At 41.2% G+C, this 288,358-nt stretch overlaps 3 protein-coding genes and 1 long non-coding RNA gene across 10 annotated transcripts; 2 read left to right on the plus strand and 2 right to left on the minus strand.

The window, feature by feature from the left end:
• Positions 1-1,294: 1,294 nt before the first annotated feature.
• TSPAN19 (tetraspanin 19) lies at positions 1,295-16,591 on the minus strand. The gene is made up of 9 exons (XM_083573374.1): positions 16,494-16,591; positions 15,355-15,443; positions 15,184-15,256; positions 12,313-12,443; positions 9,956-10,030; positions 6,474-6,584; positions 5,828-5,971; positions 2,770-2,853; positions 1,295-1,644 (listed from the first exon to the last, which is right to left on the minus strand). Exons 2-9 carry the CDS (start codon positions 15,430-15,432, stop codon positions 1,573-1,575), a joined length of 768 nt encoding a protein of 255 aa, XP_083429500.1. The 5' UTR covers positions 15,433-15,443; positions 16,494-16,591; the 3' UTR covers positions 1,295-1,572.
• Positions 16,592-20,322: 3,731 nt separating this feature from the next.
• LRRIQ1 (leucine rich repeats and IQ motif containing 1) lies at positions 20,323-119,717 on the plus strand. Of its 6 annotated transcripts, XM_083573292.1 has the most exons (28): positions 20,324-20,421; positions 21,545-21,693; positions 23,105-23,216; positions 23,803-23,897; positions 25,786-25,912; positions 26,263-26,492; positions 27,500-27,574; positions 28,214-28,840; positions 28,973-29,692; positions 30,289-30,441; positions 31,523-31,673; positions 40,579-40,772; positions 41,965-42,092; positions 46,716-46,789; positions 47,897-47,990; positions 51,890-52,072; positions 56,080-56,538; positions 60,306-60,507; positions 63,103-63,222; positions 72,074-72,163; positions 74,715-74,836; positions 75,396-75,491; positions 76,231-76,310; positions 80,883-80,984; positions 101,205-101,328; positions 104,677-104,737; positions 109,234-109,354; positions 118,790-119,717. In XM_083573292.1, the coding sequence occupies exons 2-28, from the start codon at positions 21,553-21,555 to the stop codon at positions 118,921-118,923; spliced, it is 4,815 nt and encodes a 1,604-aa protein (XP_083429418.1). In that variant the 5' UTR covers positions 20,324-20,421; positions 21,545-21,552; the 3' UTR covers positions 118,924-119,717. The 6 variants fall into 6 exon arrangements, 5 of the variants coding, with proteins under 5 accessions (XP_083429418.1, XP_083429415.1, XP_083429419.1 ...); XM_083573289.1 differs by having other exon boundaries at positions 28,214-29,692; XM_083573293.1 differs by having other exon boundaries at positions 20,373-20,421; positions 26,263-26,473; positions 28,214-29,692.
• Positions 119,718-135,336: 15,619 nt separating this feature from the next.
• On the minus strand, positions 135,337-138,762 carry LOC310743257. Its single transcript, XR_014538908.1, has 3 exons — positions 138,011-138,762; positions 137,456-137,586; positions 135,337-136,004 (listed from the first exon to the last, which is right to left on the minus strand). It is a non-coding gene; the product is annotated as an uncharacterized lncRNA (long non-coding RNA).
• Positions 138,763-142,030: 3,268 nt separating this feature from the next.
• ALX1 (ALX homeobox 1) lies at positions 142,031-174,869 on the plus strand. 2 transcript variants are annotated; one of them, XM_083573370.1, is made up of 5 exons: positions 142,031-142,332; positions 148,479-148,783; positions 160,961-161,089; positions 173,373-173,429; positions 174,210-174,869. In XM_083573370.1, the coding sequence occupies exons 1-5, from the start codon at positions 142,110-142,112 to the stop codon at positions 174,528-174,530; spliced, it is 1,035 nt and encodes a 344-aa protein (XP_083429496.1). In that variant the 5' UTR covers positions 142,031-142,109; the 3' UTR covers positions 174,531-174,869. The 2 variants fall into 2 exon arrangements, with proteins under 2 accessions (XP_083429496.1, XP_083429497.1); XM_083573371.1 differs by lacking the exon at positions 173,373-173,429.
• The last annotated feature ends 113,489 nt before the right edge of the window (positions 174,870-288,358 follow it).

Consider the following 288,358-nt stretch of genomic DNA (forward strand, 5'->3'; position numbering starts at 1 on the left):
CCTTTCAGCCAGGCAGGGCTGCTGTAAAGCCTTGCTTTTATAGCTACCCAGAATGCTGTGGAGGAAACTGGAAAAAATTGTGAATTATCACTTAATTGGGCAAGTTTTCCTCTACTGATGTGTGATGTTATCTGATCCCCTGTGCAGCTATGGAACAGATACTGCAAAGCTGCTTAATTCTGCTGGGAATTGCAACAATACTTTCTGGCTTCTCGAATATGCTTCTGCTTGCTAAGATTCTGTACTCCAGTGCTGCTATATCAACTGAGAAACTGACTTTGTCTGCTCTGCCTAGTAGTGTTTGCACCTTGGTGGAACTCTCTGGTTCAAGATCATTCTTGACGGGTTGGGAGTTAATGTTGATAGGCACTATAGGCAAGCAGTCTCTTGCAAATCCCATCACTACATTATTCCCAAGAGACTGGGAAAGACCCCAAAACACTTGAATAGGGATGGGTTTTAACTCAGCGATGAGCATTTGAAGGCGCACTCATGTCTGTTGAGAAAGCAGACGCAGTGTCCTCAGTGTGGCTTAATTCCAGGTAAGGATGCCTAGGACTGTGGACTCAGCCTGAGAGCAGCCATTGCTGTACTTAATCTGCTTATTGCCATGCAGTTCAGTTTCTGAAAACTGCAGTGCTTACAACACAGGCATGCCTTCAGCTGTATGCATACCATGTCTGGCCAGATGAGGAAGTCAGCATTCTGACTGGGGATGAACTAAGAGAGATGCACTTCATGTTCACAGGGATACACAAATATTTACTTACTTACTTACTTACTTACTTACTTACTAACTAACTAACTAACTTATTTTCTATACTACCCTTCATCTGAGGTTCACAGGTAAGGTACCCCCTGCCCGTACAGGCCAGTCTTGACAGACTCTAGGGTTGTGCGCTCATCTCACTCTAGAGGCCGGGAGCCAGCGCTGTCCGCAGACACTTCCGGGTCACGTGGCCAGCGTGATGAAGCTGCTCCGGCGAACCAGCACCAGAGCAGCACACGGAAACGCCATTTACCTTCCCGCTATAAAGCGGTACCTATTTATCTACTTGCACTTAAGAGTGCTTTCGAACTGCTAGGTGGGCAGGAGCTGGGACCGGAAGACGGGAGCTCACCCCGCCGTGGGGATTCGAACTGCCGACCATGCAATCGGCAAGTCCTAGGCGCTGAGATTTTACCCACAGCGCCACCTGCGTCCCGTATGAGGTTCACAGGGCGATTTGCAATATAAAAACACAAAAATATGTACCATAGTAACAACAACAAAAATAACACACACCCCACACAGTTCAAAAGGCCATAGATTGTTTAATTAGCCAATAATTGCTACCTATTGCAGTTAGCTAAATTATTATAGTAAAACTAGAGAGAAAGAAATATTCGTTTTAAGTGTCAGACATGATGCAAACACAGATCCACCACAAACATTACTTCGTTTAATATGAAAGATCAATCATTTTACAAGACTGTAATTAATGTGTGGACACATGAAGCTGAAAACTGTGTAGTAGAGTACAAGGCGCTTAGTGCTAAATGCCAATGTGCAATGATGACGTAGGCCTTTTGCTAATTCCTGGGCAAAACCATATTCTTCCTCATTGTTCTGAAGAGCCAGCCTGCTGCTACGAACTGAAGCACCTAAAAAGGTAGCAAAAGTTGGAGAAAATGCCCATGGTATTATTAATATTTGTAATACACTCTGTAACAGCAGGTCCCAGGGCAGGTTACAACAATTGAAAAGTCAGAATTAAGAAGACACAAAAGAGATTACATTCACAGGAATAGGGTGGGTCCTGAAAACATACATCTCAGGTGTCAAAGGCCAGGTTAAAGAGGTGTGTATTCAGCATTTGCCAAAAGCTATATAGTGAAGGGATGTGGGTGGTGCTGTGGGTTAAACCACAGAGCCTAGGACTTGCTGATCAGAAGGTTGGCTGTTTGAATCGGGTGAGCTCCCGTTGCTCAGTCCCAGCTCCTGCCAACCTAGCAGTTCGAAAGCACGTCAAAGTGCAAGTAGATAAATAGGTACCACTCCGGTGGGAAGGTAAACAGCGTTTCCGTGTGCTGCTCTGGTTTGCCAGAAGTGGCTTAGTCATGCTGGCCACATGACCCGGAAGCTGTACACCGGCTCCCTCGGCCAATAAAGCAAGATGAGCGCCGCAACCCCAGAGTCGGCCACGACTGGACCTAATGGTCAGGGGTCCCTTTACCTTTACCTTATATAGTGAAGAAGCCAAATGTACTTCTGTGGGGAGTGAATTCCACAACTCAGGGGCTGCCACAGAGAATGCCCAATGCTGAGGGTAGTGGAACTACCAAAAGAGACCCCTCTGAGGTCTGTAGGGAAGGAGGCCATCTCTCAGATATTTGGGGCCTAAGTCATTTAAGACTTTAAATATTAGCATGAGCACCTTGATTTGGACCTGGAAACAAACTGGCAGTTAATGCAGTCGTTGTATTTTGGACCAGCTGAAGTTTCCGGGTCATCTTTAAGCCCTATGTTGAGAACAAACCACTGAAGGTCTCTTCACCATCAGCTTGTTTTAGACTCAGTATGGAGTCCCAACTCTCTGTAATATGTACCTATTTCATACACATGACTGGAATTTTTGTCCACGTGTGGTGTAATACAATTTTGTACCCACACGTGAAAAATGAAATAAAATAGCCACCATCTATTGTGAAGGTAATGTGGGACACACACCTTACTTAAGTGTCCTGTAAAAAACGAGTCACTGTCATTTAACAAAAAAACACACTTACTTCTACTGTTAGCAGTCCAGTATTGATTGAAAGTAATAGCCATGTATTTTCTTCATACCACGTCTTAATATCTTCTTCGCAACCCTGAGGGAAAAAGTGATATTTAAATGAACGTATAGACATACTTCTGAAGTCGAACGCCTTGTGAGTTGAACGTTTTGGCTCCCGAACACTGCAAACCCAGAAATGTGCTTTCCATTTTGTGAACGTTCTTTGGAATCCGAACATCCGACGCAGCTTCCGATTGGCTACAGGAGCTTCCTGCAACCAATCGGAAGCCGTGCCTTGGTTTCTGAACGTTTTGGAAGTCGAACGGACTTCTGGAATGGATTCCATTCAACTTCCGAGGTACGACTGTAACTGTTTATTTCTCAAGTTACACTCAATTATTATCTTTTACCTAAGACTCAGCAATTTTGGGGGGGTGGGGGAAATGCCAAAGAACAAATGTATTCCGTCACTTACTAGAGGAATGGAGAATGCTCATGTATAGGGCGAGAATGTGTGTGTCCTGTATGTGGACTTCTCATAGGCATCTTTTAGGCTATCATAGGAAACAGGATGCTGGCTTGAATTAAGACTTATTGGAAAATAAAACCCCAAGGTGGTTGTCACCAATGGAAGCCAAGGCTCAGAAAAAGCTCAATATGGAGGCCAAATGGCCGAAATATTGGGAAATATTGGAACAAGATGGAGATAAATTGAAATTGCAGAGTTTTGAGAAATTAAAAGATAAAGTGCGAGATTGGCTGCATTATTATCAAATAAGAGAGGCCTATAACTTGGATAAAAAAATTGGCTTCCAGGTGGAAAAATCAAAATTGGAAACAGAACTGTTAGATCCCAAAACTAAGATACTTTCAAGAATGTATAACTTGCTGTTAAAATGGAATACACAGGATGAAACGGTTAAATCTGCTATGATTAAATGGGCACAAGACATTGGTCATAACATTATGTTTGCTGACTGGGAACAGTTGTGGACCACCAGTATGAAATTCACGGCATGTAATGCCTTGAGAGAGAATATTATGAAAATGATATATAGGTGGTACATGACACCAGTCAAGCTTGCAAAAATATATCATCTGCCCGATAACAAATGTTGGAAATGTAAAGAGAATGAAGGTACATTCTTTCACCTTTGGTGGACGTGCCCAAAGATTAAGGCTTTCTGGGAGATGATCTATAATGAAATGAAAAAGGTATTTAAATATACCTTTCTGAAGAAGCCAGAGGCCTTTCTCCTGGGCATAGTCGGCCAATTGGTGCCAAAGAAGGATAGAACGTTCTTTATGTATGCAACAACAGCAGCAAGAATACTTATTGCAAAGTATTGGAAGACACAAGATCTACCCACCCTGGAAGAGTGGCAGATGAAAGTGATGGACTTTATGGAATTGGTGGAAATGACTGGCAGAATCCGAGACCTGGGAGAAGAGTTGGTGGAAGAAGATTGGAAGAAATTTAAAGATTATTTGCAGAAACATTGTAAAATTAATGAATGTTAAAATGATGTTGGATTGGAAATAAGTGGTATTAGCAACAAAGTTAATAAGAATATGCAAAAATGAATTGATAATGGATGAAAATACAGAGTTATAAAATGTTAAGATACAGAGTTAAGATAAATGAAAGAGGGTAAGGATTTGCTGATTTGATTATTTAAATGGGAATACAAGAAGGGGAGGTGTGAGGAGGTCAAAGAAACAAGCAAATGAGTTTTAAGTTATGAAAAATGGAATTGTTTTTAATTTTTCTTATTTTTTTCTGTGCTTTTATATGTTGTATCTTTATTTTTCTTTTTTCTTTTATTATGTGTTCTTGTATTTATGTTTTTGTAAAACTTCAATAAATATTTCTTAAAAAAAAAAAGAATTAGGTAATCTGCTTTTTATTCTTGGTTAACAGTTTTCAAATATGAGCCTTCCCAGATACAGAGCATGGATGGGAAAGCGTGTTCTCATTAATAGAGAGCCCGTGTTGCAGTGGGGTCTGGAAGGCCACCCCTCTGTTCCTGGGCGGGTTGGTTTGGATGACCATCTGCAGTGATTGGGCGGTTGGGTTGTTGGGCAATTTTTGGTGTTGCCATTTAGGGGGTTGGACCAAAGGTTACAAAATGAAGTCACACAGCTCTGACTAGGCAATTTTGCTGTGTGCATCGGATCACCCGCCCACTCTCCCTAATTTTAGGAATCTTGGTTGACCTTGCTAAGCCTGTCATAGGGTCGCCTGCTTTTGGGGCAGGGGCCTGCTAGGAATTTTGTCCAATTTGCTGATTGGCTGGTGACATTTGGTTTTTGCCTACTGAGTAGCAAATCGTCACAACTTGTAAGGTTGCGGTTAGGCATTGGTTAAAAAAATGGTTGGTGGAGGGGTAGGGATTGGCTGTGCCTGCCCCTCCAATGCTGCTGCGGAAAGGGAATTCCGTTAAAGGAATCCAGGGGCTTGCCATTCTTTCGTCCGTACCCCTGAAGGGGGCTTAGGGCCGTGCAAGCCCCAGGGAGCATGGGGGAGGGGGAGGGTCTGGTGCCCGGCTCCATGCTCTCCCCAATATTGTTTTCCCTTACTGGCTTTTGCTGGAATCCGGAAGTCAGTTCTGTCCCTAGGCGTGGGGACAGATAGTCATAACCAATGCCTAAGCAACCACTCACATTTATGTATTTTAATAAATTTATGGCCAAAATTATGCCAAAAACCTTAAACAAAAATTATGTGTGAAGTGTGAATCATTTGGGGGTGGATTGGAGGACCTCAACACACAAAGCTCTAGCCTGTGCGCCTAATTAGGTCCACCAGGGGTCCCAGTTTGGCCAGGGGTTCCAATTTGGCCTGCCCTACACTTGACAGCATAAGACATCAGCTTTGGGCATGTACAGCTGCAGCTGTAAAGGAACAATCCATATTAATACAGAAGATTCCAAATACAGCCAGCCCCTGCTGCAAGTAGTGTTTGCTTTCATCAGAAGCAGCAGCTAGCATTCCAAGCACACATAAGAAATTTTTCAAATTCTACTGGGAGTACAGAAACATGCCTTACAATACATTGTACCCTTACCCTAGTATATGTTGCATTTTTCAGTGCATCACAAAACCACCTCTTCATGTTAGATGTTGTGCAAGAACATGGTACTTGATTTGCATGTTCTTTATTCTTATTCCATTTCCAGTCTGTGGAGTTGTATCGCCCACAACAGTGGAGCTGGAGAAGGAGAAAAGTCCTCAGTGTTATGAGTAAGTCATGTCAAGTTGCATGATAAAGTAGTAAAGTAAAATCAACAATGAAGCCCTGTTGTTAAAACAGGAGTTTCTTCTTACTTCCCCAAGTGATGAGAAAATCAGAGCACTGCTATGGGGTTTAATTTCCTATAGATATGAGGAAGGAGAGGAAGAAACAGAGAAAGGTCATGCATGCACCAGAGACTTTGCACTTCCTGTGTAATCTATGTCTTTTAAATTTTTACAAACAGCTTATTGGAAGAAAGCAGCTTCCTATAAGCAGGCAGCATAACGGCTAATCTAACTTTAGAGTCCCAAAGAATTGCACCTCAGTAATGCTTCAGATTTCTTAGCCAGCTTCAGCTAAAAATTCCATTCAGTAACATATGCCAAATGACCTTTGAAAGGAAGCACTGCAGGGTTTAGGCATTTCATCTGATACAGAAAACAATGTGCTTGTTTGGTCTTCTACCGCTATGACTTACCATACTCTGAATATTATTCAAAATAGTCCACTGATGTTCCTTTGCAGATAGATGTTTATTGCCATAGTTAGAAATAAGCTCATCCATCTGAACTCTCCACAAGTCATTGGCCTGTTTACAAATGGTGTTAATAATTCCATTAGTGTTTCATCATTTTTTCTTCACGTTTAAGAAAATTGCAGTCATCTGCTATGGTCAATCAATGGCATTCTAAAACATTTAAAGTGGAGTCCATTGTTCATTACATACAGTTAAAAAGAGCCTGGGATGGAGCTAGACTGCCATTGATTTCAATGTTTCTAGCTCCTTAGAAGTATATCTTTCTGAACTAAGGCTATGTTCAGAAGGATGAGCTGAGCAAGCAGCACTTCCAATGCAGTCCCCTTGATATCCTTTGCTCTTGACAAAAGGTGATCACACACTGAATACTGAGAGTGGAAGGGACGAAAAAAATCATCTTTCTTCCATAGGAAGTTCACCTGCTGTTTAGAGAATGAGTGCATAAGAGTGCATCTGCACAGGACTCCATTTTATCCCTCACTTATAGAGGAACAGTGTTGTATGGGAATATAGATCCATAATACCTATACTCCAAAGTGGGAGTGCCGCTGTGATCTATCTGCTTGGTCTCTTTGGTATGAGCTTCAGGCTGCAACACTTTCTGACTCAACGAAGGTAGGTTGAAAGTCAGTTTGCAGCCTCTCCAAGGAAAGTTCACCACATGGAAGCTCCTCAAGCGACAACACTGAGCCTACAAGATGCATGGACTCCTGCTGATGGAAAGCCAACTGCGCACAGCTCTCAGCACACAGAAGGAATATGTTTGTCACATGCCAGAACCACAAAAAAATTCAGGTGGTTTTCCGTTGTGGTCAAAGAGCTGAACTCTGCACAGTGATGCCAGTGCTCATGACTGGCTCATCAGAGACAGGAAGCAAATATACACAGAGCTCAAGCAGCCACCACTTGCCCTCATGATGGTATAAGTCAATGAATATCTAGACAAAGAAGTTTTTGTATGCAGACAGACTTGCAGTTCTACTCATGCTCATTGTATCCTACAGTTCTCAAGGGAAATGAAAATAAACACGAATCGAAGAGCGCAGCCCTGCATGCAGCTGTTCTAGAATGAGAGTTTCAGAGCTTTCACATTTCAGAAAACCCTCCCTCTGCTTTCATCTTGTTGTCTAATGTCTGTATATTTTTCACACCCCCTTTTTAGCCGCTAGTCTGCTTCCCCCAAGGGCAGGCTGTGTCTAGGCTGCTGACACCCTTCCTGCCAGCAAGGAGACTACCGAAAACAAGAAAGCAAAAAAAGGGTGGGGGGGTTAAAATAAAGTGACCCAGTCTCAAAGTAGCCACCAGGCAAGGGAAACAGAATCAACAAAGTGCATGTGACTTGCATGTTGAAAGGCCAAAACTTGAGGGCTGTTAAAATACCTATTTAAAAATAGATGACACCAGTGGCGTAGCGTGGGTTGTCAGCACCCGGGGCAAGGCAAGTAATTTGCGCCCCCTAACCCGTGGATTTGCGCCCCCTAACCCATGGATTTGCCCTAACCCCAGATGTTGCGCCCGGTGCGGCCAGCCCCCCCTGCACCCCCCACGCTACGCCACTGGATGACACAGCTTTCTGTAAGCCACAGTTTGTGTATATACCCTGTGTGCATACACCATAACAGAAGGGCTAAGCTATTGCACATGCCAGTCTTTATATCTTAACAACAAGCATTCACAAGTGATAGGTACAATCCAGCTAGAGCCAAGCCCCTTTTGGGTTACTGTTCCATTAAAGAGCTTTGCTCATGTCGCCAGCCTTCTCTGTGTGTACATTTGACAGCAAATGCTCAGTAAACCCTGGATACCTTCTGCTTGCTTAATATTATTGTGCAAGGAGTTCCAAAACCTAGGTGTGGACACCCCCAAAGGTCCACTGTCATGTAGAAGCCAGGCAAATATCATGTGGTATCCTTAATTAGTACCTCTCCAGCTGAATGTAAAGCTTAGGCTGGCATATATGAGATCCCTCAAGGAAGCTGGTCCCAAGCTATTCAGGGCTTTATTGTCTTACAGCAAGACCTTGATTTTGACTCGGTAGTATATAGGAAGCCAGAGCAGAGGTGCAATACATTGCTGATGAGAAGCCCCGTCAGCAGCTGGTCTGTTGCATTCTGTATGACTTGTTATTCTGGGTCGCTGTATAATTTGTTGCCAACCGTCTGTTTCGAGATACAGTGGAGTGTGCCTCCAGGGATGAAGTCAAACGGATGTGTTAGCAGCACTGAAATGGCCTTCCCAGGGCACAAGCCTGGGTAGTGTTATGGAGGTCCTGGGCTGCCCAGATGAGAAGACCTCCTTCTCCACCTCCCTGATGTGGCCCAAAGGAAAGCAGAGCAATATGTTTGGCACCAGCTTGGCTGCAGGAGTTTCCAGAAGGAACCATCCAACTGGCTTAGGGACTCCACTTCATATTTGTGTAGGGTTTACTCCTTAGCCTTTTCTTCTCTTGAAGATATCCCAAAAGCCCGTGGAGGTTTAGGATCAGAGTTTTCCTTCTCTTAGATGGGCTACCTTCCTAGGTTGGTGAACCCCATCTGCATACCTTCCAACATTTCTCTAATGAAAACAGGGACGTTCCATTCCATAACGAAAATTTTTACTATTTATGCCCCACACATCTTGCCCCAGCCTCTCTGGGCAGCTTCCAACATATATAAAAACATAATAAAACATTAAACATTTTTTTTTAAATCCCCATACAGGATTGCCTTCAGATGGCTCGGGGGTCGGATAGCTCCATACCCTCCAACATTTCTCCAGTGAAATCAGGAGAACGTCCTAAGGAATAGCAGGACATTCCAGGATCAAATCAGAAACTGAGACAATTTCTCTAAATCAGGGACGTCCCTGAAAAATAGAGACACTTGGAAGGTCTGCATCTGCCCCTCACTTCCCTCTACAACACATGCAGAAACCACCTTCTTGACCATTGTATCCATTCTTAGTTGCATCCATTCCATCTGCTGGAGCCTGTCTTTGCATGCAAAGGATTTGAGACCCATCGGCTATCCTCACTTGGTTCAGCCAATCAGTCAAAGCCATTCCTGGGGTGTGGCTACTGTCAAATGCTGACAGCTTCCAGGAGCCACAGGTGAGAGCTGAGTGTAGGGTGGACAAACTACCCAAAGGTGGACAAACTACCCCAAAAGCAGCACAGTGTGTCCCTCACCAGAGGTACTATCTCTCCCCTCATACCTCCATAGGCATATACATATACACGGTATATATGGTGCAAATAAATAAATAAATAAATAAGCACTCTTTCTCTATGTTAAGGTTTCTTTTTCAGATACATACATACGCTTGAGACAAGTAAATGATGTGGAATGCTTGGAATCCCTCTGCATGATCATGCATAGGATGGTTCCAGGGCACTGTGCACTTGGCCACAATATACTTTTGGGTAAATAATAGGTACATACCATTTCCTTTCCTGTATATAGGACCCCGAGTATTGCCATTTGGATAACAAGGCCAAGGACAAGAAGACCCATGTACTGAAAATAAAAATAGACGTATTACTAGGAAAGCTGCACAAAATGGCATTAATAAGCTCTGTGTGATTAATATAGAGAGGAATTTCAGTTACTAGAAATGTTGGTACCTGCAAGAAGAATTTATGTGTATTATAGGAATGAGTCATCATTGTAAAACATACCAGCTTTATAGCTGAGCACCAGCTGCTGAGTGATGAATTGCGCTATCATGTTAGGAATGTAGAAAGAATATAGGAAGCTGCCTTATAGTGAGTCAACCCCTTGGCCCCTCTAGCTCAGAATTATCTACATCGACTGGTAGTGCATCTCCTGAGAACTTTCCCAGTTCAACATGGAGATGCTGGGAAATGAAGCTGAAACTTCCCACATGCTCTACCACTAAGCTATCACATTCCAATTGGAAATTCAGATTTCAAGATACCATATCCTGTGTACATGCTGAGGAATGCATTTTGCCTTTCCCCAAGCATGTATATATTTACAATGCAATGCAATGACTTCATTTGTCAATGAGTGTGTTCTGAACCCTAATCTTAGCCTGGCAGCAAAGAAAGAGAACCTTATTCTTGACTGAGTAAATGTTGTGCAGTGAAAAGCAAAGCAGTAGCATGAGCATCTCCATAAGATATCCTAGCACCTAGGAAAATACATTCGTTTCTTTAGAGAGATTTTGTAAAGTATTAAAAATGCTTCCACAAAGAAACAATCTTCCCTTCCAGCTAGAAATCTGGGCAGAGTCTTTGTTTTCTAACCAAGCTGTTTAAAGGTCTTGAATGAAGTTTACCTCCACTGAACACCCTTTTGGACACACATAGTTTCTTGTGTCATTGTTAGACATGTTGTTGTTTTGTAGAGTCCATGACCAGATGGATTGAAACAGATAGATTGCTCTTTTGCTAAATGTTTATAATGCAACAATTGTACACTTGCTACTCATTTGTTGCACAGGTTCCAGGTGTTTTCTCTCACATCTGCTTCAGAGAAATCACATTTCTCTAATGCTCAAATTGCAATATTGTGTAGAAAATGTAATAAACTGAGGAAGTCATTGTGATTTAGAATGCTGTAACCTAGTTGCATGAATATTATGGACGCCCACTGAATAGATCCCATTAAATCACAGATGACAAGCAATATAACTTTTTTGTTACCTTTAAGGGCTACATAGCAGAGACAGATTTAGGGGAGTGTTTTAGCAGTTCAGCTGCACTGGGTGCTGAGCCTCAGGGGTGCCAGGGGATGCCTCAACTATTATTTAGAATGGAGTACAAGAAGCAGGGGAAGAATTTTGGCATCGCACAGGGCACCACTGAAATGTGAGACCCCAACGTTTGCCACTGCATAGCCTGGGGCCTTACCAACATACTCATTTGCTGCAATACTCTTCAAAAGCCCTCCTCTGGGTGACCCTGCCCACTTAGTTAAGGAAAGAAGCAAGCGTAAGGGCCTTCTCTGTGGTGTCACCCCGTTTTTGAAACTCTCTTCCTTTGAAGGCTCATTAGGCTTCTATGTCACTCTCTTTTTTAATGCCAAAGACATTTTTATCTTCCCCAGGTTTTAAATATTTATTTAATTATTTGATTAGGATTCTGAATCACTTCTGATTTTACACACACACACACACATACCCCATCCTAATCAATGGAGGGGGGGATCATATATACAAAAGATTAAGAACAGTTTCATAATGTAAAAATGATTTTAAATCCAAGATGGAATGGAATTAAAAGCTCCACTTAACAGACTTGATGAGATATTTGATGAGATTTTAGTACTGATCTTAGCATCTGACTTCCCTCCCAACAAGTCCAGAATTTACCTGGTGAAGAAGGGACTTGCATTGTAGATGAATATCTGACCAGTTCCAAGACAAAGTGGAAAAAGACTCTGAACAATTTTACTGCCCCCTGTAGTAAGACTTCTGACTTTGCCTTGAGACTTCAGTGGGAGCTATTGCCAATGTCAAATTGGCAAGCGGCATCTCTAGACTTTGCCCTGAGTCTAAACAGTTTTTGCTTCTTTTCTGTACAGTACTTCTCTGCAGGCTAAGCACCCAACCTCTCTGTGCTGGAACACTTGAAATACAGTATTCTATTAAGGATATATCCCTGTGTACATGCAGTAAGATCCCATCAATTATTGTGCATTTTGTATCACTCTATCAGCTTTGGGATGCAGAACAATCTCAAAGGTTAAACCACACTGAGGATTGTTGTGGGGAAAGCTAAGTGTGTGTTGCAAGCAACAACTTTGTGCTAAGGATTTTCACAAGTTATACTTACCACAGCTACTAAACACCTGTTTCCTCGAACGCTTCCTAAGTATCCCAAGAGTCCAATAAAAACAATGATGGTTCCAACAGCAAGCAGCATATGAGAAATAGAATCTGCCACTGAATGTCCTCCTGTGGATACTAAAAAAAATTGTAAAAATGTATTTTGTACTTTTAAATTCTTAATGTGTGACACTTAAAACAAGATGTCTGTAGCCATAAGTGAATATGTGAAATTGCTTACACGAGACTTTGAAATGGGAAATTGCTTACATAGATTGACCTGTGCAAGAACATCCTTTCCTGATACTGTATTAGGTTATCCATTCTAGAGATATCTATCCTAGTTTGCTGTCTCTGAGAAAATAAATCTTACTTTCATGAATTCCTGGATATATATTTTTTAAAGCCTACACATGTTTACTAATAGTAGTCACACTTGCTGTTGTTGTTTAGTCGTTTAGTAGTGTCCAACTCTTCGTGACCCCATGGACCAGAGCACACCAGGCACTCCTGTCTTCCACTGCCTCCCGCAGTTTGGTCAAACTCATGTTAGTAGCTTCGAGAACCCTGTCCAACCACTAGTAGTCACATTACTAAACCTACCTGGAGGCAATTTTTGTATAGATGAGGGCAAACAAGCTGAAGTTAACTCCAGGCAAGATAATGCTGTGGGTTGGGAGATTCCAGCTCAAGAAGGATTACCGCTATTTCTAGATAGTGCCTGTGACGTTAACATATGAGAGTGCTGGAGGTGAATTAGTTAAACAAGTTACCCAATCAGAACCCAGGCGGGTGGAGTCAGAGGGACTATAAAACAAGCTCTGTGAGTAGTTCGTTGGGAGTTGGGTGGAGTGGGAGTGAATTGGGATAGAGTCTGTGGGTAGGTTGAGTTAGTTGTAGCGAAGTAAGTTGAGTCAGGAACAGTTAGGAGCTAGGAAGACAAGTAAATATCTGAGAGGTGGTTTAGTGAGTGAGAGCAGGTAGCGGAAGTTATAGGTCTGGATAGGCACCCTATGATTGTAATTGACCGATACCGTTTATGAAACCACACGCTTGTTAAACTGCAATAAATAAACAGAAGTTTATGTCCCAATTTAAACCTGACTGAACTCAGTATTGTACCAGGTAGAGCCTGGGTGGTGGCAGCGAGAAATCAAGTGGTGGCACAGGGATCAATAGATGGTGAAACGTCCAGGGACCCTGTGTGATCACCACAGTGTCCCCCCCCCCTAAAATTCAATATCTGCAGTTTGGGAATGCTCTTGCATTGGTGCTGGTTGGGGAAGCCCAGGTAGCATCAACACCAGGTATGTGTTTTTTCAGCTTTGGTTGGTATACCAACTGCAGCCACAGTGTTACATTCTCTAATTGCATTCAGAGTAGCACTTTATGTAGGACTGCCTTTAAAGATGGTCCAAACTCCAACTAGTTCAAAATTCAACTGCCAAAGCCCTGAGAGGTAACTATTTCTCTGCGAAGCTGTCAACTCCACCCTGCTATTAGTTACATGATCACTTATCCTAAGATGAAAGAGAAGTAAATCAAGACTATGTCATCTTGCCAGGCTTCAGAACTGAACTCTCAGTGACCCAATTCATTCTTTGAAGCTGAGAAAAACAAAACAAAAAAGCACCGAGGTTGGACAATTCAATGGTAGTTATCCTATGATGATAACATAAATTGTACCCTATACTGTGCAGCAGAGTAGTGTGTCAGCAGCCAGTTCATATGATAAAAGTGTATTTGAAGTCGTGACTCATTGCTACATCAAAACCATCATTTTTAAAGGGTTTGGAAACATTGATAAAGTAAGCAAAATTGTGGTCTCTAAAACAAGCCTAAACCGAATCTATTAAGATGGAGCCACGATAGGGAATCCATTGGAGGACAACCATGATACCTACCGAAAAAAGCTGATTATACTGCATATTGTGTAATCGCAATTATCTAATTTTGTAAAAGCAATGTTTACATTCCATTTCGCTATAGGGCAAAGTGCAATCAACCACCAGTTGTTGCAATTAACTTACAGTATCACACCATCACTCTAAATTAGAAGCCAGGTGTAAAAGAGTGTGAAGTGCATTTTAGAAGTTATGAATTGTGGTGGAACACACACACACACACACAAATGAATGTGCCATCTGGGCATCTATTGTGTGGGGAGATGTGCCATTCCAGTCCACTTGAGTTTGATACCTCTGCCCTACACTGTGTATATTAGCTATAATATAACTAGCTATCAAATAGCCAGAGTTTGTCTTTGGCAGAACTCCCTACCATCAGCCCATTACTACGATTTATTATAGCCCATATAACTGTGTTCTAGATAATACTGACCCTGCAGTAAGAGTCAGTGTACACACTATTGCTGCTTTGTGTGGGGCACCATAAATAACACTCTTTTCGATTGCTGCAGTGGCACTGAGAAAATTACCTGGTACTTGTGATGAGTTGAGCCAAATAGCTTGCAATATGAAGTGATATAAAAACAGTGGCTGTAACATGCACACCAGTTTGAATGATGGTTTTTTTTCTTTTCAGAATGACTGAATTGATTTCTACCTAAATGCTGGAAAAGCAAACCATTCACAATGTTGGATGGTTGGTATATTGAAGCCAATGGGGCTAAGTTAGTATAAATCCAAGTATTACAGCTTTACAATTTTCTAGTTCAACCCATCTGCTTTCTTTCAAGTTTGTATAATGAAGGGCATCATAACATGACAACAAGACTGATATTTTGATTCCTGTCTTTGTACAATAAATGTTCTAAGGCAATGCTGCCATCTTGTGGGAAGTCAACATTTTAATGGTTAAATAGAATACGCTTTCCTTTAAAGGTTAGAGAAAGTTCTGGGCAGGCGCTTATACTTACGCAAAAGTCTGAAAAACCTGTTTCTGTCTAGCGATATCCAAAGACCAAAAGTCACAAGCAGAAGACCTAACACCTGAAAGCAATACATAATGGCTGTTTGTATCTGAATTATGCTACAGAACTTACAGTTAATGTTTAATTCCTGTGTAACAGTACATGAAAACTTCTTACCAAGAAAATTCCATTGAGGATGTTTAAGAAGTATTTTAGTATGAAGAGTTTTTCACTTCTTCTCATTTTGCTCTTCATTTAAATGGCACCTGGAAACAATGGTTGCACATTGTGATATTTATATAAAACTAAAATGCGTATTTCACATTAGTTTTAAATGTATATTGCCAGTAAAATGTATCCATGTTTTCTAACACAGAAAATATTTAAGGACATAAAGTCTTCTGCAGTCCACTTTTCTGTCTTTCTTACTGACAGGTCAAACAGAATTAACAGATACACATTTCCCCTGTGTCACTCTCCCGACAAAGGCCATCATACAGGGTGATCAAAGCAGTTTCTGTGCCAGAACAAGACCTAAACCTCAACTGAAAATCTAGGCACAGGTCTAGGATTTCCAGGGTTTTTCCTTCTTCCACCACTTTCCCTGGGAAAACCCACATTTTACCACAAAATCAGAGCAAATGGCAACCAGGTTTTCCGGTTATTGCCCTTTGTTCCAAATTAGGAGTAAAATGTGGGTTTTCCCAGGGAAAGCATAGGGCAGGGGTGGGGGGTGGGGACTCTGCTTGGACACTGACCTAGAAATCTCGCACCTGTGTCTAGAAAGCATGTTCTAGGAGCAAATCAGTCCTAGGATTAACTCTTTGTGTAAGTTCTTGCAACATTTTAGAGAGTGGGAAGAGAGGAGAAACTTGGTGTAAGAATATATTTGGAATAGCAGATTCTTTCAGTGAGGATCTTAATGACTTTATTTATTTAATGTTACATGCTGTTGGATTGTAAGTGGTTTACAAAATATAAAATAAATATCAAAATATATTTTAAAAAACCCCAACACCCAATAGGTATTTAAAATATTGAAAAGATTGAAATTCAACAGTAGCTAGAAATGGATAAAGCACACGTTATTTCTGCATGTCTGGATAGGATTGGCTTAACAAAAATGTTTTAAGCAAATCAAACTAAGTGGATGCATTAATAATTGTGGATTTTAAAAATGGTATCCTTTTGTATGACACCCTGAGAGCTTGTTCTATAAGACATCTGACAGATATTAGTAATAAGTAAAACAAATAAGAAACTTATAGCACCACTTATCTGATAATACACACAGCACAATATTATTTTCCTCTCACCTCTAAAGAAGCAAACCCACAATATAGTTCTTCGCAGATACTCCAATTTTAATGTTAATTCCAAATTCCACTGTTTAGATCTGCCACACAGTATGCTGTGTTGATAAGGATTTACTTCCTTGTTACTGAGGTTACTATTTACATGTCTTTGTAAATGATGTTTAGTTTGTTTGACACTTCCATTGCACTTAATTTGCTTTCAAGAACCATTCTCTTTCTTTCTCTCCTTTCTACAATTAAAAAAAACAACTTAGAGATGAGTTAAGGTGCTTACAAATCCAATGATGTGCCCAAACCATAGAAATGGCAAGTTTAGTCACTTGGGCTTAATTTCTACTTCTCATAAATATATAGAATCCAGAGCCTCCCATAGTGCACTCACTTACAACTTACCTTGCACATGAAGCCTAACCTCAAAAAAACACTAGCGAGACTCCCATATGGGGGGGGGGGGGGAGGTAAGAAAACAATGTTTATTGGATTCAGTTCAGTTCTCATATACATAACTTCACACATATTCTCCAAGGCCTCTTAACAGAGCTTTTAAAAAAAAATCAAAAATCAAAATGTTTTATTATTGTACAATCTGTAAATGTTATCCTAGTCTTCAGAATGTTTTGAAATTGATACTTTGCTGAAATATAATTTAGGAAAAAAACTTATTAACCCATGGGTGATATTACTTAAGAAATATGAAGCAAGAGGATTCAGTAATGACACACTAGAATAACCTAATGAAAGGAACAAAAAGGCCTGCCACTCTTTTCCATTTGAACTCTTGGCCATGAAAATCACATAGAACCTCAAAATAAATTATTGCAATTTTATTGAAGTTAGTATTCACCTCTGTGTGAGTGATACTGCTGTCAGTGACAAAGCCTTCGGTGCCATTTTACAGGTGAAACTCGGAAAATTAGACTATTGTGGGAAAGTTCATTTATGTCAGTAATTCAACTTAAAAGGTGAAACTAATATATGAGATAGACTCATGACATGCAAAGCGAGATATGTCAAGCCTTTATTTGTTATAATTGTGATGATCATGGCATACAGCTGATGAAAACCCCAAATTGTACTCAGTACTTGGTTTGGGCCCCTTTTGCAACAATTACTGCCTCAATGCGGCGTGGCATGGATGCTATCAGCCTGTGGCACTGCTGAGGTGTTATGAAAGACCAGGAAGCTGCAATAGCAGCCTTCAGCTCTTCTGAATTGCTCGGTCTCATGTCTCTCATCTTTCTCTTGGCAATGCCCCATAGATTCTCTATGGGGTTCAGGTCAGGCGAGTTTGCTGGCCAATCAAGCACAGTAATCCCATGGGCATTGAACCAGGTTTTGGTACTTTTGGCAGTGTGGGCAAGTGCCAAAGTCCTGCTGGAAAATGAAGTCAGCATCCCCATAAAGCTCGTCTGCGGAAGGAAGCATGAAGTGCTCCAAAATCTCCTGGTAGATGGCTGCGTTGACCCTGGACTTAATGAAGCACAGTGGACCAACACCAGCTGATGACATAGCTCCCCAAATCAACACAGACTGTGGAAACTTCACACTGGATTTCAAGTATCTGGCATTGTGTGCCTCCCCATTCTTCCTCCAGACTCTGGGTCCTTGGTTTTCAAATGAGATGCAAAAGTTTCCACAGTCTGTGTCTATCTCATATATTAGTTTCACCTTTTAAGTTGAATTACTGTTCAGGAATGGATCCTGGAGAGAGACGCTCTGTTAGATATCACAAAAATACAGAACCCAGGGTCCTCCCACTGGTTTCCCCGACTGAAAACAGTCAAAGCCTGCGCCAATTATTTGGCGAATATCACCAATCCCACCCTTCGGAGAGCTTTCACCATGGCCCGTTTTCAAACCATTCCTACGGCCTATTTGTCAGGCAGATATGCAAAAATCCCAGTAGAGCAGCGTATATGTCCTTGTCATATGAGAACCAAAGAGGATCTCACACATTACATGTTGTATTGTCCCATCTATTCGGCCTTCAGGGATGCGATGTTACAAACTATTCCCAAATCAATAGCTAACTCTGAGGACCAAGTAAAGTTTTTACTGGTGGACGCTGATCCACGGATTTCTCACGTGGTAGCGGTCTTTGTGGTGAAGGCTATGAAAACTAGGGTATGGTTCCTGGAGGAAATGGTGAGGTTCCTCCCATTGCTCTCCTAACCTGTTGCTGTATCTTCTTTCCTGAATGGCGAGGTTTTTTGGGGTAGTTTCCTTGCTGGGACAGCATTGCATGAATTTTAGCTTATTTTTATAATTTTATTGTTCATCTTTTAATAATGTTTTATGGTATTTTGTGTAAAGGCATGGACCTCACAAATCTAATAATAAACTTGAACTTGACTTGAATTACTGAAATAAATGAACTTTCCCACGATACTCTAATTTTCCGAGTTTCACCTGTATAAGGAGAATTTCTGAAGTGAGGAGACTTGGATTCTTCATGATTTAACACCCTTCCTGATTTGGCTCCCTTCCTAACTCACAGAGGTACTCTCATGTGGCTGAGAGTACTCCATGCTCCCAGAGGTGTCCCATGTCTAGAAACAGAGCTTTTAGCTAAAATTAGAGAAGTGCTTAGCATCTTGATGTTTACATGCCTACTAAAATGTAGAACCATAGAATTGTAGAGTTGGGAGAGCCAAAGGGCCGTGCAGGAATCCAATGCAGGAATCACAGCTACATTCTTCTGATATTTAGTTGGAATCCCCTTTATTGTTATTTGAAGCCATAGGTTGGGGTCCTACTCTCCGGAGCAGAAGAAAACAAGCTTGCTCAACTTTCCGTGTTAGATATTTAAAGATGGCCATCGTAGCCCCTCTCCATCTCCCCTTATCTAGGCTAAACATACCTAATACCCTCAACTGTTCCTCATATGGCTTGGTTCCCAGACCCTTGAGGCAAAATAAGGCCCGGGGGCCGGATCTGGCCCAATCGTCTTCTAAATTCGGCCCGCAGACGGTCTGGGAACCAGCATGTTTTTACATGAGTAGAATGTGTCCTTTTATTTAAAATGCATCTCTGGGTTATTTGTGGGGCCTGCCTGGTGTTTTTACATGAATAGAATGTGAGCTTTTATTTAAAACGCATCTCTGGATTATTTGTGGGGCATAGGAATTTGTTCATATTTTCCCCTCAAAATATAGTCCAGCTCCCCCCCCAAGGTCTGAGGGACAATGGACAACCCCCTGCTGAAAAAGTTTGCTGACCGCTGCCCTTGAGCATCTTGGTCGCCATCCTCTGCTCACTTCCAGCTTTTCTGTTTTGGTTTGGGACTTTCCCTGAGGTGTGACTGAGTCACTTGTAAAATATTCATTGTACGCCCCTTGAAAGGGTTTTGTTTTCAGACTTTGTGGGAAAGTTTTTTGTTTTGTTGTTAGAATCTGTAGAAATTGATTGCTTTTTCAGGACTGCAAAGTACACTTTTCGTACTTTGCTTCATTGTTACTTTTTTGTACTGCTTCTATAAGCTTCGGGCTGCAAATCTTTTACACATTTGTTAAAACAAATAAATAGGTTTCATAGCCTTGTATTGCACCACTGTTGCATGTTTGGAGGGAGGAGGTTCCTAAAGGACCAACGAGGCTGCCTAGCATTTTTATTTTTTCCAGGAGCTGTGTCCCGAAGAAAAACAAGCCAAAGCGATGAAGAAAGATGTCCTTCTCCCTAGCTACAGGCCAGCGTCTTGCCTTTCCACGCATCCTAAGTGCAGCTGGCTCTTCTGCATCCCCGCGCCCTCCTCCCAGGGCGTTCAAAAACCCCTTGTTTCCTCCCGGGGCTCCGATTCCAAGTCAATTAATTTCGAACTTTCTCGGCTTCCGTAGCTAGGACGTCCTCCTGCGCGCTGTTCGCGGTTGTCATGGCTACACTTCCTGTAACATTGAAGTTAGCCGCTCTAAGCTCTCGGGTTCTGAAGCAGGTCAGTGCTCAGCGGCGGGGGGAAGCGGGAGCGATGAAGCGGTCTTCGACGCCGAGAGCAGGGACGGATCCCCTCTCCTTACAAGACAGCCAGGGAGGAACCCGTTTCGATCGTTAGGATAGAGCGGGGCGTCCGTTGAGCGAGGGCGATTCCTAGAACTACAACTCCCAGCGTGCAACGGGGCGCTGCCCGCTCAAGGCTTAATTTTTTGCTTACCTCAATGCACTCTGGGACGTGTAGTCCAAGTGCTCTGGGCTTGGCGGGCACGTGTCGCTTGTAAGCTTGAGGCTCTCTGGCTGCCGTCTATTTCTTTCTTTTTAACTACTTAAGTTGCTTCTCTTTGGAGCCAAGACGTGACGTGCCAGGTGTCACTCCGTTGCATTAGTGCGCAGCGAGTGTGCCTCAAACTTGGATATATCCTGAGAGTTGTGTGTATTGGGTAGATTTATTATTTGACGGTGGGTATAACGTTCTGATTTTTTAAGGGAGTAACTTGTCATTTCTCTTTCATTTCTCTGCAAAATGCCACATTACTTCATTAGGGCCATGTAGATAAACAACTAATAATTGCCATTAAGTGTAAATCGTCCCTGGTAAAAGATTAAGGGCAGTTAACCCACAAGTGGGTTGTGGTTTTGTTTTGTTTTTAAACCGTCTCCCTGTTACTATATATATATAGAGAGAGAGAGCAATTCTTGAGTGTATATAAATAAATAAAAGCAGGCACATTGTATCCCCATTTCTATTGCTCTTGCAAGGTGTTGCTTTTGAAAAGTGGTTGGCCAACAGAAAGACATTAGCTACAATTGTTATCAAGCCACAATGGTCTTTATGCATGGGACAAGGAGATGAACCAGTCAGGAGGCAGCACAGTTAATGACAGTGACAACAACTAGACGAAGGTAGGCAATGTAATGTCTCCATAACTTAAACCTCAGCAACTGCGTACCTGGCCCTTTCCTCATACTGTCAAGATCACTAGTTATACCTCCACCTTTACTTGAGATGGATAGCATGCCATATTATTTTAGAATGGTCTTAAACAACAACATAATGTTAACCGTAGAACTAACAGTTCGGCAGCACATGCATTTCTTTTCTTTTTGCCTTTTCCATGTTACAGTAAAAGGAATGGAGGATGATTGTGATGATCGACAAATTGAAGAAGAAATAGAACTTGAATTAAGCAAAATCAGTTTTTCATCCTCTGAAATAGATGATCCTGATCTTGATCCTGATTTATCAGCAGAAGCTTCAAGTGACAGCGAACCAGTAAGTATTCCACAGGACTTGGTGGCATACAGTGATCTTTCTGCATACTTGACATATACTTGGCATATACAGTATACAGAGTTCTGGCAGATTGATATATTTACTAGTTTGGTTGATAATTGTCAGGGAACTGACATCGGAGCCAGAGGTGGAGGCAAGGCTCCCAAGCGATGCTGGAGAAGGGCCCAGCAGGGAGAGAGACAGCTCATCGGCTGGGGAAGGAAATCAGCGTAACACCAGGGATAAAGGGGGGCAGATGGGGGAATCGGCGAGGGGGCTCCAGGACTCCTTGCCGGAGACCAGCGGGGAGAGCACGGGTCCTCCGCTACCCACACCCACCCTGCGCAGAAGACTTCCGCGCAGGGAAAGTAGGCGTAGACTTGGCGTCAAATAACTTCTTTGCTGGAATAAGTTCAAGAAACGCCCACTGAGGGATTCTGCTAGCGACTGAAACAGCCACAAAGTGAAGGGCTGTCCAGCCAGAAAAGGTTTAACCAGGCAACCTAGCCAGGAGTGGCGGCAACTTACGCACGAGCAACCCCTATAACCATTACAATAATATATGCCATGGAGAGTACCATGTGGATGGTTTGTTTCTTAGTATCCTAGACCCTAAAGAAACTTGCATATAAGTTCTGCAGTAACATATTATAACATAAATGTAGTCCCCCTGATTGTAACTAGCATCTAATTCTCAGAGGGACTCCATGGTGGTATGTCCCACAGAGAAATTTATGGTCTGCAAATAAAAACATCCTGAAGATCCCAGGCCACAGAGAGGTTAGGCCGGCCTCAACTAGAGCCAGGGCTTTCTCGGCCGCGGCTCCAATCTGGTGGAACGCTCTGTCACAAGAGACTAGGTCCCTGCGGGACCTGACATCTTTCCGCAGGGCCTGCAAGACAGAGCTGTTCCACCAGGCCTTTGGTCAGGGCGCAGCCTGACCCCCTCCTCTGGCAATCTGCACAGAATTTTGCTTAATGGTTGCCATCAATTTGATTTTAATTTGATTTTAATTAATTTTATAATGAATGTTTTTAGAATGTTGGATTATTTTGATTGTTGTTAGCCGCCCTGAGCCCAGCTTCGGCTGGGGAGGGCAGGATATAAATAAATTATTATTATTATTATTATTATTATTATTATTATTATTATTATCAGAGGGCTAAAGGTTTTCCACTGCTGCCCTATGAATTCATCTAATTTTTTTATAAACTTACTTAAACCATGTACAAATAATTGCTTTTAAGTGAATTAGCAGAAAGGTAATATGTAATAAATAAATAGGATTTGAGACTGCAGCACTTGTATTCCAATACTTCTACCTTACATAGTTCCACCTAGGGTTATACCTTAGCTGCAAACAAGCCTAATATGAAAATAACGTAGAATTTAATTTAAAATGTATATTAGATTTCAGATGAGCTACCAGAATCAGTTATCCATTATTTGAATTTTGTGAAGAGGAGCAGCCACAATGCAGAAAAGCTAATTTTGCAAGATTTGGAAAACGATGAAATATCAAGTAAGTGAGTTAGTCAGTTTGTTCTGCTACTGGTGTACAAGTAAGATGCTTATGTTTTACAAGAGAAACTACAGCACTCAAACATTTTTAGAATTATTTGTAACTGAAAAGTAAGTTAGCAGTATTCAAAATATTTAAATAGACAAATGTTAATACTCATTTTGGGTAGCAGTGGCTGTTTATCACTGTTATGGAGATTTTTTGTAAATATTAGCAGGAAAATACCTGGGAGTGCAAATTTAGGAGATTGATAGAAACCCTTGTTTAACATTGGGCCTGCCGCAAATTATGCTTTGATTATTAAGATATCCTAAGTATGATTTGTATAAAACACTTACCTATTCCTTTCATTGGAATTTTAATGAGTCTTTTAAAGGTAGAATAAGCAAGCCTGAACTTGTATGGAACTTATTTTTAGTGTCAGATGTGTAATGATCCAACCTAAAAAAAAAATCCTGCCCATCTGAAAAGAAGTACTATCTTATTTATATATGTGCTAGTAGGATGTCTCACTGAAATGAGTTAGTTGAAGCTTTAAACAGTAACTTCTTCTGCAGTGTCTAAATTATAATTTCTTTATTTGCAGGTGATATATACAAGGTAGTTCCTAATAATGCTTCAGAATGCTTGGCTGAGTTGGCTTCTGAATATAATGAAGATCCAGAAGAATTAAAGAAAAGGGTATTCTCTCTATATATATTTACTAGGGCTACTGCCACTGCTCATTCCACTTGCCAAACATTCCTACAGTCTGTGATATATTGTGGGATCAGTGGTGTGTTGTGGGCTTGGCTTCAGTTTATGCGACCAGATGATGTGGACAAGATGTTCCTTCAGAGTGTGAGTCAGCAACTTCTGGACCATGTGAAATATCTCCACTGGCCAGCTGCTAGGGGGTGCAATGCAGGCTGCAAAATATGCCTTAGTCATTTGCACAGCCTCAGGGTAGGCACAGTTATGTGCGCTAACTAATCTTCATCAGGCTTTCTGCATAGCCTCTATCTCCTCAGAATATCAAGGATCTACTTGGACTGCACAGTGCTGGAGGGGATGCTCAGAAGCAATTGTGTCAACCTCCTGTCTTAGCTTGCCATTCTGTAGTGAGACAGGACTTTGAAAAGATCATCAGCATTTTCCACTGGTCAATTCTCACGAGCATTCAGGTACCTTGTAGGTCCTAACAGCCTCTAAGGGCTGGGCTACCACCCTTGTGCGGGGGAATTACCACCAGGAATCTAAGCTTTATGAAACAACAATCCAGCCATGAGAAGATCTGCTCGGGTTGGGTTGGCAGAGAAGGGTGAGAAAACTGGATTTCTCTGTTGGGTTTAGACCTGGTGGCTTCTTTCCTCAACCCACCAAACTGGCTTCTGTACTGGGTACAGAAAATGGATGCCAGCCCTCTCACTCACCTGCATGAATTTCCTGTTCAACTTTGGCTAACATACTTATATACATGTTATTTAATAATAATCTGGTTATTATCTAAGATAGGTATGGGGAACCTTTGGCCGTCTAGGTGTTGCTGAACTACAGCTCCCACCAGTCCCAGCAAGCATGGCCAAGGGTCAGGAGACTTGTAGGCCAGCAACATCTGAGGGCCAAAAGTTCCCCACACCTGATTTGAGAAAACGTTAGTATTTACCATTCTCTTTTTTAAAAAAAAAAATCCAGTTCAAATATAAGGAAATATTTTTAAATAGATTTTTTTTAATCCACCGTGTGTGTGTGTGTGTTTGTGTATATTATTTCTTTTTTCTCCTTGCGCTAATGCGTAGTTCAAATATATGTTTCCAGAAAAACTGTTCCTAGTGACATTCTTTTTAGAAACTGGCTAGTTATGACAAAAATAAAATTTCATATGTAGAAAAAAATTCAGGATCTGATTAGATTTTGGCAGTAGAGAGCAATAACAATATAGCAGAAAATGTGACACATGTAGAGATAAGCTTACACTGATTGTCGTAACAGAAATAATTTGATAAGCTTGGTGGTTGCTCTAAACTTGCTTCAAAAATATATTTTGAATATATCTCTGTTAAAATACAAACTGTAACACAAATACAAACCTATTGTTGGCTAGGAGACTTGTCTCATATTTTGCTTGTGGCAATATACATGTTGAAGTAGACTTCGATGCAGACATCCCTAATTCAATAAGAAGTCTTAAATGCAAGCTAGTGCTGTATTGCATTCACATTTTCTTTCACCAATCTAGCTGTGGTAGTAAACACAAACCCCCATTCGAAAATCAGTGATATTTCTGATTAGCAGCTTAGGAGGGAAAGTAAAGGAATTTAATTCAGTTCTCCTCCCCATTAAACAACTGAATAGTAAGACTGCTGCTCTTACAACAAGACTCTGCACATACCAAGTTGGATTGTGGCCAATACAAGTGCTCCGAAACTTTTCATCCATAACAAATAACATCTGCTCATTACCTATATTTCTCCTACTATATCTCTTGCAATTTTGAACGATGACTAGCAGAAAACATAACTGCTTCTGTGTATAGTTCGATAGTTCCAAGCTCAACTACACTCTCATAAAAATATTTGTTGCTGTTTAGGTATTGTCTGAAATAGAAGATGAAGATGAAGAACAACAGATCAATGTGACTTCTGATAATACAATAGAGGCCAATGATAATGGAGACATTGCTTCCAGTGAAATTTCTGATAGATGTTCTTTGACAGGTAAACAATCTTGTAAGATAGTGACTCACAGAGAATCACTCATCTTCATGACTTAGCCCAGGTCTCTCAGATCAATATTGTTTAGCCAGAGATTGTTTAGCCAGTTATTTTCCGTACATGGTATGTTCTACATCTGCATAATGTGAGCTATATTGTTGGTGATGTTGAAGATGAAGCAACCTCCTCTAGTGCAGAATGTTAAAATAGATTATCACAGGCAGAAAAAAAATCATACACCTTGTTTTTATGGTATAGTGCAAATTGTTAAAACCACCAGGAGCTGGCAACACAGTTTTATGGGGGGCCAATAGTATCAGTGATTCCAAGTTCTCATGCCTGCATTCTTCTAGATGATGGTGGCACAGACCTTAGCTTTACTTTCCAAGAAGTTGAAGAAAGATGCAAGCGAGAATATGAGCTCTGGGAACAAAAGCAAAATGAACTTGAAAATGAAAGAATAAAACAATTGAAAATTAAGAAGTGCATGGAAGAAACGCAAAATGAAGAGGAGGAAAAAAGGAGGCAACTACGGCAGGAGGAACTGGAGGCTGAAAGAATGAAGTTAGAAATGTTCCATGCGGTAATATTTTAATGTAGATAATGGGCATATTTAAAACCTGTGGGTCGTATCTTTTATTTATTTAGTATATCTTGTTTTTAGACTGAAATGAATTTGAATGCATTAAAAAACAATAAACATCAGAAAAAATAAAATATAAAACATACATTAATGAAATACATTAAATTTAATACATTAAATCATGCAAATATGGCATAATAATTTAAACATATATGTGCCCTGTGTAGCTAACCTAAAGGTAAAGGTGAAGGGACCCCTGAGCATTAGGTCCAGTCGTGACCGATTCTGGGGTTGCGGCGCTCATCTCGCTTTATTGGCCAAGGGAGCCGGCGTACAGCTTCGGGGTCATGTGGCCAGCATGACTAAGCTGCTTCTGGTGAACCAGAGCAGTGCATGGAAATGCTGTTTACCTTCCCGCCGGAGCGGTACCTGTTTATCTACTTGCACTTTAAGGTGCTTTCGAACTGCTAGGTTGGCAGGAGCAGGGACCGAGCAATGGGAGCTCACCCCGTCGCGGGGATTCGAACCGCCAACCTTCTGATCGGCAAGTCCTAGGCTCAGTGGTTTAACCCACAGTGCTACCCGCATCCCTGTAGATACAGCTTCAATAAAAGAACTGATTCTTCATAATATGCTAGTCATTGATAAGTTCCGACATGCTTTTCACTGACATTGATATATATATTATACTTCAAATGTTACAGGAAAAGAATTATATTGTAGCAATCAGCTCCTTTAGGGTACAAAGACCTTATTTCTCTTTGGTGCCACACATATTATCTAAGAGTGTGTTCAGAAACATTGCTTTATTGTTTATTATAAGAATACCAACAACCAGTATGATTTTCTAGAGTAACAGAGTTTAGTAAATGTTTCAGCTTTTGTCATTTGGTTTTTATAATTTTCCAGCCTTTTCTGTTACTTTTTTACATGCACCTTCTCTGTCAGACATTCTTATATCTAACATTAATTGAAGTGCTAACATTGATGATCTATATTATGTACAGCAACAACAGGCAGTGATGGAAAAGGAGCTGATGAAAGAGGAGAAGTCTTGGAAAGAACAAATGAGACAGCATGAGGTAATTTACATACAAGAATGTTGACAATTTTTATAAGATTGTAGCATTGTAGTTTATGTATAGGAAAATAATTCTCAGCCCACATGTCATGCCCAAACCATCATAGGGTAGACTTACTGAAATTAATGCATCTAAGATAGTCATGTCTATTAACTTTAATAAGTCTACTTTGATTCTTGGCCCCGTAATCATGGGTGCCTGGGGCCATGGGTGCCATGGGTGCCATGCAGCTTGAATGGCCCTGGCATTGAAATTTGAGGGTGCCTGGCTCCCTCATTGGGAATTTTGTTGGTGCTTGGGCACCTAGGGCCCCAGGGAGTTGGCACCTATGATACTAGCATTGAATACCACCCCAAATTTATTCTTTCAGGATAGCAACATGCTTTTTCTACACCTGCTGGGACAATTACGAATAGTTCATTTCATATTATTATTATAACAGAGCCAATACAATAGCAATACACTGAACAATAAATGGAACACAGTTCAATATATATGTTACAAATAGATTGACATCGCCTCCCTCTGACCTTCCTGTTTTAATATGCCTATTTAATATGCAACCTATTTATATTATATGATTTGTATGTCATAATTTTGGTATTTCTTAAAAATGCTTACTTTTTTGTTTTGGCTTAGGAATTGATTAATAACTTACAGATACAAATAGAAGAAGAAAAAAAGGCGTTTGAAGAACAACAAGCTATGGAAAGACAACACTTGTCAGAACTGCAGAATATGGCTGCTGTAAAAATCCAAGCTACCTTTAGAGCCTTCTTGGTGTACAAAAAATATTCCCCTGTCTTGAAAGAAAGGAAAAAAGAACTAGAAAAGCAAAGAGAATTGCAAGAAGCGATGCAAAGGGAAAGGAAAGAAAAGCAGGAAAGATTGATGAAGAGGGCCCTAGAGAAGAAGGAACAAGAGGAGAAAGAAAGAAAGAGATGGGAAGAAAAAGAGAGGCAAGAACTTGAGGAAAAGATGAAGAGGCATGAAGAATATGAAAAGAAGAAAGAAATGTTGAGACTTCAGCGAGAACAACTAGTATTGGAAGAACTGAAAAGGACAGAAAAAGGCCACTTAGAATTTGTGATAGAAAAGAAAATGGAGTCTGAAAATATGGATAAAGAAAAACTGCTGGCTAAAAACAGAAAAATAATTAAAGAAGTCAAAGAAGATGATGAAACTGAAAAATCAGAAAGGCAAATGAAACTGGACAATATTGACAATGTTAAAAAAATATCAAAGAAATTAAAAGCAAAAGAACAGGTAGAAGAACGAAAGGAAGAAGAAACTTCCAAAATAAAAAGGGGAATGGGCCCCCCAAATACAGAGAAAGCTTTAGAAATAGCAAATAAGGAGGAAGAAATCAAAAAGGTAAAAGAACAGGAGGAAGAGCAGGTAGAAGAGCGAAAGGAAGAAGAAACTGCCAAAATAAAAAGGGGAATGGGCCCCCCAAATACAGAGAAGACTTTAGAAATAGCAGATAAGGAGGAAGAGATCAAAAAGGTAAAAGAACAGGAGGAAGCTAAATATGGAAGAATGAAACTAATTGAGGAAAAGCAACAGAAAGTTGAAACACAGGGGAAAGGGTATGAGAAAAAGAAACAAGATGAAATACACGAAATGATGCATGTAGTAAATGATGACAGAGACCGTTTTTTGACAACTGTGGAATTTCAGGAAAATGGTAATACAAATGCTCTCAATAGTGAAACTATTACAATAGTTAATCAGGAAGACAGCAGGCACAGCAGTTGCATCAGCATGGATGTTCAGCTAGATTCTGGAGGCACTGGACAGATAGATGGGTCTTATGCATCTGAAAATATTAAAATAGAGCTTGCTTTAAAAGAAATTCATGAGGAAGTCACTAGTCGTTGGGCCAGGTGTGAGAATTCAGTCAATTCTTTTGAGCAACCGCTCGTGCTTTCAGATTCTATTGAAAAGAAGAGGTTAGCGTGGATGAAAGGATGTAAATCCTGGTCTAGAATTTATAGGGAACACCAGGGGAAGGAAATAGTTGAAAGAAGCAGGCCACGGAAATGCTCCTCTGGTCTGATGCCTCCTCTGAGTGCTGCCATGATAATGCAGGCTGGCCCTTGGAATTCTCTGCAACAGGTGAGTAAAAGTTGCAAGTTCAAAACTGTCATACAAGTGTCTTGTGAATCCTTTTAGTGCTTATGTATCGTGAGCTATTCGTAGGTCCTTAGCGCTGACATAACATTCCCCTCAGAGGAAGTAAGAAGTGGAATCATAAAATTTGCCAAAAATGCTTGAATAATTTACTGACTTTTATAGAAACTCTTTCCCACATTCCTTGTTCACTGTGTGCTCTAGTTCTGTTGATGCAAAGGGTTGGGTGGGGACTATGGCAGTATTGTGCAGTTAGGCAACCTGATCACAACCTTCCAAGAGACTTTACACCTCTTACACAGCCTGCAGAGTAGTGGATGAGCAAGACGAGAGTTACAGTAGCATAGAACAATTGTTGAATTGTTGGCACAAAGAAGTATATCTTTCCATTGTGGTGTGTTGGATCTCATGAATTGTTTTCTACCTCCACCCTCTGATATGATTTTGGATTTTTCCAAACTTTTTTGTTTTGAGCTAGAAACAATATTTTGGATGGTTTGAAATCACAGTTTATATAATGCATTGCAAATATATTTTAAATGCTGCAAGAGTATAAACTTTTTCTTATTGAATGTGTATAGGTGACCACAGTTACCTTTCAAGATTTGCCGGGCTGCAGCCTCTCCACGTTGTCACACTGTTCAAAGCTACAATTTTTGAGTCTCAGACGTTGTGGATTGCTTTCTTTGGAAGGACTCAGCAACTGCAAAGATCTAAAATACATAGATGCAGAGGTACTATGTATTTTTTAGTCTATGTTGAAGTGGAAATTATTTCAAAAGGTGCTGTTACACATTCACTCCACATACAATAAGAACATAAGAGCCCTAGTGGATCAAATCAAAGGTCTAGCTAGTCCAGCATAATATTTTCAAATAGCAACCTTCATACGGATATCTTTCACCTTGCTAGTAACCAGCCTGGCCAGGGAGGCTGCTTATCAGCAGGGGGGTGAATACACTGACAGCATCCCAGATCTGTCTGTCCAGTCTAACACAGATGCAGTGCCTCTAAGCCCATCCCCAAATCAATAGGTTTTCTGGTAAAAGATTATATTTCTATGGACAATGCCAACACCAACACCTTTGACCATCTAGACTGGTCTGGTGCTGTACCAAGAACCCAGGTGTGCACAGCTGAATTACCCCATGCCCACCCAGTTTATGCATGTGAGTCGCAGTAATACATGTCAGGTCATCCCCTTCTAGGTCAAATCAGGGATGAACATAATTTAGTTACAGACTGACCTGGCAAATAGAGGACTAAGTGGCTAGCCCCCATCAAAAACTGCTGGAGGAGCTGAAAAGGGCCAAACATCTAGATCTCCATCCCAGGTGGTAATCAGTTCCTCCACTCAAATATTCTCTTGCCTACAATGAATGGAATTGAAGCAGTTTTACTGTAACTGCCTGCCAAAGGCTCACCCAGACACATCTTAACACCTTCACCCAATAACCCTGTGTACAGCACAAAGTTTAGGGGCACAGATGATAAACTAAAGCTCACAAGTAAGTGTAGCCCATGTGGTAGACAGTATATAGTACTAATCTCATAAGTACACTCCTTTGCCTCTCACCCAGGGGAACCTACGGAAACCAACCTCCCTCCCAATTCAGCCTGGCTTGAACTGATTTTTGTATCAGTTTTAATCAGGATCGGAGGCAATAGCTGCAATCCTAAACACTTACCTGGCAACAAATCTCATTCAATTTATTGAGCATTCTGAGTAGACATGAATAGGATTGTACTGTTAATTATTTTTAGTTCATTCAAAAAAATGTAAGAAAACTTAATATTTGTTTGGTTTGTTTACAGGAAAACAATATTAAAGGGATTAATTGTGAGAATCTTGAAAATCTCTGCATTCTAATTCTGAACAAAAATGACATTTCATCCCTTCATGGTTTATATGGCTGCACTAATCTTTGGAATCTTGAACTTTCCTACAATAAAATCACTCGAATTGGTAAGGGACTGAATATTTCCATTGATAAATAGTAGAACTGCAACCATTAGTAGGTAAATAAATGTTCTTAATAAGTTATTTTTATGTGATTAACAATAAACGCCTCTGTTAATTGGTTTGGGTTAGTAGCCTCTGTGGTCTGCTCTTTTTAAAAATATGGTGGTTGTCTCAGCACTGAGAGTCAGGTCATAGGTGGGCAGTCTTGTGGTTCCTAGTTACACTTCAGTACAAGTAAACAACTTTCATTTACCAGGGAAAGTAAATATGTGTCCATCTGCATATTCCCTGGTGCACTCAGTGTCTGTGTTGGGGAGCAGATTTTATATAAATGGCCAGTCTTGCTGATTAACTTGTTTCAAGGTAAAGTAAACAAGAAAGCTCACAGAAATTTGCGGACATAGTTGAAGGAAGACCTGTCTTCCGTTTGGCGCACTGTTGATCCCCATGTCTGCTCTCCTCCTTCCCTCTCAGCGCATCTATGCTGCAATCTGCTTGGTTGTCTCATAGATTTCAAGTGGAGCATTGGAGAAAATTTTGCTCTTGTTTTCATAGTTTCAACCAGGGTTCCTTTTGTTGATCATGCTAGACAAAGAAACTGTAGTGTACTGTAGTGTACATGAGTATGGTTAGTAAAATAAGGTACATATCTGATTTGTGGTTCATTTAATGAAGTAACATATTAGGAAACTGGTTTTCAAAACCTGAGGATTCAACTGATGAATCAGCAATGAAACATGGACTCGGCTGAATAAAAGCAAAAGCTGCCTTGGCTATCTTACTGTGCTAAAAAATAAAAGTAGCCAACAAAATCCCCATGAGCAAATAAGATGTCTACACATAATAAACAAAGGGGAGTATGAACCAAAGAATGACATTATAATTTATTTTATATTTCCAAAACTGTTGCTATTAGCCTCCTGTTATGCAAAATAGTGTCAAGGTAGCTGAATGAATGCTTCTTTCCAGTAAAGCCTCTTTATATGATGTCATACTAAAGTTTCTGCATCCCCAAAAAAGGTTACGACATTGAAAGTGAAAGGTTAAGAAGCTATTTTACTTCTAGTATATAAATCTTGTATATAAATGTTAATTTAAATGTGAACATTTATAATGTCAATGCACCCAATCCAGTTGGTTATGTTTTAGATTGCTAAATTTTCTATATTAAAGTGACAGATTTCTTAGGCACAAGCTTCTGCTTGGAATAGTGACTGTTGGTGTTCATTAAATCTCAAAGATCAGTAATCCAAGGTAAACCAACAAGGTGGACTGATTGGTAGCAGAAATGCTGGAATCTGTGTTCAATCTGTCTTCGGTGCCAGTAGTACTGTAAAGGATTACTTGTTTCAGATGGATTTCCTGAGGTAGAATATCAGAAAGATTAATGTGAGAGTGACATAATATGAATTGATGAGTCTTGGATATGAAGACTACAGGGCCAATGAGGCAAAAGCCTCCTGTCCTGTCTGTATATACAATGAAAGCACTGTGCTTACCCGTAAATGAGATGAGTTTGAATGAGAAAGTAGATGTTCAAGAAAACCACTTGGAGCCTGCTTTTCTGTCCTCATCAACTGCTTGGGGGAGGTCTGGTTTGTAAGCTGCATTTCATGTTACACAATCACATATTGATAGTTTTTTTTTAAAAAAAACACCTTATGGAATTACACAAAGATAGACTTGTGTTTTTAAAGATTTCCCCCTCCTTTTCCATCTCTGAGTCCTGTAGAGTTTCCCTAGGTAGATTTGGAAGTTGCAGTGCAACAACCCCACCCCAGTCCTTATTACATTCTGTTCAAATGATTCTGTGGCTGTTTCTCTAAAATGAAGCTTAAATTGCTGTCACTTACCTGGTAGTCAGTCCCTTGAGTATAGTAGGACTTCCTTTTGAGAAAGCATGCAGTGAATTGCACTGTCTGTATATAACATTTTAGTCCTTAGTGTCTCTTTTGTTTTCCACATCATGTAAAACTAAATGCAGAGAGAGTACATAGTTTAAACTCAGTTGATAAAATAAGGGGTTATTGAATACTGACTGCTCATTATCAGAATAATTTAAACTAGTTCTGGATTTATGCCTTAAATATGCCTTAAACTGGATATTTTCTGAATTTTTGTTACTCTTCCTCCGTCTTCATGGTTTTATAATAATTTGAAAACTAATAAAAATAAATTAAAAAGAAAGAAAGTATAGGTTATTGATAATTTTGAAATCAGAAATGTATTCCTTTTGGAACCAGCTTTAGTTAGTAAATAGAAAGTTTTGTTACCTTCCGAGTTACGCAGAACCCTTAAAACAAAGCATCACATATTATTATACCAATAGAGACTAAGCGATTAAAGAAGCTGGGGGATTTAATAGATTTAATAACAACTTAACAAATCAAAGATAGCACAAAGATAATCTCAGTGTCATTGGTTCAATCCACATGTTGACCAAAGGATTCCTGCATTGCATGGGGTAGATGATCCTCGTGGTCCATTCCAACTCTACAGGGGATCAGAAACAGAAATGTATGCTATTTTATTTTTTTGAAGTGTTAGTAATTCCACACCTGCTTCAGTACCTGCCAACCAGGCACCTCCCCATGCCCCCCAAAAAGACCGGGCCAAACTACACATGACACAAAATGTATAATTGGAAAACTTGTCTGATAGTGTGTACATTCTCTTTTTTAAATTGATAGGAGGCAAGGAGCCTATGGGAAGGAAATGTTTAACCCTTCCCTCCCTACTGTTACTTCTGACATGCATACACCAATCATTAGCCCCAGGAAAAGAAATTCCTGTTTTTGTTTTTAATAAAACACTGTGATGTGATTACTAATGGAACACGGGAGTGGGCGGGGAAGCATTGCTACCACTTACCAGGACAGTGGTGTAGCAGGTGAGTCCAGGACTGCACTGGCACACAGGCAGAACCAATCCAGTATTACCAGGACAGTGGTGTAGCAGGTGAATCCAGGACTGCACTGGCACACAGGCAGAACCAATCCAGTATTTCCCCCCTGCATCACCTGACACCATTCCAATAAACAGCAGCAACCCCAATATTAGGATGGTAGCAGAGCACATCCACAACAGCCACTCCTGATGAAACATTTAGTTTAACCCCTTACAATGCGATTTGGGTAATCCCAAGATTTATTTTAAAAATTTACAGATAATGCACCAAGCAAGAGTTCAACCTGTTATTAGATATACTGTTATTATTGGTCCGCTGCTTTATGCCAGCAGGAGGGGGATGATAACTGGACTTTCCTAAGGAAAAAAATGAATCCAAAGTGACAAGTCTAAATAACTCTTTTATATTCCATAAATCCACTAGGTGGTGCAGGTTAGCTTTCCAGATTATTTAACAGCAGATTCCAAACCGCTGACTTGCAATGTTGCGTTTAAATTTAGAAGTATATTTGAAATTATTTTTAGTAATTGTGGAATGGTACACAAATCCATCCTAGTGGAAATCATATTTAAACCAGTAGTCTGATTCTTAGTCTTAAAAAAAATCTGAAAAAACTTAGTTCATGTAATGCAGAACTTGTGACATTTTAACAGTACAGTCTAATGGGTATCGGTTGAATTCAATGCAATTTACTTTCAAGTGAGTAAGTGCAGGATTGGTACTCAGTGCAGAGGCATTTTGGTTATAGATAGTAGGATATGTGCTGCTGATTGATATATTAATATTGGATCTATTTTTTCATGTCAGCAGAAATATTTGTCGGTATTTTAAACTGAAATTCAAGGCATAGTTCCTGGTTTGAAACTTGGACCTCAGTCCAAATAAGCTTTCAGTAAACTTTTCAGCCTTGCAATTCCCAGAGCTGATGCGCCTATTTGTAGTTCAAGTTTAAGAACATCTTGTGACTTGGCAGTAGGAACAGCTATAGTAAAAGCAAGATGTCTCCACGGCACACATAGTTCTCTGCTACACATGCAAATTTCTTCGTTAGATCATGTCCCTAATTCTAACAAAAAAATTATTTTGAATAATGGATAATCAAAGTGTTATATGGAACCATATGTGGCAACATTTGTATTAGTGCATATTGCAGGCATGCGTTATGGATTTTTCAGTCCATAAAACAGTCGGACTTCAAATAGAAAGGTTAGCGTACTGACTTTAGTTTCTTTCTCTGTCTCCATCAGTGTTTTGCAGACAGAAAGCAAGCAGTGAGCACATATGCCATGTCACAAAAAGTTGTTTTCATTTCAAAACAAAAAAACTGGGAAAGCATCACTCAACATCACACACCACTTTGTACGTTATAGCTAGGTTTGCCATACATCCAGAATTTCCCAGACATAGACAGGATTCGGTCGTTGGAAATGGTGCCCAGGTGGAAATTGCTGAAACGTCCGGGAAAATCTGGATGTATGGCAACCAATGTTTCTGGCACAAAAGAATCATCAGAAAATAAATATCTTCCCTGCCTCCACCTACAGATATCTTAACAGTATCTGTTATTCACTGTTCTGTGCTTTTCCCACTCTGCTTTTTGTCTAATTAAAGTTGAAATTCACTCCCACAAGATGTAGTGATGGCCACCAACTTGAATGCCTTTAAAAGATGAGATGATTTTATGAAAGGATTGCTAACAACAATAGCTATGTGCACTGAGGTCTTGCTTATGGGCTTCCTGTAAGCATCCAGTGGGCAACTGTGAAAGCAGAACCCTGAGCTAGAGGGGCATTCAAATGGATCCAGCAGTATCTTATTATGTTTTCACGTCATATTTCTATGATGTAAGGGTGCACAAACAACATGCACACAGCTAACTTAACTGAATGTCATTCTCTAATTGGACCCACCAGGTGAGATGCTGCAGGTTGTTGTTGTTGTTTAGTCGTTTAGTCGTGTCCGACTCTTCGTGACCCCATGGACCAGAGCACGCCAGGCACCTCTGTCCTCCACTACCTCCCGCAGTTTAGTCAAACTCATGCTGGTAACCTCGAAAACACTATCCAACCATCTCATCCTCTGTCGCCCCCTTCTCCTTGTGCCCTCCATCTTTCCCAGCATCAGTGTCTTCTCCAGGGAGTCTTCTCTTCTCATGAGGTGGCCAAAGTACTGGAGCCTCAGCTTCACAATCTGTCCTTCCAGTGAGCACTCAGGGCTGATTTCATTAAGAATGGATGCATTTGATCTTCTTGCAGTCCATGGGACTCTCAAGAGTCTTCTCCAGCACCATAATTCAAAAGCATCAATTCTTCGGCGATCAGCCTTCTTTATGGTCCAGCTCTCACTTCCATACATCACTACTGGGAAAACCATGGCTTTAACTATACGGACCTTTGTTGGCAAGGTGACGTCTCTACTTCTCAAGATGCTGTCTAGGCCTGTCATTGCCCTTCTCCCAAGAAGCAGGCGTCTCTTAATTTCGTGGCTGCTGTCACCATCTGCAGTGATCATGGAGCCCAAGAAAGTAAAATCTCTCACTGCCTCCATTTCTTCCCCTTCTATTTGCCAGGAGGTGATGGGACCAGTGGCCATGATCTTCGTTTTTTTGATGTTGAGCTTCAGACCATATTTTGCACTCTCCTCTTTCACCCTCATTAAAAGGTTCTTTAATTCCTCCTCACTTTCTGCCATCAAGGTTGTGTCATCTGCATATCTGAGGTTGTTGATATTTCTTCCGGCAATCTTAATTCCAGCTTGGGATTCATCCAGCCCAGCCTTTCGCATGATGTATTCTGCGTATAAATTAAATAAGCAGGGAGACAAAATACAGCCTTGTCGTACGCCTTTCCCAATTTTGAACCAATCAGTTGTTCCATATCCAGTTCTAACTGTAGCTTCTTGTCCCACATAGAGATTTCTCAGGAGACAGATGAGGTGATCAGGCACTCCCATTTCTTTAAGAACTTGCCATAGTTTGCTGTGGTCGACACAGTCAAAGGCTTTTGCATAGTCAATGAAGCAGAAGTAGATGTCTTTCTGGAACTCTCTAGCTTTCTCCATAATCCAGCGCATGTTTGCAATTTGGTCTCTGGTTCCTCTGCCTCTTCTAAATCCAGCTTGCACTTCTGGGAGTTCTCGATCCACATACTGTTTGAGCCTTCCTTGTAGAATTTTAAGCATAACCTTGCTAGCGTGTGAAATGAGTGCAATTGTGCGGTAGTTGGAGCATTCTTTGGCACTGCCCTTCTTTGGGATTGGGATGTAGACTGATCTTCTCCAATCTTCTGGCCACTGCTGAGTTTTCCAAATTTGCTGGCATATTGAGTGTAGCACCTTAACAGCATCATCTTTTAAAATTTTAAATAGTTCAGCTGGAATACCATCACTTCCACTGGCCTTGTTATTTGCAGTGCTTTCTAAGGCCCATTTGACTTCACTTTCCAGGATGTCTGGCTCAAGGTCAGCAACCACACTACCTGGGGTGTACGAGACATCCATATCTTTCTGGTATAATTCCTCTGTGTATTCTTGCCACCTCTTCTTGATGTCTTCTGCTTCTGTTAGGTCCTTACCACTTTTGTCCTTTATTATGGTAATCTTTGTACGAAAAGTTCCTTTCATATCTCCAATTTTCTTGAACAGATCTCTGGTTCTTCCCATTCTGTTGTTTTCCTCTATTTGTTTGCACTGCTCGTTTAAGAAGGCCTTCTTGTCTCTCCTTGCTATTCTTTGGAAATCTGCATTCAATTTCCTGTATCTTTCACTATCTCCCTCGCATTTTGCTTGCCTTCTCTCCTCCGCTATTTGTAAGGCCTCGTTGGACAGCCACTTTGCTTTCTTGCATTTCCTTTTCATTGGGATGGTTTTCGTTGCTGCCTCCTGTACAATGTTACGAGCCTCCATCCATAGTTCTTCAGGCACTCTGTCCAGCAAATCTAAATCCTTAAACCTGTTCCTCACTTCCACTGTGTATTCATAAGGGATTTGACTTAGATTGTATCTTACCGGCCCAGTGGTTTTTCCTACTTTCTTCAGTTTAAGCTTGAATTTTGCTATAAGAAGCTGATGATCTGAGCCACAGTCAGCTCCAGGTCTTGTTTTTGCTGACTGTATAGAGCTTCTCCATCTTTGGCTGCAGAGAATATAATCAATCTGATTTCGATACTGCCCATCTGGTGATGTCCATGTGTAGAGACGTCTCTTGTGTTGTTGGAAAAGCGTGTTTGTGATGACCAGCTTGTTCTCTTGACAGAACTCTATTAGCCTTTGCCCTGCTTCGTTTTGATCTCCAAGGCCAAACTTGCCAGTTGTTCCTTTTATCTCTTGATTCCCTACTTTAGCATTCCAATCCCCTATAATGAGAAGAACATCCTTCTTTGGTGTCACTTCTATAAGGTCTTGTAAGTCTTCATAAAATTGGTCTATTTCAGTTTCTTCAGCACCAGTGGTTGGTGCATAAACTTGGATTACTGTGATGTTAAAAGGTCTGCCTTGGATTCGTATCGAGATCATTCTATCATTTTTGAGATTGCATCCCAGTACAGCTTTCGCCACTCTTTTGTTGACTATGAGGGCCACTCCATTTCTTTTATGGGTTTCTTGCCCACAGTAGTAGATGTGATGGTCATCCGAACTGAATTCGCCCATTCCCGTCCATTTTAGTTCACTGATGCCCAGGATGTCAATATTTATTCTTGCCATCTCATTTTTGACCACCTCCAACTTACCTAGGTTCATGGTTCTTACATTCCAGGTTCCTATGCAATATTTTTCTTTACAGCATTGGACTTTCCTTTCGCTTCCAGGCATATCCGCAACTGAGCGTCCTTTCGGCTTTGGCCCAGCCGCTTCATCAGCTCTGGATCTACTTGTACTTGCCCTCCGCTCTTCCCCAGTAGCATGTTGGACGCCTTCCGACCTGAGGGGCTCATCTTCCAGCGTCATAACTTTTATATGCCTGTTGTCTTTGTCCATGGAGTTTTCTTGGCAAGGATACTGGAGTGGCTTGCCGGTTCCTCCTCCAGGTGGATCACGTTTGGTCAAAACTCTCCACTATGACCTGTTCATCTTGTGTGCCCTGCTCGGCGTAGTTCATAGCTTCTCTGAGTTCTTCAAGCCCCTTCGCCACGGCAAGGCAGTGATCCATGAAGGGGATGCTGCAGGTAGTTACTAGAGAAAGTGCCTTTTCTTTGGGAGTGTCCTGACCTGGACAATTCTTTTGCAACCTGACTTAGCACCTTTCTTTTTAAAAAAAAAAAAAAAATACTTTTTTATTTGATTTTTAAAAATATAAACACACAATGAACATCAATTCTGAATCCAAATACTGAGATTACTCTGAATCTCCTGACTTCCCCCCCCCCATCCCTTCCATGGGTCCCAATTAAAATAATTACAACTGCATATCAATATTCGGCTTAGCACCTTTCTTAATGTCACTCCAGCACTAGGCAAAGGCCATTTTATCAGTCCTGATTTTATTTTCATTTTTTTGTCATGTGATTGTATGCTGTCTTATATAGTTTATTGTTAACGTGTCTTTTAATTTTATGTATTTTAGATGTAATTTAAGTGTTCTGTATTCTTGACCATGCAAGCTTCCTTGAGAATTTGTTGAATGGAAATACAACATAAATATTCAGTAAAGAAATAAATTCACTTCCCTTTAAACAGAGAATATGGGGTGTTTATGAATGGTTTATGAATGCTACATGGTTTTAACAAATGGAGAATAAAATACAAAATGTGCTGATGGGAAGCTATTATGACTTGTTACTGATTTCAAAAATAAGTAAGATTTCAATAAACAATCATATTATGGACTAGCTATGTCAATGCCTTCTCATGCTTAGTAACTATTTAGTATGATGATGGAAACAGAGGCAACATACTTGTTTTTTATGTATATAATATAAGCCTGTTGTACTTCTGATTCCTTAAGTCAAAACCAATGTAACTTTTTATTTCAGTGCTTTGAAATATTGTAACTTTACTTTTTAGGTGGATTGGAGTCATTGAAAAATCTTCAGCGACTTGTTATTGATCACAATCAATTGATCAGCACCAAAGGACTATCTTATACTCCTACTCTAGTGTATATAGATTGTTCCTTTAATCATCTTACTCATATTGATGGCATTGAAAATTGTGGCCTTCTTCAAATTCTGAAGTTACAAGGGAATAACTTCAATGAGGTAAAAAAACTACAACACCTTGGCTGTTATCCAATTAAAGAAGTCTTACAGAGCAATTCTAGGCATGGGGGAAAGTCTGTGGTAGAGGAATTGTTGTTTTCTAGGCTCATGCCAGGCACCCCGATTTTCTCTTTTTTGCTTTTTCATTTTTCTCTTTCCGTTGCTTTAAATGAGAAGAAAAATAGCTGTGCCAGTTTTAAGCTTGGTATAGTTTAAAAAAAAACCTTAAGAAGACCCATTCAGGGATCAGACCAAAGACACAGTCATATTCTTACAGTGGCCAACCAGATGACTACATGTTCTTCTGAGGAGAATCTGCTGGATTGTTACTTGGTAGCAATGCAACAGTGAGCTTTCTCTGTTATAGCAGTCACCTCTAAATATCCTGTGCACTGTTCCCAAGACATCTCTGGTAGCTGATCTCCTCCACCCATGGATTGCTCTATCCACTTGGTGGAAGGTCTGAAGCATCCAACACTATCAGTTGATTATATTTGCAGATGAGAAAAACCAGTAGTTCTGAATAAAAAGCACACTTTTGGGTTTCTAAAGATGTATTTATGTGCCTCAGCATACATTATTTTACATAATATATTCCTTCATCTTCAATAGAGAAGGTGCATTGCCTCTTCTAAGATGACACTTGGAGTGCCCCATTCTTATCAATGCATAAGGTTTTGTTTGATCATCCTGAGAGGGAATCACATAGCGTCACCCCTTTACCTGTTTTATAAGACTTCAAATTTCATCTTATTTCTGAAATAATGTGTTGGGAAAGGAGTGTTGGACAGATCCATGCACACACACACCTGTATGCACATGTATGGTACACAGAATCATATCCCCCCATTGCTGCTGTTGAATGGTCACTATATACATTAGTGAGTATACATTTCAGTTTTTCAAAGGAACATCAGAGACTGAAGCACCTTTATTTAATTTTGGTCCCATTTATATATATATTCTCTACCTGTGTGTGTTTGTAACATCATCAACTGTTTATTTGCATGCCATTTCCCCACAAAATTGTGCTCAAAGTGACTCACAGCATATTAAATGAACAATAATATTTCAAAAACCTATTAAGAACTTATGCTGCAGTAACTGCAAATAGGATTGCAGCCTTAGTCATTTTAGTATGATAGCCAATGTGCTGTAATAATACGTTAATATGCTATTGATTTATGTTTAGTTCCCCAGCCTGGAAAATCATGTTTTGCTAAGAGAATTATACTTGGAAGACAACAGCATCTCAACAATGGAAAAGCTTTCTACATATTGGCTGCCTTTGCTACAGATACTTTTTATCTCACAAAACAGGTAAAACTAATAACATTATATTTTTTTGGGGGGGTGGATTACAGTGGTACCTTGGGTTAAGAACTTAATTCGTTCTGGAGCTCTGTTCTTAACCTGAAACTGTTCTTAACCTGAAGCACCACTTTAGCTAATGGGGCCTCCCGCTGCCGCCACTGCGCTGCTGCTGTGCGATTTCTGTTCTCACCCTGAAGCAAAGTTCTTAACCTGAGGTACTATTTCTGGGTTAGCGGAGTCTGTAAGCTGAAGCGTCTGTAAGCTGAAGCATCTGTAACCCGAGGTACCACTGTATAAAGTTCAGACCCTTTTAAAACTGGAAATACAAGGAATGAAGTCGGGGTCCTTCTGCATACAAAGCATACAGCCATGGGCCTTTCATACATATTGAACCCTGTTGTGTGACTTCTCTCTTTCCCCTCCCTTTGCTGCTGTATATTGCAGTCGACAGCTGGTGAAGTGCTTCCTGTTGTGTGGAAGGAAGCACTCTGTCATATTAGCTGAGTGGATATTTGGCTGACATTTCTAGCAGGAAAAGCTTCCCGTACCTCTGCTGTATGTGTCAACATCTTTAACATAAATCGTTTGGGCAAAAGTGAGAATGAGGATGAAGTGGATAGGCATGACTATAAATATAGCTGGAATGGATGACAATATCAGCAGAATGGATGATTAAAGCAGTAAAAAATGTAGTAGTTCAGTAGTTGATATTTGTAGTTTCTTTACCAATGTGGCCATGTTCTAAGCAGCTCCATATGCTTTTGCTATGGCATAAGTGATTGGATGTTCTGTACAGAAGGATTGAATGTAATGAAGTAAGCTGTTGAAAGAAAAGCTGTTCCTTTGCTTTTATCCTGCAGCTGATACAGTTGTATGATTTCTTCTTAAGAGTGTGCAGTGAGTGTCATTTCCTTTTTGTTGACTGCTGGAAGCCCCTATGAATGTTAGGATTGTGAATCCACATATTCCTTAAGAATAAAGCTCCAGTAGGAAAGTCTAATTTGCAACTAATAGATGATAACAGGTCTTCATCTTTAGTTTATAATAGGAATAATTGATTTTTAAAGGTAAACATGGATGCCTCATAATGCTTTAGCAGACAAAATACTGATAGGTGACTCATAATATTTTTTAAAGCATTGCACATATAAAAAATTTGAACAGTATGTTTATCTGGATGACTGTCCCTGTTAAAAGAATGAAGTACATTATATCTGCATGATGTGAGAAGAACACATTTTCATATTTCAAAGCTGTCCTTATTTATCTGTGCCTCAAGTCCCTATCAGGGAAAAGGGGGGATAAAAATATATAATAACAATAATAATATTTCCGTATGTACCATATATTTATTAAGCAGAATACCTTCCCCCTTTTCAAAGTAGTTGTCCATCAAGTTTTATAAGTTGTATCATGTAGGAATTTCCGTGGTTAAGAGAGCAAGAGCACCCTTCTCCTGTTCCTTCCTTCTCGGGCTTTCAATACTTTTCGCTACCCTTCTATTTCAGCACCAACCAAGGTTAGCTCAGGAGAGGCAGCTTTAAAATAAGCATTTGAAACCTTATTCTAACTGTGATTTCAAACTCTGTTTCAGCTAATGCTGAAAAGAGAAGGAGTAATTAGAAAAGGGACCGAGGGACCGAGGAGCATATGAGGTTGAGAAGGCAAGGAAGTGTGCAAGTCTGAGGGGTTCTCCAGATCTCTGAACCATTGTTAAGAGATTGGGGAGCATTCTTCTTCTTCTTTGGTGATCACTCGTAGCCAAGTAAGATTGCCTTCTATGAACATGGTTTTAACAATGAGTCCGTAAGTGACTGTGGAGGACAATTCTGGATCCACACGTCCTTCCACAGAGGGGACAAGCTATAGCAAATGCATTTAAAACAAGACTAAACCCTAACAAAGTAGACATACATGTGAAAGACCCATTTATCCAGCTGGGAAAGTCTGACGGTAGAAAAATGTCTCTAGTTATTTCCAGAAAGTACAGATAGTGGGCACCTGTCATATAGTGACAGTAAGGCTATTTCACAGAACAGGGGAAACCATAGTAAAAGTCCTGCTCCGAGTTACTGTGGAGTTGACTTCTGAGATCTTTGGAAGTTGCAAAAAAAGGTCCCCTGCAGACCACAGCAATCTATTGGTTGTATAACGGATAAGATGGTCTCTCAAGTAACCTGGCCTGGGCTTCATAGGCCCTTATATTTTAGTAGCCACACCTTGAACTTGGCCTGATAACAGATTGGCAGCTAGTGCAAATCCCCCAAGCAGGGTGTTATAAACTGGTGCTAGTTTGCCCCCATAAGCAACCTAGCTGCTACACTCTGCACCAGCTGCAACCTCTGGATCATTCCTAAGACTTGCCTCTTTAAGTACCATTGATTGTTTAAGAAATATACAGTGGAATCTTATATATGTGTACTCAAAAGGAAGACCCATTGAGTTTAATGGGACTTACAGTATTCCCAAGTAAGTGGGCATGGGATCACAGCCTCAAACATATGTTTAAACTTCTCCTTGAATTTTTACTTAAAATGCCTTTGCTTTGTCTGAATCATGACCCAAACAAATATTTTACAAGATGCACTATGTAATCAAGTATCATTTTATTTTATAATTTTGTATCAGTATGAAGTGTTGCCTTTTTCTTTTAACGCTTGTGCATTTTTAATTCATCAAAAGTGGCTATTGAATAATAAACAAGATAAGTCAATTGCATGATTCAGAAGAAAAGTCTGTAAGCATCCATAAAAAAACCTAGCTGCATTGCAGAGAAGAGCAATAAATTGATTTTGACAAAAAGTATATTTAGTGTGCGTATTTTGGAGTATACACTTCAGCACTTTGCTGCTTCTCCTCCTCGACCCCCACTACCACATGCATTTAACTTTCAAGTTTGTTTCAGTTTTGCTTTCTTCATATAAGTCTCCCAGACTGTCTTTGTCCTGCCTTTGCGACTGTTTGGCTTTAAATGATACCAGAAAAAGGAAGCTATTGGACTTTAAAAAAATATCTTTTACTTCTGTGTCGTCTTTGTAATTTATATCCTTTTAATGCCCAGGGCTAGTGGGACAAGGTCAAGTGGTATTAAGTTTTCTGTAATGTCCTTTGTCTTTCTGGTTTGAATTTTCTAAAAAGAAAAAGAAAAAAAAAAGACAAAGACCGCCAGTGAAAAGGAAGCTATAGAATGACAGACTGAAAAAAAGGATTTGCCTTGTATAGTACAGGACAAGAATTTTAGATCTGAATGGCAAGTAAGACATCCAGTTCTCTAAATTATGACACCCTAAATGCCATTATTAACAAGCAACATAAGATGTATTGCATACAGAGTTCTTCTACATCTATGATTTTACTGTGTGCTCTGTTCTCATTCCGTTAGAGCATTTCAAAAGTTAGCAGTACACTGCCCAGAGATTTGGTGGGATTTCCAACTCAGAGTAGATTCATTGAAGTTAAAGGACATGACTATCTTAGCTTCATTAATTCCAACTGGTCTACTCTGAGTAAGACTTAGTTGATAAGAACAGGAGACACCATTAAACCACAATCTAACTCTTCTATTGCCAAAGTATTTCAAACAGACTAACTTCTGTAATCCAGGATGGCCACAATTTGAGCTTTTAGTGATCAAAATGTTTGTCAACTCTGTGTTCTGGAAAATGTTTAGCTGTTGCTTTGACCCATTACTGTGAAACTTCCACCTAAAATTGCAAAGCTGCTGGCTTGCAGCCTTCAACTCTAAATACTATGGTCAATAATCCTCCTGTTAGTATAACAAGAAAGCCTTTCTCTCATGCAGTAATGAGACAAATAAAAGAAAGGCAATACGTATATTTTTAAATGGAATAACATCTTGGAAATTTAATGGCTGCAAGGTTGTGTTGTCGTGCATTTAAGAACGTTTTGCATGGGAAGCAGTTTCTGAGAACTTCAGGTGCTGCTTGAGTTAAATATACTATAAAACAAACAGATGGTGCAAGGCGCAATATGTCTACAATTACAAATCTCTTTGGGTAGGGTTCTTTCTTTTTAATACCAAGCTTTCCTTAAAGCAGTAAATATCTGTATGAGGAGGTTCAGAGTGTCTCTAAGCTACAAGGGTGGGTGTTCTTGCTTTTATATTTAGCTGTGGGCTGGGGGGAGGAATCTTAAGAAAAAAGTAGGAATAAGTGTGCCAAATAGATTGCATATAATCAATGTATGCATCATTTATTTCTCATCCTAATAATTAAGATAAGAGTGCAGTATCTCCACTGCACTGATTGGAAGAGATCACCTTTGTTCTGTCCCAAGAGCAGCATCCACTAAAGGGGATTATGTGGAAACTAAATCTTCCACAGAACTGCTTGTTCTTCTCTAAGGAAGTTCATTTCATTACTTTTGAAAACCATAGTTCTTATGGTATTTCCTGAAGCCTGATAAATGTTATCTGTTATTACATGGAAAACTGTTACAATTACCTTCTAGCACCTTGGATAGCTAACAGGCAGTTTGCTACCAAATGATACAAAAATATTTGGGTTTTGAAGGTATAGTTCTGTAATACCTGTTCCATCTTTTTCACTCCCATGGTTAAGATAGTTTTGCATTGACTTTCTATTAAAATGTTGGTTGTTTTTCTTTCAGTTTGACTCAACTTGCACCTCTTTTTTCGTGTGTGTCTTTGGAAAAGCTAGATATCAGTAACAACTGCTTATTAGGTGAGTTTAAAAGATAAATGGGAGGGACATTTGTTATCATGAGTTTCAGATGCTGCATTGTAAAATATAAGTTAGCCCAATTGTTGACACATATACAGAGGGAGCTATAAAATGCCTATATTGTTTGTTGCACTGCTCTTAAGCATGGAGTTAGAGCTGGTATACAATTTTTCTGTACTCCCAGAATCACATTATCTCTTCACCAACACAAATCTTTGCTATGCTTAACCATGGCTGAGGCTGAGGTGCTGAGTAGTGCTGAGAGTTTGCTCTTGTGCAGGATTGAAACCCAGATATAACCCTGGTTAAGAGTAAATCCTGCTTAGCTTGAATAATACTTAATGGTGGTGCTGACAGAAGCCTTTATATGGTTAATGACAATGGAAAAGTAGAGAGCAAGTGGGCAGTTCCAAGGTCTTCTCCTCAACCATTAATCATAGATAGTTTATCTAAGTAATACTTAAATACGTATTACTACATAATTGACAACAGTTCAAATTAAAACACCATTGGTTGTTGTTTTTTAATAGCATCTACAACTTCGGTGTGTTCATTCTGATTTAGAGTCTTACTTTGATAAGGCAATCAAAATTACTTTGTATCCTTATATTGCTGTAATTATATATTTTTACTTTATATTAAGCCTTGGTTGGTTTAGTTTCTATGCCTTCATGTAGTAGCCAAGGGATTTTGAATTTGGTGAGTGACACCTGTCCTTAGCCAAGAAAAAAGACTAGTCGGGCATCTACCAATATAACAAAGATAAACAGCATACCAAATAGCATTCATGCAAATCCAGGGTTCAGGTAAATCAAAAGAAAAGAGAGCAATAAGTTTCATTGAGTGATTAAAAGAACAAATGAAATTTGTCCAAATTAGGACCCTATAACAATCCAATATGGTGAACATAATCTATGTTGCAATGATTAGGAGGGGTGAAATGGGTTGGCATTTAGTGATGACATTTAATAATCTCTGGAACGATGAACTTGATTTAATTAATTTTCTTCGAATTTGACAATTATTTGAAAATAATTTGTTGTGATCCCAACAGCAATAAAAGAATTATTCCATTTATTTTATTTGTACTTTTCTTAACAAATGCAGATCTTAACAGTGTCATTCAGTGGCTTGGTGGTTGTGATAGCCTAAGAGAATTATCCTTGCAAGGAAATCCACTTCTTCAAGAAGAGAACTGGAGGTAACCAATGAGAGTAAGAGATTGTGACAAGTGCCGAGTATCAATATGGTGGTTGAGATTTTGTCCTTTTTTCTTCCTCTAGGGTGGTCAGCTATGCCTTTAACCAAATAATAGTGAAATGTACTTTTGGGGAGCTGTTTCACTTCCTCTCTCCTTTTCTCCCTTCTTCCCAAGATTATATAGAAGCAACATACATCCCAGATGAAAGGGAATGTGAAAACAAAACCATGATTGTCTCTTGTTCTGAAAAAAAGATTTGCCAATACTTTTGATTACAATCATTATTTGCACATAAAAAAGTCAAGTTAATTACAATTAATTCCTCGTGCTTTCTGTGGTTCTTGACTAACTTGTTCCACTGATTTCAACAGGACCTAAGTTCAACTCACTTAGGCTGCAAGCCTGTGCAGACTTTATGCAAGAGTTAATCTCATTGAACTCAGCTAGTCTGGATCTTTCAGTGCCAAGAAGTATACTGCCTCTGAAACTGGAGGTATTACATAGTGAGGACGGCTATTAGTCTTATCCTTCATGAATTTGCCTAAGCCAGTTTTGTAGCCATCCAAGTTGGTGGTCTCCTCTTTCTCCAGTTGGTGGGGGACTTTGGGCTCTCAAATTTCAGTGTTTCCCTATGCAACACTGCCTAAATTTTGGTATCCCCTGCCTCTCAAACTTGGTTCTACATTGTTGTTGTAGCATCCAATACAGCTTGGCATCCAGCACGGCCAAACTGCTCACACTGCCCTAAAACTACCTCTGCTCCAGTTCACCAAGAGGCAAAACTAACAACAACAAACCCTGCACATAATAACAGCACTGACAGGGTAGATCAGAATCTCATTAGGAAGCATCTTCTGAGCTTTGCTCAGAACATTGGATGAATGAGATGGCATCTGAGGGTTGCTCTTTGGAGCTCTCTCAGCAACCCAGGGTCAGATTCATAGCATCTAATCCAGGAATCTGTTGAAACATCAGACTTTCATAAATACAGTATCCCATCTCCTCAAAATCAATGCTATTAAAACTATATCCACTTCAAACATCCATTTTATTTAATTTATTTGCTTCTCCCTGGTGTCCTTACAAAAAAAAAAGTCATGTTCATTTTGGACTTCAAGTGGCTCAACAAATAGATCTGTAAAAGGGTATTTCCTGTTTCTTGGAAGTACAATTGCTATTGTATATGATGGTAGCTCTTTCTCCAATACGGATACTTGTTTATGTAGACTAGCAATTGCTAGGTGATTTCCAGTTTAATTTAAAATGCCTATCAAATTGGGTTCATGTGGAAGCAGACAATGATAACCAAGCTATACTGTTCATTTCCATTCTTAGTAATGATTTGTATGTCATTCTACCTTGTATAAAATTTTCTTTTGGTTTTCAAATAATTGTAAGATATCTCTAAAGCTAGAATGGTCTCCTTCCTTTTTTCACATTCCTTTCTATGCTTGTTTTGGTTATGCTTTCAGATTCTTTTCAATCATCTCTTTTCCGCATGGAACTTGGCTGACTCACTTTGGAAAACCCATTTTTCTAAAAATGGATCAGCTCAGCTGAAAGTCATATTACACATATATGCAAACACACACACAGAGAGACGAACTTCATTCCCTACAAAGTTTGAAACCCACAAAAATTTGGATCATGCTAGAAGTGTTTAGATCAGAGGATCAGGGAGATCCAACTTTTGAATAAACACAATATATCGGTCAGCTATTAACTGTTGTATGTAATTAGGGAACAGGCAAGGAGGGTACCATGAGCCCGAGATCCATTCCTGATCTCACCATGAGTACTGGTTCTAAAGAGTCATACCAATTGAGCAGACCCTTGTTCTAAACATGTTTTATATGACAGGTGCAGATGAGGCAACATATATGCAGAAAAATGTAGAAATTGACTAGCACAGCATTACTTGTGAATATGTATTTATATTCTTGCATGATGAAGATAACTGGTACTGTAATTGTAAAAGACAAAGTAATTTTACTAAAGTAGTGCATGTTATATGACAACATAACTGTCTTACCATTTGTAGCTATATTGTTTTTAATGGTTGATATTACATATAATTAATTGCTGCTCCATGCAAGCCCAGTTTTAAAAATCCTTGAAATTCCTGAGCCATCAAGGTCCTCCGACGTTATTTGACCAACTGAGCTTTCATAATTGGACAAGAGATTAATTTATCTAACGGGATACTATAAAGTATGGATTTGTTGAATTCAGCATTCACTATAACTTCAGGCAATATGTTTCAGTGAACTTTACATAACCCCTTGATACCAACAAAGGAATTAGTTGTAAAATTTCCCAATAGGTTTCCTACTTTCATGTTCAGCCAGTGATAACACTGAGGAAGCTGAAGTACTAAGAAATCACTTTTTAGAAATTAAACCCTGGGATCAGTTTGAGCACTCCTAGGGGGAAAGTGTTTCATTGCAGTAATGATTAATAGAACCTCTTAAGTGACAGAATATTCACCAGGAAGTTTTCACTAAATGAAATATTGATTCAGCCGCCACTAGGAGAAACCCAGCTGGAAAAACTAGTGTTAAGATCCCATGGCTCTAAGAAACCTTACTTTCCAACATTAATCAACTTGATATGGCATCTTTTCAATATATCATTATTCAACATTGTTTCTAATAGATCTGCACATGCAGTGTGGACTTAGCAGTTTAGTGCTATCACCTAGTACTATTGCACAACAAAAAAACAAGAAACATTTTGCTGCTGTTGTAGCTATGCTGTTATTTATAGAAGCAAGGAGTATGAGCCAGCCAAAATTAAGTGGTTTAAGTTCATTGTTTTTCCTTGGGCATCTGTCCATCAGGTTGATGGTATATTTCAGTTAAGAAAATGTTCAACATATACTTAACTTTTCCACTGAAATCCATGGAACTTAGAAGTGTTTAACCTTGGCTAGATTGAGTCTAAATTTGGTGATATTGTAATTGTTTATAAAGAAAATGGCTTGAATAGCTATTATTTGTAGTTACTTTTATGTTGGCCTGGGGGATCCTATAAGTTTGTCCCAACCGTAAAATTACTGTGCTTCCAGAATTCCTGATCTGGAATCCCCAGTACATATAAGGAACTCCCAAACAAGCAAGGGCTTTTTTATTTGCCTTAGGTCATCATGAGCATACCATCCAACATGTCGAGGTGAAAAACTGGGACACTGTATTCCAGGGCCATTCTCCTTCGTGAGTCAAGTGACCTGCACGAGATCGCGGCCCCCAAAAATTGCTTTTTCGGGGTGAAATTGCAGTGCCCAAAATGACCACCATGCTCTCCCATAAAACAAATTTAAAATTCCAGCCCATCTATAAGACAAAAGTTAGGCATGTACCTGTTGTCCCTTCCTCTCAGTTGACCTACAGAGGGGCAATTTCAATTAGGGAAGTATCATAGCAGGGAAGCAGCTTACAAGAGAAAGAAAAAGATAGGGATTCACATACATTTTTCTTCCCTGAGTTGGGTTTTTTGAAGCTTCAAGGGTGAAATTTCAATTGAGGAAGTAGCAAGGGGGAAGTAGGAGAGTTTAACACCCCCTTTCCCCAGTATCATTACCCAATCCAACTTGGGCAACCCCATAGCTACTTTTCTGGTTTTTGTTTTAAATGTCAGGAGACCCAAACTTACCTCTCCCACATCTAATCCCTTGTATTGAGCTGCTGCCTGGTTTGGATCAGAACTTTATATATATGGTCCAATAATCAAATGAAGTGCATTGTTTCATCTTTAAAGAATCACAAAGTGTTTTGTCTTTCAAGTAAATAGTTATGTAGTTAAACAAGAAAATGCATCTTCCTAACCATCTTCCTTACAGCAGAGATGATAATAAACTGTGTTTATTCTAGCACTAACATAGCTTTCTCTCATCTTAAAAGGCGCTCTTTACTTAAAGTTCTTCCCAGTCTGAATGTGCTTAATGATGAAAACATAAAGTCTGATGCAGAAAATGCAGATGAAAGAATGATGAAAAAAGCACAGCCAGGAAGCTTTGCAGCATTTTGTCAAGCTCAGATTCAAAAAATTGATTTAGTCAGCAAAAAAGCCACAACTAGGTTAATGTAAGTATATTCAGCATTTTGATATGCCTTTCTGTGCTCCTAAATATGAGAATATGAATACATCAGAATCACATTAAGGTGAAAAGTTGCTAAAAGATCTATTTCAGTTTTTCTTTTACTTAATTAATTCATGCCTTGTGACACCTTTTAAAGAACAACAGTCTCAAAATGTACCAGATGGATTTAGCTCTTCCTCAAGGCTTCATAAAACAAAGCCACTAGTAAGGTTTTTAAACTAACCAGATGCTTTACTCTCCCATTAAACTAATGGGCCTAAAAACAGCTTAATTGTGGCTAGATTGCACTCACTGTGTTTAAGACTATATCAGTTGTTTCATGACATTACTTTGCATTGCAAGGATGCTATCTACTATTGTAGACATATATGCATGAGGAAATTAGTACTGTATTGTCAAAGACCGTGTCTTTACTTAAGTAGTCTTCTGTAGGTGTGAGGTGCCCATGTGCTCTTACCATGTGTGCAGTGTAACTCCTTTCCTTGCATGCCTCACCACATGGATTAAGTGTCTGAACAGAGCCTAAAGTGTTCACCTCACTCAGGAGAAGCACATGAGTTCTTATTTGAAGTGCTGTAAAACAAAGTGGGAAAGTGTTTGCTTAGAAGACTTGAGACACATTTACTAAATCTCTGCTTTCCTGCACTAGACTATTCTTTATTACAAAGAAAGGTAATAGGCAGAATTTCAGTTGTGTGATGTTGTCGGCAATGGTAATCTGGTCATAGGAGAATACCATACAATTCTGAGGTGATGAGGTAAAATTCTGACTGAAAAGAAATGGGTGTGATTTATAATGGAAAGGGGGGAAGCTGTCTGGTTAAGATAGACCACTTGTGTCTTATCTATCAGTTAACTGTTCTTCTTTTACATTATGAAAAATGTTAAGACATATTTTAATTTCTGAAATGGGCCAGCATTATTTATTTAATTTTCATATGTGTGATTCTGAAAAGAATCCACAGAGACCAACAACAAAACTGAATAGACATGCATGGGACTGCACTGTAAAACAATCAAAACAACAGTAATGAGAACCGTAATAAAAATAGTGCCATTCCACAAAGAAAATGGAATCCATAGAAAGTTGTCATTATAATGAGTTAGACTACTTGACCATGTAGCTCAGTATTGATGACCTGTGACTTTCTAGAGTTTCAGACAGCATTCCTCCTCACCTCTACCTGCGGATTCCAAGAACTGAACTTGGAACACTTTACATGAAAAACATGTGCTTTGCTACTGAGTTCTCATCTTTCTCTAATTTCCTGACGGTGTGGTATATTTTTTAAAAATATGGAAAACAAAATTCATATAATGAAATCACACATGATTCCCCCCCCCTTCTATGTGTGCCTAAACCAATCTCTGTTTCATGTAAATTAAGTGTCATGTAGCATGATCCTATGTTTAATTGAAATAAGCCCTCAGGTCGTGCAGCAGGGCTTCCTCCCAGATAAGAGTGCCTAAGATTGCAGCCTTAATGCAACATGCCTAACGAACAGCATAAAAACTAAGCAAGCTTCTTGTCTGTTTGACATCTCACTAAGTTATGAGGCCCTGTAGGTATGACCTCAAGTATGTAAACTGCCAAAGGTAATCATTGCTAGGTTTCCTAATCCATGTTTCATACACTAGAGCTGCTCAATTAAATTGTGTTGTTCCTGCTTTCAAATTCACTATGCCTAGTCTACCCATGTTTAAGAATTATGTGCTTTAAAAAAAATTAATTGCTCTGTCTGTCAGTTAATCTTTTCACACTTAGTTGTAAGTAGCTATGCTAAAATGCACTTCCGTTTCAGTGTTTTGGCTTTCAACAGGCTCTTGTACAGATGCCTGGAAATAAAAGACACTAATGGAAGTTGAAACCCTTTTAAACAGTTATAGTTTAAACAGATGAAAATGGCATAAAAGCTTATAAAAGGAAATATAACTGAAGAAATATAAACATTAAAACTCTTTATGGAGTTAAAGGCCTTTTGCAAACTAGACTGGAACAATAATGATATTAAAGTATATGTCAATTTATATAGCATTACATGATGCTTCTTTGAATATGTACTTGTCACATCTTTTACTTTTCTTTACACAATACATATTATCTTTTTTAAAAAACAAACAAATCCAAAATGCTTTTGTTTGTGAAGCAAGATAATATCTCACCATCTTTCAAGTAAAAAAGCACAACATAGTAAACAATATTCAACTTTAAAGTTTGTCAGAATTTCCATAGGTATAATAAAAAATATCAAGTTCACTTAAAGTAATATTGCTTCTTTACATAATGATATAATTAATGTTGAATAATATGTATATTAAGCTGAAATGTTAGAGTCCAGCATCACCTCGTGTCTTATTCTTGAATGGTGATGAGAATCACTCTCTCAGAACTATTTCATATTGCAAAATTACCTGAAAGCTATATCCAGCCCTCAAGAGCTTTGGTTCTTTGCAATCCTAGAACATTACAAAAATTGAACTTGGGGTACTTTACATTAGAAATAACTAAAACTAGGCTTGTAATTCTAGAGATTCACTTGAGTGAAACCAGCTTTACAGTCGCTACATTACTGTATCACTCAGTAATGTATTCTGCAATACATTGAAAAGTAGAGAAGGCTGCAGAAGTGCTCCCTAGATAAGAAAAGATTGACTGATGAAATATTCTGTGTTAAAGCATCTTCTGCCACATTTGGGATGTTTTCAGTTGAAATTGCATCACTTCATATGTTTTCTAATACACATTCTAGTGAATTTTACAACTGTAATGCAAACTGACTTTAATTTCAAAGTAACATCCCACGTCTGGCCCCTTATAGAGGTCTTCTGTTTGACAGATAAACCTACTCCATTTTCCATCTCTAGTCTTAAAAGGCAAAGATAAGTGGAACAATACCATATCCTATTAACTGTTTATGAAAATCTGTATACTACCACAGACATTTTTTGCAACAGTGTTCCAAAAATAATAATACCGAATTGTTTCGGTTAATGCTTGATCTTGATAAAATAAAGAATAAATCACTGCTCTGTGTTTTCCAAAGGCAGAGTCTTTTTGGTTGTGCCACAGCCTTTATGGAATTCTCTCCTAAAGGTGGCCTGACTGGCCCAATCTTTTATCACCGTTTGGCAGACATTTGGAAGCTAGCTTTGCAAATCCAAAGTTGCTACTGATTTTGCTTTGCACAGGAAGGAGATATAAAATGCTTTTAGTTTATTCTTGTCTGCTGATTTTATATAATTTATGTGATTCTCAAGTGTCTTTTCCTGGTTATTTTAGTTTTTAATATTTGTGTTTCTTATTTGTAAGCCACCGCATTGGCTCCTTCAGACAAAAAGTGAAAGGTACATAAATAACTAATTAACAGGTACGGTGTTTTTTGAGGGGAGGGATAAACAGGCACAGTGATACATTATACCTTATTAAGACCAACCCAAGATTACATGTCATTAATTTGACATGTACAAATGCAAAGAGTAATATTCTAGCCGCTTTGGTGAAATAGTGCTATATGCACATTTAAAACCTACAATTTCAAAATCAAAGTATATGTTTTATGGTTTTATAGAATAGGTGCTACCCTGTGTATTAGAATATTTCACACATTTCTATCAGGAAGCTTAATTCTGTGAAATTTCTCAGGTCTTCAGATGTTTCTGTTTATGGCTTTAATCTCTAACTAAAGGACAATTTGTATCTATTGGCCCCATTGAGGGTCTCAGCTGGTCATATGTCCAGCTTGGACAGAAATTGTTCCAAACTGGCATTTGCGCCTGATATTGTCGAAACTTTGGGGGCTTTTGCTCTCCCCAGGGAGGCTTTTTCCCTGACCTTTGGCTAATTAGACAATCTCTGGTCTTTGAAACTGCAGGGAAGTTATTATTTTTGTTTCTTATGGGGCAGCATAACTAAAATTTAGATGGGGGAAAGTTTGATGAGTCATTATTTTAGAACCAGTAGATGCTTTTTAACATTTCCCCCTCCCAAAGTGAATTCTCTGCAGATGCTGTACAGCTCCAGTGTTGGTATCTTAAGAAGCTGATGAAGCTAAGTAGTGAGCACCGTTATGCACATGAATATGGAGTTCTAAACGCTACTGAAGGAGAGGAACCAGGAAAACGGACAGATCCTTTGAACCAAGAAGCCATTAACATCACAGAGCAAAATAACTTCAGTATAAGTGGTGTAAAACAAAATAAGCAGGACTCATTCATTATGGCTGAAAGACAGAGTGCTCCTGGCCACACTCAGGCTATGTCCGTTAACTCTTTCGTGACAGTGTCTGGAATGGGGAAAAATGGAGAACACAGACAAGAGGACATTATTCAATATTCCCGTAATCACAATGAGGAAAGCAAAGATAATGTATTAATCAGTCTACAGAGAAACACGTTCAGCAAGCAAATCATGGAAAGCAATTATCTTCAACATTTTGACAGTTCACAAAAGTAAGATTCAAAGGTCAAAACACTTTATTATGGAAACATAACCATATCACTGTGTAATCTTAATGCAAATAAGGGCATGACTGATTCTATGTACCAGATGATCTTTCAGAAATAATCATAATTCTAAAAATTGACTGTCAAAACTTATTTTTCCCTCAGTTTATATATTTTTTCCTTAATAGATAATAAAAATACTTTTGCTCCAGTACTCAGTAAATAATTAGGAAGGATTGTTATGTCTATTTTACCAGCACAACATCATGATCTGCAAGCACAGAAGCAACTACCCTGAGCTAGGGCATCACTTCAGGGTCCTTGCTTCTGCATAGGACACAGCCATCTATTTTTTGCTGTAGATAGTCATTTCAGAAAATCACTGAAAATCCCAAAGGTGGGTATGTGTGCATGTGTCACTGCTGGTAGTGTCTCCTTCAAATGCTGTGCTAAAGATTTTGCAGAAATATGGGGCTAGTTTTGTATGGAAAACTGATGCACATGAGAGATGATAAGAAGCTGTTTCAGTATGGTCTCCTTAAAGTTTCAGAATAATAGGATGTACTTGCTCAGCTAAGAACACCTTCATAACTACATTGCTGTGTGATTATCTATGACTTACATTAAATAACAGATATTCATATCTATAGAATCTGGTTGCCTGTAAATCAACTTGGATTTCCTTTCAGAATCTTGTTTAACATTCTCTTCATTCTAGTTTGTAGGTTGCTTATCTGATAATCAGTTCACCTTAAATCAGCCTAGACTTATTCTCTCACAGGTTATCTTTAGAACTGTCAAAAGTTATATGCTATTTTATGTGAAATGGGTGAAGCGAAATATCATTTTAAATGATAGTGTTAAATAGTGTTAAACTAAGGAAAGTAAGTATTTTACAGATATATGAACAACATATTCCAAGCCTCAAACATTCCATTATTGAAAGCATACCCAAATAGTAATCTAATGCATTGATTCAGTTGTCAGACAATCTCACTTCTTGTGTGTTTACCATAATAAAACCTGTCCACTTTTGAAATCAGTGGACTTTGAAATGGGTTAGGGATAGGCAGTACTATGGTTGCAATAAGCCTTCCCAAGGCTTTTCTCTGAGTTTACACAGACCTGTGTTGTTGCCATGTGGTAACTCATCTATAAACGATTTTTTGTGTGGGAGGGAAAGCAGGGAGCCTTGGTTCCTTTATGTAGGGTAAAATTACAGACCCATTTACCATGTTATGGCTGCTTTAAAATTCCCCATCCTGTGGCTATCACCATATATAGATGTGAACACATGATGAACAGACAATTGTCATGTCCCATAAGAACTTGCAAATTTAGAGAGAAAGATGTGTGGGTCTGCTTGGGACACCCTGCGGCTAGACAGTGCAGACAAATGTCCATGCATGCAATTAGATCTGCCATACACACAGTTTAGAGTGTTTTTGATTATTTTACCTATAATAAAATATCAGTTTTTGAACTAACTTGTTAAAGTCTAGTTTTTAAGACTAAAACATTAAACTTAAACACCCAGAAGGATATAATGGCTAGTGATATCAAAAATTTAATATTTGATTAGGCTTGCCATACATCAGGAAAATTCCTGACATGTCCTGGTTTTTGGATGCAAGAATAGCATCAGCGGGGAATTGGCAAAATGCCAGGAAAACCCAGATGTATGCCAATGAGATGAGAAAAGCAGTGAAAACAGCTCAAAAAGCTGTTTTGGGTGGAGGTTTCCCCAAGAAAGCTCAACAATTTGGGTCTATTCCCAAAAAAAGCTGAACAGTTTTGTGGTCTTCCTAACGAAAGCTCAACCTATACCCTATATTTCAAAACTAATTTCATGCAACTGATGGCATGAACTCTCAGTCACTTGTGCTTAATTGTAATTTATTGCTTTAAAAATTATTATTGGAAAAAATACAAAAAAATGTTAAAGCTTGTCTAATTCTGTAATTCTGCACTGTACACTTAGATTTCCTACATGGGCAATGCCTTGATGATGTTTATTATTTGTTTTTATGAGTTGCCTCTTATAATAAATTATTTAGGCACTTTTACAAAATAAATAAGTATAAAATATAGTAGGAATCATTGAATCATAGAACTGCAGAGTTGGAAGTTATCCCAAAGGTCATCTAGTCTAACCCCCTGCAATGCAGGAATTTCACCACATGGTCCCCCGCCCACTTTGAAACCTTACTGGGCTCTGCTTAGCTATGCAAATGTGCTAGCTGTTTTATTGCCATATCGCTAATAATAAAAACATACTACAGTTAAAATATCTGATAAGCTTACAAGACCAAATCAAATAAAAACCAAATCAGACACTTCCATTTCTATGATTCTGTTAATATTTTGTCAGTAGTTTCTACCTTGCATAGGATGTTTTGTCCAAAACAAAAATATGTATTCTCAGGCTGTACTATAACCCTCATAGGTGGTTTGTGTATGGTAAATTTGTGTAGATGCCACAAATCCTGCCAATTTTTCTAAAAAGCAGTTATTTTTGAGCAGGTTTAAGATGTATAACATAATAAGAGTTCTGTAGTATCATGCTATTAGTCATTCTCCTTCTCAACCTGAAGGGCTCTGCTTGTCTTCATGACTGCTTTCTTTGTTGCTTTTCTAGTCACACCTCATACCATTATGGTGAGCTATATGGTCTTACTGTATCAGTAATCTCTATATGCGTGCTAATACAAAACTACCAGACTTGAGTTGGCTGGTGAAATTTCATTCCTGGGCAAAGAGAAGTCATGTCATTGTGCTTCCTTTTTCCATCTAACTGAACATTCACATATTTGCATTAAGTGATATATGACTAATATGTTGTTGTTAGGACCAAAATGTGCCATAGAAAAACATCATTCAACGCACCTCCCCCCAGTTGTGATAATGTGTCTCCAACAAAACAAAACCACCATACATGATATAATTCCCTCCCTTTCCACTACCCTGAAATTTTGTGTGAGTAATTCAGTATGTGCATGTGAAATATAATAGAACAGAATGTCATGTGCCAAATCAGACATAATATCCACCATGCTGACAGGCACATGGCCCAAGGGACTTAAAAGTGGCTATTTCTGGTAGAAACAAAATGCTATGTGCACAGAAAGTCCAGTTTTCCATGTACAAATCTGCTGTTGCAGCCATATGACTGTGGGTATATATTCCTAATTGTGAAATAATTTTCATTTACAATATCTGACATTACGTAGATTTCCACTCTTATTATAATAAATTAAATAGAAACCTCATGAAATAAGCGTGGATCATATTATGGCTCTGAACAAAATAATGTTAAAATAGAATGCCTTTGGAATAATCTGGCCAGTTTGCCTCATCCTCCCTTTTCGCTCCTGCTGCTCTGCATGAAGAAATCCTCAGCCACCAAATTTCTTTTTCATCCCCACCCCACTCCCAATTTAGAAATAGTTTTGCTCACAGCAGGAGGTGCATAGGACTGGGCTAAATATTTCCTTCTTTATGTTATTCCTTAGTTATTTTGTCAGTCATTGTATCATCTTCAGCTGTTGTTCTTTATTACTCCAGTTTTCCTAATAATAATAACCATAACAACAATAATAAACAACCATAATTCTCCATATTGTAGTGGTTTATCCATCAGCCTTCCTCTGCATTCTGTGTTGCATGTAAATGGTGGGTGGTGAAACAATTTTTTAAACTTCCAAAATCGTTTGCTGTCATTGGCACTGGTCACAACCGCTGAGTACACTCTGTTATTTTTCTGATATTTCTAGCTTGGCAGCCACAGTTATCCAGTCACACTGGCGAAGCTACTGTGCTCGTAAAAAGATAAATTTCTATACGTGGCAACATCTGGCTGCAACTGTGATCCAGTCTTATTGGCGAAGCTACTATACCAGGAAAAAGATTGTCAACCTAAAGAAGGAAGATCACCATGATTCCACGGTCAAGCATAAAGCTGCTACTAAGCTTCAGGTCAGTCTGCAGTCTTTGAGAATGGATGCCTAACTCTGTCACATAAGCTTGGACCACCACACAACCTGAAAAAACATAAAGGCAAACAGAATCAAGCACTGGACATTACCTCACAGAGTCAATCCACCAAGCAAACTTTCTTTGATTCTAAAACGGATGCAACTAAAAGATGTAATTTCACCTTAAAATATACAATAAAACTAAAAGATACAATAAAATTTAAAGATACAGTGGTACCTCAGGTTACAGAGGCTTCAGGTTACAGACGCTTCAGGTTACAGACTCCACTAACCCAGAAATAGTACCTCGGGTTAAGAACTTTGCTTCAGGATGAGAACATAAATCGTGCTCCGGCAGCATGGCAGCAGCTGGAGGCCCCATTAGCTAAAGTGGTACCTCAGGTTAAGAACAGTTTCAGGTTAAGAATGGACCTCCAGAACAAATTAAGTTCTTAACCAGAGGTACCACTCTACAATTTCACCATATATGTGTGCACATCAGTGGGTGGGGAGCCCTCTCCTATTGCCTACTAGGGGCTCATATAATGGATCAATATAGCCCAGGTTGGGTGCTCCTTGGTAGTTCTCCATGGGGGCAACCTAATCTAAGACTAGACATCACTCACATAGAGAAACACACAAATAGAAGGAAGTCTTGTCCTTTAACGAGTAACGCCCTATTCAGGCATATTATACCTATCTTGTTTTCCTCCAACAGGGCTAATATAGGAACTCCGTTATCCCTGATGATTGGTTATGCTGGCTAGGGCTGCTGGGAAACAGAGCCCTGTAGAATCTGGAGAGCCAGACCCATGAGTTGCCCATTTCTTCTGTAGGGCTTGCTTTTGAAAAGTTGTTTCCATTACGTGAAAGGTGGTAGGACTCAAAATAGTGACTGGGAGCCACATGCCTGATAACTAAATAGTGACTTCATATTCAGTGCTACATGCTGGGGAGAGACAGGGCTGACTGTTGATGCAAACATGTTGCTGGATTCAATAGCCTTGGGGCTGTTCTAGGGAAGGGGGGCATAGCTCAGTGATAGAACACATGGTTTGCACACAAAAGGTCTCATGTTCAGCCCTCAAGCATCTCCAGTTAGGAACAGGAAAGGTTCCAGTATAAAACTCTGGAGAACTGATGCCAGTCAGTATGGACAAGACAGCTAGATGAGCCAATGTGTCTGACTTGGTACAAGGCAGTTTCTTTTTAAGTTTGCAATTGGGAGATCAAATCATGCTTTGTTAAGCTGTTGTTGGACTCCAATTTCCAGAAGCCCTATAACTCAAAGATAGTGGGAGCTGTAGTCCAACAGCATCTGGAAGGTCACTTATTATCCACCCCTGCTTTAGACAATCAAGTTTGCATTGATGGTTAATGGCACTATATGGTTAAAAGGGCTACTTGCACTGATTTAGTTCCACTGAATTTCCGTGACATTTCACTAGTGTTAAGAGTTTGTGAATCATTACCTTATGGTGCAAATAAAAATGTCATCCTGCCTTCTAGCCTTAAAACAACCTTTTGAGAATGCTAAGGCTTCTTTTAATCTTTTTTTTTGGGGGGGGGGAGATAAATTAATGTTGAAACCAGAACTTCAAAATATCTAAAACCCAGAATGTGTGTGATGGAAATTCACCTGGGTTCCAAAAGTGAAAGAGAGATTTGAGTCCTTTTTTCATATTTCCCCCTGGATTCTGAATGTGAACTTTCAGAAGGACCAAAATCAAATGCACAGCCCCAAACTTAGTAAAGCACCACAGCTAAGCAGGACAACAGAATTTCTAGTTAAGAGTTTCATTGTTAGTACAATTTAACAATATGTCATGCTACAATTAATATGGCAAACAAAGTATCATTATTTATATGCTATTTTTATACAGATTTAGGGAGGAGGTAACGGTAGTGCCTATTTTCAGTTATGCAACTAGAATGTTCTCAAATTCAGAGCCACATAATGTGGTTTTATGTTATCTCCTTTATTACAAGCCATTATTTGTTCTCTTATTAGTGGTTCTCTTGATGCCTTTCCTCCCTTTCATTTTTTTTTGTGGGTTTGTTTTGTTCTTTGTCCATTCCCCTTCTCATAACTTTCTCCCATAAATTAAATTCTTCCTTTTAAAAAAATAGTCTAGAGATTGCTAGTGAAGGTGAAAATGATTGGCCTAAGTTAATTGCTGATACGTCTGCATACGTTGTCAGGTGTAATCAGTGGAAATTTTTATTTAAGTGTGTTTTTATTTTTGTGAAAGTTAACACTTAATTCTTTTTCGTATATCTTCTTCCCCTAAGCTTATAGTAGGTCCTGAAGGGATTGTCAAATAATTAATTAGTTGACCTTGGTTTGTAGTTGAGAGGGTTTTAGGATTCCATTCTGCTTACTCGAGCCAAACCTCCAGAGTATTCTGAGCTCTAGACATATGCTGATATTTAATTTGTCTTGTAGTTTTAAATGTCACATAAAGTTCAAAAAACAGATCATTGAGCTATTACAGAAAAAGAACTACAATGTTTTATCTTCCTAATGGGATAACAGAGAATCTGGATTTGGATTTGATCTATGGCCTCATATAACATGCTTTACATTTTTGTTTAGGCACTCTGGAAAGGTTTCCGTCTGCGAAAGAAACTGGCCAGTGCTTTGGCAGCTGTTAAAACTGATGAAGCTGATGATGACTATAGCGAAATAGATGTGGATGACTTTATGTTTGATGAAGTAAGTAGAGTTGTTTAATATTTAATTTATAATTCTAAGTTATTTGATTGGTGCTAAATTGGTGCAGGTGCTAAAAATATGATTTAAATGTAAGAAGAAATGAATTGGTTTTAAAGTTTTGTCTCCTGGCAAATAACTGGAGAACAAATCTATTTATTTCATCTATTTGTTTTAATTTACTTTTAATTTTCTTTATTTTTATTTGCAAAATGTAGACTCGGCTTTTTGACAAAATCCTTCAAAAAGTGGTTTACATTCTTTTAAAATACAAACCTGTTGTTAATTTTTGAGCTATATTAGTTTCTTGCCCTATAAACTGTTCTATTGCCAGTCTTGCTAATATTGAGACTCTTTTCATGGAATGCTGAGCAGTACAGCAAAATACCCATGTGTAAATAGGTACATATAGAAAAGCTGCTATTTTTATCATAAAAATATTTTCTAGCATCTCAATACTTCAGTTTTGCATGTATATATTCACTGCAGTTTTGAAATTTTAATATTTGGGGTAAGGAGTGCTTCTGTAGATGGGTGGCTCTGATACAGCCCCTTTTGTTTATTATTCCATTTTTAGCATATAATTATTTAGTCTTATTTACAAGAAAGGATATATTGAACTATGGTGGATAACAGGTCTGATAGTTGTTTTATAAGCAACAATGATAAAATTAACAAATTCTACTAAACAGACTAAAACAAAGAGGTAATTGAATTCTGAGTAATTTAACTCTCCTGCCTCTTTAGACATGAATGAGTATAATTGCCTTCTAAATTTAAAAAGTTTAAGGTGAAAAGAAAGTGGAATCCTGCAAAGTCAGAATATTTATGTGATCAAACAGTAATATGAGAGTTTCAGATGGAATAGATTAAAATTGCTATAAATTATTTCTGATGATGAAGGATAAATAAAAAACATGCCCCCCCCAAAAAAAAACTGTTTAGGGAATTGCTTATTAATACAATAATGATCAACACACTAATATTTCAGTTTTAATATAAACAGAATATTTATGCAACTTTGATAATATTTTTCTAGTATAACTAGAATTATAGCTAGTAGCTACAATTGAGTATAAATCAAAAATTCAAAACTACTGCCAGGTCTCGCCCCTTCCCTAAGTGACAACCTTTCCGAGCAACAGAGCACTCTTAATACGGGATTCTTTTCCCACTGGTGTTAATTGTATAGTCAATGATAAGAGTGGCATTCAAAACTCACAGCTAATTCACAGTGATGGAGTCTGACTAGAGGTAGCAAACAAACGAGTTTGGTTGGATTGCCTGTTCATGTAAAAAACATTGTACAAAGATAATATGATGATAACAATCTCAAAAATCTGGCTACTGATCATGTACGCTATTTCCTGCCCTTCACCAGCAGGTTCCATGGTGGGTTGTAAAAACTGAAAATTCAGTACTAAAAAAAAATGTAAAAGAAAGGACAGTCACAGGAATATGATGGGGCCTTAAAACACACATATCAGGTGTCAAAGGTCACAGTAAACATCATTCCCCTAAAACTATAAAGTAAAGGTGGCAGTCAAACCTCTGTGTAGAATTCCTGGTCACTGCCACCCAAACTTCTGAGGGAGGCAGAACAAGCAAAAGGACCTCCTCTGAAGATATTAAGACCCAAGAGGCTCTCTACAGAATTAACTGTCCTGAATTCCTTTTCTAGACATTGATTTAAAAGACCCTTCAAAGACAGGTTTTTGGCTTTTTTTGTATTTGGATGGGAAAGAAGTTGTACACCTATAACTAGAATTTGAGGGCTTTACTCATGTCTAATTTAGGAGGGTGGGATCTCTGTCCCTTTAGATGGACTCTAACTCACATCAACTTCAACTAGCACGGCTCAGGGACAATGGCTGCTGTAGTCCAGCAACATCTGAAGGACCACAAGTTCCCCACCTCTGGCTGAATTACTTTTTTATGCTGTGACTACATTTCATACTAATTATCTATTCCTTAGAGCCATTTTTAAACCAACTCTTTCATTGGGGTTATCAGCCTTCTTTCTCATGCTGTGAAATAAGTGGGATAGTTAGGTGCCCAGATATATCCAAGTTATTTCTATATTGGTCCCTAAATTTTAAGCCCCTTTCCATTTTAATTCATGTGAATTTTACTTGCAAGATTCAGGCACGTTTTCTACCCATTTGTTGCAATATCAGTGGTTATTTGGGTATCTCTGGTGCCTTTCCTTTTTTCACACTTTATCATTGGTGCCATTTAGACCTTACAGCAACAGCTTGGGAAGTGTCTGTTGGATGCTTGAAACCCACTGGGTTTAACCATTTGGCATGTTCTTACCATACAACAGTTCCCTGGTTGGAATAAGGGGAAAGTATCAGAACCTGTTCGGCTCACCTTATGCACATGGTAGGATATATTTATACATTGCAGAGGTGCTTTGAGATTAACCCTCAGGAAGCAGCTCCCAAACCATTTCTGTAATATCTAAAGGGTGCCTAAGATATTAACTAATTTATTATAATCCCTGCTAAGAGTCTGTGATGACTTGTGCTTCAATTTTATTTCCTTTTCGTACCTCATGATTTCAGCCTCTGAGAAAGGGCCAGCAAAATGTGCTCTTCTTAAGTTTCTCCATCCTGTTGTCTGCCATCAATTACAGAGCATTTAACCCTATTGTAAATCCATCATAACGTATACCCTTTTAAAAAAAACCATGACATTTATGATGTCTTTATACACAATATGAGGTAAACTGGGACCTAGTTAATCTTTTACAGCACACAGCCTTCAGGCTTTATTTTAGCCACTTCCAAAAAATCAGGAACTTGGAGAGTCATTTTCTCACTAAAGTGCTTGGACAGCCATGTGCCAAGAATGCGTTAATTCTGTCAGCATTGACTTCCAAAGTGCTTTCTTTGTGAATAGGAGCCATCAGTGCAGCTGAGATCATACTTGACACATCTATCAGTCCCTTTAAAGGGACCAGTGCAAGGAGTGATGTGTTGATTTTTCACTTTCCTTCTTGTGTAGGAGAAATGTTATTTGAAATAGATCTGGGTATTTTATTCTGTTTTAATATTAAAATTCAGAAAAGCAGTACTAAAAATAAATTAGGGGGTTTTTTTGTAGTAAAAAGCAGAAGAATGGCAAATGCATGTTTCCCACCAATTTCATCTTTGTGCCTTCTGACCTCCAAAAAAATTCAGAAGCATATTGAATGTCATTTAAGGCTGTAATCATAACCCCACTGTCTGAATAGGCATTGTTAGAATTGTGTTGTAAATGTTACCCGATTTTTATTTGTTTATTTTTGCATCTGGTTAATGAAAGAATATGTAAGATCTAATAGGTCTTGTTGGGGAGACTGGGATGCTGCAATTTTCCCAAATATATACTGTAAAGGGAAAACACAGCATACAAAACACTGTTGGTTGTGCTTTCAGTTCTTTTTTATTAAATGAAATACCCTGCACACATAGGCAGATGAATATAGACATTCCCCTGCTTCTTGATGAGCAAGAAGGGAACTTCTATGAGTTTCCAACAACTCTACATACACTGCCTATAGACCGCAGTCATCAGATTACTTCATAGCTTTAAATTAGAGGATAGACTTGAGATCACATAGGGACAACTCAATTGTCCTTGAACATGGGATACGTGAAGCTCCTGCTTGTTTGAACCAGAGACTATATTTCTTTTTGCAGGCAGGAACTGCCTTCTCCATGCTAAGAGGGGGGAAGGCCTATTTACCCAGGTTCCTGCAGTTTGACAAGGCAATCAATATGCCTCTGAATTCCAGTTGCTCAGAATTACTATTGGGAAGAGTGTTTCACTGCTTCTCAGGCCCAGATTAAGAGACTCTAAGGACTTAAAGTATTTTGGTGCCCCCATATATATCTAATTCAAAATAGAGACAATAATGAACTGTAAAATATATATTTTTTATTTTCCAAAATGAAACAAAAGCTACAGTAAGATGGAATATAATGTTTATTTTTGTATATTTACATAAATAGTGTTTATTTTTGTTCAGCTGCACCATATGATTTATGGTAAATCCAGCAATGGAAAATTTCTGTGATGCCCCTCTTCCCTTGATGCCCTAAGCACATGCTTATTTTGCTTAATGGTTAATTCAGTCCTGCTGCTTCTGAGCTTCCTGTAGGCATTTGGCTGAACACTATGAGAACAGGATGCTGGACTAGAGGAGCCATTTCATGATCCAGCAAGTCTATTCTTATGTTCAAATAAGGGTGCACTCCTCATTAGTATTGTGTGTACTTCTGATTCTATAGATTTTAAGAATGTTTCATTCTGTTTTAATTATTGCTTTTTCTGTGTTTTAGCCATTTCTATATTATCTGTGAGCCATCTTGAGTCCCTATCAGGGAAAAAGTGGGATATAAATAAATACAGTACCATAATCATAATCATAATTTGATTATTTTCTTCTACATTTTTAGTGTATGTATGCTTTCAGCTCTGTGCACCGTATTGTTTTCTTATTTTTGATATAAATCACCCTCCACTGGAAGGAGTCTAGGGTGATGTACAACTAAATAAATAAATGTAAAGATAGTGTCAGCAAATTGGTGAGGTTTTCCCCACTCCTGTCATCAGGAAAATGAGGAATTGGTTCTTCTCTTCATGTTTATAAGAAGCCTTTACCTGAGTTCCCTACACTTGCATTCTCACCTTTTCTCTGTTGTTCATGAGTATCTGAAGGGGAATTGTCTTCATGAAGTAGCTAATTCAGCTTTTCATCCCACAAGAAATAGATTTGTCCACAGTTTGGGTAGCTTAGCTCAAGAGTAGCATGAAGATGATGAAGTAAGATTATGAACCAGATAAAAAATGCTTTTAGGAATGAAGGGAGTACAGTGGCAGAGCTCCTTGGCTGGATAGGTGTATTCAAGAAAGTATGCAATTTATATTACACACAATATTCCTCTCGCCTCCATGGAGCTCAGAGAAGCATATAGGGGATATTATTTGTCTAAGACCACCCAGTGAGTTTTATAGCCATAAAAGCAGGGATTGGACATCTTACATCCTCATCCAACTTATTCTAGCCACACGCAACACTAGCTTTGAGGTTTAGAGTTTGTGAATGTCTAGTTGTGAAGAACAGAGCTGTGCTATATGTGATTGACATTTGCATGTTTCAGGTTTGGTGTTTTCGTACCCAAATAGAAAAGGTATATATGTTGGGAGGGCGCCTATGGAAATGTGTGTATATATGTGTGTGTACATGCACACATGGAGATATGGCTAGCTAAGCAAGAACTTGTCATAGTTCCCTAAGGATCATCTAGTGTAACTCCCTTTGATGCAGGAACCACAGTAAAATAACCCCTAGCAGATGGCCGTCAAACTTCTGTTTAAAAACCTCCATGAAAGAGAGTCTACCATATTCAACTGTAATCCATTCCACTGTCAAACAACACTTACAGTCAGAAAGTTCTTCCTAATATTTAGTCAGAATCTCCCTTCTTGCACTTAGAATCCATTGGTTCAGGTCCTACCCTGCAGCAGCAGAAAACCAGCTTTCTCCATTATCCATGTGACAGGCCTTCAGATATTCAAGGTGGCTCGGCCCTCTCTTCTCCAGGCTAATCATACTCAGCTCCCTCAACCATTCCTCATAAGATGTGGTTTCAAGACCTTTTATCATCTTGGTTGCCCTCCTCTACACATGTTCCAGCTTATCAATATCCTTCTTAAACTGTGGTGCCTAGAACTGGATTGAGTATTCCATGTAGGGTCTGACCAACACAGAATAGACTAGTACTATTACTTCCCTTGATCTGGACACTGTACTTCTGTTGGTGTAGCCTACAATTGCATTAGCTTTTTTCTTTTGCTGGTACATCACACTGCTGACTCGTGTTAAGCTTATGGTCTACTAAGACCCATAAATCACAAATTACTTTTGATAGTTTTGGTCCAGTTCTTCAATCCGTTAACGTCATCTTGAATCGTGCATCTGTATTCTGAGGTATTAGCAACCCCTCTCAGTTTTCTATTTAAAGTTTAAATCTCTTTATCTTTGCTGTTGCCTAGCTTGCATCATGAGCTGAACTAGAGAAAACCCATATTTTGTTGAAGGAAATCTTTATCAACTATACTGCAGGCAGATCGGGAGGCCCTGTGATTCCGTTCTCCAAAATTGCATGGAAAGGGACTTTGTGCAATCAGCATTCATGTTGAAGCCCCAGCATATGTAGAGGCTTTTATACACACACAAACACACACACACACACACACACACAGAGAGAGAGAGAGAGAGAGAGAGAGAGAAGGATTTGAACTGCTCCTTCATCGTGCTATTTCCAGATTGGCTCCTAGTCACTGGGAGCCGTGTTATTCAGGATGCATTAAACACACTGACTGACTAAAAAGCTAAGAGGTTTCTGAACTGAGAGGCTAATGTGGGAGTAGAGAATAATTAAGAGGGCTGTTTTAATCTACTGTGTATTACCTGACTTGATATGCTTGCTTCTGTGTTTTCATAATAGTTAATCCATTTGTATATTGTAGCCCAACATTGTTACATACATCTCCAGTGTTCTCCTGAAGTCAAATATCCTACTGCATAAAGAAGGAAGCATGTGAAACTGCAAAATAACAACAACAATATATTCTGGTGTCTCAGCACATTTTTCCTTCTGAATTGTGTTCAACAAGGGAAATATTGTTCATGCTATGAAACTGAGAATGAAGAAAAAGAAAAAAGTACACATACTACTTTAGGGAAAGTTGAACCATTACGTCTTGTTTTTTTTTTAAATCCAGTCAAATCCAAATCTTTCCCCACTTCCAGAACCAATCTTTGTGATATTCACAATTGTGAATCTCGAGTAGTAAAGCTTGAAAAATCCTAATTTAAAAAAATACTAGTGGCTTCAGAATAACGTGGAACCGTATAATTAAGACTGATGATCCCAAAATCATGTAGCCTTTGTTAAAATATGAGCAGTTCTAAAAATCAGTTTAATTTTTGACCAGCATCCAAAATGTAATGTCTTTCAAAATAGGTGAAATATGACTCTGTCCCTTTACTTTTCATTAAGGGGGAAGTAACCTAGTAGTCCCCTTTTTCACCAACATGGGTTGTTTTTTAAATAGGTCAATAGAGAATTTCGGTAATCCTATCTTCTGGTATCTAAAAGCTTGGATAATCATGTCAGAGAAATAAAGGCAACCTAGCAGTAGTGCATAAATGGGTGAAAGATGTTGTAGCCACGCCATTTAGAGGCTTTTTATGTGGGAGGGAAAGGTGTTAAATCAAAATGAAACATCAAAATTTTGCTGACATAGAAACAGCCTCAGCCCCTAAGGGCAGGTACACACGCTCTATGCAGCACACCCAATTTTTGTGGATACACTGGTGTTTCCCACAGCATATGCCTAAAGTGTTTACAGTTTCAAATCTGTCTCTCTCCGCCCCCCCCCCCCCGGTGTGAAGGAAGTAACAACATGTTATTTTGGCATTTTTGATACAGTTGCTGCTAATCTTTCCATATGTGTGCTCCTTCTCAAACCACCCATCTTACATGTCTTGCTACCAAAAAAAAAAAAAAAGGAAGTGGGTCCACAGCAACAACAAAAAAACAAAAGAGGAAAAAATAATGGTGATAATGATGATCATCATCATAATACTATATAGGAAAAGGAAAATTCAAAATAGAAAATTCTCTGAAACTTTCAATGAGCAAAGCACAGTTAATTCCGTGCAATGATAGACTACCTGTGCTTTTTCTCTCCTTTTTTCAGGTGATCTTAGTCTGTAGTTGATTTTACAATCGCTACTAGTTTTAAAATACTTTTTGATGCAGTGAATGCCTATAGTAATTCAAGCAGAGGAGAAATGGGTTACAAAGAGGAGAATGACAATCTCCGTTCTTCCCTTTCTCCCCATGTGCCTGTACCTGGCATCCTACTCTGAGCTGCCTCACGAAAAGTTACTCCTTGAGAGAAGCAGCACATTGCTCGGATGCTACAAGTCCTTTCAGCCTCAGAATCCCCCAGATTAAGTGTGTTTACACCATGATTTGGCCCCATTGCCTTCCTCCTCCATGTAGAAGTTGGTCCTTGGACCACCTCCTTGGGGACTTGGTGAATATGTTTTGGAAGCAGAAGATACTTAAGGGAAGAGAAAAAATGTGGTGAAGAGAAGAGGCAAAGAGGCAAGGGAAGAGAGGTGAGCTGGATTACTTAGGAGACCTAGGAAAAGGAAAGTGGTATGGAGGCAGCAGGGACTTGAAGAAATGGGACAGAGAAAACTACAGACAGGGGCAAGGGAGCTAAGAAGGAAGCAAGGGTCAAGGAATAGGGTGGTTGGGCAAATGCATCCAGGAACATTTCTGTACAATTTTTCAGCATTTGTCTGGCATGTTCCTATACTGTAATGGCAATTACAGAGAGTGAGAGGACATTCTGTATGCTTCAATAGTGTGTGTGGTGGTGCAACAGCAGCCTTTTACAGGCAGAGTTTGGCTGCCAGTTGGAAAGATTAGCTCTGCAATTCCAGATGTTGCAAAAATTCCATTTGCATTTAAAATTTCTGCAGAAGGCAGCTTTCTGTGTTTAATTCTGACTCTGTTGAATAGCACTTTGAAACAATTTAGTCTAGATTATTCCCATTGGAATTATTATGGGGGAAATCAAATGATATAAATTAATCCAAAATTTCTTTTTAGCTTCATCATTACTGTCCTACAGGTGACTATTATATTAGAATAGAATGGCTCAGAATCACTGAAAGCAGCATGCAACACGGTCAAAATGGTGCTTTATAGAAGTTATCAAAACGAAACTGATATTATCCCTGCACTATTGACTTCATTGGTTTGTTGTTCTTTTAAACCAGGCTGTCATAGAGAAAGAATGGCCAGCTTTGGATTCCACCCGCTTCCTTTCACAAACACTGCTATTCTCAGACCAATTGCCCTCGCCAAAGGTAACATGTCATGGAAACTTTCTTCGTATTTGGCCTTTGTTCATTCCTTAAGGATCTCACTACACTTGGTGTGATTAATATTGCAATTTATTGACTGAAAAAACATAATTACTTTAAGAAGCCTCTGACTTCCTCCTCATCCCCAGATGTAATTTTTCATGTTACTTTTCTTTCATTTGCTTAATGCCCCCCCTTTATTTTTGGATTTCTTTCAACACTTTACTTCACAGTAGCAATATATATATATATGATGATGTGCCTCAGCTGCACATTTGGCAGTGGATTAAAAATTGCTAGTTGACACAGCGCTTTCAAAAACACTGAAGCCTGCAATATATGGCAACAGCTGAAGATTTTCAGAGCAGCTAAAGATCATTGAACTGTAATGTCTGTTAGCTATTTGATAATCTTTGAAGTTTCAGCTTTCTTTATGTTATGTTTAATTCTCTTTGTTATATGCAATGTGTTTTCAACAATATTTGTACTAGCAATAAGATAGAGAATGGTCATAAATGGCAGACAGTAGTGCTTAAGCATGTTAATTTTTCACTCATTGGAGTAATTAAATGCAAGCCTTACACTCTAGTCCTAAGCATGCTTCCTTCAGAGTGATTTCACTGATTTCAAGTAGGATTCCTCTCCAGTTAAATGTGTTTAAGTTCAGGGTGCCAGCCATGCTTTCAGGAATGTAGTTTTAATTTGAATTTCAAACTGCTTCCAGATCATAACCTGCTCACGTCTTAGGTACATTGAGGTGGTTAAGTGCATTCCAGATTATTGCAAAATGACTGGATCTTGTTAAAGTCTGTGGCTGTGATCCAACTAAACAAAATGTGTGCATGGGGGAGAGCTGTGCACACAGACGGCTGTTTCTTTGAAGTTTCCACCAAGGATGCTTATGCTGCAACAAAGACCAGCTTTCTGGTTTAAAATGCATCTTCCTTTTGCAAGATGCAGCTGTGGTTGAAACCTCAAACAAAGCTCCGACCTCACAGGGTTCTTTCCTGTGCATATAGCTTACTTGGGCACAGCCTATGAGTGCAGTCTGTGTAAAATAAAAGAAGGATGGTCTGCATGTTGCTATTCTCATGGAATGATACTTTTGTTTGCTAATTTTCCTTGTCTGGTTATAAGTCAACGTGGCTTGTCACATAAGTCTATCATACCATGTAGAGTTTCATTCACCAGCGCTAGATATTCATGAAAGCATCGCTCATTCACTGAGAAATCTTTTATGTGAAAATTTCCTATTTCTCTGTATTTTCTATTTCTATATTCTATTTCCTATTTCTCCATATTTTGCAATGCAGTGTGCTTCTACGCCAAATCAAAGGTGCTGGATTTATCTTTTGAAAGCACTTCATGACGTGAGAGCCATATATTTCAGAAGTCATCTCTCCCTATATCTGCACTCATGCCAATTATATTTCTCAGATCAGCCCCTGCATTGTAATTTTTTCTGTGGGGAGTGAGAAACTGTGCTTGAAGCAAAGACTTTACAACAATTGTTCAAAAATCTGAGTTGTCTCATAAAAAGCATCAAGGCTCTTATTTTGGTTGCCAGATTTTACGACTTGCATCTGTCAAATTCTGAAAGCAAATAGAAGTTGTTTTCTTCAATCATGTTTTTCTTTGTTTTAGGCCACTTCTAGACTGTTGCTGTTATGTGGATTGGATCCAATTGCATGCTAGCAAATTTAGGTTGCACAGTTAAAGTAGATTAAAGTAGAATCATGTCCCATTTCACCATCTGAGGTCAAATGGGGAAGTCCTCACACCCATGCTGAAGCCTTGCTTAGCTGCGACTTCTGGATCCTTATTTGTCTGGTGGCAGCAGTGGGGGGCCAACCGGGCACCCACCCCCATGCTACCATGAGAGAAGTGAGGAGAAGAAGCAGCGGCAAGATCTTGTGAGAGCTCCATGAGCTCCCATGAGATTTTGCCAGAAGCTGCTGCTGCCTCACTTCTCGTCTCCTCACTTCTCTTGTGGCGGCAGCAGGGGGTAGAGGTGCCCACAGGGGCACTGCCCCTTGGGATTCCACCACCTGAGCCAGCTGCCTTAGTCCACCTCATGGAAGGGCTGGTCCTGCTCTTGCACAGCACCGCTCAACCACCACCACCAAAAAAATGAGATTTTTTGCAGTATGGAAAGTGATAGGAAATTGCACTAGCAAGTGATATAACCATTGCTTGATGTGACATCATATAACCTCCCCACAAGCTACCAGAATGAATGTGGATGCTGTATAACTTCCCTGCAAATTTTGTGCAAACAAATCAGGATAAATGTTCAATGAGCAGGTCGTTAGAAAACAATCTTAATGCTTTATTATGCATTGAGCATTTATTAATTTTCTTGTAGACTGCATTGAGGCTAAGGAAAACTCTCCTATAAATGTTGATGGCTCTGATTATATAGCACATGCCTTACTTCTGAGTAGGCATGTATACCTTTGCTTTATAAATGTGTAAACTAGCCCTTTTTATGTTATTGTCCAAGCAGAAGTAAGAAAACTATTTGTTTAAACATTTTTATTCCTCTCCTTAAAAGTATAATGAACCTACAGGATGTGGAGACAATTCACATCATTTAAAGTGGCTTCCACATAAAACTCGGCAGCTTAAGGAAAGACCCAAATCATTCTTGTCAGAAAGCAGTCAGATTAGTAACAGGTAAGTAAATAAATAGCTTTTAATGTTGCTTTCTGTAACTAACCGATTTAATAATCACTGGAAGAGCAATTAGAATTTCTTGTTGCTGTTTTGCTATTTTTAATTCATGTGATTTAAGTATTTAGCACATGTGCTTGGCACTAAAATAACGCAAATCAAATGCAAACAGTAGCTCTTTAATGAGCCAGTGTTTGCTCATTAATTTTTTTTAAAAAGCATAAAATTAAAGTGCTATAAACTGAAGTCATAAAATCAAAAAGTAAAGTATAAAGTAGACATTAAAATGCAGATATCTGCTAGATAAGGGCAGAAGGATTTCTTACAGCTCTGCATTCCTTTGTAGAAAAATCTTGAAATACGCTTTGAGTAATTGGAGTGTAAACATTTCATGTGGAAGTCTGACTTTTATTACTCTCCAAGATAAAGTTCCTGGTATATTAAAATAGATTTTATTTCTGGGTTTCAGAAGGCTTAGGTGCTTGGTAGCACTATAAAAAACTGTGGGGACTTACTTCTGTTACTGGGCTAGCTTTCAAGAACTTTTGCTTGTCTTCCTCAGGTCAGAGAAGAGCACTCTCTCACAGCTTTCTGACCTGAAACTCCCCCAAAGGTCAACACAAAGATCAGAAAAAGAAGAAAAAATTTCAGAAGAATGGTATGTTCAGTTTATCATACTTCCACTTTTAATGGCAACTGTATTTATCAGGACTTGCTCATTTAGGTGAAAGCTGTGTTAGTGGCTGTCACAGCTAATCTGAAACATTTGTGCTTTTGTGTCCGATAACTTTGTACACCATCCTTGGATCATGATGGACACCATGTTAGATTTTCTGAGACTGAATCAGCATAAGTGATGGTAATAAGAACATAATGTGCAGTTGTTGGCAATGAGAATGGTTTTATTGAATCAAGTTGGTCCATAGTAATACATTTATGAAATATGGTTTGTGTATCCCTGAGATCAGTTGCCCGTTCAGCAGCCAGTGTTGAATGTAATCTTGAGCAATTATGCACGCAATTTTCTTAATTTTAGTGGGCTAACATTATTGGAACCATATAGAGGTCTGCAGCCCATGCCAAGGTCTGCACATATACTTTATTTGTAATATGTGCTTTGCTATTGTATTATAGAGAATCCAAGCAGCCCACATGTAATTCAACATTTTAGGTCCATCCCCTTCTCACGTGTCCTTTGCTGTCCCTGAATTCACCCTTCAGTGTCAAAATGGCCTCAAAGACCATTATTCAATGTGATGTGAGGTCTGCAATGTGATGTGAGGAAAACTGACAACTCTTCTGGGTATGCACAGGAGTGGCTTTCCGCGTACCTTCCTGTATATTCAGTAAATGCATATTTCTTGTTGCCTGATGACCAAAACTCACCTTTCTTTTAGGGGTTTTAAAGACATTTCTACTGCACAGTTGATGCTAAAGAGAGCACATAAAATGAAAGCAAAGAAATCTAATAAGCTTGGTAAGTAAACATTCCTGATGAACTATGTGATAGAAGTTACATGTCATAAATAAATCTGGTCTATTGATCAACATCTGGAAGGAGGCCCTCACCTCTTAAAAGCATTGAAGTGTATTGAAAGGTTGACACACCCAAAACTGATTGATGTTCATGGGATTGCTACTTAAGTATCATTGATTTCAAAGTAGTTTGCACTTCTATGCACTTATGTGTCAGTTAACAGAATTATTTTGATTTTATCAGCCTTAATTTTGTTTATAATGTAGACATATTCATTTAATATCATCTGGAAAGATATGTGGACAATGGTTGCTCTAGATTGTTTATTTAATAAGACAATTCTCAATTTTGTGAATTAAAAAAAAAAAACAATTTGAAAACATTGAAATGCCAGTAATGTTGACTTCTAATTTCAAGTTATTAATGATGCCACTTTGATATTTTGAATGCTATTTGAAACTCCCTTGCAGATGTTTTGATGTATCATCAGTGTTGAATTTTGTGTGGCAAAATCAAGTATGCCTTTAAGAAATGCAATTTAAAATCTTAAGCATGTGCCTGTGACAAAGGAAAAGAAAATGGAGAGAGCCCCCAAAGAGTACATGCAAGTCCAGGGATTCTTATGGCCTCCCACCCTGTTCTATCAAAATATCCAGAATATCTGGTGTCCAGCTGAATTTTTCACATACATACATCTTGGTGGCCTACATATCATTTGTAATTAATGGAACCCATTAGAGTGTATCATCTTTTCTCCATATGTGGTCTGCTTTATGTTACTTATGATTAATCCATTCCTAAATGGTTGTTTCTTAAAGCATATCAAAGTCTGCTGTCCTGTCTTTTGTTGTATATAAAGGACTTCTTGATGTTCTAATATTAACAAGGTTGGGGAAATGAGTGTTTGTACATTTGCTTTCTAAAAAGTGTTAATTTCACAACTAACTGAGAATATAATCAGTATATAAACAGAGGGCTGATCTGGTATAAGGGTTAAGAGCAACAGGATTCCTGACAGATGCCAAGTTCCCAAGAGATGCATGTGCATTAAGATAAACGCATGTGCAATACATATAATACACAGAGTTTTCCCATTGCTAGTAAAGGGTTGAGTAACAGCTCCACCAGGTGGTCAAAGGCTGGGTGAAATTGAGGGAATTAGGCAGCTCCCACAATTCAGTTTGCTCCTGCCTTCATCAAAGAAGTCAGCTCCTTCTCTTTTTCTCCTCAGGCTAGCTTTTTGCCTGTTTTCCCTTCCATTTTTCCCCTCTCTGTCTCTGATTGCTCTGATAATTTTTCACTTTGCCTTTTAGTGACCCTATTTCTTCCTTAGTGCACCTTTGCAGTCCTTTTTTCCCCTCAGCTCTCTCCAGTCCACCACTACCCTTTTCCTTATTGGAAATCTTCCCACCTGTTTTCTTTTCCTGTTTACTCTGTTCTTTCGATTCAAAGAAAGCAAGAAAAATAAAATAATAAAAAGCCCTTCCCTCTCCCTTCTGTTGTCTCCTCTCCTTCCCTCCCCATATTCTGGCTGACTATTTTGGCATCAGAGGGTGGATAGTGGCAGGAAGCCTTCTCTTAGCTTATTTGGTAAGTCTTTTAAGCTACTTGACATCCACCTTCTTACCAGGCATGTGTGTTGTACACTGCTTCAGTGTCTGTAGCCTTTGTACCAGGAGGGGATGGCATCCAACAGCCCTCCTAGTGTAGCCTCTGGCAGTTCTGGCTGTATTGCTATATTGACTTCCCCCATGTTTCTCTCTGCCCGTTGCCCTGGACCATAGACTATGTATTGATAGGCTGCTCAGTAACTCTACTGTCCATACTCTATGGCTCAAAGCAGCACAATCAGAGAGAAAGGAAAGAGCAGGTGATGACTATTGTAATCTTACTACTCTGATTGTGAGCTTTCCTGGGGCATCTGTAGAAAACAGAATGCTGAACTTAATGGGTCTTTGGATTCATTCAGATTCTTATGCAAATTATAATGTTTGGGTTTGAAGGGACTGCTAAATTCTCCATTTTCTGAAGTCCACCAAATTTGCCTGCCAGTTTAAAGCCCCACAGACGCAAATTATAACTGAATCATACCCCAAGTTTGCTGACATCTGCTATATATTCTCTTTGAAAAGCATTTCTCCATTTCAAGCACAATATGGAGTCGTTGTCTAGGTACATAGTGAGCACTATCCTGAACTCAGATTAGAAAGAAGGCGATCCAGGCTATTTGCATGTTTGTATTCTTTTACGAAGTCTGTCTGTGTTGATGTCTGAAAGTTTGCATGAAGGCAAATTAGGTTCTGGCAAGTACCCAAGTCTTGTGGCTTTTATCAAAAGGAAGGACTCAGGATTAGCTTTCGATATATGTTGTGCTGTAGACAACTGGTGTCTGAGTACTTTGCTGGACCAGTGCTGTCAGGTAATGGATCAGAGGGCTGTTCTGCTTTAATCCATTACAGTTATGAATGTTTATTCAAGCAGTTAAATAAGTTGTGGCCACAGTTTAACCATACCAAATGTGTGCTGTGATTTATTCATCTACTGTGTCCACACCAACTACTTTTCTCTAATATGAGATAATCGGAAAAGTGTGGGCATGATACTGGAACACTTTGCAGCCAAGGAGAACTGGCAGAACGTCAAAAGATTTCCAAGTGTGGAGAATGCACAGTCTTAATTAAGCAGTAGTCCACAATGTATCACTTTGGTTTTAAACATCCATGGTCACAAAGTGTTATTTGCCATGTCTTGACAAGATAGGAACTGTGTTCCTCATTATACTTTGATTCTTGAAGATGCAGTATTTATCCTCTTAAGCCTGTAATCCTAATCCCTGGCTGGCAGTGGCTGGGCATGATGGAGTAGCACAGTAATCACTGCATCCACAACCCCACCACTCACGCCACTCAGAGTGGAACATGCGGATTTTAAAAAGCCCCTTTCCTGCACCAGCACTCAGACTGGTGCTGCAAAGACGCCTAGTTGGAGCCCAGTGCTATCATGTGACTGTAACAAGGCACACTTCATAACTACAGGATCATGTGTGTTACCCTGCTGCATTTCAGGGTTTTCCACTGGCCACTGTCAGTGGAGGGTGGTGAAGCAAGGCTGGGCTGGGCAGAGGAACACTTCCTCTCTATCCAAATGCCCGCCAGCACAGCAATTCACAGATTGGATTGGTCTGTAATTCACAAATACTCTGTCATAGTTCTTCTCCCACACAACCCCCCCCCCATTTAAACAAAGTTTAACCACTTAAAGCTTTCACTAAAATCAAACAATATATAAATTTTATCAAGGGCTTGTGTCTCGTTTTACATTACAGTGCTAAGCACTTTTTCTAGAGCCAAGCCAACTTATCTTTAATGGCACATCATCCAAATGATAGGGTTTAACATTCTAGTCTACATCATATGTAATTCCAGTTTCTGTTACCAGTGCATAATATAATAAAATACACATTTGCTCCGTAAGAGTAAACCATAGGAATAAAGGCATAGATAGAGTAAACCATAGGAATAAAGGTACAGTTCTGCTGATTTCAATTCCCTGCAGGTATTGATCGAGTGGGAAAGGTCCATGCAGTTGGCCCCACACACATAACTATTGTTCACAAACATGGGCATCATCCAGGTGTCCTTGTCCATAGGAGTGTGCTACATGTACAGTGCTGTGTATGAAAATCTCCCATTTCCAGATGATTAATGCTGGCAGATGATTGAAGTATCTGTCACGGATGCGTTAACTGAGATTTCTGCATTGCTGGGGGTTGATGACCCTTGGGTCCCTTCCAACTCTACGATTCTATGATATATTTGATAGCACTGATCACCTATTGAGATGGGAGGCAGTAAGTGGAATCAGCCACCTTCCCCCTGAGTAGCCCACAAGCAGCAGATAGCACTGACCATCTGTTTGATACTTCCCACACTTCAGGTACTGGATGTAGTGGAAGTTTTTTTTCCCTCCCCAAAATGAGAGATGTTGCCATTGTAGCACCTTTTTGTACGGGCAAGGGGATGTAGAATTACGATAAATGTAGGGAAGCCTGTTTTCATCGGGTGGATTTGACAAGTAACACACTTTATGCAACACATTATTTGAAAATATTTATTATAGGTCTTCTTTAAAGTTAGCACCAGATTATAGGATGCTTATAATTTCCAATTTTGAAATAGACATCCTCGGCAGCCTCAACAGGTCGGTCTAGTTATAGAATATGTAGGCTGGGCCTACTCAACAGAAAGTGCAGCTTCCAGCTAGAAGATTCAAATATTATTTTAAATATACAGATTTTAATTGGCATTTTGCTTTACCATGGAAACTGGCCCAGAGAATAATTGGGCCATGGAATAATTGTTTAAGATATGTCACACAAATCAAAGTGATTTCCTTTCTCCTTTCTTTTTAACTCTTTAATGTTAGAAATCGTATATTTTCCCTTGATAATGTAAAACCTACATAGATCTCTCTCCCCCCCCCCTTAATAAATGGCTAAAAGGCGAATACTTCTTTTAGGGAATGAGTGAGCAAGATCTGACCTTTTGATTTTAACTTGTTCATGTCGTCTAGACCCAGCTGTGCGCCTGGCGTTGTTCAAAAACAATGAAAATAAACATCCCCCTGTGAAACCACCAAAGAAGGCACAGACTGCAAAAACTGGTTACTTTGAAGGTATGCAAAGGAGTTTCGTTTTATGTTTGACTTTTTTCTCAGATCTTTCGAAATTATGAAAGTCATTCAGATGTATGGATCAATTTCCTTAAAATACTTCTTTCTAGGTTGACAATGACAAACAGTTTAATTCAGATAATGCAGATCTGCTGTCCACCCCCCCCCCGAACACACACACACACACTGAGAGAGAGAGAGAGAGAGAGAGAGAGAGAGAGAGAGTACCCAGGTGGAAATTTTAAACTTCAGTTTATCAGAGAGCCTAACAAAGTGATATCTTCATAGAAAATATATTTCCTTTATTTCTTGAATGTTTGGAATCGCAGGAGGCAGGGTGGAATTTAACATCAGCAGCAAGTACACATATGTTATCTGTTAAAAGGGTTGCTAGTTTTGAAAGGGGATGCCCTAGGAAGTGAAACAATTAGAACACTTTTTCATTTTTGTTAAACTGGAATATATCACAGTAGTGAAAAAGTATAAGGAATGAGACTACCAAATACATAGTATGTTTCTTGACTGCTTCTTCTCATTTTGACTGAATTATCAGTGTTAAAATAAATCCTGACACAATAAGAAAGAGAAATAATATATACAAAATTGTATCTGGCTACTAGATATGCAAGGGTTTTTTACTGTATTTATAATCATATGTGGCTAACTTGTTTTGTTATTTTCATATTGCACATATTTGTGTTTCATATTTTTAGGATTTAAATATTCTTCTTCTAGTAACAGATAGAAATTGTAGTGGGGGGACATTTAGTACCTGTACTAAAAAGTCCAATGAATGGATCAGACTAAAACTAATTTTAACTTAGATTTATAATATGTCAAAATAATTATTTTGAGCTGACATCCAGTTCTTGCCTTGCTTCAAATTTTTCGTACTTTAGGTTTTGTAGGATGATAGCAGCAAAACTCAGTAGGAGAATAGAGATAGCTGGACAGGCATATTTATCCTGAAGAGTTTAAACAGTGTGTGATATATTTATTTATTTATTGTCTTACATAAATATTGCATTTTTCTCACTTTCAGCTGAAATAAATTTCCAAAGAAGTAATTGAAAATTTGTTTCCTTAAAAGGCTAGTCAAAACTTCATGAAAAACTATTATTGTTTTCCACATATTTACTCTTATTTTTCAGATTCTGTGCACGTTTATGCCCTGTTACAAAGCAAGATAGCATGAATTCATTGCTTTGTTTCTTTAAGACAATGCTTGTGTTTTATATTCTAGAAAATAATATAGTACACAAACTTCTAACAGGGGAATTGACACAACAGGGAAGTATAGAAGCAAATTATTTCCGTAGGTATCTTTCTCTGACAAGGACATAAGAAAGAAAGTGAGGCAGGTGGTATCCATGGCTTTAAATCCACATAGTTCCTGTGCACGTGCAGACTTTTGAGTATGCAGAAATAGCAGTAGAAGTCAATGCAGCAACCTCAATGTAAACTCGTTACACTGTATGGCACAGTATCCTTTTGTCTGGGAGATGCTCTTACCATGGCCATTTTTTTCACATTGTTATGCAGTTTAGTTCAGCATATACAGCTTCTTATGGTAAGCAAGCATCATACACATGAAATGCATTGTTCTTTAATGATGGGGAAATGATGGGGGGAAAGATATCTCTGGTGTTTGTTTTTAATGTATTGTCCAATTAGTGAATTATGAAACATTTTTATAATGGATAGAAAGGATGCTTATAACCCAATTTATTGGGTCAATGAGATCCCACTTTAATAATAGCTTGTATTGTTTAGATACTGGTCTGATTTACATTAAGCCAAACCATGGCTTATTATGAAAGAGTGAGTGTGTGAGTACTCAGATTCAAAAACATTACTCCTTCACTCCTCCCCAAGTCCTGCTGCTGTCATGCTGCCTGGAGCTAAACCATGGTTTGGCTTAGCATTACGTCTGAACGTGGGCTTGTGGTTTGTCAAACCACATCAGACCATGAGTTGTAATTCTTGGTTATCATTCGTATTTTGCCTGAGGGAGACAAATGGTGAGCCTAGGTTTGCTTGTCACTAAGGTGAACTATAGCTGCATTCCAGGAAGCATGGCAGCAGCAGAAGTAGCAGCAATTTTTCCACTGTTCATTCATTCACAATTCACTATAATTTGGCCTACTTTTAAGTGTAAACTGGCCCATTGTATTCTTTATGCAAGGAAATAGAATTTTCATTTCCAAAGTACTTCTCTTCCTCCTCCTTTTCTTTCAAATGTGAGGTCAGTGGTGGTGACCGGAGATAAGGCCTTTTCCATTGTCTCTCTTTGGAATCCCTAGTGCTGCATCTATATCTTGCTGGTGGCAGATGAGAACTTTTTTATTGACCCAGGCATTCTTGATCAGTGGTCTTTCTTAATTTTTATATTTTATTCCTTTAACTTGTATGTAGACCACTGGTTGTTCTGTTTTTTTTAGAAGCTGGATATAAATATTTAAAATAAACGTAATTATTTTTTAAAAATAAAAAGCTTATTCTGGATAGGCAAGATTGAAACACAATGGAAGGATCACCTCCTTTATTGTTGGAGAATATATGGAGTATAAAGTAGCAGAAGTGAAGAGAAAAGGTTTTACAACTTTTGTATAGTCTTTTGGGGTCAGCAAAGAGGGCTAATTTTGGGGGGAATACTTCTTCAGTATATAATGTCAATTACATGTATGAGATCCTACTGTTTAACTAATAACTATGTGTATACATATGCATTATATACGTAATCAGACTTTGATGTTGCTGGATATGAAAATGCACCACAACTATGTCATGTACTGCATCTTTTTTACATTTGTTAGAATAGGGGAGGATAATCATCGTAATGAGAAGCACATTGCAACCAACAGTTATAGAAATGAATTTTCTGTGAAGATCTACACAAAGAATTTCTGACAAATCCCAGCCGTCTACTGTAACAGCACAGATAGTACTTGAAACAATGCACCAGTGGCTCACTAACAGCTAGAGATAGATGCCAAGTCATACTTTCACAGTCTTGACCTCACATTGATTCAGCTAAAGCTGTTTCAATGTGTATGGTAAGCCAGCAAAACTGCCATATGGGGCGTAGTGCAAAATTTTGTGCAGATAATATTAATTATGGGAACGGCATGCTTTTACCATAATACCAGGTTTGTACTGATCTCATATGATGGAACATTGCAGTTTACCATTTTACCAGCACTGATACTGCCCCATCTGATATTTAGCTCCATTCATTGCCAGTACAAGATCCACAGCTAAACTTGGTATCATTGACACGTGACACAAAGATATGGTACCTTTAAAGATATAAAAGCCACTGGATATTTTATATCTCTCTAAGTGATGGACAATATAAAAACAAACAATATCAGTATAAAAGCATGCAAAACCAACAAAAAATGGGAATTTGGGTGATTCAAGTTCACAGACACACATGGGGGGGGGGAAACAATCTATTTTTGAACCTCTGGCCTGGCTTTGAACTGAAACAGCCTTGGTTGCCTTGGTAGATAATCCAAGCTGGGAATTTAAGAGGGGGAATAAGTCCTAGTAGGTTCTCTTGCTCTCATTCTAGACCACTGACCATGATATCCTTCTGGACTGACTGGCAGAGATGTTTTGCAGTGATTCTGGTCCTTTCTCCCAGAAGATACTGTTGGAGGATTCCTGTTCAGTGTACCATTGGTGTATGGTGTCCCTCAAGGATCAATTCTGTCCCCCATGTTGTTCATTGTCTACATGGAACCACTGGGAGAGGTATTCCAAAGATTTGGAGTATATTGTCATCAATATGTAAATGACACACAGTTCTATTTCTCCTTTCATCTAACATGAAGCAGGCAGTTATGGTTCTGAACCCATGATGGGGTGGTATTGGGCTGGATGAGGACTAACAAATTGAAGCTCACTTCAGATAATTGATGTGCTTCCGGTCAGGAGAGAGCTACCCTGGAGTAGGGATTCAACCTGCCTCAGATGGCTTGAAAAATCAGGTTTGTTGCTCGAGCAAACTCCTGGATTCAGCTTTACATCTGAATTACCGGTTGATAGGTGGGCCAGAAGAGCCTTTACTCAGCTTAGGCTGATATACCAGCTGTTCCAGTTCTTGAGGAAATCAAACCTGGCTTCAGATGAAAAAGCATGCTTTATACTCTGAGCTCCGTTGAAAAAAGGAAGGATAAAATGGTAATAAATAAACAAGTTGATGTTTTGGTAGTTGTATGCTATGCAGATACTGTATTTTAATCTCTCTTGCTTTTAAGTTGAACTATGCAAATATTTAGCCTCCTGATCAGAAAATATAATCATTTTCCTGGGGGACCACAGTTTGCTTGGTATTCTAAGAATTTCAACATTCGTATTTTCAAAACATCTAACCTGTTAATGACTGCACTGTCTTCCACAGGCAGACTTCTGCTTACATGTGGTTTTTAGGATTACATCTGCAGCAGCACTGCATTGCTCTGACAAAGTTTTTGCTTGTTTGTTTTTGTTTTTCACATCCGAGCTTTTAAGAACAACAGATCTGTCCTGCTGGATAAGACCAAAGGATAGGCTACGTGTCCATTCCCAAACATTTAGCTGACCTTGAATTTAGTTTATTTACTTATACTAGCCTCCTGCCAACTGGCACCCTCCAGATGTTTTGGCCTGCAGCTCCCATCAGCCCCTGGCATCTAGAGAGCACCTGGTTGGCAAAGGATGGCTTATACTGCACTTTCTTGTTAAGACAATCACAGTGCCTTAGGTTCAAGATACAACAGAACAAAATCAAGAGCAAGAAACCCATTTGCTTTGTTTGCAGTTTGACAGCGAAACAGACTCCCTCAGAAGGTGGTGAGCACTCCATCTTTAGAAGTTTTTCAATAGAGCTTGGATAACCATCTGCCAGGCATTCTTTAGCTGTGATTCCTGCACTGCAGGGGGTTGGACAAGATGACCCTTTGGAACCATTCCAACTCCAGAATCTATGATAAAAGTCTATGATTACTCCTTGGCATGACATGAGTCTTGCTCTTTAGACAGAAATACCAACAACTGCCCATATTGCCAGTGAGAAGAAGTTACTTAAAAATTTAAAAAGAGTGGAATCCTTAGTACATTTGTACCCAGTGATCTTAAGTATAACAAGATACGAATTGAAGACTTGAAGCAGATCTGAGCCTAGGATTTCTTATAGCAATCTACCCAGGACAGTGGGCTTGTAGATCCTAGAACAGGCTTCCTCAACCTCGGCCTCCAGATGTTTTTTGGCCTACAACTCCCATGATCCCTAGCTAGCAGGACCAGTGGTCAGGGATGATGGAAATTGTAGTCTCAAAACAACTGGAGGGCCGAGGTTGAGGAAGCCCATCCTAGAACTTTCTCCAGAAACTGAAGGCATTAGAGCAGTGGTTCCAGAACTTTTTTCCCACATGGACCACTTGAAGATTGCTGAGGGTTTTGGAAGACCATTTACTTCCTTCCTTCCTTAATTACTTGCTGTTGTAGCAATTGCTTTTTTAAATATTTATATTTTATTGAAAATTTTCAGGAGAGAAATAAAGTGAAAAGGGTGGAGAGAAGTTAAAACAAAATGAAAGAGAAAAGTGCTTGAAACTGTGGTACAATATAATATATAGGTATATAGGTAGTATGATTGTTCTAATGAGTATAAACTGTTGTAGCAATTGTAATATGTGTGCTAGATGTTATTTTTATTGCTTCTTTTATTTCCTGTATTGTATTTTATAGTATTACAATTTGAATTCCATAGAATATAATTTAAAATCAATATAAGAAATAAAAGAAGCAATAACAATACAATTAAAAATCAATATGAATATTTAATGTGGACTCAGACTAGCTGAATGAATCTCTTGGTGGTTTGCAGACCACCATTTGGGAACCCCTGCATTGGACTGGCAAGATAAGAATACTACCAAAAGTCTTGACTTTTTGTTTTGCCTGAACCTTCTGCCTGATGAATGTACATATGATGGCATCTTCTAAATGTAGACCATTGGAATGAGACCATTCTCATGTTTTACTGAATCTCTAAATCAGATGAAATATTCTTGGATATTTTGTAACATCTTAAAGGAGCTAGGCCACTGTTTTTAGCATTTTTTCTGTGCTGTTTATTTGAGATAAAGCTTTCTGGGCCTGTGTTAGTGCCAAAGGTCAGCCCTGCAACATGCGAAAGCTCAGATAAACTATCTTATACCTCTAAGGAAGCAAAACCAACCCCCACATGTCTGAGATTAGTACGGTTCACCCTTTCTTTTCATGAAACAGTTTGAGTTTCTCTTGAATTTAGGGCTCCAATCCACCTTCTCTCTTTCTAATAACATTGGCTGAGGCTAGAATTCTAAGCACTCTTGTTGGATTTACAATATAAATATCAGTATCTCTGGACTTTTTCAAAGAATGCTATGGTTGATTTTTTAAAATATGGAAAGACAAAAAGTATCACTAGTCTAGATTTTACATTATCTTTGGATGTTAGTTTTTTGTTTCATTTTGTATTTTTAGAGAACGTATGAGATGACCCCAGTGACACTTATTCGTGTGATTTGAAAGTAATATATAGCCGTATTGGTTTTGTGTCTTTTATAAAAGTATCATTGGTATCACTTCAAAGAGCAAATAAAGATATTAGGTTGTATCCAACTAAGTTATACTCAGGGAAGACCCATTGAAATCAATGAACCTATGTTAGTTATGTCTATTAGCTTCAAGTATGTCTGGCATTGGATATTACACATTATGGCTCCTTTCAGCTATTGTTTTCAGACGTTAATAACTAGACTTCCTAAACTATTATTTTATCTCCTCCAAAAGCAGAACTTGTTTTTGAATCTTCAAAATCTAATTTTACTTAGAGATGGTTCACAAAATCTATAACATACAATTAGCTACTGGAAACTGCAAGAAATGCATTCTTTGTTGATTCCAGATCTGTGTGCCAAATTGCATGAAACTGGCCGTTTATAATATTGCAGTGGCAGCATTTCTATAAGGTTTAAGATCTGTGCCTCGGAATGTGATAAAAAGTGTTTTTAAAGAAACCTTCCAAGACAGAAGGGAATCTTTTACTCAAGAATCACAGTCCTGTAGCTTTGTTTCTTATTATCTAGTGTGAGCTCACACAACAGAGCCCTGCACATTGAAATATTTTCTCATTTTAAGGAATTAATGGCTCTCCACCAGCCCTTTAACATGTAAAATGAGTAGGCTACTTGTGTCCAGTACATCCAAAAAGAGCCAGGATAAAATAAACATAAGGAGTTAGATATCTTGGAAAAAATCTGTCATGGGTTTGGGTTAATCATCTCCAGAAGAAATTCAACTTGATGCCTGAAATGTAAGACTTCTTGGAGAACGCAGCAAAGCCTGAGGCAGTGTTGATCTGAAGGAGTGCTCTCCATGGGTCAGAGCTGCCTTGCTGGCAGAGTGCAAACCCAGTTCACAACAGCAGTGCTCTCAAAAGTTGTAAGACAGCAGGGTCCATACACTGCACACACTGGAGCTTCAGTTACATAGTTGAAGTTGTCTGCTTTCTCATTGTTTAAAACAAAATTTAAAAATAAAATCTGTGCCTGATTTTCTAATCTGGCCGTGAATAATAAATATATATTCAGATAGATGTTATTAGAGAATAGAAGTGTAGTTTAAGCACCAAGTTCAAAGTGAAGGGATGAAATATCATCATGGTATGCTGGAGGTACTAGTATAAAACTGTATTGTGATTTGAGGAAAAAGTTATTTTAATCAGCGCTCTAATACAATGGTTCCCAAACTTTAGGTGTATGAGGGCCCCTTTTTAACCTCAAAAATGTTTGTGGAGCCCTACATGCTAATGCTTGTAATTTAAGGCTCTCTGTTTTGGAGTCTCACACATTTGTCTATAAAACAGGTAGTTGTGCCTGGTTGTTTAAAATTTTAGGGGACCATTTATTATCTTTACCAGTGATGCAGTTAGTGATCTTAGTACTGCAGCCTTAGGATTACTAGGTTTCTTGCAAAAGCATTTTCATTCTTAAACATTCCCCCCCTACTCTGATCAGCTCCGTGAAGCTTATAGACTCCTGTGTGTTGTTAGGTGCCTGCAGACCTCAATGACCTTTGCACTTCGTTGCTCTCATGGGCAGGATCCACTTTCCTCAAAGAGGGAAGGACAACTAAATGTCTTAGGCTGTGCAGCACCTCCAACCGGCCCACAAGAGAAATGAAGTCATAAGTCATAAAAAGTCTGTTACAGTGTGTCAGGGGTGAAACTTGGGCAAAAGGTAAATATGGGGGAGAGAAAGGGCTGACCCAAGACTCTCAAAGTACTATAGAGGCTAATGGAAGACCAAGAAGAAAGGGTGACTGCAACAAATATAGGGAGTAGAAGTTGCAGTTTGACTGCACTGAGCCTGCAAAAAACAATGCTAATACAGATGTAGACTGGGAAAGATATCTGCTTAAAAGTCTTGTTGGAAATGGAATATCTTCCTATGCAGAAAGGATAGATAGATAGATAGATAGATAGATAGATAGATAGATAGACACGCTATAGTTAGACGATGAATTGGTTGGTTCTTCCTTGTTAGTATTATGATATTTAGTTTTTAAATTCAAAACCAAAATAAATTTGCCTTCTATAGTTCTTTCCTATGTTACTGGCTAGTGACACAGAAGTACTTCCATGTTTGAGAATAAGGGATGGCACATGCAGCCTAATTGTTTTCATATTTACAGGAATATATAAATTTAGTAGGTCTTATTCTCTCAGCAGTCTCAGAGAAGTCACAGTATTGTTCAAATGTACCTTTCTATATTACATTTTCAGATATCAGACTTGGGGAATGCTCCCATACCTCTTATTTCATAATGTGGTACTTGGTTTTCAGGTGCACGAGCAGTATAAAGATGGTACCTCTCATTGTCCCAGGATCGACTTGCAAAATTGTGTCTGGCAGGATTCATAAGATTAGTTAAATCAGATTATCTATCTTAATTATAGTAGCATATCAGTCAAGCTAAGACAAAGACTGCTTTCAGGTGTAGTAATGTCCACTGAGTGAACACTTCTATCAGCACTGAAAGCCCAGCATGCATACTTCTGCATTTTGCAATGGCTCCACCATCAAATGCAAGATTGGGCATGCTTACTCAGAAGTAAATCCAGTGTTGCCATTCCACTTGCAGAATGTTTTTTGATCCAGCAGATGTGCCTACAAGGGAAGGCATTTTTGTCCATTTCTAGTGCAGCCCTCTATACTATTCTATGGTGTTCCAGACAGTTTCCCAATTGTCTGGAGCTTATATTCAAGTGTGGGGAGGAGACTGTAGCAGAAAGCAGAAAGCTTTCTGCCTACTCTTCTCATATACTAGTAGATCAAACAGAATGGCAGCATTTGATGTCACCCGCTAGGTCCAGTAGAACTTACTGTCTTAATCAGTCGCCTGCAATCCTAAGTATACTTAAGCCAGAAGTTGCATTTAAAAAAATGAATTATGCTTTTTTTATTTTTCAGTAAACAAGCTGCTATGTTCATTGGTAGGAGTGTATGTGGTTTCCCCTGCCACTACAGATCACAATTTTAAAATTTAAACAAACATTGTAGATCAGGCAATACAAAAGATTTGATTTTGATTGTTTTGAATGTACTTCCTTTTTCACCAATTTGTTCCTCATGGTATGAAGTTCAGTGATTTTTCCATACCCCCACACGAAGAATAGATAGAAGGGAAGGAAGAATGTTAAAATATTTTATACTCCATAAGGCAGTCATTTGGAGAAATAAATCGCTGAGTGCTGAAGCATTTCGAATCCTTTTCATCTGACCAGTCGGTGACCTGATAACTATTTCCTGCCCCTAAATAAGGTTGTGACCTAGGTCTTAGAGTGCAAAAGACAGATAATTTTAGTAACAACTTAAATTCAAATAGGTTTGGCTCAGGGGAGAATGTGCAGGGGACAGATGAGGAAGGATAGGGTATTTGGCAAGAAAGACTGAATAAAGTGTTATAATGCTTGGACTTCTTAAATACAAATCCTTAAGTTTTTCTTAAATACAAATACAAATGTCACTGTATTTTTCCTCAGCTCATTCATTGTCTTTCTTCCTACACTCTGCACAGTCTCAGTGAATGAAGAAATGCTTTGATTAGTTATTTTAAGTCCTTTTTTCACACATAAAGGTCAGTTATGGAAACTCCAGCTAGAAAACTGAGGGCCAAAGTAGACGGGACATCATTCATACAGTTAGCAATTCTTTGAATGGTGAGGCACAGGTCCTAATCCAGAACATCATGCTATTGCATGGAATGAGGTTGCTTAACCCCTTTGCTTTACTCTGATCTGGTCTGGATTGGAAACCTGTGCCTACTATTTGTATTGGAAGAAAAGCTCCTGATTGTGGTAATTGTTGTTGTTTAGTCATTTAGTCATGTCCGACTCTTCGTGACCCCATGGACCAGAGCACGCCGGGCACTCCTGTCTTCCACTGCCTCCCACAGTTTGGTCAAACTCATGTTCGAGAACACTGTCAAACCATTGTCTGTGGTAATAGTAAAGGTAAAGGGACCCCTGACCATTAGGTCCAGTCGTGACTGACTCTGGGGTTGCAGCGTGTGGAATATCTGCTTTATTGGTCTCACTTTATTGGCCAAGGGAGCCGGCGTGCAGCTTCCGGGTCATGTAATAATAGGACACAAATAGCAGACATGTAGGGCCCATGGATGGGATTGTAGCAGGAGCGATGGGTTAAATTCTCATTACCACCCACACCAGCACATGGGGGTGAGGTCATGTCTGCTATTTACTTTTTAAAACTATTCACACCCAGTTGCTAATTATGTGAATGGTGTCTTGTCAAGTTTGGCCCCAAATATACATTCATATTTAAGAAAGACATATAGTTCCCAATAGTAGATTGGTAACCCTAGCATTCATATTAACTATTATTTGGCATTCATAAAGAAGGTAGCTAAACAGTAGTTTAAAAGTGGAACTTCCCAAACTCTTTTAATCTGCACTGTGTGGAGCATGGTTGTGTGGAATGAGAATTTTAATCTGCATTGAAGATTGTGGATATAGAACTATAATGTGGATGCTGCACTAAATCAATCTAGAATGGAAACCTATATTCTTGTGTGTAAACCTTAATTATTTCACGTAGAAAGTGTTGGCAGATGGACAGGATATAACTGATGAAAATATATTTTGCAAACACATGTTGGTGTGTACAAATTCTCAAACAGTTCATATATTATTGAGATCTTATTGCTGCCATTGACATGTTGCTGCTGCTGAGATTGTGTCATTTATCATCCCACTGACTTGGTCTGTGGTCTGTTTTAGATACACTTACCCTGTGACCGTGCAGCATAGAAAGAAATGTCTGCCTCCCACTTAAGAACACTTAACTTCCTCCAACATGCTTAAATTGACACATCCTTGTATTTTACATAAACTGGAACATCTTTGTATTCAGCAGTGATCAAACATGGTCAGCATCAGTGGCGTAGCGTGGGGGGTGCAGGGGGGGCCGGCCGCACCGGGCGCAACATCTGGGGGTTAGGGTTAGGGGGCGCAAATCCACGGGTTAGGGGGCGCAAATCCACGGGTTAGGGGGCGCAAATTACTTGCCTTGCCCCGGGTGCTGACAACCCACCCTACGCCACTGGTCAGCATTGTCTTCTTTCGTAGTGCTAATCATCTGTTCAAACACATATGTACGGCGAATGGTCAGCTGACCATCTGTCAGGAAATGCATTCAGTGTGGCTCATGTTTGGGTACTAGATGCCATGTCTTTACCTGACCCAGTCCTGATCTCTTTTGCTAGAACAATCCTATGTAGTCGTCATACCTTACCTCTTAATATGCTCCTGCTTTAGTACCTACAATAATGTTAAGTGAATGGATTAGGACATGGACAATCCTTATATGGGCATATCATAATGTGATTGACTGCAAGTTTTATGGGGGGGGGTCTGATTTTTCTATCCCCTGGATGGTAACTATAGCATTATGAAGGACTGATTGTCCTAATGAGGTCAGAGAGCTACAGCATTCCCAAAAGGTTGTTTCCTTTTGACATAGTTTTTAATATTGAACACAAGCTAATGCTCTTTCCTTTTGTAACTAATAAAGTTGTGGAACACCCACATATTATAATTCCTTTTGATGATGTGAAATGTTATTTTAAACAAAACACTGTGAGAAGACTGCAAAATTGAAGCCTAGATATTGAAAATGTGGTGCTGTTAAATAAAAGGAACAAAGTCATATACCTTTTACACTTTTCAGTTAATCTGCACAAATAGAAAGTAAGTACACTAGATTTAGAAACTTTTATGAGAAATTGTAGGCATGGTTACAAATGATTCAGATATTTAATAATGGGATTGTACAGCAGTATAACCCCTTGACATTTCTCTAATAAGTGCTAGTGCATGTATTATATCTAACATACACTTCCCAAATTAAAATTCTTCGCATTGGAAACTATTAACATGTGCAGTCTGCAAACTACTAGCAAGTCATGCCAAATCAACTAGTTCATTTGCACCTGAACAGCCTTTATGGCCACTATCTACCTACAGATCTTCAACATAAGAATATGCAAATAAAAGGTGTAACTTCTGCCGCTGAACCCTTTTCATTGATTGCCTGTTATATTTTAATTGTGGTTTAACATAATGGTTGTAATTTTTATACTGATCTAAGGTCCTTTGGGGTCAATATAAGGGCAATCTAAAAGCAAAATAAATAGATAAATAACAAAAAAATCCAAACAAACCAGGGCACTAGCAAGGTCAGCTTTGACATCCATCACATGTTTAAGGGTGGGGAGGATAAGGAAGACCTAAACTGACTTTGCCTCTCCAATCTGGTGATCAGCACTTTCAACCCTTAGTGTGTACTATCCATTTATTACGGCAGGGATGGGGAACTTGTGGCCCTCCTAGATGTTTTTGGAATCCGTCTCCGTCTCCTGTCAGCCATAGCCAGCATGGCCAATGGTTACAGAAGGCCACAGGTTTCCCATCCCTGTGTTGGGAGATGCACACATGGACCCTGGTCCAACATGAATCATCTTATGGCAGGTTTTAACCTGTCTATCACAGCTTTCCAAATTTGAGGGTATCTGACCCAAGATGCAGAGTATCAGATCCAGTTCTGTGTGCAGAACCCTGCTTCCATATGTGGATTGTTTGTGCTACATCAGGCCAACTGTCAATGAGGTCCATCGCAAAATATATTGAATATATCAACCATGTTTATTGTCCTTTTTCCTCCACATCACTAAGACCTTAACTACAGATACACATTTCTTTTTAAATAGTTGCCTAACAATTGTGCAGATGGTGAACCATCCATTATAGTAAGGAAATATTTCTTACTGAAGTGAGTAAATTAATCACAAATTCATATATTTTGAATTGTTAGCTTGTGTCAAAGTGGAATCAAAGAATATTCATTTTAAAATGTATGATACAGGTAAGAAAATTAAAATGGAATTAAAGAGAATATATGGTTTATGCTGTCAGCAAAGGTTTCTTGTTTAACCTACAGATGACCTGGCCTTGTTTGTTCAGATGACAGCTCTAAAAGTGTACAGGGAATATTCTCTTGTAATACAATGATTTGCCGCAAGCCCTGACCTCAGTGACTGTCAGGGAGCAGGTCTGAATTGGCCCTTTCTCTGATATCGTGACACTGCTTCTGTTGCCTCGATTGTGACCTCTGATTGAAAGATACCCCTGGGACTTCTATATAATAAGCATGACTCCTGACTCTTAGCCAGGTCTGCTTTCTTAGATTTTTGTCAGACTTTCCTAGTAGTCCAGGCTATATATGCTACAATTTACTTGAGCTGTCACGGTGCTCTGTAACCGGTGTGCTCTTTGAAATTGAGGAGGTTTTTAAATCTGCATTTTGCAAATGGGAATATATCATAGTCATGTAATATATAAACAACTTTCTTGTTAGGTATCCATTGCAAAATGCATATTAAGATTTCAATGTGTGTGTTTGTTTGTTTTTACTTTTTCCTCAAATACTGCGTAGAACGCATTACCTGTACCTTTAACAGCAGTCATCCAAGTATTATAGTTCAAATGTTGCTAAATGCATCTTTTTTTTTTTTGCATCCATCCCCTTCGGTGCCATGCAAATTATCCAACTTACTCCACTGTCCGTAGTAAATCTTTGAGTATAGTATAGCTAACCACATTGCCTAAGTAGCAAATTACAATGTTTTAGCTACACTGCCACTCATTCATTGTTTAACCTTGTATCATAAAGTGCTTCTTTCTTGCATAATGAAAATGGTTCCATTATGATTTTCTGCAAATTTTTCTCATCATGACTCCTTCTGCTTCCACCATATGTGTTCCAGTTTCACACTGGCTCTTCCACCACAACAGCCAAAGAATGCAAGGCATAAACAATACAAATATGGATGCTCTGGTGTTGTTGCAGATCATAAAACTGGCATGTAAGTGTCATTGGGCCAGTTCAGAGATTCATTCCCTTCTTGCTAGACCATAGCATACCTTTGCCTCCTGTGGTCTAATTTCTGTTCCCTAACCAGAACCATAAATCTATTCAAACCATCGTAAAGTGACACTAAACCACAGTTCCCTCTTACATAAAGGAAAACTGTAGTTTAAACCAACCAGAATTGGCATGCCAGTGAGGGGAGAATGAGGGGGGAGCCCATGTTTCTGGTGATTACTCACAACTTTCTAGGTCCTGATTTATCAAGCTGCACTGCGGTCAGTTTGGCATGAATGCTTTCTTTATCAAAGAAATTATATTTAATAAACAGTTATATTTTAGTCAAGTCTTTATACTTTTCAACTGGTTCACTTATGCTTTGGCTGTTCCTCCAGGTACAGGAGTCTTTCTGAGCCTTTGGATTGGGTACACTACAACATGGGCATTATTATGTGTAAAGAAGCAGCTCCTATATTTTTCTGCTTTAATGAGACCCATGATCTCTGAAATTTCAACATGAATATTCATGATCAGGGATCTATCCACAGATAATATTCTTAAGTTCCCTTGCAAGCACACTGCATTTTTCTTGTTTACTCAGACACAGGAGTAATTCCTGAAAGTGCAAAAATGTGTACCGTTGCAAAATCATTTGCACTACATGCTTTGTACATGAAGTATCCACAATTGTTGTTTTAAATTGTGAATGGCTAACACGTGGCCCTTCAGATGCTTTGAATTCTAGCTCCTAGAATTGATCAGGGATGGTCACAGGTTAACTATTCCTGGTTTAATTATACATTAACATATATTGGACTAATGGGAGTAGCTGTTTGTAATAAGCGTAAATGATGTGCATGTATATACCTTATTGTAATTGTCCCTATTTCACAGTATGCCGTAATGACCCTGAAAAATTACTGTATTTTTCCGTCTATAAGACGTCCTCATGTATAAGACGTCCCCTATTTTGGGGGACTCCGATTTAAGAAAATGGGGGGAGATGTATCCATGTATAAGACGCGCCCAAAATTTTGAAGTTATTTTTTAGGGGGGAAACTAGTTTTTTACACAGAAAAATAGGGTAATTTAGAAAGTAAAGGTACAATAGAAGAAATACACTGAGTCGATCTGATTTTCCTTTTTATAGAAGCACTTTCCTTAATGTATGCTTTGTTTTCTAAGACTTCAGCCTGATGCAAATCACTATGATCAAAGTATAAGCCACTTACCTTTTTAAGTAAAAATCCAAATTACTATGCATTGCTTTCAGACCACAAATAAGATTGCCATGATACCTGTCTTCCATTTTTCTTAATGCAACCTCAAGCCAGTTTAAACAAAAAACAAAAAAACAAACCTTGAACATTAGATCTGAATGCTGGCATAGTGTTAGAGAGATCTGAAATTCATCCAGGATGCATGGACTGAATGACTACTTTCTTTATTAATCTTACCCTGGCAGCAGTAGTACTGATGCTTTGTGTGGGAGGTGAATTATACTTATAAATCATAAAAGTTAAACAGTAGTTGCATTTTTAGCATTTGTTCAGTCTTTAGCATATATGTCCATTTTACTCAACCCCTTTTTCCACAGTCACATTATTTGGTCATTTTATTAACTACTTAAGTTCCAGAAAATATTTTTACTACTATAGGTTCATATTTAACTGTTTGTCCTATGTCACAAAATACCAGTACAGTGGTACCTCTGGTTACAAACACCTCAGGTTACTAACACTTCGAGTTACAAACTCCGCTAACCCAGAAGTAGTACCTCGGGTTAAGAACTTTACCTCAGGATGAGAACAGAAATTGCATGCCAACAGCACGGTGGCAGCAGGAGGCCCCATTAGCTAAAGTGGTACCTCAGGTTAAGAACGGTTTCAGGTTAAGAACGGACCTCCGGAACGAATTAAGTTCGTAACCAGAGGTACCACTGTAGTTAGAACAGTGTTGAACAATGTTTTTCAACCTATATGCTGGAAGAGTTAATTTCATGATAGAGGCAGCAAAGCAGGACCTCTTCACTGCCACTGTAAGTAGGCATACATGTGCTAAATCAGTTGCACTTATATTTGTGAACTGGTCAATTTTTACACACACAGTTCCCCACTATTCCAGGGGGCTGAATGTGCTTCGTAGCATCAGAGGGGATGCTATGGGGCAATTGTGTTGCTAACCCTCTGCATTTCAGCACCATACAGTGAGACAGGGGCCTTGACAGGATCGCCGGCTCTGTCCACTGGAAAATTTCCAGAAAATTAAAGAATCCATTTAAATCCATAAGACTCTTGGGAGAGTCCATCATAATTGGTCTCCTACCTCCTGCAGGGTAAAATTAATAGAGTTGTCCTAAAGTTCAACAGGAAGTGGTCTGACCATGACAGTGGAGTCATAGAGCCATCACCACCCCAATTCCAGACCACCAAATCCAGGGAATGTCCTGTCCTGTGGGTCAGGCCAATGACCACATGAGACATCACTTCATTATACTGCATTTTTCTGTGAAAGTGCAGTTTGTACATATTTAAATAGAATAAATAAATAATGAAGTCTCAAGCTGGATCGGGGGAAAGTAGCCTTGCAAAGGCATGGGCAATAGTCCTAGAGTTCTCCAGCACCATGCCAGAGGCTGCCTCTGCCAGTTCAGTCAGGGAGGCTACTGGTCATCTGGCTGTGCAGAACAGAAGCAGCACAGTCAATCTCTTTTGGTCTGGCACCAGGTAAAAGCTCCAAAGGCCGGCTGCCAGTTGGAGAGGTCTCCTGGTGAGTCACTGTAAGAACGGCATTTGATCATTTAGTTTTTGAGATGTAAAATCAAATGGAAAGACTATTACGATTTGGTTTGAAATCTAGATGATCTGTTGTACAGTGTGGTCATGGTCACATCTTAAAATACTAAATTGAAGCAAATGTTCCAAGGGTTTGCCTGTTTAGATAAAATTCATTTAGGGCTGTCATCACCATTGAGCTGTTTAAAATACAGCATGACAGGAAGCTATATTGTTAAATAATTGATATTGTGACAACTGTTGACTAACGATTCTGAAGAAGTGTGCATGCACATGAAAGCTTATACCAAGAACAAACTTAGTTGGTCTCTAAGGGGCTAGTGGACTTTTTTTTTTTTTAACGTATTTCGACTGTGTCAGACCAACACGGCTACCTACCTGAATAACAATTCTTTAGTTAGATAGATTTGCTGGTTAATACCCCAGAATAGTCAGCTGATTGGAGCAAATGGTTATGAGATAGTTGGGAATACATTTGATTGGCATACCAACTAAGAGGAGGGGGCAGAGGGGGTGTGTGTGTGTGAACTTGAGACAGAAGGGAAAAGCACACTGTGAGTTGGCATCTCTGCAAATCTGATGTGGGTTACCAGATCAGCTTTGCCTCCACTTAGGGTTTATTTTTATATTTGTAAATAATTATTTGTAAATAAAGCCAACATTATAATGATACAATAAGTCTCAGCACTCTCATCCAAAGTAAACCAAGCCCATTTAGCATTGCCTATGCAACTTTTCACCACTGGGGAAGTGGGGAACACAATACAAGATGACTAATATGTAAGCCTGCACATGGGGTATATTATACTTCTAAGCTTGCTAGCTTTTCTTCTTTAGTCAGTACAATACAATCCTGTGTATGTTTCCTCAGAAGTAAGTCATTCTAGAGCTTCATTCCAAGTAAGAGTGCATGTGATTGCTGCCTTAAATGTCCGTGTATTTTGTTACTCTGTTAACAAAATGACTGGGAACATTCCCAAAATGTCTTGAGACAGAACAAGCATTGCTATGAAAATGTTATTGCTGGTGGCAAGAGAGAAAAATTAAGAGCAGGCTAAAGTACAGAGAATATGGTTTCTTTTTGCTCTAGAGAATCAAAGTGATCACAAAGGGTACTTTCCCATGGCACATAATCATCCCAAGGGATTAAATGCTCCAACAGATCATCCTGATAATACATAGATTTTAGGAAACAGGTGCTGGAGATATGACTTGATTACATTCAGTGCTCTAAGTTCACAGTATGAAAAATCGGGAATGAATTTGGAAGTTCATTCCACCACCTTACACTGAGTGTTTCTACACATCACAAAATCAGCCAGAAGCCTCAGGCTTTTCTGGTCTGAAAAGGCCAGAAACAAGAGGTCTGCACTACGTATAGAGATCTTTAACATATAATATCACATATTCCAATGTGAATTTCTTCTTTCTAAGTTGACTTCTACCAGCTGCTGTGAGTTGGTAAAGTAACTTTTTGAGTGTCTGCTGCATTTCTGAAGCAATGTCTGCACAGGAGATTACCTCACTTCTGTCTGGTACTGTATTTGGTTCACACATGTTTGGATGTGGTGCTCTTTTCTTTCTGTTCCTTCTATATTGCAGATTCATCTCTTTTTTTTGTACATGTACTGAGTTTGACCAGGATTTAGTTTCTGATATCAGAAGCTATCCCCATCTCCCTCCACTTTTTTTTCTTCTACATCTTCGTAGAATTGCAATTACAACACCTTCTAAATAAGCTCTGTCACCACAGTCCATCATGTACATTCTACATCCCAAGCCACCCCAATGCAGAGTCCATCTTATTTAGCCATGGCCCAGGTGCACATGAAAAGTAGAAATGATGTCACTCAAGGGCACAAACATAAAATAGGAATAAGCAGAATAGAGCAAGGTCCTGGATCCCTTGAGAATAGCGCAGGATCAGGAGATAGAAGCTCATCAGTAGTAAGGTTGGTGGGTAAAAAGTTAAAGGTAAATGACCCCTGGATAGTTAGATCCAGTCAAAGGCGACTGGAAAGAAGAGGGAGAGGGCCAGGTCTGAGTGCTAACCACACCTTGGAACCAGCTAAGGCTCCTAGAATAAAGCTGACCACCAGTAAAAACTCAGAAATGGCACAGTGGGCATATAAGGAGGCAGCAATTCCTGTCCCATCCAGTGTTCATCACAATCAGAGCTTTCTGTTCTGTTACAGTTAGGCTTCTATTAAAACCTGGGTTATTTGTCTTCCTACCCACTATGGCTGAAAGCCTGAAACAAACATAATTACGTGCAATTAATTGTGCAGTTAACTTCAGGGCATTTCAGTGAAAAGGAAACACAAAAACTATTCAGAAAATAATGTGATAATTTGTGTAATGTTTGTGGATTAAAAAAGAAAGCAGCAAAAATTAATGCCACTCATATTTGCTTGCTTCATTTCCATTTCGGACTTCAGGCAAGCATGAGAGTTGTGGCAATCATCTGCCATCCCTAGGCAGAAGACAGAGTTAAACCCCAGCTATTTAGTGCCCCCACTAGGAGGGGACCTGCCCTTTGAAATGTTTTTTGAGGAAATCTTGTGCGGATATAATCAAAGGGAAGGCAATTATAGAAGCTTATTTACATACCTGTTTACTTAACTGGTCTTTTATAGTAGCCCTACTAACCTCCCACAGACACATTTTGTACTTTCTGTTTCTATATGGAGCCTTATTCTGCAAATATTTTGTGTGCTACAAAGTTCAGAGAAAGCAAGTAAGGGAGAAAATACAGGCTCTGTCTTTTTTCTGTTTTTACTTACCACCTTATCTGCCCAATCCTATGAATATTTATTAAGAAGTCTTGTTGAGGCCATTTTGTCTCACTGCTACTTAAACCTGCATAGCATTCTGCTGTAAATCAGTGCTGTTTGTTTGGCATTTCTTACAACAAAAGGTTAGAACTTGAAAATATCTCTCATCCACAGGTAAGGAAGAAGCATTTGCTTATGGTTCCGCAGATAAGATGGAAAGGAACAAAGAACGTACATACCAATGGCTTCATACACAGGTTTGGGATTTTGAAGCAACTAGCCCCAGAAATGAAAAATGGTGAGATCATTGCCTTTAAATTAGATTTTTGGATTGTAATAACACATCATGTAACATGAAACCCATCTTAATTGTCCTAAAACAAATATGCTTTTTTTTTGCCAAAGGCCAGATTGCCAAGTTTCAAACACACTCCCGTTGAGAATTAATTTAATAAATTCTGCATCTCATTCTGCCACAAACCTTAGTGAATTGCTATGACATGCCAGCATGCAATATCACTTCATAATATCCATGAATATTTTTTCTGTCAGAAACCCAAATAGTTGTATTTATGAAAAATGCAGGAAAACATATATTTTTCTTATATTCTTCAAGTTACAGAATGCATTCAAAATCATTGTAATTTAATAGCTAACCAGGTACACTAAATAGTGCACCGATATGCTGAGACATGGCAGATGGTATTTTGAACTAGGCATGGGCTAGAGTGGACAATATATCTTACAGAAAAACACAAGGAAAAAGGGAGCAGAAATAATACAAAGCTTTTGATTGTTATTTAAAAAATAAACAACAAAATTTCAGGTCTGCACATTTGAGGAAATGCTTCCCTTTAAACTTCAATGATTTATCTTTGTGTAAGTGGTGGTTCTTCAGAAGTCAAAAGAGAGTTTCTCTGAGAATAGTTATCAAGGCTGTCAGGAAGATGATACCTGCAGATGCGAGGCAATTCTGCCCTCAGATCAGAAAAAAACAACATTCCTCAGAGTTTTCTTGTCAGTGGGGGGACAGCTGAATGACAAAAAGCATACAGGTGGACTTTTTAAAAACATCACAATTAATAAAGATGCTAAAGTGCAAGAGACAGGATCCAATTGGTGGAATATCAGAGGAACTAGTACACATAATTGGCATCAGCCCATAGCACAAATTCTGCCCCAGGAAGCAGGTGCGCACTATAATGCAACACTACTGGGACGCTGGTGGCACTGTGGGTTAAAGCACAGAGCCTAGGACTTGCCGATCAGAAGGTCGGCGGTTCGAATCCCCGCGACAGGGTGAGCTCCCGTTGCTCGGTCCCTGCTCCTGCCAACCTAGCAGTTCCAAAGCACGCCAAAGTGCAAGTAGATAAATAGGTACCGCTCCGGTGGGAAGGTAAACAGCATTTCCATGCGCTGCTCTGGTTCGCCAGAAGCGGCTTAGAATTCCTGGCCACATGACCCAGAAGCTGTACGCCGGCTCCCTCGGCCAGTAAAGCAAGATGAGCACCGCAACCCCAGAGTCGGCCACGACTGGACCTAATGGTCAGGGGTCCCTTTACCTTACTGTCACACAACATGCTGTCCATAAGCAGCCTGGCAGTCCAAGGTTCTCTAAATAAATTTTGATTTATTGTTATTTAACATCATTTATATCCTACTTACTTGTAATAATAGCTCTAAACAGATCCCTCCCTTCCTTTATTTGCAAGCTATTTGTGTTGAGATCAATGGTGCAGTGGACCTAGGGACAAAGTGCCACAATTGATTTCTCAGTAGGGATGTTAATGGCATGATTTTGTAGGGCGTTATTTGCCAATCCCGTGCCAAATTGAATTAAACATTGTGAGCAGCTGCTTACTTAACAGCAATGGTAACCATATCAAGTGGAAGTCAGTGACAACAGATACTCCCCAAAATATTCTTATTTGGAACAAGATAGTATATTTCAATTAATTATGTTTAGGACTGAGATGCCAGACAACGTTAGAACATCTTAGAAATGAATTTCACTTATATTGAATATTATTTAAAGCAACAATCCTCAAGTAATCATAGAATCACAGAATTGTAGAGTTGGAAGGGACCCTGAGGATCATCTAGTCCAACACCCTTCAAGGCAGGAATATGCAGCTGTCCCAAACAGGAATAAAACCTGCAACCTTGGTGTTACCAGCACCGCTCTCCAACCAATGGAGCTATCCAGGCTCTCATGATAGTCTTCAGAAAAAGATAGACGTTCAATTCATAGTTTAACCTTTTAAACAATATTTTATATAATGATGAGGTTTTTTATATACAGGAGTACCATACTTACCCTTGAAAAATATGTGCTTTTTTAAAACCAGGTGAAAAGATAAAACCATAAACTATAGTATTTTTAATCTTGAGCTCTGTAAGTTAGCAAAGGGGCCCAGATATTACAATTTAGTTTTTATTTTATTCCCTGGTTTTAATTTTCATAAAAGCATTTAGAGAAGATAAATACAATAGTTTTTTAGAATTAAGGTCAAATGTCATTTATGCAATCTCAGTTGTTTCTAACAACACACTCCTATATATGCCTACTTAGAAGTAAGCCATAGAGTTCAATTGGGCCTGTTTCCAGATAAGTAGGTATACTGTTGCAGTCTAAATCATATTAAATCACTTCTGTAAATGTGTGTGGCACATTAATGGTAATAGCATTTGTTAGGATAATTTAGGTATTATGACTGATCCTACTTACCCTCAACTTGATGGCAAAACATCAACTGGAAAGGAATCAGAAGCCATGTGGTCAAATAACTGATAGACTTATCTAACCAAAACCAAGATTACTGCTATATAATAGACTGCTTGAATAAGATTGAATAATGATAGGTGTAATTTATACTCCTTCAATACACTAGTAAATTCGATAAATTTCTAGCTATTAAAGAACTTGCATTTTGAGAATTTTATCTTAAACTTTCTGGCAGTGAATGACTTCCTTATCTGTTTGAGCCAGATTGTTAAAAATAATATTCCTTAAACCCACTGAAAATAAGAGCCAAAATTCTTAATGATATTTAGCTAAACATTTGACGACCTGCAGTTTCTAAGCAGTAGGTGTCATACAGCCCAGTGCTAACTATCATAGAATCATGGAATTGTAGAGTTGGAAAGATATGTTTATCCAGAAGTCCTATTGATTACAGTGAAACTTGCCAACAGGTAAATATGTACACTTAAGGACAAGACCTAGTAATTGCCTTAAGCGTTTGTTTTGTATTGTTCTCAAACCGATATTTAGTTGGGGGGGGTTATACTATTAAAATACGTTTAGCTGTGTTTATGGTATTCATACATTGCCATGAGACAATTGTAAAATGCTCTCCATAAATTGTTTAATAGTGATATTTATGTGCGCCCAAGCAAGCTTTAGGTTTGTCATACAAGACCCCACTTGACATGCCTAGGAAATCACTTTTGAAATAGGGAGAAGACTGGGAGGAAGTAGTGTGTTGTGTGATTTAAATTTGTTTCTCAAAGATAAGGCAAACAGCTCACTTGGTATACCAAAGCCCTTGGAGCAATTGAAATAGTTCATTGGGTACTAGCTTTAGTATTCTGATGCATTTTATTCTGTTACTGACATATTTGTCATTTTCCATTCACTGTATAGCAAACATTTCTTACCTGAGATAGATCCAGAAGTTATCAAGGGAGGAAGAGTTCAACATGTGGTAAGATGTTTTGTTTTGTTTTGTTTTTACCATGGTAACTGGGTTTTTTAAAATCTGGACATATTATTATTATTATTATTATTATTATTATTATTATTAAATTTATGCCACCCTTTATCAAAAGATCTCAGGGCACAACATTAACTCAGTGTACAACATTAAAAAATGATTACAATTGCAATCCTGTGCATTCTTAACTGGCAGTGAGCCCCACTGAACGCAATGTGACTTACTTATGGGTAAATATGCATATGATTGGCCTATAAATGCTTCTGAGATCAGGGTGAGACCTTTCTTTGAATGCTGCAGCTGTGTAAAATCAAATCTGCATATATACATAATTCATAAGCCCTTTGCATTTGCCATCTGTCCCTCAATTGTGGGTTATCCCCTTGCATGTGTCATTACCAGTCTGCCAGGAGCTGCACTGGCTTTTGATAAGCTGCCGAGTGCAACGTAAGGTGTTGCTTTCAAAAGCCCAGAATGACTAGGAACACAAATACTTAAAGGAGCACCTCTGCAATGCTCAACAGGGATCAACAGGGAGGCCTTACTTTTAGTCCCACTGTTGTGTGGTGACACAAAGCAAGGCCTTCTCTGTGATGGCACCCCAACTGTGGAAAATTACAATGAACCCCCTCAGTAACTATTTTTGGGCACCAGCTTAATTTACTCATTAACACTTTTTGAAGATAAGGGAGAGTGTCTGACTGGCATTAACATTCAGGTTCTTACTAAATTACTGGAAGTATTCTATTGGGGGAAATGTTTTAGCTGCGATTTTAGTTTTTTATTATATTTTATGTGATTGCTTTGTAAACCAGCCTGTGATCTATATACGTAAAGGGCTGTTTAGAAATAAACATGAGTTGTGAGTCCTTGTTCCACTTGTTCAATTGCACATTGACTTTCAGCAGTACCTCAGATTTCGAGGTGCAGGGAGAATAGAAAATGTACAGTGGTACCTCGGGTTACATATGCTTCAGGTTAGATACACTTCAGGTTACACACTCTGCTAACCCAGAAATAGTGCTTCAGGTTAAGAACTTTGCTTCAGGATGAGAACAGAAATCGTGCTCCAGAGGCACAGCAGCAGCAGGAGGCCCCATTAGCTAAAGTGGTGCTTCAGGTTAAGAACAGTTTCAGGTTAAGTACGGACCTCCGGAACGAATTAAGTACTTAACCTGAGGTACCACTGTATTAGGGTGGGTGCTGAATCCAGTTGTGTGAACAACAGAGTACCACTCAAAAATAATTACTTGTGTATGAATAGCAAACTGACTTTACTCAGATGTATGCTACATCCCCTCTGACGAACAACATAATACACTAACAAAATATGTGGGTGGGCTTTGTTCACAGTATAATACAGATTTATCTCTGAATTATGTTTGAGGAATGAATTTTACCCCCAGTCTGAATGACTAGTAACCCAGATTACTTTTTTGTATAAGCCCACAAAGAGATCAAGACCTGTTTGATACAGCCAGGCAGTGGCGTAGCGTGGGTTGTCAGCACCCGGGGCAAGGCAAGTAATTTACGCCCCCTAACCCGTGGATTTGCGCCCCCTAACCCGTGGATTTGCGCCCCCTAACCCATTGATTTGCCCTAACCCCAGATGTTGCGCCCGGTGCGGTCCGCCCCCCCTGCACCCCCCACGCTACGCCACTGCAGCCAGGCATGTTAATTGGTAGCTTCTGCCTCATGAATATACAGTGGTGCCTCGCAAGACGAAAATAATCTGTTCCGCGAGTCTCTTCGTCTAGCGGTTTTTTCGTCTTGCGAAGCAACCCTATTAGCGGCTTAGCGGATTAGCGCTATTAGCGGTTTAGCGGCTTAGCGGCTATTAAAGGCTCAGCGGCTTAGTGGCTAAAAGGCTATTAGCAGCTTAGAAAAGGGGGGGGAGCGAAAAAAATTGCAAGACTCGCAAGACGTTTTCGTCTTGTGAAGCAAGCCCATAGGGAAATTCGTCTTGCGAAGCGCATCGAAAAACGGAAAACCCTTTCGTCTAGCGGGTTTTTCGTCTTGCGAGGCATTCGTCTTGTGGGGCACCACTGTATTAATTTCAAAACATTTATTGAAAACTTGAGATGAGTCCCAGCAGAATAAAAGAATAAAAACCAGCAATAAGTGTTTTAAATAACAATCAGTACAGTAGACTCTGCAGCAGCAGGAACCCAGCATCACAGTGTCCACTTTGTGGCCATAAGCATTCTGCCAGAGGTATGTTTTAGTGCTAGGACTGGGAGAACTCAGATTTCAAACCCTATTATGCCATAAACCTTGCTTAATGACCTTGGGCAGGTCATGCAAACTCTGTCTAACCTAGTTCACATAGTTGTGATGAGGACTAAAGTATCCTACTTTGAGGTCCATGGAAGAAAGGCAGGATGTAAATGTTGCAAATAAAATAAATAAATAGGACACAAGGCCAAAGTATCTCATCAGATAGGTTGTTCTTGGGTTCATCAGCATGGCATCCATGGCCAACAATATGCCCACCAGGACCTCATCTGAAATATTTCCTCAAAAGTCCGCAATAATTGAGAAAGTATTTTCTCTTTCTGCTCAGTCCCTGTCTGCACTGTCTTGGCCTCTCCTATACACCCTCATTGCAGCCATTTTGTGAGTGGTGCCCACGGCACTTTCTCAAAATTCCAGATTTTCCCACTGGTTCAAAAAGGTTGGTGACTCCTGTTCTACAGCCTCAAAATCATTAAGATAAAAGTATGTCTTCACCTCACATGTGTGCACATGGAGTAGGAACAGCCTTGCATAGCTAGGGCAGTAACTCAGCTAATCTAGTTAATCCCTTTAAGAAACCTGTAGGTCCCAGACTATAAAGGGATTTTAAAAGAGCCACCTTAAATTAAGTCCAGAAGGTGTCTACTCTTTGCAAAGTAGGATGAATATATTCCCAAATGTAAGCTTCTTCCAAGAGATGGGCAAGAGAATTCTGCACTAGTTGAAGCTTCTGGTCTATGTTCATGGACAGCCTTCAATGAAGCACACTTCAGCAATACATTTTAGAGATTACAAAAGCATGGATCAGCATGGCAAAACCTCTCTTCTCCAAAAGGGGGCAAGAATATCACAGATGAAGTGGATAAAACAGATGTTTGTCTAACAGATTGGGAGAACTTAGATCAGGGTCAACTGGCAGTTAGATTTCTGGCAATTAATAGTTGATCAGCAAGGGTCTCCTATTTTTGTTAGGAACAACAGCAACATAATTACTTTTTTCTAGCTAAATTAGGCTGCTGAAATGTGTCCACAAGTTCATAGGCTCAGAGTGTGCTCAGAGTCTCCCTGTTCTTTCATTCCAACTGTCTTCTGCACATGGTTCCAGTTTGTAGGTCTTGGGGTTCTATTAAAAACCAAAACCAAACTAGATCCAAGAAACCTGAAGTCTACTCCAGTCTGTAAGAGTGGACAAACACTGAATGACTGCATTAATTTGTTTTGCCAAGATCTTGGAATCACCACAGTCATTACAGATACACTTCAGAAGCTGAGAGCACTTAGTCCATTGAAATAATTGAGAAATAAAGACTGTACTGTATTCTTAGGTCCTCCCTCAATGAGATGTAAGTGTATTTTAACTTTCTTGCATATGCACCAACTAATTTCACTAAAAATGTTAGTACATTTATGAATTGTAATTTTATTTATGTTTTAAACCTTAAATACAGCATTGCATTCACAAATGACACATTTTTAAACTCGGCAAAATTAAATTCGCATGTACATTTCAGTTTCATAGGCTGTGATCCTTACATGGAAATAAATCTAAACATAAATAGTCTTACTTACAAGGATTTATGGTTGAAAGACCAGTATTTGTAATATACAGATATGTGCATTGCTGAAACCATTGAATTAATTTCTCTATTCAATCTCCATTCTAAATCTAAAAACATACTGACATGAAAGAACTTTTTTCTGTTCTATTCTTTTAAATCCATCAATATGTTACATTTTAATATAATTATCTTATGCAAGCTGTACATAAAAACTCTTCTGAAGGTTTAGTTAGGTAGCAAAGATGAAATTACTCACTCAGTGTTTGATTGATAGAACTGATACTTGCTCTGGATTAAGCACAAATATGGCAAAAAAATAATCAAATATAACATTTCTGGCTTTCAACTCTGACTTTAAATTATAGACTGCTCAGTAAATGATCTTAAGCTGTTTAAGGTTTCATCAGTTGTCTGCAAGATTTATTTTCTTCAAAATTACTGTACTAAAATGTTGTCTTTTGTTGCTGCACTGATTCTGATCACAAACCACAATTTTAAGATCGCCTCCTATTTACAAAAATGCTTTGACATAGTGCATTTGTTCAGACTGGGCAGCAATAAAGGATTGTGGGATCATTCTGAAGAAGATTGTTTGACAGAGCCGGCTTGTTTATTTGAGAGTAATGTGAGCTGCATTCAGAAAATGTCATATTTTGTTTCTTGATTGTGTACATTCTCTTTCACTGCTTCCAGACAAGCCCTGTAAGGAGAGAAGACACGGATTTAGAGCTTGTTTCCATGACCAGTGGAAGTACTTTGACTCAGAACAAAGAAAAAAATAATCAGCCACACAGACACTCTGCAGGACCTTCAAGTAAGTTGTACTTTCCTTTTAATAATCAGCTAGATAAAGCTTGAATCACCTGACAGGGCTTAGCATCAAATGACACAATCTTAGCAGGACAGTGGTGGTTTAGTCTCTACTTCTGCCCTTATTTTGAAATTTTATGTGAATATAAAATGTATGCCTGTAGATATATTGAAATGTTAGTGTATGCATATAGATACCATAGAACTACCTAAATGTGTGTGTGTATCTGGCATATCCAGAGCGAGAAATATGTATGTATGTATGTATGTATATGTATATACATGTGTATATGTATAGACATAGACATACATACAGTGCTTTTTCTGGGGGTACACAGGTATGCATACCCCTAAACATTTTGTGAATCTAAGTTTGGCCTCATTGAGGGGCAGTATTTCAATATGAGTAGGAAAATGAGAGTACCCCTAAACATTTTGGGGGGATATCACTGCATATATATATATCTAGATGTGTATGAATGGGAGAGTGATTGACAAATTGATTTAAAGAGAGTGTGTATGATAATGTGTGTGCATAAAACCATGTGGAAAATTAGAATCATCAGAGATTTTGTCTAACTAAAACCTATAATTTAGTTACTTATTCCTCTAGGCCCTACCAAACCCTTTGATGTTTCCTGAAGATGGGTATTTGTCTGCCGCTTAAGGCCTATTCCTGAAACCACTTGCTCATTGGTAGCTTTCAGTGAGACAAATGGCATGGTTTCATTCACTTTAGTAGTGCAGCTTTGATTTAAAATGAGAGTCTTCTGTCTTTTAAATTGTTTAATCCATTAAGTATTAAATCAGTAATTTGACATGAACAGTTTAGTGTACTTCTTTTTACAGAAGGTGAAGGCAAAAAAAGAGTATAGTATGCAATTAATCCACAAACAGCAGTTAAGCACATACTGCAATAAGTCTAACACTAAGATTTGCTTTGCTACCATACAAGTTGCAAAGTTTGGGCACACCAAAACTATATCAGTATAGCATCACACTACTTGATGTTATGATTCCTTCATAGAAAATGTCTGGTGGAGTTGGCACAAATGCTTAGGATGAAAGTGTATGTTGAATACAAGAACCAGGCAGCCTTTATTCAGAAACATATATTTAAATAGCACTTTTATAAAGAATTGGTGGACAGGTAGAAATACGTGGTTTACCAGAAAAAGTAATCAGAAATATTTTAGTATTTAAAAACTATAAAAAAATAAGATTGAGATATAATAATGTTTCAAAGGTACTTATTAGTGAATAAAGCTGAGGTCTGTTGCATTTCTATGTTCATTTATATTCTAATTTTTCTAAGAAATCTGGAGAATCAATTTTCAAGCTTAGTGTAATTTTGGCTTAGAGAGTCAATTAGCTGCTTTTGGCACTGAAGAGTTTGTATGCCCCAGTGATTTTTGCTAATATTTTTAATTTGATTCCAAAGATGAATGCTTTTATGAAACTCTTCTTGGTTTCAAAAGAGAATTCTTGCATGGCAACTCTAGACTTCCTTTGTTTTTGTTTTTGGTCTGGGCTATTTCACATTCTAAAAAGTCTAAGACTGCAATCCTCTGCATACTCTCTGGGAAAGCCCAAAGTGGGGCTTGCTTCTGAATGAGCATGAGTAAGATTGCAACACGTGCAACAGTCATGCTCTGAAACACTTTTTCATAATAATATAAAGGACTACAACACTTTTACGTTTTTCCTACCATGGTAAAATAAATAATTACAATAATAAGTAAATCTATTTGAAAATATCATTCATTGACTTGGACCTGGAGAAAGGCACACTCTGCAAACTGAATTGAAAGAAATGCATAGATTAGAAATTCAATGAGTTCCATTATTTGCTTTTTTAAAAGATAAATGATGCATCCTTCTCGGTAAAAGTTCCCTTTGCCAGTGAGGGGGGACAGTTTTTCATTCACTGAAAGATTGTGAGGCCTATGCTTCCCTTCAGCCTAATCGTCTCCTGTGATTATTTCTGTGTGTGTGTGTGTGTGTGTGTGTGTGTGTGTGTGTGTACATGTCGTGTTAACAGGCTTACAGTTGTTGATCATACATTATCTTTAAAAAAGCTTTCACCAATTATCATTGTATGCACATATGATTTAAATATTTAAATAAATGATTTCAGTACAGACCCAAGAAACGTTGTTTAAAGAATAAAAATAACAAAACAGTTACTCAACTCCAACCTGCTAAATTCTACTTATTTCATATAACTTCAAACTGATGTAAACATTTTGCAGCAAAAGATTTGTTCTGGTCACTGTTGTTAAATAGCTGATTTCCTCTCACACACAACCATGCTGTATTTGCTGCTAAGTAATACAATATGGTAAAGGATTTGGATAAATTATAAAATACGTCACACAGTTCTAGATAGACTGGTGAAAATTCTATGACGTCTTAGCAGACTTTATGGTATGCCGATACACTGATTTGCAAAGTCTCTATTTTTCTTTCTTCCTGCCCCCTCCAATAAAAGTTCCAAATATTTCCTATACTGCATTACTTATCAAAACAGAGTTGTATGTCAACTTTGACATCTGTTAAAGAATAGAGGATTTAGTTGGGGGGGCAGAGAGAGAGAGAGAGCGCACAGAACAAATCATTAGCAAAGAAAATAGATTAAAGGGAAGAGAACTTAATGCCTGGGGGAAAGGAGCATTTATTCAAATTTAAGAAGTCTTTTCAGCACGCATTTAATTTTGCAGGTTTTTTGTACATGCAGGCACCTTCAAATCTGACTCAAAATATTATTGAAATTTTGAATAGCTGGGTACAAATAATTTAAATCACCTGAGTGTCTAGCAAACGCTTTTTTCATTGTAACGGTCACAAAATTTTACATTGCAAAATTTTACATTGTAAAAACACACATTCAGTTTGCCAAATGCTATAGATTATAAAGGATGCTTCCACCCCAACCCAAATACCTTGGACTTCCCAATTCAGGCAGAAGTATTCCAAGAGCAGACTCAGATTATTTCATGCCAGCTCTGGGGAATGCATATGACACAGATGTAGAGCAGCCTGGGTACATTTTGAGGGCACCCTTTTCTATACTGTAAGGCCTCTGTTGTGGCATCTGACTGCTCTTACTGCAACAGAGTCCTCGGAGCATGCAAGACTCCCACATTCCATGCCTGAAGCTTCTGATCTGCTAAAGGGATAATAATATCATTGACCTCATGTGGCACCAGAAGCCTCAGAACCTTTGCTAGGTCCACCATGTATGCTATTTCTGGAATGGTGCTTCAAGAACATGGTGCTTCTGTTCCAGGAATTCAGCTTCCAGGGTTATGGCTTGCTGCTCCTGTGAAAACATATCAAGGCAGTAATGGTTTATATGCACAAAACATGGTGTAGTACTAGGTTGAACTGGAAAAAAAACAATTCTGTATTTATCTGTTATTGTGATTGTGGTTTTATAAGGAGCAGCTTTTGTGTATGAATGTGTGGTTGTTGTGGCATTAGTTTGACAAGAACAGGGCTTGTGATCTCAGAAACATTACAATGAAATATCGGCCTTTTGGTAACAATTATAAGCAGAGAACTCTGTTCTTTTTTGTTTCCTTTTGTCTCCTCCTAACACATTTGTTGACTTTGAAATTAAGGGTTATTCTACATGAAGAACTCTCAAGAAAAACTAGAGATGGGAAGGTTGAGGGCAGTACCAATATGTTTAGTACTGTAAACTTAGCTAGGAGCCATGCAGCAAGTTGAGATTTGTAACAGAATGTTATAGTGTGAAGTGTTCAGAGTCCAAGCCAGCCAGTCTTTCCTTATTCCTGGGTACTATATTCCACTTTCCTTTTTCCCACCCCATCAATTGTGAATCTTATATATTATTAGGCTATTTTGGAGTTTTTCCCCACAGAGGGTTTTTTCTTCTATTTTTCATCCCTGAAAACCTCAGTGCTACACCAAGAATGTTGGTATCTCTCTTTGTTTCCCAGTGGCCCAGTTAAGCTACATAGACATCGGCACTTAAGATTGCTGTTTGATGAAGTAGTGATATGGCTCTGCTGTGGCAAAATTATTGTGTGTTTCTATGGAGTTCACACAGGAGAATTTACAGATTGGTTTTTCCCAGAGTTCCTCGACTTTCTGTTAACAATGATGTATCAGATAGGAAGATAAAGATCACTAGAAATCATTATTCTCTTGCGATACCTACTTACACCCATATTATGCTTGGTACACAACATACATTTTCTAAATGGCAGAAAGGAATAAGGCAATGATTCCAGAAGCCATAACTGTCCACTTAAGAATGTCCTCTTTCTTCTCCATCAAAAATATATTTATAAAAGCAATGCAATAAGAAATTATCCAGCACCTGAATAACGCTGCTGAAGTTATGAGAGGCAATGCCACATCATATATACATACAGTGAAATCTGTTTTTCAAATGCTGGAACTTATGTAGCCAAAATAACACCATAGGGAGGGGAGCAAAATCCTTAAAAGATGGCAAAATGAAGCCCAGTGACTACTGGTGTTTAGTGGGCACACAGCACTAGCTGATAGGTGGAGTAAGGGCACAGAAAACCAGGGTATAAGGGGAATGGAGGAATGTCTGTCTGAAACCTGAACAGGAGCATCCCAGGCTGCAACATTATGTTGCAAGTCACACTTGCACTTCCCCATGTAGTTCTGTGTGGGATTTTGAAGCTACAGGATACACTGTGGCTGTTAACATCAAATTTAATAATACAGGTTCCTTTAATGAGGATACAGTTTATGAAATAAATAAGCAGATTGGTGGGTATCTTTTAGGGTAGATAATGCTCATAACATTATTAAATAAAAGTAAACATTCTATTTTATTGATCAAATGAAAATCACATTTTGAAGCTCAAGTCCCTAATACAAAGTTTTAGATACAGCCCAGCAGGATTCCTTTTGTTGTTGTTGTTCTTACCCAAGCCATATTAGAATGAAAGGAAGCTTAGAGCACAGTTGCACTCTTGCACAATTCGCATTCATTTCCATGATCTTTTTGAAAGAGATGCTCAGGATAGATTGCATCCTATTGCTATTTAAGTAGTAGTCTTGTAACACTTTTCACCAAATCTCTTGAAGTGCCAAACCACTTCAGAACAATATTTTTATAAATGAAAACAGACTCAGAGATACAAAGGCTGGGTAGGAAGTAAGGAAGATAAGAAAATAGATTTCATAAAGATAGACAAAGAAATAGTTCATACCCTCATAAAATTTATAAGAGGCAACAACTTATAATGACAATTATTGGATCAAGGATGTCATACCAAAACAATAGCCCTGAGCACTTTCTTCAGTCTAAACACAAAATGAGGGACTGACTCTTTCACAAGAAAATTACAGTTTCAAAAACTCTAATGCTGTTCCTCCCACCTACCTTTTCCTCATCACAATTTTCCAACCTTAAAGTTACGCCTCCAGTTAAGGAAGCAGACAAACTCAATAATGTTGCTTTCTCACTTGGCTTAATTAGAAACCTCACCAAAGGCATAACTGGATTAACATCAGTGTTGCTCTTAGACTAGAGTTCCTTATCTGGTTCTTATAATTTTAATGGGGAAAGTTCACTATAAGTCCAGAGTTATTTCTGATTAACCAAACAGCATGGGTTGAATCCAGGCTTGCCTGAAGAAGAGTCTCACTAATTGGGGGCTTCCGAAGGTGAAAGGGGAGGAGACAATTTTCAGCAATTCTTTCTTACTTCTTCAGCCCTCTGCTCCATACGGGTGGGGGGTGGGGGGACTCCGGAACAGTGTAGGCAGTGGCACAGGAGGCTGCAGCAAGAAAGAGATCAGCAAAAATTGCCTCCTGCAGGAGCATCCAGTGAGTGGAAGCATCCACTGGATTAGAGTACCGTTTGTACAAGAAGGAATCCTTCCATTCACATAGGGAAATGTCTAGATGCAACTCAGTCACATAAGATGAACCACATTTATTTTTTTCCTTAATACTTCTGTTCTAATCTTAAGTGCAACTTCTTGTAATTGGTATAAGTTCTTGTGAAAGCTGTTAAAGAAGCAGGGTTATAGAGTTTATACCAGGGGTCAGCAAACTTTCTCAGCAGGGGGCTGGTCCCCTGTCCCTCAGACCTTGACGGGGGCCAGACTATATTTGGGGGGGGTGAACAAATTCCTATGCCCCACAAATATCCCAGAGATGCATTTTTCTTTCTGCGGCACCCCTGTGGGGCTCAGGAGCCCAGTTATGTCACCCCTTGCCCACAGAGCTGGCAGCCCCTCACCCTTTTTCAAACACCCTTCCTTGTAGAGTGTTCCCTCAGCCTCCTCTTCTTTCCCTTCTTCTTGGGAGTCCTCTGGGCAACCGCAGCTGCTTCCCCTCCGCCCCCGGTCTTTGAGTTGCCCACCCCAAAGAGAGCTGCCTTCTCACACTGCCCCCCAGGGGTCTGGGAAGCACCCCCTGGCCAGCCCCAGAGGCACCATTCACCTTGGAAGCTTGTAGCCAGGGCTGCTATAACAAACATCCATGCAAGCCTTTGGGAGGCAGAGACGTGAGAGGGCATCAGAGGAGGGAGGGAAGGAAAGAGGGACAGAGACCAGTGTTGCCCACAGCACCCCTGACCATCATTCAAAGCACCCCAGGGTACCATGGCACACTGGTTGAAAACCTCTGGACTGATCCAAACAGCTCTTCTTAATATTTTTTAAGTCATTGACTTACCTTCATTTATCGGACGAAGCCATATCAGAGGCTTTGGATGATTTTGACTATAAACACATCCATCTAGAGGCCATATCCACATTTAGTAGCCGTGTTGTATACACTGCAAATGTATAAACAAAACGCATACTGTGAAATATACTTGCAAAAGACTTATGCATCTCAAGGAACTGAAGTTGGCACCAGTTGGTGTGTACTCAAATGGAAAGATGCATATTTTCCTAATTTAATATGTGGAATTACATTAAAATTACACATTCCTTCTAATAGTGAACCTAAGTAGGCAAGTGTCTGTTTGAAAGCATAATGAGACCACCTAAAAGCAAGTGGCTATATCCAACATAGACTCACTAAGAATGATGGGCATGGCCAGACATTAATTTTTATGGCTCTACTCTGAGTTGGACTTACTTGGATGCAACCCATGATTCTGGTTTTCACATACTTGTTAATTAGGTATGCAAACGTTTATGTGAAAGGTTTTTGTATAAAAAGGGGGGGAGCCTGTGAGCTTCCATGACCTGTAGAATGTCGAAAGAATAGTGATGAGAAAAATATGAGCAAGACTTCTAATTGCCTGGAGAGGGAATTTTGGGCTCACATTAAAAATGAAAGACAGAAATTCCTGTCTTTTGCTTTTGGGGGCAGGGCGCAGTACAGCTTAGTCACAACTATAATGACTTATTTCTGCATTGTTTTCAATGTGCACTCTCATTTCCATTTTGGGAAGTGCTGAATGTCTGCACGAAGAAGAAACTGGGGACGCTGTGTGAAATGCACAATTAGGCTATGTTCACAGTGTGAAGCACTTTTGTAGATAGTGCTTTTTAATTGTACACCTCTTCACATCATTATAATACTAGGCAAAGCAGCCACCACTGTCCATGTTCTCTGTACACACAGGTGGGTATGTATACCAACCAGTACATGTACACCAACACATTGGTGTTATCCACTCCCCTAAATTTGTGTTCCCATGCCTCCTGGCTGTGGGCAGAAATGATGTAATGCCACATTGCAGCTGAGCACACGTTGTTCCATAGTACTTTTTTGAAATTATTTTTGGTCATTCAAAATGCTAGCTGTCCCTAAAAAGAGACTGCAGAAACTGATGTACTGATTTATCAATATACAGTCTGTTCCATGGGTGTAGCCAAGGGAGGGCAAGGGGGCAGCTGCCCTGCCCCATCAATCTAAATCAATACAAATCTGAGATTATACCCATGGTCTGTTCCCTGCTTTTCCTAGTGCATGTAGCTAGACTGGAAAATGTGAATTGGCACAGGCCTTGCAATGTCAGAAAGTCCACCCCAATAGAAGATGACATGAAAAAGCGCTCTCTGTGTACACAGGGAGACAGAAAGCACTTGAGAAGTTCATTCTCGGTACAAAATGGATTATAACCGTTCCAGCAGGATGAGCCTTATATATATGAATGGTGCAAGACAGGAACGATATGTGTGTGCAGCACCCCAAAAATGTACCTGCATCCCACACAGAATGCACATTATCACAGTGTGGTTGTGGGCAGATGGACTGTGGAATGACGAAGGTATCAGTTGAAGCAGATGAAAATGGAAGAAGAGGCTGGAGGAATTAGTCAAATTAAGCTAAGGTTACCCTGGAGGCCAGGAACATTTTGTGGCAAGCGACACACACACATGCAGTGCTATATTCAACCACCGACAGTAGCAGTTATAGAGCAATGAAGCACTCAGATTCAGGATGGGCAGCCAGCCCTCATCCTGAACCCATTACCATGATCACTATATTGTATAGTGGAGGGAAGTGATAAAACTACATCTGACAAGCCCCAGAGAGTGCTATATGGCTCCTGTTTGAGGCTGATTGGAGCCCTACGTAGTACTCAGAAATTTTTGAAGGTGTTATTGACCGCTACATAGTTACCATTGAAGACTTAAGATTTGAATAAAAATTCAATATTTAGGTCAGCTTTCCCCATTTCTTATTCAGTGGAGTAAATGGTGACTTCCTCTGTCTTTCCCTTGGTGGAAGTCTGGCTAGCGTATGTTGGGCTGAGAAATTAAAATAGTAACCCGTTGGCCCTATAAATCATCTGGAATTTTCTTCATGTGGTTAAAAAATGCCAGAATCCATAAAAATGATATCTCTGTGCCACTTATGTGTTCATGAAATACAGTATGTGCAAATGACAAAGAAATAATTGGACACAAAAAGGAAACAATGAATATGTAAATTATATGTCTGGATTTTTTCAATTTGATTCTAATATTCCTAAAATACTGTTCCTGCCCATGCTTTTTACAAATCTCAGTTGCGAGATAGCATGTAAATGTGAATGAATTATCAATGCAATTTGTGAATGTGTTAACTATGTGTTTAAAATGTATATGCTTAATCAGAGGCATTCCCTTGTGAAATAGTATTCAGTGCTGATCACGTTGTTGTCACTCTGCACATCTCTTATTTCTGCCAATGTGGTTAGTGTGATTTCCCGGCCAATGAATGTTTTATCTGCATTTATTCAAAAGAAACACATGTGTGTGAGAGCACACACATATTAAATATCCACAAATTGCCATTGAGATCAAAGTTTTTAATCAGTTAATGGCTTTAAAGTAGCTTAGATTTTCTACTAAAACTTTTTGAATTAGGAACTAAGTAACAAAATTAGGCATGATGAGAGGCTGCTGTTTTGCTATTATTATTATTATTAAAGATGACTTGAGCAACAGCATTTTCATAGCAATTTCTTCTTGTGTAGAAAAGGAGGCACCTGTGCCTGAAAGATCACCTTTGGGGCCCTCGCATAAAGAGCGGATATCATTTCGAGACCATCCAGTTCAGCTCAGCGGTGGATGGGGAAGTGGCAAAAAGAAGGCAAAAGCTTTGAAATAGTCATTGGGCCTTCAGCATTTAAAACATATGGTGAGCCTATGCATTGCCGTTCTTTTTGGATTCTGCAGCTGGAAAGTTCCTCAGCTCCATGTATGCTGTGTTTTATTTTACGCTGCATGATTTCCCACCTTTTCTTCTCCTTCTTCTTCTTCTTCTTCTTCTTCTTCTTCTTCTTCTTCTTCTTCTTCGGCTAAGTTCTTTTATAAATATCAGAGAAATTACAGTATTTGTATCTGAAATTTATTTTTGCAGTATGGTTTAAAAGCATGTATGGAATTATTATAAAGTGGCTGGTGTGATCCGGTGAACAAATGGATGTATACGTACAATAATGGTTTGTGATTGTGCAGTGGTATGTGACTGAGATAGCCTGATCCACAGTTGGATTTAAGTACATGTGTTTAAACTCGTTTCCTGTACCTCTCAATCAAGCAAAACAAATCAAAATCAAATTGGCCCAAATCTAGGTATTTTGCCTCTCTGCTTTGTAGATTGGAATATGTATCTGTTAAAAAGTAAAATGTGGAATGTCCATCTTATTCCAAATATATTAATAATGTAAATATGTTTTGTGTAAAAATGCATCAGTTCCTTCCCAAGAGTTGCACACCCCGGTGGGGTGAATGAATGCACATTCACAGCACATTAAAATTCAGTAATGTGATATTAAGATCCGTTTCATAATTCCAAATTATGTTTATTATTTTGTGGTACGTTGGCAGTCTTCTTACTTTTCAGGTCTGCTACCCTATTTTCCAGAATTAAAGTACCGTATAACTTTTAACATCACACAACAATTTTGTCCTAGCCTATTATTTCAGTATCCATCGGAATCTACCCTTTTGTAGCCTCATGATGGGTCTGTCCCTTCCATGCCACTGATACTAATGTTGTTTGCATTACTTCAATGCATGTATGCTTTTCTTACTGAAGCAATGTTTCAGTTAGCGTGGTACAAATTGCTGACAGAATCTGGAGAAACAATTCTTTGGTTTTAAACTCTTCTATTTACTTTGGTGTCATTATATCCCACTGGAGCCTTGACCCACTCAGAAATACTGTTGAAGTAGAAAAGCTAAGACAGAACTCAAGGCTTCAGTCAATAATAATAATAATAAAGATGTATTAGTATGTTGTGGCTGTGTTTAGAATATATTATACATTCCCTGACACAGTAAAGTTCCTATCATGTTGTCTGTTTTCATTAATGTCTTCAAGTTAATATGGTTTGGAAATGTTTCTCTTTGTCTAAGACCACTGTAGGAAAAACCAAAGCAGTATGGACCTCTAATATATTTTATGGCTGGGTTTGCGATAAATAGAAAATTGCACATTCGTCTTGCCAGCTATTTACTGCACACAAAGATTTGGGTATTGAATTACAATCTGTATTTTAATGTCTCATGTCATAATTCATTTTTTTAAATGAAAATGCTGCTAAACAGATGGTTTCAGCTTTCAGACTTACCTGCCCAACACTTGGATTTAAGAAGATGCAGTCCAAAACCCTAAGCACACTCACTTGGAAATAAAGTGCAGTGAAAATCAGTTGTGCAAAGTTGCTAGCTGTAAATTCACTGATATCCAAGTATTCTCATTTTAAGACATTTCAGAATTGAGCTGTCCAGGTTAAAATCTCAGCAGTGGAATTCTGTTCAGGAAGAATGCCATTTCTACTCTGAAAAGTTTCCCATTAACGGTGTGTGACTTGTCACATTGACACCATATGTTTAAAGCAGTCTTATACCACTTTAACAATTATGGCTTCTCCCCCAAAAGCCTGGAATCTATAGTTTGTTAAGGATCTCCAATGACTCTCAGCACACTTAACTAACTATAGTTCCCAAGATTCTTTGGGGGAAGCCACAACTATTTAAGTTGTATGAGATGTGGATGTGACCTTAGAATGGGGAGCCTTGGCAACAAAGCATACAGGATGGCCACAGTCCACTTGCTCAACCTAACCTACCTTCCAGGGATGGAAGAAGAAGAAGAGGAGGAGGAGGAGTTTGGATTTGATATCCCGCTTTATCACTACCCTAAGGAGTCTCAAAGCACCTAACAACCTCCTTTCCCTTCCTCCCTCACAAGTTAAAAGAAGACAGGGAGCTATATATACTGTTTTGAAGTCCTTGGGGAAAGTGTGGAATATAATTTTGATAGACGTCCATCAACAGAAGTGCCCATGAAGAAGCTACTAAATTAAAATGGAAAGAGGTAACCCTCTTTCAGACATTACTTGCTTGAAAGGGGAAAGCATGGGGAAAGACAGTGCATGTTTAACCCCATTCAACATGCTTCTCACACGAGTAACTCCTGAAGAGAGCTTCAGTGAAGCTGCAATCGTAGACACACTTAACTGAGAGTAAGGCCCACTGAATTCAGTGGGATTTACTGCTGAGTAGACCATGTTAGGGACGTGGGTGGCACTGTGGTCTAAACCACAGAGCCTAGGGCTTGCTGATCGGAAGGTCGGCGGTTCGAATCCCCACGATGGAGTGAGCTCCCATTGCTCGGTCCCTTCTCCTGCCAACCTAGTAGTTCAAAAGCATGTCAAAGTGCAAGTAGATAAATAGGTACTGCTCCGGCGGGAAGGTAAATGGTGTTTCTGTGCTCTGCTCTGGTTCACCAGAAAGTGGCTTAGTCATGCTGGCCACATGACCCGGAAGCCGTACGCCGGCTCCCTCAGCCAGTAAAGCGAGATGAGCGCCGCAACCCCAGAGTCATCCACGACTGGACCTAACGGTCAGGGGTCCCTTTACCTTTAGACCATGTTTAGGATTGCAATGCATTATTGCCATACCTTGAGCTGAACCCCATTTTGGCTATAAGCCTAATTATGTTTCTAAGTATGAAAACTGAGCTTCATGTAGGCTGGGACATTGAAAGTCAGTGTCTTTGACTCCAGGTAACGTTACTTCCAATAGGTTGTTAATTGCATATTGTGTGCCTGTTTCATGAGTGATTACAGTTTGACATGTTTGCTCCTCTGCAGCCTATTTATGGCAATGGCCTTGATTCCCAGTGCAATCCAAACAAAACGACAGCCGTGGGAAGGGGGATAACAGTGGCAGGCAAGCACTTCCCATATGGGAGTGATTGCATGATGCACAGGCATTTGTGTAGTCATGCTAGCGCCCTGTGTTGTGGAACTTCAAATCCCTGGACTTCAGACCGTGTTTGTGGCAAAGCAGGTTTCTAGTCCTCATAAGCAAAATTCTCAAGAAACCTATACGAATTGTGAACCACAGAAAGCAAATCACAGCCAAGAAATTATTTCCCTTTTCACTATGGTTACTAGTCTTTGCCTCCTTTTGCCTTCATCATTCCCTATTTAGCAGACTGGAACAGATATATATATATATATATATATATATATATATATATATATATATATGCTTTAACTCCTAATGAAATAATGCTGAGATGTTAAAGTACAAGAACTTGGTAGGACTTACATCAGAGAAAACAACTGAAGGGAAATATCTTGCTACCAGAATTGCACAAGAAGCCCAATATCTGTTGCAGAAACATCCTAGACTGGGATCTTCAGCATATGCACTGTGGGGTAGGGAGAGGCAGATGCTGGCTTCAAGTTTTGCCCTGACTCTGCTACTGGTAGGTGAGATGAGCCATCAATATCCTTGCATATAAAACAAAGTGTTTTGTTTGTTACTATGTTATGCATTTTTTGTGTTTTTATATTTAAACCACCCTGTGATCCTCAGATGAAGGGCAGTATAGAAATTTAATAATTAATAATCACAGACTTGTCACCCAGAACACATTTTAAGTAGTGCTAAAAGCAGCTGCTCATTCACGTGAAAGTGATCCAAATGAGGTTGTCCGTTACCTTCCATTGCAATTTATTCCCCAAACCAATACAGTTCTGGACACTTGGCTATTTTCTAGTTATAAAATCTATTAGTTCACTACATCTCTGGGTGGAGAAGGGCCGGAAATCGTGTGAGGAAGTTGCCACTGACCTCAGTAGTGGCAGGATACAGTGTAGACATGCACACAATAATCCTTTTAAAATGCATTCCACTCGTGGCGAAAGGTGTTGTTTTCTTTGACCTGCAAAACTAGCCTTAGTACAAAAATTCAAAGTACCCTAACACCTTCCCAGAGGCTACAACGCTGGAGGTGGCTGAACTGCCGTTCCGGTTAAGTTCAGAATATTCTCTGCAAATCAGGATTACTGATCCCAAATCCAATCTCTTGTCGTTCGCGGCGCTGTTTTATGGGTCTGGCTTGGCTCCGATTTGGCCCCAAGTGGGTCAGAGTGGACGGCTTCGTCCAATAGCTGCGTATTCGTGTTTCTAAGGCTTCCTCCCTCCCTCCCTCCTTCTCTCTCTCTCTCTCTCACACACACGAATGAACAAGACGGTCTCTTGAACAGGATCCGGCTGAGTCCATTTTAAAGAGGATAGAGATACCAAAACAGGTTCTCCTCTGTGTTGATCTGTGAAAGCAAATCTAGGCAGCGCTATAAACTTTGTTCGGTTAAATCGTTGGGATTCATTCATTGATGAATCTATGTGGCAGTCAATTTCAATCGATAGGTGCAGTTAGGAGACGTGAGTTTTCAAGACTCACCATTATAGTGGGAATTTCCTTTAGCATCTCAAACCAGGAGAAGTTACAAATAATAAGGTTTGGGGGTTATGCAAAGTGATACAGGCCCACCCAATACATTCAAAGCACATTTAAAGCACTACCTCCTCCCAAAGAATCCCGGGAACTGTAGTTTTTAAGGCTACTGGGAATTATAGCTTTGTGACTCCACTAATCATACAATGAATGGATCCTTCCCGATTTGTTTTTCAAAATTATCATCATCATAATAAAGCCTCGAATGACAAAGATCCACATCCAAAACCAATAACGCTACACTGTGAGCTATGACTATGGGCTCCTTCCCAGGAGCCTGATCCCGAAGTGTCCGGCTGAAATGACTGGGCCTTCTTCCCAAGGAAATGGGCTTGGAGATCGGAAGCTGAAAGAGCCCTCAAGCCCCCACCCCGTCCCACTCCCTGGGGCTAATGAACCAAATCTGGGCTGCTTGAAATCCGTTGCAAACCTCTGTCCCGCAGCAAGTGCCCCTTTCAGTTCCACGACAGAGGCGCCTCTGGAAGCGAAGGACTCTCCAGCTCTGATTTCTAAGGGCACATGCTTCGGATCACGCCGCTTCCAATTACATGTAGTATATCTTGACCTGAAGACATCAAAAAGAAATAGTTCCTTCACCGTCTGAGGGGGGCGGGGTCTAATATTGGGAGTATTTGTTTTATTTATTTATGGTTTACTTATCTGGCCCGCCTGCCGAAGCCCAGAGAACTATGCCAAACATACAGCACAGATACGACTATGCCCAAAATACAGCACAGATGTCCAAAAACAATGAAAGCCAAGTAAAATTACCATCAAATCAGGGCAGAAGAGAGGATCGCGCCCCAGATCTTAAGCGCCACTGGGTGGAAATAAGCGCAATATTCTCCCTGCGTTGAAATCGGGGCTCCGATCTACCACAAGCCGGTTGCTGTGGAGGAGCTTGTCAGTGAGAAATCCTTTACCCTAACAGGTCAAACCTCAGTCGTAGGGTCGGGGAGCTTCGAAACCGCCCCGGTCTGCTTTCCACGCCTTGCGTGGAAACTGACCCAGTAACTTTCCCTTCCCCGCTTTGGAGAGCTGAAACCCACACGAGTGAGACCTCGGCTGCTTTGAAACGGACCGTCGAGGAGCAGTGCCTGCCTGCTGACGAACAGGCCTTTTGATACCACAACAAATCTGAGAGTTTGGGGAGCCACAGGATTGCTTGTTGGGATTTGCTGCCCAAAAATCAACGTGGTTGTATCCCTCTGGCAGTCTGCCGTGCGCGGAAGAGCGAGAACAGCGCGCGGTGCACTCTGGGATGGATGTCTTCTTGTCCCATTGAACTGAATGGTTGTGGGTTATGATTTCCCATCACGGGGAGGGGGAACCGCCTGTTCATGTCAGTGGAAGTTTTTGTTTTGTTTTGTTTTGTTTTTTCATACACACACACCCCACTTAGAGCCCTATCTTCTGAGCATCATTCTACTATTCGGTAAATTCCAATGCGCTCAATAGGACTTGCTCCCAAGTAAGTATGCATAAGCTTATAGAACACAATCTCCAACGAGGTTTCTTTCCCCTGCGGGAGCTTCGCCAACTTGAATGAGAGCTGAAACAAAACAGAGAGACATATAGCGGAATGGGATGGCTTTTCAACCTGAATAACAAAAATTCCAAGCAAGCCATATTTTTAAAAGGATAAAGAAAACACGGATCCTAAACATCCGGCCACTCCACCTCAGTTTTCCTGTACACATCTCTATTTGGAAGCAAATAGGACGATCTTTTTTTAATACGTGTATAAGTACCTGGTCGTGTGAAGCCTGAGGCTGATCAACCTTGCGCAGCTCTCATTCAAGTCCATCGGGCTTGCACAGGGAAAAAAACTTTCATAGGATTGGACCTACGCAGTGCAATGTTTACTTAGGAAAAGGAATCCCAGGTAAACATGTATAGGATTGCAGCGTATGTGTGTGCCCCTTTTAATTAAGTTTTAATAGTGTGCATGGTGACAAGTCAGACCCTTTGCAATAAAACCCAGCTCGACATATGAAGTCTCGAGTCAACAATGGAATCCGGGATGCGCCAATGGTCAAAGAGTTTATCTCGGGTTTATTTTTAGGGAGATAGAGCATCTACTTCCGTCGTTAGAATTCACTGGCTCTTCCGCAGTTGGGGAAAAACAACAACACACTGACCCGATTTCAAAACGGGGCGTCATTTGTTTCTCTTGCGCTTAGAAAGCCGGTCGGAACATTTGGTGCCTGGCTGAGAATATGCTAATGGCCCAGTCGAAACGCTGTTTGGGAACTGGGGAATCAGTTCCATTGAAACCAGGGGCGGCGTGGATGTGGGATGGGTGACAGCAAAGTATTGGGCTTTATTGGGTGAAGCTGAGAGCGGGAGCCAGTGCGCCACTGCTAGCCAGCCCAGCCGACTTTGATCGCAATGGAACTGGCGTCCGAGGGAGCCTGTTTAGGATCTGGGTGTACCTTTCGGACACCTGACTCCCTGGAGGGAGGGGGGAGCTTTGCTTTTGATCAAGGGCTCGAAGCAATGACAGTATAAACGAGCAGAGAGGAAAAAATTCTCTCCTACTGAGCTCGCCCTTTTCCGCACTGGAGGGGATCTACAGCGAAGAAAAAACGACCTCGCCAGACAAACGAAAATATGATCGCATCTGGTACCCCACCTTATTCCTAACACGTTTCCCATGTGATTCAACTTTCCTGTCAATTACGGTTAGAACTGAACGGCCAGACCTGCGCAGACTGTGTGGATTTATTCGGAAATAAGTTCCAGGAAGATCGTGGGCATGACAAGAAGAACCTGTTCCTTTAAATTTTGCGCCGCGCCTAATGCATTTTATATTAAACTATATTGTATTGCATGTCATCATTATTGGCATTCACTGTTCGACAGGCTCACAATCTATAATAAACAACTCTAGTAGTATAGGGAGGGACATACTTGCAGCAGGTCAGTCCGATCCTGGGCATATTTCATCTGAAACAAGTTTCACCAAGTTGAAAAGGATGTATTGCACTGCACTGCACTGCGTTATGTTGAGTTGCATTCTACTGTATTGTGATTAAGGGCTAAAGCTACAGTCCTATGCACACTTACTTTGGAGTAGGTCCCGTCGAAATCAATTGGCCCCTGAAACAGGAAGTCTCAGCAGCGCCGGGTCCTCTCTCTACCAGTACAAATGCAACACATTAAATAACTAACAATTTGCTGAGCTTTTATGACGCTCAAAATCAGAAGCAGTCGCTTTACTGTTGCTAATGACAGGGCCGGCGCTACCGCACAAACCCCATAAAATCTGTTAAGTCTTCTCCGCGCCACAGCAACAAACTTAAGGGGGTTCAACAAGTTGTCACTTTCTAGCAAGTGTAAACAGGATCGCAACCTTGAAGGAAACACACGACTGCCTTGCAGATTTTAACGCCCTTTCAAAACTTACGTTCCCTGCAAAATCTTGGGATAGTCTTAACTATCCTCTCTCCTGCTTCTAGGGTCCTACCTCACCGAACTGGATTCTGTCCCTGGGCAGTTTTTATTTTAGGATAAAACAGCACGCTCGCCTTCAGGGCTAAAGAGGCCGCTTTGTTGCCACCTCCGCAGAGCGCTAATTTCGGGGTCTCCCCTCGGAGACGTGTGATTCCATTACAGCCAGTGGCGCAGCTTCGCGGCCGAAACCCTTTCCAAACTGCGGCGGCTGCAGAGCACAAAGGCAGCTCTTGTTGGGCTGGGGACAGGCTGAGATGAATTCGTTCAGGTTCTTTTGAAGCAGAAAACCCCCGATTCCGCGTTGCTGGGCTTTGGCCCGAGCATTTCAAATGCAGCGAAGCGGGCTTTGAAACTGCGTGCGCAGGGCACTCCAAAGCTTCGCGTCAATCCAAATTGATTGCGGAATTAGAATCGCAGCCGAGGGCGCGTGGATGTCTAAGGCGAGTCCTGGCTGGGCAATGGCGATCTGATCAGCTTCTATGCTCTTCATTGGCATGTCAACATCTCCTCTGACCTCTCCCACCCCCACCCCCCATCTCTAGGTATGCAGAGTTCCTCCCCAAAACACTAACACGGAACTTTCCGGACCCAACAAAGGTTGGGTCGGTCGTGCTGTGACCCAACTTACTCGGCTGAAATTTAAGGAGCTTCCTCGTAAAAAAACAGGGAACTCACCAAATACACACCCCGGCCTTTGAATTAACCAAGGTTTTGCACTGCATCACTCAGGGTTTGGACACAGACCGTAATGGGTGCAGGTCTCTTACAGAAAAAGAAAAGAAAACACCATTGTTTCCTATACAATGCATGTCTACTAGTCCAGCTGAGTCCCCTGGTCCTCCTCCCAGAGCAGGTTTTGTTCCTCTGTGCTGTTTAACGAGGAAACACTGCAGGAAGCGAGGAGGGCGAGCTCTGGAGCAGTCCTCGTGAAAGACAGAGCGGGGCTGCATTCACACGACAGTTCATTCCGTTTCCGTCCCTTTCCCCTAACTGTTAAGTTCTGCGTTATATTTGAGCTTTCCCGCTATGTAAAAGCCCCTTCTGGAACTATAGTGGAACACAGTGCGACTTTAGCGCTCGTTTCCGTGTTATTTGCTTCCAGGGTCAAAACGCGTTTTCAAATAAAATGGAAATGAGCGCTAAACTAGCGCTACATTCCACTACTGCTCTGGAAGTGGCTTTCACCTCGTGTGAGAGCTCAAGTATAATGCGGAACTTAATGAGGAAATGTCCTGAAAATGGAATAATGTACCACGTGAGTGCAGAGTGTTGAACTGGGCCCTGGGAGACCGGACTTCAAATCCCCACTCAGCTACGAAACTCAGCGGGTGACTTTGGGCCAGTCACTCAACCTACCACACAGGATTGTTCTGAGGATAAACTGGGGAGGCGGGGAACTATGTACGCCGCCTTGAGCTCCTTGGAGGAAAGGCGCGCTATAAATGTAAAACTAAAACAAAACTCACGAGTTAAGCCCAATTACTTTAATGGATCTTACTCCCAGAAAAGTAGGCATATGAATGCAGTCTTATGCTGATACTGGGTTTCACTTCGCTTGCTTAATCCTCCAGTTCTCATCCATCGACTCCTTCGTGTGGATGTGTGAGAGAGACAGGGTTCACTGTATGGATGAACTACTACGGGACCCGATCATGCAGCAGTCTTAACGCCATCCGCAGCAGTGTGCTTAGAAACGCAGCCAGGCAGTCTAATGGACACGTCAAGGACTAATCCCACTGAGACCTGGTTGTCACTGTACTACTGGTCTGTGTCTGGCATGCTCCACAACAGACCGCAGGTAGGGGCTCACACGTCTGAAAGACCATTCATTGCATACATTTTTAAATAAAATAAAATAAATTCCTCCACACTTGGGGTGGAAGGGTGGAGTACATCTCTAGGGAAAGTCTATGTTAGAGCCCTGCTTTTGGTCATGATGTTAGGTGGAGACATTTCACCCCCCCACACATACCCTGCCGCCCCCAAGCATTGTGCAGTGGGACGGTCCAGAAACATGTTTGCCTCAGTGGTACTTCGCTTTACACGAAGTTTGCCAGAGGCCGCAATCCATGCTGATGCGGAAGTCAATCCCATTCAACTGGCACCGAAGTAAACCTGGTTAAGAACACATCAGATATACTGCTTGCACTTTTTAGCATCTTTGTTGCACAGTTTCTTGGATTTCAGCAGGATCTGGATGGAAGAGGTCGCCAGGCTGAGTCCCATTCCCTTGGGGCCTCTTCTCAATTCGCTTATAAAATGGGGGGAGGGGGTGTCTTGAAAAAGGCTCGCGTCGCTTTCCTAGCAACAACAACGATCAGTGTGCGCTCTGCCGCAGAAGCCCAGAGGCTTTTGCTGGTACCTCGAAGGCAGCCTGTAACGTCAAGCATTCATGGCGCTTCCCAGACAAAATGAGCAATAGCTACCCGACTGTCCACGTGAAAACGTCAGTATTTAAACGAAGGGTTTGAAAAATATGTTCGACTCGGCGGAAAGCGAAAGGAGGCACGCTTGCTCAAATATTATGAGCAGACCTGGTGACCGCAAAGTCCCTTTCCAGCATTCACCTCCACGCTTAGGGTGTATTTTCAAAGGGCAGGCTCCCCTTCAAGGGGGCGGAGGGAGAGAGAGAGCCAAGAATAGGCACGAAACCGACGGCTTGAAACTGACCAGGATCCCTCCGCTGGAACACACGCGCCCCACGCCGCAGGTACAGAAGCCCACCCCAAGCGCACCATGGAGCGCACGCCCGGCAGAACTGCGCCAGACGCTTTTAGCAACAGGAATAGTATCACTTTCCCCTCAGCCTGAGACTGGTTTACTCGCGAGTCAAGGCACTTAGGCTCACAGCCAACAGACCTGCCCCTACTACATTGCATCGTTTTCTTAAAACCAAAGGTTAGGCGGTTTACGTGTGTGTGTGAAAGAGCAAATATTTCTCTCATTTTTAGCAAGAGCCAGCCAGAATTTCAACTCAATAAAGTTCTCTCTTTCTTTCTCTCTCCCCTTCCCACTCTTCCCCTCTTTCTCTCTCTCCCGTTTGCCTTTCTCTTGCTGTAGAAACTTAGCATAAGCTGGACGATCGTTGTACCTTAATCCTAAGCATGATGGAAAAACTAGGCAAAAAAACCCCTTTTGCAGCACGACCTTCCGTCTGGTTGACAGTGAACTTTGCTGCACACAGCATATCGAAGCACTTAAACTCAAAGGCAATTTCTTTGGGTGTCTCCCCCTCTTACCCATTGTAACAATATTTGAGAGAAGGGTGTTAAAACTGAGCTTTTAAAAATCAGTGCTGTTTGGGGCAATCCTATGAGCAGTTTGCAACTCCTATTTAGCCTTGACCAGTGTTCAGTATTCATGCTGTCACTCTTAGAATTTATTCCAAGGCAATTTTAATGATATTGGATATTTCAGAGGGAAAATGAATCGTGTGCTTTTCTTCCAGTGAAATGAAGAGAACTTACAAATGCTGAACTGGATGTTATCAGTCCTTGGGGTTTAGCACTGAGAATCGATCTAAGGTATTGTAGTATCAAAATTCTGGGCTCAAATCCAGTCCCATGCAGTTTCAATCGGAAGTAACTCCCACTGTTTTAGCGTTGCAGTCATAGAATCATAGGGAAGGGACCCTGGGGATCATCTAGTCCAACCCCCTGCAATACAGGAATATGCAGTCCAGGGATCGAACCTTGACGTTATCAGCACCACACTCTAATCAGTCGTTCTGTGGGTTTTACTTTGGAGAGACGTGACACCTGACTAGGATCAGGCTGCGCAGCACCATCAGACCTAGCAAATGAGCTTCAGTGTGCTCAAGATGGGATGCATAGCATCAAAGAGAAGAGGAACCGGACATGGAAAGGGCAAATGGGCCGGGGGAGGATGACCTACAAATTAAGCGCTGTTGGCTCAACCAATCCTGCGCCACGTTTGAATAGATCGCCCTTTGAGAGAATGGGTTGTATCCAACTATGCTAAACTCAGAGTAGACCTATTGAAATCAAAGGGTCTAAATTCGCCCGCCCGTTAATTTCAGTGGGTCTACTCTGAGTAGGGCGAACATTAGACAGGACCAGGTGGGAAGCCCCAGGGCTATGATTCCTCTAGGAAATATTCCTTCAGCCATCATGGGGCAGCTTAGGATGGGTCCAGAGTCCAGTGGAGCTAGAATCCAACTCCGAGGTAAGTTTCTATTCAGGAAGCTGCTTCTTCCCAGCCCTGTCCACTGTTTCCATACTAAAACAGCAATCGTGGGAACAAGCCCATTGAATTCAGTGAGATTTCCGAGTTCACCTGCACAGTTTTGCAGTGTCCTGACCCCCACTTGCATTTTATTGGAAGGTTAAAGAAATCCGGACTTACTTCCAAATAAGCTTGTGCGTAACGAGTTTAACCGCATTTGGGAGTAAGACAAACTAAAGGCAAGGCTTTCTTGGAGTAAACCTGCATAGGCTGCATGGCGTCCATATGCATACTTACTGAAGAGTAATTCCCATGGCACTCCGGGGAACTTTATTTTGGGTAAACTCCTGCTGCATAAAGGAGATTGCGCCCTTAGCGCTTATTGTTTTTGGTACCACGTGTGAAGGCTCTCCATGCGGGATAAATCAAATCAAGTGAGCTTTCTTTCCAGGGCTGCCATTGTAATCGCGTTCGTTGCAGAGTCCAAAGCGGAGGGCCTGATGATGTTGACCAGGCATAGGCAAACTCGGTCCTCCAGATGTTTTGGGACTACAATTCCCACCATCCCTAGCTAACAGGACCAGTGGTCAGGGATGATGGGAGTTGTAGTCCCAAAACATCTGGAGGACCGAGTTTGCCTATGCCTGATGTTGACCTTCAACTCCTGAGTATCTAGAGGGCCACAGACTCCCCATCTCTGCAATGTAGACACAGGCCAGGTTGAAACCTCAGGTGTGAGGCGGGATTGAAAGGTGAAGCCCCAAGCCCCCCCCCCCCAACTTCCAGGAAAGGGATTTTGGGGTCTCTGCCTTAGTTTGCTCTTTCCTTTTGAAAATATGCGCGAAACTCGTTCCTTCTTATGTCCGTTTCATCAAGATAAGCGCAGATCTCCCGGGGAGCAAAGACTGAATCCACACGAGGAATATTAGCTCATCTCTCCCTGTTTGGAGAGCGACCTTAGATCCTCGCGCAAATCCGCATCCTGGGGAGGAAGTCATCAAAAAGCCGAACGTGCTTTGAAATCAACTCGGCTTTTTGCAGGAGGCGAAAGCAGGAAAGCGACCGCTGCCAGGCACACTCCCGATTTCCCCTCGTAATCTCTCTCCTGGACGCGACATTGACAGGTTTATGGCGCTCCGCGTTAAAGTCGGCCTCGAACTTCTTTGTGCGCCGAAAAGCGCACACAGCGGCGCGTAATCGCCCTCGTAATCAACGGCTCGTCTAGAGAAGCCTTTGCCATGGTTTTAAAAAGAAACATTCTCTGTTTTCTAGGCATGTGTCATGAATGGCAGCTGAGCCAAGCAGCCCCTATGATTACGGCTGGGCGAGTCAGTCGAGGAAATAAAGCGATTGTTGACACCAGGCTTGAGAGCCAAGGCAGGCTGGGAGCCTCAGCCACGGTCTCGCATTCCTCTCTCCAAATCTGGCACCCCCGTATCACGCGCAAAGGTGCTGAGAGGCGGCCTTCGTTTTCTCTGGCTCAGATGCGTAAGAGCGCAATGCTGCAATGCTGGCGACCTATAGCTGGGAGCAAGTCAAGGCGACCTGCTTGTTGCTGCTGTGTAAACAGGATCGGGGTGCACGTGGTCCAGCTTGGGCTGGGTCGTGCCTCAAATATTTAAAATCTAGCTTCCCACTGATAACGTGGATTATCCTCACCTCAAGTGTTCAGAGGTTTTCCACGAAAATGAAAATAGTATATTAGCAGCTTAAAGGGTGCAGGGTGAAAGGAATAGGCAGCTACGTCAATTAGGATCGAAGCTGGTTTTGGGGGAAGCGCATGAAAACTCACTATTTCCTAAGAAGCCACAGAATAGGCATAGGCTGGGTAGGAATTGTTGCTAACGTCGTGTATGCAACGCTTCGAAATCCAGGGGTGGCGGCAGCTCAGTGGAGGCAGAGCAAACGACTTTTCGGCTGCCAAGTTTTGCCCGCTTGTCAGGGAGTACGTCCCACTGAATTCGCTGGGACTTCGGCGGCTTTTCTGGGATGCCCTCTCGGTTCGTTCCATGTCTTCGATGATCAAAGAGCTCGGGCGATAGTAGCAATCAGCTGAAAAAGCTATTAGACAAGTGATTGCAAAGTCCACCAACACCTACACAATGGAACATCCATGTACAGCCGCAGTATACCCGATTGGAGGTGGGCAATCGGGAGGGGTTCGTGCCCTTCCTGTGACCTTCGCGGCGCATCTGGAGGACTGAACCGGAGTATTGGAGGAGGTCTCCAATCCTAAGCACGCTTCCCACGGAGTAAGTCCCATTGAACCGCACTGGGAGTCTTGTTCCTGGGCGAATTGGCCACAGGGTTAGCCTGCAGGTGGACCTTCGGTCTGGTCCTGCAGTGGACAGTTTCACCTTTTCTTCATTTGACACTCTCATCTTTTCAGACTCACAATCCGGACTCGGGCAGTGGCTGAAGACTGGAACCGTGATGATACGTCCCTTTTGACTTTATTACAGATCCGACGCACGGGGGTGGGAGGGGGAGGGAGGGAGACAGAGAGAGAGAGAGAAACGGTTCGTGCTGGGCAGAGGCTGTCGAGAAAACGGCAGGAGCCTTTTGGACTGGTGAAGCAGTCGGCCCCAAGTAACGCGCTTACTCTCGGCGTCTTTTGCACGGCTGGAGAGCGTCCAAGCTTTGCTGAGCTGGCCTTCCTCAGCCCGTTTCCCTCCTCCCGACCTGGGAAAGCGACCTTGGCTTGGAGACTAGACTGCAGAGGCCAATTTCCCCCACCCGGGCAAAGGAGGAGGCTTTGGTCACCCTTTCCCAGAGCTAGTCCCGTACTCTGCACCTGGACAACAGCGTAGCAGGATTAGTCCCGGGAAGATTACTCGGCGAGCCACCTAGAAAACCTGGGTCCATCAAGACTTGGACTTTTGCCAGGTGGGGAAAGCCACCCGGGGAGCCTCGATCTCTTGAGATCCTTTACTGCACTTCCAAAGACGACTCGGTGAAGTCGCATCTGGGCTCCAGGTGATTTTTTAAATTTATTTTTTGGTCGTTTGTTGTTGTAGTAAATTAACAAAAAGGAGGCATCGGGAAATTGGCCATCCTGAAAAGGAGCTTTGTTAGGGAACCGTGACATTTCAGGATCTTGGCCCAGAGGGAGAATGTTGTGCTCGCCTCCCAAGAGGCTGCGAGGAGCTCCCACATTCCTCCAACGCGACTCGGACCAATGAGGAGCGCCGCCCTGGCTCTGCTGGCGGAGATCCTAAACCGCTGGCTTGGGAACAAGCTCCAAGCTGATTTCAATGGAATTTATTTCCAAGTCCGTGTTGTTATTTCCGATCGGGGTGTTCCTGTTGCATATCCAAGACAGGAACACTTCATGCCCATTAGCTATCCCGTAACACGTTTTAAGCAGCCGTCCATGCTCGCAACTACTGGGTTTTTCTAGACGTCGCCAATGCGTGGCAAAGGGGCGGGATGCGGATTCCAATCCGCCTTAAGGGCTTTGGCTACGGAGCCCCACAGTGCTATTTACGCACAACAAATTAACACCCGAAATAAACCTCTGTGTTTGCAACCAACGTCTTCCAGGAATTAGATTTGTGCCTAGAAATTCTAGAAAATAAGACAGTCGGAAGCGCCACTAATATGCCCCCAGACACCAACAATTATTGCCAGTGGGATTTATATCTTACTAAAAAGTTTTCAAGGCCGAAGTACGCGGACTAACTGAAATGATGCTGAACTCACTTACTTGGAAGTAAGATCTTTACAAAGCAGCTGAGCTTACTTGCAAGTAAACCTGCGTATGGTTAGATATATGCCCACTGAAGTCTAGGGTAGAGACTCTCTTTAAATCCCTGGAGATTTAACAGTTTAACTGTGCTATGGAAGAAATCGGGGAAAGTGGATCGCAGCGGCCTTTGCTGTTTTTGGCAACGGGATCATGCGCCTCTTTACTCGTTTGAGTTTAGGATCAAAACAAGGGCTATTCAGGCAAAGCAGACCGACAAATCCAGTTAGATGCGCCATATATAGCCATATATATATATATATATATATATATATATATACACCCGATGAAGAAATCAATAAATGCGTCCAAATATATTTATATTTTATACCACCAACAAAATTTAATAACTTACAATTCATTGGAATTTAGTATTTCAGGAAGTACTTTTTCTCGCCAAGCGAACTTGATCACGTTTCCTCAGAGACCCCCCCCCCCACTGGGTTCAATAGCAAATGTATTTAAGATTGCAGCCTAAATTATCCTCTCCGTACATTTCGCGACCACAGATTCATACACAACCCAGTTCAGTCAGTTTTGAACTCTAAACATCCAAATATTTCGGATTAATCCACGAAAGTCCCGTTTGTTCCTCAGGCCTCCTTGCCCTTGTTCCCAAAATGTCCTTTGGGTTTGAAGAATCCTGTATTGTTTGAATAGCAGGGTGTTTTTTGTTTTGTTTTTTGTTGTTGTTTAAATCCGTTTTAATATTGTAATAAAAGGAGCAAGCTCTGTGGTGGAAGCTAAACAAGCGGATAAGGTGCTAACCCACCTGCAACTGGTGACACAAACAACGTGCTGTTTAATTGTAGGAGCGTTTTTGTCATTGTTTGGACAAGTCGATCAAGTTCAACGGCAGATTGGCTGCTGACTTCCACGTCTAATTCGCTGGCTTATTTCGGGACCCGTTTGGAAAAGGAGCATTTAAAAATATCCACCCGTCTTCCTTGGTCAGGCTCAGACCCTTTCCCGCGGATAATCGCAGGCTTATGTTCCAGCAAACCGCCGGTAACGAGAAATGCACGCTTTCCCCGGAGTTCGCCTTCAATGAAACAAGAAAAGAGGAGAGCTGTACGCGCGTATTTTCAGTTCCAGAAATACTCGCGCCACCCTGGAAAGGCAAGGCAATAAAATCAGTTCCTTGTCTGTAAGGAATAAGTCGAGGGGAAGGAGATGCTAAGCAGGCAGGGCCAAAACTATAGCCAGAATGCTAACCAGGATGCTAACCTTGCTGCTCAAGAAAAGAGTCGTTGAAAGAGAAAAGGGAGGAGGGCGCCGGCTGGGAACGCATTTTAGGAAATTGACACCAAAGAGTGCCTGGGAAAGGCACCTTGTCAGTTTCATACAAAGCATAGCCACAGAACACCCTAACAGCTAGAAACTATAGACTTTTCTTTAAAGCTGCAAGCTTGCAAGGAATTGCTCCTAAAGGCAGGAGAATGTTCTCGGATAGCGAGGCTGCACGAATATGGAGGAGGGGCGGATAACGGTTGACCCTAAAAAACCGGTATGATTCTCCCCATATGTTCTGCTCTGATCAAGACGACTTGCCCTTGAAAGTACAGTTAACTTTTCAACTATAGCTGGTGGTGGGAGGAAATTCGGTGCAATAATAATAATAATAATAATAATAATAATAATAATAATATCGAGAGCTACGTTGCTGATCAGACGATTCTCCCTGGCAAGCTCAGCTGTTGAGAAGAGGGCTCGTGGGGAGCATATGCTACAGAGTGAGGCAGTGACTTCCTTCTGACAACAACTTTTGCTCACCTGGAAAAGAGGTCCCTATGGGACGCAAGCCCCCTACGGTGCCCCCTAGGCTGCCCGGCTGCCTTGCCCTCCCTCTCTCCTCCTTGCTTCCTGTTCCGTTTCCCTCTCACGCGCAGAGCGGATCTTTCGCCCTTTCTTTCAAACAACCTTTTCTCGAGCCCCTTTGTCGCCTGCAGGAGTCCTCCGCCTTCCCTTCTCCACTTGCCCCCCGCTCCCCCGGCGCGAGGGTCCTTTCTTTTCCCTCAGAGCATTAGCTCCGTCGATGGCCATCTCCAAGGGCGCCTAATCGTGGCGGACCTGCGAACTGAAGGGCTGACGACGCAGCGCAGCAGCTGCGCTTTTTAGCGCACTCAGATCCGCGCCCCGAGCCCTCCGCCGGCCTCGGGAGCAGGGGAGACCGTTTGCCCGGGAAGTCAGTCTCTCTCTCTCTCTCTCTCTCTCTCTCTCTCTCTCTCTCGGGGTTATCTCAGGGGACTGTCTCTCTCCCCTCGCGCACACGCTCCCCTTGGCCAAGAGCCGTCTTGCGATCGAGCCAACACCCTCTCGCAGCCGGTTCAGGGAAGGCACCATCTCGCGAAACACAGCGAGACATCTGCAGCCCGCCCGTATAAAAAAAAGAAAAAAAGCGTGCGGGATTGAGTTGGGTGGGGGTCTGGCTGGTTGCCTGTCGTAGCCGCGGGAATCTGTCCTGAAAAAAGAAGCTTTTCAGAGCACTCTCACCTCCAGCCTCCTCTTGGAAAAGGAAGCGGCCCCGGCTCGCCTCTCTTTGCAAGAGATCTTCTGATCCCGCTTTGCGCATCTCCAGGCTGCGAGAAATGGACATCAATGGCCTCCGCTTGCCTGCTGGGACCCTTTGGGGACATAGATGGAGCAAAGCCAGAGAAAAAAGAAAATAAATGTGGGGTGGGGTTTTTTTGGAGGGTGGGGGGCAAGCAGCTTAGGTCCCGGGCTGATCCGTCCACCCCAATACAGCCAGAGGATATTCCCCCCCCCCTTTCCTTCGTAGCTCCCCCTCTCCCTGGTGCAGAGGATCTTGTTTCTGCGCTGCAAAGTCTCCCTCCCCGGCTGTACACCCGCGCAGCCCGATCTTATCAAGAGCCGAGGCCTATAAATCAGGGGAGCTAGTCTGGCGATGGTGGGGGCGCGGGGAGAGCTTTGCAGCATGAGATCCAGGGCGAAGCACAAACTGGGAACGATAGGGCGGGGTAGGGCTCAAACACGCGCGCACACGCGCGCAGGAGGGCGGAAAGGGGCGACCAGCCAAGTGAAACTGACCAGAGGGAGCCTTGTATCCGTTCTGTTTTTGACTGGGGGACGCGAAAGGGAAATCCCATCCGGGAAGCAGAGCGCGCAGAGCGCAGGCCGTGGAGAGCCGAAGAAGAGCCCCGAGGCCGCCCCTGGGCCCAGCCAGGGGTATCCTTAGGAGGCCCCGTTTGAACCACGTCCTCTCGCTCGTCCCGGCGGTCCCGGGGAGCCTATCTTGTGTGGTGGCGCTGAAAGCTGCGGCTGAAGGCCGATTCTCTCTCTCTCTCTCCACCGCCTCCCGCCCTGCGCAATCCCCTTTCCTTCCTCCCCTGCAGTTTTTGCTAGCTGACTGCCTTGGCTTGTATTGGGAGAAGGGGCGCGCCGCGACTGCAGCAGACCCGCACGTGGCTTTCATTTAGGAGACACCGAGCAAGCCAGCAACTCGCCTCGCCGAGCGCGCTTTCTCTCGGATACCTTCTCCTAGCTCCCTGGCAAGGCGAGGCAGAGGGGCCCCAAGGATGGCCGAAAGGCCGGGGATCTTCAAGCCGGGAGAAAAAGAGGAGGAGGAGTTCAGCAAAGGCCGATTGGAGCTCCTGACTCGGCGTAAGATAAACGCCTCCAAAACAAAACAAAAAAACCACCCACACCATTATTTTGTGCGCCGTGTGTGGCTTTCTTGCTGCAGTCCCAACTGCTAGATCTCTTTCATATCTGATTCTTTTTTTTTTCTTCCTTTCTCGATCAGGACTTTTCACAGTGGAAGAAGGCATTCTTCAACCTCACCTCTCCTAAACACGCCGACTTGGAATGAAGCCCGCCCCCCCCCCTTCCCCGGTTGCAATTATTTCTCTCCTGCACACGGAAGCAGCTAGCTTCTGGTCGTAACCCGGACTAGGTGTGTAGAAAGGGTTGGGCTTTGGGAAGTCAAGCGTTGCCAGCGGCTGGGATACAGATATCGATCTGCACACCATTCAGAGCGGTGGTGTAAAATGGTGTGTGTGTTCGCGTGCGCGCTCTCTCTCTCTCACACACACCACCATCCAATGAAAACCTACGTTAGAGAACGTCCAGTACAGATAGTAGCAGGAGCCGACGGGCTAATACCCAGGCCGCCTCGCACCTTGAGCCAATGGTAACGTTACCATGTGCTGGAATAGACCTCGAAATCCTGTAAGAATCTCCGGAAAATGGCAATTGTTTATAGTTTCATAAAAGACTGAAGATTTTTTAAAAAATATTATTATTATTATTATTATTATTATTGAACACAACGCACGCAAACCTGTTCTACAATCCACCTCCTGCGCGAAATCCACTGCAGTGATGGATGCGAAAGGGGGCTATGAAGGAAGAATTATTTATAGGCTGATTGGGGCCATTTCTGCTGGTGGATCATAATGATCCCCTAACGTGGGTCTCATTATATTGGTCATTTCATTAGAATGGTGTAACAAAAGCAAAGCAAAACACAAGCAAACCAGCCCTGAGGACTTTACAATATTGATTCCCCCCCCCCCCAATTTTAAGTGCATTGCCTTGGATTTCTATTCTCAGTCTCGTTTAGCCCAGGGGACACCCCGACCTAGGAAATCCCGCCCCCTTCTTTGAATTGTCTGTCACATTCGTTGCTAGGCCCATTGAAATTAATGGGGCTTATTTAATAGGTCCATTAATTTAAATAAGTCTACTCCGAGTAAAAATCTTAGCTAATAATAATAATAATAATAATAATAATAATAATAATAATAATAATTTATACCCCACCCATCTGGCTGAGTATCGTCCTTAGAATTAATGAAAATTCAAAGGGTCTTTTGTGAGTAAAACTTAGTTGAATACAAATGATGGTGATGGTTATATAAAGAAGAAGAAAGGTGTTAGATGAAGGCTAGGTTTTGAAACGACGAGCAAAATGATTAGAGATTTGTGCCTCAGGCGGGCCAGGGGCTACCCCCCCAGCAAAATCCTGATCGCCCGTGTATCCCTTCTGACGTCCACACAACAGCTGTTCCCAAAAAGCCTCTCCTATACATCTCGACTTCGTCGCAAAGTGCGAGGAAGCCTGTGATGGACGTAATCAGTAGTACCGACCCGCAGGCATTTCTGATACCCGCTTAAAACGAACCAAACAAAATACAGTACTCCAGCGACTTCCAATGAGGAAAGCAGCCTCGGTTATTTATTTAACCCCAGTCCCTATGAAAGAGGGCGAGGGAGAAAGGCAGAGACATAGGGAGAGATCTCGGCAGGTCGAACTCATTGATTCTGCGCTGCAAGAAACGTTCCAGATAAGAGTCGAGGCTGCTAAGAAAGGCCGCATGGAGACGAAGCGTCACACGATTCCGACGATCATTTGACACGCAAAAGATCGCTGCTGGCAGATTAATTATTGACGGGGGGCGGGTTGGGTAGGGAAGGAATGGGGAAAAGGGAAGGGGGCAGCATTGGAATGTCAGCCCCCTCCTAGCAGACACTTCTGAAAAGAAAGAACAAGGGTTAACATTGGACAAGCTTGTTTTATAGATGAACGATTGTCAGAATTATGTGCATTTCCTAGCAATAAATAATTAAACACTTTGGAGGCATTTTGTGTGTGTGATGGGGGGGGGAGAGAATGAGCTTTCCTACTTGCCCATATCTTAAATCAATTGGTTAACCTTTAAAGTACCACAGGACTCTTCAATCTCCTGGCTGCAACGCACTAAAACAGCTAATAAGAATTAATAGTCATTAAAAAAATCGGTATATAAAGTGGTTAACAATTTGTAGCTCCCTTATCTGCAGTTCCTGCTGAAAACCCTGATACACACGCATGCTTGAAATATATCATATCTCAACTTGAAACACACATATGAGCCGATTAAAATATTTATATTTAATATAAGAAAAATGCCTCCGCATTTTGGTTGACGGAGCCCTGCTATATTATTAATAAAGAACAGTATTTAAACTTTGTGGGTGCTCCTTCCCCTCCTCCTTCCCCCCTCCTCCTATCCGGATCAAACTGTTGCTTTTTATTGCTTACTTTGAAATATTCCCTTTGAAGCCAACGGGGCTCCTCTGGAGTCAGTGACTTGAAAACGCGTAGTAGCCCATTGCAGTCCTCAACGTGTTTCCTCGCGAGGAAGCAAACGCCAAGGATTCTTCTCCTGTAGGCTTACACATCTGCTTCCAGCTTTAGGCCGGTTCCTAAAAACGTTTCCTCGGAAGTAGAGAATATATTGCAGCCTTGTCTGGAAATCAGACTGGTTGAGGGGATCGCTGCCCCACAAGCACACGCCTATCGGACCCGGAGTTGGAAATGCGGATGTAATGTGACCAAGGGCGACTTACTTCCGAGTTAAAGGCGCTTCGCTCCTTCGGGGATGGTGACTTTCCGAGTTTATTTCTCCGCACCCTTGAAACCCGGGCTTTCCAGACGCTGTTGGCAATTATTACCCTTCTTCACCTTTCTCGCACCCAGCAGGACCGCTTTCGGTTCTCTTGGCGATTCCCACACAGGTCCCCCGCCCCGAAGTGTAACTCCCCGAAGCTGGCGCTGCAGTTTGGCAACGCGTCACGGGACCCCCCTCTTTTTCTTCCTCTTTTCGTCCAGAGACCGCGGCGGGACACCCTCCCATCCCGCCTCCTCCGCAACGCTCCTCGGCCTTCCATGCGCTCCAGATCGCCGGCGCGTTTCCTGCTGCCTGTTCATACGGACCGAAAGCAGACCAGAGTCCCTCCGGATCGCGGCGGCGTCGCGGGCGAGGGAGGGGGAGAAAGCAGGAAGAAGGCAGGGGGTGGGGGAAGACGCCTCTCGACTTGCAGAAGTCAGGGCGAAATGTGAGTTGGCTGCGGTTGGCCAGGGACTCTTCTCCGACCCCCCTCCCTCCATCATTCGCTTGTCTACCCATCCGCTGTGGGCCGCCGAGGTTGCGGCGGGGAGTGGAGAGCGAGGGGGCCAGAGACGGGGTGGAGCCAGCGGAGGCCGCAGTTTGGAAAGGTTGCGCAAGAAGCCCCCGCTGCGCTTCAAGATATAAAAGCGCCGTCGAGGCGCCTCCGCCGCAGCACTAGCGACTGCAAGAGCAGCAGCAGCAACAGCAGCAGCGACGACGATTGGCCAGGCGCGACCGCGGCTCCGTCGAGGATTATGGAGTTCCTGAGCGACAAATTCGGCCTTAAGAGCCCCCCGGCGGCCGCGGGCAAAGGAGGCGACTTCTACCTGGCCTCCGGGGGCCCCCTCGAGCACGTAATGGAAGCGCTGGACGGCGGAGAGGCCTTCTACGGCAAAGGCGGAGGCAAATGCGTTGCCCAGGCCGCCTATAACCCGCACGCCAGGCTGGACAGGGCGTCCCCGGGCAGGGACGGCTCCGGTGAGTGAAGGGCTGGCCGGCACCGCGGCAGGCAGTCCGCAAGCACTGCGGTACAGGATCTGGGGCGAGTGTGTGAGGTGCGGGGTGGAGAGAGGGTGTCCGAAAAGCCGTCCGGGATCTCCTGCTTGGAGCGGCTCTCCTCCGGAAAGGAGTGGCTTGGCTTTCTGTGTAAACGGGATCCGGGTCGGCGAGGCGAAGCGGGTTCTTTTGGGCGTCTGCATGCAGAATGTTTTTGGGATTTTTTGGGGCGGTTGGGCAGTTCTCTCCTCTCCAGCAAAGCTCCCCCCCCCCACACGCACATCACAGCAGGCCCGACAAGATTGTGGCCCAATCCACCGCAGATTTGGAGTGTTCTTCTCTGGAGAACACCCCCCTCTTTTTGATCTCAGAAGAATCTGGGGCGCAAACGCGGTTTCCTAAAAGGTGATGGCGCCTTGGAGGCACCTCGAGCGGGGACGCTTCTCCCTTTGCGGAGAAGCTTCGCCAAAGATGGTCGCCACCTTAGTTATAGAATTTAGATTAGTTTCTCCGCAATCCCAACAGCCCTGGCCAGCTAGAAACATCCCGATCCGAGGACTTGGAAGCCCGCAAAAAACGGATAGCTAAAACCGGTTTCCTTGCGGGGGGGAGAGTGTTTTTAGACGGGCCGCTCATTAAATGATGAAAACGAGATAAAAGTTGACAATGTGAAGGTGATGCTCCTCTTCTGTTGCATTCCGATTTGACTTTAACTGTCGCCCGTGTCTGTAATTCCTCCGTCGGAAGTTGCGGCGGACGCCAAGATCCAACGTCAATTCATCCCACCAGCAGCCGGCTGATTTGCAAAGAGGATTTTACCTTCCGACGGCCTCGGGCTTTTCTTCTTCCTCTTCCTCCCCTTTTAAAGTCCTCCTTCGGGTGTCACGCAGCTTGGAGGCGTTCAGCTGCCCTTGCTTTTCTAGCTGGGGTTTTTTTTTTGCCAAGGGCTTTTTACTCGTGAGCTCTGAAGCTGCGTCCCGCAGGACCTCAGATCCGCTTCCCCGCTCACCCCTGTCTTTAGGGATATGAGAAAGAAGGTAGCCCCCAAAGTCAGCATTTCAAAAAGAAAACACTGCCCCGACTCCTTTCCTTCTCCGTCTCTTCCCTGAAAGCCAAATCTGTGGAAGGATTTACAGCCGGAGTCTGGGAGGAGAAGGAGGGACCATAACGCAAAACAGAGAGAGGAACCGCGGAAGGACGCACATTTCGGTCTTGCCCTGCTATAGATTAAAATGGGCCTTTAACTTTGCGCGTGTATGTGCTTATATATATAGAAAGAGAGAGAGGTTGCAAAGGCTTTTGGCTACTACTGTTATTACCCCTACAACTATTAATAGTACCCCGCCCATCTATCTGAGTTGCCCCAGACACTCTGGGCGGCTTCCAAGATATTTAAAACACAATAAAACATTACACTACAATAATGCCTTTATCTATCTAGTGTGCGAATGCGTTTACCCACGTATTATCTTGATCGTCTTCTAAACCCGTCTGTCATCTATGGGTTTTAAGCATATGTAATAATAAAAGTTGGCAACATAAACGGATAAATTAATAATCTCATCATATAGACTAAATTATAACGATAGGCAAAACGGCGGCGCGCAGTTTAATTACACAACAGAAGGAAACAAGGAAGACATTTAACTGTCAGCAACAGAAAAAGTAACAGCCAGGTATCGCAGGGAGTCGCGAATAAGCCAAAGTGATCCTTTGCGAGCGGCTAAAATGTTCCAAAGCAACGAGAGAGCTCTAATGAGTGTGTATGTTCATGAATGCTATTAGGTATATCAGAGCATTTTATATATTTATGCTATTACTGAGGAAATTGGAAGCCGAAATGTTTAACTGCCCGACTTACACCCCCCCTCAGCCAAATATTAACATACATATTTTCCCCTGATCGGCTGCATTCGTCCAGGATCCGGAGTGTATTCGAATGCAGCACCATTTTTCTGATCTTCTCTCACACAACATTATAGCGACAACATTCTGTCACATCCGATCCATAATCCGGTTAAACCATAGTGCTCGAATCTGACGCCAATGGTTTTAAATTCAAATATTATATCTGCTTTTTGGAGATCAGTCGCCCTCCCTCCCCATCTTTGTCCGCTGCTACTTTCTTTACTTTAGACTTTTCTTGACTGAAAACAAAGGAAACGAATAAACAAACAAAAACTACTACGGAAGGAGCAAGTAGGGGACTGCTTTCTCCCAAAATTCCGTCGGCCCATTTTACCCTTTCGCTTAATTTTCTACTCACCGGAAGTGCTGGCTAAGTTTGCTGGAACATCTGGTCGTGTCTGTACAAACCCTCCAGTCTGCCAGAGCTCCAGAAAAACGTGAGTTCACAAACCAAAATGGCAATCCAAACCGTCTTAAAAAGCACACAAATTTTCAGATCGTTCTTGGTCAGTTTCCTCTTCTTCCTCACCGTCTGAAATTATGATGACAGTCCTACAAAATATGCAAGCCATTACATTTGGTAATACCATAGAATCTTAGAATTGGAAGGAACCGGCCAGAATCACCTAGTCCAACCTCCTTCAGTGCAGAAATATTTTGTCCAACTTGGGGGTCGAACCCACGACCCTGATATTAAGAGTCTCATGCTCCACCGGTTGACCTATACCACTTGGTGTTAAAACCAAGGGACACGTCGAGTAAAATGAAAAATCTCGTGTCTACTCGGAAGTAAATCTCGTGGACTTCAATGGGGCTTACTCGTCGGTAAGTGTGCCCGTTTAGTTGCCGCGGGTCATGTCAGTGGCAATTATACTTCCGCCCCTGATTTATAGATGCCATTCATACTTCCGGCTCTTGATGAATTCACTTGCCTTTGGGCATCTTCTGTATGCTTTCTTACACCTTCCTGACCCTCGAGGCAATCGTGACTTGCAAATAAACCCCCACAGATTTCCATTAGCATTGGTTGGAATGGGGCTCGTTAAATGTTCCATGGGGCGGGGGGGGGGGAGAAGACTGCGCTGCGCGTGGTACATCATGTAGCAAAATCTATAAAAACTGTCGCAAAAGGCACAACAACAAAAACCTGCTTTCAAACACCCAGTTTTTCATCTCAGAATGCAGCGCGACATTCTCTTCCTCCTTCCTCCTTAACCTGCTCGCTGCCGTGTGTGCTTTCTAGCCGACAAACCAATGCGATGTGAAATGTTTATTGCAACCTCGTTGAGTTTAACGAGGTTGGAGATCTTTCCCATTATATATAGCGTATGTTAAAGCAAGGCGATTAAAAAAGGAAATTAAGCCAAACGATAAAAGAAGCCTGTCTGAAACTTTTTTTTATGTCTTGTAAAGTGGGATAGATTTTCTTGCCAGCGAATGTTCCCCGGGCCAAAGATTTCACAGCAGAATTTGGATTCTGTTTGCTTTAACGTTAGACTCAACATTTGCCTGCCCTTTGCCTTGACTGTGAAATCTAAAAACGATCAGCTCTGTTTATAGTTCAATATTTGGAACAGTAATGAAGAATATAAAAATGAGGGAAGTATAAGGAAATTTTTGTAATTCCATGCGTCAATCTGCCTAAAAATGTCTAAATAGTAACAAACGACACATTTATTATCCTGCTGCAAGAGGTCTGTAAATACAATTCTTATTCTGAATTATTGGAATGCTGCTTTGAACATTTTGGAATAGTAAACCTAAAATAAAAGAGAGAATCAATACTTCAGTAGGAAGCACAAGCACAGCACAAACTTATGTGGCAGAATATTCTTCTCGGTAAGTTTTTAGATCACAGCCTTAAGAATCAGGTTTTTTGACATCAAAATGCAATATTTTCCTTGGTGCTTATAATAATGGAATCTGTTTTTTTAAAAAAATAAAATAAAAAATACTCCCATTTTAATATTGTTTGACAGCAAGTTCACACAACTTCCAAAGGCAATTATTTTAAGTGTGTAGGACAAAAGTGGGAGAAAAGACCCACAAGATCCTTAGGCACAGAAAAAGTGAAATAATCCCTGGGGAATCTAACATTGCATGTTTGTGATAGGTTTGCCATAATTTGTATAGGTTTGGTTCTTATTTCAATTTGGGTCAATGCTGGAGGACAGTACTGGAGCATTTAACAGAAAGTAATACTAGTGGTAGGGTGTAAATCGTGGCCGGTTAGCTTCCTTAAATTGGGTACCTTAACTCTATATTTTAAAGAACTTATTGCTGAGAAGACTTGACCTACTGTGAACTCCTGTTCTATTTTATAGCCCCAAAGTACATTTACTCAGAAGTAGAGCCCTATTAAAGTCAATAGGAAATGTGTTTGCAGCCTTACTTGGGCACTAGCTTCACTGATTTCAAAGGTGCTTACTTCTAAGTAAGTGTGCTGTTATGGGTCGCAGTCTGTGTCTGGTTAAAATTACAGAAAATGAACAGGAGGGTGTAAAGAAATTACAGGGAGTGGCAGAGAGCGTTAAAACAATCTTGAAAGGGCAGCTTGGGTGCCATCCTTTGTAATGTTTTACTGCCCTGAAGGACTGGAATTTCTCTACTCCCCACCTGTCAAAAGAAAGGGCGGGGGGGGGGGGAGTTGGAGATCATTCAAATCTTGTAACAGGCTGCATCAGTTATCTCAGAAATATTTAGCAAAAAAGGCTGGGAATTAGTTCAGAAGCTAAAGGGGGAAAATACTTTAATCCTTATCTTGGGCAGCAAGTGTTTTTTCAAAGATAAATGGTTCTTGTAGGACGAGTGCAAAAATATAGGAAATAATCTCTTTGACTGAGTTATGATTTTGAAGAGAACCCCCACCACTTTGTAAAAATACTCCTTAATTAAAAGCAAAGCCGCTATACAAAACCAAGAGCATTAAAAAAAAAAAAGTGGGGCGCTTTTATTTTTTTTCATTCCCTTCATTATTCTTGATTCGCAAGTGCGCTTCTTTTCCACATACCTTTCTTACACACAATTCCCTCCCTTAACAATTTAAAGCTACTATAATGGCTTAAAAAATGAAATAGTTTGGAAATTCATCCAAACAAAGCACTTTATAGAAAGTTTTCATATTCTCTTGGGTCTCTGCATATTTAATCAGATGGAATTCTCTTACTCCCAGGTAAGCATGCAAAGGGCTATTGCTGAAGTACTTGAGGGTGAAAGCTGAAATAGGTTTGGAAGGGACAGAAATGAACCTAAAGCACACTTCTAAGAACAGATGCATAGGACTGCAATGTGCCTTTGCAAGTCTATTTTGATCTGATGTTTAATACTACTACTACTAATGATAATGATAATAATAATAATAATAATAATAATAATAATAATAATGTATATGCTGCCCCAGCCACTCTGGGTGGCTTCCAACAAATTGAAACATTAAGCACAGTAAAACATCAAACATTAGAAACTTCCTTATACAGGGCTGCCTTCAGATGTTTTCTAAACGTTAGATAGTGGTTTATTTCCTTGACTTCTGATGGGAGGGCATTCCACAGTGCAGGCACGACTACTGAGAAGGCCCTCTGCCTGGTTCCCTGTAACTTCGCTTCTCGCAGTGAGGGAACCGCCAGAAGGCCCTCGGAGCTGGATGTCAGTGTCCAGGCTGAACCATGGGGGCGGAGACGCTCCTTCAGGTTTACAGTGTCTATTATTTGGTTTGCTTGCACTGCAAAATGCATAGTTGTGATTTGAAATATAGGCGTCTCAAAGCAAATTCTCTTTGAATCTCCATGGGACTGACTTCCAGGTAAACGTGGTAGCCGGCACTTTGCGAGAATGTATTCCAACAGCATGACTTAGACAGCAACCCTATAGATCAGGGCTAGCCAACGTGGTGGACTACAGTTGCCACCACCCCTGCCCATTCCCGAAGCTGGCTAGCGGTGATGGGAGTTGTAGTCCAATGAAATCAGGAGGGCACCACACTTGGTGGGCACTTTCCCTGGGAATACGTCACATTGAACTCCAGTAAGGCATGCTGAGGGACAGGAAAGGCACAGCTAAAGGCAGTTGTTAATATAAGCAGTCTGTGATTCTGGCATGGAAACTTCCTCTTAGTTGTAGCCATTTCAATAATAATTCCACCCCCACCTCCCCGCAAAATGCTTCCAAATTTAAAAACGAAAGGAACCCCAACCCAAGCTTGTTTCCCCTTTGCTGTACAGTGAACTATGGAATTACCAAAGTGGAAGGTCAGCCGCTTCACACCGAGCTGGGGAGACCTCTGGACAACTGCAACAGCCTCCGCATGTCCCCCGCCAAAGGGATGCAGGAGAAAGGCGAGATGGACGAACTGGGAGATAAGTGCGACAGCAACGTTTCCAGCAGCAAGAAGAGGAGGCACCGGACCACATTTACCAGTTTGCAGCTGGAAGAGCTGGAGAAAGTGTTCCAGAAGACACACTACCCCGATGTTTATGTACGGGAGCAGCTGGCTCTGAGAACAGAACTCACCGAGGCCAGAGTTCAGGTAGGAGCTGCGGTTCCATCCAAAAACAAAGCTGCTCATTCTGGAGGCTAAAAAAGCTCATTAGGCTGAGCAAGAGCCTTGTCTGAATTATCCCTCAGACAGAGGAGGATGTTGTGTTTCAATCTGAGGCTGGGCCAGCTGACTGCGCGTCTATTTTGGTAGCTTTGCTACTCAACCAGTAAGGCATGTCAGCAGTCGTAATACTGAACAGATTTTTTCAAGGGCTTCACATCATTTCAAGTCCCACACAGCTTTAGGTACCTGACTGGATGTCTCTTTCTATAGGTGCCTAACTGGGTCTTAAGATCTTCCAAAGTGGCTTTTATCCTCTGAGTATGGTCTCCTTTTGAGGCATGAAATAGACAGAGAGGGGTCTTCTCAGTGGTGGCTCCCCATTTCTGTGGAATGCTCTCCACAAAGAGGCTAACCTTGCAGCAATATTAATGTCATTGTGGTATGAAATGAAGGTTTTCATATTCTCCTAGGCCTATTTAAAACAACAAGTAGTTTTTTTAAAAATCTAATATCGGCAGTCTTACAAAATATTATATGTCAGTTCCTCTTCTGGTATTGGGGAAAGAGGGTTAGCAGTTCAGTGCATTGCCATCTGTTGAGTAATAGCCATTGTTTATTGCGTAATATTTGTAACTGTTACCTCGGCTTATTTTAAATATTTTGTTGTGTGTCACCTAGAGGCCGAGGTATTAGGTGACAAATAAATTTGATAAGTCATAGCCATCAGCACTAGCAGCTGTTGTTTCAGCAACTCTCACAACAGTCCTGTAAGGTGGACCATGGTCAACGGGCTGAGACTAAAGCACAACGGCTTGCTTAGGGACATCTACCAAATTTGTGGGTTTTGAACGGAGCCAGACTAGCCCTATTTCACATATTCAGGGCTTTATTTTTGCATGATTCCGAAAGCGCCTTTGTGCCTTTGCTGCACTGTTTGCATTCTGGATTTGGGTGATGTTAATGAGGGAAAGAGAGCGGAAGAGAGGAACACATAGTTCATGCAATACATTAACATTATGGGCTCTGGAAATGCAAAAGCCAATGTAAGCAATCACACATGACAAGGATTTGCCTCTGCAGAATGGTTATACAGTGTTGCACAATAACTATCCACAGTCTCTAAAAGGTTATAATTACAATTTCTACGTCTCTGAACCATTCTAGTCAGTGAGCTGAGACTGTTTGCTGTGTGGCATTAGCAGTATTTTACTGCTAATTTACTACTTCTTCTTTGGCGATCACTCGTAGCCGAGTAAGATTGTCTTCCATAAACACGGTTTTAACAATGAGTCCATAAGTGACTGTGGAGGCCAATTCTGGATCCACACATCCTTCCACGGTGGGGTCATAGGTTTCCGGGTGGGAGTTGATTATGGCGAGGGTCTGCCAAACGTGCCTCCCACTTAGCACGTTTCTCCCTTTCATCATATCAGTATCAATGAGGTGTTTTAAAAAGGATGGAATCTTGTATCTTATGGTCTATTCATTAACCTGACAGGCTTCTATAAAGGTAAAGATAAAGGTACGCCTGCCCGTACAGGCCAGTCGTGTCTGACTCTAGGGTTGTGCACCCATCTCACTTAAGAGGCCGGGGGCCAGCGCTGTCCGGAGACACTTCCGGGTCACATGGCCAGTGTGACGAAGCTGCTCTGGAGAGCCAGCACCAGCGCCGCACATGGAAACGCCATTTACCTTCCCGCTATAAAGCGGTACCTATTTATCTACTTGCACTTAGAGGTGCTTTTGAACTGCTAGGTGGGCAGGAGCTGGGACCAAAAGACGGGAGCTCACCCCACCGTGGGGATTCGAAACGCCGACCATACGATTGGCAAGTCCTAGGCACTGAGGTTTTACCCACAGCACCACCCGCGTCCCTGACAGGCTTCTATGCTTTGTTGTTAATCCCCCATGATTAATGAACAATGCCTTGATAATTGTTGGCTTAAATATCCTTGTACATCTTTGAACGTGAACATTAGTGAGTAATTAGGGCTGTTCAATACATTACCCCCACCCACCCCCATTTTAAGCTCCACACATCTAAGCTATTTTAATTGTACACTTAAAAATGCAAATTATGAGCTATGTGGATGCAACCATCCACTCAGCTAGGACTGGAAGTCTGTGGCATGTGAAGCATATACTCAGTGGTCAAACCATTATGTAATGGATGAAAAGGCTTCACATCAGTTATAGCTATGCTCTTCAGTGTACGTTCTCAGAAGCAAATCCCATAGAAGTCAGTGGAGGCATGTTCAGAAGCTTGAAAACATAATACACATTGATGCTTAAAGGAGAAATGGATGTGTAGTTTAGCATGGCTACATCACTGGGGTCATAAACACAAAACAGTTCAAAGTAGAAGTTTTTTTAAAAATACATGCCGTCCAATGAACTCTTGCACCTACTGTGGGTGTATTGGTGGAGACAAGATGGGAGAACATTCTTTGAATCAAAGAATGAGAAGAAGTCAATTAAGAAAATGAAAATTCAGAGACCAAAATTTGTTCTGCAGTACATTACATTGATTCTAGTGGAACTTACTAAACATGCATGTTTTGGCTAACTTTTGTAACTTAAAAAGAAGTTTTTACACCCCCAAAAGATTAATCCATGGAAGTTTTTAGAAATAACTGCTGTCCATTTAAAGCAGTCTTCCTTGAACTGGCATCTTCTATATGTTTTGGATTCCAACCCTCAAATATCATTTCTAAAAAGTTGGAGTCCATAGCATCTAGCAGACACTGGGCTGGGGAAGGTCATTTTAAAAGCATTTGCATCTAGAAAAACATCCTGAATACCGTAGCTAAGACCACAAAGAGTCTTGTGGCACATTAAAGACTAACTGATTTATTATGGTGTAAGCTTTCGTGGAGTATAGGTCATGTCACTTCATCCGATGTATGGAGTGTTATCCTGAGTTGCAGGTATGTATAAATACCATGGGGTTTTGTATGTGGGGGTGTTAGCCATGAGGTCAGAGGGAAATTGAATGCAGAGAAGTACAGACAGTGATAAATACCTAATTAGCAATAGTAATTCACAAAACAATTGTTGATGACACAGAGATCCTGGCATTGGTCAGCCAATTAACATGCATAACGTGCTAAAATCCTTTGTCTCAGTTCAGTCCTCAATCCCGAGGACTGTGTGGGTGTAAAAGATGCATGCAAAAACATGAAGGACGGAAATCTGGATTATGTCTTTTTACTGTTGCATATGTATGTATGTGGGTCTTTCTTTTCATTTTTTGATGGGGGAAGCACCACCCTTCCTCTAGGCTTTGGCTGTCTGGATCACTGCCTAGTACCTATTGGCCTGGGTCCAAAGAACTGCTTAGACTCAGGAAAGGGATTTGCTTGTTTCCCAGTGGAATTTTTGGCTTTTCTGTCAAACAGCTGACTCCCCCATGGCCATATCGCAAGCCACTCTTGAAACTTCTCTTAGTTTGCCATGTGCCAGGGGAGAATACAGCAAGTTTGAGGCTGCAGTCCTAGACCAACGTACCTGGGAAGAAGCCCCTTTGAATTCATGGGCAAGGGCTGTAGTTCAGAGATGGAGCATCTGCCTTTGACCTAGAAGGTCCCAGTTTCAATCCCTGCTGTATCCAGGAAGAGCGAGGAAAAGCTCCTGCTTGAAATCTTGTCAAGCAACTGCCAGTTAGAGCAAGCAGTGCTGAGCCAGATGGACGAATGGTCTCTGACTTGGCATTAGGCAACTCCCAATGTTCTATATCATGTTCCTTTCAGGCATGGCAAGCTCTCACATTGCTGTTAACAGGGGCAAGGAGTGGGGGTTGTGCTGAGCAGTCTCACTCGCAACACCGTGCTGTTCAGCCTGCCCTTCCTCTGATGTCTACACTAACAGCACCAACATCTGTAGAGAGGGTGCCATGGAACCGGAATGCTTCCAGATTCCATTGAAAGCTTTGGGTGCACAGCTATGCACAAAACTCTCTTCACTGCAGACCTTTGTAAAGTAAGTGCCACCCAGTGGTGTAGCATGGGTTGCCAGCACCCAGAGCAAGTAATGTGTCTTCTAAGGCACGTATTGCACCTGCTCAGGCTGGGGCACCACCCCTGCCATGAGTCTTGCCAGCCATCCTCTCTCAGCTCCTGCCTGGCATGCTGCTCAGGTTTGATGAGCAGGTGGGATGGCGAGCACCTCTTGTCAGGGCAGCAGCTGCAGAGGCACACCCCTAAAACTTTTTGCACCCGTGTTTCGCAATGTGGAGGCAACCAATGTCTAAAGGGAGCTTCCAAGTTGACATGGGTAGGATTGCACTGCAAAGCTTTCACAACCAGCCTCTCCATTCTTTGGATCCTGCCCACTGAGCCGAATCACGTCCCATTGAACACCACAAGATAAAAATGGAAAAACAGTTTGCACATGCAGAAAATACTGCAGATCGTGATAATTTGCAAACCAAATGAACCGTCAAATTCAGTGAAATATTTTTTCATTAGGAGGTAATAGATTTTTACAGTCTCCTTAATGGATGCCTGCCTTTAGGAAGTTTTGTACAGTGCTAAATCGGGAGAACAGCTACAGAAGCTGGATTTTTTTTTTTTAAAAAAAATCTGAACAGAATAACTGACAATGTGAGGTTTACTCTTCAGACTGAATGCAATTTTGTAATTTGAAAAGGCCTTGCTAAGAAATAAAGGAGACAGATATTCAAGCATGAGGAACTGAACCAAGATGTCTGTTTCTGAACTTTCCAGGGCACTGGCACTTATAAAAAGTCAGTTTGACAAGATATGCTCCTTCACTAGCAGATCTGCACACAACAAAACAAACAAACAAAAGATATGGCTATTCTTAGAATTCTAAAATGACATCCCTCCAATTGCATTCCTTCCCCTTAAATCCAGAATGTTCAGCAACTCTTTAGACTCTGGATTCTCTTTGAAAGTATTGGTGCCAAAAAATAAACAAATTGGAGGTTATTTTTAAGTGTGTTTCTGAGAGTAAGTTCACAGAATCCAGATATCATGCTTTCAGATTATTCCCCCCACTTCATTTGTACCTTGATGTTGACATAACTGCAATTTCTGCCCATGCGCAACATCATTTTACACTCTTTGAGTAGAGTCAAGAGATCTGGCCGTAAGTGGGATGGAGCTTGGCTCAGTTTTATCTTCTGGGTTGCAATAAGTTTGGGCTGTCTCATGCCACATTGTTGTCCAAGATGGGTAAAGGTGCCAGAATCAGATCTGTCTAGTTTTGTGTGGAGCACGATAAAGAGAGTGTGGATTTACAGACTGTATATATTATGTGCTCTCCTTGGAACAAAATTGCTGGTTTCAGTTTCCCCCCTTGAGAATGTTTATTTTATGCTTTGTGTACACAGAGATTTCCGTGCTTATTGAACTAAATGCCCTGGATTTTTGCATTTCTGATCAGCCTACTGAAAAAGGCCAATGCAAGAAACTGGGGATCTTTCTTCCTCCGAGTCTTCCATCACAATATTAAGCAATTTTCAAAGGCCTGACATCATTAGAGACCCGCATCTGGCTAGGCAGGGATAACAAGCAGCAGATTGTTGCCTTGTTTTGTATAGGCAAATGGTTACTTTATCTTTGCCAAGAGCTGGCTTTGAGTAAATCGATGTAAACAGAAACATTTTGGGGGAGTGTCAGCATTAAAAAATGTGGGTTTCTTCCCCGTCAGTTCCTTTAAATTCAAGCAAATTGTTTTATTTAGTTTAGCCAAATGACTGGCTGGATATGCTCCCCGTACGTCTCCCTTCCGTGGCATTTCATCAAGATCCAATTTAAGTTTCGTCCTGCATCCATGCCGAGAGAGTCAGCCTGAACCTAATTTATCGGAGTTGTTCTCTTTCCTGCCGCATGTCAGTGGATTAATTGGCACCCAGCTTAAGGAGATTGTCAAGGACTTTTTCAATGAAAGGGCCTCATTACTAAATTCCCATAATATGTTCTCTCTGCCTCCTGCGGAGACAGCAAGGGGGGAGGGAATGGTTTCTTGTAGCCTTCGGCACAATAGATAATACAAATTTGCCCACAAGAGGTGCAGTCCTGCAATTGGTTAAGGACTGGAGCAGCCCCATTGACTTCAGTGGAATTTCTGCACGAATCGCTAAGGGCAGGATTGCACCGGCAGCCTAGGTTCATAAAAAGAAAAGAAATGCTTAACAGGTTTGAGCCGGGGTTGTGCTTTGATTGTTTGGGGGGGGCATTTTTCAAAACTGACGCATTAAATTCACAACGGGTCTATGGAAATTAAAAGGCCGTCCCTGCTGCTTTGGGCAATATTAGGAAGGGGCGGGTACATGTGTGTTTGGGTATCCTGAAGGGCTAAAAGCAATAAATAACCTCCACACTCAAATCAGTTTCAGAAACATTTCTGTTTAAAGTTCCTGCTCCGATATTAGATTTGAAATGCATTAAGGGCTTTAGTTCTTTTTTTAAAAAAATTAATATTTATTAAAGATTTTTTAAAGTTATAAAAAAGAAAAAAAAGAAAAAAAGACAAAACAGAAAAATAGAAAGAAAAAATACATCCATCATTCTCAAGTTTTTAACTTTCATTACCTTCTTTCTTTGACCTCCTCCTCCTCCCCTTTCTTGTATCTTGGTTAATAATTATCACAGCAAATCCTATCCATAGTTCATAATATTTTGTCCTTACATTATCTTAATCTATTTTCATCTTGTCTTATAGCAAACCTTGAAACTTAAAACTTAAATCTTATTTTTACCGACTTCTCATAACCATACCATTAACCTAATTTTTTAAACATTTTTACTAGAACCAAGTAGTTCCATTTCAACATTTTTCTAGCATTCATCAATTATTTTAAAGCAGTCCTAATGATAAAAGAAAAACAAGTAAAACAATCCAATCTTCATCCAGCGTCCCTTCCTACTGGTTCCGGATTTTGTCAGTCCCTTTTGTCCCATTTATCTAGCACATTAACCTGGTGTCCTTATATCCGAGGCCCTCAAGTCTCTTCCATGTCCCTTCCGCGGCTCTTCTTCATATTTTCCTTCCACTCATAGGAACTCCAGCTTAGTAATATTTTTGACCCTTTTCAACAGATCAGCCCCATTTCCATAGTCCAGACTAAGCTCCATGTGATATTTAAACACCTGTTTCAGATTCCCTCCAAAATTAAGAGCCCCCACAGCTCCAAACATCTGACGGCCCATTACCAGACTCAGAAAGTCCAAACATCCCGGCATGGGAGGGTCATTCCAACCCCCCATTTCCAAACCAAACCTAACTTTATCTTTCCAAATCTGGTTTTTTCCAAATTCATTTATCAAATCCAGAGGCTCATGATCCTGCAGGGCCACAGCTCCCTCCATTTCTGACACCCAGGATTCAGCAGTATCCTCTTTTCTCATCTGTGCTGTCATAGCACACTCCTGTTTTAGTTCCTGGGTAGGCTCCATGTAGTTTCCTACTGCCTGTTCAAAATTTCTGGTCGCATTAGTCATCAAGTCCGTCTTCTGACTTAGCTGATCCAGTAGGGCATTTATTTTACAGAAAGCACCCAACAGAGCTTCTGAAGACATTGTCCTGCAAGGTCACAAGTCCTTTCCCACGATTGTAATCTGTAACAGCTGCAAGCTCCTGAAGTTGGTTACAATTTCACAGTCTCCCTCTAGGGGGACAACTTGTTTATTCTTTCTTTTAAGAACAATAGCAACAAAGTTTCTTTTTTAAAATATTCAGTCAATATTTGTTCCTTTGAAATGCTAAAGGAAACAATGGAGTCACTATGTTACTTTTCTTTTAACTATCTGTCAGAAACATTTGTCTCTGGTCAATGAGCTTCAAACGTCAGTCCTGACACTCCGCTCCAGGATCAGGACGGTGGAAAGTTACTTTACTTTAAACTCACTTCTGCAGGTTTAAACAATCCAAAAAGAGGTCCCCCTTCTTCTCCTGCTACCGAAGGGGGGTTCCACGATTTTAAATGATGAAAGCCAATCCTTTAAAGGTGAATTTCTATGCTCTAGTTACGTTGTCTTTGCTTTATTCTGACTACAAAGAAACAGAAGGCTGACTTCCTGTTTAGACCTTCCCGTTTCAGTACCAAATTGAAGTAAATTTTAAGTCCAATTCCTCTCTACTGGCCAATCCTTTTTTAAAGTCCAATTGTTCGAGTTTTAAGTACTCACGGGTGATTCTTTAGATGCCAAATTGTCCCAGGAAAAAGGCAGCGCTCTCCGGCAACGGCTATGTGGCTTCGCTCCACGGAAAAAGCAGTAGACTCACAGCACCGTGCCACTTCCCCCTCTTCGCTTCGGAGCCCGTTTATGGGTTCCTTTGCGGGTTGGGGGGGCGCTAAAGGTGCCCGCCGAGTCCCATGGTCACAGGCTTCGTCCGCCTGTGATTTTTTAAAGGGTCCCCGCTTCGCCGTAGCGGAAAGGACCCGTTTCACGCGGAGCTGGTCCCTCCAGTTCAGAGGGAGTCCGCCATTGCCGATGGCGCCACCCCGGAAGAAGGGTTTTAGTTCTTTCCTCGTTTGCTGATCTTTAAACATGAGCCAAGGGGAACAGCACTATTTTTGAGCTCAGTTTAACGCTGTGTAATTTGACCAGAAATGTTGTGGCACGGAGGAGAACAACCTCCCTGCCATTTGACACCACAGTGCTATTTTGATATTTGTTTCAAGTTGCGTTTTGTTTTTGTTGTTGAAAGAAACAGGATCCATTTATTTATTCAGAGGCTTTGAAATAGGGTGAGGAGGGAGTAGCTTTGGCAACAAATGCTGTGGTAATAACGTGTAGCTCACATGAAGAACCTTTTGGCAATGATTTATATAAATATGTGACTAGTGATACAATTTAAAGTTTCAAACATATTTGTCGCACTGTAATGACTTTCTCTGGGTGCAGGAGCTGTGTGTGTGTGTGTGTGTGTGTGTGTGTGTGTGTGTATGTCTGTCTGTCTGTCTGGAGCTCCTCTGATCACAAATGCTTCCCCTTTCACTTCAACGGAGTGTAAGTATTCTTTGATATGTGTGGAGCTTCCTCTTTCCAGAAGTGAACAAGGGCAAAGCACAAGTACAGGAGCTCCACATCATTACTGTGGACTATTGTAACATATTAGGCATGGTGCTGCCTTTGAAGATAGTTTGGAAACTTGTCATTCCTTTTAAGAAAGCACTCCACTCTTCTGTTTTTCGTTTTCAGTGGTCACTGTGCTCAGCATGCTTAGTCCTCCCTTTTAGGTTGCCCCACTCAAACCTTGCTGATGAGACTCTAGAGTTCCACCACCTTAATTCCCCATACACATATTTACATCGAAATTAGCATATGCAGATATTATGCCATGGACCTGTGCACCAAGTTCTTTAAGTACCTAGGGACTTCCCTGATCCTGGTGGCACTTACTAGCTGAGTTCACTATTTGATGGAGCGAAAGCATCCTTTGTATGCATCAGAAGTGGGGAACCTGTGGCCCATTGCTGAACTCCAACACCCATGATCCTTGACTGTTGTCCATGCTGGCTGGAGCTGGAATCCAACATCTGGGTTCCTAATCCAACAACATTGTTGTTGTTGTTTAGTCGTTTAGTTGTGTCCGACTCTTCGTGACCCCATGGACCAGAGCACGCCAGGCACTCCTGTCTTCCACTGCCTCCAGCAGTTTGGTCAAACTACAGGTTCCTAATTCCTCCCCTACTTTATGCAATTGTCATTGGTTACAACTATGTTTCCATTCTCACTTTTAAATAGCTTAAGAACCACATCATCTTTCACCTGGTCTGAATGCTGAAGACTGGAAACTGTTCTCCTACCTTTGGAGATATGAGGGGCAGGAGCTTTCCCATCATTTACCATTATGGTAGCAAAATTAAGGTTGTGTCTAATTTTTTAAAAGAGACCCACCTGGCTCCATCTTTGATTGTCTTTGGTGGACTATGAAATAATGTTTATTCTAGTATGCTACCCCCCCCGAATGTGTTATATGTGAAATGACATCATGCTGAGGGGTATATTCACATTTTGTAAATGTTACTGTTATGATGATATTTTAATCTGTAACTTTATCCATTTTGTGTACCATTTCAAGCATTTTTTTTTTAAGAAATGGACAATACCCGAAAACCAATAAATATAAAAAATATGTAAGTCACAGACCTAGACTACAGAGATCACTATAAAGTATGCTTGGCCCTTAGATTGCTTGCTCTACATTTTTTAAACTAGCTCATCCCCTTCCACCAATAACATTGTTTAGGAAGCCATTCAGTCAACTCTCCTGAAGGGATTTTGGAAGTAACCAAGGGATGCCCTTTTTAAAGTGTGGTGGTGATAGGTTAACCTGGTCCATCATGAACATATGGGAAGGCTGGAACTCAGAACAGGGTGACTCAGAATATGAAATCTGAACGAAGCCAGGAGACAGTGGGGCTGCCATCTCAGCATCTGCCAGAGCATTCAGATAACTGAGTCCTACAAAAGACAGTAATCTGCTGCTGCTTTTACCAGATCAGTCACAGTCTCAGAGTTCTCCTCTAGCCAAACACCACAAGACAATAAAAACAAGACGTTTGTTACATTAGGATTGAATGAGCTGTTTTATTCAGAGTTAGAGGATTCATCCAGCCAATCATAGGAGCCAACTCCTATGGGCCGAGGTCCCTTTGGCCACCCCAATAAAATATTTGAGCCTCCCCCCTAAGTTGATAGGCATTGCCATTCAAATGGTGTTTGTGTGCACCGTGTCTTGTGATTGAATGTGGGGTGGGGCTTACCTTGCCCCCCCCCATATTTTATTCAGGTTGACACCCTTGCAGTAATTGGCACCAATTAATTGATCTCTTATTCTGTCTGGTAACAGATTCTAAGTGTTTCTCAGCTTCAATATTGTATAATTGACTTGGGCCATTAGGCAGTGTGAGGTGGCCTCCTCAGGCAGCAGGAGCTAAGAGGCAGGCTGTGGAGGTTAGATGCTGGAGGACAGAGCTGTGTGTGCCATGCAGCCAAAACAGCACCTCCTTAGCCAGCTTGCTGTCCTCAGTTGTGGCAGAGGGACATGGTACTGTCACTGGTGATAAGAATGTAAGAATAGCCTGCTGGATTGGGCTAATGGCCCATCTAGTCCAGGACCCTGCTATCGCAGTGGCCAACCAAATGCCTGTGGGAAACCAGTGAGCATAACATGAATACAAGAGCACAGTCCCCTCCCATGGTTTTCAACAACAGGCATTCAAAAGCATTGCTACCTCTAACTGTGGAGGTAGGGCATAGTCATCATGGCCTGTAACCACTGATAGCCCTCTCCTCAATGAGTTTGTCTAATCCTGTTTTAAAGACTTCCAAATTGGTGGCCATCACTGCCTCCTGGGGGAGTGTGTCCCGTAGTTTGACTATGTGCTAAGCGCAGAAATCCTTTTGTTTATCTGTCCTAAATCTTCCAATGTTCAACTTCATTGGATGCCCACAAATTCTAGTGTTATGAGCAGAGGTTGGATGGCCACCTGTCATGTATGATTTAGCTTAGATTCCTACATTGCAGGGGGTTGGACATGGGTGGCGCTGTGGTCTAAACCACTGAGCCTCTTGGGCTTGCCAATCAGAAGGTCGGCGGTTCAAATCCCCACGATGGGGTGAACTCCCGTTACTCTGTCCCCGCTCCTGCCAACCTAGCAGTTTGAAAGCATACCAGAGCAAGTAGATAAATAGGCACCACTCCAGCAGGAAGATAAATGGTGTTTCCATGTACTCTGGCTTCCGTCACAATGCTTCATTGCACCAGGAGCGGTGTAGTTATGCTGGCCACATGACCCGGAAAGCTGTCTGTGGACAAATGCCAGTGTCTTCACCTTGAAAGCGAGATGAGTGCCGCAATCCCATAGTCGCCTTCAACTGGACTTAACTGTCCAGGGGTCCTTTACCTTTTACCTTACTAGGAGACCCTCTGGGTCTCTTCTAACTCTACAATTCTAGGATTCTATGAGTGGAAAAAACCCTTTTCTCTAGCCACGTTCTCCTTTCCGTGCATATTTTAAGAAACTTATATCATGTTGCCTCTTACTCACCTTTTCTCTAAACTTAAAAAGTAAGCCTTGAAGTAAGATTCAGCTGCCAGTCCAGTTGTGGAGGGGTATGTTATCTTGCCCTTTGCCTCAAGTCATCCCCATGAGTAGTCTAACCATTGTTGTCTTCTCTGATGTAGGTCTGGTTCCAAAACCGAAGGGCGAAGTGGAGAAAGAGGGAACGGTACGGGCAAATCCAACAAGCCAAAAGTCATTTTGCTGCCACCTATGACATATCTGTTCTACCGAGGACTGATAGCTACCCACAGGTATTTAATATAGCAAAGCTCTGGTTCTTTAACTGCAAGCTCTCTGTGTTGACACTTCTGAAATCGACTCATATTTTGGCCATCGTTGGCACCCAAGCCAGAGCCACACGGGGCACTTTGGCGTGTACCATGGGGTTCTTGCATGGAAATCTGTCACATCCACTGGGGAGAGAGAGAGTAAGCTCAAGATGTACTTTCTAGTTTGAGAGGAACTCTGATCTTCCTTCCTGATCTGAGGCCAAGAAACAGCCCTACATGCATTAAAATGAATGGGAGAACCCTGCATGTCAGGGGAGCTGAGCTCCATGTGTTCATTGGAGTTTCTCCAGCTGTAAGGAGTTTCAGTGACTAGGATGATTGCTTCCTAATTTGTAGGTATGATTTAATTATAATATATATTAAGCGTTTTAATAGAATTTCTAGATGAGTACAAATTCTTGAAAGGCAACCAGATGGTAAATGTGTTACACTTATGATCAAACCATTGTACAATTTTGCTCTTTAGATTCAGTGCATTTGTTAACTATTAGAAGAAATCTAACCTCCTGTAGTATGATAAGACAGTATTTCTAGTTGGGGTTTTTTTTTTTGGCAACTTATACTCTGCTTGACTAAGAATTCTATAAAAACAGTAATTGCAGCCAACCATCTGTTTTCTTTTTATCCCTTTCTGTGCCCGACCGTTAATTGTATAATTTTATTTTCCTTAATACACATTTTTTATTCCCCCCCCTTCGTAAATGTCACAAGGCATTGTAATCAGAGCAGCTGAAGTGTTCACAAAGATAAACAAATAGCTGTTGGAATATTGTGGGAATGTATTCCTATTAAAAAAAAGACAGTTTGGAGGAAATTCATTAAACTCTTTCCAAAGTCACAAAGTTGGATAGCTAGTAAAATGTCAGGCACTTGCTATTTGCCTGGCATTTGAACCATTTTTCTCTTTGGCCAATTTGGCCAATTTTTCAAGGTGATTTAGGCCCTCTCACATGTTGTAAAATTAACCAAAAGTTAGCTACCTCACACTAAAACAGAATTTAACTTTGCTGTAATCGTAAAGCTAATGTTGCGGCTTTATTATTGTTTTTTAAAGTCTGAAATACATGAGATTTACTTCCAAGTAGAAGTATTTAGTCTGGGAACACCAGTGGGGAAAATGGCAGCACAGTTGGTGGCAACTGGGTGGAACTTGCCAAACAGCAGGTGACTTTGTGATCTCAGTGTGAGCTTTGAAATTTAGCCTGCAATCCTATGTCCTCTTACATATGTATATCCACCTTACTTCAGAGTAGGCATGTATAGAATTGCACAGTTTGCTTGATTTCCTGAAATTTCTAGGTGTATGTATATTCCCCCTGCCACATGTGTATACTAGATATGCCTGGGGGCTGGGAGTAGGAAAATTCCTACGGGCTCCACTGTCCCTAACATCTGGATGTTCAGTGTTAGTGTGAAAGAGACCTACATGTCTACAACTGTGTGTACGTAATCAGGATCCCTGCTGTGTATGCACACTAATGCTGAACACTGGGATAGAAGACCAGCATCTGCAGTATCACTCCCTCTGCCATCAGTGAACATGTGGCAGAGCGAGAATGCATATGCATCCATCTTATATGTTATATAAATCACAGCCTGAATTAGCAGCAGCCAACATAGCAGATTGTCAGAGTGGCTGGGTGAGCCACTCTCCAAAAGCACCACCTTTAAGGAACCCAAGTGAACTTTAGGTTACATTTCTGCAACTGGGCAATGCACGGAATAGCTCCCCATGTATTTAAATGCAAAGTGGTTATTTGAGTGACCGGCCTGGGGCTATTCAACAGGCTCCAAGTCCAAGAACAGGGACAAAGAACCTGTGATCCTTGAGAGAAATTGTTGGACTACAACTCCCATCATCTCTGATCAGTGCCCTTGCTGGCCGAGGCTGATAGGAGCTGGGACTTGGGAATGTCACAACATCTGGAGGGTCACAGGTTCCCCATTCTTCTCCGGGCATCTAGGCAGTCACTGGGATCCAGTTCATTTATTCATTTGTTCATTCATTCATTCATTCATTCATTCATCATCTGTTGAGTACTTAGTAGGAAGAGCAGGTGCCCTGTAAACTAGGTCCCAAGGTTCTGGGCACCTGGGACATTGCCACCAGCTTGCTCAGAGGTGCCACAGGTGTAAGGAGTTGTGGGACAAATCCTTTCCAGAACACTTGATCTTCCTACTGAACACCTGGACACTCAAAAACTACATTTCCCATGATCTCTAGTACGTATGATACTGTTTTTCATGATAATGATAATGATAATGATAATAATCATTTAATTTAAAAAACAATTATTATAACATGCTTAACATTCTTAGGAGCTGTACAAAAAAACAAACAAACAGCTTATAGATGTCAAAACATGAGTTGCTTAAAGTTCTGGATCTCTCAGTCTCTCAGTTGCACTCTGTCTCTGTGTGTTTCCTTCTCTCTGTGTTGTTGGCATCCATCTCAAGACACACACACACACACACACACACACACACACACAATAATAGACATTGAATGGGGCCACAGAATTCAGAGTTGTTGCTGTGATTGCTGTCAAGCATTTAAACACTTGTGATCACAGCAGATCTATTTAAATTAACAGGCCTAGCTTAGTCATATTAATTCATTTCAATGAGTCTACTCAGAATAAATCTTAGTTGAATTTCACTTATTATTATCTCATTTTCTTTGGGTGGCCTACAAAACCAAAAAGATGTGCAAAAACAATCTCAGCACAAATAACACAGCATTAAAGAACACCAAAACCAGCATGAGTGAATAACGGTAATATAATAGCAAATGCAAAGAAATTTGTGCCCAGATCTAAGTACACTAAAAAGGTAAAGGTAAAGGTACCTCTGCCCGTCTGGGCCAGTTGTGACCGACTCTAGGGTTGCGCGCTCATCTCACTCAAGAGGCCGGCAGCCGGCGCTGTCCGAAGACACTTCTGGGTCACGTGGCCAGCATGATGAAGCTGCTCTGGCGAGTCACCACCAGCGCCGCACACGGAAATGGCGTTTACCTTCCCGCTATAAAGCAGTCCCTATTTATCTACTTGTACTTAGGGGTGCTTTCGAACTGCTAGGTGGGCAGGAGCTGGGACTGAACGACGGGAGCTCACCCCGCCACAGGGATTCGAACCACCGACCATACGATCAGCAAGACCTAGGCGCCGAGGTTTTATCCACAGCGCCACCCGCGTCCCTCTAAGTACACTAAAAGCATATAATTAAGGGCCCTGTGAGAATGTGCTCTTAAGTGAAGACGTTCAGGAACAATTTCTGTTATTTTATCTGTTTATGCTTGTGTGTCCATCCTTCCTCCAAGTAGCCAAGCAATAAGTCAGATGGAGAAAACGGCATCCCAATGGCGACCTAGTAAATGCTGTGGCATAGGAGAGAGTGGGATCCAGAGTTCCTCTCAGGAAGGGCTGAAGGAACTGGAAGGGAGCCATAGCTCTATGGCAGAGCAACTGCTTTGCATGTAGAAGGTGCCAGATTCAATTCCCAGCATCTCCAGGTAGGGCTGGGAGAGACTCCTGTCTGAAACCCTGGAGAGCCACTGGCAGGCAATGTAGACAGTATGGAGCTGGATAGACCAGTGGTCAGAGGCAGTTTCCTGTGTTCTCAGGGAATCTTTGCTTGAGTCTAGGAAACATGGGTAGTTGCAGAGAATCAAAAGTGGGGGAGGAGAAGCCGAGTCCCAAATCCCTGAGTTTAGCAAGGGGTTGTGGCAGTGGGAGCTCTAGATCCATCTAGGCAGAGTTCTCAGAATAGCACAGTCAGCAGCAGCATATTTCACTTAGATCACAAAAGCCTGCAAAGTCAGTGGTTTGCTGATTCTCATCATGACATGCCTTTGTATTTAGCTTGTATTTAGCTATATCTGAAAAATATTTAGATCCTGCAGTGCCCTGGCCTAAATGGGATCTTCAAGGTGCCATTAGTCTAGCTCAATATTGTCTGAAGGGACGCAGGTGGCACTGTGGTCTAAACAACTGAGCCTCTTGAGCTTGCTGATCAGAAGGTCAGCAGTTTGAATCCATGCGATAGGGTGAGCTCCCATTGCTCTGTCCCAGCTCCTGCCAACCTAGCAGTTTGAAAGCATACCAACATGAGTAGATAAATAGGAACTGCTGCAATGGGAATGTAAACGGCGTTTCCGTGTCCTCTGGCACTCATCATGATGTTCTGTGCACCAGAAGCAGTTTGGTTATGCTGGCCACATGACCTGGAAAGCTTTCTGCAGACAAACGGCGGCTCCCTCACCTTGAAAGCGGAGATGAATGCTGCATCCCATAGTCAAATTCGACTGGACTTAACCATCTAGGGGTCCTTTACCTTTTACCTAATATTGCCTACACTGCCTGGTAGTGGCTTTCCAGGATTTCAGGCAAATGTCTCTTCCAACCCTACTTGGAGACCCCTGGGATTGAACCTGGACCTTCTGCTTGCAAGGAAGATGCGTACGACTGTGCTATGGCCCTTCCCCATTTCCTGGTATCCTGATCTTCCCAGGTCCTTAAGTATACATGCAGTCTCCATGGATGCTAAAGGCTCCCCACTGCCAAAGAGACTGGGAGGAATGTGCAACCTGAGATGTCAGGCTAGATCCATGGTCCTGCAGCCCTGTTGCCCCAGCTGTTGGCTCTTCCTTCCAGTAAGCCTGAATAGGTCTTGTGTCACACACACGGATGTCACAGGGCATGAGTTTCTTAGTAGTGGATGCTGATAAGAACGCCATTTTGACTTGTCCAAAGGGTGGCAGAGCCCCATTAGGAACATGGTGTTGAATTGCTGCAACCTCTCCAGTGTTTAGTTGCATGATGTGACTTCATGGTAAGGGTATTGAACTAAGTAGTGATGGGGTGGGGAGAGAACCATTTGTTGAGCTCTTTGGAGGAAAAGCTGGACGGAAAAAATAATGATAAGTAGATCTTAAAGAAAAATGCACTGAGGAAGGTAGGTGTCAGCAGCTGGAGGAACCTGGGCCAAATCTCCCTCACTGAGAGATACCATCTACTGACCCCAGAGGCAAAAGCGTTGTGATGAAATGGGCATTAGCAAGTGACTGGAGGAAGGTAGAAGTTGAGCTGCTGCTCTTACTCCTCACTCCTGTTCAAAGTGGCTAAAGCAAGAAGATGACATCTCTCCTGAAAAGGGCAAACAAAACAGAATAGCTGGCTTTGTGTCATCAGGGACTGGGGAACATGCTCATCTAGTTTATGTGCACTGGAGGAACGGCAGCAAAAGAGCACATGCTTTGAAGTAAAAGGACTGAGGATCAGTTCTTGGTGTCTCCAGGTATGGCAGGAAAAGGCTTCAGACTGAAGCCCTGGAGAGTAGCTGCCCATCAGTGTCAACAGTATTGAGCTAGATGGTCTGACTTGGTAGACGGCATTTTCTTGTATTTGATGTATTTAGCCAATGGCAAAGTTCCCAACAGTGGGGCAACTTTGGGGGCTCCTGATTCACAAAGCAAGGGTGTGAGGAACTATATAAATCTGCATGTGCTATTTGTTAAACCTTGCATCTTAATTCCACATAGGGGCCCTTTATGACCAGAGCGCACATGGGGGACTTCCATTAGCAATAATCAGAGTTACATGCTCAAATTAAATACTCCATATGGTGCATATTACACACCACATGGCATTTGACTAAAATATGTTTTTGTTCTGCACAAAGCTGACAAATAGCCACAGAGGCGCCCCATCCTTCTTGGAACCAACCATTCTGATTTGTGCTGACCACAGCCCTTTAGTCTGGGTAGGGTCATACAGTGAATATTTTGCACAGCACCCGTCCCCCGAGACTACTCATATTGCATAACACTTGACTCTGCAAGACACACAGGCTACTACTTTCATTTTAACTTCCAAGTATGTACTGTATAATGTGCCTTTGCATCATTAACCCCCTTTGCAAGTTTTGTTAGGAGACACTGAGCATCTATCTATACACAGTCAGACCACTGGTCTATCTTGTTGCTCAGGGGTGGGGAACCTCCTGTTTGTGTGAGAAATATGACCTCCCAGGCATCTCCATGTGGCCCATGAAGCCATTTTGGGCAAGTCACAGCCACTTGCTATACATCCAACATCATACATGATGGGTTTCAGAGGTTCAAAGAGCAATATAGGGCTCTTTGCAACAGGGCTTTCATACAGCCCTGTGCTGTGTTTTGAAGTCCTGACAACCTGGGCATCAAATCCCAGTGTGAACTGATGTCATAGTGACATCAGGGGTTTGACAGGTGGTGGTAGGGAGATGAACATGTGGCTCATCAGCCAGAAAAGTTTCCCCACCCCCGTTGTAGCTCTTAAGACCCTACCAACCCCTCCACCCACCCCTATTGCTTCCTATCAGGGATTTCCCCCCTAATGCACCCAGCAGGGATTTTCTTCAGAAAAGCCTCAGGGGAGGAAAGGGTTTAATTCCCCCCCCCCCCAATTCCTGCAGTGATCCTGCTCATTATTAGTCCTGCCCCTCCAACAGCAGATGCTATTTGCTTTGCTTTTCTTTTATAAAGAAATGTGTACATTAAATGTGTGCGTTTAACATCAAGCCTGGCTGGTCCTGATTCCTGGTCAGAAGAATGGCAGAATCCTCAGCCTGTGTCATACTGAAAGGACCTTTCAGGAGATACAGCATAACATAGATACATGGGAAGGGGTCATACATCTAACCTCTAACTTAAGAGACTCCTTTGGATGAGTGGGGCAGAGCCCAGGTGCTCAGGGGTACAGCCTTGTAAACAGTGGCAGAGCCAACAGAATCCAGATTCTGATGTTCAGCAAGCAGAAAGGAGGAAGTAGAAAGGCATGGCAGCCGATGGCTTTGGTGGCAAAAGCAGTCTGGCAAAGCAAATACATATAGCACACACATGTGCAGAATAACTGGAGGGTAGTTAACATTTTGAACAAACAAACTAAAAATACATTGTATTTAAACAACTTTGACCATGTTGCTCCTAATTCACAGATGAGAAAACACTGAGGTACAGCAATATGCAACCATCCTAAGTTCCAATAGTGAATCCACATTAGAGAATTCTTTAAAATAAGATATGCAGAATGTTTTCCCCTCACCACTGAGCATCTGCAGCCTCACCCTATGCTCCTCCTGTGTTCTCTCCCCCCAACCCCTTTCTTGACAGGGTCTCTCCTTCCTCCAGCTGAAGCAGCCTGGGAGAAGCAGAGTGTACTAGGATCTAATTTATATTCAGAAATTAGGCTTTGGGAAGAAAAACCCACAACAACAACAACAACAACAACAACAAAGAAGCAACCTACCATGCTAAGAACTGGAGTGGATATTCTTTCATTTATGTAAATTTTCTGATCATCTCTCAGTTGGTTATGGGTCCCTGTTTCAGTTTCCCCTTGGTTGATTGATGCCCTGCTTGCAACTCCAGTTATCCTGCATTGCTAAATTCTGCAGAGAGAAGGGATGTTCAACATCTTCAAAATCGCCATAGTTGTATCACCGTCAACATTTTCAGGAGGCTGCAGTAAAAGTGACATAAGCAGGAGAAGTTGGCAGTCAGAATACCATTGGGGTTAAGTGTCTGCTTTGGAATGCATTTTGCACATATCATAGTTATACTCTGCTTGAAAGAGCTGTCCATCCATGTTTAAGGCACTTCAAGAAAAAGGCAGAGAATGCTAACTATTTAAAAGAGGAGAAACTGAAAGCACTGCACAGTTCAAGGGCAAGTCAGGACTGTGTACACATCATACGTTTAAAGCACATTAACCCCCTTCCCCGAATCCTGGGAACTGTAGTCTACCCATCACAGAGCTGTTTCTCACACCCTTTGGAAACTACAGTTTCAATGTTTTTTGGGGGAAGGAAGTGTGTTTTAAATGTGTAGTGTGTACATAGCTGCAGTTGAGAGTCTGCAGTGGTAACAACAAAAAGTGGTTATTGTATCGGCGACATTTTTAAAGGGCCATAGCTCAACAATACTGTTAAATCTGCAGTGCTAAGAATGGAGATAAGCCTCTTTGATGTTAAAAGAGTAGCAGCTAAATTGGACTGGAGATAAGCTTTTTAAAGAGCAGAGAAAGGCTTTTTGTGCCTGCTGGCTTTTGAGGAATAGGCAGAAGTTTTTTTCCTGTGTTCCTACAGAGGTAAGGTAAGAGATGGAAAATGTTACCTGCAAAGGAAAATGCTACCTGCTAGGTACTACAGCGCAAAGAGAGAAAATAAACTCTGAAAATAAGATCTCTGATTTTAGTACTGCGGTGCTTAGTGCTAAGACTGGAGCTAAGAGATCCTTAGTGCTTAGATCAGAGATAACCAGGGCTTGGAAAGTTTGTTTTTAAAAGGCCCATCCTTTTACAAAACAAATAGTTCATGTCCATCCAAATTTATAACGTTTTACAGTTCATTAAAAATTAGTATCACCCTCCCCCCCTGCATTCTGAATGTTACAAAGCAATGTGCTAAAGTTCAGGGTTCAAAAGTAAATCTAAACCAAATACAAGTAAAAAGAAGTCTGACCGACAGAATGGCAACAGATGAAGCTTTCCCCATAATTGTATTTTCATACTAGAAAAGACTTATCCTGTTTAATTTCTGTCTGTCAGACAGCTGTTAAAAGCTTTGTGCCTGTACTTGTGCTTTTTGCTGCAAGCTGTTGGAAGTCAACTTTGTTCAGCTGCACTAATTCATTCCAAGGGCTGGAGATAACAGATCTGTGCACTTGACAGGCCAAATTCAGAAGCCTAATTAGTATAAGTTTGCTAGTGTTTGCCTATTTATATTGTCCACTAGCAAATATATCAATTAGCGCTAAAGATATTGTAGTTGATTTAACCGAATAAGGCTGCAATCCTTATATCCACTTACCTGGAGTAAGCCCAGTTGAATTCAGTGGGACTTGCTTCTGGGTTGGCATGTATAAGATTGCTCTGATCAAATGTATCTAAATAAATGTGCAAGTTACCACAACGTAGGTGGCCATCTGAGATACTGAAGGAGGTGATAATTTACTAGCTAATAAGAAAAATGACTGCCTTGTCAAAAGGAAAAAAAAATCTTTAATATTTTCTGTTTCATTCCTGTTATCATAACAGATAGGAGCCAAAACAGCTTCACGAATTAATATGTGCCCTCACAGATTAAAGTTACCTCTGTCTATTAATCAACTAAAATTGTAGTTGATTAATGTGTTTGCTAATTTGATTGAATTTTACAGTGCTTCCACCCCACCCCCACCCCCACTGCCACTCACACACATGTACTATAGTAAGGAAAAATATTGAAGGGCTCTTTAGTGATTTCACAGTAACCACAAGAGCAAAACTCAAGATGTTTGTGATGTTAACAGAAACCAGAGATGAGATCTATGTATAGGCTTATTCAGAATCGCCTTGAATTGCCTTTTATATACTACACAGATCACAGGAAAAATATTTTCTTTAAATTCAAGTACTGTCTCCTTTCTGCCCTACATTCCAGGAGAAGCACTGATGTTTTCTACGTATTGTAAAACAGGGCTGTATTTATTTTTAAAATTCCAATATATATTTTACACTTAGGAATTTATTTAGTGAAACTTAACAGCATATATCTTGTTAAACAGTCAACCTGCTGCAAATCTTTACCTATCCACTTAAAATAAAAAATTGCTAATTTGAGGAACAGAGAATTAGGCTTTTAAGTAGTGCTGTGAAACAGACAGGATCACAACTTTTAAAGTTACACCACGCTCGCAAACCAAGCAACAAGAGTTCTGCTGGATACCCTTTTGTTATCAAATTTATGATTGCATATCCCTCAAGTAAAGAAAAGCTAAACAACCTACTTGCCAACTTTATAAATTTTCAGTTTTATTTGCTTGACATGACTTTTGTGGTTAAATTCTAGAATTTCAAGACAAATTAAAGGGATAGGCAGATGATGAAACATGGGAAAACATTTGCCTGGCTGAACTTAAAGCACACATTGCTACAGGAACTTTTGGCCCTTTAAGGATTTAGTCCCCTTTTACTTCGGCATGAAAATAATTTGGTCCACTGATCCATTTTCTTTCCTTTTAATCCTCCCTTCACATGCTTCCAGCATCTTCCCATTGTTCCTTGGCACTCCAAGTATCCCACTTGACAAAAACTTGGGATGTAACATTGCTGGAGGAATCACGTCATATGAACCTAGGAAAGCTGCTTTCACACCACGTTGGGCCAATGGTCCAATTTGTTCAGTGTTGTCTACACTGACTGATATCTCCAGGCAGAGCTGGGAATGTTGTTGCTGTCCCCACCCCCACCCCAGTCTGAAATCCTTAGAGCCACTGCTGGTCAGGATGGGGAAAAAAATACCAGGTTAAATAATGCTAGATGGGCCTGTGGGCTGTTCCTATGAGACTGCAAATATCCAACGTCAAAAGCTTTCTGAAACAGGATTTGTAGGCTCTGCACCTGTGCTTTGGAATCCCAATCATGCTAGAAGAGTCAGATTTTGGTCTTTCAAATTCCAGCGGTGCTCTGTGGCTCTTGCCTTCTGTTCTGCTTAATTCACTATGTCATAGTTGCAATGCCCTATAGAGACCCCTCAGTTCAGTGCCCAGTTTGGTGGAGCTGGTCACACTGCCCTAATGCCCCCAAAGCCCCGTGGGCTGGGGTGGTATGTTTGCAGAGGCCATCTCACCTTTAGCTAAATATGTTGTGGGGGGCACTACTCCTTTGTGTGGGAGACTAGGAGGGCAGCCTTTCTCAACCTGTGGGTCCCCAGATGTTGTTGAACTACAACTCCCATCACCCCTAGCTTGCAAGGCCAGAGCTCAGGGATGATGGGAGTTGTAGTCCAACAACATCTGGGGACCCACAGGTTGAGAACCACGGTAAGGTGACCCTGGCTTGGAATTTTGTTCCCCCCCCCACCCGAGACAATCTGCAAAAACAAAGGCTTGAGGGCATATTTGTCCTGCCACAACTGTAATGAATCTGTGTTGTTTTGCTTTTAGACAAAATGACTTGGCATTCCTCCCACCCCTCCGTCCCCATTCACTCTTTGGTCCAGGCCTGGGTCTGAGGCCAGATCAGAGAGATAAGCTGTACTTTCGCAGCTCTGCTTGGACTTTTACAGCTTGCACCTCCATGCAGAGATCAGAATATAAGGTTGCAGCTGCACACATACCTAACTTTTTGAGCTAAGGAATGAGGCCCCTTTCATAGGCACACTCACTAGGAAAATAACGGGTAAGAACAGTTGCAAACATCCATCAGGGAATAAATGGTAGGAGGCATTTAGCTCCTCATAAAGCAAAAATTTAACTTGGAGAAGATTTGACACAGCAGTAAAGTACACACTATTTCTCTTTCATATATCCTTTAAAAAAAATGAGGAAGGGCTCTTAAATTTTTCCTTTTACTTTCTATTAAAAGCAAATCAGATTGATGAAGTAAAATTCCCATGGACTCTCAGAATATATTTCACTTTACACTTGCTTTCTTTATGCGATGAACAGAAATCCTCCGCACTGGTTTCAGAGCCTGCCTGGCAAATAATTCCCACAAAATTACAGCTCATGGTGTTTTCAGTTTGGGGAGTATGTGTGAATGTTGGTGCGTATGCATGTACCCACATTCTCATCAGCCTAATTTTATTTAGAAAACAACAAGGGTTCAAACCCTCACCCAGCCCTGAAGTCCATGGGGGTCATCTTGGGCACAGTTACTATATCTCAGTCTAGCCTACTTTATAAGGTTGTTGTGAGATAAAGCAGGGTGGGTAGTGGGAATGCATGCATCTTTTGTTCATTTGAGGAAAGGTCAGATAGAAACATCATTAAGCAATAGTAACAGGAGTGGCATGTGGCCAGATGCAAGACAGGATAGAAATGTGAAACTCGAATTTTGGTATGGGGATGAATTGGTTCCCCAGGAGCTGTGCCTGTAGGAGTGACTGGCATTCCAGGAAGCAGAGCATTAAGTCTAAACAGAATCACAGCACTAGTTCAATTGGATGAGGAAAGCCATTTAACTTAGGAGCATCAATATCATGTTCGAGAGCAACATTGCAAAATTGTTTTATTTTTGTTCTGCATGTCGAAAAGCAGCAGCAGCAGCAGAGAGGATACACGAGTAATTCTTGTGACATCTCTGCATGCTTACAGTGTCATGCACAATTTAGTCAATAAAGATGACTGGCAGAAGGTGTCCCACAATTTGACGTGATAGAGGTTTATAAGATGACAAATGGGGAGGAGAGCACAGACGGAACTTTTTCTCTCTCATAATTCTAGAACTCGGAGTCACCCAAAGAAGTTGACTGGCAGCAGGTTCAGGACAGACAGAAGGAGGTACTTCTTCACACTGTGCATAAGTAGCTTGTGGAACTCACCACCACAAGATGTGTTGATGGCCACTAGGTTAGGCAGCTTAAAAAAATTAAGGAAATTCATGGAGCATACTTCTTACTGGTTGATGTCTATAGTACCTCCACGAACCTCTGAATATCAGGTGCCCCAATGCAAAAGTCCAGAGGATCTGTTGGAGACTATTTGAAAAACAAGATGCTCAGCTAGATGGCTCTTGATGGCTCTTTTAGGTGCAAAGGGCAGAATTATGCATCTCTTTCACACTGAAAGATGCACAGTGAACTTCAACTCCCTGTACATTTGGAACTGAAAGGGAACTGTAAGAACAGTTTGGGATGTTGGATGCAGGGGTCCTCTAATTCAGCTGACCTTTGAGCACACAGGGCTTATTCCTAGAAGACAATCTGATGCCCATAAATCAGCTTCCATGGACACATTGCTCTCACTGGAGCCAGGTGAAAAGTTGGTTGTCACACAGTCTTGTGATTACAACCACAAAAACCCTTTCCCTGGAAACCTATCCCGTTTTGATTTTGAACATTTTTGTACAGGCCGTGCAAGGTGCTCCTAAACAAGCAAACCTTTGGACCCCTGTTGGCACCAGGTTTGTCATTTCCACAGATATAAACATTCTACAGTTACATGAACGGCAGATGTGTCACCCGATTGCCTGAAAATGGACCAAACGAAGCAGAAAGCTATGTTAAGGAGGGGGTGGCGGCGATTGTGCACATTTAATCTTCTTTGTTTCATATGTTCCAGATTCAGAATAATTTGTGGGCAGGAAATGCAGCAAGCGGTTCGGTGGTGACTTCCTGCATGCTTCCACGGGAGACCTCCTCTTGTATGACCCCTTACTCTCATTCGCCTCGGACAGATTCTGGGTACTCGGGTTTTTCAAACCATCAGAGCCAATTCAGCCATGTTCCCCTCAACAATTTCTTCACTGACTCTTTACTTTCTGGAACCACCAATGGACATGCATTTGAAACCAAGCCAGAATTTGAACGGAGGTCTTCCAGTATTGCAGTTCTACGAATGAAAGCCAAAGAACATACCGCTAACATCTCCTGGGCCATGTAATGTAAGAGAATGTCCTTCTTTTTCAGAGTTCAGGCAAAAGGAAGCAGAAGAAAAACACCCACCCACCATCGTTTCTTATTTCCCATATTTAAAGGACCCAATCATAAGCTGCTGTGTGAAGAATTGCTACCGATCAGGAGATAGAAAGGAGCCCGCTTAAGCCAGATGCCTGATATGCTATTTAACAATCACATTTTTAAGCATAAACATGTAGGAGGACTCAAAATAGAACCACCATGTGCCAGTCTCCAGAAGCCCTCTTAAAAAATAGCCAAATATGTTGTACTGTACTGGTTGATGAAATATGATTGTAAAACCTGCAAAAAAGAATAAAACCTATTAAAGAAGCACATCTGCTATACGTTGCTTGGTGTCAATGCTGTGTCAATGCAGAATTCCTTATTCACAGTATAGCAGGAGGTCTTTGGTGGAAAATGCATTTGTTATGACAGTGCTGCAAGGGAAACATTTCAGCAAGCTGTGTAGGGAGTCCGACCACTTTTGGGGTATATAGGGGGTGCCAGGGATAGATAGACTCCAGAAAATCACCTTTCCTTTCATCCATGAGCAGGAGTGTTCTGTGAATCCCATGGGATCTCAGAATTCAACCCATAATTTATTTAGGAATGATACCTTTCTTACTTGTTTTGTACCTTCACCAGTATTAAAGATACCTCTATGAAGTTGTCCTTAATTATTGGGCATCTTTCTTTGAGTGAAACCCATATGTGTCTATCCAGAATGATGTCCTGCTAAATTCAATCCTGTTTATGTCTCAGAAAAGTAGGTAAAAGGATTGTGCAACCTTAATCTGTGTCCCAAGGCAAAGGTGGAGGATTCAGCCAATTTCAACCTGAGCTGAGCTGGAAAATGTTTGGGGAAGTCTGAAGCCTATCTGCTGCAGTTAAAACCGAGTTACAATTTTAAACTGACAGCAGTACACATTGGTGTGTGTGTTTTGAGTTTCAGTGATGGCTGCAAGGACTCAAAGGAAAACTCCCACTGATTTTTTTCAGCAGGAGAGAGAGATGGAGAGCAAGAGAGAGAGAGAGAAACTTCTGTTTCTGGATGACATGTCAGTGCCTCTGAAAGATGAAGGAAGAATTAAAATGTCAGCAAACATTCTGAAATTTCTGATAGTAAAAAAAGAGAAAAAGAAAAAGAGAGTATGTGTGTGTTGGTGATGAAGGGAGGTGGGGAGGAGGAATGAAGAAAAATACTTTACATCTGGCAAATTGCTATCTGCTTTGATTTATTTCTCCTCCCTTTCCCCTGCCACATTCCAAGCTCCTTTGGATGAACGAAATGTTAGCCTCTTTGAAAGAAGCACTCATGCTCCCAAGTTCATAAAGGCAAACTCAAACTTAATTGAAATAAAGGAAGGCTTGAGACTGAGACTGAGTCGGACAAGATTCGGTCAGGCCTGCTCCTGCTGGCATTTTCCTCACAACCCCAAACTTGAGACAGGAAGTGAGAGGAGTTCATGTGCAATAAAACTACCACCTGGATCCAATGGGTGTTTCTCTTACTGTTTAGGACCCTCTAGACTGATATGTTTTCTCTTGTTTCATATGTTATATTTTGCAACATGTCAGGGGCATAATTGGTAGTGGATTTATACTGGGCCATCCATCCATCCTTGCCCTTTATTAGTTGTTTTGTGAGGCTTCCCCAGTGCCATCACATTGTTGCCATTTGGAAGGGCACTCTTGTACAACAAAAGTGGGGCACCCTCCTCCCCAAACTTGGAACATTTGTGGTATGAAAAGCTACAGGATTTCAGCAGGAAGTTATGAGACATGCACTTATTGGAAATGAAACATTATGTCTACCTCAAAACTTTTTCAGGCATCCAACAGAATTGAAGGCAAGACCAGGTGTAACTGCTCCAAAACTACCACGAACCCATCATCATAAATGTACAGTTGTACCTCGGCTCCCAAACTCCTTGGAGGTCGAACGTTCCAGCTCCCATGAAAATTGGAAGTGATTGTTCCGGTTTTCAAATGTTCTTTTGGAAGCCGAATGGTCTATGGGGCTTCCATAGCTTCCGATTGGCTGCAAGAGCTTCCTGCAGCCAATCAGAAGCCATGCTTTGGAAGTCGAACGTTTCGCCAATTGAACGGACTTCCGGAACGGATTCTGTTCGACTTCTGAGGTACGACTATTTAGTGAAAAGGATGTCTGGAGGGGCCCTCAGTGTGAAAGGCATTCCAATATTAATTTAAAAATAAATAAATAAACATCCTTTGTTGTCAGTCACCTGTTTGTGGTATCTCAAGGATCCATTTGCAAACTAGGCCCCCTCCTGAAAGTGCCCTGAATGAAAACAATAACACCAAGCACTCACAATCTACCAGGACCAGCACCACCACAAACAAGGACCACAGATTTGTTATTTTATTTTATTGCATTTATATCTTGTCCTTTCTCCAATAACTTCAAGGTGGTATACATGGTTTGCCCCCTGCTCCTGGTAAAAGCTCATATCAGCTGAGCTTTAAAATCTCAGAATCATTTTCCTGTTCAGATTTGTTAAAAATCATAGCAGCCCTTGGGTCAGGACGGGGGTCGGGGTCAGGTGAGTAATAACTCATGAGATGTCAGGGAAGTTAACCCTTCATTCAAAGAAACAAAAACCAGCTCAGGCTGAGTGAGCATGGCCACTCTTACCAGTAGATCTTGCCCCATTGAGGCAGTTGCAAGGACTGAAGGTCCTTGCTTTCCCACAGTTTCCTAAGTCTTCTCCTCCCCAGCAACCTGAGGCTCCTTCATCTTGTCTCTCTTTGCTCCACCCTCTTCATTCCTCTTCATGTTCTGGGAGACCAGGAGGGTGAAGAGCTGGCCATACAGGAGGGGAAGACTCCCTGGCTTCCTCAGCAGCCTGCCTGATCTCTTTATCTTGGCACTCCTCCTCTCCAATCTCCATTCCTGCCTCTGACTGCTCTCTGTCACAGCTTCTCCCTGCTCACTAAACCCTGTTACCTCTTCAGCTTCCAACACATCTTCCTCCCAGTCTGCTCCCTCTGACCGCTCATTGTAGTCCCACAACCAATCCACTGGCTCCGTGCCTTCCTCCTCTGGGGTTTCCTTTGGGGGTTCCCCAGCTAGTGCCTCCCACCACTCCTCTGTGTCTAGTCAGTCCATGAAACCTTGGGAGAACTACATCTCCCACAGTCCACTGTTACCCACAGGGCTGTCCCACCCATGAGGCAAAGTGGCTGGATCCACAGGGGTAGCTGATCTTGATGTCAATCTTTCTTTCCCTTGTTCCTGATGTAGATTTTCCCTCACCCTTTCTTCCATGGTTGGGAGGGAGGCACCATTTTGGAGTCTGGCTCAGGTGCTAAAATGTATTGGACCAGCCCTGGTTGCCCAGTTTATCAGGGCAATGGAGGTGGGAAAAAACACCCTTCTTCTCCTTTTGCCATCTGCTCTTTTAGAGAGTACAGTGGTACCTCGGGTTACATATGCTTCAGGTTACATATGCTTCAGGTTACAGACTCCGCTAACCCAGAAATATTACCTCAGGTTAAGAACTTTGCTTCAGGATAAGAACAGAAATCGCACGGCGGCAGCAGGAGGCCTCATTAGCTAAAGTGGTGCTTCAGGTTAAGAACAGTTTCAGGTTAAGTACAGACCTCCGGAACGAATTAAGTACTTAACCTGAGGTACCACTGTATACTTTAGAGCTTGGGTTGAGTAGCAACAGCTTTAGGGATGTGACAGAGCCAGGGGGGTATTTCTCCCCCTGACTCCTCAGATTGGCTAAAAAGAGAGAGACATGAGTTCTGTGTGTTTTCAGTAAGAACTTGTATCATTTCCAAGTTGATTTGGTGTGTGGCCCCCACCTGCGCACTAGTACCTGCTGAATTTCAAATGGTCACTCTAGCTTTATAAGACTGGCAATCCATAAATGTCTGCCATCCACCCAGGAAACTATGGATTTAGCAATCCTTCACCAGCCTCCCTAACTTCAGGCTTGGAGCTCTTGCCATTTTTTTAAGACAACCCGGTAAGTCAGAATGGCTTAAAAAACAAAAACAAAACTATTGCAAATGGATTTTTATAAAGCATCATTTGCTTATAAGGCGAGAGTCTTTGTCACTGCTTACAACCGTAAACTCAACACTGATATGCCTTTGCAAACTATTTACTAATTGCACCTCACTTCTGCCAAAAACGTGTCCACAGTTACTTTGGAAAACTGGGAATGTTTGCACATGGGAGGGGGTGGAGAGAAAGGAAAAGGAGCCTGAAGAATAGTAGTAGCTTGTAAAATGCTTTACTTTTAGTTTTTTCTTTTTACTGTAAAATTTGTGGGCTGAGTCATGTGGAAGATGTTGTTTTGAAACCATGATTAAGAGAGAATGGCTGTAAAGCCATCAATTTGTACATTAAAGAGGGCTATTGTACCTACATGCAAGCATAATAGAAAGTACTGGTATTCATATGTGTAAATATAGCAGTTTTCCAGACTTCCTTATAAGACATAGAAGAGGAAAGGAAAAGACTAGAGTTATAAATTTAAGACAGTGAAACTCTCTTATTGAAAAATGTGTTTTTAATCTTTTGGAAAAAAGTTTCCCCATACTCATGTTCAAGGTGTAGCATGTGGTACACGCCAAGTCAATTTCCAGATAATTTTTATTAGGGATTCATCAGTAGGGAAGTAGCTCAGGCTTCACTTGGCAATCTCAAGTCCTTTTGATGTGGCTTCCGCTTCCATTTTCGCATATATTGCAATAGCAGAAATTCCTCTGGTCATCCCATGAAATTCCGCGTCATGCTGTTTTTGGCATTGTTCATCATCAGCACCGAGGCATTTTATGCTGGAATTGAATAGCACAATCTCCGCCAGCGGACGGCAGCAGTGGACAGTTTGCAGCCCAATAAACCTTTATGTTGAGAACACACACTATAAAGTCATTTCAGCTGGAGTGAAGAGGGCATGGAAGCAGATTTCCTGCCATTTACACATAATTGGAAAGACTGTGCTTAAATTAAACTTCCTCCCTGCATTTACAGTGGAAATTATTCCCATTACACACTGCAGGCATCCCTCGATGCACTTAGACAAACAGGTATTCACGACCTTCTTGAAGGAGAGGTGTGACGAGATACAGATGCCGTATTAAACTTGTCATGCCTTTGCGCCCAGCTTTGGACTTGCAATGAATGAGAGTCTTTAGAAGCAGTGCTCTACGTGATGAAGGATAACTGAGCTACCCTGGGCTAATGGCTCCAAACTGACTTGGGTTATCTGGTTCCCCATTCATCATGTGAAGCGCTGCCTCTGTTGCTTAGCTCTGTTAGTTTCAATGGCCTAAAGACACTGTGAAACTAGAACCACAGCTTTGGTTCAGGTCACTAGTGACAGGCAAACTAAGCCACAGCTAGGGATCATGCAAGAACATGAGAAGAACCTGCTGGATCAGGCCAGTAGCCCATGTAGTCCACATCTTGATCTCACAGTGGTGAATCAGATGCCTAGAGGAAGCTCACAAGGAGAACCTGAGCACAACAGCACTCATCCTTCTTGGGGTTTCCAGAAACTGGTATCCAAACACAAACTGCCTCCAACAGTGGAGGGTGGAGGAGGTGGGGGACATAGCCAACAGAATGGTGGGGAATTCAAATTTAATTTGATTTTATTTCAATATGTTGTGAAACAATGCACAAACTAAATGCAACTCGCCTTCCAAATGTTGAACCTCCCAAATTCTGCAATACAGTTCTCCAACCAAAACTGTGAGTACAAAAATGCATATATTGATACATGTGCGTGGAAAAGGTTATCTATCAGTGAAAACAGCATGCATTGTATTCAGGGAAATTGCTTGCAAAAATGTGCAGATTAGGCAAAGCTGCATTAAAAATGTGCATATTTCGGATATGCATATACTCTAAAATGCTGACATTTTTTAATGAGGATTTTTTGTTGTTGAAAAAAAAAACAATCTCCGAGTCCTGCGGGAAGGAGGTGAACTGAATATAAGATTGGAAAAATGAAAAAGCAACACAGATAGATTCACTCATCCTTATGGCAATGCAGTGAAATGAATAGCATCTTAGTGAGCAGGGGTCCTTAATGCTGAAGCTTATTTCAGTCTTAAAGGAGGTCAACTCTGACTTGTACAAAGTGGCATGGAAGCCACTTGGAATGAAACTGCGTGTAGGTTTGTGGCATACGGACATAATTTGCGTGGCATGTAAACACCACTGTCTGCTTGCAGCAATTTAATGAAAACTGCTGCCATCCCTCTCTCAAGGCTGAAATCAGGTGTACGCCTCCTGCCCGATTTGCCAGGTGAAGCCATCACCCTGTGGTTGTGTTTCAGGTTGCTTCCCTATCAGGACACAGATTGCAAATGTGAAAAGGGTCTCAGCTGTAGTAAACCTCCGCCTTCCCCCAAGCAGAGTGCCCTAACCATTTGTCTACCATATGCTAGAAGATGACTGTGAATATAGTGCAGCCCACTCATACAATGCACATCTGTTTCCATCAGGTACAGAAAGAGATATAACTTCCCTTCTCTCTCCTCTGAAAATATTAAGGTTTACAGTGCACTGGGCAATGATGTTATTTTGACTAAATACATACACTCCACACCTTTCCCTTCCAGAGCCCCTTTTGCTCACAGTTTAATTTTTTTCTTGAAAACCTCCATGGAAGACAATCCCAGGGCAACAGATTGCTGCAATATTGATTGAACTTGCCTTAGTTCATTCCTAACCAAAGCTTTACTCATGGCTCATGTTTAATCTCCATTTCAGTGACTTCAACTGGTTGCTTCCAGTCCTGTCCTGAAAAACCAATGATTTATTTATCCCTCCCTGGGAACAAGTCCCATGAACTCTGTGGGGTTTACTGCTGTATTGGACTGCACTGTAAGCCCAGGGTTATTCTTACTTCCGGAATCTCTCAATTGACCTAGGTTCTGTTACTTATTCAATACCAGGCATCCCCAAACTTGGCCTTCCAGATGTTTTGGGACTACAACTCCCATCATCTCTAGCTAACAGGACCAGTGGTCAGGGATGATGGGAATTGTAGTCCCAAAACATCTGGAGGGCAGAGTTTGGAGATCCCTGGTGTAAGCATTCAATCTCTCATTCAACACAGGTCCAAAACATCTCTCTTTTTACCCAGACATACATTCAGGTTTTCATTTGATGTTACTTTTAGTTTACAACAGATGCATCCACCTGTAGATTATTCTTCAGCACAGAATTGTTACCCATATCCCAGAACCACTATTGCCTTTCCTTATCTAGACAGGTTAAACAGTATACTCTACAAAGAAGGGAGTAAGTACATGTACATTCTCTCCATAACCCTTTCACTACTTTCTGTGCTATCAGATAATCTTGAAATGAGATGGAAATTTATGGGAGTGAGGCAAGTGCTCTCGTATCTTACTGAAAATGGCTGTGGTGAAACATTGCTGGAAAGTTTCATCAAGAATTATTTTATGACTGGGCCCTCTCTTCTAAAATGAATCTGTGTAAATGTTTAAAGCTAAATGTAAAATACATTTTTGTTTGGGGAAGTATTGTTTTCCACAGGTAAATAGGCAATACTCAGTTGCCCCAGTCCATAGATGACAGATCAATGAGCACGGGTAATGAATGAAAGAATATTGTACCCCATCCATTTGACCGGGTTGCTCCAGCCACTCTGGGTGTGTTCCAACAGAATATAAAAGAACACAACAAAACTTCAAATATTAAAAGGTTTTCAATACAGGGCTGCCTTCAGATGTCTATGGAAAGCCGCATAATTGTTTATCTGTTTGATATCTGCTGGACATTCCACAGGGTGGGCACAACTAATGAGAAGGTCCTCTGCCTGGTTCCCTGTAAATTCACTTCTCGCAGTAAGGAAACTGCCAGAAGACCTTCGGAGCTGAATCTTAATGTCTGGTGGAGATGCTTCAGGGCTGAAGTTGTGTAGGGCTTTAAAGGTCAACACCAACACTTTGAATTGTGCTTGGAAATGTACTGGGAGCCAATGTAGATCGTTTCATGAATGGGATGCAGGGCTTTTGTTGCACTTGCCTTCTTTTCAATGCAGCAAAGAAGCTAGTATGTGTGTCCTTTCTTTCATCTCTATAGTGGTCTCTATAGTGGTCTGCAGTCTTCAACCTTCCCAGCTGCCCAGGATTCAGTCAAAGGCTAGTGAAAGCTCATCCCAGGGTTCCTTTTCCAGATCAGAAAGCAAAGGCAGCTGGGGAGGCTGCAGAGTGCTGGGTAAATGTTTCCAGGAAAGAAAGGCACATCCACCACCCTCAACCACATTGCAATGAGAAAGTAAGCCCTAAACCGGGGTCCACAAGGTTTATCTTGCCTGGGCCGGATCGGTCCCACGGAGATCCCTCTGTGGGCCAGATCGCATGCACCCCTGTGATTTTCGGTCTCTGTGCATGCGCAGATGCGATTTTCAGCACCGTGGAAGCGAGTCCCCGTGCTGCACTGCACTGTTTTGGTGCAGTGCGTGGGCGGGCGGCTTGGTTCGGGGGCAGCTCAGGGGCCTGTCAAACGACCTCCGTGGGCTGCTTCTGGCCCATGGGCCTTAGGTTGCTGACCCCTGCCCTAAACCCTTCACCTGCTAAAATTATTAAAAACAATCAAACTGAAATACCATCAGAATGAGACAGGGAAATGAGAATCTCTCTCTCATTGTCAGAAAACTTCAAAGAAATCGGAGGACAGATTTTTGCACAGTGCTAAAGGAGGCATATCAGAAGGTATACAAATAGTAAAAATTGTGAGACACATGCTCAGATTTTTGCTGCGCTACCAAGGATTCCTCAGTTGGAGGATTGGCAGTCAGCTAGTGCAGCAGCACACATAGGCTAATTCTATGAGCCATGTTATTTTTGTTGTTGCCATTGTAAAATTCATTGAAAGAATTGTTTTGTCCTGTAACCAATTACATTAATGTTTTAGTATCTGTCTGCTCAGAGGTTCAGCAGCTACAATTACTGCCTGTTAAATTATGGATATAATGGGAAATGGCTGTTATCTTCAGCTCAGAAACTCAAGGCATTTACAGAGCAATTCACAATCTAAACAGGATATCAATGAATAAATGAGATATTTTCCCACTAGTTTTAATAAGAATTTAAATAAACCAATGAAATGCATATGCTTGAGGTGCTGGTTTGGGTAACTGGGTAAGTAATATACTTACAAATAACAATTCCAGCACTTTATGAGGTATAAACATTATGGAGAGGAGAGTTGCAGGGAAGCCCGTTGCAACAGATTTAACAATCTGGGCCAATGCAAGAAATCTACAAAGACCAAACCAAACAAACACACAAACAAACAAAAACAAAAACACTTACTGGAATATAAACTATTGGTTATACAGGCTTAGGAACATGTTTTCTTTGCTGTTAAAGGTCCTTCCTTCAACTGAAAGGAATGGGAATTAGCAAGAATTATCAGACTGTAATCTAGGCTGTGTACACACAACACTGCAGACTACATTCACTGCACACTGAGATTGTGTGTTTTTCCTACCTCGAAAGCACACGATCTAAAATAGTTACTAAAAATAGCAAAGAATCCAAACATTAGAAACAAACAACTTGGTTTAGTTAAAATAAAATGCTAAAATTACGTGTAAGTTAACCCTTCTAACGTCATGAAGTGAAGCATTTCTCGTTCCTGCCTCCATGGTGCTATACCCCTTGAGCTCACTTTTATCCTTGGCAAAGGGGATGATCCCCTCAGCTCAAAGGCCCCTTAATTTCAATTCCTGCAGAAAACCCTGAGGGTGAGGACACAGTGTCTTCTCTTTCTACCCCACTGACTGCAGCAAGCAAAGCTCAGACTGTGCAAAAAAAGTAGAGGAGGCAAAAGAATGGGGGAGAGGGGAGATCCAGAAAAAAGAGGGAGATCCTGTTGTCATATCCCAGTTAGGAAGCAAATGTAAAGGTGTGTCGGAATCAGGGATTCTTTAACTCTGATCCTACATTGCAGGAGATTGAACTAGATGACCCTTGCAGTACCTTTCAGCTCTACAATTCTATGATTCTACGATACTCAGCCTTTCCATAACTATCAACTGTTTCAGAACGTTGTGTTGCTTTACATAAATAATGTGTTTTGCTTTTGCCAAATGAGACTGTTTTAGCTTGGCAAACACATACACACATACAAGAGGTGTTGTGCTAAAATAGTTCTCTCCATTGTTTCTGAAGCACACTATTTATTTATATATTTAAGGCTATTTATACCCCTTCTTTCTCCTCATACAGTTTCGACAATAAAATTCAATGGCTTATTTAATTAGCTGTCCCCCTCCTCCCAGCTAATTACTTGCAGCAGTTCCCAGTCTTGTTCCCAGTTGTAGCTGGTAAGATCCACCAACGTGGATTTACAGTGTGGCTTGGACAAGGGATTTGCCTAAGCTTTTAAGGAAGGCCAGCTCTAGGAAATAATATTGACTCCCGTTTCCTTTACTGTTTCCAGCATATTCCCTCTGTTCTTGGACTAGAAGCTGACCTGAACCATTAAATCCATTAATTGACTTAATTCTCCCCTGGACTTTAGGCAAACGATGGAGCAGAGATAGACAGAGAGCTACTTAAAATCCCCACGTTTATCGACACTTCCTATTTATACTGCTAAATGTTTAAAACAACACTGGCTCGGCTTCTGCGTTAGCTTTCCTCCTTTTCAATTCCTTTTGGCAACAGTTTCTACAGGGGTGGCAATTGGCCTCCACTCAAATAAATAGAGAAACAAAAAAATAAAAGTGAAATAAAAACCTACAGCTACAAAGTAGTTCGGATCCGTTCAATGCAGATGGCGCACAGCGGGGTTTAAATCCCTAGGGAGTGAACACACATCCCGCTGAAATATAGAGCTGTTTTCTATCACTTGTTACCACTCGACTGTCTGTCCCAGGAAAGTGAATCCCATATATCTTCCTGGCCATCGGTTGCACTCTGCTTGCTCCTTTTCCCTCTGATGTAGCAGCATTCTCTTATAGGACATACAGAGATGAATGAGCTCTTACAACACGTCGAAGTGAAAGAAAACATTTCTTTCTGCGCCAGAGCAGATGAGATTCATCATTAGGAGAATGGATTTGACCTTGTCAAGTGGACCAAAGTAATTTATAAACAACGCCTCTGGAGGAGGCTACTTTCAGCCACATCCTGAGCTAGCAGGGTTTTAGCTGGGCCCGTGGCTAGCTGAACAATAACTGTAACAGCAAAATAAGTTGCCTGTGAAAATATGTGCTGCTGCTGCTCAGTGGTGCCTTTGATTGCATTCCCAAAGAGACTCTCAGGATGAAAATCCACAAGGAGCTTTGAAAGTAGGCGTTTCATTTCATAGAATCATAAAATATCAGAGTTGGAAGGGACCCCAAGGGTCATCCAGCCCCCTGCAATTCAGGAATCTCAGCTAAAGCATCCATGACAGATGGCCACTCAAATTCTGCTTTAAAACCCCCAAGGAAGGAGAGTCCACCACTTCTTGTGGAAGCCTGTTCCACTGCTGAACAGCTCTTACTGTCAGAAAGTTTTTTCGAATGTTTAGTTGGAATCTGCTTTCTTGCAACTTCAAGCCATGGGTTCGAGTCCTACCCACCAGACTAGGAGAAGACAAGTATGCTTCCTCCTCCATGTGATAGCCCTTAAGATATTTGAAGATGGCTATCATATCTCCTGTCAGTCTCCTCTTTTCCAGGCTAAACACACCTATCTCCTTCAAGTGCTCCTCTTAAGGCTTAGTTTCTAGGTGCCCCCCATCCTAGATTTATGTATCTGGTTCTTCCTGCCTAAATGCAGAACCTTACATTTGTCCCTATTGAAGTTCATTTTGTTAGCTTGCACCCAGTTCTCCAATCTGTTAAGGTCATTTTAAATTCTGATTCTGTCTTTTGCAGCATTAGCTACCCCTCCCAATTTGGTGTAATGCGCTAATTTGATGAGCATCCCATCAATGCCTTCATCCAAGTCATTTATACAGACCCTGAACAACAATGGACCCAGGACCATAGCTGTCAACTTTTCCCTTTCCTTGCGAGGAATCCTATTCAGAATAAGGGAATTTCCCTTTAAAAAAGGGAAACACTGACAGCTATGCCCAGGGCAGAACCCTGAGGCACCCCACTTGTCACTTTTTTTTCAGGATAACGAGGAACCATTAATGAGTAATCTTTGGGTTCAGTCAGTCAACCAGCTACAAATCCACCTAACAGTTACCTTGTTCAACCCACATTTTACCAGCTTCCTCACAAGAATATCATGGGGGACTTTGTCAACAGCCTTATTGAAATCAAGATATACTATGTCCACAGCATTTCCCTGATCCACCAAGTTTGTAATACCATCAAAAAGAGAGAGAAAGAAATCAGATTGGTTTGGCATGACTTATTTTGAAAAACCCATGCTGGGTCTTAGTAATCACAGCATCCTTTTCTAAATGCTCACAGACCGACTGTTGAATTATCTGTTCTAGGACCTTCCTTGGTATCGAGGTCAACCAATCAAGGTTGGTAGTTACCTGGGTCTCCCCCCACCAGCTTTTGAAGATGGGGACAACATTTGCTCGCCTCCAGTCTGTAGGGACCTCACCTGTTCTCCAAGAATTCTCAAAGATAGTAGACAAAGCCTCTGAAATTACATCTGCAAGCTCCTTTAGTACCCTTGGATGCAATTCATCAGGCCCTGGAGATCTGAATTCATTTAAAGTAGCTAGGTGTTCCCTTACTACCTCCATTCCTGTCTTAGGCTGCAGCTCCCTCCTTACATCATTTATTCTGTTATCACCAGATTGGGCATCACTTTCCTTTTGGGTGAAGACAGACGCAAAGTAGGTGTTGAGTAGTTCCACCTTTTCTCTGTCACCCAATAGCATTTCTCTGTGTTCCCCATGCAGAGGACCTACCACTTGCTTGTTCTTCCTCTTACTTTGGACATATCTCAGTACTAGAGAATCCACAGGCAGTGGAGGGCAAATAGGGCATGAACATCACTCTGCCCTGAGACAGTCCCCATTTGCCCACTTTCTTACGTACAACCATTCCAAAGAGAGGCACTGCCTGTCACCTTCCTCCACCTTAGTCCTTGAATCGTCTTGTAGGAAGGAGGTTGGAACTATAATTGGCTGGTTCTGTCTATCCTTGGTTCTAGCTCCACCTATGATTGGGCAGGGAATGAGTCATGGGTCTCCTCTCTGTGAACTGTTAGTTACCTTCAAAGCCTTTAAAGTCCTAAATGGTTGGGACCTAAGGAATCTGATGGGCTGTCTACATCCCAACAAACCTCCTTGGGCCTACCGTTTTGTCTCACAGGGCCACCATTAAATAGTCTAGTAAATGGCTTTTTCAGGGGTGACCAACAGCAGCCCATATGGTGGGGTGGAGCCACGGAGCCGTCCTCCTGCCCCTTGCATTGCTGTAGCATTTCTGGAAGGGGCGGGGTGGCGGCAGTGACAAGGCTAAGTGGGCTCACCAACCAGGGGGCTGGATCGAGTCCACTGGCTTACTTGCACAACCCCATTTTGCTGCCACTCCATTCCACTCCACCCCTGTCCAGGTAAGCTGAAGGAGGCCTCACCATATGGACTCACCTTCCTAAATAGGTGAGTCCATATGGTGATGACTTTTAAATGGGCCCTGAAGACTTTTGTTGTTGATGTTCTAAAGTGCTTTTACTTGATATTTTAAGTTCTGCCTTTAACGGCTGCTGTTTCAAATGCTTTATGCCCTGTTGCTTGTTTTTGTATTCATACTACTTCTCTGCTGACATTGTCCATCTGCTGCTATTATAACATTTTTTATGGGTGTTTTAGTGCAGGGGTAGTCAACATGGTGTCATCCAGATGTTGCTAGCCTTCATCTTCCATCAGTTCCAGCCAGCATGGCCGAGGGTCAGGGCTGAGGGGAATTGTAACAACATTCGGAAGTGTACCCCACTGACCACCCCTGCTTCAACATATTATAGAATGCATTTTATGACTTGTTATTCTGTATAATGTGAATCTTTTGTTTTTAATATGTTGTGAGCCTCCATGGGAGGACGAATCCCTGAATGGTGGCTTAGGAATAGTACTGAAATTAAACAAAGAAACAAAATAAATAAACAATCCTTACTCTGGAGCCCTAGATGAAAATCCTATATATAGACCCTAAACTACAACGAAACTATTAGCAGGGGAAATATGGTACTTTTGACTACTTTGTGATTAACAAGGAGTTCATTGCTACATAGACAAAGGGATGTGACCTGCAGTTATCCCATGGGAATGTTTCAGATGCACAGCTTGTTATCTTAGAAGGACTCATCAAAGAGGGTATGAGAGAAGAGGTGACCTCTATTCTCTGCCACTGGTATGCTATAACTATTTTTTATTTTTTTAATACGGTAGACCATCTGTAAAGTGCGTAGGAGAGATAGGATCTAAACTCTGCACTGTGACCAGAAGATGACACTATTTACTCCCCATATCATCGGTTGGGACTGGAGCACTACCAAAAGAAAGTTTCCCAAGCAGATACACAGGACCACACGGAAACTGTTCATAGCTCTTTAGCAGATTTATGTTTCAATTCATTAATGGGTCAGATTGTCAAGCGCAGTCAAGCTAAGGGAAAAAGAACAGCAAAATATCTCCGGTGACTCTTCCCTGCTCTTATGAATCATGCACTCTCAAGCTATGATAGGCAATTTAACCCTCCTAAACCAGTGGGGTTGTTGTGGACCCCAGCTGCTGTTGAAATATTTGTAGAACTCCTTTTTTTTTTTTAGCCAAACCTGAGCCATTTATTATTCTATGTATTCCTCAGTTGCCCTGTAGTGCTCCCTTTGTATGTGTGTGTGGGAAGTTTGTAAGTTATATGCAAATTTATCGGGGTCCCAATTTACCCCAAATGGATAGAAAAGTGAAACTATTTAAAACATAAGCCAGTTGGAGTCCATTCAGTCCCCAGCAACTGACCCAGAAAACAATTTAGTAAATTCAAATTGTTTTTGGTGGTTATACCACTTCAAAAATGCTGGAATAGATTTTTGTTCCATTCTTGCATTACCCCAGCCCACCACAGTACATCCTCTATTATGAACCAAACCCACAAGCCAAACCACATTACAAAGACACCAGAAGTACCCTGGGGCTTAACTCCACTTCAAATTGGCTTTATGGGAGTTAACATACTCTGAGTAGTGGATGGCATGGCAGGGCTGCACCCCTCCCCTGACCTCCCCCTGGGGGACTTGCTGCTCTACAAAGGATGAAGAGTGGGAGGGACAAGGTGGTGGCAAAGTCAGCATGGTGCGAATGCACTACTATGGGAGCTAGATTGGCTCTGCTGGCATGTTTGCACCACACCACACCAACCCTGCCTGCCCCCGTTTCATTTTTTCTATGTTAATAATAATAAGGCTGGGAGTTGTTTCTGTGTATCTTTTAGGAATTGCTTGTCTTTTGCGCAAGTGAGTCCTGCATAATGTGTTTTGATTATGCTCTTAAATATGTTGCAAGTTGCTTGGAGACCTTGTGTCCATGTGCCTGTGCGACACTTCAAATCTTACAGGTAAGCCGTTCTCTTGAAAGATGCTCATCTTTACCCTTATGTAATTAATCCAGTGGGGCCTGGGTGAGTATTGTGATAAGGATGGGGATTTGCCTCTAGATGTGTATCTGCATCTGCAGCAGCTGTGCAAACAGAAGAAAGACTGCTTCCTTGGGCAGATCTCCCTTACTGGACTGGAGCAACTGTGAATAAAGTAAGCAACTGCACTGATTGTTGCATTCTTTCTGCTTTATAAAGTAGGAGGAAAAAGCCATCCTGACCCATGTGTATTGGTGTTCCTTTATAAGCACACATAGCTAACTCAGGGATATTAATTTTAAAGGGCCTATTCTGAGTAGGTGTTAGACGTATACAATGCAGAGTGCCTGCCCTCTGGAGAAATGTAAACTTGAAGTTGCTTGCATGGTAGGAAGCCTGAATGCAATATAACTAACTGAGGCTGTGCAGCACGTCCTACCAGACTGCCGGTGTATCAATAACTTTGCAGGATTAAAAAATGTTATTAAAAGGAACATGATGGGTGTCGAGAGGGGAAGGAGCAGGGGAATGCACATTAACCACAGAGGACACACCCTCTGTGTGTGCAGATGACAATGATTCAACAGCCGCTCATGCTGTCTGCTTAGGGTGCAGGTATGGACACTTGCAAAGTGATGTCTGCAAAGAAGCTTTTAGAAAGATAATAACCACAGCGCTTCAAATGCTGAAGTGTAGCTACGACCTTACAACTGTGAGAGAGAAAAGGGTGGGGGAATAAGGATGAATGAAGATGGTGTAATATTGTTCAAGCTCTATACATTACAAACTGAATCTATGCTACAAAGACCTTGGGTGCTTCCCCATTTTTTAAACATAAGCCACACAGCATCAAGATACCAGCCTGTATCCCCCACCTCAGTAAATCTTGTAAGTTAAAAACAAAATTGCCAATTACCGGTTTGTGATCTCTCAAGGACCTGTTTGCACTTTTAAGCTTCTATCGAGAGGTGCACATGGTTTCTGTGGAAGTTTTTCTTGTTCCCCATTGAGCACTGTGCAATTCTAGAGGAGTTCCTTCATAAAATAGGCATGCTGTGGCACAGGGAACCACTAGGATGGCAATAATGAATTGCTTTGTCCAGCAGCAACCCTGCAAATGGTACTTTACAGGTAACAGAAGCAAGGAAGCTCTTTGCATCAGTGAGACTACAATCTACATTTCAACTGGATGCTGTGTTCAGTTCAGGCATTGTTTCAGAATGTGCAAACTAAGTTAATTGGCATTTAAATCTGCAGTTGATGGAATCTACGCCCCCCCAGGTGAGGCCTGCATTCAAAACAAGTGCAGTTGTATAAGTTTTAGTTTCAGTCGAGAATAAGGACTAACGGGTTAAGATAAAGGCTTGATCAAAGTGGTGGATGAGATGGTAAGCTAGACTGTATGGACTGCACAGCTTATGCTGCTCTCCATCCTAACAAGATGGAATGCATTGGGGAAGTAGATGCCAGCAGGACTGAAACCCACTGTCCTGACCATCAGCTGATATCGTCCAGTGATGCCAGTTGATGGACAGATGACTGTGGTTTTGGAGAAATGGCCTTGAGAGCTAACTTGGACCCTTTAGTACGCCAATACAGGTCTGCAGGCTGGAAGTTCTCAACCACTGCTGTGGTGTAGGGGACCAGTGTAGACTCGGTTCCAAGCACACAAAAATAGGTGGCACATCTGAATGAAACATGCGTCCAGATAAAGACAAATATATATCTATATGTCTCCAACGGCATAAACTTTTTGTGTGTGAGCAAGTTGGGTGGAACAGGGAAGACATTGGAGTAACAGTAAAGTAAGGTTGAGAAAGCTCTAACATATAAGCAGCAAATGTTGACACGTGAAATTATTTGGAGTGCAGAGTGTTAGATCTTTGGTACCTCTGACCCCCTGCAATCAAATCCAGGAACCATAGTTTGAAACACATCATTTTGAAAATGTTACAGAGAAGGGGGGGGGGGAGATTTCGGCTGGAATCTGGTTATCTCTCTTTCAGTGGACAAGAATCAAAGAGGGAACGGCACACATATAAATGTAGCTTTCTGCATACAAGTCATTTAGCATGTGGGGGAGGAGGCTTTCTTCCTTTCCCTCCTTTCTTCTCCCCCCTCTCCAGAGCAGTTTGCAGATGTTTTAATGGGCTCTTTATTCTTTTGTTCATCCTGAGCTCAATGACCCTCACTCCCAATGGATTGATTTTTCCCCCCTGGTCAAATTTTGCTTTCTTCTGAGCCTTTGATCCTGAGCTCTAACTCCTGTAACAACTAACGCCACATTGCCGTGATAATCTTTGGATACTGTTGCCTGCCTCGTTCCTCAGGATGATCAAGCACTCTGCCTTCCCGGTTCCTCATCTCCTCCTGGCTGGTGCTGCTGCAGAAGGCAGAGGAGAAAGATTTCTCACCTTATCAAATCTCTGACATGTGATTGGAAAGGGTGCAATATGGCTCACGAAAGCAATGAACTCTGAGAATGGAAGCATGTGTGCAAATGGTTACCTCCTGGACGTAGATTCTGGGTTGTGTCTCAGATGAAGCTCTTAGACACTTCACAATGTGCTGCAGTCATTAACAGAGGCAGGGAGACACAAGGACTTCGAAAGGCCTGACACACAGAGAGACTTATTGTTAGGCTTGGATATTAAAGAAAAAGAAAGAGGTTAGTTCCTTTCTCGAGTTGATTTTCCCCATCTCTACTTTATAGACATGTTTTCCATTAGTGAAACCAGAGGTTAGGATTTACCTTGTGGGAGTGGAGAAAACCTCGCACATATCTGAAAACTGGGTTTGGCAGATGCCCCCTTCTATAAAGTTTATAGAACACAGTAATCCGTACTCACAATTTGTATGCTTCCAGCCAGTACAGCTAGAGGCTGACAATGGCAAAACCAAACCAAGCACAAATGCATTCAAACCAGGCTAAAAATGGTAGATATTTAAACAAAACAAATTCCAATTACAGTAAGCAAGATGACATGGCAATGGCTATTAAGTGGTGGAAAACCCACCTTAAAATAAGTTAAACTGCTTTTACTAATTTTCTCCAGAAAAACTGGTTACGTGGTAATTCCTAAGCCATGTGTGGGGATCCTTTGGTCCACCAGGTGTACTGAACAGCAACTTCCAGCATCCCTGGCCATTGCCTATGCTAGTTGAAGCTGACTGGGGTTGTAGCTCAACAATATCTGGAGGGCCAAGGCTTCCCAGTCTTGCCTTCAGCAGATAATAGAAATGGATTTGGGCTGAGGCTGGCATGGGGATGATTTGGCATGATGGTTGTGGAGAAGACAAGGGATGTGGAATCATGGCTCATGATGTATGATAAAACAACCTGCAAAATAAATTTGATTTTTTAAAAAATCAAATACAAAATTCCCATTGCATTCTGGTTATCATCAAAATAAAACATAGTTAAAAACAATTAAAACTACAACATTTAACAATGTATAATACAAAATGCCTAAAATGATCATCTAATGACAAGTCGTACTGATCCCACTTAAATATGAGCACCATTGTAGGAGCCATATAAGAATATAAATATAAACAAAGGAAAGAACACATAAAAAGCTCCTTTTTTACTTCAAGATTCCCAAGGAAACAGTTTCAAAACCATTGATCCAGCCCACAATAGGAATGTATTCATGCTAAAGAAAGGACTTTTGATTATTTGAGAAACTGCCTTATAAATACCATGCTTAAAACATTGGTGTAAGGAATCTACCAGACCTTGTTGGTATGACATGTTGGAACCACAGAGCCACGAGTCCTCTGGTTTGTGCGCAGGTTTCTGGTTTCGTCAGGACATGCAAAAATTGGCACTTCATCTCCTGTGACATAATCCAAATCAGCAGGAAAGCCAGTTCACACATTTCTCGAGGGTTTTTGTAGAAATATATCATTCCTCGTCAGCCTCAATTTGTGTGCCAGCGTCCGCACAGTTATGGCTGGGAAGGCGAAAGATCGGTCCACTATCATGTTGCATTTTTAATCCTCATCATGTTCCAGCTGAGCATGATGGATGAACTGTGAGCAAGAAGTGGCATGAGCTCCTCTTTGAAAACTGCAGCTGCCCTGACATCAGAGCCCGATAAGTTAAACCAAAGGAAAAGCATATAAAAACAGGAGAGATTATGAAGGAAGCCCAATCCCCGCACACCGGAGAAATTTATATTTAGCAGAGGAAATAAATGAAACAATCGAGGAAAGGAAAATATTTTAAAACAGAGATTGAATGTCTGAGCAAAGAGCAGCCTCTTCTGGATTTTAATGTATTTTTACTCTTTTGTTGGAAGCTGCCTAGAGTCGCTGGGGAAGTCTAATGTCCTAAACTTGATGTTCATGAAAAATACGTATCAGGGATTTGGGTGCCAATAGATGTCAACTCATATGGAGACTCATTGCTTTGTTGAAATGCATATGATCTCAGGTTCACTTTCAGTATCCTTGTTGTAGCTGTTGCTGCAACCCAATCAGATGGGCAAGGTATACGTAATCATCATCATCATCATCATCAACAACAACAACAACAGTAAAGGCACATTTGTCTTATGGAACACAAGCCCAAGTAGCCAACACCACCTGTCTAAAAAGTCAACCTGATTCCATTGTCCCAATGCAGAATAAAATAGGTGAAATCAAAACCTAAAACCTCACACAACAATGTTTTATTTCCAAAAGGAGCCAGTTTTAATGCATCCAGTCACTTCACATGGCACAATATTAATATCTGCAATAGCCCCTTGTATGGTCAGTGCAAGCCATTTGTTTACAAACAATTATTTGCTTTGAAGCTCTACATTTCATTGGCACCATCACTGCCCCCGGAGTTGGCTATGTGAGCTGCCTGATGCCCATTCTTCAAAAGTAAAAGCCCAAATTTCATGGGTAAAATCATTCATCTAGCCAGATGTCCAGGAATTTTTCCCTGGAGTGCATTTTAAAGGCAATCTCCAGTTTATAATAAACAGAATCATTGCACTGCATGTAAGATTTATTTCGTTGCAGATCATGTGATTGTTGTATTTGTAAATAAAATATGGGTCCCAGGCAAAGCTTTATTTTATTCCTCCAGAAGGGAGGCAGGATCTGTTTCACTGCCGCAATTATAAATGATGGGGGGAGTGAATGTTTGCATTTCAGTTTCTTCAGCCAATGTAAGCTAGACAACAAGGCAGCCGTTGATCTCTAAGGATTATCACAAAACAAGTTTGCTTTGCTTTGGATGGCCATTTATCATTCCAGACAAAACCCCGATTGTGTTTTGAAAATACTTGAAATTTGGGGATTGGATGAGAGAGTTGGGATGATGAAATTCTCGTGCATGAGAAAGTAGCCATTTCCTGCCAGTTCATAGGGATCATGTTGAAGAGAAGTATTGCTTGGTGTGTTCAACAGTTTTGCTCTGTACAGCCATTGCCATTTTACCTTCTCTGCTTCTTGCTGGATGATAGAGATTGTCCATTTAGGTTTTTCTCTGCTATCTTTCTGTCTCCCTGCTTTCAGAGATCCACCTTATGCACCTTCTATGTCAGTCAGCCTCTCTGTTTTCAAATTAGGAGAGCCTGAGAGCCATTTTTCTTTCCAGCAACCTGCTGACCCCCTCCCAAAGGTCAAATACCAGCAATGTATAGTTTTGAGGGATTCCCTTCTCAGATCTCTGTGTTCCTGCTGCTTACATGTGACTAAATGCATGAACAGGGGGATAGACTCACCAACTTTAATAGGGTCATTCTGGATTGAATTGCAGATCTGATCACTGTGCTCCAATTCAAATTTATTACTGATAATTTCTGGATAATTCTCTTCAATTGATATAATATGATTTGATTCCGATTTAATTCTTCTTCTTCTTCCGACTCTGCTGTGTTCAGATATAAGGAGATCAGAGTGCATTGCAGACGTTTGGTGGTAAATTGTCGGTCGATGAAGTAAGTTAAGTACAATAAGATAAGTGTTCATTTATTCTGTTTTCAGGGTATATTATTATAGATGCATTTCTGCTATTACATAAATAGGAAATGCATTTGTGTGCATTGTCCTATTTATTTAAAAGCATTTCCAGATCATTTAATATTGAAAACAGATAAGCAGTGTACAAAAGTGCATCTATAAAAACAGTGAAACAGTGTGATAAAAACAGAAATCTAGTAATAAAAGGGCCCAATCTTATGGCTCAGGGAAAGCCTGGATGAAAAACTATGTCTTTATGAGACACCTGAAGGAGATGATGGATATAGTTCTTCCTGTATGCCACAGGGAAAGACACCACAGGGTGCAGAAACAAAGAGAAGAAAAGCCTCATTTCTGGATCACTACCCTGTTCTGTAGAGTGTGGGACCACAAGTACAATTTCTCCAGATGATCTAAGTTACCTTGCAAATAAAAACACAGAATTATTATTATTATACATATACAATGTATCATTTTATTATCATGAGTTGCTGTAAAAAATACTGTAATTGATTTGAGAGCTGTTTCTTCCTGCAAACCATATCTCAGTCACAGTACAGTGGTACCTCGGGTTACATACGCTTCAGGTTACATATGCTTCAGGTTACAGACTCCGCTAACCCAGAAATAGAGCTTCAGGTTAAGAACTTTGCTTCAGGATGAGAACAGAAATTGTACTCCGGCGGTGTGGCAGCAGCAGGAGACCCCATTAGCTAAAGTGGTGCTTCAGGTTAAGAACAGTTTCAGGTTAAGTACGGACCTCCCAAACAAATTAAGTACTTAACCTGAGGTACCACTGTACTGTCATCCCCAGCAAAGTCTTGGTGTGTGTTCTTTTTTGTGCATAAAATTGTATTTGCCTGACTGGTATTAGGAGATAGAGCATGACATTTTCTGCGGAGTTCTGCTGGGTTTATTACCCACAGGAATTCTTTTGCACTGTTCCATTCATTATAACAGGGAATGTGAAGAAGAACTTCCAGGTGGTGGATTGTGTCCCTTGACCATCGATTAAGCCTTTTACTCACTCCCTGTTGACGGGAGTACTTATAACATAAGTAGACTGAGCAGTGAAACCAGACCCCTTTCCTGCCCCCAGCAAACTCTGTAAGACTTTTCACTAGATGACGTGGTTGTTACTTCCACATACTCTCAGTCAGATTTTTAAGGATTACTCTCTGAGAATTTTCAGTGATTCCTTCCAGCTGCCTGCTGTCAAATCATACTCTCATATACTAAGTGTTCTCCCTCCAGAGTAGACACTTGATCTTAGGGTCAGAGGTCCTTCGGCTCTTGACTAATGCACCTCATTAGACGAGAAAAGCAGAATCTCTCTAGCAAGACAATTGTCATGAGATACAACAGAACCATATAAATTTTGATCGTGATCCAGGCATTTTTGTTAAAGTCCGACTGCAAACATTCAGGGCTTAAGTTCAAGTAAAAGTATGCAAAACTCGAGATGAATTTAACATCAAATTGTAATCTTCATCTAAAAATCAGGGGTGCAAGCCAATTAATGTTTTTTGAAGTTTGCATAAAATTGAATAAGTTTGCATAAAATTGTTTGGATAAAATTGTTTTACTGTAGCTAGAAACACACTTATGTGATTGTTGAAAAAGACCTCTCAGCAACCACACCAGAAAGACAGAAGAGGAAAAATGTCTCTTTGAAAATGCTGCTTGTTTATTAAATGTTCTACCCAAATAATCAGAGCACTGTTTTAGTCAAATTAAGTCTGGGATCCTATACACCCTTACCTGGAAGTAAGTGCCGCTGAGTGCAATAATAATAATAATTTACCGTATTTTTTGCTCTATAAGACTCACTTTGTCCCTCCTAAAAAGTAAGGGGAAATGTGTGTGTGTCTTATGGAGCGAATGCAGGCTGCACAGCTATCCCAGTAGCCAGAACAGCAAGACAGATTGCTGCTTTCACTGCGCAGCGATCCCTCTTGCTGTTCTAGCTTCTGGGATTCAGAATATTTTTTTTCTTGTTTTCCTCTTCCAAAAACTAGGTGCGTCTTATGGTCTGGTGCGTTTTATAGGGCGAAAAATATGGTAATAATTTATTATTTATACCCTGCCCAACTTACTTCTGAGTAAACACATATAGACATGCAAAACGTACAGTGCAATCCTGTAGATGTCTGTTCAGAAGTAAATCCCATTGAGGTCAATAAGGCTTTCTTCCATGCTTCCATCCTCTATTGTTCAACCTAACCAGCCAGTTAAACACTGCATCCCTGCTAAAAATCCAGTGTATAAAAATGAAGCATGCTATACACCCTGAGTGCCCAGGACAAGCTGTGGGCACAGGAAAGAATCATATTAGGGCTCATTTGAGCCCTTTGCCTTGCTGGTCCTTGATCACAAATGCTTTGTCATGTGCCAGACATTATTTCCTATGTAAGGCTTGGGTGTGTCTCCTATATAAGCTTGCTACCCAGGTCCCTAGCACACGAATACTCCAGCCATGTAATCTTCCAAAGGCCACCTACCAGTATCCTTACCTCGCTACAAGCAAAGCCCATGCAAATAAATTTGTGAGAAAGGCTTATTCAGTGAAAGGAGAGCTTGGTAGGATCGGGCCCTCGTAGGCTATAATTGGCCAATTAATGTAAATATTATGGAGCCTGGCTTTGGCTACTGTCTCAGCTCTCATATTTTCCTCTCACTTCCCTTTCTAATGCACTGGCCCTGTTTTTGATTTAAAAAAGAGGGGCTGGGGAATGATTGGATTACAGAGAACATATTTCCCCCTGCCCTTCTAAAATGTGGTAAAGCAAGTTCAATGGTTCAGGCTGCCTGATAGCGAGCACATTTCTTTCCGAAAGTGTGCTGCCCTAGGAGATGGCTTATGGCTCACATGCTGGTGCTAGTTCAGCAGATGCTGTTTTTATGGAACACCGCAAAGCAGAGTTGCAATAAAACCCACGTTAATGTCTGGGGCACAAATTGGGAGGGCCCTTTGATTTATGCACTCTCCTTTGGTCTTGGTTGTTTTTTTTTTTTTAAATGCATGTGACTTGTGGAACTGGATAGCCTGTTAGCTACTTCATCCTTACCTTTAGCAGTGCTCCCAGCCCAGTCAATTTCTGCATGTAGAATTGTGGGGAAGGAGGATTCTTATCTGCTTCAGGCAGCAAAATATCTTGAGCTGACCCAGCATTATCGGAGGCAGCAAAAGATGTAATCAGGGCAGGCAGAAACCACTCCATCCAGAGAAAGTAAGCCTCAGACCAGATAGACATTGTGCTGCATGTTTCCCACACCTGTTATCGATTCACTGTGGCTATCGTTTTCTTCTATAAAAGCATATGAAGGAAGTTTCTGAAGTGTGATTGATCAACCTGGCTCTTGTATCCCAGAGCATAAAGACCAAAAGCAAAAGCCCAGCAATCTACAGGTACTTTCCTGTCAAAAAAAGGGCTACGTTTTATATTTTCCTTTTTGAAACTCGATGGGAACCCCCGTCCTGCAAAGCACCCATTGAAACAGAGAGGCTTAGAGAGGCTTTAAAGGGCTATGATCACGGGAAGGCGATTAAGAATAGTCAAGATTGCATTCCGCATTGTACATTATACTTGTCTCATGAAACAAGGCTTAGGGCGGGGAGTCATTTTTCAAATGTTATTAATAGATAAAAAGTAATCCACGAGTAAATGATTCCAGACTGTAGCTACTGTGTGTATCTAGGCTAGACATATATATCTCTGCATATTGTTTTTCTAGTCTGACTAATTGTCTTTGCTTTTAATGACTCTCCTTGATACGTCTGCTTTATGTTTTGCAAATACTTAATCATGGCATTCTTTGTCACCAAGGGCTTCGATCCAGCCATTTGAAGGGTTGAAACCACCATCTCCTATGTAGCCAGCTTTACAAGGGGAAAACCTGTTCCCTGTTCATCATTAAGGTGATGATTTCATTGTTTGCTAGAAGAGTGGGTCTCCCAGAGCTTTACAGACTCCAGCGAAGGAGAGAAATCTCTGAGTGCTGATATATGTTTATATTAGTATTGCACCATGTAGTGCGTAACTTTGTGTAAAGAATACATGACCAGTATTCCTCACTCATGGGATGCATGCCTCCTAAGCATTGTACACTGGGTTGAGCATTGGACCAGGAAGACTCAGTTGGCATGCATATTCAGTCTTGAAGCTCGTGAGCTGACATTTATTATATTTAATTTATAGTATTCCTAACCTGCTTGGAATTTTAAAATTGTTGAAGTGGTATACTTCAGTGTAAGGATGTCACTATTTTGCAGGAGCAACTCAAGTGCATACTGGGAAATTTCAGTGTGAGCAATTAAGGTGGATTAAAGCACTTTGTTGCCCGAATGCAGCAAATTATATTTTTTAAAAAGAATAAGACTTCTTTGCAGTTTGGAAAGTGATGGAGAAATGCAGTGAAAAGTGTGGGATGAAGGAATTACCAGTGGGAAGATGTATAAACATATGGCAAGCAAATCAGGATTCATGAAAAATGAATACCCAATGTTTGCCTTGCAAACAAATCACTGAAGACCAGATATACTTCAACCTCTGCAAAAACTATGTGCAAGCAAATCCAGATGACTATCCAATAAACAGGAAATCTGTAGGGATCCTAAATCAACATCAATACACTATGATAATACTGTAAAAAACACACCAAAGATTAAAATGCCACCCAGAATTACAGTGGCACAGGATACAGTCTTATGGACCAGGGAAAGCCTGTACAGATATCTAGTCCTAATAAGACATCTGAAGCAAATGATGGATACTTCTTTCTGTGTGGCAGAGGGAAGGGTATTCCATACATGAAGCAGCCACAACATCTCAACCTGCATTCCAAGGTTGTTCTGGGGGGTAAAGGGGTTATGGCAGCATATGTGGAGATGTGTTCACCACCATGGACACCTTGGACAAAGGGTGGAATAAAAATGAAGCATGTAAGCCTTACCCGCTGGAATGATGTTTTAAAGACTGCCCTGCTGATATTAGGGTAGCATGATGTCAATGGAATGGCATGCACCATTTTTCTTCATAGAGAAGCTATTACTGAAAAATTACATTCCGTTTTATCCACATGCCGCCTCTGTAGTATCAGTTCTTTGGCCAGTCAGAATAATCACAGTTTTGTCCTTGTCACTATCTTACAGAAATATTTTTTCCCATTCCCATTCTCTTAATCAATCACATAATATCAGGATACATGCTTTTGAGGATTCCCTGTAGCTAGAGTTTTCAATATCTCAAAATTGCTGATAGATCTGAATGTGTTTTAAGAAGAATGTGTCCGTTAGTTATGGGTGTGTCCTTTCCATGGGGTCCTGGGCTAAAAGACATGTCTAGATTCTGAAGAATTCTGGAAATGCTGTGCTGCATCTTGCTCTGAAAGGCACGTGGTAGAAGAATGAATCTTGCCTAAAGCCATCTGTTGGCCATGGGGTGCCCATTTCATCTGACTTGTGTTTGTCATCTCAGTGCAGAAGTGAAGCACATGTTTGGTGCTGCAAGGTCGTTCATGTGAAACTCCAGAGTTAGGAGATTGTCATCTCTCCCTCTTCTTTAATTCTTTCTTTAGGGAAATGTTACAAAGGCTGCTCCTTTGAACAAAACAAATCATCTTCCTGGAGAAGGGTGGATGGTTCCATAGCATATGAGGGAGTGGTTTTTTGTTTTTTTTAAATCCTTGACAAAAACTACTCAAAGGCTTGACATTTTATATTTCACTTGTGTAAGCCAGTGGGAGGTTCAGAAAAGGGCAACCAAAATGATGAAGGGGATGGAGCAATTTCTCTCTGAAGAACGGTTGCAGGGTTTGGGATTTTTGTGACATGCTAGAAGTTTTAAAAAAACTATGCATGGTATAGAGAAAGTCAGTAGAGAATAGGATTTCTCCCTCTGTTATAACATTACCCAAGGAAGCTGAAGTGGAGATTTAAGACTCACTCAGAAGCATATGTATATCTCTCCACAGTTTGCAGGCATGTAGGGGAAACCTTAGGGCCTCAAGCACTTGCTGGTCCTCTTCTAAAAATGTTGCAAAAGGGGCAAACCACTTTTGGCCCTACTGACATTACAGCTCCAAAATCAGTTGGAACAGGCCATCAGTGGCTTCAAGCAGTAATAAGGAGCGGCAGTGCAAAACAGAAGTTCTGTCTCTGATACCATTGGAGAGAACAGTGCTTTTATTTTTAATAAAAAAATGAAGTGCTGATATTCATAAGGGTATTCATAAGCACAAAATGGCTGCCATGAGCAGCAAAAAAAGATGGTGGTACTCTGTACCAGTGAGCATCGTTATAAGAAAAAACCCTGAGAGAGGATTATGTCTTATGACCCCTGGACACCCTTCACTACTTATATTAAGAGTTGTTCTGTGTGTGAAAACCAGTGAGTTGGTGAGAAATATTGGTACTTCCCTGGAATGATCATGCATGGTGTGAAAACACAGGGGTGATTTTTGTGTGCATTTTGGGGTGATCACAATCTCTAAACCACATCCTGAAATACAGGCAAGTTTCCCTTACAATGTCAGAAGTCTTATCTTCTTTAATTAACCCCCCAACTTATACTCTCCTAGAAAGTCCAGTTCTAATAACCACAGCAGCTACATCACCATCTGCTGGTAGTGATTGCAAGTGACCATTTGTTTTGCCTATCATCCATATTCTCAGCAGTTAATATGGTAACTTCTTTTTCAGTATAACTCCAGTATTGTTCCTGCGACGCATTGAATAGACTGATGAAAGATAACTTCCCCAGTGCAGCTTCTTACCCTAATAGAGAAAATATTTCCTGGCAATACATCAATTGTATACATTCAGGGCTTTTAGGTTAAGCGTATGATGAACTTTATAGAGTAAGACCTGGTTCAAATTGAGTGTTTCAACCTATTTTGCCGAGGGCCTCTAAAATTCCTCACAGCTCAGAGAATGTGAGTTGTTCTTACTATTAGATATGATGATGATTATTTTTATTATGTAGGTGCCCCAAGAGACTTATAATTTCTCAAAACATACACTCAAGGGAACATAGGAAGCTGCCTTCTACTGAGACAGACCATTGGTCCATCTAACTCAGTACTGTCTACTGTCTACAACTGATGGAGGCTATCCAGGGTTTCAAACAGGAGTCTCTCCTCCCAGCTATATCTGGAGAAGCCATGGATTGAACCTGGGACCTTGTGCATGCAAAGCAGTTACTCTCCTACTAGGCTATGTTCTTATGAACTTTCTTCAGCAGTGGTTGGTGAGGCAGCTCACAAGGTGATGCCACCAGCACCTGCTGCATCACAGCAGTGAGGAAGAGGGAATCATGGGCTCACTTTTCAGCACTGGCAGGCAGCGGTGGAGTTGCGGGGCAGATGCTGCAGTGAACACCATACAAGTAGGTGGTTGACCTGGTACAGGCGCAGACTGCTGACACCAGTAAGGTGACTATACTGTACGTTCGACAACCACACACTTTCGTAGTGCTCATGGTGGCACATACCACTATGCCAGTGTTTCCAAACCTTGGATCTCCAGCTGTTTTCAGACTACAGTTCCCATCATCCCTGACCACTAGTCTTGCTAGCTAGGAATGATGGGAGTTGTAGTCCCAGAACAGCTGGAGACCCAAGGTTGGGAAACGCTGTACTACGCCCTGACACAGAAGACCTTCTGTGGGCTGACACACTCCCCTATTCTGGAGGTCAGGGACTTAGCCCTTAGTAGCAGAGTACAGCAGAAGCAGACTGTGGTTGAAATGCAGCATCTCTGGAAAAGCCCCTGAGGTTGAGAAAAATTGAGGGCACGAGGAGAAAGAGACGACAGAGGACGAGATGGTTGGACGGTGTTCTCAAAGCTACCAGCATGAGTTTGACCAAACTGCGGGAGGCAGTGGAAGACAGGAGTGCCTGGCGTGCTCTGGTCCATGGGGTCACGAAGAGTCGGACATGACTAAACGACTAAACAACAACAACAACAACTCACGCACCCGTAAAGCCAGAGGCAATCTCCAAAATGGAAGAAGGCAGGCAGGGCCAGGGAAACATGAAGAGGGAGAAGACACTTAAATAGCTCCCGTTCTCACACAACAGTACATTAGGTAATTAGGCAGTTAAAGGCACCATGTCACACTAAGCAATGAAAGAATGAAGCACTGCAATACTGACAGGTAAGGGCAGGATTTCCTCTCCCCTTCTGTTGCCTTGGTACTTTCACCTAATGAACCACATCACTGGTAACTTCTGGTTTTCAGGACAGCACTGCTTGGGACTCTCTATATGGCAGGGATGGCCAGCATGGTGTGGGTGTGTTTCAAACCCTACAGCTCCTAGAGGGAGCCACTGCTAGATGAAAATATACATTGCACTCATAAGAGATGACTCACAGTTGTGTAATCTTGTTATGTTGCTGTTCAACTCTCACTTTTCATCTGGGGAGTGGTCTTTTTCAGAGAGGTCATGTGATCATAACACCTGACAAAATATTGTACCAGAAACAGAGAAAGCTGTTTCTCAACTATTTAAGATTTAGGTAGGCATAATGCAATGGTATTCGATTCTAACAGTTTTTGATACATAACATTGAACAATATTTTGTATTTGAGAGCTGAGAAAAGCCAAGCAGTCAAGAGGCTACCTCCCCTTTTTGCAGTTTACAATATTTTTAAAAAGTCAAACTTTTGAGGTCAGATTTCAAATTGTATAGAGTGGTATGATTTTATCTTATATACAAATCAGGGATGTATGCAGTGACATTTGTCAAAGTCTTTCCTCAGATAATTTTACGAGCTGTAAAATTGTGATGAATTATACAACAAATCTCCAAGTTAGATCAGAGGAAAAATATATTAAATGCATTACCTTCTGTTAGCAGTCACCAGATGAAACTCTGTCTATTTTGTATTTTGTTGTTGTTTATTTTCATATTTTGGATATAATGTTTTTAAAAAATAAATAATCCAAATTTAATTTTTTGGAATCAATTAAAAAATTTCCTCAAATTTTCAGTTTTACCTTGAAATTGCATAATATAATTTTGGAATTGGTCCAAAGAAAGGCTATACAGTACAGGGAACTTCACACCATTACATACTTTCAAGAGCTCTTCTTCAAAACTCAGAACTATTGGTTTCAACATAATAGTGCATGCATTTTTTTGCATATTAATTTTCAGCTTGTGGCAGGATATTTTAAATTTTCTGTGCAAGTGATAATGGGTAAAACATGCCCTGTTGCCTAAACAGAATATGTTAGCTGGAAAACAGGTCATAAAACTACATCTTGTTCTACTTAAACCAGTACCCAGTTCGCTTTCCCCCATAACTTCTCCTTTTGGTTTTCTGCATCTTCTGTTGGACATAGTTCCACATGCCACATTGCATATATGGTAGGTTAGTTGTTGCCAGGGAATAATAATCTGAATCCCTGCCATTCAAGCAAACTTCCAAAATACAACATCACTTTTTGATATTTGCTGACTGCGGCAATAGGATTATAAACCATTGCCAATAAAAAGGAGAATGAAAACTGGTTAGAAGCACATAATTTCTAAATCCTGTGGTTGGGATATTATGTCTTTACCTAATTGACGATTCTACTCGACTTGTTCTTGTGCCAAATTTCCTCTTTGCATCAGAATTACAGTTGATAGTGATTCGTTTGATTCTAATTATCCTGCTTATATAAAAAACAGGCTGTGAATTATAGAAACAGTGTGATCCATTGGTCTGGGCACCGTCCTTCCTTTCCTGCCACAGATAACGTTTCAGCTGTGCAATGATTTCATGCTGCTTCCACTGAAAAGCTCCAGTCTTCGGAGATGAGCCAAGACCGCAACACTTGAGATCCAGCATTTCCCAACAAAGCAGAAGCTTTTCCTCCATGCAGGACTTTAGTCAAGAGCTGTGCTTTTTCCTTTAAAAAATTGCAGTGAGATTGAAGGACACAGACAAAATCGTTCTGTTTTTCTCTTCACCCTTTCCTGCACCAAGCAGAATTGCAGAAACAAAGGTCACATGCACACCATACATTCAGAGCACATTTAATACACATGGCTGCCCCCCAGATATCCTGGGAACTATGGTTTGTTAAGGGTGCTGGTAACCATAGCTCTGTGAGGTTGCAAAGTATAGCTCCTAGGCTTATTTGGCATAGTTCTCTGGATTCTTTGAAGGAAGCCATATGCTTTAGATGTGTGGTAATTGTACTTTAAGTGTGTGGTGTGGTTGTGACCTAAAGCATGCTCCTTGTGTATGAGTCAACATATAAAATAGGAATAAAACCTATCTGCTTTGAGTTCCTTTAGGAGTGACCCACTGGGGATGAAAACCTGCCCCAGTGAGCAGTCAAGCTACGGCATTTTGCAACAGCTGCAGCTTCTGGACCAACTTCAAAAGTAGCACCACACAGTAATCCGGACAAGAGGTTGCTAGCACATTGGTGAAAGTGGTTAGGCTATCCCAGTCGAGAAATATCTGTAGCTGTTCCACCACCCTAAGCTGACATACCTAGTTACTGAGGTCACCGGAGCCTCTAGTGATAAAGATGGATTCAGGAGAACCCCCAGACTATGAACTTACTATTTTAGGGGGAGTACAACCGACTCCTAGAGGCCAAGGCATTTTGACCCCTCAATGTTTTTGAGGTGGTCTGTGGCCCCCATTGTTCAGAGGGCGAACACACAGCTGGGTGTAGCATGGCTCAGTGGTTGGTGGCTCCTGCTGCTGTTGCCACTGCTGGGGGAAGCTTCCCCCATCTTTTCCTTGCGTGGCAGGGGGAAAGGAAGGATGGGGGCCGCCGGCCACTGGGGCTGTGCTGCCTCTGCCTCCACCCACTGGCTCTGTGTGACATGAGGACGTTGTGTGGTGTTGTGCACATGACATCTGGACCTTGTGTCGGGCCCCAGCAAAGTTTTTGAGAAGTTGACCCCTGTAGGCACTCCCCACTATCCAACCTCATCCAAGTTGGTGGTGGTGGGAATAGGAGGGTAATGCCCTGAGTTTTGGCATTCCCCAAGGGACACACGAAGGGATGACTCCCTTTGACTGTTTCCCCTTTGGTGGCAACCCTGCCAGTGGCAGATCCAAATCCTAGGGCTGCAGGATGCCCCATGACCCAGCCAAGAGCTGCAAGATTGAGTGTATTTTCTCCCTCTGGACTCTGGGTTAGGCAAGTCTTTAGAGCACTTTTTAGGGGCCTCAAATGATAGCAATTCTGGGCACCAAGCAGAGCAATGAGATGCTCTGATGCTCACTTTCAGGGAAGATCTTCCTCACCCCCAGCGATTCAGCTGTTAGCAAATTATTTTATATATTGAACTGCACTTTTCCAATGTAATTTAAACTCCTCAACCATTTCATTTCTAAACATTATTATATACCATATATTAAGGCACAGAACATATTTTCATATGATATTCACTCCTTGAGAGATGAACCAAACAGAACAAATTTGCTTGGTTTAATAATCAATTGGCCAATCTAACTGAAACAAATATTATCAAGATGATGAACCTGTTGATGTCTTGGAACGTTATGTAATTCAAAATGGCTACAGATGATATTGTGACTGTGGTAAACTCATCTTTGGCTGAAATGGTGGAAACATATTTTTGGGTTATTTAGGGGATTTTTTAAATTTATAAATAGAAAGTCTACCATATGTTTCCTGGCTAGTTTATTTATTTATCTATTTGGGTAGACAAAGTCAGCATTTTGCACCTGCCAAAGTCATTAGAAGGAAAAGATGGTGCCAAGGACCACAGAGCGCTACTGTATGAGTAAAGGTTTGAAGACAAATAGCGGTGTGCAGGTATTGGTTAGAATAAAAATAAAGATAAAATCTCTCTCTCTCTCTGTCTCATTCTGGAGGCTGGGAGTTAACATCAGTATATGGCTTTGTGCCCACAGCTGAATGAAAAGGAACAATATGAAAACATTTTTCTGTATTTGTTATTCGATAGCGTATCCTAACTCTGCTTTACCAGGGGTCAAATTAGACTGCTGGGCAAAGTTTCAAATGGTCTCTAAAATTTGAGAGAAGAATGAAAACAGGGGGGGAAAGGGTCAGCTTTATGCCTTCATTCAGACTGCAGAATTCTTTATTTCCGGTTCCTTTGGGAATGGAATTTCCATCTGTGGAAACCTACATGTTTCATTTGAGCATTTCATTAGGTACATGCTGATGGATCTGGCTTTTCTGAGTTTCTCTTGGGTTTTTGAAATAAGTGTTTTAGACTCTTTATTCTGTCTTGCTGAAGTGTGTGTGTGTGTGTGTGTGTGTGAGAGAGAGAGAGAGAGAGAGAGAGAAAGAGAAGAGCTCAGTGGTTGAGTATATGTTTTGGATGGGGAAAGCTACAAGTTCAATTTTCATGGCATCTCTGTGAAAGACCCCACTCTGAAATCTTGGATTCCACTGTCCATCAGTGTAGACCTGGGATAGCCATGATGGTGCTCTCCAGATGTTGTGAACCACAGCTCCCATCTTTCCTGACCATTGCTGGTAAGGGCTTCTGAGAGTTGTGGCTCACAACATCTAGAAAACACCACATTGGCCACTCCGACTGTAGACCAATGAGATGGTCTACTCCTCATATTGTTGGACTCCAGCTCCAAGTCAACATGGTCAGGAATGATGGATGTTGTAATCCAAAACAACCAGAGGGGGCCAGGTCAGTTGGGGAAGGTTTGTGTAAACCAGAGGTGACTGGACTACAGATGTTGCTAGACTACAACCTCCATCATTCCTGAGTCGCAGCTTTCCTATTCCTGGTGTAGACAATGCTGAGTGACATTGTCCAATGATCTGACTTGGTACGAAGCATGTTCCTATGCTTTGCTGAGCAAGAAAGCAACTTGGAGATGTCTTCTCTTTCCATTGATTTAGATCTTTCATCATTGTTTTCATCTGAACCATTTCCCCAGTACAGCACAACCCAAAGGGTGTGTCTCCTGTACATATTTAATTGAAAAGAATGTGAGTTGTGCATCCTCCATACATTTTTTCTGGACCCATATTTTCTCCTTCTAGTCTATGGGTTGAATTTTTTTTATTAAATGAAATATTTACATGCTGATGTATCATAAAAATATAAATCACAGTCGTTTACAGCAATATAAAAAAATAAAACCAAACAATATAATCATAAAAACAGTGAGAAACATTAAAAGTAAAAAAAATTATCCAATCCAATTCAAATAACTTTACTGTACTAGCTGTTGACTGTGACAAATCTGAATCAAAAATAAAAACAAGCGAAAGAGATGTCACGCCACAAATAGTTTAGATGCAAAAAGAAATTAAAAGCAAACATCAGTAGACCACTGTGGGGGATGTTCTCTTAATAGCCTGCATAGGCCTGCTGGTATTTAGTCCATATACATTAGCCTGTTCTCTAGTGACACAGTTTTCTTGTACCCAATATAAGGCATCATGTGATACTAGCAAGTCAGAATGCTCATATCAGCAGAGGTTGAACTGGGTAGACTGTACATCTAGCATCTCTTTGCAAGCGGAGTTCTACTCATGTTAACAGGACTTCAGTTTCTTAAACATTTGCTCTGGGGGTCCCCCCAACCATTTGGTGTTGGTGGGTGGGGGGTGGGACATGAGAGGAAGAAGAAAATCTGTTGTGCCAGTAGAGCTGCAATATTGGATACAATCTGATGTGTCCATGGATATTATTTCAATAAACCATCAGTTCAAATCTGCAGTACAACCAATTCAGCTGTGAAAAGGAAACCACAGCCACCACTGGAATTATTTTCAGGAGAATACTTAGTTCAATATGAAGACAACAACTACAACACTGTCCAGTGGATATTGATCTATAATTTGCTGCTTAAAAAAAAAAATCTCTTCGTACTGTAAGAGAGGACCATATGGGCAGATTACTATGCAGGCAAACGTAATGGGAGAACTATTGGTATAACAAATGCCAGTTCTTTGCAGGAAAAGATATCTGCATAATGAGCTGCAGCCTTGGAATTTAAAGGTCTGGTTTTTTTAGAGGGCTGGCACCTTTTAAAATGGCAAAAGTATAATGTTTGCAGTCACCACTGGGATCTGGGTTGCGCAGAAAGTCCAATGCACAATTCACTCAAAAACAAACAAACTAATAAACAACAATTGTGGCGTGTTGAATACTGACAAATTTATTTTGGCATGTATTTGGGGTTCAGTCTGACTCCCTCTCCCCTTTCATAAGAACTTGCATGAAAGTGGCCTCCCAATTTTTCTCACAGGCCCATATAAATTCAGCACAAACAGTTGGGCCTGGTGAGCATTTAAGGTCCCCAACCCCAATCTGCGGGTTGCCATCTGATTGGATTTTATTCTGATCCTGATCTGATTTGAGGATGTATTTTAATTGATTGTCTGATTTTATGTTAATGTGTTATACATTTGATGTTAGCTGCTCTGAGCCCGGCTTCGGCTGGGGAGGGTGGGATATAAATAAAATGTAGTATTATTATTATTATTATTATTATTATTATTATTATTATTATTATTTACTTTCATGAATTAGAGATGCCTGAAATGTTATCATCATCATCATCATGTGATGAAGTGAACTCTATGTTTATGCTATAATGCATTTCTCAGTGCTTATGGGGACTGTGCTGGGCAGTGCTATGCATGTTCACTCAGAAAGAAACCACATGGTGTTCAACAGGGCTTATAGAACCATAGAATCATCTAGTCCAACATTCTGCAATGCAGGAATCTCAACTAAAGCATCCATGGCAGGATCCATGTGAGGATAGCTCAGTCAGTAGAACATGAGACTCTTAATGTCAGGGTCCTGGGTTTGAGCCTCATGTTGGGCAAAAAATCCCTCCATTGCAGGAGGTTGAACCAGATGACCCTTGAGGTTCCTTTCACCTCTATAATTCTATAATTCTAACCTCTCCTTAAAACCTCCAATGAAGGAGAGTCCACCACCTTCTGAGGAAGTCTGCTTAATTTCTTGTAAGGGTGTGGAACGTCAGGATACCAAATGAATTGATTTTGAGATGTGATCTAACGAAGGGAGATTTTTTAATGTCCTGGATTCAGCCAACTAGGCTTCCCTACTCTTGAACTGATTTTTTTTTACCGTTCTTTCTTTTACAAACACTGTATCCTGTTTTCTCTGGTAGTAGAGGCTGCTAATATGTGTAATAAGATATTTCACATTAGTGGTCCCTTGAGAATGCTTGAACCACATCCCACAGGAGCATGAAGTCTATCCAGGCCTGGGGGTGGTATATTAGATCCCTCCCAGGTGGTGTTTAACTTTTGCCTGAAATGAATTAGAAGACACTCCTTAGTGTTTTCTTAGTGAATTAAGGGCAATGATAGTTTCCTCCTGTAATTGCAACTAATCTTAATGGAAAGCCAGGGAGAATATGATGGCCTGCTGAGCCCAGGTAGTCACCCAACAAATATTTTGACACCTCCTTTCATTCCAGGATTGCCACTGAGCACTCAGCACGGCTTCCCACTTGTGAAAGGACGTGCTAATGCCTTTAATCCAGTTTTGAAATTCTCATTAGCATACATCTAATTGGCAGCTGATCTCTTGGAAAAACAGAGACCCGCAGCAACACCAGTCGACTTCTGCACTGCAAAGCTAGGGACCAAACAGAGCTATTGGAAAGGCTTAATCTGAATGGCTAATTTAGAAAACCTGCCGATGTTAAATGTTTGCAGATTTTTCTCAATTAGCAATTAATAACATAAGAAGAGTCTGCTGGATCAGGCCAGTAGCCCATTTAGTCTAGCATCCTCTTCTCACAGTGGCCAACCAATTTAAAAAGAGATACGTAACATGCATCCACACATCATACTTTGTTGGCACTAAGGCAGCAAAGGTCTGCTGTCTAACCAGGACTGGCCCTACCATTAGGCAAAGTGGCATTGCCTCCTCAGATGGCAGGTGCTTGAGGGGCATATAAGTTAAGGTTACCAGACTTTTTTCAGTGAATCCTGGGACACATTAATTAATTAATTAATCAATCACTACACGTTCGGGATGTTGATGCTGCAGCGATGTCACTGGCAGAGGGGCGGCAGCTGCCTTGACCTCAACTGCCATGTTTCCCCTTCCTCTGAGGCTTCTATATCCTTTCTCTATGAGCCTGGGCAGCCCCTGAGTTGTTGGTTCTTTGATGGTGGTGGAGAAGCAGTGCGTGGTGGGTCAGGCATGGAAGGCGGAGAAGGAGGGCCGAGAGTGGCGGTGGCAGTGAGGCTTGGGCAGCGCGATGCCTCCTTTCCCACCGGAGCAGCCCCAATCCCATTCCTTCTTGCATGCAAGCAGGAGGGGGCAGGGATCCCTCAGCTGGGAAGGGAGGCTTCCCATTGCCTAACTGAGAGATCCCTTGCATGCAAGTAGGAGTTGGGAGGCTGCTCCGATAGGCAGCATGAAGCCTCTCTTCACAGCTTAGTTGCTGGGGTCAGGGAAGGTGGAGGCAGCCCGGAAGCTGCATCTTAGAGCCTCTGCACCACCATCATATGGGTACTTCCAAGCAGCTCCTGAAGCCAGCCATAGCCAACTGCTCCGGGCTGCTGAGACTGCCACTGCTGCATTTCCTGGGAACATTAGATGAAATCTGGGGAAATTCCAGGGATGTAATTTGTCCGGGGAATTATTCACAAATCTGGGGACTGTCCCCGGGAAATGGGGATGTCTGGTAACCCTAATATAAGTGCCCCACTGCCTTTCTTGCAACCCCCTAAACCAGCTTGCTGGCATCAGGTGCAGTGGAGAATGCTGCCATTACACCAGTGCTGAAGTAAGATTTAGCTCCTAGGCAAGAAGGCTTCTAAATATGAAAGGGAGCAGGGATTATTTTTTCTTTGCCTCAGGCAGTGAAATGTCTTGAGCTGGCTCTGTTTCTAAGCATGGAAATTTAATTCCATGGATTCTCTGATTTCAGAGGTTTTAAGTATATCTTCAAAACCATAGGGATTACAAACTTTTTTCATTTCATTTTAAAAAGAAAGTCAAATTCCTGGGATGCTGAATTCTATAGCTAATACCATATTCTATGCCCTTTGCAGGGGAAAACACAGCCCTGGCTCTGGTTGTGACATTTTGCCCAAGGGTAGCCATTATTCCCTAAGCATTGTGTTCCTTGTACAGTAAGTCTTAGGATCCAGCTGTTGGAAATATTTTCCATGAGTGCAGACATCCTATTGCTTTACATAGTTCAACTGAGTTATAATAATATACACTCTCCGCTGATATGGGCATGTCATCTTATGCACCAAACACCTTCATATTCCACCGCCATCTCTTTTAGATTTGCAGAATTATTCTCGTGAAACAGATTCCAGAGGTTGCTAATTCATTGTGCACAGGAATGAAAAGCCAGCTGCTCACGGAAAAAGCGTGAAATCATTTGTATTAGTTCTGCTGAATTGCCTCTTTATAAAACTAATTTACAGTTTTTCTAAAGACAGATGTTTTGCTCTGCATTGCTAAATGCTTCAGCTCTCAAATAGGATTTGCCAATTTATATGGTGCAGGTAACAGAGAAATCAGTAACTGGTGCTAAAATGTTTATAGTGAAAGCAGCAATGGAAGAAGAAGAAAATTAACCAAGCCATATTTGAATCCAATAAACAAAGCTGCAGGTTGTTTAAAAATCATGGTTTTCTTTATCTGTGAAAATGTGGAAATGCAACTAACCTCAAAAAGGCAGCAAACACCACTGTAACATTGAAAACATATACTCTTGTCGTCTGCTATAAATAAAGTTAAGCACTGAGGGTATTTAAAGGAATTTTGACTTCTAATTTTATTGTTGAGTCCAACTCAAGCATCCCCCCCTTCTTTCTGGCTTGAAGTATGGGCATAATTGGCAAATAAAATTTAATCTTGATTCAGTCCTGTCTTCAGATAAGTGGGGGTGTATTTAAAGGGCCCACATGTTTTAAGGAAAGAATGAGGTTCGATGTATATTAACTTATTCATTACATATGTGATGAATATTACTGCCACTTAAATTTCAAACAGTTGCACGAATGCTTTTGAAGGCAACATCATGGCAAACCTCACATCTAGCCGTGCTGTACTGAGGCAACCAGCACTAGACTGACACCTAAGCCCAGATTTGCTCACACAGCAAACTGAAGGAGACTATTTATTTATATATTTTTGAAAATAATTTAGGATTTTTCAAAATCTCAAAATGAGAGAATTGTGCTTTTGGAGAGCGGGTTATATCCTTCTGAGGCTGCATACACACCATACATTAAAAGCAGCCCCCCACAAGAATCCTAGGAATGATAGTTTGTTAAGGGTGCTGGGAACTGGAGCTCTCTGAGAGGCAAACTACAGTTTTCAGAATTCTTGGAGGGTGTGTGATTGAGACATACTCAGAGCAGACCTGTTGAAATCAATGGACAAGTTAGTTGTGACCATTGATTTCACTGGGTCTTCAACTTCCAGATGACCTATTTATTGAGCATTAATTCTGATTTGTTCATGGGGAGGTTAGATGACATCACAACACTTTCCTGTACATTTGCCTAACACCTTCCTTATACACGTTATTGTTTACTAGATGGGAAGTTCGTGTTTATTATAAAATTGTCATAGACTGTATTCTAGCAATGAGAGCTTGGTCTCTAAGCTTATATACAAGCTTACATATAGAAATCAGCCTTATACAAGGGTCGACAGTCCATTCATCCCAGTGTTGTCTTCATCAGGGATAGTCAGCTGGATTCCTAGCATCCACTGTTATTATGGCTAATGTTCAAGGGTGATGAATGTTGTAGTCCAACAGCATGTGAACTGCACCACATTGACCAGTCCCGGTCTTCACTGACTGGCAGCAGTTCTCAAACAGAGGCTCTTTCTTACTACCTGATCTTTCCCACTGCAAATGTGGTAGATGGAACCTAGACTTTCCTACACGCAAAGCATATATATTCTGCTCGATTGCTGAGCTAGGCTTCCCCTTGTATATTTTCTAAAGCAACCTTCAACATCTGGCAACTTCCAGATGTTTCAGGCTACAGATCTCATCAGCCCCAGCTGTATTGCAAGGTACCAGGTTGGCAAAGGGTGTTCTAAAATATTCTTGTGGATGATCATGACAATTATGGAAAAACCCTAAAATAGATCTTGCAAGCCTAAACCTAACCCTAAGTTTTAAAGAAGTGTCCAACAGGGACATTGCCTAAAAGACTCAGGACATAGGCCTATGACACAAACTTGCATATTTATTTATTAAATTTATATCCTGCCCTTCCAAAGCAGCTCAAGAAGGCATATGCCAATGACAATTTAAGTCTCTGGGCAAATAAAGATGGTGACACTGGGACTGTGCTTTGCCAAATACACAACGGGAGCAGAGAGGTTTAAAACATGAGAGAGAATGAGATTTGTGGTCCAGCACAAAATCTCAACACCCCAGCATCAAAGCTTCCTGGACTTTGTAAGCTCTGCTTAGAAGATGAGCACTGATTTATTAAAAACTTAATTATACTCAAACTTATATCTAAACAGCACCAAATGCCAGGCCAAATTCAAAAATTACTAGGTCAAAATCCCCCACAAAGTTTGTAAAATTGTAAAATTTCTCAAACTAACAACCAAACAGTGCCAAAATTTGGTTCTCTAGCTTTTCCATCTCTTTTCACATGGCCTAAATTGCTCCATAAAGACCCCCTCAGTGGCAGCTTAGCCAACCATAGCAGGAAGCTAGGAATTGGTATAGGCGTGCTTGACACTGAGCTAAGATGGAAAGGCTAATTCATTATTTGTGCAGGGCTGTGGATCAAGCCAAATCTGTTGTGTTTGATACAGCATGGCCACATTTTTATCTTTTATTAACACTTCTATTGAGGATGTGCAATTGTCCAGTATTAAACTTGGGTCCTGTGGAGGAGACATAAGATGATACTCTTTCTGCAAATGTTGCTAGCCCAACCACTTGCATTTATTCCTAAATTATATTGATGTACAATGATTAATGCGAGGCCAGTTTTGTTCTGTTTTAGCTAGTATCTTAATGTTTATTGCACTGTTTTGCATAAAATCAATAAATTAAAGACACACATTTAAAGAGATATGTGTGATACAGTGAGTTTATATTTGCATGTGGAGCCAGGTTGCCACAATCATTTTGATTTCAGAGGTGCTTTTCCTGTACAGAAACACTCCCTCAGTTGAAATTTTCAGGGCAAACCATAGCTTTTGTCAATCGAGGCCCCTGTGTCTGCAGGAAATTGCTGAGCTTTGTGGGAATGAGGCAAATCACCAGCTATCACCGCTCATATATACATCAGAGAGATATGACCACAGTCATGACTGTCTGCATTCTACTTGCTCACCTGATGGATCAGCAGTTTATTTTAATTTGATGAATGAAAGTGGTCATTAAATCAAGCAAAATTACTGCAACATTTCACAATCCACATCATACTTTTTTGAGTGGTCCTCTTTTCTGAGCTGTTCTGAAGGAAATATATTGCAGTTTCAGTGTAGAAAATACTGATAGGATTCTGGAGGTTTAAAGTCTTTCACTCAGAATATGCAGGTTTTTAATGGAAAGGAATGGTTACCGTATATATATATTAAAAAAAACTTTCCTTCACAGCTTTCCTTCTGAGCAGCATTGCAGGGAAGGTGTCTCCATGAATTTTCAAGACTCTGAAATGCTGTTCACGAGGACTTGAAGCCAGAAAATCTGTGTGTCATTTATTCTCTGAATATGATTAATGATGTTGAGTGTTTTGCAAGACATTATTAAAACCAGAAGCCTATGACTTCATTGTCTCTGACAATGACTTTGAACATGGGGTCAGTTCTTCTACTTTTAAATTTCTTTGCAAGATTAAAAGGAAAGTAAAAACAATTGCCTTTTGGGGGGCTTGACACAGATGTGACAAAGTGGGACGCACACGTTTTCAATATGTTCCTTTCAATGAAACTTCACCTCTTTTCTACAATATGACTAGTAAAAAGAACAGACACTGTATAGCCACCAAGAAAACATTCCAGTATTGAGGAGTCTTAATTATCACATGCACATGCCTTATATTTGACTGTGTTTGGGGGGCTTTTCTTATTGTCCTTCCTGAATGACAATGATCGATAATAATAAAAAAGGAAATATGAATTTTCTAAAATTCTTAATTGGGTTGCAGGTGGGGATGGAGGAGAATTTCAATTCAGTAAGCATTTTAAAGTGAATTTGCCTAACTGACCATTTCCAAAACAATACGCAAGCCAAAATGCACACACCTTTGAAATTTGCACTTCTCTGAATTTTGCAATGCCTTTCTTCAGTCAAGTAACATATACAAAAGCATATTGCATATACTCCAACCAAGTAATGCATCTATAAAACTGCAGATATACATGAAAATAACACACAAAATTATTTATTTTAGGGGAAATTGCAGGCAAAAATATGTATATTAAGAGAAATTTGCACTGACATGCTGGTGGATTTTCATGGACCCCCCCTTTTTTTAAAAAAAACCCACAACAATCCACAGATTGCTGCAAAAATGTGGAGAATGGAATTAAAGGCTGGAAAAAAAAACATGAGAAACTGAGAGAATTTAAATTGTCAGAGTCTCCCATTTCTAAGTGCTGGTAATGTTGTCCTGAAGACAACAAGATCAAGTGCTGTGCTTTTAACCCCTTAAGCAAGTCATTAATGAATCTAGATAAATTGGACAGATTTTAATGACGCAACTCTGGATTTATACCCATGCTACTAAATGAATGAAAAGTCACACTTAGTTCTCTCTCTCTCTCTCTCTCTCTCTCTCTCTCTCTCTCTCTCTCTCTCTCCCCTTTCCCCCCACCCTTCCCAAGACCTGCTACAGGCCTTCTAATGTTACACACACCTCATGGGTTGCTGGGCCACAACCTGACCTTAAATTTGTATGAAAAATTAAGTGGAAGGCAGACGACTGAGTTGTGGTTTCTTTCAGTTTCATATCATTGCCTTTTGCATCTGGCTGAAAGAAAAAAAAAAGGAGGGGAGTGCAGCTGCCTGATACTATAATGTCACTTTCAAGTTCTTCACTGAAATAGCGTAAGCTGGGCTTAGAGCCATTTTTCAGCCAATTCTTCTTCCAGGAAATGTGATGATGTGAAGACAGACGGGACTGAGGAAAGAACAGTCCAAGACCCATCTCACTCACTCTATTACTACGAATCACCCTGTTACGGAAGAAAAACGACATTGCCTTCGTTGCTTCAAAAGAAGTAAAATGATGTGACAAAGCCAGGAAGTTAAATTAAACAGAGCCTAACTACAAAATCAATTACACCATCGGCATATCCCCCCCACCCCCACTCCAGTTCTAATTAAAAGTCCTTGGAAATCTATCTTCTGAGTTGGAACAAAATCTCAACTTGGGATAAAAATAAACTAGGTCACTTGACAGCAAGTTTATATATGCAAACAAGGAGCTTCTTTCTGGGGCAATGTTCTTAATAGAGAATGGTGGAGGCGAAATGAAAAGTCTAGCACCTAAATGAGTAAATGCAGAGGGTTAAAAAAAATGGGATACATGTACCTAAGTGGGGGAAGCATGCTCCTAACATGCTCACCAAAGCTGATTGATTATAAAATAATTGCAATGCTATTGTATGCATGGCTGTGCAGAAACAATTCCCAGGTAAGTGGGAGGAATGGAGGAGGGAGAGGCTTAAAACTGTGTGGAAAACATCTATGTCAGTGGTTCCCAATTAGGGGTCTGGGGATCCCTGGGGAACGCACCCAGGGGGTCTGCAGCCCCCTCCCTTGCATCCTCTCCAACTAATTTTTTTGTCATTTTTGCATGGTAATCTCACACATTTTATGGTCTGTTTTAGCGCTATGCGATTTGGCCAAAATTGGTTTTGAAATCACACCGCAATAACGATTTTGACTGAGCAATACGCAGCAATATATGGCTCCTCATGCGAGGGAGAGCAGGGCAGCCAATTTCAAGGCACCGTTGATATCGCACAATGAGCCCAGCCGATAACGCTGCTGAGAGAGACCAAGGCAGCCAATTATGTTAATAGAATCATAGAATCATAGAGTTGGAAGAGACCACAAGGGCCATCGAGTCCAACCCCCTGCCAAGCAGGAAACACCATCAGAGCACTCCTGACATATGGTTGTCAAGCCTCTGCTTAAAGACCTCCAAAGAAGGAGACTCCACCACACTCCTTGGCAGCAAATTCCACTGTCGAACAGCTCTTACTGTCAGGAAATTCTTCCTAATGTTTAGGTGGAATCTTCTTTCTTGTAGTTTGGATCCAGTTTGTCAGTGTCCTTCTTGAACTGTGGTGCCCAGAACTGGACACAGTACTCCAGGTGAGGTCTGACCAGAGCAGAATACAGTGGCACTATTACTTCCCTTGATCTAGATGCTATACTCCTATTGATGCAGCCCAGAATTGCATTGGCTTTTTTAGCTGCCGCGTCACACTGTTGGCTCATGTCAAGTTTGTGGTCAACCAAGACTCCTAGATCCTTTTCACATGTACTGCTCTCAAGCCAGGTGTCACCCATCTTGTATTTGTGCCTCTCAGTTTTTTTGCCCAAGTGCAATACTTTACATTTCTCCCTGTTAAAATTCATCTTGTTTGTTTTGGCCCAGTTCTCTAATCTGTCAAGGTTGTTTTGAAGTGTGATCCTGTCCTCTGGGGTGTTAGCCACCCCTCCCAGTTTGGTGTCATCTGCAAATTTGATCAGGATGCCCTTGAGTCCATCATCCAAGTCGTTGATAAAGATGTTGAATAAGACCGGGCCCAAGACAGAACCCTGTGGCACCCCACTAGTCACTCTTCTCCAGGATGAAGAGGAACCATTGATAAGCACCCTTTGGGTTCGGTCAGTCAGCCAGTTACAAATCCACTGAGTGGTAGCATAGTCAAGACCGCATTTTACCAGCTTCTGTACAAGAATATCATGGGGCACCTTGTCAAATGCCTTGCTGAAATCAAGGTAGGCTACATCCACTGCATTCCCTTCATCTACCAGGCTTGTAATTCTGTCAAAAAACGAGATCAGGTTAGTCTGACATGACTTATTTTTCAGAAATCCATGCTGACTATTGGTGATCACAGCATTCCTTTCTAGGTGCTCACAGACTGTTTGCTTAATGATCTGCTCCAGAATCTTCCCTGGAATGTTGCAGCATTCCCTCACGCTGAGGGAAAACAGGGCAGCTGATCGCCCTCACTTCAAGGCAACATGGGACTACCTTCCCCAGGCACTGAAGCAGAGCAGCTTTTCTCAGTCAGCAGGAAAGCAGCAGCAGCCATAGTATATGTGCTTCTTCACTGGCTGCCACCGCTGGCTGTGCTGCTGACAGTGGCTTGATGCAACCCCTATCCCCGTCACCTCCCACTCAAACCATGCGGTGAAGGTGACTCTGCTTCCTCTCCTTTCCCTCATCCCCACACCTGATTTCCAATTTCAGACATTGTGATATATAGGAATATCACAATGTTTACCTGCTGATATACCCAGTGCTTTTTTGGGGGGGGGTGACGGGGACACAGGGGTACACATACCCCTAAACATTTTGTGAATCTAAGTTTGGCCTCATTGAGGGGCAGTATTTCAATATGAGTAGGAAAACGAGAGTACCCCTAAACATTTTTTTAAAGAAAAAAAGCACTGGGTATATCCCAATGTTGAAAATATCGCTCAGCCCTTGTTTGTTTTTTTAGTACAGTGGTACCTCTTGTTAAGTACTTAATTCGTTCCAGAGGTCCTTTCTTAACCTGAAACTGTTCTTAACCTGAAGCACCACTTTAGCTAATGGGGCCTCCTGCTGCCACGCCGCCGGAGCACGATTTCTGTTCTCATCCTGAAGCAAAGTTCTTAACCCAAGGTACTATTTCTGGGTTAGCGGAGTCTGTAACCTGAAGCGTATCTAACCTGAAGCATATGTAACCCGAGGTACCACTGTATACCTAAAATCCTTTGCTTATTAGAGGCTACCCCACATTTTGTTCAAAAAATTGCTTTGCAGAGGTAATTACCATAGAGTTATCAAACTTTTCAAAAGCAGGGGGTCTGTGGCTTGGCTTTGGAAAACAGGGGATTCTCAGTAATTAGCTATTTGGGAACTACTGGTTTATATGATTATAGTGAGTTTAAAAAAAAAGAAGAAAACACCAACTGTAATAATAAAAAACCCACACAAAGTAAAGTCAATTCACCAAGCATCATTTATGGAACATCCTTTATCATTCAATCTGGTAAACTTTCTGTTGATATCGGATGCACCTAGAGCTTCCCCCCAAATATTGACATGTGTACAAGTGTTGTTACTGAGAGACAGTGACAGGCCCAAAATCACCATGGCTGAGTGGGGATTTGAAACCCTGCTTCCTCATGGCCTAGTCCAACACTCCAACCACAGCACCACAAATGTAGAAGACTGAGCTCAAAGAGCATACACAGAATGTCCTCCTCCCACGGGAGGAATTTCTCCAAAGCATCATCTCATAAACACTAGGAAAAGGAAGCTTGATCTTTTTTTAGGTTTGTCAGAGGTTGACACGGCTGGGCATATTGGAGGCCCGTTGCTGAAATCCTCTGGCTCCTGGTGCTTCTTGTTATTGCCACTTGCACACCCTTCCCTTCTGCTCCAGAGAGGATGAACAATGGTGGCAGCTACTGCCTGAACACTCTCTTGCTAGCCAGCTTTCTCTTTGGCAGGCAAGCAAGCCACAGTGATGGGGAGCAGCCAATGGCAGCAAGGAGGAAGGAGGCCCCACACTGCAGGAGGCGTCTTGCCCAAGGCCCTTCCAAAACCTAATGCAGACAATGCCTATTTGTTCCTAGTGCATTTTATCGAATCACAAGCTGAACACTGTGTGGCAATGGGCATTCAAGTTTGTATGAACCCTTCCTTAGATATGCCACATTCTTCTATGCCCTAGTTTACATTGTCACTTCAGGCCCTCATGCAGGGCAAACAGGCTTTTATCCATCTATTGTCACAGCTAGTAAAATATTGACAATTAAGAGAGAACAGAATATAAAACCACAACTCAGCTCCACATTTTAATAAATGTGAACACTGCCGTGGACCATATGGATATTATGAAATTCTGGAGAATAGGGGAGCAGATGAAATATGGCTTGGATTAAAAACAAATATTCAACTATGAGTTGGTTTGGGTTATTTTTTTCCTGGTGTGAAAAGTCATATGCAAGCTCTACTTTCCAAGGAGGCTGAGTAATACTCAAAGTCCTTACAATGCAAGCGAGGAAAGGATATTCACCACCACTGGGAAATCTGGGAGAAAACAAATTTCAAGCTCATATTTTTGCTTGCTGTTGGTGTGCATCTTAATGAGGCACAAATAAGTTTCAGGTGATGCCAGAACAGGATCATGTTCCACATTGGGGGTGGGGGAACCTATGTGTGTGGATTACGGTTGCTGTTTTATTAGACTTCAAATTACTGCTTATTTTTTCAGCAGAATTTTTTAAAAAAGCAATTCAGGAAAAGTCTTTATGCAGGATATACAGAGGAGATTAATACAGCAGGCAGTGATAATATTCATTACAAATGTATACCAGACACACTTTCAACTTAATATAAAAATGGAGGCAGGACTGACACAAAATATTATACTTAGGCTCATGCCTTAAGGAGTCTGCAAATGTGCAGTTGGGATCGTTACTCTTTCTTGCTAAGAAGAAGCTGGGAAGCAGGGCCCTCAGAAGGAAGGAGACAAAGAAAAACAGCCTGGAAGATTTCTTCCTAAGGTCTCTATTTCTGATCCTCACTACTTTTGCTAGTATGCAACAAGGTATCAGGGTAACTTTAACAGGATCAAATTTGTGTCCTCTTCCATTTCCTCTCATTTTGGTGATGCCTAAATGGCCACCCTGCGCTCACATTACAGAGTCTCCATGAAAAAGGAGACTGAAATGGGCATCTTGAGTCTTCTGGATTTCTTTTCCTTACTTTGCAATCTACCCTACCCATCATCTGATGATGAAATGCAGGTATTTTCTTTTGCTGCCCGCTGCCCGACTCTTTCTAGAAAAGGTTACACCTGGTGGCAGAATAACCCAGAAGATGCTGAACTTTGAACTACTAACCACAGTCAAGTTGTTTTGATTGTTCAGTTTGAGCAGCCATATATGCTTAACTCATATGTGAGATAAGGGAAATATATTCATTGCATTGCATGAATCTTGGGATGTTCTAGTACTGGAGAAAACCCTTGACAAAAAGACATCTCTTTATTTCTATAGGAAATATTATGTATTGTGCTTTATTGTACTTTGTTTCACTGTACACTGCAGTGAAGGGAGGTACAAAAATAGTTTTTTGTTTTTTTTAAAAAAAGAGAGATTAATTTTTGCTATGCAATGAGCTAATTACAGCTGACTGACAGGGCTTCCCAGTGTTACAAATCCTTTATTTGTCTTTAACTGATAACTTGTGAAATATAACACCAAAGGTGTCAGTTTTGTATCTGCAAGAACGTTTATTGTGTCAATAGAAGGCACAAGCCATAGACTTATTTGGTGTGTGTGTTTTCCCCTCACTTCATTTGACTTCTTAATTTGTCCCTTCTTGGTTAGAAATAGTTCCTGCTTTCAATTACTAAGGTTTGGGGAAAATTTCCCCCTCCTTTAAAAGATGAAGAAGACAAAGGTAATAAGGGGGAGGGGATGATTAACAGAGCAATCCTAACTGAATTCATTTTGCTTTTGTTTTAAGAAAACATTTCCAAGCCTTTAATATGAAGTTAAAATAACAATCCAGTCATAAATATGAAATAAAATAAATAAAAAGGGAGATGGAAAAAAACTGTACAAAAAACTGTACCAAAATTAAAAGGGTTCACAGCCATTACATTGGAAAATAAAGTACATTCACAAGAGACTACATTGTGTACAAATTTTGAGAAGAGGCCAGGAATGAAATTTCTGGGGGGGGGGGGGGAAATAGGTATACTGATTACTTTAAGCCCCAACTGTGTATTCTATCAACTTTTTATGGTCAAATATGGCCCTTAACACATAAACCATTTATAATATTTCTATTAGGAGCTGCTCGTTTGACCATATCACAGGGCATATCACAGGAGTCCTTGGGAATTTCTTTAAACATTTTCTTCAACAAAGTAATGTTACTCTCATTTCTAAGAAATTGACTTATAAATCATGGTGTGCACATAAACCTACAGATTTTGCCTCCATTTGCGGCAGCAATTTGTTACTAATATGATAGGCCAATAAATATGATAAAATGATAAAATATGGCTTTATTTGATATTCATAACGTTTGCTTTGTATTTCTTCTGTATCTGTATTTCTTCTGTATCAGGACTGTATTGCTTCTGTATCAGGACTGTTAGGTTATAACACCTAATTCACTCTGAAGGCCTATTAAATTCAGTCAGGGGTTATGTAGTTTTGAGCTTGCTTTTTGTAAAATAGGGGGAAAAGTGACCAATAAGTGTGAGTAAGCTGCATTGGTCACAATGGGACCTACTTACAAAATACTGTCACCAACTGTGCCATAAATAATCTCTGTCATGATGAATTTCTCTTCTAAATTCCCTAGAAATGCAATAATATGAGTGGCAGGATGAAATATACATTCACGGCTAAGAATAATGCTGGCATTTATCAAAAGAATGAATTTGTGTTGTGATTTCATTTTCCATGGAAAGTTTGCCGGACAGATGGGTTACCTAGAATCTTAGAAAAATAGAATTGTATAGTTGGAAGGGACACTGATGGTCATCTAGTCCAATCTTCTGCAAAGCAGGAATCTCATCTAAATCATACATGTTCATATATCCAATAGGGTGGTTCATAGAAAACTTTTTTTAAAAAAAGCCTGCTCCAAAGGTCTTATCTTACTACACTAGGGATTATATAGCTATATCTGAAATTTCATGCATATCAGTTAATATATTGACCCTGCTCCACTGAATTGAAATTTCAGCCTTCACGACATAGGAAAACGGCCAAGTAAACAGCTATTTTCATGTAGGATATCACTTACACGGCCTTTATCAAGTGATCAACATGTAGGTGGGAACTTAATGAAAGAACTATCTGTTGAAAAAATATTGCATGTGCATCAGTCAATGATACAGTGATACCTGACATCTCATCACTCATATTATGTTGCAGTTGAATGTGTGAACTGTTTCCGTTACTGGAAACAACAGCGGAGAAGGTGTTGTGATCAGAAGGTCCTGCCTGTTGCTTGTTATCTGTGATGCTGTTCTACACATGCAAATCATCACTTGAAACTGCCATCACTAAGTGGTTAGAGCTGCACATGGAAGCTCATCCGATGTATTATAAACATTTCAGTGATTGCACAGTTAAGAACTTGGTGTGTGTTTGTGTGTGTGGTGCCATTGTGCTTCCTAACTTATTCAGCCCTATTCTTAATTCTTTCCACACCTTAAAACTCTAATGTGGAGCATATGATTTTACAAAATTGTAGTTCTGCTCCTCTGTTATTCCATCCCTTTTGACACCTTAAGCACAAAAGGCGAAACAATAGTGCACAGCATGGAACCTTATGAAGTTTTAATCAGAAAAGACTTTCCATGCACTTCAGAGGCAAACTTCTGCCATAAATTTATGCACCCAAATAACAGCAATTGTTTGCTAATTATTATTTTTCAAAGGGAAAGCGACAATTCAGGATGCTACATTGCATGAGGAACATATTAAATGGAACACAGAGCCTCAATCCAGACTGCTAATAATAATATTGCTGAGATTAGCAACTTATCTCACTGGAAATATCTAGTAGAAAGATAGCTCACGACAAACCCTTTTGTCTCGCTTACTAGAACACTTCCTGAGTTTAGGGTGCAAAATAGAGGAGCAGGAATATGCATACCCAATGCAAACAAGATTATACGAACCCCCCCTTTGAACAAGTTATTGTAGTTTTGTCTCACATTGAGTCACGGACACCCCAAAACATTTTGCTGACTGAGATGGACAACATGACCCCTCAATGGCATGAAATGGAGCCAGGTTGGCCCCTCACTAAGTGTGGTCAGATTGCCTTTAAAGCCTTCTCCAGCTTCTATGCAACACTCCTACTCACATGAATCCATCAGTACAAGATGACCATAACTTCAGGATAAAATAATGGCAAACAATGCTTCATTCTCTACATGCATTCATATGCAACTATCTCAAGATTTTATCACCATCATTATATTATTATATGCTGCTTATTCCCCAAAATGACTTCTAAGTCATTTACAATTTAAAAAGTTTATCAAAATACACCCACAGTTATTCTTATTCTTATGATTATGATTATTAACCATCTACCCTTCACCCTAAGGTCACTCAGGACAGGTTACAACTGTTTAAAAAAGTTAGAATTAAAAAATCCATTTACAATTGGTCAACACTGCCACCCTCCGTGTAGGTGAGGAGCAGGAACTGTTGTACCGTAAATTCAGAGCCCTTTCCTGTACCCCAGCGGCTGCTCCCCAGATCACCAATCTTCTCCAGAGTGCAGCTATTAAATTGATCACAAACACAAATTACTGTATGGCTCTGCATTTCATCTACCTGGGATCCTGATTTCTAATTAGTGCATTCTTTGTCCCTGGAAGGCATTTCCAAACATTGAGAGTGCAGTGGTTGGGTGCCAAGGTCTATGCAGCCCTGTTTGAAACAAAAGAAAAACAAAAACCCAACCACCCAATTTTGTACTATACTATATGGAACAGAAAGAAGGCTGGCTCCCAGATTTTCCTTTGTGCTCTGTTAATTAGTAGGGTAAGGGCTGCGGGTTTTGTATTCAAGCACGTGACTTGAAAACTGAGTTTAACTGATGAGTTAATCTCTCGCTCACACACGAGCACGGAAACCAATAATTCTAATGGAAACCCTGCTTTTTGAAAGACATGCTGCACTAAATTTCCTTGGCAGACAAGATGGTACTGTGCAACATTACATGTGGTTAATGTTAGTCACATCCTTGATGTATCATAACACGAAGTCACAAAGGTAATGGGATGTGACACATGACAGCATGGCAAATCAGTCTGGGAAGTTTCTCCTGGAATGTATATGAAATGTAGGCATATTTCTACAGTGTTTACTGCAGTAACCATTCCCTGCTACAACTATTAGCTGTTAACCAGAGTTCTGTGCTGTGGTGGTTTAGAAATTTGGGAGGGGTGGGGTTCAGGCAATGGTAGAAAGCAGCTTCCATGCCCATTTGGGATCTAGGTTTTGGTTCCTTCCAGATGACAAAATTATGCAAAGCCATTGAGAAGAAAGGTGCATTGAACTCCGATCAAGCCTGTACTTTGGCATTGTACTTTCCATGGAAGGAAGGGATGTACAACAGAAGGTCCTGGTTGAGAATTTGACAGGCCAAGTAGGCACAAAAGGCCCATTCACGATTCTATGCAGATGTCCAGATATACCTTGATGACAGCAAGCATGTAAACCCGGCATGGAGATGGAGCACTCTAAAACATAGCAGTCAGTTTAGGCTTAGAAAGCTGGACTGAATGAGAAAGCAGCTGGAGGAGGAGGTGATGACAGAGAGTGAAGAAATATCTGTGAGTTCTGGGGCAACGGGCTAGATCCCATCCTGTGGAACCTCTGGGAAATGCAAACCTCCAGAATGTATTTCATATAGCTAACTATTTATCTCTTGTTGTTGTTTAGTCATTTAGTCGTGCCCGATTCTTTGTGACCCCATGAGCCAGAGCACACCAGGCACTTCTGTCTTCTACTGCCTCCCGCAGTTTAGTCAAACTCATGCTGGTAGCTTCGAGAACACTGTCCAACCATCTCGTCCTCTGTCGTCCCCTTCTCCTTGTGCCCTCCATCTTTCCCAACATCAGGGTATTTTCCAGGGAGTCTTCTCTTCTCATGAGGTGGTATATTTTATCTTATTGTTATGGCTAGTAGCTAATGCAAATAAATTTTCTATCTAAACTATATATATTAGTGCAGATATGTTTGTGTGTGTAACTTTGCATTACTGTAACATGTTTTAGGTACACGGGTGGCACTGTGGTCAAAACCAATGAGCCTCTTGGGCTTGCAGATCAGGTCAGCGGTTCGAATCCCCGTGACGGGGTGAGCTGCCATTGCTAGGTCCCAGCTCCTGTCAACCTAGCAGTTCGAAAGCACGCCAAAAAGTGCAAGTAGATAAATAGGTACCGCTCTGGTGGGAAGGTAAACAGCGTTTCCATGTGCTGCTCTGGTTTCAGTGTTCTGTTGCACCAGAAGTGGCTTAGTCATGCTGGCCACATGACCCGGAAAACTGTCTGTGGACAAACACCAGCTCCCTCGGCCTGTAAAGCGAGATGAGCGCTGCAACCCCAGAGTCATCTGTGATTGGACTTAACTGTCAGGGGTCCTTTACCTTTACCTTTTAACATGTTTATATGTAACTGTGTATTGTGACCAACTGGAGATCTGGTGAGTAGCACATTTCCACCCTACCATCCATTACTTGTCCGATTGAGTCAGACCATGGGTCCATCCAGCTCAGTGTTGTCTACAATGATTGACAGCGGCTTTCTGGGGTCTGAGGCAGGAGTCTCCATGGAGACACCATGGATTGATGCTGGGACCTTCTTCATGAAAGGCAAATGCCCTGCCACTGTGCTGCGGCAGGTTTCAATCTGCTCCAAATTCCAGGAAATTCTTAGCAGTATTTTGGTTATGAAAACTCAGCTGATATTTTCAGAAGGGTATGATTCAAGCTGTTTTACTTTTTTGTTTCAGTTTGCATTCTATGAATTATTTCCAGCCCAAGCCCCCATATGGAAGCAGCAAAATCATTATAAGAATGAAAATAAGATGGTTTGTATCACCTGCTTAACTTGTTTTGTCCTCTGCCTTCAGGCTTTGAAAACCGCTTCCCATATTTTTTTCCCTTTCTTTAAAAATAACGTACATCACTTTAATTTATTCCAGGTCCTGACAGAAGGATCAGATTTTAGGGGATTTAATGTTGCATTTTCAAATCCAATTTTACAGTCTTCAGTGTTTTTAGAAGTGGCAGAATTTTGGTATGACTTTTTTAAAAGGTGGAGAACCGTAGAGATCACTGACATGGTTGAACATCATTAAACAGCTACTTCCACAGCCTGGTGTCATATAAATCACCATAGGAAGAGCTTTGATTGCTGATGGGAAACATGGAAGATTTTAAAGGGATGTCTACGGGCCATGCAAGGGCTAAGTAGAATCATAGACTTATAGAGTTGGAAGGGACCACAATGATCATCCACTCCAACCCACTGTGATGCAGGAATCTTTTGCCCAGTTTGGGGCTCAAATACATGAGCCTGAGATGTAGAATCTCATGCTCTACTGACTGATCTATCACTGTCAGTTCCCTTTTTTATTGCTTCTCCTCTGGGAGAAAAGTTGTGTCTTTGCCACCTGTTCTGGTTCCCTCCCTATCCTCCTCTTTTGCAAAGGAAGTGTGTACACTTAAACACTGTAGCTTTATTACTACTTAGGACCCAAGTGTCTTATCTTGGTTGAGAATGAGTCCCTGCTATCACAATGTCTAGTGTGGATTCATGCCATAATAACCATAATGTTGCACACCACCCCAGTCTCCAAGCAGTGAGAGATTCCAAGATTTGAGGTTCTTATGCAGGCTTCATGTTTCCTTTTGAGAATGGGTCAGAGTGAGTGGAGACTGTAGTGTCCTTAGGATATATGGTGCATTTACACACATATATAACCTGAGCCTATGATGGAGGGGTTTACAGCACTAAGCCTCCATGGTCACAGCCCTGGATTCAAGAAATCAGCCTTGGCCTTCTATCTCTCTGTCTTTCTAGCCTGCTGCCTTTTCTTCTAGGTCACATCACAGCAAAACTCTGTCCTCTCATGCCTAAATTGGTTAGTCTTAAAGGTACCACAAAGGGTTGTTAACAAGGGAATTTTTCTAGACCTGTGGGAAAATATTGTTCATTTCTACATCTGCCCCCCCAGAATGTGGAATAAAATTTAGTGATATTATGCAGACTAGGACCTAAGAGACCAGAGTTAAAATCACCAAACAACCATGAAACTCATTGTGTGCCATTAGGCTAGTCACTGTCTCTCTGCCAACTTAATTCATGGGGTTTTTGTGAAGATAACATGGGGAAAAGGAGACCCATAAGTGCTACTTTGAGCTCCTTGAAGGAAAGGCGGAGCAGATATTAAAATGAAATACAATTTTCAAAATTTATTTAACAAAAATGATATACAGTGGTACCTCGGATTACATACGCTTCAGGTTACATATGCTTCAGGTTACAGACTCCACTAACCCAGAAATAGTACCTCAGGTTAAGAACTTTGTTTCAGGATGAGAACAGAAATCGTGCTCTGGCGGTGGAGCGGCAGCAGGAGGCCCCATTAGCTAAAGTGGTGCTTCAGGTTAAGAACAGTTTCAGGTTAAGAACGGACCTCCGAAACGAATTAAGTAGTTAACCTGAGGTACCACTGTACCACTTAATTGTAATAAAACTTCTAAGTGGTTGATAAGAAATATTGAAATTATTGAAAGCTATCAGTAAAAACAGTTAAAAACAATTTAAATGTTTTATAATAATTCAGATGAACAGTAAAAAAAGAGAGATTAAAATGCATCAACATCTGCATGTTTGGATAGGCTTGCCTGAACAAAAATGTGGAGAGCCAATGTGGTGTAGTGGTTAAGAGCGGTAGACTCGTAATCTGGTGAACCGGGTTCGCGTCTCCGCTCCTCCACATGCAGCTGCTGGGTGACCTTGGGCTAGTCACACTTCTCTGAAGTCTCTCAGCCCCACTCACCTCACAGAGTGTTTGTTGTGGGGGAGGAAGGGAAAAAAGATTGTGAGCCGCTTTGAGACTCCTTAGGGTAGTGATAAAGCGGGATATCAAATCCAAACTCCTCCTCCTCCTCCTCCTCCTCCTCCTCCTCCTCCTCCTCCTCCTCTTCTTCTTCTTCTTCTTCTTCTTCTTCTTTTAAGCAGGCACCAAAAATAATGCAGTGAAGGTGACTTCCTGATGTCAATAGGCAGGGAGACCCATAGTGTAAGTGCTGCCACACTAAAGATCCATTTGGTTCAACTGCATAACATATATTATGTGGCAACCTCAACAGGGTCAGTTCTGTAGACTGAAGCAGTCAGGTGGACATAGATGAGCAAGGTGATCTTGCAGAAAGCTGGTCCCAAGTTGGTTAAGGGCTTTACATTTCAATAGTAACACCTTGAAGTTGGCGACCATTGCAGATCCCTGAAAGGGTCAATATGTGATGTAGCTACCAAATGATGAATATGACCATGTGCACTGACTCACTGATTTTGGCTGAACCTCACCGAACAATGAAAAGAACCAGTTTAAATGCCCCACTATAATGAATAAAGGCCTTGCTTCTCTCTCTTTCTTTTCCCATGAAAGGGACAGCTTTTTTTTTCCTAATGCATGATCTGCCTTCTGTGGTACTTCAGTAAATGAGAACTTGCAAATGACCTGGAGTTCCATTTCAGACAAAACATTCAGGATATATATTTGAAAGTTATAACTATGTCTGAGTGCCATTGCTATTTTGCTCAGGAATTTGATTTTTTTTTTAAAGGAGGGCCACTAACTGTAGAACAATAAAGGTCACCACATACTCATTCCCATGTCGACTTCTACAAGACTAAAGATGGCCGACAGTTATTTCCCTTCCACAAATACATCCCAACAAATGCACGGGCAATTTTAAATCACAAATAAACTAACATCTCTTTCGCATCTTCATTCTGGTGGCGATGGATTTTATGTTTGGTTTCAAGAACTGTTCTCGAGCATGGGTGATCTGTTTCATCATCTTGAGATAATATGGGGAAAAAATATCTTTCCTTTCGGTACTCCTCATTGTCAGGATCACAAATCCTTCTTTCCAAGTTGCCACATTTGGAATGAGGCCAATAATTTAATGGACATGGAAACTGAGATGCCTGCAAACCTAGAAATGGTCTCTCTAGGTCAGGGGTCTGATACATTAGTGAGGTAATATCAGGAAAGTTGCAGTGAAACCACCCTTGCTCTCTTAGTACCTGAATGATGGTGTTGGTGAGACCAAGCATCAAGTATCTCCAACCACGGTTTTTAAAAAGGTTTGATATATGTATTTAGAATCCGATATTCTTTCCCCTAGCATTAGAAAATAACAGAGAGCATCTACCTGATTGTGAGCAGAGTGATAGCACTTTGTGTCTGAGGGAACCTTCTCCGTTATATTGTCTTCCTGTTGGAAGGTATGTGGAATGTAAAAGCTTGCGCTCCTTTTAACAGAGCATGGTCAAAAATAAGCCGGATACATGATACCGAAGCTGCTCTTGTGCTACCCATTTAAGTTATGTATCAAGTCTAAATTTAATCAAGGCCACATTTTATTTATACATTTCATGCATTAAACTCATTTAAACTTCTAGTCAGATTTCATTAGGGGAAATACTACCGCGAAAATCGTGCAGTAGTAAAGCTAATGTGCTTCAGGAATTTGAAAGGATTTAGAGATCGGAGGGTCTGATTTCAAAAAAAGAAAAGTAAAAAAAGAGAGAATTCTTTCTCTCCTTTAGCTTTGTGCTTCCAGCCGGCCTGTGTGCTGTGCCCGATTTGTTTCCTAGGACACTAATACAGTCAGCATGCGTTCTACAAATGTGTAAACACAGACATTCCCTCTAATCAGTGAGTTTGGTGTCTTAAGGCAAGATTATGTTTTTTTAGGAAATGCAATTTATGTTCGGGATTAAATTTCTCCTGCCGACTGATAACGTCTGAGGTTGAGTGAGATGATAAGTATTGTATCCTGGTTGCTTGTCATAATTGTTAAACCTTCAACCACCAGTCTATTATTTTATGTGCGTTTATTTTGGTGATGGAAGTGAGGAGTGAGCCGCCAGTGACTTAAAATACTTGAGTCCTCTGCATTGTGAGAAATAACGCAAGGCCAGGAAGCGGGGGAGGGGTGATGCCAAAGAATAATGTCAAAAGGCATGGGGATCTGAAATCCTATTAACAGCATTCAGGAAAGCCCAAATTGAGTGTTATCCTTTATATAAGGGGTAGCCAATGTGGTGCCTCCCAGATTTTTTGGACTACTGTTCCCATCCTCCCTCATCATTTGCCATGCTCATTAAGTATGATGGGAATTGTGGTCCAAAAAATCTGGAGGGCACCATGTTAGCTACTCATGGTTTAGATGCTACTGCTGTAAAAAAAAGAAAAAATGGGAGGGATTCAATTTTATGTTGCAATATTGAATATGAAAATGCAGGTGTATATATATTCATGCTATCTGGTTTGCCTTTTAAAATACTTGAAATTATAGTGGAAATTGGGAGAGCTTGGGAACGCCTTTCCATGAAATCTTCTGACTCCTGTTCAGTGTCCAGGAAGTTTGACTTTCAAGAGCATCACCTTTTGCCCAAGTTGGTCTGGAATGGACCAGCACCTCTACTGAAGGCTGATAAAATGAATGAGAATGAATGGCTGTGATTTCCTCCCCTTGTTGTGAGTCTGTCTCTCGGAGCTGCTTGTTCTCATAAGGCTGGACTCTTAAGAGCACTTGGGGAGCAATCCAAACCCAAACTGCACTGGGAGTGCAGTTTGGAATAGCATCCTGGCTCAGTTGGTGATATACCAGTGTAAGTCCTCCATTCTAGCTCAGCTGCAGTGGATCTCACTGAGCAGAGGCCAGGGAAGTTTCTGAAGAAGGGGCATTCTGGGGAAGAGGTGTGGGTGGGATGGAGCAAGGGGAGACTTAATTGCATTCCAAACTCAATTCAGCTTGGTCACATGACTGTGCAACCCAAGGAAGTCACAGCAAAAAGGATACAGTAAGTTCAACTCTATTTTCAAGATTTGTTTTCCCTCTGTCAGGCTTGGGCCAGCTCAGTTGACAGTAGCCCTGCTCCTGAACAGTATTTGGAATGGGGTAAATTGGGAGAAAAGCAATGACAAACCTAGACAGCATCTTAAAAAGCAGAGACATCACCTTGCCAGCAAAGGTCCATATAGTAAAAGCTATGGTTTTCCCAGTAGTGATGTATGGAAGTGAGAGCTGGACCATAAAGAAGGCTGATCGCCGAAGAATTGATGCTTTTGAATTATGGTGCTGGAGGAGACTCTTGAGAGTCCCATGGACTGCAAGAAGATCAAACCTATCCATTCTTAAGGAAATCAGCCCTGAGTGCTCACTGGAAGGACAGATCCTGAAGCTGAGACTCCAATACTTTGGACACCTCATGAGAAGAGAAGACTCCCTGGAAAAGACCCTGGAATAGATTGAGGGCACAAGGAGAAGGGGACGACAGAGGGCGAGATGGTTGGATAGTGTTCGCAAAGTTACCAGCATGAGTTTGACCAAACTGCGGGAGGCAGTGGAAGACAGGAGTGCCTGGCGTGCTCTGGTCCATGGGATCATGAAGGGTCGGACACGACTAAACAACTAAACAACAACAACAAATTGCACTGGCATAATTTTCCCTGTCATGATTTACAGGCTTCCTCTTGTTTGGATTGCTCTGCCCACCATTATCCAAGAAGATTGACCAGGATTCTGGTCCAAAGCTTCACTGCCCTATGTCTGGAGTCATGTTACAAGGGGAACCATGTATGTCTTTTAGAAACGTGAAACAAATCTCGGAGAGGAAACCAGATTGAATTGTGCTCCCTTGCCTCTTTCCCCCACAAAGAGATATCTGTGCTGTTGGCACATCTGGAGCAGACTCCCTTCTCTCCAGGAGGAAATGCATGTTTGTCTTTTGACAGAGATGTCATGGATATGCAACAACAACAGCCAAAATCTTGAATATCTACTCTTAGATCGGGGTTCTTATGAGTTGAAGCTAAGACTTCTGGCTGATGCAGTCCCAACTAATGTTAGCACTCCACTTGAGGGACTAGATATTCCCATATATGCCATATATTGTGTATGTGTAGTAAGGGGGCCCTCTTAGGAAAGGTTAGACTACAGGCACCCATTACAGGGCCTTTTGGTTCCCAGCAGTAGCACAACTCTTTGCACTGAGGTTGCAGTAGGAAGGAATATTGGAAATATAGGACACAAACCTATCTGTGAACCATTATATTAAAAATGGTCCTCTAGGAGTACAGATGTAGTTTTAGCTTCTTAGTTCTTAAGTTCAGTGTGTGGAAGAAAAGAGACGCCTTTATGACAAATATGGTCTTCTGATATTGACAAATCTTCACAAAGGAACTCAGAAAAACCTACCTTTTCTGCAGTGGCTCCCCATTTGTGGAATGAATGCTCTCCCCCGGGAGGTTTGGCTGGCGCCTTCATTATAAACCTTTAGGTGCCAGGTGAAAATGTTCCCCTTTAACAAGGCTTTTGGCCGATTGACATCAAATGCCCTTTTAAAATGTGTCGTGGAGGAGGAGATTATTGAGTTGCCTTTGCTTTTATTTTTATTATGTATTTTGTGGTTTTTTTTAATATTGTCATTTTGTGCTGTGAGCTGCCCTGAGATCTATGGGTCTAGGGCAGTATACAAATTTAATAAACAAATAATAATAATAATAATAATAATAATAATAATAATAATAATAATAATAGTTTTTCCTTTAGGTCAATCCTAAGGTAACATTGTTTCAAACATAACCTTTATTTCTGAATGGTTTGGGACAGGAAGTAGCTTATTTGAAGTGTGACCCCAGCTTATTTCGAGGATTAGTGAACTTTTTGCAAGCCATTCAGTGAACCTGTCTTACATTTGGGGTTAGTAATGAAACTTGATACCAGGCAGCTTCATGTTTTGTAATAAAAGCCTTGCATAGCTTTAGTATGTTACATTTCAGATTTATAATGGTGAAATATTTACACGCCAGTGTCTCTCCCTCCTCCCCCACTAGGTGTCAGCATAAAGTAATGATCATGACTTTTTGCAAGAGAAACAGGGATGCTTTAATTCAGTTAAGGAAAACAACAGGGAATAATTAATAAGTGATAATCTGCCCCCTGATGGATCCTAATGAATGCAAAAACTGAGTCAGAAATCCAGTGGTACACATTATTGTTCTGAAAGATGTTGAAGGCATTTTTTACAATCTGTAATCAGGAACATCTTTTAGCCTGGGGTATATACCTATATTGAGAATGATGTTCATACAAGATCAAAAATGAAAGGGAGACATTTGTTTGTGTGAGAAAATTTACAGCGTGGCCAGTGTAGCCTTTGCATTTGATTTAGATGCTGGAAATAAAAAAATGTAAAACTTGTGTGAATGGCTGTAGTGATTCAAGATCTAAATACTGCACCTTAAGAAGGGTCAGGCTATCTAATAGAAATGTGTCATTAGGCCACTAAAACGCAACTCAACCATTAATAAAATCCTGTGTATAGTATTTTACTTTAAAGAAGAAGATTCTTTCAAAAAGGTGTATATTTATCAAAACCCATTTGCAACCTGGATTGCCCTTATTGGAGAAGAATATCCACACCAGCAAGCTGATATTGGTGAGTGTTTCTAAAATTATCCACCCTGCTGCCACATGGAAACTTTTCCAGCAGCTTTTGCAGGCAGCCTCTGCCCAAGAAACAGTGGCAGAAGCCAGGCAGGGCTGCACCACTCACCTGACCTCTGTCCTCATTGCTGCCTACTTCCCTTCTCCTCTCTGTCCCCAGTATGCAGCTGCAACTCATCTGGAGGGCGTCTGGGTGAGCAGCACAGCCATGTTGTCCTCTACCACTAACAAAGATCAACAACAATGCCTGCCTGCAGATCTACAATGGAAATAACTGACACGAGGAAAAGGATTGCCAGAACCCGCCTTATCAGACTATTGGTCCAGTTAGCTCAGTATGTTCTCCATGGACTGGCAGCAGGTCTTCAGAGTTTCCTACCAGGAGATGCTGGGGATTGAAACTGGAAACTTCTGGATGTAAAAGCCGATGTTCCACTATTGGAACACGGAAGGGAGAAGCTGGTCAGGAAGCTGAGAAAGAGAAATACTGAATCAAAAACTTGTGTATGTCTCACACCAGCTCAACACAGAGATTTCCATGCATAATATTGTGAGTTTGGGGGTTAGCCTGTATGATGCCTGGGTCCTGGGTCCAGCAAGGTTAAAAATCTAATGGCAAGGGTCTTAGTTACCTCCTAAGCATGGTCATTAGTATAACAAAGGAAGCTGCTCTGTGCCAGAAAGCAGGTGGGTGGGCAGCCTCCCTTGTCTGGGTGGTAGTGAGAAAGACAATGGGTGCAGCTGTGTGTGTGTGTGTAAGCTGGAAGCAGCAGCAACTGGAGAGACAGAGCCCAGCTTGAGTTCTACTGGCATCCAAGGCTTTGACTATGGGAGAAGCAAGACCTTCTGGGGTGTTACTGCTCTGAGCCCCACCATTATAGACTCAAGTTGCATACATGTGTAAGTAAACCATATATGATAAAGACATCACTGTGCCTGATTCCAATAAAACCAAACCATGGGTAAACACATGGAACCCTTGGAATCTCAGAGACTGGGGTGGTATGAAACACTATATTTTGCCTAGGGTTCAAACAACTACAATGTTAGACACACCCAAGGGAGTTGTCACTAAATTTCTCCTAAAAGCAGAAGCCCATGCCATATCACATGCTGTTTTTTTGCCATAAGACACAAAGGGGTTACTTTTGCTATATGACAACAGCAGAAGCCCTTTAGGTGCACATAACTATGTAACAGCACCTATTTTCAATGAATTTCATTGCTTTTATCTTGAGGCTCTTGTTTTAATTCATGCATTGTTTTAATTATTGTTTTAATGTGTGCTGTCATCATTTCTATTCTATGGGTATTTATATATTTACATGCTTGTGTAACTGATTTTTATACAACGTGAACCACTTAGAAACTTGTATTTGGCATTAAGTGCTTTATCCCTTTAATTATAATTGATACATTGTTACTATTATTTCAAGTATTCTTCTGAAACTTGTATCCCTGTTATTACCTGTTTTTTGGTTTGATGTGATTTTATGCATGTGTGACTAAATTGTTTTTATATTTATATATATTTTTTTCAAAAAATGTTTTTGTGTGTGCAATTCTGTAAATTTTAAAATATATGTTCTTATACTGTAAATTTCTTCAGGGTGTATTATGGGAACTGATTCTTAAATGAAAGAAAATAATAATATATTTATTGGTGTCATCACCACCACCATCTGTCAGTAAAATGAAACATATCTATAGGACAGCCTGTTCTGTCAACACATTTCATTTGATTCAAAGTTAATAGCTGTCCTAATAGTGAAACTATTTCGCCATCTTTGATACACCTACCTGTGCTTCCCACTTATTGTTACAACTCCAGATATCTGAATAGGGTATATTTTTACCCCCAAAAGATTGAAAAATCTACATGCGTTTTTTAGGGCCAATTCACACACTGCAAGATGCTATAATATGCACAGCATTACTCTTGTCGTTCAGTCCATTAATCTGACTTGGTTATTTGTCTTTGACCCAGTAGTGTCTTACAAAGCAGCTGTGGATGATAGACGCAGCCTAGATATACAGCCCCTTTCAGCAGCTCTCTAATAAAATATATCTGCAAATAAATATATCTGCACTAGACAGATCTCCAGAAAAGCAGGAGTCAGGAAGCACAGAAGTGCACAGGAATGTGAAACATCAAAATATTGTGGTATTTGGGAGAGTGAGGAAACGAGTGATGTCAGATACAGGTATACCATCAAATAATTTTACAAAGAAGGGAAACAGTTTATTTTGGTTGCTTTTTAAAAACTGGAATACACCTTTCAGATCTTTCAGTGGGCAAGATGCTTTACAATTCTGTCTCCCCAATCCTTACAGCAATCTAGCAGTTTAAGGATCATGTTGAAAGTTGAGGCTAAATTATAGTCACTTCATCAGAGTTATCATAGCAGTTTCATAGCCAGCTCTGGTCTCCCTGGTCAAACTATGAGCAGATTCCTGCTGCTTCTTAAAAAAAAAAAAAGAAATCCCCAAAACACTCCTCACAGCTCTGAAAACTGGCTGAATTTCCAGGCAATTTTATATCCATTCAATTAGCAGTCTGGTTAAAACTATGTATATTCAGAGGCTTAATACATCTCCATTTAGCCCCTGCTCAGAGTCACATGCTCCCATATACATTTTATACATCATTTGAGCCAGTTCATCCAAGGCTAATTCCAAATCCCCTCTGCAGCAATTATAACCCTATAATTGGCTGCCATTCGTACTTGAGGTGAATGAACTTTGTAAGGTTCACATTATGAAGGTAACATAATCTTATCCCCCAAGGTCCATTCAGGAGGACTGACAGAGAACTGGCCTCAGCTGCTTTGCTTTAACATCTGCATAGATGCACAGACAAAATGCTCGGAGAAATCTAATCCTTGTGCCAAAGGTCTTCAACTTGACCCTGGCCCCTCGTCTCTTAAATCTTACAATTTCTCCATATTTGTACGCTGAATGTATTTTCTAGGAAAGCAGCTACAGCCTGCAGAAGCTTTAGGTGGTCTTGTCTCTTGTGCTGACTAACCTCTTGCCTCACACTATGTCAGCACTTCCAGTCAGCATTTACCCAGGGCTTTCCAGATGTTTTGGTCTGCAACTGCCTCCAGCCCCAACCAGCATGGATATTGGCAGAGGCTGGTCCACAAGCATGCTGACCTCATACCTGTACTGACCCCATCCTGCTATTGCTTGTGGTGGCATGAAGAAGAATGCCTGTCTTTTAGGACTAGAAGGGACTTAACTGGAGGGAGGTTACAATGCACTCTAGCCACTAGTCTGCACTTCTCAATTTGGCCATTGACTTTGCTGCTTTGTTGTTGTTGTTTAGTCGTTTAGTCGTTTAGTCGTGTCTGGCTCTTCGTGACCACATGGACCAGAGCACACCAGGCACTCCTGTCTTCCACTGCCTCCCGCAGTTTGGTCAAACTCATGCTGGTAGCTTCGAGAACACTGTCCAACCATCTCATCCTCTGTCGTCCCCTTCTCCTTGTGCCCTCCATCTTTCCCACCATCAGGGTCTTTTCCAGGGAGTCTTCTCTTCTCATGAGGTGGCCAAAGTATTGGAGCCTCAGCTTCAGGATCTGTCCTTCCAGTGAGCACTCAGGGCTGACTTCCTTCAGAATGGATAGGTTTGATCTTCTTGCAGTCCATGGGACTCTCAAGAGTCTCCTCCAGCACCATAACTCAAAAGCATCAATTCTTCGGCGATCAGCCTTCTTTATGGTCCAGCTCTCACTTCCATACATCACTACTGGGAAAACCATAGCTTTAACTATATGGACCTTTGCTGGCAAGGTGATGTCTCTGCTTTTTAAGATGCTGGACTTTGCTACTAGTGTACCACATAGAGTTAATCTCTGGCCATATCTAGCAATACTACCAGACTTTGCTGCATTGGTGGGCCTCGCTTTACAATGGACTTGGGTGTTTCAATCAAGGCTAGAGATAGAACTGTGCAGCTACTAGGTATTAGAGTTTCAAAAATGTCTTTTCATCATGGTAGCCCCTGGTACACCTTGCAATCTGTCTTGCACCAAGTGTCTTGCACCAACTGGGTTTGCACAACCCTTTCTAACTTGCTGCCCACCGTTTTGTCTCATATCCAGCCGGATAGTGAATTCTCAAAGACCTCAAAAGACTACTTGTGACTTTGTAACATTTAATACTAATGAAAGATTACAACACAGTGACATGTCTTAGGAAATGCACCATTAAAATAGGAAATAAAATAGCAAAACCACAGAGCCTAGGGCTTGATGATCAGAAGGTCGGCGGTTTGAATCCCCGTGATGGCGTGACCTCCTGTTGCTCAGTCCCTGCTCCTGCCAACCTAGCAGCTCCAAAGCACGTCAAAGTGCAAGTAGATAAATAGGTACCACTCCAGTGGGAAGGTAAATGGCGTTTCCATGCTCTGCACTGGTTCGCCAGAAGTGGCTTAGTCATCCTGGCCACATGACCCGGAAGCTGTACGGTGACTGGACCTAATGGTCGGGGGTCCCTTTACCTTTACTATTAAAGGTAAAAAGGTAAAGGTACCCCTGCCCATATGGGCCAGTCATGTCCGACTCTAGGGTTGTGCACCCATCTCACTTAAGAGGCCGGGGGCCAGCGCTGTCCAGAGACACTTCCGGGTCACGTGGCCAGCTTGACGAAGCTGCTCTGGCGAGCCAGCACCAGTGCAGCACACAGAAACGCTGTTTACCTTCCCGCTATAAAGCGGTACCTATTTATCTACTTGCACTTAAGAGTGCTTTCGAACTGCTAGGTGGGCAGGGGCTGGGACCGAAGGATGGGAGCTCACCCCGCCGCTGGGATTCGAACCGCCAACCATACGATTGGCAAGTCCTAGGCGCTGAGGTTTTACCCACAGTGCCACCCGTGTCCCACTAACCTTTACTATTACAGCACTAGAAAAAACTCTGGGGTCTTTGGTGCAAACCCTCCAACGTGATGTCATCTATTGCAGGTAGCCAACAACATATTTTGAACCATTGATGCTCAATAGGCAATGCTGAAAGGTTGGGTAGGCTTGCTGCAAAGCCTCTTAAATCAATGTCATGTACAGGTGCTCAGCGAAGGAACTGTCTTGTTACTATGCACTAATGACGGTTTGCACTTGAATAAGTCCTGTGTTGACTTTAAGACAAAAATAAATCAGGATGAACTAGAGCAGGAGTGGGGAACCTGCGGCCATTCAGATGTTGTTGGATTCTACCTCCTATCAGTCCCAACCAGCACAGCCAATTATCAAGGATGATGGGAGCTGTAGTTCAGCAGCATCCATTCCCCACATCTGAGAAAGAGTGACTAAGGAGATCAATGTGCAAGCTGGCAGACACAAATTAGGCAGAATTTAGGACTTTAAATTGTCTTGGTTTAAATGGAAGTCAGCACGGGACTCGTAAATCTTTTCACAGTATACATACCCTTGATCTTGATTGCAGGCATTTTGAAATTCAGACAATTGCCAATATATGGTGTGATCTACTGTCTTTCATTATCAAAACAGGTGAGCAAGAATATATTAGGAATGGCACCACTGGAGGGCAGCAGAAGACTTCACTGACAGGCTACTCAAAGTCCTCTATATCAGTGTGAACAACAATTGCATTCTAAGTGATTCAGAGAAAGAAACACACACACACACACACACACACACACACAGAGAGAGAGAGAGAGAGAGAGAGAGTAGAGCACAGATTGATTCATAATTTTATACAGCCCACAGCAGATAAATAAAAATACTGTGTAGGCATGTTGCTTTTTGCAATTTTGCCAGGCACATTTCTGGTTTGCAGTTCCTTGCAAAATTACAACTCACCAATATTTTCACTTATTTCCTACCTTTCCTCCAAGGAGCTCAAGGTGGCATACACAATTTCATCCTATTTCATCCTCACAACAATCCTGTGAGGTTGGTTAGGCTCAAAGACAGTGACTGTCTGAATGAATATTTGAACCCTGGTCTCCCAGAAACTTGTCCAAGACTTGCATCCCCTAAACCACAATGAGTGTTGCACTACTTTACCTAACAAATATAAAGGCCCCTCAGTAATAGTGAACAGTGATAAACATAAAACCACAACACAATTATTATGTGTTGTATTCAACTAAATTTTACTCAGAATAGACCCATTGAAATTAATTTAGTAATGTTTCTTAATTTCTTTGGGTCCCACACCCTGAGTTGGACTTATGTAGAATGCAGCCCTAGGTGTGTTATATATGTGCACACTTGCACACATAGTTTATTTATTTGAATATAGATATATTTGCATGTATATACAAACATACATTCTTTGGATAGTTCATTGGACTGACATGGTGTCATTTATATACTCTGAGTTCACTCTCCCACACACTTATAGAATTGAAACCAATTTAATCAGCAGCTGAAATTTTCAAAACATGAGTACTGGAATGTAACATTTAAAGAGGCCCTTTTGATGCCTAATAAGTTTGAGTCCCCCCTGGTCCTCTTGCAGTTCTGTAGACTGCACCACAATCTCCTCCCCACAAAATCCCATCTGTATAGAATGGAGTCATTTTTCAAATTCTGTTGACTCTGGTACTCAAAGAAAGTCAAGTTGTTTTTGGCTCATGTTGTTCAGATCCCTATCTTACCTTGGCTAATGGGGAAATGACAGCTTTGTATACTTAACGGTGGAAAAGTACATTTAATGAGAGCAATGAGAAGCTTTGGGACTAAACACTGCAAGTTCTGCTTCACCCCAAAGATTAACACAGTCTCCAATAGCAAAAAGCTGGCGGGAAGGGGGGGGGAGAGAGAGAATGGTTCCTTCAATTCCGGTGTTATCGAAGAAGCTTATGAATCAGCCCCATCTACTATCCAACTGGTTATATACTGGCCAATCCACAGCAAATCTTATATAAATCTTGACCACTATTTGCTGCTATAATGCATAAGCCGAGGTCTCGGATAAAAATTTTTTGGTTTCTGATTAGGATAAATTCTGCAAAACTAAGCATCTTTAAATGGTTTAATGCTTCCTTGTATCTGGCTAAGCTCCAATATGTAAATTATAACATGTTAGCTTCATTGATTCCCCCCAGTCTAATTTCCATTCCTTATTTATTATTTTGCATGTGTGAGAAGAGCACCATCTGGTGGGGAATTGCAAATAAAATGACCAAAACAAGACACAGTTGAATGAATAGCTGGTGTAGGCTGCCCCAGACTTTACAGACTTCCTTTCTCTTTTTCCTTGTTCTTTAGTAATGCTTGCTATCCCCCTTTATTCAGTTGTAATTTCTCCTCTCTTAATTCATCACAAGTTATAATGTCCCCCCCCCTTCCCCTGCTTTGGTCTGTGTCTTTTTCTCATCTCTTGTTACTTTCCATTGTTTCCTCCTGTTTACTACCTGGGTCTCTCCTCTTTCCTCCTCCTCCTCCTCCTTCATCATTTCATGCTCACTCACAAGAACCTGTTCCCTTCCCTTTCTTGGTGGCTGGGTACCACATTCAGTACATCACTTGCCCTCCTGTTATGCTCTGCCAAGTTGAACAGTGTCGCTCACCTTCCAAGTAGCTCACCTTCCAGCTGGACTGCCAACACACCAGAGATGACCCCTCAGACTGACCTCTCCTCACACTTCGTCACTATACAGTGGTACCTCAGGTTAAGTACTCAATTTGTTCTGGAGGTCTGTTCTTAACCTGAAACTGTTCTTAACCTGAAGCACCACTTTAGCTAATGGGGCCTCTTGCTGCTGCCATGCCTCCAGAGCATGATTTCTGTTCTTATCCCGAAGCAAAGTTCTTAACCTGAGGTACTATTTCTGGGTTAGTGGAGTCTGTAACCTGAAGCGTATGTAACCTGAAGCATATGTAACCCAAGGTACCACTGTATATGTTATTGTATGATGATATATAATGGTGATCTTGTACTATACCAGTCATACCTCGGGCTGAAGTAGCTTCGGGATAAGTATTTTCGAGTTGCGCGCTGTGGTGACCCAGAAGTAACGGAGCATGTTACTTCTGTGTTTCGCTGCTTGTGCATATGCAGATGGTCGAAATGATGTCATGTGCATGTGCAGAAGCAGCAAATCGTGACCCAAACACGCTGGTTGCATTCGCATCCAGAGGTACCACTGTATATGTGATATGGATGACAGATCAATTTTCTTTTGAAACAAACCTTCACATTTTGCCACACACACACTTGCTCCATATTTATGCCAGGATGATTGCCTTTCCATCTCACACAGTCAGTTTGAATACATGGATGCACCATGTACGGCAGCATGTTTCTTCCCATTCACAACGTACAGTGGTACCTTGGTTCCTGAATGGCTTAGCTGATGAACAAATTGGCTCCCGGACACCGCAAACCCAGAAGCAAGTGTTCCGGTTTGTGAATGTTTTTTGGAAGCCATATGTCCATTTTGGCTGTTGTCGTTGTTTCCAGGGCCAATCAGCCAATCAGAAGCCGCGCCTTGGTTTTCAAATGTTTTGGAAGTCGAACAGACTTCCAGGATGGATTGAGTTTGAGAACCAAGGTACCGCTGTACTTCCTTGTAAAATAAGAACGATTATGTCTGGGCCTCAGTAGCTCCTCACTGTTCTTTTCTGATGAGAAGCACTGGCCAACTTATCCTTGTAGGGACACATTGCAAAGTCATTTCTGAGCTCTCAGTAGGCACCAAGAGTTAGACAGATCAGTGAACCAAGTTGAGGGCTGCATTCTTGTTATTTGTTGCTTCATTTCGGTTGTCAAGGAAACTACTTTCTTGGCATCTGCGCATTCACCAGGTCTCTCATAGTTTCCACCCAACCATAACAGAGGCTGCATTGTGGAATGGCATTGTAAAAAAAAAAAAAAGAGCAAGAGATAAACAAGAGAGGAAAAGATCAACAAAAGTAGCTGAAAGTTAATGTAAGGGTTACTGTTGTTAAAATTGAATTCGCTCTTGTTTCTTTGCAAAAATAAAATAAAAGAATAACAGGCCAAGGAGCCACGTATATGGCTGAAGCTTTATGGCTCCAACTTGGTTATGGCAAAGCGCCAGTGAAAGACTGAACCCTCCACATCAGAAAGGTTTGCCCATGACAAATAAATAAATAGGCCAGAAATGAAGGTGATCAGTATGCAAGATCTGAAGATAGAAGGGCTGGCATTCCTCTAGCCTTGAAGTGGTCACTTTTATTTTAAATGCAGCCTTTTTTTTCCTACAGGGCCATTCGTAAATGTTCACCATGTCATATCTGATGGAGTGTTCCTTGAGCGTTTGGTAATAATGTGTCCTGTGGAGACATTGCTGTTTGGGCTTTTGCTATGGAAACTCCATTCTGAGTACAGCTCCTTCGCTGCCTATCAGGATGATGAAACGTGGAGCATTAATAGGTAAGTGGTGAGCCAGCTATGATTGTTGGCTGTTTGGATAAGACTTCAGCTCCTTGCCTTGCCAAAGGTAGCTCTCCCAAATAACTTAATGGTCTCTAAAAATGGAGGGAGCAACAAACAGGATAAACCCAGGACCACACTTGGCAGAAAGCTGAGTGATACATGAAAACGTGTCCAATGCATTAAACTATTTTTTTAAAAAAAGAAAATAAACCATAAACCATAGAATGAATGAGGCATGTTGGAATTCTGTGGGGATCAGATGCACTTATACTGAGCCTTGCAGTCCACTTACATCCAGACCCAAATTATGTCCCTCACTCTGGTGAGGTGACAACGTTTATGTGCTTCTCTTCATTGGGACAACAACAACAACAACAACAACAACAACAACAACAACAACAACAACAAGTTCTAGCACTTGATTAGGGGCACCAACATGCGGCCCTCCAGATGTTATTGGACAAGAACTCCTATCAGTGTCAGCCAATATAGCAAATGATCAGGGATGATGAAGGATGTAATCCAACAGTGCTATTTTTCCAGAAAAAGAGGTGCTGGAATTCACCAGGAACACCTCCCTTATTCTCTTAGAATGGCAATGGCACCCACCTGAGAGGGGCTGGAAATGAGTTCCGGCAAGTTCCAGCTGAAAAAAAGCCAACAGCATATGGCGGGAACCATGTTAGCTACCTCTGTGCTAAAGTTTTCAAAGAGCTTTCTATATTTATCATCCCTTCCAATGACTCTATAATGAAAGTCAGGTCTAGTGTCACTGCAAGACATGGTCAGGTAAATGTTCCCTTGTTCTGATCCCTTCAGTGTGCGTAACAGCTTTGTTACAGTATTTCTCTCAAATGCAATATGCCTGGAGTTCTGATACATTGTGAATAAAGGAAACATGACTTGTGCCACAGGCAAAAATGGCCACCAGAGGGCACCTCAGCCAGAAGCTATAATTTTCACCCATATAGAGCTGGAACAATGAATTTCTGGAGCATTGTGTTTTAGGAAAGTAAAGATGCCCATCAGAACCATAACTGCCAAGGAGATCCACCCATATGCATGGGATGAAGGGGGCTAGAATGGCATCCTCTCCAGGGCTCCCCAAACCTTGTAAAGATGTATCATTCTTTCATTCACAGCAGGGTACAATAACCTACAATTGAAAACACCAATATTCCCAATACAATGAAACGAGAGAGCAGGTAAAACAGCAATGCAATCATTTATCTGTACCACGTTTCTCCTTTTCTTCAGAAGTAATCAGGTGTTCTCTGAGGTGAGACACCAGCTAGTGTATTTCTAAGAGGAATCATTTATCATCATCTTTTCAGTTAGATTGGGACAGTTCAACAAAAAAAAAAACTTCAAAAGGGTGGGGAAGCAAGCTGAACCTCTCAAAGGTTGTGGTGAATGAGGACATCCCATGGTTGAAGAGCAACAACAGGTGGCATTTAGGTAAGGGGGACTCTGGTCTTGGTTTCTCCTGACAGTCCAAGAGAATTGAGATTGGTTGTCTCATGCAGACTCTAGCTTGTTCATGAAGATGTACAAGTATGTTAGGGTGGACAGCTAGCTTTCCACTTCTTCATGCTTATCCTTCCGCAGGAAAGGCGATTCCCATGTTTAAGCTCTTTCACATCTTTCTACATTTAGTATTCCCCCCCACCTAATCTACATTTTGCTGTTGAAAGATTGGGGTATCTAGTGTTTGGCAAATGAATTTGCCCCTTCCTGGTTTTTGACATTCTCTTCATAGACAAGCTGGGTCTTTAGGGCTCCACCACATATTTCCATATAAAGCGATTCTCTGCCTCTAGACTCATCACATTTCCAAAATAGTAACTAAGGTTGCAGTCCTATATATACCTTGGAGTAAGTTCCACTGAATTCAGTGATGCTTACTTCTGACTATGAATGCATAGGCTTGCACTAGAAATCTATGGTCCAGGCAATGTGGGGTGGGTGGTCTGCAGACTGTGTAACCACTAATCATGCTAGTCTTCTGTGCTTCTGACTTGCCACTTAAAAGGAAGTAAAAGGGCTATGCAGATTTAAGTCATTTTTGGTTAACATTTATTTATTCATTCTCTCTCTCTCCAATTTATATAAAATGAGATAAGATACACATAAGCAGTGCTCCCCCCCCCCAATGTTTAGGAGTGCTCTCATTTTGACTCAAGAAAATCACCATTTTATAGTTCAAATCGAGAAAAATAAATACAGTAAATGGACAAAAGTACAAAGATTCACAAAATGTTTAGGGGTATGCATATCCGTGCGTCCCCCCAGAAAAATAGCACTGCTGTCAAGGCTGCCCAAGGTCCCAGCTCACAAAGGACCAACACTGCTTTGTTGTTAAATACAAAAGGCTTTATTGAAGTTCAGTTTCACTTCCAGAGCCGCAGCGCACAGCCCCACGTCTCAACTGTCAGACCGCTGATGACCCTTCTGAATCTCCTCCCCCTGTACACCAATTTAAGACCCTCGCCTTGCTCCACCTTTTCTGCTGCTCCTTCCTCCTCTGGGTCCGCCTGCCCGCCGGGGTCTCGCCCTTCCTAGCCTCTTCTGACGCTGATTCCCCTGAGCCTTCTCCCTCCCTCCGGCGGGCTTTAGGAGCTGGTTCCCCATCCGGGTCTCCTGCTGTCCCGCGCGCCTGTACATTTGAACTTGGCGCGCGCGCCCAGCCAGCAGTTTTCCTCCTAACCGTTTCACTGCTGCTGTCACTGCTTCCCCCTTCGGGTGGGCTAGCTGCAACTGACCTCCCCTCCATTCCCCCACTCTCCGATGGAGGCGTGGTCAGCCCTGACTTACTCTCCCTCCCCTCCGGAGGAGACGCTGGCCCTGACACATGTGACTCTTCCCCCCCACTACGCTCTGGTGGGGAAACTGGTCCCAATCCTCCACTGCTGCTTTGGGGTTCCCCTCTGGCTCCTTGTTTCTGGTGCGTCCCCCCTGGGACCCCCCTTGCCCTGACCATCGGAGCCCCCTTCTGGGAATCTTCTGATTCGCTGGAGAAGCTCATGGAATCTCTCGGGCCACTGTCATAGTCCCCTATGCTGCCCTCGGATTCTTCCCCTTCGCTCTCCAATTCCTCTCTCCCCAGTGCTCCTGCTCCTGATTCCCTGACAACTGCGCATAACAATATTTATTCTCTCCACTCTGTAAGTGTCAGCTAGGAAGAAAAATGAAAACTAAGGGTAGGACAAATGGAAAGGAGTGTCCTGAAAAGGGACATGTCTTGCTGGTTGAAACCCTGAACAGAAGCCCTTGATGCTGCAACATTTTGCCAAATGAGCTTTGAGTCCTCATCAGAATTCACACACCTGGAGTGCATTGTTGAAACAGGGAGACCTGCTGAAGAAGAAGAAGAAGAAGAAGAAGAAGAAGAAGAAGAAGAAGAAGAAGAGTTTGGATTTGATATCCCGCTTTATCATTACCTGAATACCACTTTTACCAGTCATGGCTTCCCTAAATAATTTTGGGAACTGTAGATTATTAAGGGTGCTTAGAGTTATCAGAAGACTCCTATTTTCCTCTCAGAGTTACAATTCCCAGAGGAAGAAGAAGAAGAAGAGTTTGGATTTGATATCCCACTTTATCACTACCCGAAGGAGTCTCAAAGTGGCTAACATTCTCCTTTCCCTTCCTCCCCCACAACAAACACTCTGTGAGGTGAGTGGGGCTGAGAGACTTCAGAGAAGTGTGACTGGCCCAAGGTCACCCAGCAGCTGCATGTGGAGGAGCGGAGACGCGAACCTGGTTCCCCAGATTACGAGTCTACCGCTCTTAACCACTTCACCACACTGGCTCTTGAAAGTACTCCAGCGCAATTGAGTTCTAAGGAAGAGAGCAAATGACTGCAGCCTAAGATTCCATGACAGGTTGACTGCCTCACTGCTAAAAATTAAGGCTGGATGGCCACATATGCATTGCCAAAAAGGGAGACGCGCATCGCAAAAGAGGATGCAGGTTGCCATTACATTTGCATGAGTCAATTCGCAGGTGTAGTTGCAGATTTAGAAATAATTACTGTAATTTAAATAGAAATGTAACACATCTCACCATAATAGGGAAGTAACCAAGTAACCTGTGTGTCTGTTAGCTGTTGTTAACTGTTGATGGACATGTCTGAGGTCCCTTCTTCTTTTCCTTCATATGGCTCTGTCTCTTTAAGCCAGATTTGGACCATAAAAGAGAGGACTGTCCTAGGGAGGTAAAGTATAAGGAAATATATGGAAGCTTTGTGCAAATCTTGGCAGAATAGAAATGAAGCTTTAGTGAGGATCATCTGTTTTCTCTTTTCCTCCTTTCCCTCTTTATTCTGTCTCCCCGCTCCATTTTTCTTTCATTTCACCTCCCCCCGCAGTTGGATTTCCCTGCTTATTTATTTCTTCGTTGTGTGTCCTGCAGCTGCAAGTTTATAAGGCTCATTAAAAAAAAAAACACTTTTTTTTTTAATGAGAGGAATTTCTATGGTGGATTTGAAATGGCAGAGACTGTGCTGAAGGGAAGGGGGACATTGCTGGAAAGGGTCTAATAAAGACTAAAACAGCTATTTTAAAAAAAATGCAACACTGCAGTTAGCTAGTGATAGGCATGCATGTTTGAACTTGATCAATGATGATTAATTTTCAGGATTCATCTGTTATTTTTTTATCACAGATTATTCCAATCTTCTCATAATAGATTGTTCCAGTCTTCTCATTGTAACTGAGATTTTAGTTCTCCACCCACCCACCTATGGTTACTATATTTTGAAGAGCAAAAAAGAGGACACATTTGCCTACTTCTAATTTTAACTATGGCTCACTATGACGACTCTCCTTTTACATGCCAATGAAAAAGAGGACATGTCCTCGAAAAAGAGGACATATGGCAACCTTACATGACCCATCAAAAGAACATAAGAAGAGCCCTGGCCTGTCTAGTCCATTATCCTGTTCTCGCAGTGGCCAATGAGATACCTCTGGGAAGCCCACAAGCAGAACCTGAGTGCAACAGGGCTCTCCCCACTTGTGATTCCAAGCACCTTACCTGCATTTTGTTCTGATATATTTGCCAGTGACCAAACTACCAATTGATAATAGCTGTTTATATTCTACTAGCAATGTGTTTGATGCTTTGTCTAGTCACATAAGGAAAAAGGCAGATCCCTCCCACAATAAGCTTACAATTAAAGTTGACTTAGAGAAAGACTACAGGACAAGGAGAGGATAGGCCGAAAGAGGACAAATCCTTCAACTACAACAGGGTTGGGGGGAGTTCTCAGGGTTGCATGAAGATAGTGGGGAGCGGCAGAGTCACCTCCTCACTTTCTACTTCTCTGTTAAGATCATCACTCCCACACATTTTCTCTCTTAAGAATCTTAGAATAGGAAGGAAGGAAGGAGGAAGGAAGGAAGGAAGGAAGGGCGAACATGAGACCGAGGGTCTTGTATTCTGCACCATGCCATTGGTGCAATAATAGTGCATTAGTGTTGCCACAACTGGACCTAATGGTCAGGGGTCCCTTTACCTTTAATATTGCACCACCCAGACAGCATTTCACTGGAACATTTGTAGGGAAAAAGTTGTAGGATTTTAGCAAGAAACTACAGGACATGCAGGTATTTCAAGTGTGGGTGTATAGCCATCTCAGAACCTTTGCAGGTGCATATGGTATTGGAAACATGATTGTATATAACTACCATGATAACACCATGAACACAAATTATACACACAATGTGTGTGTGTGTGTGTGTGTGTTATTGATCTTAAATTACTGAAAGAATATATTACATTAAATTTGGAAATATGGATATTCCTTTCATGAGGAATGCTCAAAAATGGCAGAAAGATCTGCAGAAGGTTTAATTAAAAAGGAAGTGCTGGTAATATATTTGAGGAAACACCTTCAGCCCAGCCTGTTTGATTATTTCAAACAGTTGGCCAGTCATAAATAAGTGATTCCAATAGAAACTACAAACACATAAATATGAGACGCTATTGTAGTCTCCTGACCTATAAAGGAAAAAATGACTAATATATACAAATAATGATTTGGAAAGAAACTTTGTCTCCAACGTAATCTCCAGCCACTGTATATGCTTTGAGATTCAAACATACCTACATAAGCAGTGCCAGAACTAAATTACTGGGCACAGTCTTAATAATATACAGATGTACTTTGGTTGGGAACCAGGAGGTGGCCTTAAATCTTGCCAAAATCAAAGGAGATTTTTGTTCCTTCATGTTGTAGAGCTGAAGGGAGTAATGAAATGATAAAGGTGTTCCAAGCTTTCAGCGAAACCAAAATGCCTTTTGCTTGCCTTCCTTAATCATACAGGTTCCTAACAGCCTGGTCCACCAACCAGTCAAAGTTGACTCTGTGGATTTAAGCCAATTCAGCCCCAGTGCAGAAAATACTCTTAAACTCAACTACTTCAGCCTAACTAGTGTATGCAATAATACTGTCTCTTATCCAGCTTTAAAAAATAATAATGTTGACATGCCATTAAATCATTTTAACACAGAGTGGGAGAAATTTTATGAAAGCTCTATCATACAGGAAAAATGTAAACATTGCAGATTAATTAAAATAAGAATATAAACATTCTAGTCTAATTAAAATATATCACGTGTGTTTTACAGCATTCCTGCATTTATCTGCCAGTGGAGATTGGGGTTTTAAGGTTTTTTTTGGCAAAATGACCAAAAACCATTATCTTTCTTATGTGGTGCTTGAACGCTGCTTAAGAGGCAGGCATGTACACTCACGTTCTGAAAGTAAGTAATGTCAGAAGCTTCCATTCACTTGTGGCTTTTTTTCCTTTTCATTTCAGTATGTACTTTGCTACAATAAGTTTATCACTACATTTTCAATAGAGAGCTGTTGTTGTTTTTTTAAAAAAATAAACACCACAACTTCAGTAAATTGTGCAGTAATCTGATAGTTTGCTAGCTGGTTTAACAAATGCTAAATGTGTACAGCTGCTAAAGATGTTGATAACTGTGTGATGAATAGGGATGGCGCAATCTGTCAATTTTAGTTTCTCTCAGTTTCTTTTATTTTCTGTCTTAAGTTCAGGCCCCTACATTTCCACATCCGTTTGCAATTTTTTTTAAAAAAACTATTTTAGTACAAATCTCTCTCTTCCCACCCCCTCTCGTTGCCTGCAATTTTGCCCAATATACACATCTTTTTGCAAGGCATTTCCCCCTCATATAATGCATCTTTGCATGTTATTTTCATTGCCATATGCATTCCTTTGCATACTATGCTCCAGTCTGAATTTTTGTACACATTTCTTGTGAAATTCGGAGAAATGCAAATTTCGAAGCATGTCTGTGTTTCTGTTCGCATTTCAGAAAGCAGAAATCTGGTAGGTTTGCTTTTAAATGAAAAACTCAACTCAATTTCTCCCACATCCTTAGTAATGAGACCTATTCTTAGTAAGACTTGAGTGTGGGTCTCTCAAGGCTCTTCATGCATCCCGTCCAAAACACAACAGTCCTGCTAGATCAGGCCAGTGACCCGTCTATTTCAGCATCCTGGTCTCACAGTGGCCAATCAGGTGCCTATGTAGAGCCTGTAAGAAGCACCTGAGTGAATCCCCACTTGTGATTCTAAGAAATTAGCCCTCAGATGCACACTTCTCCAGCAGCTGTGGGAGAAGATAGCCATTGTGGCCAGCAGCCATTGGTAGCCTTAGACTCCATGAATTTGTCCAACCCTCTTTTGAAGCCATCCAAGTTGGTGGCCATCACTATATTTTGTGGGAAAGAATTCCTTAGTTTAACTATGTGCTGTGTGACAACGTATTTTCTTCTGTCTGTCTTGAACCTTCCAATATTCAGCTTCGTTGGATGGTCCCAGCTTCTAATATCATGAGAGATGGGGGGGGGGACCTATAGCCACACTGTACCCAATTTTATGCTTGTCTATTTTGTCGTCCCCCCCCCCATTTACTCCTCTCTTTTCTAAACTAAAGAAAAAACAGTTGAAGATTTTCCCAGCTCCAAAAGGGATAGAAAGAAATGAGGAATTAAATAAAATGGGTGCACATTTCTATAATATTGCCACAATCTTTTTAGTGACCCTTTCTGATCACTCAGGTTTTGCAACTTTTGAGCAGTTCAGCTGCTGCTGTTTATTTGATTATTGCTTACATTTTTAAAAATACATTCATATTGTATTTGATTTTACTTTATTGTTGGTCTCCCTAAGAACTCTTAGAGTTGAAGATACAGGATATATAGGCTCAGTAAAGCAATCAATCAACAATGTTTGCTGTAGGGTGGCAACTGAGTAGAATAAAAGACCTGGCCTTGTCTGCTCTTTTTAACAGAAATTCAGTGCTCACAAATTAGCTGCTGAAGCTTTCGCTGGCATGGAAATAAGCATGATCACCTATTAATTGCTGGAGAGCAAGCTGCTCTTAAGAGCAGCAGAGCAAGGGTTCATATAAAAGCTGGTGGTGAAACCACACATAATTTCCAATGCACAGAGGTAGGACTGTATGCTACCACACCCAGCAATCCTTTCTCTGAAGTAACCCACCTTGAGTTCACTGAGGCTTACTTCCTGGTATTCCTATATATAAACAATCCTATGCATGTCTGCTCAGTGCCCCTCTAAGTTCAGTGAATACAGGATTGCAATCTTAGGCTATTAGAGAGCTACTCCAATAGATGCGACATTTTTAAAAGATAGTTGCAAAATTGTACCACACCATGGGGTTTTTTTCCTGAGGAGACAGATCCAGACTTTTCTATCTCTCCTAAACAGAAGCATACTTTTGTTATCAACTTTTAGCCCTTAGATCTTTTGCCCTCAGGTAACCAACTGGAATAATGATAGTGATTTATTTATTACACGCCAATGAGTTTCCATTCACCAGCAATTTCTGGAAACAATTTAGTTTCTAATTCTGTGGCTGTAGGAAAGAGGCATCCAAGAAAATAGCCCCAATACAAGATACAGCATGCAAATGAAGGAGTCTTCTCTTTATTTGATAAGTTTGAGAACAAAATATTTTTTCAATGAAGAATACAATTTTTATTTATAGGCAGGTGGTTACTGGAGAAATAAAGATGTTTATTTTATAACCTATGAACATCCTTGTTAACTAATATTAATGGGTCACAATCTGTTTAGAATATGCCTCTAAATTAAGGAGATACCGGGTTATATAAAGAATACTCAATTTATTCCATGTCCCTGAGCCACTGTGGCAATTAAAGTGAGTGGTTTTCATCAAGTCTGGCATTCCTCAGCAGTCTCTGTCTCCAGTGAAATTATTAGTGATGGCTCATTATGTACTGTTCACATTACAGACAATGTAGCACCAGTGTTCATAATGCAGATTTTTGCATGAAAAAAGGCACTGAGTTTTTCACCTTTACCTGTCACATATGAATGAGAATTTTCTTTCAACAACAAGAAATGAAGAAGTGATTATTTCTCTTCTTTGTGAGGGGGGGGGGGACCACATGCACCAAATTCAGCATTTTCTTCACAGAACCCATCCCGTGTAAGAAATAAAAATGCTAGTTTTTTTTTCTTTTAGAAAACCCACTTTCTTCTACATAAGTTGACTAGGATGATGCTTTTTGCTGCAATTTAAATACATTCAAAAGAAGCTAAAGTCCTATAATAGGCTTGGGGGTGGGGAATCTGCATTCAATTTAAGTAATAACTCCAGAGTCATATGGGGGGGGGTGGAATATCCAATCTTTCAGAAGGAGGGATATATATAGGAGAAAAAACACTACTGAAGGACTCCATTCCCCCACTTAATAGCCTGATAAGGGCTGAGCATCCTCAGTACTCATGGAATGCTTATTGCATGTTGCAGGGAGGGCAAAAAATGGCAAGAGGGGTAATGGAATGGAATGTCCTGGAAAAGGGTACGACGGGGTGGATGGAATCCTGAACAGGTGCACTTAACACAGGGACATTTAGTTGTAGACCCCACCAGTTTCCTTCTAAAAAAGCATCCGTGCCTCATAAGGGGGCCGGGGAGGCAGAATTATATGCAGGTACTTGACAATATTTTTTAAAAAGAGCATGTTGCATAAAATTACCCCTGATCCGCAAATATTAGAACTCTGAGCTCATGCTGAGCTAAGTAAATCTGACTGGAGGGAGCACAGTTGCAAGGAGCTACAATTAGAGAAAGAGAGGGAACCAATGGGCTGGGGGGGGGGAAGGCAGCTGTTGTTATAAGGAAAACCACACGGCTGGATCACAGAACACATGACATCGAGGAGCAGGTTTGGACAGAAGGATATCGTGTAGTGAATCGCCCTTTCACCAACAGGGTGGTCCCTCTGGGGAAAAAGAAGAAGTTAATAATCTAAACTTGCTTATGAAGGCAAGTCATGCATCAAGTAAGTTGTTGTCTTAGCCATTAATTAAATCATAAACCTATGAAAGAAACTAACTGAGGGTTGGGGGTTTTGTTTGGGGGGGGGAGGGAGGTAAAATAGAGTTAATTACGAGCCTTTCATCTTGGCAATTGCCATTTGAATAGAAACTTTGAACTGTAACCAGGAGCAGTCTGCTCAATAAAGCATAGCCTTTCAGTTCATTAGGATTCCATTCCGTACTAGAGTTGTTTGCACATTTCATTCACAAAAAGTACCTCACACCGATTTAAGGGGAATACATGCACCCTTTATGGGACCCTTTGCCAATCCAGCATTCTCCAGACTGCAGTTCCTGACAGCGGCAGCAAAACCCGGTGCCCTCCAGATGTGTATAATGTCTAAGGGTTACCAGTTCGAGCAAGGCTGCTCTATGGGCTTCATACATAGCTGTTATGTTAAAAGTGAGTTTCCCCAAAGTATCATTTTAGGTGTAATTAGCAATGCCCATTAAAATGTATGCACCATAAGGATCTTAATATAATTACTCTAAATCTGTGTGGCAGGTATTTTCGCCTACGGAAGTGTTCACAATGGCCAGAGAAGAAAAAAGATGATCTAAGTCTGCCAACATCTGCCGGTGAGTCTTCAGCCACATTCATAGCATATATTAAAAACACTATAATACCACTTTTACCAGTCATGGCTTCCCTAAATAATTTTGGGAACTGTAGATTATTAAGGGTGCTTAGAGTTATCAGAAGACTCCTATTTTCCTCTCAGAGTTACAATTCCCAGAGGAAGAAGAAGAAGAAGAGTTTGGATTTGATATCCCACTTTATCACTACCCGAAGGAGTCTCAAAGCGGCTAATATTCTCCTTTGCCTTTCTCCCCCACAACAAACACTCTGTGAGGTGAGTGGGGCTGAGAGACTTCAAAGAAGTGTGACTAGCCCAAGGTCACCCAGCAGCTGCATGTGGAGGAGCGGGGACGCGAACCCAGTTCCCCAGATTACGAGTCTATCACTCTTAACCACTACACCACACTGGCACCAAACTGGAAGGATTGATTGTTAAACCACTCTGGGATTTTTTTAATATTTTGTGAGAAGAATAGGGGTCTTTTAACAACTCTCAGCACCTGTAACAAACTACAGTTCCCTGGATTCTTTGGGGAAAACGGTGTCTGCTTAAAGTGGTATCATGGTGCTTAAAATGTATGGTGTGAATGTGGCCTTTGCTGGGTCTCCTTCTCCAAACAGTGCTCTATAGGAAGCTATGGCCAGTGGCAGAGGAAGGGAGGGGCAGAGGGAGCGGGCTGCCCCGGGCACCATCCTGGAGAGGGGGTGACATTTGTCACACCCCCCTGGCCCCCACAACTCCCTGCTTCGGCAAGTGCCACCGGAGCCCCCATCCCCCTGCAATTGCAACCCCCAACGGGCCGGCGAATGGCGCGGCCGTACCAATTGGCAGCCCCGGCCGGCGGGCCCAGGCGTACACAAAGGGAACGTGGGAGAGGGAGCTTGTGAAGATGGGGATGCCCAGGAGCTGCCTCCCTTCTTGGACATAAAAATAAAAAAGGGGCACCGCCAAGGAGGTAATCACATTTTCATGATTGGTCTTTATTTAGGGAGCCCGTCCGCCGCCAACCCCGGTGTCCAGGGCTGCAACGCCTCTGTGCACCTGCCTGAGAGTGAGCCCCCTACCCAAGCATCGCCTTTCCACACCAACTCAAAGTCCATCAAAGGCAATGTTCTGCTTTTTTACTGGGAATATTTGGGGTGGCTATGCTGGATGGCTGGTTTTTAGAAATAATAAAAATCGTAAATAATAATGAATGCATAGAACCCACTGTCTCTTGGGGAGGAAGAGGCGGGGGAGAGAACAGAGCTTGTGATCCTAGCCGATCGCCTTTGGATCCAGAGAAACTTTCAGCCTTCTCTCCCCACCCCCCCACCCCACGCCTCCTTCCCGATAGCAGAGAAATCTAGGAGAGAAAGAAGCAGAAGAGATAAACTCTACAACCGCTGTAAAATATAGCCTCATAACATAAATTATTACCTATTTATCACAGGTGAAATTATATATTATAATACGTATCTCATAACAACCTCCTGCAAAAAAAGGGAGAGGGAGTTCAGCAGCAGCATAGCTAAGGTTCAGAAACAGTGTAACAAATGGATATACTTTTCTCTGTGCAAAACTAGCTGTTAACCCCTATCTTCACATAAATGACAGGCCCTCCCAGCTTTCACCTGGGAGATTTCCTTTTCTTGTTCCTCACCCTGAGAGATCTCACTCAGGTCCTTTCCACCACCTATTTGCCACTTTCATGGGGGTGCAGTCCTTGTCCCCTAATGGCATCCCAGAAGGAAAGATACCAAAGGGATAATTCTATGTGGTCTCTCCCCCCACCCCCGTAAAGTTAACCCGCACTGCCATTGGCCTATCACTGGACAGCCTGCTGCCTGTAGCATGCGAACTTCTTACAAAATATGTGCTCTACATGCAGTTTCTTATTTTTGAATTTGTTCTCGCTAATGTGATTGTAATGTGATGTTCCTAATCTTCCAATATTGCTCTTCACCAAATTTGTTCTCCGTTAAATCTAAGATAATTTTCTGTTGACTTAATTGCAAGCATTAATTATGCTTCTTTCTGTTCTTTTGTTTGTCACTCGTGACATTTTGCTCTTAATTGTTCTTTCTCCACCTCTAATCTAGCATCTTTTGCACGTCTAATTGATATTCCATTTATTTGCCCTTTCAGATAATTAATGGGGACATTAATTAGATTGGGTTTTAAGCGATTCAACTTTATTAGATATTTCCTTTCCTATTCCCTTCTATATGAATGCCTCCTGAACACAACCCATTAGCTAATGTTTACTCTACCTTATAAACTTTATATGCAAACAGAATGAGAAACAATTACTCGGACTTGTAATATTCCAAGAAATAATGGCTTAGTGTTCATCCATTACAAAATGGATGGGATAAACAAATAGTATGGGATAAACTGATTTACTCTATTGTTAATTATTTTAGGGCAAAAGCAATACTAAACAATAAAGCAGTAATTGGCTAGAAAAGAGTAATCTTTAAAATTGACATTGCTGAAGAAAGCAGACACATTTTGCAAACAGACTTCATTAACAGTTATTTGCTTGGTCTGAGTAAATGAGGGGTCAGATGTCTACTGCATGATCTCTTATCACTTGATGACTCTCAGTGGAATACATCTCTTGAGAAATAATGACTAGCACAGGTGTGACATAATTGGAATAAACACTAGAAAGTGGGGTGTTTAAGCCTGATTTGAATCTCACACACCCCTGCTTTGAATAGACCTGCGGTGGAATAAAGGCACTGGTAACATGTATGTATTTATACCTGTGTCAGGGACTGGACTGAGGAGGAATGGTGGGAGCCCCTCCCTTTTTTCATGAACCTTCCCAAGGGCAGGAGGACATTATTGATTTAGAACAGTGGTTTGCAGAGGGGCATAGCCCAGAGGGGGAAAGCTGGGAAATACTGGGTGAAGAACAGCTAGAAGAGGAAACACCAAGAGAGAGACAGCTGGCAGATTTGGTCTCCTTGGACAGCATTCCTGACTTCTCTTTGCCTAAGACTAGAAGGGCTTGGAAAGTGATAGAACAGGAAGCGAAATGGCAACAAACTCAGATTAGCCAGCATAGGAGTGATGTAGATTAATGGGGATGGAGGGGCTGAACATTTACTGGGAGCAACACCATTTTTTAGAGAGATATGCATTCCTTTGACCCCTGCTGTGATTATTAAAGAACTTATCTGGTAAGAATACTCCTTTTGTTTGATCTGCTTATTACTGCCACCGGGGGAGGGATCCGATTCTCCGAAGCCTGACAACCTGCAACAGATCTAATAGTAGCATCAGAGGGCAATTTACATTGGTTAACCAACCCTGGAGGAAAGGGCTAGAAAGCATCATCACTGCTGCTCCAATAAAAATGGGAGACTGCTGCAGTGACCTTGAAGGCCTGGGGCCATTTGCAGCCTTCCAGGCTTCTCCATCTATCCCTCCGGACTCTTCCCAGGCTGTACCACTTCTTGGTCTTGCTTCACACCCTCCTCAAGTGCTTTTGCCTGGATGCTGTTCCCAACATAATGCCTTTCTCTTGAACAGTCATGATGCCTCTTGCTTGCCCTGATGAGGACACATGCATAAAGAAAACTTTGATTTTTGCATGGCTGGAATGTAGCTTACTGTACAAAGATAAGAGCTGTGTATGTTGCTCCACCCACTTTGTGTCTCTGGCCACACCCACCAATGACAAGTGACCCTCCTCAGAAGTCTGAATGTGGCCCCCAGGCTCAAAAACTTCCCCACCCCTGTTTTAATGTTGTTGTGGCATATATATATTTTTTTAAAATCCACAATTATATTTATCAAGCTGGCATTAGAATAATAGAATTGCAGTGTTGGAAAGTACCCCAAGGCTTATCTAGTCCAACCTCCTACAATTCTGGAATAACAACTAAAGAATCCTTGACAGATGGCCATCTAACTTTTAAAAACCTCCAATTATATGCTGAGTAACCCATACAATAGATGTCAGTAGAATTATCTTCCCCATTGCAAAAACTAATTTTGCAAAGGAAGTCTTAAAATTAGCCAAAACACATCTATTGGTCTCATTGCTTCAGAAGCTTACAGAAGGTACAGGAGATGCAACTGATACAATTTGCTAATGACAAAGCTTTGAACTGGAGCATTGTGCTAGACTTTTTAACATTTCTATAAAAATCAACTAGTCCTCTCTTCCTTTAAGGTTTCCCTGAGAATATTTCCTAACCCTATCAATAAACAGAAAGCATAACTAAAAAATATGTGCCATGATACCGCTAGATGGAGCTAACTCTTTGAAAGTAGTCCACTCTGTCTAGTTCTTTCCTAAACTGTATTTTTCAGAAGTTTGACAGTGATGTAAGTGAGACAAAATGAAGTAGTGCCCATTGCATTGCAGTTGTTTACATTACAGTGGAGACACTGCCGATTATTTGCAGTCTATAGGTTCATATGCATTTTTATAGACTCACTGACACACCCAACCCCCCCTCCAGTGGTAGTTCTTACAAGCAACCTTTACACATGTATGCATATAACTTAATTGCTTGCAAACATAATGGGACAAGTATGCATCTTGCTAATTCACTGGGGAGTTTTTCAAATAAAGTGAGGAATTCTGAGAAGCAGAATTCTTCTTATTTAAAAGCAGATATTTTTTTTTTTCTACAGGCAGTGACTGTCTTGGTGTCTCTACTGTTACTTACACCACAGAGACCTGATTTCCTAATTTAAGTATATGAGGATATCATTTCATACTAGATGACTACATATAAAATCCTAGGTCTCGATGAAAATCCCAACAGCCTTCATAATTAAATTATACTGAATACAATATGAAGCGCCCTTTACTATCTCAGCTGATAAACCAGTTTCATCTGTTCAGCTGAGACAGGGATTGGACTCAGTCAGCTATGCAGTGTTTCCCAACCTTTGGTCTCCAGCTGTTTTTGGACTACAATTCCAATCATTCCTGACCTTTGGTCTTGCTATCTAGGGATGATGGGAGTTGTAGTCCAAAAACAGCTAGAGACCAAAGGTTGGGAAACACTGTTTTAAAACATTCCTGAACCTGGTGCCCATCAGATGTTGGAGTCCAGATCCCATAGCCAACATAGCTAACGGTCAAGGATGATGGGAGTTGTGTTGGATGGGGAAGACTACTACAGAACCTTCCATTGAGACTGTTGCAATGTGCAATACGATGCTGTCTTTGAAGAGAGCTCAGCATCTGCAATCAGTGCAGAACGCTTCATTATCTTCACATGGACAAGTCAGATACAACTTACTGCTGCCATCGTCATGGCTCCCTTACACCAATACTGTCCTGTAAAGCCTGCAGCTCATTTAACTTAGAGAGTGTTTCCTTCCACTCACTTCTCCCCATTCCGTTTTGTCTCTTTATATAGTATTCCTGTTTTCCTTTGTCTGTTGCTTTGGCTGCCATGTGCATCAGAGACTGGAAATGCTTAAGTAAACAAACATGGACATTGGTTAGATGGCAGCCTCCCCTTTCTGCCTTCCCCAAGTCCTAGGAAGGTGCTTTGTTGCTATAGAAGTCAACAAGTCATCACTAGAAAAAATTAGTGCCTGTAACCACAACAGTGCAGTTCCATGGAACATCAAGGAATGTTTTGCCTCCGGCTAGTGTATGGATGAAAGCCAGGAAAGATATCAAAAGGCTTCACTCAGCATGATGTGCTCTGAGGAAATATCCATGTTCCTGAATATGGTTTAGGGAGTGCCGGGAAGTCTTGATGCCAGGAAATGGCACATTACATTTTCAATGGGTAACTCAAGTTTTGAGACTATCTAGTGGATATATTTGGATGACATGAATGGCCATCTATGGGTCCCTGAGAAATTGTGGGTATGTTAGTTACTCTGACGGCACTGTAAGGACTAAGTTTTTTTCTGATCCATAACTCATTTTTCAGATTACTTGAAGTTTCTCTGAGTTGTATATGCACAGGCATGTCCAAAATCCGTTTCAGGAGCCTAATCCGGCCCCTGTGGCAGTTTATTTCCTGGGCAAAAATCCTAAAAAAAAAGGTCAACAACTTCATTCCAAAAAAAAAAAGGTCAACAACTTTGGTCAGCCCTTATGGCCCTTCACTTCATCGAATCTGGCCCTCTTTGAAAAAAGTTTGGACACCACTGCAGGTTAGCTGATAGGTGCAAGGCAGAGGTGGTTTTATGGTAGTACAAGCGGTTCAGCTGCAGGGGGCACCACAACAAAGAATGGAGCATGAGAGGTGGGGGACGCCAAATTTTAGTGTTGCTCAGGGCACTGCTGAAATTTGAGAGCCCCATGTCTGTGATTGGTGTAAGGTTTTATTATAGTGAGACCATAGCAGCAATGCAAGAGATTGGCATGTCCTCTTGCTTTAAAAAGTACAAATGCAAAGGAGATATAATAACATATAGTAAAAAATCTATTCAGAGTTGGTGAGAATCTCTGTCAATTGCAAACAAAAATTAACCAGGGGTACAAACAAAGTGAGGCAGTTGCTTTCTGTAACCAACTCCAGTTTCTACAACATTGGAGTCTCCCTTTGATTTTTTTTTAAAACTGATATACGACAACTTCCAAGCATGTTGCTGAATATCCAGGGAGACTCGGATGCTCCCCTATGGGTTTCCATGTATGTTCATTTATTTCCTTTCATAGAGAAAGTCTGGCTTGGCCTAGAAAAAAATGTCAGAAAGGTATTGCTGAGATGCTGATGATGCTAATCATTATCAAATGTTCTACTGATGCACCCCAACATGTTAATATAGAAACTTAACTTATGGGAAGATGCTAGCTTTAATCTTCTTCTTCTTCTTCTTCTTCTGCTGCTGCTGCTGCTGCGATCACTCGTAGCCAAGTAAGATTGTCTTCCATAAACATGGTTTTAACAATGAGTCCATAAGTGACTGTGGAAGCAAATTCTGGATCCACATGTCCTTCCACAGTGGGGACATAGGTTTCCAGATGGGAGTTGTTCATGGTGAGGGTTTGCCAAGCGTGCCTTCCTCTTAGCACGTTTCTCCCTTTCGTCCTGCGTTTGAGCGTCTTCAAAGCCCATGACACCTTTGGTAAAGGCTGTTCTTCAGCTGGAGCACTCGCAGGCCAGTGTTTCCCAATTGTCGGTGTTTATACTACATTTTTAAAGATTTGCCTTGAGAGAGTCTTTAAACCTCTTTTGTTGACCACCAGCATTATGCTTTCCATTTTTAAGATTGCTTTTCCAAAGACACACGACTGTTACTTAAGATAGTGCTAGAAATAAAGTACTTCTGGAGGTCACATCTACATTGTGGAAACACAATGACCCCTAAGTTAACATGGTGTTGTGTTCATCGCATAAAGAACAATCTGCATGTGAGAAGGGGCAACCTTCTGGGGCAGTTCACTGAGGTGGGCCACATGATTGCTGACTGTGCTACAGAACTCGGCAAAGATTTCTCTCTGTGTGATTGGCAGTCGTGTGACTATCACAGTGTGTAGTCCCAGGATGCCTGAACAGCAGGTAGAACACTGGCTTTTTTTGTCCCTGAATCTGGGGGCAGGAACACCAGGGGATACCTTTTTGTTGTCTGAGCATTTTCAAGTCTCTTACAAAATGACCCAACATTGCTAGTGATCCTTCATAATACCAATTGCTATAAACCAGAAGGAAGCGAATGTGCTCTTGTGGTTCAATCCTGCTTGTGAATTTCACACAAGCATCTGGTTGACTACTATGAGAACAGGAGTGTTGGACTAGATGAATCATTGGCCTGATCCAGCAGGCTCTTCTTATGTTCTTATGGAAAGGTCTCCCTTTATTCCTTCCTTGGCAACTTTTCATTTGTTTTCCCTTATTTTTGCAAAGATAAAAATATTCTACTGCTGGAAGGAAAATTGATTAGAATGTGCTCAAACAAGCAGCTGTCTCACTCAAAGAGGTGTCAATGGCTAATGACTGAGGTGGCTGTATTTTCTTCTCACGGTTCTTCTAATGGGCAGTTTATACATGACACAGCTGACAGAACAAAAGAAGGGTGAGTTAATTGTCCTTCTTTTCCCACTCCTGTTGCAACATAAGGTGCCAAACTTGCAAATCTCCCTGTCACAGCTGAGGTCTGAAAATCCCAAGACTTAATAGAATCAGAAGTGGCTTTTTTCTTATCCTCTCTCCAACTGCTGGATTCAGTGTAACTTGCCAATAAAACTTCCTAGAAATTGGAAGACAAGTTTTGGGACAGTACTAGAGAGGACAGAGGAACTCACAACATGACATCACATCACATGATGATTTCCATTAAACAATCCTGGGGTTCAGGGGGAGTGGCTGAGAATGAATTTCGGCTCTTAATACAAGATGGCAAATATGACTTAATAGGTCATTACTGAAACCTGGTGGGATAAGACTCATGATTAGGATATAGAAACTGAGAGGTATAACCTATTCAAAAAGACTAAACAGGAAGGGAGGAGTAGCATTATACTGTATGTAAAGGATGTTAACACTTGTGAAGAGATCTATGACCTGGAGCATGGAAAGCAGATTGAGAGTATATGGGTATAATTTTTAGGAGAGGGAAACAATAGTGACCTTCTATAGGGGTCTGGTATAGTTCCCCAAGCCATACTGAAGAATTGGATGATGCCTTCCTACAACATATTAACAAACATTCAAAAAGGAGAGGTATAGTAGTCATGAGATCCTTCAGCTACGGCAATATTTGTTGGAACCCAAACTCTGCCAAAAATGTAAGGTCCAACAAATTCCTAAATTGTTTCGCTGACAATTTCATTTCCCAGAAGGTGGAAGAAGCAACAAGGGGACCATCTATCTTGGACCTGGTCCTCACCAACAGGGGGGAACTGTTTGACAAAGTGGAAGTACTGGCAACATTGGGAGGAAGTGATCATGTCATCTTCAGTTTCATGATACAGAGGCAAAGGAAAGCTGAGTGTTGTCAGACATGCACTCTGGACTTTAAGAAGGCTGATGTAAAAAAGTTTAAGGAATTACTGAGATCTCAGGGGCAGAAACACTCAAAGAGAAGGGAGTCCAATATGGATGAGAGCACCAGATGGATTTCTGGATCCTTGGCTTTGTGTCCGCTTGGTTCCTGTGGCCCCTGGATTGCCTGACTATGTGGATTGCTGTTTGTCCGACCCTTGGAATGGACTTGACTTTGCATGTGGATTTGGCTTTGAGGCAAGCGTATCTCAGAGACTCTTGTTTCCTGTCTGTTTGGCCTCACATTCCACCCAGTTCTGCGCTCTGTTGCTCAGCAATGGGACTTGGGACGGGGTTCCAACAGCTATAAATATAACATGATTACATTAGTGATACCCAACAGCAAAAAGTAACAGAAGAGCTGGACAGTTTCACTTTGGTGCTAGAAACTCCTCTGCCATTATGTTGCTTATGGTCTTATAAGACTTCCAAAGGCAGAGAGTAGGATTAAGTATCTGAAATTTGTTGTATATATAATTGTTAACGAAATGATAGTTCACCATTAATAAATTTGCTATAATCTAACAACTCCATATAATCAACAGTGCTGTATCTCGTAGTTCTAAACTACTAAGTCAATAGATCTTGAATTCAAGGAGGTTAGAGTAGGAAGAGGGGTACAGAAAATAAATCAAATATTATTTCTGAGTAAAATACCCTTCTTGTCCAGAATGCAGTATTTTCTTCTGAGTGGACAACAATTTTCACTTCATAGTCTGTACTTTTTTGGGGGTAGGTTAGCCTATGCTAGAAATAATATGCAGGCCACATTTTGGGATAAGATTAAATTAAAAGAGGAGGAAAATGATGTTATCTTTTTCAAATGTGCTGTACTGTCTGGAGACATCTGCTAAATACATTTATGCTAATGTAGAAAGATTTTTTTTTATTAAATATATATATATCACTGACATTATAGTAGCTTATTAAGCTACTTTCATTTGAAGTAGGCTAATAGGATTAACACTTACATTCAGGTGATTACGCACTCTTTGCAGTGTTGCCTTCTCCCTGGATGGGTGAGAAAAATTAAATTAGCAAGTTTGGCATTGCATTGATTCCCTCAATGCGAAATAGCTTTTCCATTAACCCTTTAGAAGCAATAAGTGACGCTAATGCTAGCAGCATCCTGAAGGGTTTTGGGTACCAGTTTGAACTACAGAACAAGTCAAAGCACACAGCTTCCTTGATTGAGTTTCTGCACATCCACTGCCACATCTTCAGCCTAGCCACTCATGGTGGCCGTGGAGGAAGCACCAGCAGTGAGAGTGCTTCCACCCAGCCAGCCATTTGGCAGCCGACAGAAGGTTGACTAAAGTGAGCAGGCAGCCAGCTGCACTCAGTCCAACCCTCCCTCTCAAAGCCTGGGATAAGGGAGACTTGGACTGCAGCCTTGTTTTTTGTCATCATTGGTGGTGGTGAGGCAAATGTCCTGTTCTTCTTGAAGGACATTTACATTTTATATCCCACAAACCATCTCAGTTATCTTTTGATGACCAGTGTGTTCAAAAGACCCGGTAGAATTTAGTCATTCTTAGTTAATTACATCTTTTCATTTCCTTATTAGTTTTGGCAAATTCAGCCCTATGGCCATCTTTCAAAATGTTAGAAGTTCAGTTGCATCTATTGAGTGTGCCCCATACATAAGAATTCATACATGTCTTAAGGGCAAACTCTTTATATAGTAGGTTAATGGATTTTGTATCTAGTGCTTTAATTTCTTCCACAGAAAGGAAGAAAATATGAGAATTATCTCTTTCCCTCCAGAATGATTGCTTCTAATTTAGTCAAGAGACTCAAGTTGAAGAAGCAAAAATGTTCTGTTAATTAATTCAGATTTTTGTTTCATCTGTCTTTTAACACATCCCACAGGACCAGATGTCCTAACTTAGATTTGCAGTTCTTCCTTGCTTCCAAAACCACTTTGACACTAAAATATTTATGCAATTTATATATACTACATTTATGACAAGAATTCACAAGTCTAGCAATTATTCCATGTTTACATTTTTTAAAGAAAATTCCGAAATTCTTCCTGCCACTGATTTTACAGAAGCATATGGATATATTTATGAATGTAGCTGAAAATAATATAAAATGACCTGTGTTAAATTGTGCGGCTGTATTATTATTCAGAGACTGGCCTTGTTTAATGCTTGGTTTAATATGCTATGAATAACCTATGAATTATGAAGCAGAGGTTTTTAAGTAATTGGCTGAACTGTTTGCTCCAGTTTCAAAACTATTTATAATGGCTCAGATGCTGAGAACCATCGGAAGAAATATGCTTATGCAAGGAAACTTCCTCTGCCACATGAATCAACCCCCCCCCCATGCAAAACTGGTGTGGTATGTGAAATTGGCTGAAACTTGACAAAGACATGTTGAATGGGACCTGTCTGTTCGTTCAGGGTCCTTCTACCAGTTTCCCTGCCCCAATCTCATTGGCTTCTCAACCATCACAAGTGCCTTTTCAGGAGATACAGGGGAGTGCAGTGGGAAGGAGGAGATTGGCCCTTCCATAGATCTAAGCCAAAGGGAATTTACAAACTATAGGCAGACTCAAGGGAAGAAAGCCATAGACATGAAATGCTACTACTGAGGAGTGACTATGGGAAAGGAAAGGAAATGGGTGTCTTACTGGAGATCGCATTTGACTAGTGACAAGAGACAGAGTATTGGATGGAGCCACACAGCATAGATGCCTGGCAACTGGGTGGAAGTAGGGATTTTTGCACTGTATAGCCCCAGGTTTTATGCACACCATACACCTGAAGTACAGTCCTTTGCTCTCAAATAATCCTGGGGTATGCAGGTTGTTAGGGTGATGGGAATCGTAGCTCTGTGATGGGAAAACTTGGGGTGTTATAAATATTAATTAATTAAATTTCTATACAGTGGTACCTCGGATTAAGTACTTAATTCGTTCTGGAGGTCCGTTCTTAACCTGAAACTGTTCTTAACCTGAAGCACCACTTTAGCTAATGGGGCCTCCTTCTGCTGCCGCACTTCCGGAGACCGATTTCTGTTCTCATCCTGAAGCAAAACTCTTAACCTGAAGCACTATTTTTGGGTTAGCGGAGTCTGTAACCTGAAGCGTATGTAACCTGAAGCGTATGTAACCCGAGGTACCACTGTACTGCCTTTCATCCGAGGATCAAAAGGAAGTTTACAATACAAAAATGCACACCATAGTAAGAAACAAAAACAATACCCCACTCTCAGTTTTAAAGGCCATGGATTGTTTAATTAGCCAAAGGCCTGGGAGAAGAGGGATGTTTTCGCCTGACACTTAAAGATATGTAACAAAGGTTCCAGGTGAGCTTCCCTGGGGAGAGCATCTCACAAGGGGGGAGCCATGTATGCAGCTCCCTCCAGAAACAACCTAACACCCCTCCAGAGATCAACTCAGTGCCACAGCTGACTGTACTCACAGAAGTTCTGTGCTTTATATTTTGGACGCTGACCCTCTTGTACCTCAGTAAAATGCAATGGGGAGCATATGCATAGCATGTGCCTGATGAGAAACAGTTGGCGTTTGTGGAAAACAACAACAACCAGGTAAATCATACATAGTCTTCCTTCCTTAATGTTTTCAGCCTATGTTTTGACCTGTATAGAAAACTATTTGCGGTGCTTATAAATAGAACCCTCTACCCAAAGGCACCAGATGTGATACTTAAAAATTACACTCTGTGTGTATATCACTTCAAAAACCCAACATATCTTATTAAAAATATGTTTAGATTTTCTATAGAAAGCAGAGTAGTGCCTGGTGCCTGTCGAGACTGGTAGAGTAGACACCTGGGAAACCAGTCAGAGATGGAGTCAGAAGAACCAAGGGCAGGCAGAGCCACTCTCTGGCTGGTTGTTATTAAGATGGCAGGCAGGTGTAGGCTGGCTGAGGGCAGACTGAGTTTGGTAGGGCAGTGCCCCATTCACCCCAATGGAAAAGCCCTCCACTAAACATTTTCTTCCTAGGTTCAAATAAAAGTCCTGCCATTCACTCTTTGAACTATGTGGATGCCTTTTTATTGCTTGCCATTTATATGACTGTTGTACCAAGATTTTTACCCCTATCCATGTCCACTATATCTTTCCCCTTTACCATCCCAGTTTCCTCCTGTGCAAACTCAAAAAGTGAGCAGTGCGATATTTTTGTTACTTGCAAATCATGCACTGAAAAGAATCAGCTGCAAAACACGCCACATCTGATCCATCTGATCAGTGAATTAAAAATGGGCTTTCTCTGATATAATACCACAGAAAATCATTTAGCCCTTCTCGGTGAGAGTGGTGGCATTCATTAGCCTAATGTCCATCTGTCTGCGAGAACCATGCCCAATCACAAATTAGGATGACTCTGTTAGTCATAACTGTTGCCATTAAAAACTTGGACAAAACACATTTCCCACCTCTCAGCATTGGTTGTGGTGAACATTGAATGCCATCCTGAAGATGCCATGAAAACAATCATTTAAATTTCAGGCAGCAGTAGGAGACAGGAGAATAGCAGCAAAAGAATACCTGCATTTGGCCAAAGCAGATTTTAGATTGCCTTGTCAAGGTCCCCTCGGGTGTGGCAACCTCAATATCACTGTCACAACTGCCTATTCACTTGTCCTGTGGCCAATATACACCACTGGTCAGAAGGTGCAATTTTGCTCCTTGCATGACTGAAGAAGAGCTGGAGAGCTGGCAGCAAGAGTGAGCAGGAGCAGGGAATTCTGGGGATAAACTCAGTTAGGGAGGTTGGAGAGCTGTGACATAGATGGTACACTAGCAATACCCTTGTTCTGTCTCTCTGGTCCAACACCATAAACAGTCACTCAAACCCAGACACCATGCAGATTGGTCTTCTGGTGACGGACATGGATTTTTTTGGATGCTAGCACACAAACCATTGCCTTACCCTTCTGACCTGGATTGGTGCTTCACTACATACATCTTAGCTGCATACCTAAAACTGTAATATAAAGCACACCTCCCCATTCCCTTGATTTTGATGACAAATTTTCACACTCAATGAGCTATATTCTGGATTAACTTTCAAAGTAACTTTCAGTTTCAATTTTAAAGAGACAGAAAGCAAGTCAGTCAGACACTGGTAAGGAAGAACAGAATAACAGAATAGCAACCTATTTACTTCAGATGGGCTAAGGCTTGGACATTCATGGTTAAGGAATTCTATTTTTAGCTGACCTGTCAAGTAAAGCATGGATAACATGATCATGAGTGTTTTGCATTTCATGAGTAGTATTCTAATATTATGAAACTAAGAAAAACTGAAATTAACAGATTCAGTCCCTACTATTAGTGTAGTTAGCTCTTGCAGCTTAACTAATCCAATGAGAATGGAGGAAGCCATTTGTTTCAGTTAAGGGAGGTACATTTATGCTAATGTCCAGACCAATATTTGTTTATTCTAGCTTTAGAGAACAGATGTAGTCAACTCATCTAATTTCAACCCCCTGACGCAAAAATACACCATTACTGAAGACTAAATTAAATTTTACTCCAGACAATCCTGTAATGTTATTGGTAAATTAATAAAGCTTTAGCATTTCTGGTAAATCTGTTCCCCTTCTTACATTTCTGGCTATGGACGGTGCATAGAATTAATATTAGCAGTTTCAATTAGCTAGAGTTTTCATTTTCATATAGTGATGTGAACCTTCCCAAGCACATTAAGACAATTCCTGTTCCTCTCTAGGGGATGTTACAGTCCAAGGATTACGTTAGTATGCTTGCTCATGGCATGTCTCTAAACACACCTGAATACTATTTTTCCACGTTTGGGGAATAAGCCCTTCTGGAGCATGAATGATTGGGGGAATTTTAGCTCAAAGATGTGCTCAGAGAACTTCCCACTGTGACCCTGATATTATGCTGTCAGAGGTTTTATACACCAGTGTGGAATAGTGGTTAGAGTGTTCGACTAGGACCTGAGGGACTAGTCTAACTTTTTGATTTTTTTTATTAGTTTTCAATTACAATAATCCAATAAAAGCCTCATTATAACAATGCCAAATCCCAACTTTTTGGAATTGCTACAGCTTATTGATTTATAAGTTTACTTCTACTTGCCCCTGTTTTATTCCTGGAATGTTTTTAAGGCTGTGATTATATGCTCTCACTAGGTTTTCTCATTGAGTGTTTGTATTTTATGGTGTTATGGTTTTATTATATCCTGTATATTACCCAGAAAACATTAATTACTTGCTGGCTGGCTGATCTAGTAAATAAGAAAATTAATAATGAATTAAATATATGCTGCTTTGGGGTTTTAAAAACCCCCATACCATTTCAGTGGCTGCATACAACCGTTTCTGTGTAAGCATACTAGTTCAGGTAAATCACTGCCCCAGATGAGTCTTCCAGTGTCCTGTGTGCACATTCTCAAAAGCGAACATATTGCATCCACAGATGTATGGACTGAGTTACAGTGTGGAGGGAAAACAAAAAGCACCACAAAGTGGGATCTAGAAAGCTTTTGAAACTGTCTCCTTTCTGAGGAATGTCTTTGGCTATATTGCTAAATTTCTCCTCTGGTGCATGTCGAACCATTTTCTTTTCCTCTTTGAGAGATTAAATTCAGTGTAATAACTGCAGCCGTATAATTGAAGTTCTTCATACAAACAGAATTATTTCCCTGTCTTCTTCATTATAATATTCAGCTTCCTAGGGAGGACACGACAGCTCTTTAGAAGCTATGTCATTGTATGAATATATATATATATATATATATATATATATATATATATATATCTCACATGCTATTAGTAAAGCTTTGGGATAAATTTGTCAATGGAATAATGATAACAGGAGAAATATTAAATGTGAGCCAGTTTTCCTCCTGATTTCAGGTGCATGCCGGTGGAAAGCCTTACTACATAAACATTTGCTTTCATAAATGCCCTTCTCTCAATGGGGGTCTCATGCATATGTATACCTATTGATGCCTCACCGGAGATAAATTACTTTGAGGAAATGTATTTGCCCTTTAGGTTCACAAACAAAATAATCACGGCTGTATTAATAAAAGCAAATGCTTTCCCACATTTGTTCTGTTTATGGCTTTTGTAGCCTCACTTCAGCTACACCTAGAAACAGATAATACGTTTATTTTGCAGTATACAAATTTCTCTCCACATTGTTATGCATGTGCATTTATGATTGACTGGTGAGTGAGGTGAAGGAGTGATGGCCACCGACTTAGGTAGGTTAAATAAATTCATACAGGATGCGCCTATCAGTGCCTAGTAGCTATGATGGCCAGGCTCTGCCTCCATTGCCAGAGGCACCATATCTCTGAATAAGTTGCTGTGAATCACAAGTGTTGTTGCATTCAGGTCTTGCTTGCAAGCTTCCCATAACTAGCAGGTTGGCCACTGTAAGACGAGGATGCTGGGATAAATGACCCTTTGGCCTGACTCTTTTTATGTCTTTATGTGAGTGTGTACCTTTTAGGCAGACATAGCCTTTAATATGATTACGGTAACTGGGAAATTGGATTCAATTGTGGAAATATCTGTGGCATTCTTTGACCTCCCCCGCCCCCAATTTTCACGTTTCTCATATTTCAACTGGGTCATAACCTCATGGCATCAGAAAGGGACCAAAGGCCATGCTCCAAGCTAGGATCTCACACTGATTAGGTCCTTCCTTCAAGGTAACTGACACAATGCATCCTGGGTATGCTAGAAAGGGTTAAGTGGCTGAAAATAACTCCACAAGAATCAAGAACCCAAGCTACACGCAGGAGGGTCAAGCAGGAAGTTCTTTTCCAATCTTATTTCTAATTCATGATCGAACCTCAAGCATGATCAAAACAAAAGAGGAGAAGAGCAGTGACAATAACCAGAAGTCACGGGAGGAATACAACTTTCAGGAGAGGAATGCTAGCTGAGGTTAGAATTGCATTTTCTCAGTGATGAAACATGTTTCCTATGGCTGGGAAAATAAAATACCGCCAAAGTTCTGAATCCAGTTCAACGCACAAGTAACAAATCAACTGCTCATTTATTTATTGCACTGGGCAAAAGATAATCATCTGAACCCACAACTCTTCAAACTTATTTTATCCTCTAAGGTGTGGGAAAAAAATTAAATGTTTCACCTAATTCAGTCAACCACTTATGATTTCCTTCGCTATCCCTACCTCAAATCTGAATCTGGCCAGTAGGCTAGATCTTTATCTTCCTCACACCCCACAGACAAAGTTTGACATGAGGATGGGGCTGCAGACCTATCAGTCACCTGATGTCAAAACAATGTCACAAGACCCTTTCTTTGCCTGTGCTATTTGAAAGCAAGGCATTGTGGGCCCAGGTACAGATAAGCCATGGGTGGCAGCCACTGCTGCCACAAGCATATCCCACACTTTCTTTAATGTGTGGAGCAACAACTTCTGAAGGTGGCTAATATGAGATACAAAAATTCTTAAGAAATGGTGAAATATGTATGATTCTGAGCTCTGAAGGAAAATAGTCTTTAATGGTATGTCTTGAAATGCACCCTAGATAGACATTTATCTCATTATGAATGCAAACTATATTTGCTTTTGTTTTCCATATGGTATAAAAGCGACTTGCAGTATTGCCTTGAGAGTATTATGGAATTCCTCCTCCTGCTTCTTATTAGGTGTTGGGTACAACTCTACAATTAAGATAGTAATGCATGCTGAAAATCCAATTTTTATTATTTATACCATAATGTTTTAAATGCCTTTTTATGGTTTCTAGAATACCAGTCCTTAGTTCTCGTGGCGTGCAGAGTTTCAGTAGCAAACAGAGTCAGTTTATCCATTGTTGGTCCTAAAGGATATATAAGCTAGCAGAGTCACAGAGCTGAAAAAAGACTAATCCAATCCTGTGCCGAAAAGGAGTAATTCATCTGTCAGCTCCCTCCGCCCTTCCTACAGATCAGTCTAGGCAATTTTGACAGTATTGTGCCATAATCGGAAAGAGGGCATACTACACAAGAACAATAGTTCCAGATGATTTATGCAAACAGAACAAGTCACAAACTATTAACATATGCAAAACCGAAAACAGTTCCCCCATACCAAACCAAAACAATAACAATAGCAACAGCAGGAAGAACAGTGTTAGTAATAGTGAACTTAAAGTAGGGACAGGTCTGCTTATCCCCTTCCCTTCCATCACTTTAACCCAGTCTGCTTTCCTACCTGCCTGAGAACCTCTGTGGGTACCTGTGCATTTTTTTCCCTTTGGGAGAAAAGCAGCTTAGGGGTGACTTTCAGCTGAAATTACATTTTGCTTGATCGAAACAGAAATTGTGGTTTTTATGCATGCTCAGAAGAGGTGTTTTCTATTATTTATAGAGGCCTCCTATCTTGGGTAATGGCTTATAATGTGAGTTTGAAAGCAGTGTGGGAAGCCGATATTGGTATGACAATAAAACATGAACCTTGACAAGTGTTGTGGCAAAAGCCTCCAGTTAGAGTTGTCTGCTAGAGTTAAAGGCTCCATGATGAAATGCTGGCATTTTACCCTTGTCAAACTTACTAGAATGACTGCTGCTCTTTCTAATGTATGTTGGATGGATGGTCAGGGGGGTAGGCACCTTTTACCGTATGTGGTGGTCTTGCTTTTTAGTACACGCCTTTTTGATTATCCCACCCCTGCCTCCCATACATGAAGTCTATTCAATAGTATGCCAGATAATTCCACCAAGTCCTTACTTTCTATCTTCCCACAGGAGTTATATTGTATATCAAATAAGCTTTTGATCCTGCTCCTTTCTGCAGCAGCCAAAACAGAAATACCCCAGCACTGGAACTATAGTTCTGTTTTATACTGGATGAATGATGGTATAAACTTGGAATCCTGCACTGCAAGAAAATCTAACGCAAGAAAGAAAAAATAGTAGGTGCTTAATCAGGTCTGATTCATTTGAATCCTTTTTGACTTACCTTACTTGCCCTGGTTGTACTAGAAGACCTTAAAATACCTTCAAAATTTGTCTGTTTGGTCTAATTCCAATATATTAATTTGCAGATATAGTCTTATGTTTATACTTGGCTTGTTCTATTTTATTTGTTTCTGGATACAATTTCTAACCAATCCTTTTCCATGAGATTTTGCTTACAGATTTTGAAACTATATTTTTGTAATTCAGACCTTGTATGTGATGGGTGAAGGCTGTTGTTGTTGTTTGCTAAAGCATGGGGGTTCCCCCTTTTCTTTTTAATTTTAAAAAGATGTATTCAAGTCTCCAGGGCCAGATGAACTGCATCCAAGAGTATTAAAAGAACTGGCAGATGTGATTTCAGAACCACTGGCAGTCATCTTTGAGAATTCCTGGAGAACAGGCAAAGTCCTGGCAGACTGGAGGAGGGCAAATGTTGTCCCTATTTTCAAAAAGGGGAAAAGAGAGGACCCAAATAATTACCGCCCAGTCAGTCTGACATCAATACCAGGGAAGATTCTGGAGCAGATCATTAAGCAAACAGTCTGTGAGCACCTAGAAAGGAATGCTGTGATCACCAATAGTCAGCATGGATTTCTGAAAAACAAGTCATGTCAGACTAACCTGATCTCGTTTTTTGACAGAATTACAAGCCTGGTAGATGAAGGGAACGCAGTGGATGTAGCCTACCTTGATTTCAGCAAGGCATTTGACAAGGTGCCCCATGATATTCTTGTAAAGAAGCTGGTAAAATGCGGTCTTGACTATGCTACCACTCAGTGGATTTGTAACTGGCTGACTGACCGAACCCAAAGGGTGCTCATCAATGGTTCCTCTTCATCCTGGAGAAGAGTGACTAGTGGGGTGCCACAGGGTTCTGTCTTGGGCCCGGTCTTATTCAACATCTTTATCAACGACTTGGATGATGGACTCAAGGGCATCCTGATCAAATTTGCAGATGACACCAAACTGGGAGGGGTGGCTAACACCCCAGAAGACAGGATCACACTTCAAAACGACCTTGACAGATTAGAGAACTGGGCCAAAACAAACAAGATGAATTTTAACAGGGAGAAATGTAAAGTATTGCACTTGGGCAAAAAAACTGAGAGGCACAAATACAAGATGGGTGACACCTGGCTTGAGAGCAGTACATGTGAAAAGGATCTAGGAGTCTTGGTTGACCACAAACTTGACATGAGCCAACAGTGTGACGTGGCAGCTAAAAAAGCCAATGCAATTCTGGGCTGCATCAATAGGAGTATAGCATCTAGATCAAGGGAAGTAATAGTGCCACTGTATTCTGCTCTGGTCAGACCTCACCTGGAGTACTGTGTCCAGTTCTGGGCACCACAGTTCAAGAAGGACACTGACAAACTGGAACGTGTCCAGAGGAGGGCAACCAAAATGGTCAAAGGCCTGGAAACGATGCCTTATGAGGAACGGCTAAGGGAGCTGGGCATGTTTAGCCTGGAGAAGAGGAGGTTAAGGGGTGATATGATAGCCATGTTCAAATATATAAAAGGATGTCACATAGAGGAGGGAGAAAGGTTGTTTTCTGCTGCTCCAGAGAAGCAGAGCAATGGAACCAAACTACAAGAAAGAAGATTCCACCTAAACATTAGGAAGAACTTCCTAACAGTAAGAGCTGTTCGACAGTGGAATTTGCTGCCAAGGAGTGTGGTGGAGTCTCCTTCTTTGGAGGTCTTTAAGCAGAGGCTTGACAACCATATGTCAGGAGTGCTCTGATGGTGTTTCCTGCTTGGCAGGGGGTTGGACTCGATGGCCCTTGTGGTCTCTTCCAACTCTATGATTCTATGATTCTATGATTCTATGAAAAAGAGAAATTATTTCAGCTTCTGAAGATAAAGAAGCAAGCAAGATGGCTCACCCAACTACTTGTAAAGCAACCTGTTACTGGTTGTATCCCCTTTGTAGGGCTGCCATACATCTGGAATTGACGTCGGGGGGGGGGGGGCGTGTTTCAGAAAGGTGGTGCTTTGTCCTGGATCTTAGGAAGTCAACTGAAAAATTGTGGCTCAACAATTTCTGGGTCTTCCTAAAACAAGCTCAACAACTTTTGCCATGTCCTGGCCTTTGCTTGGTCAGTGGTGCACAGAGTGAGCCTTATCACATATCCAATACTGGATGGAAATGTGATTGATTGATTGATTTGAATAGCGGATCCTGCCTTTTGAACGACTCCAATTCAAATACTTATCCTCTTTCAATACACTGGCCAGCAGCCAGAATCTCAATACAGATCTAATCGCATTGATTTTAAGTGTACATAAATCTTTCTTGGATTGTGGCACAGATATATACTGTAACACCTGGTGTACCTTTTTTTTTTTTTAAAAAAAATGTCCCTTCATATATGGATTCTTCTTACATAACTTGCAAGTTCTAGCAAGATCACACAGCGTGACATGCCTATGGTATTTGTCACAACAAACAAGGCACTTTTGACTGACTAGATCAGTAGGTAGACTTGCCAGTGAACATGAAGACAGAAGGTTTATAAATAGAGCCGTCCATGCCAAGCGAAATAGCACTGATGTTCTTGAGGATAATGTTACAATGTCTGCTTAGAACTGTAATGGGAAAGAAAATGCATCTTTTAAAAATTTTCACTTCTTTAAAATAACAAGGTAAAAGCATCGCCATGAGAACTGTAAATCTAGCAGCATTTCGTTCTATCAGGTGTAACTATTCATGTAATACATTTGAAGGAACAGAATGGTTTCTGAGCTCATTAAGCTTGAAAAATGTTAGATATGTGCTTTTTGCAATAGTTTCTCTGGCTCTTTTAAGTTACTATTCAAGGAACTGAAATTCAGAAATAATTTGCATCAAATGGAAATCATTTCCTCCTCTTAACACAATGCATAGACACCCAGAGGAGAATAATACAGATTTAATCCCCATTAGGCTTTCAAGCCAGCTATCTGAAAGCCGTTAGTTGCATGGTGAATAAGAAGAGTTTGTGACAGGCACTTTAAATATATATTTCACTGACTGTTGTAGAATACTAACTCAGCCAGAGATGAATTGCCCTGCCCTAGGTGTGTCGCCATCTTTCAGCCCTATAAAATGGGAATGGGATTTGGGGCACATTTGGCCAGTTTAATCTGAACAGCCTAGATATGTAACTAGAATTCAATAAAACATGCAAAGAAACCCCATCAGTTTCATGGCAAACCTCCTCTCTGAGCAGTGGTTTAAACCCTGATACCAAAAGCCAGTCCAGATATAAAAGTCTTGCATCACTTCTGGCTCATATAAAAAAGGCACTTAATACATCTCCAAAAACATGCATGCATATGATTTGCTTGTTTTTATAATTGTATAATTATATTGTTGTAAGATGCCCTGGGACCTTATGGTGAAGGGTGGGTAAGAAACCCAATAGATAAACAAATGAACTGCACTTTGTGAACTTCCACAGCAGTTTCAGAACTGCAGCTATTCCCACAGGTTGCAGCTTGAGATGATGATGATGTCAATTTACCAACCACTTGCCACATAAGAAATTTCCAAGCAATTAACATAAGCCATAACATAAAAAGCACAATATATTATAAGAATAGCACATAAAAGCTGCACAATAATACGTAAAACAGAGCCAGCAAAATAGAAGCAAAAGCAATGCAAAGCAAAAGCATCATAATCTATCAAATGCCTGGGAACGAGATAAGCTTTTACCTGGAGGTGAAAGAAAGCTAATGATGGTTACAGGTGGTTACAGGTGAAATGCTTCACTGGAGCATTTCACAGGTGGCGAGAAATAACTGGATCCATTTCTATGGGTTCAATATGTAATGGGGATATAACATGAAAAATAGGATATCTGTTCTGAGAATCCCTACCTATTGTATATTATACAGAACAAGTGGCAAAACCAATACTAAGGCTGGGGGCTTTCCTCTGGACATTTTCTTGGGAGCAAGCTTCATTGTACATATGGAAACTTATTTAAGATATGCTGCCAGGGTTAAATACCAGGCCTACTTATAGAAATGCAGCCTTTGCTCGCGTATGCTTCAGCCAGCAGTTGTGGGGTGTGGACGCTTATTGTTTTCACATTTAGATTACCTCTCTGCTTGCTTTTACTTGATAACCACACAAAATAGCTCTGTGAATAATTTGCCTAAGGAAAAAACAAACATGAAGCACAATATTTAGCAGCCACTTTATAGGTTGCTAGGGAAATTCAGTGTAGATTAGGAAACTGTTGCTGCCATTAATACCCTTTATGCACTTTTATTATCACTCATAATAAGCCCCTTTCTTTTCATAGGCGCCAGGGTTGGAGTCAGTGGCTTGTTTCAATAGCATACTTATCCTTTGTGTGTGGTTGTGGGATATGTGTGTGTGCATGTGTGTGTGTGTTGCTTTTCAACACACTCCAAGCCATAGCTGTCAACGTTTCCCTTTTTTTAAGGGAAATTCCCTTATTCCGAATAGGATTCCTCGCAATAAAAGGGAAAAGTTGACAGCTATGTTCCAAGCTATCTGTGCCTGTTGTCACACCTAATTGAAGCCAAAAGTGAAACGTGTAGGGGTCGAAAGGTGAAAGATGCAAGGGTTTTCAGTAGTAACAGAGGTAAGAGTTTGGGCAGTGCCCAACCTTCTATATGAAGGCATCTCCTTGACAACCAGAGTTGCACAGCCCTTTCACTTTTCAAGTTTTTCCCATGTGTGTGTGTGTGTGTGTGCGCGCACACACACACACACACACACACACACACAGAGAGAAGGGCTATAGCTCAATGGTGGAACACATGCTTTGAATGCAAAAGTATCAAGCCCTGGTGTTTCTGGGCAAAGCTGAAAGAAACTCCTATCTGAGATCCTAGTACATTGCTGCCAGCCAGTTTCACTAATATTGAGCAAGATCAACGGGTCTGACTTGGTATAAAATAGTTTCCTGTGATCCTATAGACTAACCATTTTATTGCTTAAGTATGAAGTGATATTTAACTACACTTTGCCGCAAAATATAAGCCCTATTCATGCACTGTAATCCTGGTACAAGCAATGAAAGAAGGGGGGAGGGCAGTGGGGATGACTGCATTAACTCCACCCCCACCCCAGCGATTTCAGTATGAGTGTTGAAGGGGGAGGGCTACGCATCTCCTGTCTTCCAGTAGGATCCTGAGCCAGTTTGCTTAAGAGTAGGGTGGGGCGATATGTCATCCCAAACTGATTTGAAGTCCATATCATGATATGAGTTTCATAATTTTTGGCCTGGCAATATATCACAAATTATGGTGTGTGTGTGTGTGTGTGTGTGTGTGCGCGCGCGCACTATGCAAAAATCACAACGTGGGAAAGCCGGTCAATGGCTCTGTATAGCTCCATCCTTCTTTCTGACATTGTGATATATTGGCATACCACAATGTTGAGCTGGTGATATATCACAATGTTGAAAAACAGGTATCACCCAGCCCTACTATTCATCTCTACATAGTTCCATCCTTATTTCAGACATTGGGATATATCAATATATTGCAATGTTTAGCTGATGATATATTATGATGTTGAAAACCATATATAGCCCAATCCTACTTAGGACCTTGTTGTGCTTGCAGAAACAATGACAGTCACATGACAGTCTCACCATGAACAAATAGCATTAGAATGATTATTATAATGCCTCGTTTGACGTTGCCCCTTTTAAGTTCCTTTGTCAAGACCTGGCATTTAACACAGTGACTAAACTCAAGCAATTTGTCTTTGGAAGCACTGTAGGAAAATGCCAGCATGTGTTTGAATATTATCAGCCTTAAACGGCTGGCTATCTTGAATTGGTATCAAGGGAACACTGATTTATTCATGAGCTTAAATTCCAAGCATTCCATTCAGGACCTGGCCTTTTTTATCCCCATCAGCTTAATCATCTTTAGCCAAACAGCTGAACGGTCTTTGTGCATTTATTTACATTTCTAGTTTAGTTTTATTCCATATTCTATATACCAACTTGACCCTTGGGGTCTCTTCCAACTCTACAAGTCTATGATTCTGGGTTGCCCTTGTGGCAGAGCCAAATGAGTTTTCATGAAAGCTTTGGTGCAACTTGAAATGTGGTTGCGATCTTAGCATATTTTGGTCTACACAGCTCAGATTTCCCTCCATTACAGAAGAACCTTTCTTTTCACTTGGTAGAATGTCAATCACTATCTGTTTTAGAATTGCAGGCACTTCAAGATAGAGGATGCAGGTGTCGTCAATGTGGTGACTCTCCCACTACAACAGTGGCAGATTTGGGGTCTCAAATATTAGTGGCGATGAAGTTTAGCACCCCTTGCCTTTTGCCTTCTATTCTATATCATAGCTGCAGTGTCCTTGAGTCCCCATGCCCAGTGTGACTGAATCAGTCGTGCTTCCATAAATCTGCCTCTGACTACGACTTCTGTCAGCCCCAGTTAGCACATGGGCAAGGGACAGGAATGATTAGAGTTGTATTTCAGCAACAACTGGGAGGTATCATGTTGGCTGTTCCTGACACAGAATGTTTTGGGTATTTTTAGTTTCTCTCAGTTTCTCATTTTTCCACTCTTAAGTTCCATTTTCCTGCCAACCTAGCAGTTCGAAAGCACATCAGAGTGCAAGTAGGTAAATAGGTACCGCTCCGGTGGGAAGGTAAACGGCATTTCCATGCGCTGTTCTGGTTAGTCATGCTGGCCACATGACCCAGAAGCTGTACGCCGGCTCCCTCGGCCAATAAAGCGAGATGAGCGCCGCAACCCTAGAGCCAGTCATGACTGGACCTAATGGTCAGGGGTCCCTTTACCTTTACCTAAGTTCCATTTAGCACATAGGTTTGAGATTTCTTTTAATGCTCATGAAAATTAACCAGCTTTTTATTGCATATTTATCCTAATATACAATTTCACTTAATATGCTCAATTTTGCAATGTATTTTTCATTTCTTTTTGGAAAAATATCAAATTCAACAAAAAAGGAGAGGGGAGACAACAAGCAAAGAACAATTTTTTTTTAAAAAAAGGAAAGAAACAGCCCAAAGTGACAACAGACACTTATCAGCTCACTGTAAGAATACAATAAACACTAGTACTTCCATCTGAAATGAAACACGTAAGCCAATATAGGCCCTCCAGATGTCCAATTAGGTATCCACACAAGATTGACATTTACGGAAAGTATGTTCAAATGTAGCAAGCATGGTAAGGTCCCTAGACCATTGTTTGGTAGACAGTGAGTGTTTATCCTTCCAGGCTTGAAGGATAAGTCTCTTAGTCATCATAAGGCTCACAAAAATCCACTTTTGTTTTCCTTCCATTAATCCCCATAAAACAGGGATGTAATTTAAATGTACCAAATCGATAGAGATGGCAACTTCAGACCAAAAAATATGTATCACTAGACAGGCCCACATCATATATTATATCTCTAGGATGCATTTTGAGCTGTACACTTCCAGCATTTGTCTGTATCAGGCAGTGTCTTCCTCTAAAGGCACAGTGGAGTCTGATACATCCAATATATATATATATATATATATATATATATATATATATATATATATATGCTGGATCAGTCTCAATCTGAAATCTAGAGAAACATTCTGTATAGATTCTAAAGCAATTTTCCATTGTTTAGGTTGATTCTAATTCCAATTCCTCTTTCCATATCTCTCTAAATTCTGAGCATCTATTAAAACAACAAAACAAGACCCAATAACTATTTTTAAACAGCAGCTGTGGGTTTAGCTTTCTGAGAAGATGCAATGATCCCTCCAACAATTTAAGAGACTCCAAAGAAGAAGAAGAAGAAGAGTTTGGATTTGATATCCTGCTTTATCACTACCCGAAGGAGTCTCAAAGCGGCTAACATTCTCCTTTCCCTTCCTCCCCCACAACAAACACTCTGTCAGGTGGGTGGGGCTGAGAAACTTCCGAGAAGTATGACTAGCCCAAGGTCACCCAGCAGCTGCATGTGCAGGAGAGGAGACGCGAACCCGGTTCACCAGATTACGAGCCTACCGCTCTTAACCACTACACCACACTGGCTCTCATAGGGGGTGGTCCATAAGCAGACATGAATAGATGCTGTAATTCTCAACAACAGAATCTAATTAGCAGACTCATGAAACTTTTGCCTATGGAATCAATGCTCCTTAAACATGACTGCCGAAGACACTTGGCCTTCTTTTGTGCTCCTGATATTCATTGTTATCTGATAAAGAGTTCAGTGGAAGTAGAAGGCTTATACCCTACAAAGAGCTGAGTGCAGGGTGGGGACCAAAGGTGGAAAAACTACCCCAAAGGAGCATGACATGTCCCCTATCAGAGGTACTACCCCTCCCCTAACAACTCATACACCCTTAAAAAAAATGACATAATTATGTGCATTACCTTGAACTCCTCAGAGAAAGGCAGGATAAATGTGCAACAAATAGCCAAGCCACATAGGAAATGAAGACTAAAGTTCCTTTAAGATGCCATAGCCCTAAAATGTCCTGATTTCAATGTAACTCAGCTTCACACTTACGTTTCTTCTGCAGATTCTAAAAGATATCACACAGTTCTAACTCTGTTGGCAGGGGGGAAACCTTCAGGAAAGAATCCATGTTTTTGTTAGAAGAAGGAGTTTTTGAACTTCTCCCTTTCTCTCTTGTCTGACAGTTAAGAAGTGTAAGGTTTCAGGCCTTTAAGCAATACTGTGTTAACTTACTACATTGCTCAGTGATGTTTCTTTATGATCATCAAACATTTCTCAGAAGCTGTGTTTGTGCAGAACAGCTTTGTTAGAAAAAAAAAAGTCTATCAAAGTATTGGTTCTGTGGGCCTTTCCTCTGGTCCATTTACAGCCACGTCTACTGTTAAGGATTGTAGAAGTTTCCTAACATATTTTTCCCGTGATTGTTCTCCAGACAAAAGCACAGCATGATGTCAGGGATAAGCTTGCAAGACGTAAGAAAGTTTGGAGAAATGCAGGTAATTAAACAGAAATACAGCCTGAAACCCACAGAGCACTTTTCAAATAAATTTATTATCTCTACAAGTATGTAGCCCTAAGCACATTTACTCAGGAATCAGAATTACTCAGTGAAACTGACACATGAGTAAGCATGCTTAGGTTTAGACTGCAGGTAACATTTATTCTATCAGTTAAGAGAGTCCTTAGCAATGATAAAACTCTGTCTTTATGGTAGAAGACATCAAAGAAGATTATCCTTGATTTGGGGATATAGGACAGAATGTTCCCATCAGGTGAAACTTCCCAATGTAAAATTAATGATACAGAACAAATTTCAAAAGCACAGCTATATTAGGGCCATCACAATATAAGAACTACCCTGTGGAGTCCAGTTTTACAATCCTTCTCTACAAGGTGCTGTTATACAACAGCTGCCACTAGTCCTTGATTCACTGTGGTTCTTGCACTCCTTCGATTTGCCTGTGGATGGTTGTAAGGCATAGTTTTTGCATGAATGATGGTGACTAAAGCATTTCATTGAGTTTGTTCTAAAACAAATATTAGTGGTGGGGTGGGGGAGAACACTGTCCTTAGCTGCCCTGGGGCCTGCTCTCCAGAGCTTTGTATCAGATCTGGAATGGAGCTACTCTAGACCTTGGTGAATTGGAACACACATAAAACATGGACCAGATTTCCTGACATTACCCCTTCCCCCCCCAAAAAAACCCCTCTTTCATTGCCTTACAGTAGTACCTCAAGTTAAGTACTTAATTCGTTCCAGAGGTCCGTTCTTAACCTGAAACTGTTCTTAACCTGAAGCACCACTTTAGCCAATGGGGCCTCCTGTTGCCGCCGTGCCGCCAGAACACGATTTCTGTTCTCATCCTGAAGCAAAGTTCTTAACCCGAGGTACTATTTCTGGGTTAGCAGAGTCTGTAACCTGAAGCATATGTAACCTGAAGCATATGTAACCCGAGGTACCACTGTACTATTAACTCATCAGACCTCTGAACACTTATGAATAAACATGGACAGCTGTAATACATGCACAAGTCCTTAAACTTCATTTACAGACAGGCTGATGTGCCTAACCAGAAGTTACACTGAAGGAAACTACTAATTGCATCAGATGCATATGGAATAGCTAAGGGTCATCTGTATAAACAAATTCTTTCATCCCCCCCTTTCATAGAAGAGGCTGAGAAGTTCTACAGGATATTTGATGTTTATCTGTTGCATGTATACGAATTCAGTTTTTCTTCCAAGGTGCTCAACACAGTGCACACAGTCCCTCTTCCCCATTCTTTTCTTCACCAAACTCCTATGAGGTAAGCTGCGAAGAAGACCATGGCTGACCCAAGGTCATCCAGTGAGTTTTGTGGCTGAGTGGGGATTTGATCATCCAGGTCCCAATTTAAAACACTTACTACTCTTACTACATTGGCTAGAACTGGAGGGAAGTGTGGTGCCCTCCATGGTGCTTGGGTGAAAATAGTATGTAACGTATAGCTGTTTATCTTCATTACTTCATTGGAAGTACAACTGCATTCTTAATTTAATGCTTAGCTACATTATCGTTAGTCCTTGCACAATGGTAGGTCATTTAGAAGTGGTCCATTAAAGCCGGTATTATTGGATTTTACGGCAAGGAGCTTCTCCAAGGCAGGATCCAATATTTGAGTGCAACAAATGGCTTACTTAGCTGGCTGTGACCCTAGCCTAGCTAGGGTCAAGAGTACTTCAAAACAGCACACCTTCAACTCCATGTGGAACACAGAAAGCTGCATTATCCCAGATCAAAGCATTTGTCCATCAAGCCCAGTAATGTGTATTCTGACTAGCAGCAGCTCTACAGGGTCTCTGTCAGCATCTTTGAGATTTTTTTTAAAGTGAAAGAGAGAAGATGAGTATCCCACACACCCATACTTAACAAAAGGAATGAGGCACACAGTCTACAACAGATGGCATGTGGTCTTAATGGGCTCCAATCTCCATCAACTCCAACAAGCATGGTCAATGTCTTGGGATGATGAGTATTGTAGGCCACAGATTCCCTAACCCAGACCTGCAATATTATCCCAATGGGCTGATTATTCCATCCCATTTCCCCATCCCAACCAAGAAAGACATTCAGATATTCGAGGCCTCTTTGATAACTCCCAGAGTATTTATTTGTTTTTTGGTAATATGGTGCCTTAAGTGAAGACAAAATCCCCCCATTTCTTATTTTCACAGTAATTCCTTTTGGTATAAAGGTATAAAGGTAAAGGGACCCCTGACTGTTAGGTACAGTCAGCATTTCAACCCTGTTCCTGGCTTCCTGTTTACTTTTCCAACTGAATATACAATGCCCTATGGCTACTAAGAATGGTCAAGATTCATTTGGGAAGCAGGGTGTCCCTTAGTTTCCTTTTCCTTTTCCAAGGTGATTGTAGTTCTGCAAACTTCAGGTTCCCCCAAGTATGTTAATATGGTAGTTCTAGTTTGGCAACAATAACTGCCTGAATTTGCTATTGGAAGGAGCTATACAGTGGTACCTCTGGTTAAGAACTTAATTCGTTCTGGAGGTCCGTTCTTAACCTGAAACTGTTCTTAACCTGAGGTACCACTTTAGCTAGTGGGGCCTCCCACTGCTGCCGTGCCGCCGCTGTGCGATTTCTGCTCTCATCCTAAGCAAAATTCTTAACCCGAGGTACTATTTCTGGGTTAACAGAGTCTGTAACCTGAAATATCTGTAACCCGAGGTACCACTGTGTTACAAAACACAATTTAAAATGCTTCTGCAATTGTTAGAGGTGTATATTAGCTTTATATAGGGGGTGAATAATGAGGTGATTTGGGGTGATTCAGAAGTCTTTCTCTCCTAAGTCAAAGTGCAATTCCAATATCCTCCTGGGTTAGATCCAGGTCACCTTCTTGATCTATCCATGTGTTCCTATAACCCTATACAGTCGTACCTCAGAAGTCGAACGAAATCCGTTCCGGAAGTCCGTTTGACTTCCAAAACATTTGGAAACCAAGGCACAGCTTCTGGTTGGCTGCAGGAAGCTCCTGCAGCCAATCAGAAGCTGTGGAAGCTGTGCCAGACGTTTGGGTTCCAAAGAACATTTGCAAACCGGAACATTCACTTCCAGGTTTGCGATGTTCAGGAGCCAAAACGTATGAGTGCCAAGATGTTTGGCTTCCAAGGTATGACTGTATATCTCTAGGTCCATTTGCAGAAAATGAAGCAGACCAAAATGTTGTCTGTGGACCACAGCTAATCTTTGGATTGTTTTTTGTTTTATTATGTGCTAAACCAGGATATATATTTTTAAGTTAAAACCTTAATTTAAGGTTTTTTAAACACAAACACCTGAATTGCCTTGCTTTAAGAAAACCAAAGCCAAGTCACCTCTTAATTAAGGTAAGAAAAAGCAAGAGCTAAAAGATGAATTGCTTTTATCTCCCCCTCCAACGCCTTCCACCCCAACTATTTTATTCACGATCAGGTAGGCTTAATCCACTCTGTAGGGACTTGTGTCTTAAAATTCCATTCACTTTGGCGAACAGGGGAAAATATTCCAGCCATTTTGACATTCCTCATTATAATTAATATGGGAACACAGCACTTTG

The sequence above is a fragment of the Podarcis filfolensis genome, assembly GCF_964270895.1.
Source record: "Podarcis filfolensis genome assembly, chromosome: 10".
NCBI classification, from domain to species: Eukaryota; Metazoa; Chordata; class Lepidosauria; order Squamata; family Lacertidae; genus Podarcis; species Podarcis filfolensis.

Excerpts from the sequence above, each read along its gene's own strand:
- TSPAN19 (XM_083573374.1), bottom strand. The coding sequence starts at position 15,432 with ATGAAGAGCAAAATGAGAAGAAGTGAAAAACTCTTCATACTAAAATAC. Across the intron at positions 10,031-12,312 it reads ACAGGTGTTTAGTAGCTGTG|TACATGGGTCTTCTTGTCCT; the intron begins GTAAGTATAACT and ends TTTTATTTTCAG. Across the intron at positions 1,645-2,769 it reads CTGGACTGCTAACAGTAGAA|GTGCTTCAGTTCGTAGCAGC; the intron begins GTAAGTGTGTTT and ends CTACCTTTTTAG.
- LRRIQ1 (XM_083573289.1), top strand. The coding sequence starts at position 21,553 with ATGGAGGATGATTGTGATGATCGACAAATTGAAGAAGAAATAGAACTT. Across the intron at positions 56,539-60,305 it reads CATTTTGACAGTTCACAAAA|CTTGGCAGCCACAGTTATCC; the intron begins GTAAGATTCAAA and ends TGATATTTCTAG. Across the intron at positions 63,223-72,073 it reads ATGACTTTATGTTTGATGAA|GCTGTCATAGAGAAAGAATG; the intron begins GTAAGTAGAGTT and ends CTTTTAAACCAG.
- ALX1 (XM_083573370.1), top strand. The coding sequence starts at position 142,110 with ATGGAGTTCCTGAGCGACAAATTCGGCCTTAAGAGCCCCCCGGCGGCC. Across the intron at positions 142,333-148,478 it reads CCCGGGCAGGGACGGCTCCG|TGAACTATGGAATTACCAAA; the intron begins GTGAGTGAAGGG and ends TTTGCTGTACAG. Across the intron at positions 148,784-160,960 it reads TCACCGAGGCCAGAGTTCAG|GTCTGGTTCCAAAACCGAAG; the intron begins GTAGGAGCTGCG and ends TCTCTGATGTAG.